At 39.5% G+C, this 255,469-nt stretch overlaps 4 protein-coding genes and 1 long non-coding RNA gene across 12 annotated transcripts in view; 2 read left to right on the top strand and 3 right to left on the bottom strand.

Moving 5' to 3' along the window:
* Positions 1-50,317: 50,317 nt before the first annotated feature.
* LOC146322238 (uncharacterized) lies at positions 50,318-51,364 on the top strand. The gene is made up of 3 exons (XR_014771432.1): positions 50,318-50,401; positions 50,880-51,018; positions 51,173-51,364. It is a non-coding gene; the product is annotated as an uncharacterized LOC146322238 (long non-coding RNA).
* A 4,463-nt stretch (positions 51,365-55,827) lies between these two features.
* Positions 55,828-110,546, top strand: ntrk1 (neurotrophic tyrosine kinase, receptor, type 1). Of its 2 annotated transcripts, XM_084727662.1 has the most exons (17): positions 55,828-56,309; positions 68,332-68,406; positions 69,573-69,644; positions 73,754-73,822; positions 77,910-78,064; positions 80,252-80,394; positions 81,403-81,541; positions 84,815-85,147; positions 86,734-86,751; positions 86,875-86,933; positions 87,026-87,128; positions 89,647-89,802; positions 90,023-90,153; positions 92,061-92,233; positions 98,108-98,348; positions 103,327-103,485; positions 107,956-110,546. In XM_084727662.1, the coding sequence occupies exons 1-17, from the start codon at positions 56,113-56,115 to the stop codon at positions 108,139-108,141; spliced, it is 2,409 nt and encodes an 802-aa protein (XP_084583788.1). In that variant the 5' UTR covers positions 55,828-56,112; the 3' UTR covers positions 108,142-110,546. The 2 variants fall into 2 exon arrangements, with proteins under 2 accessions (XP_084583788.1, XP_084583789.1); XM_084727663.1 differs by lacking the exon at positions 86,734-86,751.
* An 8,519-nt stretch (positions 110,547-119,065) lies between these two features.
* paqr6 (progestin and adipoQ receptor family member VI) lies at positions 119,066-155,871 on the bottom strand. Of its 3 annotated transcripts, none has more exons than XM_084727661.1 (8): positions 155,733-155,871; positions 133,645-133,916; positions 130,020-130,147; positions 129,208-129,413; positions 124,731-124,857; positions 122,712-122,808; positions 122,091-122,235; positions 119,066-119,388 (listed from the first exon to the last, which is right to left on the bottom strand). In XM_084727661.1, exons 1-8 carry the CDS (start codon positions 155,791-155,793, stop codon positions 119,123-119,125), a joined length of 1,302 nt encoding a protein of 433 aa, XP_084583787.1. In that variant the 5' UTR covers positions 155,794-155,871; the 3' UTR covers positions 119,066-119,122. The 3 variants fall into 3 exon arrangements, with proteins under 3 accessions (XP_084583787.1, XP_084583786.1, XP_084583785.1); XM_084727660.1 differs by lacking the exon at positions 155,733-155,871 and adding an exon at positions 153,842-153,964; XM_084727659.1 differs by lacking the exon at positions 155,733-155,871 and adding an exon at positions 149,533-149,605.
* A 2,068-nt stretch (positions 155,872-157,939) lies between these two features.
* smg5 (SMG5 nonsense mediated mRNA decay factor) lies at positions 157,940-185,009 on the bottom strand. The gene is made up of 22 exons (XM_084727658.1): positions 184,582-185,009; positions 183,270-183,368; positions 178,960-179,083; positions 177,321-177,477; positions 174,314-174,403; positions 173,761-173,850; positions 173,117-173,195; positions 172,904-173,029; positions 171,796-171,864; positions 171,056-171,282; positions 169,841-169,978; positions 168,557-169,477; positions 167,261-167,430; positions 167,104-167,179; positions 164,834-165,009; positions 163,820-163,978; positions 163,532-163,591; positions 162,387-162,546; positions 161,506-161,596; positions 161,291-161,365; positions 161,056-161,194; positions 157,940-159,347 (listed from the first exon to the last, which is right to left on the bottom strand). Exons 1-22 carry the CDS (start codon positions 184,644-184,646, stop codon positions 159,264-159,266), a joined length of 3,375 nt encoding a protein of 1,124 aa, XP_084583784.1. The 5' UTR covers positions 184,647-185,009; the 3' UTR covers positions 157,940-159,263.
* A 5,036-nt stretch (positions 185,010-190,045) lies between these two features.
* Positions 190,046-255,469, bottom strand: part of syngap1b (synaptic Ras GTPase activating protein 1b) — a 217,620-nt gene continuing 152,196 nt past the window's right edge. Inside the window, exons 5-22 of one of the 5 annotated variants that reach the window (XM_084727652.1) lie at positions 247,531-247,652; positions 236,794-236,947; positions 236,327-236,425; positions 232,334-232,573; positions 230,725-231,060; positions 230,473-230,617; positions 228,063-228,207; positions 227,657-227,893; positions 225,967-226,168; positions 225,050-225,252; positions 223,309-223,510; positions 222,339-222,932; positions 220,541-220,984; positions 219,495-219,668; positions 218,111-218,322; positions 212,758-212,830; positions 202,675-202,736; positions 190,046-192,674 (exon numbers count right to left, since the gene is read on the bottom strand). In XM_084727652.1, the coding sequence (XP_084583778.1) occupies positions 192,557-192,674; positions 202,675-202,736; positions 212,758-212,830; positions 218,111-218,322; positions 219,495-219,668; positions 220,541-220,984; positions 222,339-222,932; positions 223,309-223,510; positions 225,050-225,252; positions 225,967-226,168; positions 227,657-227,893; positions 228,063-228,207; positions 230,473-230,617; positions 230,725-231,060; positions 232,334-232,573; positions 236,327-236,425; positions 236,794-236,947; positions 247,531-247,652 (3,762 nt within the window). In that variant the 3' untranslated portion in view covers positions 190,046-192,556. Of the gene's footprint in view, positions 192,675-202,674; positions 202,737-212,757; positions 212,831-216,483; positions 217,042-218,110; positions 218,323-219,494; positions 219,669-220,540; positions 220,985-222,338; positions 222,933-223,308; positions 223,511-225,049; positions 225,253-225,966; positions 226,169-227,656; positions 227,894-228,062; positions 228,208-230,472; positions 230,618-230,724; positions 231,061-232,333; positions 232,574-236,326; positions 236,426-236,793; positions 236,948-247,530; positions 247,653-255,469 lie in introns of those variants that run through there. The other 4 variants (XM_084727653.1, XM_084727656.1, XM_084727654.1 and 1 more) reach the window with 4 other exon arrangements.

The following is a 255,469-nucleotide window of genomic DNA, read 5'->3' as shown; positions in this document are numbered from 1 at the left end:
TTACAGTGTGGATAACATCAGGCTGATGAGATCAACCCAAATTCATGGACATATTGATCTTTAGGCCAATAATTAACCTAATACCAATCAGAGTGATAACCACAACCTGAACAGGTCTATTCTTAGCAACCTTTAATCTTTGGGGATTTAAACAAATTAATCAGCTCCACAAGTGTGCAAAAAGCAGATTAGCAACATCTGCATCTGTATGTTTAATTTACCATCTTAAGACAAGTCAATCAATACCTCAGAAATACCTGAAATACAAGACAAACCAACCTCACCATGAGCAGTTTAAGCTGTTGGGAAAAATAAAAGGTTAAATCATTATTACTTCTATTTGAAACACAGTTTAAACAGTGTGTTCAAAATTATAATAAGATAAATGTGAGGTAAATCTGACAAATTTGCTTTGGCAAATTACCTCCTCGTTCTGTCTGCCAGAGGTTCTCAATTGTTTCTCAACAAAAGCCCCCTTACAAGACAGAAAATATACTGGGGTCCACTTCATGTTTGTCCCCTGGAATATTTTGACTCAGCATTTTTATTTTACTCTTATGTAAAAGAGCAACACAAGAGAGAGGTCTGTTTGCAGAGAACACCTACTGTAACACCCATACACACACATCAAGACAGGTTTCACTCTTGGTGCATCCTTAAAATAAAATGCAGGTAAACTATAAATAACAGGAGATATAAAATAAGTATAAAAAAATGCATAAAAATAACAGCAACTTGAATATGAGAAGCATGTCACTGTTATAAAGAAGTTGAGAAATCTCACAAAAATAAAGTTTTGATATAAACAACAAACATTGTTTTGGGGCCAAAAATCTTTTATGATAATTTACTTTTCTTCTTAGATAAACTTGAATCTTTGAGTTTAAGAAACAAACACATTGACTTGAAAGTGAATAATAATTAATAATTTAATATTTCCAATTGCAACGATTCAAACACCCAAATAAGTTAGTTTATTTCAGAACTTACCCCTATTTGAGAACCAGCTGTACGCTGCCTTCTCATCCAAACAGACAAAGACGTCACTTACCACAAACCGTCAGCCAGTTTAACTGAGACTGAAATGATTAACTGAAAGTTGAAAAAAAAAGAGTAAAAAGGTAAATCACTCCAAAATCAAATAAAGTGGCATCTGCACTGATTTTTAAACACACAGTTAAAAATAGTCATTTTTTAAAAAATGTATCTCTCAATAACTCAGCCAAAATTAAGCAACAGTATGGATTGGTAAAAGTATTTGCTTGCTGTTAAGAAATTACAGTTCTATCCGTCCTGTCTGATAGGGCTGCATGATTAATTGAAATTGCAATAAGTGCAATATCCAAATTATTGAAGCTGCTTTTTCTTTTGATGGAAAGTAAAAATGTGTGACAAAGCAGCATTATAATAAAGTCCTAGATGCCCTGAACTGAAAATCCTGTTCTGCAGATGTTTGTTTGTTCCAACAAATGTCACATCACCAGGATTTTAATTTTTTTTTTTTTTTCAGTGAAAATGAACATGGTGATGCAAAAATGATCACTAACCATTATTATGAATCATATTAAAATCACAACATGTGTTAAAATAATCACAGTATCATTTTTGTACCATATTGTGCAGCCCTACTGTCTGAACCGAGGTTTTCACTGTGCAGGATGGTTGAATGGTTTTAATTTTTTCATTTTATTTTACTTTTTTTTTTTAAAAAAAAAAAAAGATCACTATTCAAAAAACTATGCTTTTAAACATTTGCTGCAGGATTTTCAACCACAATCTCTCTATCTCCATGGAGATAGATATTGGTGTGACCCAGTTTAGTCTGTTGTGCACAATAGTAAGACATCAGGGTGTAATTACTGTTCCATCTTTCTTGGAAGGCAACTGGAGCACTTGATGTTTTTTAAAGGGCCCTTTTATTTTGCAAGTATCTGAAGGGAAACGAGAGCTCGGGTGTCAGATTTTGACGAACGTGGCTCAAGTCCAAGCTTGTGTCTCAAAGCAGTGAGGGAGACAATGACTTGTTGTCAGCTGAACCACAAAACAACAAAATCACTAGTCTTCCATGCTGCCATGGACTCCTCATCCAGACTGCAAACACCGTGGGATTTACCTTTTTGCTGTCTGATAACTGATCTATGCCTGCAATTGATGATTGTCGATTAATCTCCTGGCTGTTTTCTTGATTGATTGATTGGTTGTAAGGTCTAGAAAATGTCAGAGGAAGGTGACAGCCGCCCAAGATGACATCCTCTTCTTGTTTATACTATTACTATTTTATATTTATACTGTTGCCATTTTTTATATTTCCTCTTGTTTATATTGTTTACTTTTGTAAGTTATTTGTTATTTATTATTTATAGCTTAATTTTCCTGTTTGGTATCCCCTTTTTCTGCTGTAACTGCAAATTTTCCCCATTGTGGTACTAATAAAGAATTATCTTATCTTAAAACACATAATCATTAAAAACAGTATTATCCTCTCTGAAGTCACTTGGTCTCACTCCACATCTGTTGCCAAGCTACGAGCTGTACTCAAGGTGGCCTCCTTGAGCTAATGTGTGATCTGAATCCCCCTGCGGAGAGGAGGGAGGGCTGACTGAAGCAGCTTTTGACAAAAACCTCCCCGGCCTCCGCCACCCTCAAACCAAAACTTTCTCCAGCACTCAGAAACCTCTCAGTTGAAGGCCGCAGGCTGTTTGTCACAGCAGAACTGGCAGTCCTGAGCGGCCTTCTCCTTGTGCTCTTAGAGATTAAATGAATCATTTGGCAGCCTGTCAAGAAAGCATCTGTAAAAAAGTGTTCGAAAAGAAACACACTTAAAGAATACATGAACCAGTTCCCCTGCACAGGCTATTATTCCAATTGCTGCAATTATCTCTGTGCGACTACTTCATTATCTTTCATCTACCATTTTTTATATTTGACAACAGGAATCATAAAGTCATCATCTTGCATCTGTGTTGAATATTCTGGTCACGTTTGCAGCTAATAAACATAAATATTTACACTTCTATCTATGCACCACCACACAACACGCAGTTTCTCTACCTCGAAGCACGAACCGACAGTTTAGTTTGAACCTGTGGAGGGTTCAATGTTTGAGATCCTGATGTTCTGGAAGAAGGACGAGGCAGAGGGAGAGGCGGATGGATGGAAGGATGAGGATGGGGAGGCCGGAAGCAGGGCCATGCAGGGGGGTCGGCGTCAGGGTTATCTGCCAGGACAGACTGTGTGATCCAAGGCTTGGTCTAGACAACCTAACCCCCGCACGCTGGAACAGAGAGAAAACACCTGCTGACAAGCTGACGCTCACTGACCCTGCTGACGTCAGTGTTAATCAGTTCAGTGACGGTTTGATTCAGCTGTCAGTCAGGGACAAATATATTAACTCAGCTTTGAACAGTCAGTCATATGTTTCTATATATATACTGATTAAAAGCAGTCATCTTACAAGGCCTTTTATTATGTTCTCCAACAGAATAAGGTGAAACGTTAAAAGTAGAGCTGCAGTGATTAACTGAGCAAAGGAGAATTAATCTGCAACTCATTTCATAATTGCTTAATTGTTTCAATCATTTTTCAAGCTAAAATGCCAAACATTTGATGGCTCCGAGCCCTCAAATCTGAGAATGTGTGGCTTTTCTTGATCTTACATGATAGTACATTGAATATTTTCAGGTTTTTGGACTGCTGGATTGACAGAAAAAGGCATTTGAAGATATCACCTTGTGCTCAAGGATATTGTGACAGGCATTTCTCAATTTTTTTTTTTTTTTTTTTTTTTGGGGGGGGGGTGTAGACAAAACAATTAATCAAGAAAAAATAGACACATTAATTGATAAAGAAAATGTAGTTAGTGCTGTCTTTGTTAAAAGAAATGGCAGTATAAAAGAATAAAGAATATATGGAACTACATAAACATATTTAACTATGCGAACACTCACAAAAGAGAAATTTAGCCTTGAACTGATTAATAGATTTTTTCTTTTCCTTATTAATCTGCTCCTGTGGAGCTCGAATGACTGTCTGTGTTACAATCCACCCTGTGCACAAGTAAATGTTAACTTACACATTTCTGTGTCATGTGTTTTCAACCATTTCCTGTCTTTGTTGCATTAATTGCCATTTTAAAAACATAATACATTGAGCTGAATTTAAATTAGCCTGATTCACTTGATTACTTCTCTGAAGAAGCTATAGGATGCTGCAAAAATGTTTTATTTTACATGTGACAGTAAAACGTTTTTGTACTTTTTCCCACGTGTAACCCATAAACCAGCTCTTCCAGCCCCTCCTGCTCCTGTACTGTACTCAGCCCAGTCTACAGGTTCCAGGTTAAAGGTCTTTGTCCTGTCAATAATGATCAATAATTTAACATTAATAATAGCATTTTGGATGTCTGAAGTCAGCTTTCGAAGGAAGACGTACAGTCAGTTGTTTCCCACTGGCACTTTGCCATTTTGTTAATGCTTTAGCTGGACACACTACAGTGATGGACACATCTTACAGTGATGGACACATATAACAGTGATGGACACATCTTACAGTGATGGACACATATAACAGTGATGGACACATCTTACAGTGATGGACACATATAACAGTGATGGACACATCTTACAGTGATGGACAGTGCAGTGAATCAATCACACTGGCACATTAGATGTTTGATTTATATGAAAAAAACACTCTAATTTTGGGTGTTTTAGCAACACATCACCGTATATTTTTGAATTGCCGCATAATTATATCATAAAATCATGTAGAGTAGGAAAAGGCTGTTTGCAGAAGGATTTTCTGAGTGTTACTTGTATGAGTCTCCAGTTCTAGCAGATAAAAGTATGTTTTCATTCTTGTGACAGAACCAAAACCAATATTTTTTGCCACTGCCTGAAGAAAAAGACCTAATTATTGCTGCATTTACGGCTCTGCACTTATGATTTCTGTAAAAATTTAATTGTGTGAGTCTGACTCCTCCTGAATGTAAATCCTGACTGTGGATGCAGACGACGATGTGAGTATTTACTGAAATTCAATAGCCTGTCGGCCAACACCGACCCTCTGCACAGACAGCCCTGTGTGCATGTGTGCGTGTGTGTGTGGACTGCACAGACACAATGAAACCTGATCAGTGTGTGTGCATGCGTGTGTTTTTGCTTGTATTTGTGTGTGCATGCATCTACAGTATGTCAGTTTGGTGTGTGTGACAGTCTAAGATGTGCATGTTGCACTGCTTTTTTTTAATTAAAATGTGAGTATTTTAAATGCTTTTCATGAGAATGAAAACAGATTTCAGAGGATGTCACATCTACGTGCAGTTTAATGTTAAATGTAGGGATGCGGAGACAGAATGGACCAGTTTCACTGAACTGAAAATCAATAAGAAAGAGAGTGGGTGACACTAACAATGGCAAGACACAAAATACAGATAAAAAATGTTTCTGCGGATTTGAAGAGCAAAATTGATGCAATAAACGGGACAAAATCAGCAAATATTCAAAAGGCGATACAGATATTCTCAGAACGTGTCAGTCAAAACAATACAAAGGTATACAATATAATGAGCGACACACTGATTTTTCTGATGGTAAAATTGTTGGCACTTACCATTTCTGAATTAGGCACCTGGGGTCATCCACAAGGGCGTTGATTGCAGGCGCACAAAAAAGAGCAATTTTCACCGCACAAAGAGAAAAAAAAATTTAAACTCACTGGAATTCACAAAAAAGGGTGTGTTTTTTTTAAAAAGAAAATGTACGCTCACAAAAGATGCTAAAATGATTAGGGGTTGAGGGGTTCTAACAGCTAACGTTAAAGACAACACAGTTGGCCTCTGAGGAAAAAAAGGACACAGTCTGTCTGCACTGGCCACTGGAGAACACTGATAGATATGTTTTTGCTGGCATGGGTTATGTTTTTACTCAGAACTGACAGACAGACAGCCCCCATGCACACAGGTGCTATTCAAGGAAACTGTGTAAAAAGTGACGTCACTGAGAAAAATCTAGCCCACAAACCTTTTCAGCACTCAAGTCCCGCCCACTACATGTTGCTCTTTTCATATTTTTTCCCATTTTCTCCTTTTCTCTCTCTCTCTCTCTCTCTCTCTCTCTCTCTCTCTGTATTTCCACATCTCTCTCTTCAGTCTTTGTCCATCTGTCTTTGTCGATTTCTGTCTCTCTCGATCAGTTTCTCAGTCTATAAAGTCCATTTCAACAAACTATGAAGCCATAAACACACATCAGCTGTAAAGTCACATAAAACCTCAGAGGAATCTCTGCGGCTCTTTATCTCTGTTTCAGTCTTCATCACTCTCTCTGTGCCTCCGTCTCTCTCTCTCTCTCTCTCACACACACACACACACACACACACACAAACACACGCACGCACACACACACACTGTATAAGTCGAATACACTACAATATATAAATCGTTCAGTGTTTGTTTTCATTTTGCCATCGCCAGCTGAACACAAAAACACGCTCTGAACGTCTTTGCCTCACCGCTGTTTGTGTGGCTTTTGCAAAATGCGTGCGGCTCCTGATGTGAAACCACCAAATGAAGCTTCCCCCCAATTTTCATAGCCCTCCAATTTGGAGCGCGGCCGTCTCTCTCCCTCTAATGCTGAAACACCACTTTGTGAAATTACAGTACAATTTTGAAAAGTAGAAACAGGCAGCAGGCAATTCAGGTGCTCAGCCTCCGCAACAATGGAGTGCTGGCCTTGGTGATGGTTGCTAGGCGATGGAGGAAATACAATGGCCTCCTCTGAAACCAAAGGCCCTTAAGTGGACTGACAGGAGTGAAAGCACACGCACACACATATACACACACGCTCACAAAATAGAGCGATGCAAGGAAAAGGAGAGTGTAAGTGAAGCTGTGCACCTCTGTGTGTAGACGCTCGACCGAAATATTGCAGGTGCTGTTTGGAACATGAGGAGGGATTGGACTGAACAAGAGTGAATCAGGTTCTTTTTTTTTTTTTTTGAGGCAGCACACACAAGAAACTAGCACAAACTGGCAGCCTCGTCCTGGATATGTGAAAAGCTACATGCATGTATTGACTATATAAGCTGTTGCTACATGCCTGCATTGAATAAATAAGTTGTGGGGCCGTTTTTGTTTTTGTAGACGGCTTGGTACAACCTGATAGTGGGAGATAGTGTTTCAGACGGAGCAACGTATTGACCAATCACATGGTCAATAGAACAACAATCAGCAGCTGCTCACGTCTGGCAGCCTGTCTGCCTCTCCATCTGTCTGTTCATTTCTTCATCCATGCCTCCGTCCTTACATACAGCCACCTATCTGCTGCCACGTCTCCCGAAACATCCATCCAGCCTCCTGTCAATCCATAATATCAATAGGTTATTGGAGCAATATTGTAAACAGCATCACAGTTTACTGCCAGAAAAACATGCTGAGACTGTGAAAAGAGGACATGCCATACACATATAACTAGATATAACAAGATTTGGATTAGAATTGCATGCAGTTTTGTGACTCTGCAATCAATTGAGCCTTCCGAAGTCCTGCCCCTTTTTGCCCTGTGGTCCAATAACAGTTGAGCATAACTGGCACCTTGGTCAACTGCCCCTTTTTCCTGTAAAAATGTTACATCTTAAGTTAGCTAATGTTAGCAAAATGTTAACTAACAACAGCTTGAATAAATGTTGCCCAGGAATGTCTTTTTAACGTCTTTTAACCATCTTCAAAATTTTGTCTTTCTTTTAAACATAAATGAGCCTGGCACATAGCATATCTACGTACAGGAAGCAGGAAAGAAGAAAGTTGGTTGTGGTACAAAGCTTACTCATCTGCCAATGCTTTTTTTTATTAATAAATGGAAGAAAAACAGTGTTTGGGGACATATCGGAAATGTTCCTTTCCCTCTTCACTGCTTGAGAAGCGTACCTGTACCTGTGTTTCAATGACAGCAGCTTGTGGGCTGAACCCCAGCAGGGGAACCAGAAACATACTTGCCTGTAGCTTCCAAGGCATGTTTTAAACAAGCAGTAACCTCCGGGGCTGAAAAAGGAAGCCAGCGAAGAAGTGCAGTTCCTTGAATGGCCACTTAAGGCTGGCTCCAAAAGTGCTCAACTTTACAACAGAGCTTTAATCGAACCTGAAAAGTTGAGGCGACCAAGAACCAAGCCTGACAAAACCCGGCCCTCATTAGCATATTTCAGCCCAAACTCAATTACAGCCCAACATTTTTTAAAACAAGATTTCCTCTATGTGTCATTGGATGAATGACTAAAAAACACAAAACAAAAGCAAAAAAAACCAAAAAAAACTGCACTTTCTATTTTCACCTCTTTAAATTGTATAAAGGCAGGATAGGTCATTAATCATTCTGCCATCATTCTGCCCTTTTAAATGTTATTTATTTATAAAAAATGTCGCTTTAACTGTAACAAAAAAAATCAAGTTAAGACAATCTACATGCAACATGTCTGTGCTGCACTGTTGCACAAAACTGAGCAAAAGAACACTTTGGTTATGGTGAACATGCACAATACAAAGTAATAATAATTACACCAAACAGCAGCTGGCAGTGAGAGGGAAAATACATGAGGACAACTGGAATGGGAAACAACTAAATTAGGGAGAAAAACAAAAAACAGACAAACAGAAAAATGTAATAAAATAAAATAAAAAAGCCCAAACCCGATGTGAGCCTGTGAAATATGTGAGAAATGAGGCTTGACCCAAACCTGTTATGTCCTGTCAGGTCTTGTCGAGTTTGGGCACTGATTTTTTTTATTTGTTTAATTTCTTTAATATTTGTTTTATATTTATAAATGTGTCTGAGGAACCATTAAAGACTCAGCTGGAGATGGACTTTTCAGCTAGGCTAACTCAAGAAGTTAAAGCATTAGCATTAGCTTACATTAGCTTGCTACACTTATTACATCTGCTAGTGTGAGTCATCATTTTAGCTGACAAACTCCACAGTCGCCAGGTAGAAATTATTCCCACTTTTGATGTTTAATCTGACATTATTACCTCTGTAAACTGTATACATGCAGTGCAAGAATGGAAAGCTTGACAGGCGTAGCAACTGTAACTAAGGACTGGGCTTAAAGATCAATTTCCCAATGTTCCCTAAACGCCTCACAAGCAGGCTACCGGTAGAAACCTTCCGACACGTAGCGAGCTCAGCTCAGACAGGTGTGTGAGACAGAAGCTCCGTGGGTTTCAGAAGAGTAAAAAAAGACATTTCTACCTCCTGTAACGACTTTTCCAATACGCGGAGCAGAGTAGAGCTGGCAGAAATGCCCCAAAGCAAAACCTGATGAACTGTGAAGTAGCTAGCTAGCTAGCTAGCTGTTGAGAGAGAATTGTTATTTGTTAAACACCGTTTGACGTTCCGTGGTAAGTTAGCCGATTAGCTTTAAGAGTTCATTGAAATAGCCCCAAGTGTGTGTTATTTTACTTTGAGAAACCAGCTAAAGTCACGTAATGCTCGTGTAAGATTTAGTAAATATGGATGTGTTGTTAAACTGCCCACCTCTGTCGGCTTCATTGCGACCTAAAAACTTAGCAAATGCAACGTCCCTGGCCGTTGACCGAGATGAGCTAATTTGTAGGGCTGCAACTGATGCTTATGTTCACTATCAGTTTATTTATTGATCGTTTTCTCAACTAATCAAGTAGATGTTTGGTCAGTAAAATGCCAGAAAATTGTGAAAAATGTTGACCAGTTTTTCCTTGAGCGCAGGGCGACTTCCTCAAATGTCTTGTTTTGATAAGTTGATGATCAGAATAGTTGGTGGTAGAAGACAGAATAGTTGATCAATAATCAATTAAATGTTGCAGCTTTAGTAATTAGTGTGTATTTGAATTGTGTTTGAAGCTTATGTGTATGTGCTTAAAAGAAATATTTATGGGCAGATGTTTAATATTTTATAGTATTATATAATATTTTTAGTCAAAGTTTATTATTGTAAAGCGTTGTTAGCTGTTTTAATATAACGGACAGTGAAACAGGAAAAATAAGACAATATGATAACTGTTCTGTATATTGTTTTTGTTGTTTGTTTGTTTGTTTTTTTAACAAAGGAAGATTCTTTTATCAACAACACGGAGCTGCACCATCTGATGTCTGGATTGTGGAGGCCTTCGTCTTGTCTGGACACCGACGTCCAAGTGTGTGCCAACCAAAACAGAGGAAATTTAACTAATCTGGATTTATTGGTTTGTATTTTTTTCATCAGATCTCCGATTTTCTTTGGTGGGTCCAAAAACTGAATAAAACCTTTAAAGAGGCCATTGCTTGTCTGGCAACCTGAGAGGAACTTTTGAACGAAAGGAACTAAAGACTTAAAACTGATATCTTTAAAGGATATGAGGAGCTTTCAAAAAAACAAAAAGAAAAAAAAAAGAAACAGAGTCTGTTGAGAACCAATAACTGATCCAGTTTCGGTTTCAATATAAAATGTGGTGAAATTGTTTATATAGTGTTTTTAGGGCTACAACCAACGATTATTTTCATCATCCATTATTTTCTCATTTAATCGATTAGTTTTTTGGTCCATGAAGTGACAAAATGATAAAAAAATGTTGATCAAAGGTCAAGATGACGTACTCAAATGTCTTGTTTTGTCCACAACTCAAACTGTCAAAGAAGTAAAGAAACCAGAAAATATGAATATTTAAGAAGCTGAAATCTTTCTTTTTTTAAATGAGAAAATGACTCAAAGTGATTAATCAGTTGTCAAAATAAGTACTGATTAATTTAATAGTCAGTTAATAATAGTTTAATTGTTGCAGCTCTAAGTTTTTTGTTCATTGTTATGATTATTAATTTGTGTAGCTGTTTCTTCCTCGTTATGTGCAATTTATTGATTGACTTATTTTTAAGACAAACAATGGCGAAATTTCCACCCAGTGTAGCATTTTTTCCTTTGAGGCCATGATAATGAATTGGCAATTGTGTGTGTACTGTGCATGGTAGTATATTATTCTTAATTTTTAAATGGTAATCCTACTAATAATCCCTATTTATACAAAATGTATCTGTAATCTGATTACATCTTTTTTTTTATCTGCAATTGTAATGGAATTTAGTTACCTTTTTTTGTGTCCAGACTACATTACATGTAATCCATTCCTCCCCAAGCCTGTTTACAGATCACATATGTCGGATTTTCTCTAGCAACAGTCATGTGGAAAAACAGTCACAATTTCTGCAGCAAAATGAGGCCAAATTACAGAACCATCTTGAAAACAGCATTAGGGTTAACAATAGCCACTGTACTGTAGGCCTACTGTTCTTTTATAGCAGCCAAATCAGACGTGCACTTTGCCTGGAGGTGTTGACTGACTGAAAATATAATGTAACGTAAAGATTACATTATAGTGCTGTTTTTTTCCTCTCTTGTTCGATTGTTCTCTTGACAACCTGAGGCATTATTCTGTAGGGTAAACTTGAGTGCATCAGTGAAAATAACCTCATTAAATATCTATTGTCTGGGTGTATATCAACCATATTTCAGTGAAATTAGCTGTATTACTGCAACAATGGGCGTATTCAAGGACGCAGCAAAACCAATGGTGATGTCTTTTCTTGAACAATAGCCATCACAATTTAGAGGTGCAGCTTGGATAATTACAGCCTGGCAGTTTGGGCTTCCTGGCCACGCCGTAAACACTGCTCAATAAAATGAGTCGCCGGGCACATGCTGACCTTTTGTGACATTTCTAACAACCCTGAAAATACTAAGAAGGCCTGTATCTCTCTGAAGTACTCCCCCTTCCCCTTCAATCTCATTTCCCCCCTACATATCTCCCTCGTCTGCTGGAGAGAAACTGAAGCACCACTTCAAGCCAGCGCTATTATTTGCTCCTTTCGGGGCCCGGCCCCTGAAGTACTGCACTCAGTTAGGACCTGTAATGTAGATTCCATTTCAGCTGCTATTAGGCCTCATCCGTTACAGCAGACCAGCCTGTTCGTTATTCCTCCAGTGCTCTCTCCACCCTCCATACCTCACCTCCGCACGTGGACGCACAGCCCCCCACCCACCCACCCACCCTTTCTGTTTTCATTCTGCCGTCCCCTCACTCATCCTCTCAGTCCTCCTCGCTCCTCCACCCAACTGTCCCCCATCCCATCCTGCCATCTCTCCACTCCAGCACTCGTCTGACCACCCCGGTTTCTTCCTCTCTCCCCTCCCTCCCTCCATCCACTTCACTCTACTCCACTCCCATCCCCAGCTTTGCCCCCAGGGGAGCCCTGCAAACTGCTTATTCAACAATCGGCCGCCATAAAGATATGTAATGACATTTTCGAAGGCAAAGAGGCCTGTGTGGTTTTTAATTCATATTTAATGGCTGTCAGGCTAAATAGCCCACTATCCTAAATGGGAGACAGGCTGCTGCTCTTCCACTTAAGACTGAGAGCTGTCTGCGTGTGGATATCTGCTGGCCATCCAGAGCTGCTGCTGCTGCCTCTTTCTGTTTGTTCTCCTTTTGGAAAATTACTCACAACGCAAGCTGATGGTGCAGCAGACTGAAGCTTGACCATGAATTATCTAAACAAAAGGAAGGACTGCTATTTAATAATATCCCACATCATGAAAAGAAATTTGACACTTCAGTGGTAGGAAGTGTTCAAATCATGTACTTAAAGGTCCAGCATGTAAGATTTAGGGGGACAGAAATTGGTAGAAATTAAATAGAATATTCATAAGTATGTTTTCATTTGTGTATAATCACCTAAAAATAAGAATTGTGTTTTTCGGTTATATCTACAGAGGGTTCAGGCCCTCATTCACAGAGGTCACTATGTTGCTCCCCTATGTTTCTACGGTAGCCCAGGACAGACAAACCAGACACTGGCTTTGGAGAGGGCCTTTCGTAGTTTTTTTGAGTTTCACAGCCACTGTAGGTTCTCCTACATGCTTAGAGGGGAAGGGTGAGGCAACATGTTTGTAATCTGCTTCTACATTTTACTGCTGGTCCTTAAAGTAAAAGTGTCACTACCTAAATGTAAAAACATTTTATTTACTTTTTAAGTAAAAGTCCTGCGTTAAAGATCTGTCTCAAGCAAAAGTACAGAATATAGTACAAAATGTACCAAAGATATCTAAATTAGTATTTCTTATCACATATTATATAATTGGATTATTATTAGAGTTGCATGTTTGAGAAGCATTTCAATAATGTATCTGGTGCAGGTGAAGCTGATTTTAATTACTTAATACACTGTTGGGCAGGTTAATGTATAACAGTTGAACATTTATAAACTGATCAGAACTTTTCCGTAACTAGTTTTAAGAAGTAAAGTAAGCATGGTTATCAAATTGATTAGAGCTGCAACGACTGATCGATTAACTGACTATTAAATTAATCGCCAAACATTTTGATAATTGATTTATCATTTTGAGTCTTTTCTTTCAAAGAAAAAACTATGAAAAATTTTCAGTTTTTAGCTTCTCAAATATTAATATTTTCTGGTTTCTTTAGTCCTTTAGTGACAGTAAACTGCATATCTTTGAGTTGTGGACAAAAGGAGACATTTAATAACGTCCTTTTGGTAACTGATCAATTGATTTTCACAATTTTTTGACATTTTATAGACCAACTGACTAATTGATTAATTGAGAAAATAACTGTCAGATTAATTGATGATGAAAATAATGGTTTGTTGCAGCCTTAAAATAGATTTTGTGGAGTGAAAGTATACAGGAGCATTAAAGGGCAGTAGTTGAGTACTGCCTCTGATCATATGTAAAAAAGTTCCAAAGTCCTTCAGGGTAAGAACCTACTTTGACGTTTACTTTAAAACCACTCTGTGGTTATTTGTTTACACTCACCCAAAGTTGAATGCAGTTACTATGTGTCATAAAATGAACTCATGGTAATGAAAGTCATTATGCAGCCTTTAGTAGCTGCTCTTATTGATAAACAGTAAATAAGCATGTAGTTGTTTGGTATCAGAAGTCAGCAGGATGTCTGGCTGGTCAGTCTGGACTCTCCTCTTTCTTCCTGTTTTGCCTTCATATACTTTTCTCTGACAGTGAAATTAATCTCTCCAGAAGCTGATTACTATATATTTTTTTATTCCTCTATCTGTATGATTCACCTGAAATAAGAATAATGTTTTCATGCCTTTGTTTCCATGGAGGTTGTTGTGTTGCACTGCCATGTTTCTTCAGTAGCCTTGAACATACAAACACTGTCTCTAGATGCAACATTTCATGGTTTTGCAAGTTTCATGGCCACTGTAGGTTCTCTTACACACTGGGAGGAGAAGGATGGGGTTTGGTGTTTGCAATCTGCAAGCTCACCACTAGATGCCACACTGGTCCTTTAACTTGTGAAGTTCAGACAGCCCACATTTTTTTTGGCTTTGTTGATTCATAGGAAACTAGACCGTTTTTAATAGCTGTTCATTTTCAACCTGTCAAAAAAGTCTTAATGGCTACGGCTCATTTTTTTTGACACACCAGTGATTTTGCCTCAGGGGTAGCTGTGCTGGTCTGTCAGTTGATCTCCCTCTTTGGTCAAGACTGAAATAGCTCAGCAACTATGAGATGGATTGGTATGAACTGTTGGCGATCCTCTGATATTTCCTCTATCGCTACCATGAGGTTGATATTCATGTTTTTGAGTGAAATTTCTTCACAATAATTGGGTGGATTGTGATGTCCCACATAGGCAGAATTATAATAATGTATATAAAGACATCATGGTAGTGTTAATCTTTCCAAAACTCCTTTCAGAACATTTTTACTAATGACTCACAAAGCTAATTAGATTTCCATCAGCCTCAGCCGTGCTTTGTTTAATGTTAATTAGCAAATCTTAGCATGCTAACATACAGAACTACATGCTGAACCTGGTCGACACTATTGCACTGTGAGGTTGTTAGCAAGCTAGCACCAGGATTTAGCTCAAAACGCTTCAGCCAAACAGATCTGCTAGCGTGAATTTTTCCAGAAACAAGAGCCAAAAGCTCACATGTATTTTCCTGTCATTACTCTACAGGCTTCTCTCTCGCTGTGAGCTCAGTCGATGCCTGCTGCTAACCTCTGTCCAGGCAGGAGCCCAGAGGTTTGAGAGGTTGGACCTTGTGTGGAGTGTTTCCCCTGACCGGCTGGAAAATGTGAGTGAGTAAGAATTGATCTCTTCCCACTTAAGATTTACTGTAGGTGCTGTTAAGCAAGGCAGCAATGGAGACTGTAATGGTGAAAATGTGGGTCACACTTTATTTTACAGTACAACTTATGAGATGTAGCAAGCTGTTATTAAAACCATATGAGGCTTAATTAGAGGGTGAATAGGGACACATTGAAATAGAACTATACTATAATCTAAAGTGAAATCACAAAACTGAGTCTTCCCCATTTAAAAATAACATGTGACCAGATCTACCAAGTAAAGGCCAAAATTATGGAGGTAGAGAAATATTTTGTCAGTGGGTGAGTACACAGACTTATTATAATACTGTAGGCAGATATTAATTAGTACTTTAATGTAGTAGGCATTTGAAGGCATCTTGGTTACTATGCCAATTGACCCTTCCCTAAGCCCCGCCTTAATGACTGTTGCTACACCTGTCACTGCACATAGGTGGTGTGCACTGATAAAGGCATTGATAAAAATGTTTTGTGTTATTTTGTAAAAGAGGGAAACTTAAATTCAGAGGATGTACGGTGGTATTTCTCGGTTTAGAAAAGAAAACTAGGTGTGAGAACGTTTAATTTCTTGACAAATTCCTATTTTGTTTATTTGAGGTAGTGAACATACGCAGTGTATGTATCATGGTGAATTTGCAGCTTGTGCACATCTCCAATCTGAGGCTGTAGAGAAAAGCATAACTTGACAGGCCTGTGGCGCCCTAGTTACAGTTGCTAAGATGATGATCTATGATTGGACAGTTGCTTCATCACAGGAGGCCGAGGGTCAATCATATGGGACCAGCCAAGGACGGCGTGTGATTTTACTTTAGTTTACAGTACAGTTCTGTTGTATTGTGTCCCAAATTACCCTTTAATGAAGACTAAAAAGAGTCTAACGAGAGCCTAATACTATCTAATAAAGAGCATATTATTTTTAATTTGATAGAAAGTGCAGCTTGTTACGTCTTATTATTGTACTGTAAAATAAAGTGCGATCAAAACGTTTTTTGTTGGCTGATCTGCGGAAAAAAATAAAATAAAAAATTAGTAAGTTAACACTATGCAGAGATGCAGTCTGGAGGCTGGTGGCATTCACTGGCTGATTTGTAGTAATTACATAGTAGGCAGAAATTAAAACCTTGAGGGCCATTTATAATTTTAGATTGCACATTTGGTCTAATATTTGGCACAGCAGGGGCTCTGCACAAATGTCTTTAAGCCTTTCAAAATGAAGTGACAGCCGGACCATTTGAAATGAGTTGAAAGTAATCATAGTGCTGCTACAACAACTGAGAAGTGCTGTATTGTACTCAATCATGTATGATAATGCATCATAATCATGTTCATGAAATGTCATTGATTAAGTTAATTAAAGACAAAAAGTCTCTCAGACTCCTGCTCAACCATCATCTCCAGAGGCATTGTTCTATATTAGGTATCCAAATGTAGACTATGGATATAATGGCCTGTAAACCACTTTCAGCCTTTCGCAGCCAATAAGTGACCAGTGCAACATGCAGCATCACCAGCAGCATTAAGTCATCGTCATGAAACAAAAGAGCTGGTGGGTGGGGGTGGGGGGGTTGGGCAAAGCAGGATCATCACTACTACAAAATATTGATGCCCCAGCTGCCTCGTATCATTTTTTTCTGAGTGGGGTCCAGGCGCTGAAATGTAAATAAATCTATCAGGGCAAGGAGCTGGGGGCTCCAGTTACCACTCCTAACAATCAAGAGGCTTTTCATGCTGCCCTGGAGGGCCATTCCTGTAACGCTAGCACACTGGAGAGAGCCACAAATCATCATCTCTTCTCTGCTCTCTCTCTCTCTCTCTCTCTCTCTCTCTCTCTCTCTCTCCCCCTTCTCTTTGGACTCTGTTTTTTCTTTCTTCCTCTCCTCCCTCTTCTTCTTGTCTGTTTTCTTTTTCACTCACACATACACGCAAACCACTATCCTCCATTCCTCCTCAGCCTTCCCTCTTTCTAGCACCTTCCTTTTATTCCTAATGCTCTTCATCACAATCCCCTCATGTTTTCTACTCTCCCACAGCTCTGTCTTTATATTCTCACTCATACTCTTGGTTTCTCACAGCTCCCTAATGCTCTTTAGTGAAGCCCACACTACGGTAAAATGAGAGACTAGAGCGATACTTCCTGCCACATTTATCAACATCCCAAACATCTTTTCATTTTGAGAGCATTTCAGTGCCAGAAAAAGCACCTATCAACATGTCACATATGCAAGAATGTACTGTCGGTTTTAGTGGTGGAAATCTGTATGCTAAGATATTACTCAAGGTAAAAGTACTGGTGTTACAAAAATACTTTGGTAAAAGTATAAAGAAAAATGCTCAGAGTATTAGTTACTTTTTAACCATTGATGTTTAATGCACTGTCAATAGCAGCCATTCAATCAAATGGGTTTCTGTTCAACTCTGTTTCTGTTCTGCTCAGTGGTCACAGTCAAACTGGTCTCCAAACTATGATTGCAAATTTTGTACATTTTCCTTAACCCATAGTTGATAATTGATTGATCATTTCTTTCTCATTTTAAGTTTCCTTATTTCAACAAATGGCTCCATCAGACAAAACAACGTAAAATGAGGTGCAATTACTGCCATGACTATTGATTAAATATCCAGTAATAAATTTTTAATTGGTTAAAGTCTTAACTGTGTTTAATTGATTAATGATTAATCGTTAACATATCTACTCCAAACGTGTTGCTGTGTTTTGTTTTGTTGTTTGTTTGTATCTCATGGTTTTCATTGGTCCATTTGTTATCTGATCACCTTATTGGCTACTAAAATGCAAATGAAAGGCTTAGATATTAATTCAAACTGTACTCAGTATTCAGCTGTTTGTAAATGTAATTAAGTGGATTACATAGTGTAATAAATACTTAACTATGAGTAGAAGTACAGATTTGAAAATCTACTCTCAAAGTTCAAGTATACAAAAAACTATTTAACAGCAGTAATGTGAGTATTTGTAATTACTTACCTTCACCCCTGGTTTGTTCAGTTCTGGCTGACGAGGAGTTCAACATGCACTGACTACAGTAACTTACCCGTATTATTCATCATCTAATGTTCTTAGTTTGCTCTCTACATTTGGTGATTTCTGCACGTCAAGAATTGTAGGCCGATGCAGATTTAAATTTTTGCAAGCAAGATCCTTACAACTTTCCTTATAGTGCTAAAATATATCTAAAAAAGGTGACCGTGTTTGTAACCATCCTTCAGAAATGCACATAGAGGATGATGGTGGTAACACCTTGTACTGCAGTTCACAGAACTGTCAGCAGTTACTAAGGAACAAGTGAAGAATGACCTAATAACTAATGAATCGTTAATGAGTGTTTCCTGAATACCCCTGATTCAAGGACTATAAGGAGACCAAGAAGGTAAGTAATCCTGAGGTAATGAGGGAACACTTAGAAAGTATCACTTTACCTGAGGGGCACAAAAAGAGTAACTAATGATTAAGTGATTAGTAATGAATCAATCAGGAACAACTGAAGAAAGTTGTTTTTTCAATTCACAGATACTTATGAACTAATGATTCATTAAAGGGATAGTTTGAATCATTTGAAGAGGGATGTATGAGGTACTTATTGATGGTCAGTTTATTATCTACAATAGATGGCGATCGGCACACCCCCCAGTTTGGAAGCAGAGATGAGTGTCAGCACGGAAGCTAACCAAACTCCAGAAGCCATTTTAGCTGGCAGGAGATGGGAATTGCCTTGATCCGTAAGTTTTACTGTGTTATTGTGTGTTTGTCTTTGTTTTAAAAGGGTAATCCAGATTCACTAAAGTGACACAACAACACAAACAAACAGATCGATGCAGTGGCTGATCAGCAACTCCTGTGTTAGGTGGACCTTTTTTAAGTGGCCACAATACCTTTTGTTGCAGACTCTATCCACAGCAGAGCTGTTCTGGTACTCCTCTCTGCTTTTCCAAACCGGGGGGCGTGCCAACTGTCATCTGCTGTAGCTAATACACTGATGGTATGTTCAGGCATTTTCAGTAGAAGACGGTGACATGAAGCAAGTGTGACTACTGATAAGTACCTCATACAACTCTACATCAAATAAGCCAGTGGTTGCCAATTGATGATGATGCAAGTGATGAGTGGTACGCAAGACAGACAGAGCGACTGCAGGACGGACATGGATGACCAGGAGAGAAATACAGAGTGAAACAAAGTTAAATGAATATGATTTATGTAGGGGAAATAAACAATTTTATAGTTTTTTTTCCTGATGAGTCATTCACAAACCTTTTTCGGTCCTTTGTAGTACCTGTAGTCCCTGAATCAGATGTATTCAGGAGCCACTTATTAACAATTCATTAATTATTAGATCACTCATTCCTTACTAACTACTCATATTTTGTGTACTATATATGATGTACTACCATGATGTCATTTGTTACTGCTGTTCAACACAGTTACAAATCATTTCTGCAAAAGTAAAACTCCTCTGATCTTAAATCTCTAAGGTTTGGTTAGGATTAGGCACAAGAAATGGTGTGGTTTGGCTCAAAATTACACTTCATTAAAGTGAGGAGACCTTCGTCGTCATGGTTACAATGATAGCAATGTGATTAATGTCAGGAAGTGGTTGTCGTCATGGTTAAAAGAAACCAACGTAGAGGGAAACGGGGAGTGAACCGCTGACTCCCACGTCAAAGTCCAACATTTTGATGACCATCAAATTATTTGTGGCTGAGTTTTAATTACCACAGCTGCCAGACAGCTTTGTGACTTGAATGTAAACGTGTCATTCTTCATTTTTCTTTGAAGGACAGTAACAGAATATCAGCAGTTAATAGGATGATTAAGGTATTAAAATAGAGAAAATTAAAAACACAGCCTCAGACTAATGGAACTAAACCAGAAGGGGAGGAAATATGATGAATAGTTCAACGTGACTCACTGCAGCCTCTGTGTGTTTTGTAAAGAAGTGCTGACTAATGATGGCACACAATTTGCACCACTTACATATGCCACTCATGGATGTTGAGTTATCATATAAACCATCTGATAACGATGAGAAAGGAGCCTGCACGTCCATACAGACATTCTTAAAGAAAGATATAGAAAAGATGGTAATAGAATAATATTTTTGGAAGGGCGGTTACAATGTCAGTCTTTTGAAACAGCAGGTGTAGAGCATTCATTTGAAAATGGTCAACAAAAATGAAAAGCATATGCTGTGTTTTTGCTAAGTTTTTTTTAGGTAAATATGCAGATTTTTTGTTTAAAACATGAACATAATCCTTCTCAATCACCACTTATGACATGCTAGAAGTGTGTGGTGGTATCTGTATCTGCAGAAACCCTGCTCTCAGCCTGTATTTTCTTATTTTCTTATATTTTTTTCTGTGTTTGGGACATTTCTGGGTGTCAGTCTATGAGCATTGGTGTGTAGCCCCCAGCCAAAACAGCACGCAGGGTGTGAGGTCAGGAAAATGTGGCAATCATCGGTTACATTGCAGTTTCCGACTCTCTCCTCTGCTATCTGTCTGAGAGCTGCAGAGACACACACACACACACACACACACACACACACACACACACACACACACACACACACACACACACACACACAGAGGCAGAGCAGACTGAGGTTCGCTCTGGCTGTATTCACACAAAGCCTGGTGTTGTGCAGAGATGTGGGCGTGTTTATTCACACTTTAGAACATAATCGCTGTGAAACAATCAGATAATAATGTTTTCTCTGATTTACTGCTTTGTTCTCGTAACACTGCTCCCTCACACCATTCACTCTCAGCCTCTCTCAACCACAGCTGCTCTCTCTCTCTCTCTCTCTCTCTCTCTCTCTCTCTCTCTCTCTCTCTCTCTCTCTCTCGCTTGTTTGTTGGACCAGATGAGGGGTCAACTTCAAATGATGCATTTACAAACAGCAACAAACAAATCATGAATATTCAACCATTAGAAACCAAAATGTAAATTCACCAGTAAGATCATTTAAAGTCAGGTCATATTAGTTTTATTAAGGGGTAGAAGTAGCTAATTAGAACTACTCAATTACTGTAATTAGGTTTTGGGGGGGTGGGTACTTTTTTTTTTTCTGAGTATTTTTTTAAGTTGATAATTTTACTCTAAAGTATGTATGCATTACACTATGTTTATGTACTTACTTAATTGGAACTGAGTACAATTTGAATTAATATCCAAACCTTTAATCTACATTTCTGTAGCCATTAAGGCTGTCTGGTTGCAAACGGGCCATGACATATGGCCACTGAGCAGAACAGTTTGGTGTCATTCAGACCGGAGATTTTGAGAAACGGAAACCTTTTTCAAATAAGACACCTGCAACTGATAATGCATTAAACATCAACTGTTAAAAAGTAAGTAATACCTGACTGGTTGAGTTAGCAGAAAGTTGAGTAAACAGAAGAAGCCTGTTCCAGGTATGTGGTGCATAAGAACCGACCACTGCCTCTCCATGTTTAGTTTTTACTTTGGTGACAAAGAGATGACCAGTCCCAGAGGACCTGAGAGGCCTGGAGGGTTCATAACGTAGCAGGAGATCAGAAATGTATTTTGGGCCTAAACCGTTCAACGCTTTGTAAACCAACAGCAGTACTTTAAAATCAATTCTTTGTCAATTCTTGAGTGATTCTCTTTTTTTGGTCTTAGTGAGGACACGAGCAGCAGTGTTCTGAATCAGCTGCAGCTGTCTGATCGATTTTTCCTTTCTTCTTCTTCTTTTTTTTTTGACCTGTAAAAACATTGTCACAGTAGTTGAATCGGCTGAAGACTTGTTGATTAAAGTCGAGCTCTGACTTTTAATCGTTCTTCCTTGGCCCCAAAAACAATTTCTGTAGTTTTAATCTGCACAGTCACATCTGATTTATATTTAAAGATAAAAAAGATAAGAAAATACTCACCAAAAAAAGCTTTATCTGGAAATAATTAAAGAAAATATCAGGTTGTATGTACAGAATGGACTAAAAATAACAAAATTACAATGCAGAAAATAAGGAAACAAAATTTTAATTAAATAGATTGTAAAAAATATATGAAGAATATGATTAAGGAGACATATGACCAAATGTTTTGTAACCTAATGAAAAGAGATCAAATGCAAGCATTAGTTCTTCATCCCCAAATGATTATTAGTAATTTTGCAGGAATACAGCAGATTTTTGTTGCTGTAAAATAAGAAACTTAAAATAATGTGGCCATGTGGAAAACTTGTCCATCTACAGAATGAGCTGCAAATACGTGAAGGACAGATTCAGTTGATCATCCATCAGCTCAGTCCTCACACCACAATATTTTAGTGTCAGCTGGCTGTGTTGTGCTGTTTACCCCACACTCCTCTTTTGTGGTGGAGAAATGGATTTGCTTTTAAAGACAGCGTGCTCTTTTGAGAAAAATTCAGGAGACTGGGATGAAATAGTACATGTAGGTGAGGGTGAGGAGGTTTTGTTCGCAGTAGAGAAAGAAGGTTTTCGCAGCCACTGAGTCACCAGTATTGATCGACAACCTTACAAACCCCTGGCACACATCTTGGTATCAATTAGGGTATTAAAAGTCTTACTTACTGCACATTTAAGCATTATGAAGACATATAGGTGTTGGGCGCGGATGCCATCTTATTTCCAGCCTTAACACAAATCATCTGTAGCTGCTGCTTGAGTGATGATGTAATCTTCTTCCCCTGATCAATGATGGCCTGAGCCTGTCATTGATCCGTCTGGCTGAGGCTCAGGGACTCGGCCTGTTCTGTTCTGACCCGCAGAGGCCAACTGGGTCACGCAGGTCACTGCCACAGTTTGGGCTGATGCCGCCAGAGGTTAATATGCACCGGGTAAACATGAAAACGTGACACCAGGACAGATAAGACATGTTGCAGCTCCATAATTTTTCTGAAAATCAATAAATGGGGAAGCAGAGTTAGAAGCAAAGGTTTTCTTATGGTTGTTTAAGCAAATATTTCTTCTGTTACTTGAATAAATAAAAGTTAAAACATGAAAAAGTAGGCAACATAAGATTTATTATAATTTCAAAGCATTTTTTTTCTTGCAATGCATGCAACCTGCCGGATTTCAATTTTTTATTCAAAGATCAACCGAGTGATTTTGTCTTCTTGATTAATAAAGCCTAGGATATGTTTACAATAGTGAGCTCCTGCCCTGGGTAAATAATTTCATCACCATGTAGAGCATAATTTCTTCTTCATTCACTTCCTGGGTGAGTAAATCCTGGCACTTTATCATGTCAGTCTCATGTCTGATAAAGCACCCTGGTCACTTTTATGCAAAAGTCACAATGGAAATTTTAAAATGTTGATTGAACCAAGTAACATCTCTGTATCACTTTCATCTAGTTATAGACTATAGATTAGATTATAGATTAATCAGATGATTATCTGGCATTTTGATATAATCTGCATCAGCTGATGCCTGCACTAGTCAGGATATTGCATTAGTGTATGACTCTGTGTGTGTGTGTGTTGGTAAATGCTGACATGTAGGTTAAAGCAGTTTGAGTGGTAAGAATAATAATAGTAATGACTGAATAATAAAACAGTGTACAGTGTAACTCAATTGTTTAGTATTAGGATTAATAGAAAATTCTGAAAAAGACTTTTGCTAAAAATAAATATTCCAAAGTGATTAAGATCCAGATGTAGCAAGCCAGAGTTCTTCATGCAGGTTGTTCTCCGGCCGAGTAGCTTTAACAGCAAATGCTCAGTCTCCTTTAGTCTTAGAACGGCACTATACAACTGCAGTCCGTTCCATTAACTATGAAGATGCACACAGTACAGGCCAAACAATAAGATGCATTATTCTTGAAAAGCTGTCGACCAAAAAGGAAAGGAAAGTGGGAGGTCGACTATTGCACGTAGTCTTTCTTGAAGTCATTAATTCTTTCTCCGAGTGCTGCATTGTCACTTGACCTGCCCGCCATAACCCGTGGTATTTTTAATAAGTCATTCCAAACCTGCCCATTCTGTGGGTTAACTGGGGAGACTTTTGGACGAGTCGAAGCGGCGCTGTTGCTGCAGCTGCACATGTTGCTTTTGCTAAGTACTCTCCTCCTTCCTCTAGCGTTTAACAGCAGACTACAGCACTTGTAAGCATTTATGCTTTCCCTGTCATGACCAGAAAAATTGCATCTCTGGGATACTGAGGTATCTGTTCTTGTGACATCCCAAATCAAAAGTGGACCATTGGTTCAGAATGTTTTGGCTTTTATAATCTCTTACAATCAGCATTTTCTTCTACAAACAGGACTTTACATTAATTTGCTCGGATTGGTGGTTTAATCATCCATATATTTTCTATGATGTCTCAGGTATGTTGAAACACTGAATGTAGCCAGGTGAAGGGGTACAGAGTCTACTGTCTAGTACTGTATAGTGGTGCTTAGTTGTCTAGCAGAGTCAAGTTAAGTCTTAGTGTACACTGTAAAATTGAGGTTCATCAGAGTTGTTAACAGCAGGCATTGAGGTGGAGTCTGTCTACTGTAAATGTTCCTATACTGTGGTACTGACCTACACTACTGTTTACTAGTATTCCTGTACTTGGATTGAAGTTGATATTGAGTGAAGGAAAGTGCAGGGAAAGTTCAGGAAAAGGGAAAATGTTTTTTTTGTAAAACCCTCAGAATTACAGTATTAATGCTGCAGCCGGGGAAAATAAAGACCCGTTAAGTAGCTTTGTTCTTTGTCGGTCTCGTTGTTAGTGATCTGGTCTCATATACATGAGACAAAATACACAGGATGAACTAAAAAAATACTGAGAGTTGAGATATCACACATAACAGACAGAGGACAGTGACTTGACAGGTTGATCTTGTGCTTGGCGTCTGTCCAAACCATTTGACTGTACCTTGGACCACATGACTGGTCTGGAAGTGAGCTTATATTCTCAGAATCTTTTCTTACGACACGCACTGAGCCTCATATTTCACCTTACTTTTTGTTCCAAGTCTGTGAGCATGGCATTTAATATTTGTGTGTTTCCATGCGTGTTCCTGATCCCTTACCCATGATTCAAGGCTGATGTGAAACCTTGACATAGAAACCATCCAGCATCAATTTACTGTAATTACCGTCGGGCCTCTGGTGGGTCACCAGTCCGAGCCTGGTGACCGATCCCCATCCATCCTGCCAAAATGGCAGCTTTATAGCCTCCTTCCAGGACTGTCCTCGGTCGGCCAATGGGATGGGGCAAGTCTCTGCCTGAACAGGGGGCAAACAAAGGGATACATCTGGTTGATAAATTAAGATGTTGCCCAAGGGTTGTTGCTTGTGTTCTTGGTCGGTATACTCACTAATTAAATCATTATCCAGCAGTCATTCATGCTGCTCAGGGTCTGTCACTCTCCACTTACCCTCATCAGGATGTTGCTAATTATTGAGCTGATAAGGGTGTTTTAAAGCTGTCCTCTGCTGCCTTTAGATAAATTATTTGTTAGTGAATTTATTATTGCAAAAATAATTACAAAATTACAAAATATTACACCTAAATGATTTTGTTTTCTAGTGGATTTTAGTCATTTTCAGTCATGCTATCTCTCTAGGCTGTCTGGATAGTATATCATCAGTCTGATGATCGGCTGTTCCACCATTTTTTGTACAGACTTTAATGATCCCCAGAGGATGGATCCTAATGAATCTGCTCACTATGCACCAGCCCACATCTCCATCTCCTTCCTCTTCAAGATCTGCAGTACCGGTTAGTCAAGGTTTTGCAGCTGAAGCCATAAGACAAGGACAATAAGGGGAAGATAAGCAAGGTTTGGGTTTAGCTGGCTGACTATTATCTATATCAGGTGCCTTTTGTTGGAACTTGTCCAGCTTTTCATTAAGCTGATGTGCACGTCAGTGTAACTTTTAGTGAACCGATAAGTCACAGACCTGATGGGGCAGGACATTAATAAGTTTGATGTACTACAATAAACTTTTGGTCATTGTTATGCATGAATGTTTTTTATTATTGATATGTTAGTACTTTGCATCGACACTCCCGCATTTGTATTTTGTGCATCACATTCGCACATGTTTTATTATTATTTCCCTTTGCTGACACCTGAAATGTCTGTTGTCTGGACTCCTGTCATTAGATCAGTAACTTAAACTGGCAAACAAATGACCAGATGGCAACTGTCTCTGTCCCAAGACGGACCAATCACTTGTGATGCCCAAATCAAATTTAATCAGTCCAACAATCAACCTGTCGGTCCTCTGCCACTCAAATGTATCCAGACATTTAACATGAACACCCTGCATGTTTCATTATAAGTCCTGAAATTGGAAGTATTTGTCATACTGTAGTCATAGCGTGACGGTACCTGCCTCATCTTAAGGACCGTCTGCACCTAGAATGATAACTAGGCTTGGGCGGTGTCTATTTTTTCATATCTTCATACCCTCCTGACATTATACCGGAATATGGGACTATTAGGAATAGGAATATTATGGCGATATTTGTGTAAAACTGCTCAACTCCACTGTACTGTAGTAGTCCCTTAATGCTGGCAGAGCTGACTGTCATAGTTACACTATTCCAGTTTACAGTGCAGCGCTGTCGCTGCTCAATTACTGCCAGACTTCACTGCTCACCTTTTCCTCTGCTCAGCATGCATTCATGTCACTCTCTGCCGCCACAGACAGTAGTTACCCTGCCTCTTGTCCTTTCTCATGCTTGCTAAAGTTACACACTCAGAGCAAAACGCTACTCTGACCAGTCAGTAGTCTGCAGCGTTTGTTAATTTACCTTTATCGGACTGAATCCAAAATATAATCCAGTGTTGTTATTAATGTTGTAGTTGTGCTGTGGACTCCACCATCCACTTGAGCAAGAACAATTCATTGTGGCTCATGCATGAATTGTTCAAATGTATTTGAAATAAATTATGAATGCAAAGAGTTTAAAACTTTTTGTACTTCCTGTTTACACGACCTGGCTGCACCCCAGACACAGAAACCTTTCCAGTGTTGCCTTCAATGCGCAAATCCATGTTTGTTGAAAAGTTTTTTTTTCCCTTTTGCTTTCTTCTTTTTCTTACCTGTCAAATGTCAGTCGCTGGTTGGTTTGTGGTTTGCACACAGCACTAAAGTTTGCAGCTCTAATATAGATTAATTGTGCCTCCAAATATTTTGATGACGTTCTGATTGAGATTGCTGCTTCAGAAAAGCAGCTCTCTGGTCCTGCTGATGTTCAGATCTGTCCTCCTGACAATCATGTCTTTTTCGAAGTCTGTTAGATGACACTGTGAGCCCACACTCCATAATCCTGTCATATGCAAAGCAAAAGTGGAAATCGAGGTTCTGTTGCCTTGCAAATGTTAATGGCCCGCTCCTTTTGCAAGTGTCAAAATGACACACACAAACGCTATAAAATTGCAGGTCGAGTTTTATTCACTGAATAAAATGCAGTTGTGACACTAAACTGCCTTGAGCTCTTCGTCATTATCACCAGCAGCCTCCGCTGCTTCCTGTTCTTCTCCCTCACAAACACACGCTCACATATACGCACTTTGTAGGGATTGGGAGGGAGTGCAGGTGAAACTACACTCACAGGTTGCTGGTCCCCAGTGCTTTGCTCAGCAGGGTCCTGCGTGACTTGGAAAGAGCTGCACTGACTCCTTCTGGTGCCGCTAACAGCTGATCTGACATTCTGATCACAGAGCAGCAGCCGGTCCTGCCAAGTCGACACTCGGCCGTCTCCCAGCAGCTTCTCGTTCACATGACAGCTCAACCAAAAAGTGACAGAATGAAATACAGGGAATCTGCTCAGACACATTTGTTGTTTTAATTAGTACAAATGAACAAGCTGTTACTCTTGTTAAAATGATGAAGTACAAAAACAAATTTAATTGATTTTTTTTAAGTGTGGAATTTTAAAGCACCATGCAGAGTTGGAAATTAAATTGTCAAATGAAATTGTAAAATTTGACTAAAACTTACATACATTTTTGTCTGAATAGGGTACCAAAATTGCGCTGCTGGTAAAATAATCTTAAAATATAAGAATGCAGAAAACATGATAGAAATATGGCATTTATGTTTGTTTCACAGATCTGATGCAAGCTTTGTCGCATTTTGTTTTTATTGATCAACCAACCTTTCCACCTCTGTCCAGGGAAAAAACTTTTTACATTCATATCTATTGCGAAAATTGAAATTGTGCAATCTCCATGCTCCCTAAGGACTTTCAAGAACTTGGCAAGTAGGCTTCATGACAAAAAAACCATCATGACATTTATATTTGATAATACATATAAAAACTGCTGAAATTGGTGATGTAGTGATCATGGTTGTGTTTTAGTTGCATATGTTCATATGTGAATGTCTGCAATGATAAATATTGTCTGAACCACAGCTTTCATTTGATTCTTTTATATGGTATGAACAACATATTGAAGTTTAAATGTAATTTCTCAACTAACTTGGAGGCAAAATGTTGCTAAAACAGAGGCACGACAGGATACTGTTCAATGTGAACTGAAATTAAAGGGCTCAAACGTAATGTCACCAAACACTGTGTCTCAAACACTCAACAGGTGGCCAGCAGGACAATGTGGGAAAGTTGAAAAATGTTCAACTTTATGCAAATGCACTCCGCGACTCAAGAGAGCAAATTTGTCAGCTCAGCTGGGATACATACCATGTTACTCCCTCACACTTCCCCTTCTACTGAACTAAGGCAGACAGAATCAGCACTGAACGACATGATGATATGAGCGGCGTGAAGAACACTGTACCGCTGGGCGCCTGGGTAGCTCAGTTGGTAGAGCGTGTGCCCCATGTATGGAGGCTGCGAGTCCTCTGCAGTGGCCGTGGGTTCAACTGCCACCCATGGCCCTTTGCTGTGTGTCATTCCCCCGCTGTCTCTTCCCCTTTCCTGTCTTATCTTCAGCTGGCATCAAAAGTCCAAAAATATATATTAAAAAAAGAACACTGTACTGTACTTACTGGATTTGAGTGATGATGCATTTGATATCCTAAAAAAATGCTAATAAAAGGGCTTTTTGATTGGCTGAGATGGAAGAGTTGGTTTCTTGGTAAAAAACAAAATGCGACCAAGGAATGTGACAATGGAAAAACATTTGATGAATAAATCATGACATTCATTAACTTAAGCATTCAATCTTCTAAAGAGACGCAAAGTAACAGAAGACGAAAACATCAGAAGTGTAAGAGATTAAACTAATGACGCTTACAGACTGTGAGATTTCAGCAGTCTTACAAGTTTATTGCAGCAGCACTGTACAAGTATGATGTATGTGGACTGCGCAATTTTCACACCTACTGAATTGTAGGCTAATATTAATATGCAGTAATGTTAATGTGCTGCTGTAGTGGTAAACAATGACGCTAAGCAAGAATCGAGCCCTTACTATAGTGATATTTATGTGTATGGAAAAAAATCAAAGAGGAGGAGAATATGGACTCTGTCGTGGGAAAACAGGCCAATTTGGGATGCCAGAGGAGAGCTTGAAGTAAAGTGTGTGCTAAAGTAGCATACAACAACAGATGTTTATGCATTCATATTGATCAAAAATTGCACAGCGTAGCTATATTGTGGTTCCAAAATGGTTGTCCAAAGTGACACTGTGAGAGAAATCCAAAGATGGCTGTTGTCGCCATCTTGCAACCAAAGATAGTCTGGGACAAAAATTTGACAGCATCAAAAATTTAGACTAACCATCTGCCAGCATGACTGATGTCTGTGCAATGTTGTACAATACACAACCTTCATTGTGTCTATATTTATTTGTTCTTTATGTCATCATACTGAGTATTTTTTATTTTATTGTACATAAGTTTGTAAATATACATTTTATTATTTTACTTTGTACTTATTTTATTATTCTTGTTCTGTCTTTTATCACTTAACTTGCTTATTTTTGCTACTTACTATTTTTCAGCAAAATTGTTTCACATGATTGTATGTATAAACAATGAACATCTTGAATGCTATGACTTGCGTCTACTATCAAATTGATGGGAATGCACTAACATTTGTTGATATATGCGTTTGTTAGGATGCTACAAATACTTAACGTTACCTCAAGTTCTCTTTTTTTTTTTCTTAAAGATATCTTTTTGGGCTTTCTTGCCTTTATTGGATAGGACAGCTGAAGAGCAGACAGGAAACAGGGTGAAGAGAGGGGGGATGACACACAGCAAAGTGCCGCAGGCGCGAGTCGAACCTGCGGCCACTGTAGAGGACTAACAGCCTCAGTACATGGGGCGGACACTCTACCAACTGAGCTATAGGGCTGCTCCACCGCAAGTTCTCTTGACAAAATTGGCATCCCCAGTTTTCTCTCGTCATGACTAAGACCACCACCACTGCAGCGGTGCAGATGCATTGCACTTGCACATGATGCACACTGATGACGTTTTCTTGTATTTAGACTTGGGTCTTAGCCTACAGTTCAGGTGTGATCGTCATACAGTCTACATACATCAAACTTGATGTCATACCCAAGTTAAATTATTAAGTTTTTCATCCATTATTGCAAGTGTGGCTTGCAATAAACTTATTCCATTTCAGAAACTTAGAATTTATAATCTTGATTATATTAGCTATTCTGTATGTGTCTATAGAACTGACTGAAGAGGTCCACCACTAGTAAACCTTGAATTGAAAATACGTTTTATACAGCTTTACAAATGCGTTAGGTCTTACAAAAGTGCTTATAACTGATTATAGACATGACCTTCAGTTGAATCATTGCATAAACGGCAAAAACAGTGAGTCAAAGTAATGTAAAATCAGTGACTTACTTAGATGAAAATGTTGCAGTCAGTTTCTTAGAAAAACACATTAAAGTTACAGTACACATCAAACACTCGGTCACTGATTATTGGGTTTTTTTCTTGTTAGTCTTTATGAGTTATATGGTCAGTGAAGAACAATAACATTACATATATAATGTGGATGTTTCAAGCATAACTCAGAGATGCTGTCAGTCACGTCAGAGGACTGTTTTTGTCCATCAGTTGGATCCGCTGTGCTCGATGTTATGCTGCACTTGTACTTTATTTTCCAGTAATAACTTGTGGCATCACAGAATGAGAGCGGTACACGATTATAATGTTCCCACTGAGCATTTCACTGGATTATTGACTTTTCCCAGAGCTGCAGAAAGCATATTCCATAAACCTCTTTATCATGAGTAGACCGAGATGTAGAACATGAATGAGTCACAAAATGCCTCCAGTGTTAATAGTACAAACAGTCCTGGTAGTTCTGGGAAGTTTGTTTGTGTGTGTGGTGAGAGGAGGTCATAAAAATGATAAGAACAAGATGAATCATCTGGACCTTACTTTTCACATGTGTGTTGTGTGTGTGTGTGTGTTTGTTTGAGTGCGTTTTCGCTGGTCTGCATTTGTGTCTATATAAGAGTCATAGAAAGTACAGTAGTTCTCTATAGTTTACTTTATCATCTCTGAGCAGAAATACTGAAGCGTTGTCTTTGTTCTGTTGCACTGAACTGCAGTGCAAGAGATGAATAGGGGGGTGATGGCCATGTATTGTGAATAAAGTGGCACTTTACTCTCATTTTTCAATTAGGATAATGGAGAGCAGCTCTTTATAAACATGGATATGAGCTGGTGATGTGGCTGCTGCGAAGGGGGGCGGGGGGGGGGGGGGGGGGGGGGGGTGAGAGAGCAGCAGCCAAACAGAGAAGAAAAAGAAACTTCTACAACCTGTAATCTTGTATTCTTGCAGTTTTTATTATGTATTTAACTTCCACGAGTCAATGTTTTAGATTTTTAAATCAGTTTATTGATCAAATTACAAAGTGAAGACAGTTTTTTCCTATTTTTCATCTCTGCCAGGTGTAAGCCTGGAGGAGAGCATGTGCTTAGTTTTCTGTAGAGATGAAGTGGTATAAAAATTTCATCTCGTAATTAAAGTAACCGATATTGTCATGTTTGTCAATATGACTATAGTCAGTGTTTTCAAGAAGCACTGCTGGGAATACTTATTTTGAAGGCTGGCCCAGAAGTTAGCATCGCTCTGGTTCCCTCCACAAAAAAGCTAATGTGATTCTTTTCAATTGGATTTTGGAAAAATGCAGAAGATAAGCTTTTGTTCAGCTTAAAACATTTGAAGTGTAAATGCAAAAAGTTAACAGCTTACTTAATGAACTACACCGAGGTTGAGTAACTCAGTGTCACCACCAGTGACAGTGACAGCATCATTATGGTTAATGTCTGTTGCAACCACTGTAGTTTTGTTTAGCGAATTGTTAGCAACCGCCTTTTTTAAGACACAGGAAAGCGTCAAGATGCACAAGAAGGGTATTTATTGGCGTGTTTTATGTTGCAGAACAAAACATGAACATCTCTTAAGCTTGAGTTCATCACAAACCTAATTTTATGGACTCACTGCGTCTGGAACTTTGGTTGATGCTGGACAGCATTTGCTGTGAGTTTTTTCAAAGGCGGTAATTAAACACAGTTTTAACAATAATTAAAATGTGAAACAGTGATTTGAATTGTCTGGACTTTTATTGTAGTTTATTGTGAAACCAATACTTGTTTTATTCCTAGTCGTCTGTGTGGGTGTTATGTCTCTCTGTAACTAGTCTTACATATTACTGGACCCAGTTGTTTGAACTCTGAGTTGTATGTTTTCGTGGTTGCAGTGATTCACAATTTTTGAAAAACTTTGAAAAATCTATTTTATTGACAGCTGAGTCTCATTCTCATGTTGTCAAACGCTTTGGACTGGTGGCTCCAGACTAAGATGTTTGGACATATCGTCCCATTTATTGTTTCCCCATTAAATTTATATATATTGATAGGTGGACCCAGAATTCTCTGTTACAATACCATGTCATTGTTCTGTGGATCTTAAAGCTATACAGTACGGCTGCACGATATTGGAAAAAACTGACATTGCGATTTTTTTTAACCCTGCGATATATATTGCGATATGAAAAAATACAGGAATTTTCACCAGATGACTTGAATAGCACTTTATGTTATGCTGTACTGCTGCCATCTTGTGGACAATTAACCTGCACTGATCTTGCGACTCACTCCATATACAGGGGCGTGGTCTGCTTTGGCAAACTGTTTAAGAATGATTGTGATTGGTGGATCACTGTGTGCAGTGTGTGTCAGGTACCCTTGAAATTAGATGAGAACATGTTTAGTTCATTTGCCTCCTACATCGCAGGACCTGCAGTGTGACTATTGCGCACACGTACATTGCGATGATGATGCCCAAAGATATATTGTGCAGCTCTACTATACAGAAACAATTTAAAAAATCACATACAACTAAATCAGATAAGAAACTTAAACTGTACCAGTGGTGGAAAAAATAAAGGGCACCAGCCAAAGTCATGATGCATTTCTGGTAAAACAGATTCATAGTAAAATGGTTTTATCATATGACCTCAGCAACTACTCCACCTCTGTAAGAAGGGCGTGTAGAGGCCAAATAATTTTCTTGCACATGGTCATGTTTTCTGCACTGGAAGGGCAGCCTAGGGGCCAGTTCATGTTGTTTTATCCACCACATTCATCCGAGGCGTGTTTTTGAATGTGCAAATCTCCACTGGTTGTATCTGGCAGTTGTGGTGACATTGCAATAGGTGCTTCACCGTCTGTTGCCTGGCAGAGATCTGCACTCTGCTAAGTTTTGTCTTCTAGTTAAAAATTGTTTGTCTGTCCTGTCTGATCTTGTCACTAAAATGGTGAATCTTATTTTCATACCATAAATTATAAGATAAATTCAGGATGCTATTATGAAAACCTTTTCCAGAACTAACTTGAGCCTGTAGTTTTTGGTATTTTATATTTACTCTTGTTGTTTTTATTTTGAATACTTAGTGAGTGAGAACTGGACTTCAGAAATGCAACCTTTCAGCACATATCTGTAACTGAACAACTTGTTTTTTCTTACTTAAAATGGAAACTCAGCTGCTACTTTTGTGCACATCACAGAATTAGAGGTTACATTGCGTTCGCAGTTGTGAAAATGTTGTTTAACATTATGAAGAAATTTTTCATTAGAACATATTTAATTTGACTAGCCTGCTGTGCAATTTCAGGGACTGTGGAAAAAACTAAGGACCTAATCAGATTAAGAATGCAAATGAACAAATGTTAATGAATAGTGTGGGAGTGAGTTTTTATTTATTCCATTAATAATTTCTTTCACCTACATTCTTACTATGCCATGAATATAATGACTGTCTGTCACTGACCATATACCTACTTCTTTGTCAGTGCTGTATATAAGATTATCTTTTAGATAAATATTTAATTAATACAATATCCACAATGATAAATATTCCTGTTTCCATCAGAGAAAGGCAAGGGAGATCCAAAGCTAGTATTTATACCCTCCCCCTTATTTAAGAGACCCTCCACAGCTGCAAGTGTAGAGGGGCCACATTGGAATTGGGCCAATGACATGGGATCTGGAGCGGAGCAAGAGGGTAGAAGCTGAGTAGCCGGAGTCAGGAGTGACAGGACTGTGATGGAAACAGAGAACAGAATGAGCCACAGAGATCAAACAACCAGAACTGGAAGCAAGTGGATTGAAGTGTAGCAACACTAACTGGTAGCAGAGACTACGATTGGGCAGTGAAAGGGTGAAGAGCTGGGGATGAAGTACTGACAGGCTGATGAGCTGATGGACAGCTGGTGGCGGGTTCAGCAGGCTATTTGCAATCAGGAGGGAGCCACGCCCACACCACATAGACACACAGACAGACAGGGGGAGTCAGGAGAGACAGGGAAAGAGAGAAACAGTGGGGGACGCACTTCTGAAAATCTTATTAGATTTATACTTAAGATAATTTCAGATGGTGTGTTGAGTTTGATTTATAAGAGATCCTGAGCATAAAAAAAACAAAATTTAAAAAAAGTTTTAAGAAGCCCTTTTGTAACTTGGACACCTGTGATCTATAAATCTCAGATTAACTTAAAATTGATGACACCTGCCTCACAATCACAGTGATGGTAGAATAGATTGATGCTAGGCAACATGCATTATTTGGCGTATTGCACTAAACACGTAGCTTGGGAGTGTGATGCAATTGATTCCTCACACCTTTAATTGATAATCTTATCACACTGGGCCTTGTGCATGAATGTTTTCTTATTTTCCTCTTACTGCTTGATTCTACTAGGCTTCTGGGTTGTGCTGCAGCATGTCTGGTGTGATCACACGTATTGTGTAGAATAGTCACAATGAACAATGGTGGCTGTGGCGCAGCCGTGCTCAATGGAAGTGCCTTTTTCTTCATCATTAGCAACACTGAACATCCCGAAGCACAAGCTGGCTTTTGTACATTCTGGTTTACATACACACAGTAAATTTTGATCTTACCTAAGAACAAACGGGAAGTACTGAAGTATTGATGACTTGTTTGCACACACAATTTCAGATCAAACCTGTTCATATGATTCATGCATTGTTCATAAAGCTAATGAATGTTCACCACAGGCTTAGGCGCAGATGTGTCCCAAATTGTCATACCCCTACATACTACCAGCAGGAAAATCACTTATGTCAAGTCTATTCTTTGCTTAAGAAGTCATACATAAGATAGACATTGGTCTTGAAAGCCTAAAATGCAAAACTTTCCTTAAAAACATAGCATAATCCCTCTCAATCATCATTTACAGACATATACAAGTGTATGTTGGTGGCTGTATCTGCAGACACTCGCCTTCTGCCAGTATCTCTCATTATTTTGCTGTGCTCAGGACGCTTTACCTACCTGAACATCCTAAGACACAACAATAAAGTATCTTTCTGGTGCGTTTAATTCACTTCTGCCTTAAAGTCCATTTTATAAATGAAGCCGGGATACACAAGGAAAAACAACTGAGGCACGATTGTGGCTGTGACAATTTTTTGATGAATGGGGACAGAAAATCAGAGTAAAAATAATTTGAAACTAATCTTGTTTTAATCAGAGTAAAAGCAGAGATATACCGGTTGTGCTGAGTGTGATTCACTGGCATGACATTACAGGATGATTTCTGGCTTTTTGAAGTCAAAAAGCACATGTTGTGCTCATAGATCTCTCTTTTACTACTTATTTATGTAGTTGGTGTATCTCTTGTCACTGCAAGCCAAGTCTGCTGCTCTTGAGCTGTTATGGAGACTATTTTTGATGCTGTGGTGAGAAACAATAATTGACAGCGAACGTGTTGAATGTAGAACGAGGGAAGAACGCATGGTGCTGCTGAGGGAAGGTATAGAGACATACAGGGTGTCCTTTTCTTTGCCCAGTTCTTCTTATAGGAAAGCTATGCCTTATGAGCTGCTGTCACTCAACCTTGGCATGCACCTATTACTGAATATATTCAAGTGTTTTGGCAGCACTGGAGGAGATAGACAGGCTGGTAGAAAGACAGGTTGACTTAGAGATGAAAAGAGTAGAGTTATGTCCAAGGTAAGCTTTCAACAAGTCCTCTGAATTAAGCAACAAAGTGTACGTTCTCTAATCTGATCTTATGCCCCTATCAGCAAGACAATTTGCCTGTTTCCTCCAAAACTATCACAAATCACTGTTGGAAAATAAATCTCTTTTATTGAGAAACCAACTTTGGCTATTGATAAGAAAGTAGAAGCAAACAGGTCAAAGTCCGACATGTTTTTGACCTGTCCAAGTACCCTGACCTCTTCCTTCTGTGGTCTTATAACATTTCCTCCCAACGGACAACAGACATAATTCCTATGGCTGCTGTAGAGGTCTTTGTCACTTGAATAAATGTCGTTATTGAGTCTTTTTGTTCAAATTACTCATCTGGTTATTTTTCTTGGGAGGACTAAATAAATGTTTTATTGAGGAGTTTTGGCTGTTGGTAAGAAACCCATGTCAATGTCCGGTGTTTTGTTGACCTGTCCAACCACCCCAACCTCTTCTCTCTGCAGCTTTAGAATATTTTCTCCCATTTCGTCATTACTGGGCATTCGTTAAAATGACTGATACTGTTGCTTTTCTTGGGGGGACAATGTCTAAACTTTCCAGAAAACCAAAATCACAATCAACCCTGCTGCAGTATATGTGCAGTTTTTAAATGTTCAGTCACTGTCCCTTCACCCTAGGAAATTGAGGGTTAAGTTTCAGAAAGACATGACCAAGAATGGTGCTAATTTTTCTTTCTTTCATTTCCCCCCACTGTCCTGCCTTGTGTATGTATGAAGAAGATGGAAAGTCTGACTGAGCCAGATAATAGTATTTCCATGGCATAAACAGGTGAGAACATGTGTGAGTCTCTCAGGCAGGCAGCTAGGAAAACAAACTAACAAGACTGAAGTGCAGGACATGGACAAACCATGAGTAGAACTGCAGTCTGATGAGGATTAGCTGTTGGTGCAGGGATCTTGCAGGGAAGAGGTGATAAGTAGATGGCAGACAAGTGAGTTGATAGCAGATGATAAGCAGGTATACAGTTTGAGCAGAGCTGAGAGCCAGGAGAGTGAAGACCACACCCTCAAATAGAAGACCGTCAGCAACAATTAAAGGGGGTGAGGCTTAGCCAGTTAAAAAGGGTCTCAGTGTGGTATTTTGTTATGTGGACAAAGGCAAAGAGGAAGACTTGCATAAAAGGGACAACAGACACACATAAATATGGAGAGGACGGAGAGAAAAAGAAGAGAGACGCTGTTGTCGTTCATTAGCTGCTGAGCTAACTGCTGCTGTCTAGCCCCCTCCCCAGCTCCCACCACAACTCCTCAGGTTTCTGCTCATCTGCATGAGCCTCTCGCAGTCCTCTGGTGTCCACAGCCCGGCTACTAATGAGGGGCTGAGACGGGCTGATCCGGTTACACACATACACGCACACACACAGACACACACACACACACACACACACACACACACACACACACACACACACACACACACACACACACACATAAAAAAAAACTTCTACCCTTACCTACTCTAGGCCATTGATTCTGGGTTTACCCCTGTGATCTGCACACACACTCTCATATACACATTTATAAGCACACACACACACACACACACACACACACACACACACACACACCTGTCAGTAATGGAATGAAATAAGTTGCATGCAGTAGTTGAGAACATCAGCCTATGAGCATACACACACACACACACACATACTGGAGACAGGGCTGAATGCATGCATACTCATCCAAAAACACAAACACACACTCACGCACATAGCAACCACACACAGACTGGTCTGGACATTACGGGCTGGGTGTTGATGATACAGCCACAGATGCAAATGGAAAATAAGACAGGGAAGGGTTGGGTAATGTAAAAAAAGACGAGTGGAGAAGTGACGAAGAATTTGAGACGGCTACACCCAACACCGCTGTTTTGCTTGGTGGTGTATCGATCAGGGATGAGAGGATTTTGTCCGACGAGGAGTTGGGGAGGGGGGGGAGGGGCTATGATGTCCAGATCTGTAGATAAAGACACTGTAGCATTTGACGGCTTACACAGAGTCCCCTCTCTGTATCTTGTTCCATCAGCTTGTACTGCGTGGCACTTCATCTGATAAGAGACAGAGGACATGTGGTCCCGCAGAGCTCCTTGGACAGCGTATGGTGTTTACATGACCAGGGATAGGTTTCTGATTTCGTTTTTTCTCAGGCCACCCACTCATGCTAAAATCTCACCTTGAGTGTTTGGATTGATGGTTTGCTCTTTGACTAAGAATTTTCCTTTGGTGTGTTTTTTAAGTGGCTAAAATACCTTTTGTTGCTGACTCTGTCTACAGCAGTACATTGCTTGACTTCTGTGCTGGTGCCTGTCTCTGCCTCAACAAACTGGGGGCGTTCTAGCTGCCATCTACCTCGAACAACCTCATATTAAATTCTTGAACTCTCCTTTTAAGCGTGAGCATAAGCATTCAAGAGGTCTGAGAGAAAACTTCTGCTTCTTCTGTTGGCTCTGTTTTCAGACTTTAGAAAGACCGTGATGGGAGACTTTGGCCAATCACAGATCAGCAAGATAGTTGATTGTTGAGTCTCATTCTCAAAACATATTGTATGTATGTAAAAATCAGCAATATTTAGCACTGATGATTGATGAAAGGGTTCTTCGTGCACAGATTTGAAGATGCTTATCCCTGAGGTCTTTTAAACACATCTTGTGAAGCTCTGAATATCTGGAATCCACGTTGCTCCTAAGAAAAGTGTTTATGTTAAAAAATGGTTGATGACTTTGAAAAAGTTTTGCTGTTTTCAACTTTTCTTTTTGAGTGTTCACACATCATTGCCAGTTCTGCTGGTGGCCCTTAAGGAGATAAGTGGTTTGTTTATTGTATAAAGATGCTCATGAGCCATTACTCATCTCAATACTTTGCTATATTTGTGGAACATTTGTAATGAAAGGAAGTCTTCGTGGTTTTTAAGACTGTGGGTGCTAAAAAATCTCTGCAACAGGAAATGTGTGTTGTTTGGCAGTCACTGGTCAGGTTGTAGTGTGGCTTCCACTGACGGTAACACCAGCATCAACTTCTATAAATGACATTTTTATCTGACTAATTTGGGAGGGAGTAACGTTTTTGCCCAGATTATGTTTTTTTCAACGTAATTATCCTTCCAGTCCAGCCACCAATAATGCAGCATTAGCTTTTGTTGAAAGAAATGTTTGCGGTGATAAGAATCCAGGCAGCAATTATGTTTTGTTGCATCTTAATGTGCAGTACAAAAAAATACATGATCTCATAGGTCTGCTAAAGTCAGGGTCTCAATGATATTACAATCTGTACAACATACAACAGGAAATCAACAGGAAAAAGTGGAGGAGAAATTTCCTGAGAATAATTTAAGTATATTTCATAAGTTAGAGTTTCAGACACAAAGGACTTAATTACCTTACATTTGCTCATATTCAGAAAAGCATTCAGGTTCTGAAAGGACTAAAAAAAAGGGTCAGTTTTTTGATTCCATATGCAACAATCAACAAGTAAGAACTGTAACCTTAACCAAGTTTTCATAGAAATGTAAGCAATGCTTATTTCTTTGAAAAATAAGGGGGCTGAAAGGATAACCCTAATTTTTCAAACTGAGAACAAAAGATTGAAACTGAAAATATATAGACATATTTTTTATTCTCATTGTGAAGGGAAGATTTTACTGATCTTACTGAAGTAAATCACATTAATTTGGAAAGAGATGGAATGCGCAATTACTGAGTCGAGGAGGCCATAGTCCTGCAGTATGGCAGTGGAATTCCAAATAAAACTTAAGTATGCTTAGCGTTCTTGTGATAATAGAGTTTTGCAAGAGAACACTGAGGGCAAATGATCATATTCAACAAATAAGCATTTAGCAGGGCAGCTGGTTTTTTCAATGTACTACATTTACAAAAAATCTTCAAAACCAACTAAGACAGGGTCATCACTTTGGAATAAAGTGCTTATGGGTTTTTATATAATGAAATTCAGACTCCTCCAACCAAGGCCTCCACTTCCCTTAAGAAATCAGAGAGGACAGGCTTTAATATAACCTCCTTTTGCATGTTTTAAAGAGGTGCTCCAGTTATTTTGTTTTGCACTTTCAAAAAGTTGGGGCACTCACAAGAGACAGATTCACGAAAACAAAAGAATGATGAAAATCAAAGCAGCAGAGGTTGAAATATTCTGACTTTTTGTCCCAAATTTGGGTTCATCAGCAGTGATGACAGCCACCAGGGTCATTTTTTTTTACCTTTGGAAACATTTCCCAGAGTCACAGAAGATGTTATACAGCTGTTTCCACATGCTGAGTACCGCACTTCATAATGAGTAAAATGTGCAAAAACTGAGCTGCTCATAAAGAGGCATTTACTGATTATAACATCAATTTGTGGCCTCACCTGAATTCACACAGACTTCCAATCACCATTCTTTAGTGAATAACTTGTGTGAAAATAGTCTTGTAAAAAAAACTACAGCAGCCAGCTGTTTTAGTGAAGTTGGACAGTATAAAGAGACAAACACTGTACATGTTTTAAAGGAATTGTTCACCCAAAAAGAAAAATTCAGTCATTCTCTACTCACCCTCAAACTGATTGAAGGTCAGATTTAGTTTTTTAGTCCACAAAACACTGCTGGAGTTTCACAGAAAAACAGCACTGCAGAATCTCCCAAACAGTGGAAGTGAATGGTGACCAGTTTGCAAATGTAAACAAATAACAGAGTTTAAAACATAAAATGCCTCCATACTGCTGGTCTGGTGTAATCCATGTGTCCTAAAACCCCAGCATGCCATGTTGACTAAAAAAAGTTATTTGCATCATGTTTTTAGCCTGAATCTTTACTGTAGATCTTTAGCTTAGAGCCTGCGTGTGTTGTGACGGTGTGCGAATGGCATGTCGGGAATGTTACAGTAACATGTCCTGCTAACGCTAGCTTACTAGCTGAAGTAACTTTACCTCCATCCAAACTTGCTAAATGCCACTGCATTTGCATTTATTATATGGGAGGTTTGAGGAGGAGGATGTGGGCTGATGCAGAATCAAAGTGGGCCGACAACAATGCATCTCACTCTGGCTCGCTGTATCAGGTCTTAGCCGGGTTAGCTTAGCTCTTGTCCTGGCTCTCTCTCCCCACAATTGCATGATCATGGTCCAGCTGGTTTGGCCTGGTTGACCATCTGCAGCACTGGCATGGCACTGCAGCATGGAGAAGCAGTTAGCACTACCTTACATTAGCCAGCTACTCTTTTGAAATCTGCCATACAGATGAAAAACTATTAAAGATAATATATAATAGTAAAAGCACAAAGTTTATCATTTATTCTTGATCTTGCAGTTAAGAAAGCAGTCTCATAACAATACCCATTTACTAGCTCCTCTGAGCTTGTGATCATATCACATGATCTTCATTAGCAGATGACATTTGTCCAGTTGTCACAGAATTGTAGCTGTCCAGGTTTGCAGACCATGATCACAATTTTTCAAAAGGTGGTGGTGGCAACAAAATCCATTTATTTCTTCCATATACTTGGCCAACCAAACTATAATAAAGGTTTGGTTTAATTTCCCACAAAGATTTTGAACACAAAATATGAAATAAAAAACGACACATGTAACACAAGCCATCATATCAGTGTTCTGCACACATGAGTAAATGTACAGTAAGTGAGTGGCAGCCAGAGGCAACATAGTCTACATGCAAACATGGCAGCTACGTGCATTTACCACTTAAAGTGTAAGAGCCTTTCCTTGTACTTGGTCCAAAAGAGCTTTTACTCACCAGCTCATTCTCTTGTTACGCTCCCTCCTTCTCTCTTGTTCTCTCTGTCCCCGACGCTTTGTCTGTCTCTCCAGTGCTGAGCATAAATATGAAATTGATTGATTATTGTTTAAGGGTCTGACAAAAGTGCAGCCCCTCTTAGACTCTTCCTCTCTGCCTAACCCCCAACAAGTCAGATGTGCTGTATAAATACTATTTCATAGTATGATAATAATAATAATAATAATGATAATAATTTATATTTCATATAAACTGAACAGAAATGCAGTGTACAGTGTTTTCAAGGATATTTTTCTTTATTATGATAGGATAAAAGGGAATTTATTGCTAACTTTCTCCAAACTTTCTCAATAATGAAGATACAATCGATCTTTTCTTTTATAGGTTACTTGTGAAAAATCCTTCATACTTTTATTACACAGTTGTAAAAAATGGAATGTTTGAATACCTTCCACAAGAAATATTTTTTGGCAAACAAGTCAATACATTTGTTATATGTATTCCTTTAGACTAAGGAAAACAGAGAAAAATTTAAGTTTGCACAGTCAGAAAATTTGGTTTACTACAGACAATGGTGTAAATTCCTCTGAGTTCAGAGGAAAAAATCAAGCAATTTGTCACACGGTCATATGAGGTACAACACAGTCAAATCTAATCCTGTCAGTCAATATGTGCATAAAAAACGAGTTCAAAGTTTGAGTAAAGGGAATTCAGGGTTTTTCTTCTAAGCGTGATACAAATATTTGCTGAAAACACGTGAAAAGGCTCAGAGCTGAATTCTGAAGTTAGACCATTAAACTGTTCAAGTTTCTGTGTTCAGGATTTTTCGGGCGAACCTGAAACACGGCTCAGTGATCTGTTGGACCCATAGTCCCCCAAGACTATATAAGCCGCTTGAACCAACACTAAGAGCACAACACAAGTTAAAACTTTGACCTGATGATGACACCAGAGGGATCACCAAAATTACCACAATTTATCCCGAGGGGAACATGGTCGTCAATGTTCAACTGATCTAGTTGTTGAGACTCTCTCTGTTTTGTTGTGCTTTGAACACCAGTCAGCTGAGCTGACAGAGCGCATTGGATGCGCTGCTGTGTGCACAGCTGCGACCAGCGTGTGTGTGTTTGACTGAGAGGGAGACAGAGAGGGGGAGAGGAAGGTAGGAGGAGGATTGTTGCACACAATATTTCTGAGAGTCATTAATACTTACTGAGACTGTTGCTCTGTCGCTTGACCTGCCCATCGTAACCTGTGGTATTTTCTAGAAAGTTGATCCATGCATCACTACTTTTTCTTTTGGACTAGTCGAGATGGAGCTGTTGCTGCAGCTGCGCATGTTGCTTTCTAACACACAAAGTTGTTGCTCTGAGCTGGTAGGCGTTCTTCTCCTTCCTCTGGCATTTAACAGCAGACTACAACACTTGTAAGAATTCATGCCGTCCCTGTCATGTCCAGAAGAATTGCATCTCTGGTACCTTCAGTACCTACGGGACTGTCAGAAAAAACAAGTACCATCACATTGTTAAAAATTTTGACCTCGACTTGAAGTATTATTCTTGTGACATGCTTTTATGGATGAAAGCATTTTAAGTGAAGCTATTGAATATATTATTGAACAATTTCGTTATTGCTATCAATGAAATGTCTATTGCCATGAAGTATCACTGTTGTTTATGCCCAGGTCGAGGATTATTTATGTTTCAATAGTTTTTGGACAACAATAGCTATATGGTACAGGGGAATAAATTATATCAGACTTTGGCTACACAGCAACTCTTGTTAGTAGGATCACGGTTTTTCTGGTCTTTTCGTGGGATTTGATGCCTTATCCTTTCATCTTAGTGTATGGATTGATTGAGGATAAGCACCGTGCAGGGAGATATAAGGAGGAAGTTAGAGACGTATGGCAGAGATATGGCTGGTAACATGGTCAAGTCTATAACACAGGATGCTACAGTGACTGTGTCTGTTCCCAGTGAGGGGAGTCGAGTGTATTTATCTCTGATGTGACAGGGGGAGATTGATTCAAAAGCCAAGTGTCGCAATTAACCCCTTCTACTACCATCAATCACCATAATGCATAAAAACAGTAATCTAATTAAATTCCCAGAGAGAAATGAGGCCATTACTATATGTCAAATGTCCACTACCACCAAATGATGTGAGGTTTAGAATTATCATATGGCTCGTAGGAAATTAGGTTGTGTGTAAATTAATGGTGTGGATTAAATAAGAAGAAGGAGGAACAGAAATAAGCACAGTCTGGTAAATTGGCACATTTAAATAAGCCACATCTCTTGGAAATCAGGAGACAAAAGACATAATGCGTGCACACAGTACTCATAAGAAATAGTTCTTTCTGCCAAAAATGTTACCAAAAGATAAAAGGTTGGAAAAATGTCAGCCATAATATGCTATGAAAAGCAGTTTTAGTGTTATTTATCATCATGTAAAAAAAGGTGATATATTATTCAGCTTCTCTTCATATCATGTCTCATATTCTGCTATTGTTTAGAACAGGCACATTTCAATGGATGTTTAATTCTAGTTGTCAACTTTATAGAGTTAACATGGACCTCTGGAGGAAGCTGATGATGTGCGTGGGCGGTGCATGTAAATTACTTGATTGGTTATTGTTTTATCAGGACTGTTGATTTATGATGGAGACTCCTTGTAGCAAATGATTAACTGCAGTTTTCAAAGTTTTCCAAGATAGGATTATGAATTTAACGTAACGAAATGATTCCTCCCTGTACTTGATCTCTCATTTGGATTTAAGGCAGGTAACATCACTGTGGGAAACCGCAGAAAAAAAAGATACATACCAGAATAAAGCAAACGCAGAGTCGGTATACTACCATAACCACAAGCAAAAAGATGTTGAACTGAACAAGACTGAGGGCCCTTTCTTACGATGGTGTGTCCAAATCAGCCTTTGCTATCTTGTGCCACAGGCGCACCTGGATATCCCACCTTGTCTGCGCATGGTGCACAGCAGGATATACATTATAAGCTGTGCACAAGTGCCTTGATGAATTCATTGGTGTGTTTTGGGCGTAACATGCAATAAACCAATCAGAAAGTAAGCTCTCATCACCTTTAAAGGTCCAGTGTATACAGGGATTTATTGGCAGAAATTGAATATATTTACACAAGTATATTATTTATTATTGTTGATCAATTGAATTAAATAATCTTTATGTTTGCGTTACCTTTGAAATCGCCATTTATATTTACATGCGTACACTATATTAAAATATTTACATTGCTGTCAGGCCGTCTCTTTGATGGGAAACATTGAAAAAACGCATTTTTAAGCGCCTTGTTCAAACTGACCACCTTTTTCTCTGAATTTTTGTCCTTATGCCCAAAAAATCTGAAATTAAAATTGTCATTTTACACAAGGTAACATATAAATTTCATTCCTAAATTGAACCTGTAAGTTACACACGGGGAAGGGGAAAATTTCCCTTCCCTCTGCTCTGTATATCCCTGCCTCTGCTGAATTAGTTTTCATCAAAATTTATCCACCCCTCTGTACTCTGTACAGTCTGCAACAACCTCTGTATTGTAGACTCTTCATCAATATATAAATATATCCAACTCCTTGTCACAATTTAGTCCAATCTGCAGCAATGTTTAATTAAAACCAGGCAAGCTGGATGCTGGTTTCCAGATACGGACAGAGAAAAGACTGAGAAGAGGTTCTAGTGACTTTTGAGGAAATTACATTAATACACAACATTCCTAAGAAAATATTATATTACTGATTACACTTTTTAATAGGTAATAACTATCAGAACACATTTTTAAGTAACCCTCTCAAATCTGAAGTGGTGTTAGTGAAACAGTTTAAGCCGGAAGTGATTTAAAACCAGGCTTTTTCACTTAAGCACTGACTTATTTATCAGCCTTGATGGAATATCCCCTGGGTCGAGATTTCTGTGAAGAGACACTGATGTTGAGTTTTTCAAATGTTTGTTTTGGCTTTTTGAGCTCCACAAACTGAGTGACTTCTGGTTCTGTTATAGTGGAGAGAAGGCAGACATCTCTACGGCCGACGTTTCCAAAACTCCACAGATCACACCAAAACTCTCTAGATGAATAAACAGCATGACAGGTAAGAGGTAAAATATACACAATACCTCACCATATTCACCAGTTTTCTCATATTTTAAATTTTCCATCAGGTGCTGTATTTCCCGGACCGCTGGTGGCACGCCACCCTCAATCTGGACACCAGCGTTTTCATCTCCACCTTCCTCAGCCGAGCTTCATCTTCAGCTCTCAGTGTTTTTTTTGTTTGTTTGTTTGTATTTGTTTTTTTGTTTTTTTTGTGTTGTTGTTCAAGAATTCATCACAGGAGGAAAAACACTCACTGTGCTTCTTAGCTCCGTTTTCAGCCCATGGCAGTAGATTTAAACCAATCACAGGTCTTCTCAAACGGGTGTTCCTACTGGCTGTCCTACTAGTGTACTAGTGCAGCTGCACATGCTTGTCCTGTCGGTGAGACCCTGACTCAGTGTCGGAAACTCCTGTGGAAAAGAGTTGCCATAAAATGGAATTATCAGACAAAGAATCTTAAAAAGAGTTCAGCTAACGAGCAGCATGCTCAGCCCAGGGGTTTGTCAGCTCTAATGCACATGTGCCAACATTTCTTTTTAGAGTCAACTTGAGCTTAGTATTTATCTCTATTTATAACACAACATACAAGAAACATTTTTTTTTTTTTTTTTTAAATGTTGAATTTTATTGATTTATTTTATTTTATTTTATTTATTTTTTTGTTATGGGAGAAAACCGGAGCACCCGGAGAAAACCCACGCCAACACGGTGAAGTATAGAAACTCCATACAGCAAAGATTGAGGCTGGGAGTCCAACCCTGACCACTGCTGTGTGAGGCCGCAGTGATAAAACACTGAGCTTCCGTGTGGCTGGACGTCTCTCACAGTGGACAGTTTGACTTGTCAGATGTGGCTTACAGACACCTAAATGGAACACAAAATGCCCACTGTGAGAAAGGTCTATTGATGGCATTCATCCTGAGGAAAGAAAAGTTTTTTAGGTCTTTGCCACCACAACGCTCCACCTCATTTGACCTACGACAGGTCAAGTGAGATGGAAGGTGCGATGGTTTGTCAGCCGATTAAATTGTTTCCTTCAAGATGAATGTGGTGTGTATCAAGATGTTAAAAGACGTCGGGGGGGAGATGGGCATAGATGGTCATTTAATCATGGCAGTTGCTCATGATATGAAGAAGGGTGGCACGGTGAAAAAGTGGTAGATGGTCATTTAATTGTCGCAGCTGCATGCAATGCAACACCTGAAGGTGTTGGTAGGAATTAGTTTTTATTTTTTTATTTTTTTGTTGCAGTTATGGGAGGAAACCGGAGCACCCGGAGAAACCCACACCATAACAGGGGAGTATAGAAATGGTCATTTAATTGTCTCACCTGAAGGGGGTGGTTAGAGTTTTACCCACCGCTGAAAAGAACCTGGCAAATTTGGACTTCTTTGGGGAATTGAAGAGGGCATCCAGATGGATTTTCAAATACTTCACAACAGCATCATCAAAAGATGGATTGTTTGATGCCATTGCGGCCGTCAGCAGCTGTTCTAGAGGGCCAAACTCCTGGCCAAGGTCTTTAATGATGGCTTTGTTAATTTTTTTCATCTTGTCTTGGGTTTTTCTAACAGCAGATTGAGGGATTTTTATCTCATCCAGCACCCTGTTTGACAGACGCTCGATGAGTCCATTGATGTCTGCTGTATGAAGGCATTCCATGGACTCAGGGGCTTTTTTGATGAGCTTCCTGACCAAAGCCGTGACGAGGTTGTTGATTGTCGCCTCTTGTTCAGGAGATGAGGTATCAAGTGAGCATCCCATGCCTGAGTTTTCAAAACCTGGCATTTGATTTTGACCTTTCTCTGGTTCCTCTGGTTCTAGGATCTGTTCTTTAGAGATCTGGGATGTACTGTCCTGTGGCGATTCACCTGTCTCTGGTTTCTCTCTTTCTAGGATCTGTTCTTGAGAGGTCTGGGATGTACTGTCCTGCGGTGATTCACCTGTCTCTGGTTCCTCTCTTTCTATCATCTGTTCTTGAGAGGTCTGGGATGTACTGTCCTGCGGTGATTCACCTGTCTCTGGTTCCTCTCTTTCTAGGATCTGTTCTTGAGAGGTCTGGGATGTACTGTCCTGCGGTGATTCACCTTTCTCTGGTTCCTCAGAGATCTTGGATGGTACGCTCTGAGGTGACTGGCCTCTTTCTGTTTCTGTTTGTGGGATATGTCCTTCAGGGTTCTGGGATGCAGTGCCCTGAGGCGATTCACCTCTTGCTGGTTCTTCTGTTTCTGATTCCTTGGTATCACTTCTATGTGTCCGTACATAATATTTATGCAGACATTTACTGGCGATGCTCACCATGCGATTAAGAAGAGGTACATGGTGTGCTTCGCCAAAAAGAAAGATAGCAGGCTTTGTGGGTGACAAATAATTGTTGAGCCTTGATATAAAAAAACTTAATGTCTTTGACAGTAGGTACTCCGAGAGGTATGCAAGATCTTCTTCGTCGTCATAGTTGTCTACTTGCACCTTAAGAAAACGAGCAAAACAGCGAGGTATGGAGGTTCCCATTTGAATTACGATTGTCTCCAAAGCTATCTTTGCTTGTGGGTTATTCTCACCCCTCTTAAGGTGCTCAAGAACTCTCGGTTGGACAATTTCCACTACATCACAAATGACTTTTTTTATGATCTTACGAAACATATTCAGTAGTACTCTCTGTGTGTTTGCGTCAAAAGTGTTTGTAAATATGTTGGACCATTGTTCTTCAGTGAGTCTGCTTAAATATTTATCCACTATGGGGTAAAGAAGCTGTGATTTTATGCTGATACAGTTCTCTGTTTGGAAATTTGCTCTGTTTGTTTGAGACATCTTTTCTGTTTTTATTTAAATTTATGGTAAATTGTTCAGTAATGTGAAGATCCTCTATGTAGTCTAACTGTGGTTTTGTAGACACTTGTGTAGCGTGTGACTGAAAAAGAAATAAATGTATTAACCAGCTCACTTACTTATTAAATTTATGAACCGGAATGTGACGTCATCAAAGTAGTGAACCAGGTTCACTCTTATCCCGGAATGTGACGTCATCAAAGTGACAACGGAATGTGCGCGCGTACGCATGCGTGCGTGTACGCATGCGTGCATGTACGCGCGCGTACGCATGCGTGCGCACGCACACACTCCTTTGAAAGTTCAGTGTGTACCGGAATTTATTGACAGAAATTTAATATATTATACGTTATTATCATTGTTAATCAACTGAAACTAATAATCTTTATGTTTGCGATACCTTAGATATATAGGTATTTATATTTACGTGGGAAGCAGGTCCTCGAGGCCGCCATTTTTTCTACGGCTGCGCAGAGCAGACGGTCCACGAAACGCCGCAGCGTAAATACGGAAGACGAAGAGGAGGACAGATGAGGGTGTTTGCTGGCGAACTATCGTTTTCTGAAGGCTGACAGCTAAAATTTTAACCACTGGATGATCATAGTTATTATTTACCACAAGAAAACTTACACACGCACTTGTATTTCATTATGAGGTAGCTTACCGTAATTATACAACCTGGCTACGGCCTTAACGCTAATTACTCTGTCAAGTAACTTTTCGTCCCGTTTTTCTGTTGATAATATGTATTTGTTACCAAGATTGTATCAGGACTCGGTGCTGTTACCGACACCAGCTCACGACTGCTTGAAGTTATTGCTTATAAAAAGTGTGGGGTTAATGTGGCTGTAGGCGACTGCTGGTTTATAAGCTATAGCTATAATGTAGTGTGGTTATGAACGTTCCTCTCCGCACCGTCGGATGTAACAGGATGTATTACAGGTGTGTGTGACTGTGTGACGTAGCTCGTGTTTTCTTTGTGTTTCTGTTGCAGGACGTTATGAGAGACATCACCTCCTATGAAAGGAAAACCTTCTCATCTGAGCTCCAGCTTTATCCAACATCAGTGCTGCTTTTAATGAGACAGACAGGTAAGTCTTCACAATGAAGTAACTGTGCTGTCCTCACATGTTAGATTATCTACAAAACACATCTGTTTAATAGTTTCTTTTCATTAATAGTTTATATTTACTGTTATATCCCCATATGTGTCATGTATAGAACATGCTGTGATCATTTTTTATTATTCCCTATGCATTCACCATAATGATGAAAGTTATAAAGTGACTGTATCTTGCATCAGGGTAAGTTAGCCAGCACAGTTGTTGACAAAGAGCATGTTTGTTTTTTTCATTACCATAAAATAAAGCAAAAAATCACAAAATGATTTCACTAATTAACTTATCTGTGGATGAAGTTTACTAATTAATTTAATCACCAGGTGTAGTTTTTGTTTGTGATTCAAATCTGCATGCCCACACAGTTGAATACTCATGTGTTATATTACTATGTATATTTTGTTTCTCTGCTAAAGGCAGCAAACGTAAAATGAGAGTCTATTTTCCTCAGTTATCTGAAAGACACCATAAACCATTTGTGATGCTACGAAGGAGGAGCCTTGGACCAGATGACCCCAGAGGGCTCAGTGTGGTGCCCCACAAACCTGCCACATCAGAACCGGTGCAGACCCAAGTCAGGAGACGTCTCGGTGAGTGACACACATTCATTTGCCTGTACTGTGGCATATGAACTTGCCCTGTGAGTCATTCTCTTGGTAAAAAAAAAATATTATTTTGACCAAACTCTATAAAAAAAAAATAATAATAATATTCTAACTTCTATCTTGACACTGTCTTCACCAGGACCAACACTCAGTACAGCTGCTGATTAAGAATGATTTAGACAGGATTTCACCAAGTGTCACACCACAGGATGAGAGAGGTGGAGCACAATGATAACCTCCATAACATCACAGCTTTTATTGTTCAAACAGACAAACATCTCAACTGCCTCCTCTTCCACTGTGATGAAGACAGAATAAATTGTTGAAATGTTATTGTTTGTTCACTAAAAACTGCAAGTTGTGAGGTACACATTTCCCCTTCTATTCTGAACACAAAGCAGTGTTCTTTTGTTTTTTTTTTACAATCTTCTTTGCATTCAAAATTGTGATTTAAGGATAATACACATTAGTGTAACCTGAAGTGGTAATGAAAATTTACAGACGTTGCAGGGGAGTATTGTCATAGTTATTGTATAATTGTAAGCATGTTTATATGTAGATCACTGCTGAACATAAATCAATCTGATGATCACCTTATTTCAAAAATCGTTCCCCATATTTCTTTCATATGAATAGTCTATAAACATCAACATATAAACTTCAGATGTCATGTAATAAATAACTGAATTAGAGTGATTCTCAGGCAGGACCACAGAACTCACAGCTTTTAGCCTTCAGTTCAAACAGACAAACGTCTCTTCAGCTTCTGTCTTTATCAAAGTCAGCTCTGATGGAGACAGAATAAGGTGTCGAAATGTTCGTCTGTTTGTTCACTAAAAGCTGCAGGTTTATGGCTGTAAGACAGCATTTCTCCTTGCATTGTCAAGATTGACCAAACCGTCTGTATAAATTACAGTTTACATTACAGGCGTCATCATTGTCTTAAAATTTGTTATGCCTGTGACCTATAGAGACTAATAATGAAACACAATTTCTAAAATCATCTATAAACAAACCTCATCACTTGACAGACTAGTTGAGGTGAGCGTTATGCCATTTTGCCACATGACGGCTTCTGTACACTTGAAAAAGGAACAGCAGTGTGGAGGGAAATTCACTTGGTTGCAGTTTGCATTCTGAGTCCTAGATATCACTAAAGGTTACACGCTGCTCCTTAAAATATGATCTGACAGCTGTGATCCCGGCCCATGCGCACTTTGCAAGTCTGTTGAGATTTATTAAGATTTAGAATTCTAATAATTCCTTATTCGTTATTATACATAATCAGTTTAGAGACTTGGATGCTATTTACTTTAATATTTACACTTCATTTCTGATAGAAAATATAATGAAAAGGCACTTAACTAATCCACACTCCCGTTCGGGAGAAAAAATATGAACAAGAGCTGTTATCAAGGATTCAAGGTACTTTATTGTCATACCAGCTCGCCTTTACAGTTTATGGTACGAAATTGGTACTCGGGTCCGGGATTGAGCCATAATTAAATAATTAAAGGTTTCTGATTTTGGACACGTGTGTGCGCCTCAGCCAAACGCGCCATTTGCTATGTTGTGCAGACGGACCTTCTGCACCACAGACTTACTTCAGCCAGGTTTTAGCAGGTCTGTGGCACAAGTGGTTTGGATTACAATGAGCTGTGCACAAGACACGAAATGTGCCTGGCCACACTGTAATTGTTAGACCTCCCGCTCATGGGCACACAGACAGGAGCAAGTTCATTTGACATCTTGCAAACAAAGGGAAAATAGATAATAAATAATAAAAAAAATTATAAATAGGTACAGTCACTTTTTTAACATATCAGCCCTTGGCTACACTGTGTGGTACTATGGAGTGTCTATCAAAATGCTATCCAATAAACACAGTCCTATGAAAAAGGTGTTCAAGGGTCATAAGGCTGCAGAGAGAGGTCTGGTGGGTCACTTTGCTAAAAATAAGATCATTTTTTAATGAACAAAAATAAGTATATACAATAAACTGCCAAATAAAGCTGGAAAAGGGTGCGTTTGTAAGAACATAAATGCAGTATATTCTCGTAATGTACATTACAGCCTGCTTATATGATCTTATTTGAATGTGTTTGTTTTGCATGGCTATCCTGTGTGTTGTTAATTACACTTCCTGGCAAACACTTCCCACTCAGTGTTTTCATCTTTTAACAGTTTGAGCTCTCAGACATTTTTCCCGGGAATAAGCGCCCTGTCCCTCCACACTGTCTGCTGAGCTAAGACTAGGAAAAAGGGGCGTAAAAAAGAAGAGTAATTAAGCCTCCAAATAATCCTGATGACAGCAGCAAAAATGGCTATTCAGCTTATGGCCAGTAATTGTGGTCAGGACACTATGACCTTACTCATGTGTAGAGTGACTAAGAGGAATGGGGGTGGGGCACAATATTTGTCCCGGGGGTAGAAAGCAGCTCCGCTCATGTAAAGAACATGTATCTATGATGGACAGCCCCACGTCTCTGCAGCAAGTTAATGTTAGCAGTTACAGGATGTATTTAGAGTTCACCTGCTAGCTTTGCTCAGGAGCTCACATAGTTCTACAATATGAAAAAGGGTTAGAGAAAATTGTTTAAATTATTTAACATCAAACATTGAAGTAATTAAGCAAAAATCCAAAACATTGTTTGTTTTCAGCTCTTCAAATGCAGATTTGATGCTTTTCTCTGTTTTGTGTTGTAGTTTTTATCTGTTGGTAAAACTGATAAATTGATAAGGCTGTTATACATAATGGTTTTCATAAATTCTTAATTGAATGCATTGATTGATTACGTTTCAATCACATTGATAAGGTACTGTTTTGTCAAAAATAATATAAATAAAAGAATGAAGAAATATGAACAAACTGTACCAGATTTTTATCGCTGTAGAGAGATTTTTCTATTTTTTCAGGGACAGTTGACTATTGAAAACAAACCATCTTTGGCAGTCTTTGTCTGTCAGTTGATCCTCACCTTGCCAGTGGTCACCTGATGGTCTACGTCTGTGACCTCTCACACCTCTCGCAATGTGTGAATCATGCCTCTCACCTTTTTGTCATCTCAAATTGTATTTCACTCAGAAATATGTCTCATAACAGAAGCTGAAGTCATTCTAACTCTAGAGATATTGGACCTCATGCAAAAAGCACTCCTATGAGCAAATTCGTTCTTAAGCAGTTTGTGCAAGTGATTTTTAACTCACTACATTCACTATTTTACTCAAATTTTGAATTTTCTCACCAATTATAAGTGTTCCAGACCTGTCAAAGGAGTAATGCTATTATAAAAAAAAACAAAAGCTTTTCACCAATGACTGTATATTAGTTCGAAACAATTTGAGTGTAAAAATATAAATTACATAATTATGCTGACTGCACTTTGAATTATAATATTATTGTAAAATTATTCATATAGCTTAACAGTATAATCAATTAAAATTGCTATTACCATTACTTTAATAATCATTACTGCCATATCTTCACATATGGAAATCGCTGTCCAGTACATCACTTATTCTTGCACGTATTCTGTCATCCATGTCCATGATGGAGACGTCGAAAAGCAGTACTTCAACTTTCAAAGTCTTGTGCCTTTTTCGCTTCCTGACAAATGGGGCAGAACAGGTGACCTTACGTGGCGTTACCAGGGCGTTATTTATGCTAATTTACAGTTCCCATGAACATGCAGTCAAGTGCGCACAGGTGGCATTAATCACGTTTACCTGAGTTTATTTACACGGTTATCTGAAGATAGGAGCGTTCGCTGAATCTAATGTGGCACACTCACATGAGCTCACTGTACAAAAAAAGAGAGAAAGTTAGGATAATAACACAAAAATGTTCTTGCATGAGGCTCATTGTCTCTTTTATTCGTCACATTCTTCTTCTTTACCTTATGTTACTTCTCGACCTACAACACAACTTCGACCTGACGGTGTGTTGTGCTGTAAGCAGCTAGCTAGCCTCAAACAGAGATGAGGAGCAGGGTAACATATATGTCTGACAACATCACTTCAGCTCAAATTCACTCAGATGCAGGCATTTTGGTACCTGATCTCATGTCAATAGAGGATTTTCTCTTTCTCTGACTGCAGCACATTGTGTTAGTCTCTACAGCAAAGTATTGTAGAGTACCTATCAGTCAACTGTTGCAGGCTTCATACCACTTGATATCAGTTCAAGTGGATTGCCTATTGAGCTTTTCAAGATCACTCTGTAGATTGTTGTAAGCTTTGCGAGGCTTGCACACATTTGCATTTCGCTCAGTCTATATTCCACTGATGAGAAACAACAATCTCACGGACCTATAGTCCTCTGCTTTCATTTCCTATTATTAAATCCTGCTGGGAGTCCACACTGTTGGAAAACAGTTTGTTGCTGATAGCTTGTCTCACCACCCCTCCCTCCCGCTCTTCTACGGCCATTAAATTCATCTCTGACCTCCTAAGTCTCAACAATCGCGAACCTTCCAACGATCAATTTTCCCAGGACGGAGAGCTCCATCCGTCCAGCTACAGTAGTGTGAATGCGAGTGTACTGCGTGCATCCAGACACCCAAGAGCCCTGACTTCTTGGCTCTGTTTGTGCCTGGAGCTGCTGACGGGACAGCAGACCTCTCACCCGAGGGGGCCAGATGAGATCTCCATCACCATATCCCATCTCCTCCTCTCATCATCATCATCACACACCCTTCACCCCCAGCCCCTCCTTCTTCTTCCCCCTTCTCGCTTTCAGAGGTGTCTGGTGACTCTGGCCCCTGCTATCTTGCCCCTCCCTTCATCGTGGAGGAGAGGAAGGGAGAGGGAGAAAGAGAGAGGCTGCAGCCCACTACCACCATGTCCCCAGAGGCCCCTTGCCTGCCTGCCTGCCTGCCTGCCTGCCCCTCCTGCTGCTCAGTACAGCTGTGGCTCAGCACCAGACCCTGACCAGCTGGGATCTCAGCCCTGCCAGGAGAAGAGCTACTGTGTGTGAAAGCTCCTCGCCTCCCTCGCTGACTCTTCATTAGGTGATACTAACCCCAACTACAGCTGCCAAACCTCTCCGCTGGTGCTGAGAAGAAGATCCTCTTCGTGAGCATGGCTGTGGCATGCCGGGCCCTGGCGCACCCCCTGCCCCTGGTGCTCGCCCTGCTCAGCCTGGCACCGGCGCCCATCCTCGGAGGCTGCCCGTCAGCTTGCAGGTGTTTTTTAACCATGGTGCAGTGCCTGGAGCCCGATGGCATCAGCAGCATGCCAGTGCTGGCACCGAATGACAGCGAGAACGTGACAGATATGTGAGTATGATGTGTCGCCTGCTCTGCATGCGTCTCTCAGTGACTTGAGTGGATCAGTTCGCTGACATGACTTGACATTGGTGTTTTGCCGATCTTAATTTTCTGTCTGTGTTCAGATTATCTCTCTGGGTTGTTGCTGAACTCGTTTCATTGGCAGAGTTTTGGTGTTATTGGGGACATTTGCCTCATATCTGATCAGAGTTTCAGGTTTGGAGAACATTTGTGTGGGTGATTTGGTGTTTTGTCCAACTCTTCAGGCGTTAAAATGTTGTAATCAGAGGTGGAAAGATGTATTCTTTTCTTAAGTAGATACTTGCGTCAAAAAAAAGACTCTGGTGAAAGCAGAAGTACTGATTCAGCTTCTTCACTCAAGTAAAAGTGAAAAAGTTCATGCTCTGGGGCCACCCCATTGCTCAGGCGGTAGAGCATGCACCCCATGTACCGAGGCTATCTGTCCTCAGCAGCGGCCATGGGTTTAAGTCCAGCCTGTGGCCCTTTGCTGCATGTAGTCGCCTCTTTCTTTCTCCCTTTTCTGGTCTACCTTCAGCTCTCCTGTCATAATTAAGACACCCAAAGTCCAAAAATTCACTTATAAGAAACCGGGTTCTTCAATGTGCTGGAAATCCTTGAAAACACTTGAATTTTAATTTCGTGTTTTCAGGGTTTGAAAACGTGCTTGGATTTACATTACTTTTTTAATTTGCTATCTGACCGAAGAGTTTGCTTTTTAGATAGAAATAACGCATAGTCTGACACTTAAAAACATGAAACAGATGTTCTTCTGTTTATAGCAGAACATCTGATTTAGTGCGATTTTGAGTATATATGCAATAAGTATGTAAATATGAAATTTAACAGCTATACAGTGCTGGAAACGCTTGAAAATGCACATTGAAAATGCTTGAAAAGTGCTTGATTTTGAAGATTGCTTTTTTTAAAGGAACTGTGAAATAAGTATAGACACTGAAATGTAGTCAAAAGTATAAAAGTAAAAAGTAACCTTCTGAAAGACATTTCTACCAGCTGTTTTTGTGCAAAGCTAACTGACTTCATGATATTGGGAAGGTGGTGTGCAATAATGCAAAATATAAGGGATTAATAATTAGCCTCAAATGAATTAAAACTTAACGAGTATGTTTTCAAATTTGTGAGGACTAGAAAGTACAGATATTTGTGTTCAAATGTGGGGAGTAAAAGTAAATACAGATACCTGAAGAGTCTAATTAAGTACAATAAGAAAGTATTTGTACTTCTTTACTTATCACCTCTGGCTGTGATCATAGAAGTTTCTCGACAAGCATTGTTAAGGTTTTCTGATTGAGTGAGACAGAAGTATCTGATGGAGGAACATGGAGCTGTTCCATTGATTATTCAAGGTTGAGTAACAGAGTTGCTTTGACTAAGAACAACAAGTGCTTCTCTGTGTACTTTTTCTTGACTTGTAGTGCAGATACAGTATGTCTTAGTTTATTTCTCATTAGAGTAGAACTCTATACTGATCGCGTCTGTCCACATTAAATGGATCACAATAGGCAAAAATGTTTTTCTCTCACTGTGGGTTTGATCAAGGGGGGAGTTCTGTGACCGGGCTTCAAATGCTCTTTAGTAGACTATACAAGGCAGCCTGAGGAACACCAGGTTTTGCAACTTGCTGGCTTGTTTTTGGCAGTTTGTCATAAGCTTTCAGGAGACTAAGTTTTTATTTAGAGAAGATTACTTCTTTTTCTTGTCATGATTTCAATCCCCACCCACCAACAGCTGCAGGTAGCTGGTAGTTTACATTTTTCCCCCATATGTTGTCATGAAAATACCTTAAATGAACACTAGAAGTGGACTACTTGGATACCATATGCATTTAATTCAAACAGCATTTTTATAGGAATGATCCTGTCCAAACCTTTTTGATCCATACAAGCAGCCTGTCACTTTAACTCTGTAAATCATTATAAGAGATTTCACTGTATTTGTACATTAGTTTGTTCTTTCTTCTTTGTCCAGTCGTGTTTACTAAGAGATAATGATGATGTCTCACCAAGGTATAACAGCAAAGTATTGGAGAGTATTTGCAAAATGCAAATTGCCTCTCTGGCTTTGTTTGTTTCTCTTAGTCTGATTTAGTTAGATTCTGCTCTGTTTTAATATCATGTAGGGAGATTGTTCTCAGCGTCACCCAAATCCAGATTAAAGTAAATCTACTGCTATTTGAGATGGTAGCATGGCAGTAATTTAGTCACTTTGGTCAATGGAAACCAATTATGGATCGCTGCTGACAATAACTGACATAGAGTGTTGGAACCGTTGGCCTGTCTACCATAGTGTGACTCAGTGTGGTCCTCAAATATCTCAGCACTTGTTGTATTATGGAAAACTCACCTAACTTTAATCCTATGAAGGTAATTTTATCTGACCACATGTTGCTGAGTTTAAGATCTGACTCTTCTCCTATTAAAAGTAATTCAAAATACTTTCACTATTCAAATAAAAAAAAAAAACTACTTCATATACTTTCTTCATAAACTTCTTTTCTGTTTCCACTTTAACTATTAAAACCTTTGTGATTAAAAAAAAAACATCTGTAAGGCTACAACTTTTCAGGCCTGAAAAGGTTCAAGCCCAACAAATTTCTGTCCAAACCCGACCCAAACCCATCCTTCCATAGCATATTTGAGCCTGAACCCGATTATAGCCCATCATTTTTCTGAACAAGCTTCCCTCCATGTATTAAACAGTAGTTGGAGTTGGCAGTGACGGGGACAATACGTGGGGGGGATTTGAATAAAAATTGGGGAGAAATAGTAATAATAATACAGGCCAAACCTGATGTAACCCCATGAATTATGAGAGAAATGCAGCCTGACCTAACCCACATCCATCGGGTCCCGTCGGGTCCCGTCGGGCCCGTTTGGCCCAGGTCACTTCAGCTTCAAGAACAGTTAGTGGTTTGATCAGATCTGAGTCCTAAAAGTTACTATTAGCATAGTTTCACCAACTCTGGTAAACTCTACTAATGGCCGCTGTATCAAAGATTAATCACTTTTGACGCAGTGTGGCTGTTTATCTACTCCCGCTGTAATAAACCAGCAATTTTTTAGCCTGTTAAAGTTATCTGATACAGATAAAAGGTCAAGATACATGTGTACCATGTCCTGAAGGTTCATCATTGCTTTTATTCATGGTGGAGAGATACATACTTTAGTCTGAAATCCAAGTGGCTGGAGAAAGTATTTTTCAATTTTTGAGGCTCAAATGTAAAATTCCATTTCTGATGAACAATCTGGTGACCTGCGTGTGCCAATGAGGTTGTTCTGCCCTTATTAATGTTCCTTCGCTGTGGTTCAAGTGGTGCCCAATACAGGCAGTGGCCCCCATGTAAATTTTTCCCCAGATGGGGTGACACACCAAAACCAAAAGCCATAACTGAATTTGAAGAATGCGACAACGTGTGGTCAGAGAAGGAGAATAAATATTGCCATAATATTTCTATGATCATTTTGTAGCATCTGTGCTGCTGTTAATTTTTGTGTCTCATTCAGAAGCGTAAGATCTGCGTCAATTGCGTGAGTCTGATGGTCAGTGTTTGAGAGTTGACAGCCCTGTGAGAGGACCATGTCAGGTTTTATGTGATGCTGATTCCCAGGAACCTCAAAGAGCAAAAACTTTTGTGCACCTGTTTGATAGAAAGACGCGGAAAAGATGATCAGCACTCAGTAGACTGCAGATCCCCACCAGTCAGTACATGGTGAAGCACCTTCTGCAATGCCACCCCAACTGCCAGCTGCAACCAGGTGAGATTTGCAAAGTTACAGCAACGTTAACATGACCTCCTCCACTCAAGCTGAGACAAGATTTTGAACTGAAGCAGTTGCTGATCACTTGTGACCCCTAGTGGCCAGTTAAGGAGAGTGAGAATTCAGCTATCAGTGGTCTTAAAATAGAATTACCGCCTCGCAGTCCACCAAATGGTCAAGTTACAGTTTACATCCATGTCTGTCCAGACTCGTAAAACGTCTGTAGTGATGACTTAAAATGTATTTAATATGGAACTTATTACTTACTTACTCACTATACTGACCTGTAACATCAAAGGAATTCAAGAAGGGGTATTAAGAGTATTTTTTGGCAAAGTAGAAGTTCTCATTATACATGTTTGACTCCAGTGAATAATTTCCAGTGAGAAACATACTGTCTTCACTTAGAGAGGACTGATAGAGAGCTGAATATTATGATGTCACATTGAAGTGACTTTTTATCTTTTGGATGTGAAATATCATCACTTCATCTTTTTATCCTAGTAGATATTTATGTGTGATTTTGCCAGAGTTAGCACATGAATTCTTGAGTTATGGCCAAAACTGTCTAATGAGGTCACTGTGATCTTGACCTTTGACCACCAAAATTAAATCAGTTCATCTTTGAGTACAAGTTGACGCAAGAAATTCCATTGAGGCGTTCTTGAGATATCGTGTTCACAAGAATGAGAGAGCCTGAAAATGTAGTGGCTGTGGCCGTGGCTGTGCGGGTGTGGAGCCATAAAAAACTGGGCTGATCAGTCCAGTGGTCTGCAAGAGCAGCTGCAGGCAAGCTGCACATCCATACACACGTGTGCACACGCACACACAAGTGATTGCATGATAAAGTCTTTCAAGAGCAGAGTGTGCAGGAGTCTTTTTGTTCTGTATTGATTCCCAGGAGTCTAAAACTTCACCTGCTCCACCTCAGCTCCACTGAGGTAGACAGGGGTGTGTCTCTTTGCCTCCTCTTTCTGATAATCAACAATCAGGTCAAAATATTTAAACGGTTTAGCCACAATAATGAAGGCTTTTTAATTTCTCTCTTCCTTGTTGCTACCATTTTTTTTTGTTGTGCCTGGATTGCCTCTGTGATTTTCTGCTCCTTGGTTTTGCTGATGCTAAGCAGCCGGTTGTTCTCGGCACGCAAGTCTGAACGATTGTTGATTTCTTCCTGATACTAAGTTTCATCAGTGTTTGAAATCTGGTCGATGATGTTGGTGACATCTGTGAGCTTCACAACAGAGTCCTGTCTGTGTCGGGGGTTGCAGGAGCATGGTATGCGTATGTAACTTGCAATGGGGGGCCAGCGATTGTATCAGGGAGCCTTGGCCACCAAACGATGGCACCATTGAATAGATCAAATAGAAAAGATGGCTGATCATGTTTACTTGATGCTGCAGTTTGGAGGCTGGTTTGATGTAGGTAGTCCTTCACAGCCATACATGTCAAGCCCGGAGGAATGTGTTTGAATAAAACCCATCAAGTTATTGCTCAGATGAAGTGAGACTTCTCACTCAGCTACAGCACGTCTTGCAGCAGATGACTGTTATTTAACGCTGGCTTTTTGAAACTTTGGATGGAAAAAGAAGTAGAAACTGACCACCTGTGATTTAAAGAGGGCTGCTGTATTATTATGCAACCCACCATCAGCTCCAACATGGAAAAGTAAATGTCACTCTCTGCACCACCACGCTGTTCTCTCTTTGTTCCTGTCCCCGGATCTGAGCAATTAGCACTTGTTAAGAAGGAACTACATTTGTGAGACGCTATTTCAGTGGAGCAAGTCAATTTACTGCTGCTTTCTGCCTCTATTCACCCAAACCCCACTCACCTCTGCTTTCTCTCCCCCTCTTTCTTTTTCCTTTTTCCCCCCTCTCTCTCCCTCTTACCTCAGAGGTATTTCCTTGTTCCTGCAGCTAAACATGTTTCGTAGAGCTCAGGGTGAGGCTTGACATTCTCTCCGAACGATTCGATCAATAAGTAAGCGGGCCTTTCTCTGCTTCTGTTTACCGCGGTGCTCGACATGCCAGCAAACAACAACACTTCGCCGTATTGGCAGTGCAAGGGAATACGGCACATACGCGGAACAAACAAGGGGCCATTAACTGTGGAACAGGGGCCGAAATTCATCATACGCTGAGTTATAAATTCAATTTTGTGAATTGCCAGTCAATGCCCCCACCCGGGAACAATAGATGATATACAACCCACTTGGCTCAATCCAATAAGTAAGGGCGATGGGTGATCCTGGGCCCACCTGCCCTGTAATCACGTTATTGCTGTGTGGGTCAATCAGACATGAATAAAAAGGTTTGTGTGTTCCAGCCGACAAACAGAGAAGTGGAAGGTTGAAACAATGCCACGTGCTGAAAGTGGCTGTCATCAACTAGAAATTACTGCTGGTATTTTTGGCATAGGCTCTACAGACTGTAGTACCATGGGGAAAATTGTATGTACTATATGATACAGATTTCTATCTATCTTACTATCTGCATCAAACCTACATGCCTGAAGTTTTTAAGTTTTTACCCCTGTACACATTGCTTTATTTTTCAACAGTTATCAAATGACAACAAAGACTAAAGTTAATTTTCATGTTTAATCCAGGGCTGCAACGTCGATAAATTGTCAGAAAACAGTGAAAACTGTCTTTAAATGTCTCCTTTTGTCAGTTTAAAACCCAAAGATATTCAGTTTAATGTGACAATAAACAAAGAATCTCCATATTTGAAAGGCTGAAAACAGCATTTGTCTGGTGTTTTGCATGAATCATCAATCCTTATTGATTAGCCCTGGATTCTTTGGAGTCTGCCATGATACAGTTTCGATTTGATTCAGGATTGATATGAGGCAATGTTCCCATTTAACACAAACGGTTAAAGAAGAACTTTCTTTTCTGCTTTTGGCCATAAAAGAAAAAACAGCACATAAGAACTATATATAAAAAATGTAGCCTGTCAAGTGCAGTAATACACATAAAATAATGGCTTAATGCTTCTACATTAAAATTTCCAAAAAAGCTACACATATATTGTTGAGTTGCGTTCTTACATTAATGTTCAAACCATCAACATTCAAGTCCATAATTTATTTAAGGTATCACAGGATACGTTGATTCAACATTACCAGACTTTACATGAATAGAACTAATTCCTCATCCATGAACATGATTTCTGCCTGAGTTAGGTCAAATGGGCTTACATCAGCTAATTGTGGTTGTTTAAAAGTGACGAAAAAACAACTCCATGTTGTTACTTCACAGTGTCATCAGACCATGTCTTTTGTTATTGCTCTAATGTGAGAGAGACCCTGTAGCATCACAATGTACGTATTGTGTGTTTAACAACAAGAACATTTAACAAAAGTATTAAATTTGGCTCAAAATCTGTCAAGGATCATAGACAAAATAATGTTGTTGTTGTTTTTGCTAGTCGCCATTATTAGCTTAAGCCTATGGAATTTTACATTGCGTTAAATTAGCCTAGCTGCGAGGCAACTTCTCCTCCACTCACAGTTTAACCAGTTGCACGTATTATGTATAGTTTTTCTTACTTACCACAAGTTTAAGTGTGTGCAGAAAATTGGTTCACACAGAAGCCTAATATTGTAGCAAGAGCAACACGACTGGATTCCCGGCCAGGTTCGTTGTGTTTTCGGTGTTTGCGTGTATTTCCACGCTGCTGATTTATTCCTGAGAGGAGAGTAAATATCAGCGTCATCTTTTTCTTGGCTGGTTGCCATTATCTTCCACAGTGCTGTTAGGAAGCAGGTGCGCTTGGACAGAAACGGTGACACATCTTTCCATCTAGCGTTGTAAAATTCCCTGTAACAAGAAATAGTAGCATATGAGGAGCAACAGTTGATTCTTTTCCCAGAGAACAGGACCCACAGAAACCATTAAAACACTGCAGCCCCAACGTGTCACATGACCCACGAGACGCCAGAATCTGATTTGTTCTGTCTTCAGCACCTGATGTGGTGGTAGTTACATTTGGCAACATTGCAACACACCACACACACACACACACACACACACACACACACACACACACACACACACACACCACACACACACACACACACAGTTTTTCCATGATAATTTGAATTCACCTTTAAAGGGATATTTCACACAAAAATGACAATTCAGTCATTATCCACTCACACTCATGCCAAAAGAAGGTCAGGTTTAGTTTTTGTAGTCCACAAAATACTGCTGGATTTCCATTATTCTCATTAGATTTTGACTTAATTGTTGCAGCCTTCTGATTGGTCCACAGGTACAGAGGAATATGACATCACATTTTCCAAATGAGCTCAATTCAAGCCAGTGAGACGAACACAGGGAAGAACACGAATATAGAAATCTGTCATGTGAAACAACAAAAAATGTTCTGACTTTGTTTTAAAAGCCTTTAAAAAATGTGAATTAAGGCTTTTACTGTAATGCATACTGGTGGAAAGAAGTCGCATTCCTTGTGTTTCATAGTGGCTCATTGTTGTAAAGTGAACCTGGAGCTCAACCTGTTAACTACATTTTCTGTAAATACATTAGATTTTTATTTGAAAAACACTCCGATCAAGAAAGTGTCTGTCTTATTGTTAATTCACGTGGATGTTTGACCTTCACTGTGCAGAATGATGTGCATGTCTGACACTAGAAGACTGTTTAGTGAACGTGTTCACATTCATCTGCTGAAGGAGCGTTTCATGATGTTTAAATCCACATGATATTTATGTTCTTGTGTCCAGCAGTTAAACTTTTGCAATGAAAAGTATTTGCACATTCATAGATTATGGAGGGAGTGGATATGTTTTTTTTTGTTTTTTCTTTTTAGAAATTGTGATGAGTGAATTCAACTTTATTTTTTAGATGTAATAAAAAAAAGCCTTTTGTGGTTCCAGAGGAAGCTGTGTGAAATCATATAAGCTGCCTCATGTGATGTCACCTGAGTCAGTGTCGATCGGAGCTTTAAGTGTTCACACTGCGGGATTTTAGAGCAGATTTTCTACTCGTTTTTGAAGATCACTGACAAAAGCCCACAGATCAGAGGCAAATTGGCACACGCTGTGGTGAACAATGATCGCTGTGTGTGAATGGTTCAAGAACACGAGAGCTCGCCAATGACTTGCACACGCCCAAAAGCTAAACAAGATTAATATCTGGTCGTGTTCGGGTCGGCTCCGGGAGCCACGCAGCAGCAACAGCCAGAGAGCAGACATGGGAAAGAGGTTGAGAAAGAGAGACACAGGAGGAACAACCTCACCTGAACTGATAGTGATGGTGATAAACAATGTAAAAAGTGTTTCCCAGTGACTGATATATGAGCGCTTTCTTTCACGGTTTATATAATGATTAGAGAGGCCGCCGCAGACGTTTCCCTGCGTGCAGTAATGTCACTGCAGCTCCTGCGCCAAGCTTTTCATTCGAGGGAGAGATCCCTCTACCTGCGAACCATCCATTATTAATCATAAAGTTAATTTTTTAACTTCTTGACTGAATGTGTAAGCAGCTTTTTTCGGTTCATATTTCCATCTTTTTTTTAGGTGGTCACCTGCAGTGGGTGTGGAAATCTTGACAGGAAAAGTATAAAGAGTGAGAAAGTCTTCCACTCAGGATACCATAATTCAAGTTCTTTGTGAAACAAAAATGTGGGCTAAGTTTTGTGATGTCTTCCGTCTCATCCTGGCTGTTACGTTAATGACATCACTTACGTCATGTGAAAGATGTTACATGGTTATTTTAACCCCAAACACTGTCTTTTGCCTCCCAAAACCCGCCCTCTCTGCTGAACAACGTGTAATAAGGCTGGGCAATATGTTAAAATTTTCCAACCAACCATCGTCATCCCGTCCATCGGCGATTGGCGATATCGTCATCCCGTCACTGGCGAATTACCTCTGTTGACTGAGGCTGTGTTGGACAGTTACAGGAGGGAAATGCTGTGTCTTTGGCCAACATTACTATTCCAAAATAAAGACACCAAGACATGTTTAAGCTTGAAAAAAAAAAATCACTTTTGTTTTATTCACATATTCAAGTGGGTTTTTGAGTTTGCTTTTGTTTAAATAAAGTAAGGGTTTGTTTACTTAATTTTGTGCACGTATAAAATGTTGTGGAACAATAAAAGTTGGCCTTCAGGTTTAGATGAAATTTATGGACATGCACATTTCAGTCATTGTGTTTGCCCTCAAGGACGTCACCTGATAATAACGCAATTTTTATAAGTTCTTCCTATTATGAGTATCTGGTTTATTTTAGTATGAAAAGGTTTTCCCAAGGATATTCTGATGTGCTCAAGAGAGGGCTGAAGACATTCATATCAGTAAAACCTTCATTTGTTAAATCGAGTCCACGCAGTGTCCTCCCGAGCTAAATGGACAACATTCATGTATAGCACAGGAGGGGGTGTAGTGAGAGGTGGACGAGGGCAGAGAACCGCGTGGACAGTTTGCTCCGGTGAGATTCTTGGTCGGTCCGATCAAGCCATCTATTCAAACATCTCATGAAAAGAGCTGGCTGTCCTTGTGTTGAGTGCTGAATTGGTGGGCTGTGTCTGGAAAAGAATTTCCCATCAGCCTCGTCTACCCGGCATCTCTTAAGGCTTTATGTTTTTTTTGTTTTTTTTTTCCACATGAGCAGTAGATTGAGTTCTGATATGGGCTCTGCGGTTTGTGGGTCCCTGGACATTTTTGTTATCTTTTGTTAGTTTGTTCAGTGGATGTCAAGGAGGTCAGCAGATTTGAGTTTGGATGTGAGTTTTTTTTTTTTAATGCCTTTTTTTGATTTTCTAATTATCTCACTTGATTCACATACCCATGGTTTAAACTCCAGCTCACTCCCACATTTATGTTTTTCTTCACGTCCTCTTTCTTTGCTGTTGTGTCTCCAACTCTGAACAACGATGCCTTTAAAAAGAGGCTCATTGTTTGTGTAATTTGCTGCTAGGTTTCAACGGTTACATGTTGACTGTAATTCAGTTCAACCTCTTCTGCTGTTGGATTTTCATCATCCATATACTGGCATTTCTCTGCGTGGTTTGAGTTAAAAAATGAAGAACCATTTTGCAGGCTTGTCTTTCAGGGCTCTTGCAGGTGCTGGAAATCCTTGAAAGCACTTGAATTTTAATGTAGTGTTTTCAAGGTTTGAAAAGTGCTCAGATTTTGGATAGATTGCTTGATGATGCTTGGAATTGTAATTGCATTTCTTTCACACAACAGCTGAAATCAGAGGATCGGTTTTCTTTAAAAACAAAAAAACAAAAAACAGTTAATTGCTTAATTAATCATGTCACAATCTTGTCCAAACAGAAGTATGTCCATGTGTTCTACATGTTTGGACCTGTTTTTCAAATCTTTCCTGTAAGGATTATTTTCATTGTTGGTTGATCTCTCAGTCATTTTCTTTATTAATCGATTTGTTGCTCGGACCAAAAAATGTTGCAAAATGGTGAAAAATGTTGACCAGTGTTTCCCAAAGTCCAAGATGACATCCTCAGATGTCTTGTTTTGTCCACAACCCGAAGATATTCAGTTTACTCTCAGAGAGGAGTAAAGACACCAGAAAATATTCACATTGAAGAAGCTGAATTTAGAGTTCTTTTTATAAAAAAAATTAGTCAAACGGACTAATCAATTATAAAAATGGATGGCAATTAATTTAATTAGCAATTAATAACCAATAAATTGATTAATTGTTGCAGCTCTAATAGGATCCAAAGTCTTCTTACAGACAGGTATCACATTCTGAAACATGAAACTATCACCCTTCTATAGAATTCTGTCACGAAACATAATTTTGGTTGTTTATAGCGCAATAACATCTGATTTAGACATTTTGAGCACATATGTGTATTTAAATATGTCATTTATCACAGCTGTAAGGTGCAGCAAAAGCTTGAAAATGCACTTAAAAAGTGAAAAGTGCTTGGATTTGACAGGAAAAGGTGTAGGAACCCTGGTCTTTCCTGCAGAATTGCAAATCATTTTTTCTTCCCCATCATCTCTCCAGCTGATGAAAAAAAAAAACTCTTTCATTATTATGTATGTCACTGGCCAAGGAATTCAGTCTCTTGTTTTTTATAATTTTCAAGTGTTGTTTGTTTCTTTTTCATCTGTTTTCGTCTATTATTTTCATTCAGCATGGGCCTCATTGAATATAGCACAACAAAAGGCTGAAGGTCACAATAAAATGTGCATTGCGTCTCTCTTTCTCTCTCTTTCTCTTTAACCAGTCACATAGAAAACCAAGCCGGTCTGGAGAATATAACGAAAATGGATCTGGAAAACTACAGAGAGCTGAAGAACCTGTAAGTAAAGCTTTTCTACTGTCAGACAAATGAACAATACGTGCTTTCAGGTAACAGACTAACACGTTGTTTTCCTGTTGTATTGTACTGTACTACACTGTGTACTGTTTGTTCTGTAACTTCCAGTTCTCTATGCAGTGTTATTCCATACAACTGACTGTTATATAAGTCCCTCTTACTTACTGTTGCCTGGTACGTGGTAAATATTAGCCTTCAAGCTTTCTAACAGCTGATTAGTGTTGTGAAAGGATCTGTTTTGAGACTAATCTTAACCAGGTAGTGTTTGTGCCACAAAAACTGTCACTGACACTTAAAATAGCTAACGAAAAATAAATAAATAATAAGTCAATAATAAGTGTGGTGTCACACAGGAGATAAGTCCCTCTGTTGCATGAAAATCCTGTTTGACCCATTCGCCCTCCACAGCTTCCTCCTCACATCAACATTGTCCCTCTTTATGGTACATCACCTGACTTACTCAGGCCTTTTTGCCAGAAAGCCTTACCCTTTTTGACAGGAAGACTTTCTGGGAGAAAGCCCTGAAGGCTAACCTCTCCCAATAAAGTTTTCCACTCTCGCACGTCACATGTGCAGTTTAATGTCGACAATGATAACATAGTTTTCGATAGGCTAAAAGCTTAAAGTGGTCCTTAACTCTTATGCTAATGCTAATTGTCTAACTACAGCCCTGTATGTGCCGTTTCAACATGTAGAACAATCCAAAGCTCGACAGGTTTGCCACGCCTACTTACGGTTGTTAAGATATGACTGGATAATCACAGTTTTAGCAAATGGTCAGTGACTCTTTACAGCGGTTTATTGTCTCACACGTGAAGATCAGTTCAGTTTATGGTTATAAGCTACGTGTGAACTTGAACATAAGTTGTGTACATATTTTACAATTCTGAGAGTGAATTTACTTAAAATGCCGATCTTGTTGTTTAGTTTAGCTTGAGCATTGTGCGCAGCATTCTACTCTGTTTTCCAAAAAGAGAGCAGAGACTTTGTTGATTATTTCAAGAAATAAATGTCAATAATGGATCATCTGCTCTTATCTATTTCACACAATTTTCAGTAGGTCTATAGTCTGAGTTTTAATGCGATATTTCTGTCCAGATAAACCCTGTTTTGTTTTCATGTTCATCATGTTTTCTCTCCCTCTCCAGCACGGTCACGTCCTGTAAGCTGAGGCTCATCTCTCTCGATGCCTTCCAAAACAACCTCAAGCTCCAGTATGTGTAAGTGTCCTTGTCAATACAAAAGGATTGTCTTGCCCCTCGTCGTGTTTTGACCCGCATGTGGGTCAGTCCTATTTGTCCCTGTCAGTCAGCGCTCAGCCGGCCCGTTAATACTGTGTCACATGAAGTGGGAGCTACGTTTCTCTGAATCGCAGTGACTCAGTTGTTTGTTCAAGTGGTTGTATTACTCATCCAAGGATCTGGTAAACATGTGAGGTCATTTAAGATACTCACAGTAGTTGGTGAAAAGAGGCAAGTTTAGACAAATTAGCATACTTAAGTGCTGGTTCTAGTTTGTCTAATATGAGCATTTGCTGCTTTTCTCCATTTTATATTCTATTCAGTTCAGTTTTATTTGTATGGCGCCATAACAAAGTTATCTCAGGGTGGTTTTTTAAATAGAGCAGGTCTAGACCGTACTCTTCTGCATAAGCCTAATTGTTCCCACCAAGAGCAAGCACTGAAGCAACTGTGGTGAGAAAAAACTTCCTTTTAAGAGGCAGAAAACTCAAGTGGATCCAGGCTCTTTATTAAGGGCAGGCGCACATCTGCTGGAACCTTAAAGATGATATTCATAAATTGTTCTTTGGTGGTTTGAACCGTTAGTCAGGCAAAATAGGCTATTTTAAGACTCTAGGAAACTGTGATCTGCATTTGTCACAGTTCTCTGATATTTTATAGACTAAATGAAAAGTCAGCACTGAAAATAGTCTTTAGTTGCAGCCCGAAAGTCAATTAATTCTGCTGCAAAATACCAAAATATTGTTTATGTATATTAAACCTGAATTAAGAAAAGGGATCAAATGCTACATTACGTTTTGTTAAAAGTATACATGCATGCTAATACTGACATGGACCAGTATAGCTGTGATAGGCAGCTAATATCGGTCAAATGATACCTTTTTCAACAATCATGAAGACAACAAATTTTCAAGCAGCCTGGTAGTTAACTTGCTGACTTTTCTCATGTTTTCCAGTCTGTAAAAGTTCCGTAATTTCTGAACAGTCTGCCCTCACAATCCAGGCCCAGCAGTAGATAACACTGTGATGTTTTATCGACTGGAACCATCAAATCTGCCTATTCATCAGCAGTCGAACCCTTATCGCCACCATCTTGTCCTCATCGTTTTTCTGAGCGTGTGCAACATGCCCGATGTTGTTTATCTAAAGGACAGGAGCGGGTTTTGAGGACCAGAAATGGGAGCTGGTGAGGTAGGTGGGGAGAGCTTGAGAAATTGGAGAAGACGTCCACCAGTCACCTTTTACTCGCTCACTTTGGTGGATTATCGACAACTGATGCATAATAAATACACTCCACTAAGGGTCCATTATCACTTAATCAATATTTCACTGTGGAGGGAGAGGGTGGGCTGGGGTGGGGCGGGGTGGAGGGGCTTCTGTGTGACAGATGTGTTTCTGAGATTAAGATGGAGAGACTATAACCAAACTGGGCAGGGAACATGGAGGCTGCGTCAGCCACGACCACTTTCCTTTCTCTTCTTCCGCTCTCGTCTTCTGGAACTCGGTCGTCTTTTATAAAGCTGCATTCAGTTCTTAAGAATGGGCAAAAGAAAATGAGCCGCTGTTCCCGGCTCTGCTCTCCCCCCTGCGGGCCCGGGAAGGAATCGAGCTGGTAATGGATAAGCCCCAATGGCTAACCCATCTGACATGAACTTTTGGGAGCAGGGAAAACAAATAATTGAACCCTTGGCCCTGCCAGAGTGAATATGTATTGGCTTCCATGTGCACGCTCCCCAGTGTGGCTTTTTGTCATCTTCTGAGGGAGGTTTATTTACAGCCTGGTTTCTTGGCTGTCTGAGGATCATATGAGAACCTTTATGATGATATGTTAGTGGCCTGAGAGGACTGACAAAAAGATATGTACTGTTCATCTATCACAGGTTTAATATGATAACCTGACATACCCAATTTTAGATGTGAGATTATGTTATTCACAATGTTAATTTTGTTCTGAAACTTTTGACAAAGACTCACTAAGGGGCTTTTTAAGGCTGTACATAGACACAGCAGTGCTTTTAGTTAAATGCTTCACAGCGCTCAACTGCTAGTTTATGTTTATGTTCATGCCATTAGCATCCCAGGTGCTAATTTGCCATTTTCAGCATGTAGGTTGCAGCTCGGAGCTTGTTCTTGTTTCCTGGGGACTTTGACAATGTAGATAGCGGATGCCGTGATTCTATTTGGAACTTATACCTGCAGCGTGCGTCCGGGGACTCAGACTAGTTAAATGCTACTGTGAGCACCCAAACATACTTACACTGACAACGCTAACATCCCGACAAACAGTACCTCTGTATACATGCACACGAGTATGCTTATATTTTGCACATGTAAACGACATATCCTGCTTTCTGAAACCTGGAAAAGACCTTATCACAGTTTTGAGAAACCTGCATATGCTACCTGCTGTACTCTGATAGAAAGAAGGCATGTCAACACCTTAACCTGATAAACTGGTACATAACATTGTGGTTGAGATGGTGAGAGTTCAAGGTACAACTGCACACAAACGCTCTGAAACCTTGGACACTGAATCATGAATACAGAGATAAGACAAAACAGATTTTTCATGTTCCATATAAACAGAATAATCTCTAATAAAATCAAAACCAGGATACCACTGCAAATTCACTCAATGAGTTATTGTGCATTAATTTAAGCTGTCACATCCTGGCAATAATACTTCCAAAATGAAAGTTTATGTACAGCAACGTTAAACATCCTCAGAACTGAAGATAAGTCACGTAGGCTGTGTCTAAAAATGAGTATGACTTTGGCTCCACAAAGAACTCCCTAAGTCTCCCTAACTCTAGTCTTCTGGCCTGCATTTGATCTATTCATTCATCTATTCATCCACCACAACCGTTCGTCATAGCAACGGCATGTCATACAGAAGTAACAGACCGAATGCAGAACGCTGTAACTGACCAATCAGAATCAAGTAATGAACAAAGCCATGTAATAATAGTCATTGAGACATTTCACATTAATATCAACCTCATGAACGTGTAAGAGAACATACCAGGTGATGACCAGTGTGATTAAAATTCATCCTCTGAGAACCACGAACATCTGGATGAAATTGTGTGCCAGTCCATCCAGTCGATGCTGAGATGTTTCATGAAAACTTTGATCTGTTGGTGGCGCTACAGGAAATGTCTTGGGGTCGGCAACGTCATGAGAAATTTAAATTTAATCACAATTCTCCGAACAGGTGTCGAGATATTTCACCAAAAAATGACTTTCGGCTGGTGGTGCTAGTGGAAAAGCAGGGGATCATGAAATCAGGAGGATTCATCCTCTGGGGGCTGTGAATATCGGTCCAAAATTTTATGGCAGTTCATCCGTTATTTGTTGACGTGGTTTCTTTTTTTTTACTAGTACATTATATAAAAATCTCTTCAATAAAAACCTCATTTTCCCAAATAGATTTTTCTGTATTTGCATACAGAGTATTCCACTCTGTGTATCTGAGCAGTATCCTTCCTCCTGGAAGTGTTTGTGACTGGACTAATCACCTAATGTACTGAACACTAAGCAAACACTGAGAGATGTGCTGGAGGTGTTTGTGAATGTCGCTCCTGGCTGGTGTGAAATACTTGCCAAGGTAATTGATCAGAACCCATTTGGATGCATTAACGTTTTCCACTGAGAGTAATTCAAAGCAGGTAAGCATTCCTCTGAAAGTGAGCAATCAAATCACAGCGTGACTCAACTGCAGAACAGAAAGATTACAACAATGAAAAGAACATTTTTACTTTATTTTTTTTCTTTTATTTAGACTGAGAACGGTTAATCTTTTTCCTGAAAGATTTAAACTCTCTGAAACACAACGTTCGAGCAGATGGCATGATCGCAGACCTCATTTCAGTTTCCCTGCCAAGTTACCGTTACCTTAGTGACTATATGTACAGATTTATGTCTCACATTTCCTCTAGGAAAATAAAAATGCATGCAAACGAAATGTACCACACGAAGAAGCTTTCTTGAACTAGCTACAACATAAATATTGTGTTACATACTATATAGCAATAGAACAGCACAACAGATGTTGATTATATCATGTGTCCTCTCTCTCTGTTTCATAGGAACCTGGCATCAAACTCTCTGGAACACATCTCCTGGCGAGTGTTTCATTATCTTCCGCTGCTCAACCTGTGAGTCCCTTTAAATTTGTACTCTCATTCATTTAAATAAGCGTAACCTTAGTTACTGTGCACATTACTTTTTTAGGGTAATTTAATTACTTAAGGGTTAGGTTGAATTTTTTTGTAGTCGAGTCGTATGAGGCACCTATCAATAGTCAGTGTATTTCTGACAGTATGTAGCTGCACTTCACTTAATGGCAATTGGTGTCAATAGTTTTCTGAAAATTCCACATAGTACCTTGAAGTTGTATAGTAAGCTAGTTATACATATTCGAGCAAATGCTTGATTCCACCAAGCGCGGCATGTCTGCGCCACGGTTCTGATCCATACTCTGCAGGGCTGCAAGCCCCACCAGAAGCATTTCAGCAGCTGCCTGATTATGTTTTTCTTGCTCAGGTTTTGTTAAATAGGTGTGTATTTCAAGCGGCGCGGAGCAGAGAGCCACTGTGACGTGCAAAGGCACTGCAGTGTTGTTCTGGACTCATGGAATTTTATTACTTTATTTTTTTTTTACAGTACAGTAATGTTTTCATTATCATTAATAGCACTTTGGGTCCTGGGTACAAGTGGCCGAAGTGGGTTTTCTCAGGAGGGTGGCTGGCTTAGAGATAGGCTGAGAAGCTCAGTCATCCATAACTGATGACTGCTCCTCTGTGTAGAAAGGAGCCAGTTGAGGTTCAGGCATCTCATCTAAGGATGCCGTCTGGTCGCCTCCCTAGGGAGGTGTTCCAGGCACGTCCAGCTGGGAGGAGGCCATAGGGCAGACAGAAGACTAGCTGGAGGGATTATATCTCCACCCTGGCCTGGGAACACTTCAGGATCCCGCAGTCAGAGCTGGTTAATGTGGCTGGGGATCCCAAGGTGTCCCTGCTGGAACTGTTACCTCCACAACCTGACTTTGGATAAGCAGTTGAAGATGGATGGATGGATGGATGGATGGATGGATGGATGGATGGATGGATAGCTAATAGCACTTTAACTTTCATGCCCCCTTTGTCTAAGAGCAGTTTTAGCAATTTTCCTACCTGCCGTGATTTTACGTGGGACAGTTGTGAATGTGACAGACTTGAGGTTAGATTAGTTATGTTTTAAGAGCAGGATACCAGATGCAGTGATGGTGCCTATTCAGCTCGTTCTCATTCCCAACTCGTCACAAACTGATGATTCATCACCACACCTAGGGGACTCACACAGACATGGCCGGTGCCCATTAGCTGTGTGACATCACTGGGCTTTCAGTGTTGTACAAAGAGGGAGAAATTCCAGGTCTGGAGGAGGTGGGATGGATGAACAGCTCAACCAAGCAAGATTTTCACCCTAAGGAACAGGGTTCATGTGCAACGTGGAAACCAAAACAAGTTTTAAGCTACACAATGATGTGTGTGTCACGTGACTTGTGCTGCTGATTGTTTTGCGAGTTGCTGCAGTGATGTCACGTGATATACGCAACATACTTATTGTAACCCCAAACACGGTCTTAACCTGAACCTACCCAGGCTACAGCTGTTTTACAGTGTTAACCACGTCTTAAAAGAGGCTTTCTGGCAGCACCTCATAAAGACTCTTAAAAGGCAAAGAGATAAATATCTTTTTGATCCCGTTTTTCATTTTTCATTTACAATAAGTGGCCACTGGGCTAAATTGGAAGCAAAGCTGAGAGGCGATGCTGTATCCAGGTTCTCCTTTACACATCCATAACGTTAACGTGCAGCAGTAAAATGGGTGAAGTTCTTGACCCACAGAGTGAAGTAAATTACACAGTAGAAAACCATTCAATGAGAAATTGTAGCCCCTAAACCTACCAACCAAGAAGAGAGGGTTACATAAGTTTAGGAAGTCAAATTGACCCTTCGCTAAGCCCCACCTCCAAACAGCAACAGTCCAATCACAGTTTGTCAACTGTAGCTAGAGCTGTCAAGCTTTGCGTTTCTCTACCTGTTGATGCGGTGTGCAGGAGTCTCTGAGAAGAGCGATACTCAACGTGTCATGAGTCTGGACGATGGTGTCTTTTTTGTAGTCTCTCAAAAACATGAAGCACAAGCACACACGTGTGGTGAATGGATTAAACTTTACTTTCATCTGCTGTAACGTAAGCTGCGAATGTTAGCATAGCCAGCTAACTAACGCTAGCTTGCTACCTGCAGTAACTTTACCTCCAGCCAAACTTGTTAGATATCACTGCAGCTGTATTAGTTATGCAGGGGGTTGAGGAGGAGGAGGAGGAGGAGGAGGAGGAGGAGGAGGATGTGGGCTGGTGAAGAATCTAAGTGTTCCAATGATGATTCATCTCTCTCTTGTTTACTGTCTCAGGTCTAAACCGGGTTAGCTTAGCTCTTAGCACTGCTGTCTTCCATGTTCGCAGTCCAGCTCGGTCAAAATCGGTTGCTCTTCATTTTCTCATGTTAAAGAGTGTATTTCTGTAATCTACTAGGGGTGTGTATTGGCAAGAATCTGGCGATATGATACGCATCACGATACAGGGGCAACGATACGATATATTGCGATATACTGCGATACTATAGGCACAACGATATATTGAGTTTTTTAAAGAATTTAATTGTCAGAAAACTGTCATAACAGTAACATACAATGCTGTTGCAGCTTACTGAATTGGAACAGAGGAAGCTACATTTGTATTTCACTAGAGATGAAATAAGAGCATTTGCTTTTTTTGGGTTTGCAGTACGTGGGACTTAAGGTTCCACTGCTCATCTATGTGGTGTGCTGTAAGAGTTACGTACAATTCTTCAATAGTCCATTGAGCGGCATCCACTCGTTTCACGTTAGCCTGTAACGTTGCAGCAGCATGGTTTGTCGTCAGATGTGCTAGTATTTGACTTTACATAATGCATGGCTCTTATCGATGTCGCTACTGCCTTCCTTTGTTCTGAAACCAAAATATGCCCACACATTAGCTTTGAAAGCCGCTGGAGCCAGTCGGATCCTCTCATCCTCGGTCATTGCTGAATGAAGTTAGCAGCATTTATGTGCTCTGCTCTTGCGAGATGTTGTTGCTTCTTTGGTGCGGAGGACTGCCAACTGCTGTTGACTGCTGCCAACTAGAGGTCGGAGGTTTAATTGCAACACAAAAATGAACCAAGCCGAGAATATTTGCATGTTAATTGTTAATTAAAAAAATCGATACAGTGCTTTTGAATATCGATACAGTATCGGGAAAAAAAATATCGCGATATTTCACTGTATCGATATTTTCTTACACCCCTATAATCTATCATGTAAATATACCTGCCGTATTTCACCATCCGACCCGAGTTTGCTGAGACGTAAGCTAGCTTTAGCCTCAGTCTTTTAGCATTAATCTAATATCATGTACGCAGCTGCTAGCTAGCTTTACATATACACTTTCACAGGGTTTGTGTTTTAAAACGTGAGAGATGGAAACATTAAAACATCAGCTGGAGACTTCTCGGCCGACTCAAAGAGTTAGCATTAGCTTACATTAGCTCATATTATGAAAATGAATGTGCACTTGAGGTATAAAATATTTAAATCGAGGTCTCTGCATCGTTCAGTGATCAGTGTTTAAAGGAGTTAGCTCAAAAGCTAAAAACGCTGAAAGCCGAGGAAAGTTTTGCAGAGAGAATAAAGGCTTCATCCTCTCAGGTGACATTATTAAGAGCTCCTAAATGTACAAAGTTGGCTTATGATGCTGGGTAAAAGTATGCAGATTTTAAATGTTAATATACATAATAGGAGGACTACAAGTGCATTTGTAGTTTTATGATATTATTTTCATCATACTCTGAGGTTAATTTATAGGTGAACATACTTAGTGAGGTATTTAAAAGAAAAGACTTGACATCAGTCTTTTCAGTGCATGGCAGCAACACCTTTTCACTAGTTTTTACTCACAAGTTTTTTGAAAGCAGAAGAAAAATAGAATCTAAAGTTGGAGGGTATGGAAGATTATTTTCTATCTGAAGGTAAAATTCATCAAGATTTTACATTAAAACTAAGTTTTAATCATTTAAATTGGAGTGTTTTTAAAAAGAAGTATATCATTACTTTCTGAGTGGATTACAATGTCATGCTTATGAATGTAATCCTAATTTTTTTTCTCCTTTTTCTCTTCAGGGTTTTGAGGGACAACCCTCTGGTTTGCTCTTGTGACCTTCACTGGCTCCAGCAGTGGCAGCTTAATGACCGCGGTGACGTGGACAGCCAGATGTTGTCTTGTTTCTCCAGTGATAAGGAAGTGCCCCTCAACTCTTTGGTGATAGACAACTGCAGTGAGTTTGGGTTTTGTTTCGATGTCTGAACTTCGTTTTGCATTGTGTTGTGATGTTATACACTGCCTGACCAAAAAAAAAAAAAGTCACCACCTGGATTTAACTAAGTGAATAGATAAGAGCCTTCCATCAGTTTCAGCTGACAAGTTATTCAACCCTGACTGATGCAGTGAGCAGCTCCTCATTTCTTAAACAGCCATGTCAGAGGACGTATCCTGTGATCATGGGAAAGATGTTCCTCTGTTTCAGAAGGGTGAAGTTATTGACCTGCGTCAAGCAAAGAAAACGACTAAGCAGATTGATGAAAGTATTAAAATTGGTTTAAGAACTGTCCAACATATGATTAAAACCTGGAAGGATCGTGGTGAACCATCATCTTCAAGGAAGAAATGTGGTCGGAAAAAAATCTTGAATGATCGTGATCAGAGATCAATTAAAAAAAAAAATCAACAGTAGAACTCACGGCTGTGTTTAATAGTGAAAGTAAGAACATTTCCACACAGTGTGAAGAGAACTCAAAGGACTGGGACTAAACAGCTGCATGGCCTTAAGAAAACCACTTATCACTGAAGCTAATCAGAGAAAAGGGCTTCAGTTTGCTAGAGAGCATAAAGATTGGAATCTGGGGCCACGGAGAAACATCATGTGGTCTGATGAGTCCAGATTTACCCTGTTCCACAGTGATGGGGGCATCAGGGTAAGAAGAGGGGTGGATAACCTGATGCTCCCATCATGCCTAGTGCCTACTGTACAAGCCTGCAGGGGCAGAGTTATGATCTGGGGTTGATTTGAGGTTCAGCAACATTATGAGCCAAAAACATGAGGTCAGTTCACTACCTGAATATCCTGAATGAGCAGGTTTGTCCATCAATGGATTCTCTTCTTCCCTGAAGACACGGACATATTCCAAGATGACAATGTCAGGATTCATCAGGCTCAAATTGTGAAAGAGAGGTTCAGGGAGCGTGAGACGTCATTTTCACACATGGACTGTCCACCAGACCTGAACCCCACTGAGAATCTTTGGGATGTGCTGGAGAAGACTTTACACAGCCGTCCGACTCTCCCATCATCAACACAAGATCTTGATGAAAAATGAATTCACCTCTGGACAGAAAAAAATGCTCTGACATTAAATAAGCTTATCAAAATTATGCCAGGACGAATGCGTGTCATGATCAAAGCTAAAGGTGGTCCAACGAAATATTAGTGTGTGATTAAACTCTTTCTTTTTTGCAGATTTGATGATGGAGGTAGCTAACGAGTGAGCCATCTTGATGATCCTAAATCTAACCGAGTAGTTTTGTGCCTGAAGTAAACTGCGACCGTTACCTGAAATGTTACTCAGCAAGCTTTATTTTGAAAGTTTAACTGCATGTTCCGTTATTATTGCTGTCTTGACTGTGGAATGAGACCAGTGGTGGACTGCCGTGAGACTGCGTTGTCAAATCTCACAAAAATATGTATTTTTAAATGAACACAAGTGTGATTTTATAACATCATAACTACTTTGGCAGCCAGTCGTGGTCCAGGATGGAATTTGAATAGAAGTGTGATGTGAAAGCTGTACTCCTCCAGTACGCAAACACTGAAAGTGGACTTTTCAGTGAAGCGGAAGACATTTTGCGTCTTTTAGTTGAACTTCTGAATTAAAAAATATTTACAGATTCTTAGAATCTGTATTTGTCAATGAGGAAGAAGTAGGAGATGTAATTTTAAGAATTTTATTTTGGTAAAAATGACAAAAAAAATGGGGGGAAAAAACTATCAGACAAATGATTCAAAGCAAACTAGGTTTCTACATCTTAAAACATGTCTGGAGGGGATCTTTAAATATTTTATCACAAAGTTGGTGACATTTTTAATCTCTACAATGTCTCCTTAAAATGAAAAGGTTTCATCCAGTTGGCCTCAAAATGAAAAATAATAACCATTTGTTGTTGCTCTTCTGAAAGTTAATGCCTCCATCTAGTAGGTGCAGTGAAATGCAGGGAAGAAATGGGCTCAGCATTGTTACATTAATCACATACAGTAGGAACATCTCGTTGTCAGGAAACATATGAGAGAGTTTTTGGTCCTGTGCCGTTTCTCTAAACTGTTTTCCAAAAAAAAAAAGGTCAGCTCTACGCTCCGTTGTACCATCACATTAGCGACCTGTGCTCATGCCGTCCCCTCTGCTGCTCTCAGGTCTGCCAGAAGTGCACATCGTCTCCACCAAAGACAAGACCCAAGAAGGAGGAAACCTGACATTTGAGTGTCATGTGACAGGAAGTCCCACTCCCAGTGTGAGATGGCGTACCGAGAAACTCCACTCTAACGTCATTACCCAGGTAGTGAAGAGTTTTCAGTGTATATACATATGTCACACAGATATTAACAAAATAACACGTTCTATTTCTACTCTAAACATATATTTTTTCTATTTTCTTTTTTTTTCCTTTTAAGGGAAGCTTAAAAGAGAAGTAGCAGGAGTACCGGTGTAGGAAGCCGAGCAATAGCAATAGAATCATCCCACTGGTTCCCTCCACAAAAAGCCAATGGGATTTTTCCTTTTCCTTTTTATAAGAGTAAATGTTATCACCAGAAGTGAAAAGCTAACGTTACACTATAGTCAAACTACATGAAGTTCGTTCACAGGACTCACCCCCACTAACTAGTGTTCGGCGTGTTGATGTTTAATGTCCCCGACAACCACTGTAGTCTCATTTACTCTCATGTATTTTTAAATTTTATATTTTATACGTACAACAATCTCTTAAGCTTGTGTTAACCACAGACCTTATTTCAAGCAAATAGCAAAAAAATCTATTCAAAAAAAGCCACGACTTCAACAGAGAAGAACTGGAGGTGCTAATATGCTAACTCACCTCTGAGACATTTATGAGCTCGGCAAAATATCTCCTGCTTTTCTTTTGTTTTGCTGCTTTTTTCTCCAAAGTGGGGGTTAGGAGAAACAGATGACACTTCTGTAAGATCAAAATAAGAATCTCATTTATTTCTCATAAGATACAGAAAAGAGAGACAAGAGGATTTCCTCTTGGCACTACATATGTTTGTGAACTCCTGTCCCTAAACCGCACTGTCCGAGACCTGAGTTCTTTTGTGCGTCTCCAGATCCAGGCCTTCATGTTTTTGACAGTTTTGCTCAGTAGCCTTCACAGATGTGTTATGTTTAAAACCCTTCAGTCGGTTCAAGTTCAGTTGTAGTCTATTGATCTACAGTATACAGCAGTAAATTGGATCCCAACCTGTGTGTCTCCAAGTGATCCATATGTAGGTGTGACCTGCTGCATTAACCCCCTCCGCTCTTTGTGTGCGCTGTTTGTCGGCTGCTGCAGGAAATAATCTGGGGCTCCACATTACAGCTGGTCCTTTACCTCACCAACGTTTCCTCCAGTGACAACCTGCACAACCTAACTTGCGAGGCCGAGAACCAAGCTGGGCCCGGGGAGGAGATGGTGCAATTGGACATTGAGTGTAAGTGCCTGCAAAATAAAACCGCACTCTTGAAAGCTCGCAGGCTCAATACGAGTCGTCGGGCTTAATGGAGGTTAGGGCGAGAGCACACTGGGGCCATTTTTCTAGTGCAGGCAGGGTGGACAGCCAGAGAAAAGAGAAATGGACTGCACTGATTTCTTATAAATGCCCCCTCTACAAATACGAGCGTGTACCCACCATGCTTCTAATGGAGCTCTTTGTCATCTGCCACTCACTCTGGCGACTGGTGAGAAGTGTTAAAATAATACGAGTGAAGTGCTGCAGGTATGGCTTGCCATTTAATTTAGGGATACAATGAGAGGACAAAAGAGAGTGAACTTATCTCGCCTTGCTCTTAAAGAACTCCTTCACCTCAGATGTGCTCTACTTCTAAATTACAGCCGCAGCTTGACCCGGGATCTTTACTGTTGTTTTCTCCATTCAGATGCATTAGTGCAGCTGGAAGTTGAGGAACACTGAGGAATGACAGCACCCAGCGGTCCCACAGAAAACACAGTCAGATGCATTAGTGATACATTACTGAAAAAATACTGCCCAAACAATATCGTATATCAGCAACTCAGTGACACTCATTAGAAAATAAAGCCAAAAAGAGCGAGGGCGCCAATCAGCTGAAGCCAAATGCACAAGCATCAAGGGACGGATAATGAACGTCAGGAAAATGGGGCTGATAACCCGCGCTAAGATCTGATTTGAGCCTGTGCTAATGGACTTTTCCCTCCTACTCCGGAAAACCGCTTCGTCCGCAGTGATTGGCAGTCTGTAAATGCGTTAGTGCAGCTAATCTATCAACATCAGCCCCCCTGGTGGACGGACACTCGTTAACCGCTAGCCCTTTAATTACTCTTAATTACCTCCCAGAACAGTGGGTGTTTACTGCTGAGTGGCTCTCTGTGCCATTGATTCACGGTCCTCGTGTGGCTTCCCTTTTCATAAAAGAGCTTTTCTAAATCGTGTTTTTTGCAGTGTCATTTTTTTTTACTTTAAAGGTGAAAAAAATTAATTAAAAGCTTCATTAATCACAAAAGTTAATATTTTGCAGGCAAAGGTTCCAGTTAACCCTCAGAAATACAAGTGCTAACTAGAACCATAAAGGGTTCTTTGGCTTGTCTTCATAGGAGAGCTGTTTTTGGTTTCTGGTGGAACCTTTTATAAAAGTTCCTATGACAGGTTCTACAGAGAACCCCTCTCTGGTGTAACAGCTCCAGCCAGAACCCTCTCTCAAGGATCTGTCCAGAATTGTTGCACCTTCTAAAGGTGCTAAACATAACCCACCCAGAGGGTTCTCTAACTCTTGACAAAATATTTCTTCAAGAATTTCAACAGTCTTTGAAGAGCCCATTTTTCCTTTGTTGGATGAAAAGGGGTTATAAAAGGAACCCTTATTCTTACAAAGAACCCTTGACAAACCCTTTCTTTAAAACTGTTCTGCAGAAGCAAATGGTTCTTGGTAGAATCTCCCCCCGTCAGGTGCAACCATTTTGGAGCTCTTATTTCTAAGAGTGCATGAATCTGCCTGCACTGATTTTAATTTTGCGTGTTTGCCTCATTTTTTCCAAAATGTCCATTGTCTAACTCTACAATGAGGTCTGTCAGCCGGCAGGCTCATTAAACATAATTCTAGCCTTCCTTTTAACCCCTGCAGTGAAATAGCTTGTATAAGGTTAGTGGAGGTCTCTAATGGATGATTAGTTAAATGTGATAAACAGCGCTAATTTTCACTCGGTGTAACGGACTTCAGCGTGCCCCGGGTAAAGAGACAAATGCCTCTGTACCTCCTTAGCGCAGCACTTTCTAAGGCTGGGGGGGTCATGGGTTAAGAGCAGCAGAAAGGTCTGAGCAGTATGAGGGGTCTCTGCACTTGAGAGTTGTGTTCGATCTGAACGAGGCCATTTCCTGTAACTTCACATCCAGAGGAGCTTCCAGGTAGCTTTTGTGGTCAGGGTCGCAACGACGACCAGGATTCATTATTCATAGCAGGTCAGCACAGGTTTGCAGTGCAGATGGATGAACATTGATTCATGGAAACTCGGAGGGAACATATAGGCCACTTCACCCATCACTGACTTTATGATATAGCTGATCAAGGTCCACATTCAGCCTACGATCGTTGCATACAGGCTTGTGCATTTAAATCTCTTTTTAATTGTGCACATGTCATGTACAGTACTCCAACTTTTGAGTGAGTACTCACACAACAAATTTTTGAAAAGCTAAGATTCTTCTGATTCAATGATGATGCAAATGTCAAATCATTTTCAAGGTACACTCACAAAAGCAGGTATAGTCAAATCTACAAACAAACAATTCAGACAACTCGCCCATGAAGCTTCGTATCACTCCACTAATAAACAGTGGAAATAAACACGCAAAGGTCTAGTCGATCCAATCCAGTAAAATATTTCATTTAAAACCCACGTACAGCTCCATCGTAAGTGGAGTCACCATACAAATATTAGCGACAGCTTGGTATCAAAACGGCAGCTGCACTCTGACCGTTCGATTGACCCAACGGGAGCTTCCGTGTCTTGTGCACAGGCCACAGTAGCCAACAGTTAAAAGGAGATGCATGCTCCTCTTGTCTCTTTTAAAGACTTTGGGTAGAGCTAGGCTAGCTCTTACCCCTGTTTCCCATCGTTGTGCTAAGATAAGCTGGTATTTACCATTTACCACATAAGAGTAGTATCAATCTAATTCTTCTAACTCTGGGCAAGAAAATGAATGAGTGTATTTCCTAAAATGATTACTGTAAAGTCAAGATAAAATAAAAAAAATCTCCTATTAACCCTTTTAGATCACATCCCGGGTCATATTGTGCACCAATTTATGACCGAAAATACTATTTCTTTGTATTCTCATATCAAAATGTTTTCTTTATGTAAAACAAAATATGACATGTGCAAACGAAGTCTTGAACTGACCAATAATATCATAACATTCAGCCATCAATCAGAGTTAAAGTTAGTTAGCTAAGTTAGTTAACTTTCAAACATTCAAATCAAATTCCTTCCAATGTAAATGTTGCGATTGCCTAACCTGTTTCATTAGAAATCCGTCAGGCTATGACAGATACTCTCAAAATGCTGTTTTGTCTAGAGTTTAAATCTTTTATTTTAGTTTAGAAGTAGAGGGTAAGGAGAGGATTACTCGCTTGCAGCTTAGCCTTTTTCTTCTTCACTTTCCCTACTACCCTGTCTACTGCGTCTCTCCTCTAACCCCTGCTGAACTCCTTAATCTGTCATCCCCCAACAGTTCCGGTCAAGATCCTGTTCTTGAGGAACGCAGTGCCGCAGCACCACTGGTGTTTCCCCTTTGCCGTGGACGGTAATCCTGAACCGGTCATCACCTGGCTGTACAACGGTGTAGAACTCAAACAAACCAAGTACGCGTACACCCAGTACATCCCTGACTCAGATGACGGATCAGAGAAACACGGCTGTCTCTTCCTCAACAAGCCCACCCACATCAACAACGGTCGCTACACTATGATAGCGCAGAACAAACTGGGACGCGCTGAGGCCACGGCCACCGGGATGTTTATGGAGAACCCCTTCGACCCGCTCGATCCTGAGGGGATCATTCCAGGTGAGTTCCTGAAACCGTTTTGTAGCTGCAGGATGTTTGTTCCAAGCAGAAGCCCATAACGAGCCGAGGAGACCATTAAGGGCAGCTCAAAGAGAAATCTGTCTTGTGATGGCCCCTCTCGTTGTTCCTCTGCTGGGTTCTCTCAGCTGCGGCTGTGCTTTCTCTTCAGAGCTGCTGACCAATTAGAAGCCTAATCAGCAGCATGGGCCCCGCCTTGGCCCGGTGTTCCCCATGCATGTAACCCGGAGCAGCAACCAGTCTGGTGTCAGAGCTCCTCTACCCTTTGCTTTTGTTCTTTTTTCTCAGTTTTTAACACCCAAACAGCACATTTTCACTCACCCACTCTCTGCTAGAGATCCATGGACTGGTTTTGATGTCAACCAAAACTGCATGTACTAATAAATCATCCACCCGCCGCCCACCTGGACCAATTATTGTCTTTAATTTAGAGACCTGCCCCCACACTGTAGGGCTGCTCCTGAGATACTTTTATTTGAGCGTTTGTTTTTTACCTTTGTCAGTCTCTGTGTAGGGACGCACGATATTGGATTTTTGTCAGTATCCTTGTGCTGATATTTTTGAACTCATTTTGGCCAATTGCAGATGCCGATATATACACATATTTATTTTCACTTAATTGCAGAGATCATCAAGTTTCTCCCGTGGTGGAATCAACATATTATCGTGCCTACTTCAGATGAAGACATAAAATATGATGCACTTCAAAACATACTCACGCTGTGCAAAAGGAGGAAACTACAGCTTTTCTTTGTTCTTCACAAAATCATTGTAATGACAGAAATGATGGTTCTAAAGATGCGCAGTTAAATTTATAGTGTTGAAGGAATGTGATTTTGTTCCTCCTCTCGTGACCAAAAGGCGACTTTGCTCTCCAGACTCCACGCCACAGACTTCCTCACATTGTGTGTGAATAATTAGCGTGTTATCTTATCAGCCTGGCAGAAATGTTCATTTTGGATCAATAGAAATATTTTATTTTAAAGCCTGTATCGTCCAATAATGACACAGTGTTGATATTATTATGCATCCCTGCAAATCAGCTCCCTGTTCCAGCTCCAATGTACACATTGATCCTCTTATCTGACTCTTCAGAAGAAAGCACATACGTATATTTCCCAAAGTGTTAAACTGCTCCTTTCACATGTTATGTAATCTTATATCGACTCTTAAAATGGTTTATTAAGGAGTCAGTATTAATAAACAGGTTTGGAGTCAAAAAGACTTTTTGGCTGGGACGTTATCATTTGATTTTACAAATAAATTGGGCTCTGAAGTATAGATTTATTAAATACACAGCTACAAACAGAATTGAATAAAATGAAAAACTTAATAAAAACTAAAAATAGGATATTAGGTCTCTTTCAAAAGAAGTGAAAAGGTAGTACATAAGATAACGGACGTTGTAATAATAATCTAAGTGGCACTAAATGGTAATATAAGGGTGTGTGTGAATGTGTGATAAGCAGATAATAGTCAGAACACACTGTAAGAGCACAGGTTGCACCTTTGGTTCTCAGTCATTTGTGTTCATGAATGTGTTTGTGTTTTTGCCTCCCACATGCCAGTCATTGATGTGGATCCAAGTAAGTGTTTGACTGAACTTTACTCTCCCAAAGATCTCAGCATGTCTCCTTAACACTGCATGGACTTGATGAGGTCTGTTTTGAGTTGTTTTACTTCAACTAAATCTCAGTTATGTTCCTCAGTTCCTACAACCAAATCAGACACGGACGTGACAGAGAACCCGGAGAGTCGAGTGTTTGTGGTGAGTCGCGTCTTTACTCCTGATACAGATGTAATGCTATTAATAATAGTTGGTGAGTGTAACTGTAAATCGGTGTGTGTTTGTTTGAACAGGTGTCTGTGGCTGTGGGACTTGCTGTGTTTGCCTGCACATTCCTTCTCATCATGGTTTTGGTCATTAACAAGTGTGGCCAGCATTCCAAGTTTGGCATTCACCGTAAGTTATCGCACATTATTTCATTTACTGCATGCATAATGTAGCTGCTAGTTGATTAAAGGAATAGTTATTTTGTGAAATTCACTTGCTGAGAGTTAGATGAGACGATTGATACCGCTCTCATGTCTGTGTGCTGAATGGAAAGCTAAAGCCAGCAGGTGATTTGCTTAGCTTAGCATAAAGAGTGGAAGCAGCTAGCTTGGCTCTGTCCAAAAGTGTATCTTGTTTGTTTAATATGTACAAAAAAGTGTAAAAAGTGTTGATTTTATGCCTGTTTTTCATCCCAAATGATGTTTGCAGAAACACAATAATGTAACGTTTAGCTGTGATCAGAAAATGTTTGTGACCCTGCTACTATTTTGAAAACAGAGTCAAAACCAGTCACCACTGAGTTTGTAACGCATCAACCACCAGCGGGAGCTTGCAGCGGTCCAGTGTGTCTACCTGCATCCTCACTGCATTCTGTGTGTGTGCAACATGAGTGTAATCTAAACACAAAATACCTGTGACACTCTGTGTGATGGTTTTTCTCTTTGTATGTTTCCTGTGCAGTTTAAAATTTAATCTCTCTTCTTATTTGGGATTATTTTACTAGAGACTTGCTTAGCTTTGCACAAAAACTGGATGCAAGGGGGAGTGGCTAGCCTCATTCTGCCCAAAGTTAAAACATCCACCTTCCAGCACCTCTAAAGTTCACTAATTAACCCGTTACATCTCATTTGTTTAATCCATGAAAAAACTGAGACATAAAAGTGACAAGGTGTGTTTTTATGGGCAGTTAAATACTAAATACATTGAACTTTGGAGCAAGCCATACTAGCTGTTTCACCCTGCTTCCAGTCATTAAGGGCAGAATTTGGCACTTTTCATGTGGAAATCCAGTGTTGATGGTGACAGTAACAGTAAAGACTACAGCACAGGCTTTATTGTGGTGAGTATAGTGTGCACTGTGGAATTTATTGTGAAATTGAGAACTCCTGCTGCAAAATCTGTTGTGTTTTCTGCATCCAGCGATGTCAGAGTCATGCAGTTGGTGTGGAAGTGTGAAGAACTACAGACTGTTTCAGCTGGAGTATCTAGTCTCTGCCTCTGGTTAGCCAGGAGGTGTGCTAGATGACTGTTCTTGTTGTTTAACACTGTGTTTTAGCCAAAAACGTAATGGCTACAGGCTAGTGTGATGATATATGTCAGCACTGATGTAGGCTTCAGAAGCTCACGTCTATTGCATCCTTGTAAGTGTAGGCTGGCTGGCACAGCAACTCTTTTCTTGGTCAATATAGCAGCACTGAGGAATTTATTGCCTTAATTGACTACATTTACCATCAACACTCATTGGACATCCACATAAAAAGTGCAGAATATCCCCCTTGAGCTAAACTAATCAACTCCCAGTTCAAGCTCAGTTGTCAGTGCATAGACACGAGACATTATACATACAGAAGAATGAGTATAATGCTAAATTGAGTACTTTTCTGATCAGCTCTGTCTCTATAATTGAAAAAAATCTTCTGCAAGTCAAACTCTATTAGGAAACGGTGAAAACTTCTCCTGTGGCATCAAGATTTCTTTGCAACAACATGTCTGCAACAACCATTGTTGCAGAAAATGACTGATGCCATGTGGCTTTCTAATATAAATCAGCTTCCATATGTCTCTGTCGTATTGCCATGCTGTTCTCGAGTGATAAAAAGAGTCTCAGCCCAGAACCACAATCTGAAGACCTATGTTCAAACAGAAATGAGTTGGTTCTGTCAGGCTCTCAGAAGGTAATGCACAGGAGGGACAGACTAATATAGCATTTCCACTGAGCTATAACTTTGCACACAGGCAGCCGCTGTGTCGACCGGGCTAAAGTGCCTTAATTACTGCATGAGAATGGCGGCAGAAACCTCCCTTGGCCACCGCCACGTGGTGAGGACCATTAAAGAAGATGGATGGATGGATGGATGGAGGAACAGCTAGACGTGATATAGCTCTGCACGGACCCCACCCCCCAACACACACACATACACACACATCTGCCCTTCTCACTCTCAAAGTGCCTAAGTGGGCCTGATTGCCTAAGTGGACCCTGCTTTCTCTTTCCTTCCCTCCATCCCCTCTGTGCTCTCGCTTTGTTGTTCCATTTTCTGCCATGTTGGACTCTGGGGGTTCTGCGGTTTGCCTTGCTGAGTGGGGGTTTTAAAATTTGGGCCCCACTTGTTTGGCTTTTAATACGCACTGTAGTCAGGCGCTGCTAACTATTCAGGCTTCCTATATGGTCATTTTTTCAGTTCAGTCTAGTCTGATTGCTGCGTGGTTGATGATGGTGATTATTAGAGCTTGTCATCATCTGTCACCATGGTACCAACAAACGTGCAACTAAGTTGGAAGCGGAGAACGTCGATTCCTCGAAGAGAAAAAATGGTTTCTGAATTGCTTCTTTTGATGCCCACTACAATCAAAAGTATTTGGAGGCTGATTAGGTGTTACACGTCCGTCACTTTATGCTTGTTTGCATGCCTCCCTGTTTCATTAGGTTCATCAGTTTTGGGCACTGAGGACGACCTCGCCGTCTCACTTCGTTTCATGAACTTTGGAACCAGCCCGCCTTCGTCAGATGAAGACTCTGGTTTATCCAGCTTTGTAGAGAATCCACAGTACTTCTGCGGCATCATCAAGGAGAAAGACATGTGTGAGTGTTACTGCTGACATCTTTTCTTGAGCTGCCTTTTTCTTTTTTATGAAAGTCTAATATTTGAGTGTCTTGTTGTTTTTGCTGTCTGCCAATTACAATAAGTACAAAACAGATTTCATGAGGGACAATAAAGTAAAATTTACTTAACATTTGGTGCAATCGAGAGTCGCTTCAGACGTGTTCAGATATTCAAACTTTTTCTGTATTTCCTGATCAGGCGTCCAGCATATCAAACGTCAGGACATTGTGTTGAAGTGGGAGCTGGGTGAAGGAGCGTTTGGCAAAGTCTACCTGGCGGAGTGTGCCAACCTCAGCCCCGACTGTGACAAGATGCTGGTTGCCATCAAGGTGAGCAAATTCACCTTCTCTCAAAGGACTTTGGGGCAGGTTTGATACGAGGACCGACAGAGGAGCGTCACCGGTTCACATTTGAAAAGTGCAACACAGTGTGTTCACACAGATCAAACCGCCAACTAGACAGTGCTGATCAAATATGAATCAACGTTCTGTCACTTCCCACCTCAGATATTTTCAGAAACACATTTTAGTTTACTGTTTAGCTGTAATTTGAGAAACACTGCAAACAGGAGTCGTTGTACGTCCATTCAGAAGACCTGCTTCAATGCAGCCACATTAATATGAAATAGTACATTAAACACAGGTGTTACCAATGATACTAATTATGGCCCCATTCCATTTAGTGCAACAGGGCCTTCCCAGTGAGCCAATATACACAATAGCAATAGGTTCTGTTTCACGTCAGAATGGCTGCGGTGATAAAGGTCTGCTGGCAGAGGCAGTTTGGTCTGCGGCTGTTGATAATGGCCCTCGGAAATCGAAAATGAACCGAGAGATCATTTGAAATAGTCTGGTGATGTCAGGCTAATGCAGCGGACCGGAGAGTGCTGAAATTTTAAAGTAACAACAATGTTCCTGCAGACTTCTGCTGATACTAACAGTGTGAAACTGTACTGAAGCAAAATGAGGAAAGTTAGGATTAGCTTTAAACAAAATCATTATTACATTTGATTTACAATGCTATAAACAAAGAGAAAAGCAAGATTTTAAATGAAAATTTGTTATATTTGAGAAGCGATCAGTCATTATTTGTGTATCTATGAACCACAAGACTGTCGGTACTTTACTTTAAACAAGGAAAACTGTGGAGTCTTGGTGGCCAAGTGGTTTAAAAAGCAACATCCCCCGTTTCGGTCGAGCTTTGGATCTTGGTTACATGTCATCCCCCATCTCTCTCCCCTTTCCTTTCAGCTTTCAACTGTCCACTATCCAATGAGGGAAAAAATACCCAACAAAGAAATACTTGCATGTCTAAAACCATTACTTTGCAGGAAATTAAAGTTAAAGCTACTACAAGAAACTTTCATATTATGTTGATTTTGGAGGCTCCTGCGGACAAAAAAAGGTTGTATTTCCTCCTTTATAACCACAAAATATAACGTAAAAAATAAAATGATCAAAATAAAAACATCCTCCTGCTTCTAAATTTGCTGTGAAAGTGTAAACAGGTTCATTTCATCCGATTTAAGGATAATCTGACCTGGTTGCAGGCATTAAGAACAACAAAATAAGCATCTTGTTTGCTTACATTAGGCCTCAGTAATAAATTGAGACTGTTGTATAACCAGTTTGTGTTGTCAAGATCACAAGCTCTCCGTAGAACTTTTCATTGGTTAAATATTTAACATAAAGAGTGACCAATAGCACTGATTTATGAGAAAAAATGTCAAAATGTGATGATACAAGTCTCTGCCCAACAGCATTTAATACTAATAAATGCTAATAAATACTCAAAAGCTACTTGACAAAACACCAACAACAATAAAAGCAAGTACTCTGCACTTGCACTTAAATCTTCTGCGTGCTGAAATAGCGTCCTGCAGTGTCAGAGTGAGATGTTTTTATTTAATACTCAGCTCATGTTACAACAGGTTAATGCAAACCACAGCAAATAAAAACAGGACAGTGAATCTGACTCTGCTCAGATTTATCATCTCATTAATCAGACGTGTGCTTTTATTGCAGCACATCATCACTCATAAGCAGGACGTCTGGTCCCAATGAAAAGAGCTCCTCCTAAACACACACAAATCCTCTGTAACAGAATCTTAACGTTTATTTTCTATTTCCTTTCATCACACTTCTCACTGCTGGTCGCTTTTAATTATATTGATTTAAGATGCTCACTTTTACTTCAAGCATCTTCATATAAATGCACCCCTTTTGTGTGGTCACAGACTCTAAAGGACGCCAACGAGTCGACGCGGCAGGATTTCCAGAGGGAGGCGGAGCTGCTGACGGTGCTCCAACACCAGCACATTGTGAGGTTCTACGGCGTCTGTACCGACGGCGAGCCGCTGGCCATGGTGTTCGAGTACATGAGGCACGGAGACCTCAACCGATTCCTTCGGTACGTAGACCTGCTCATGATTCCTGACCATGAGCTGCCAACAGTGAGGCAGCAACTAGTGGGAACTGAAGCGATCAATCAATTAATCCACAGGAAATGTATCTGTAACACTTGTTATAATTGATTAGTTGTTTTTTTTTTTTTTTTTTTTTTTGAAGCAGACATGCAAAGATTTCACCAAATGTGAACAGTTTTCTATGATATTAAAGGGATAGTTCACCCAAAAATTTAAATTCAGTCATTACTTATTCACCCTCAAGCTTAGGTTTTTAGTCCATGAAACACTGCTGGAGTTTCACAGGAAAACAAAGCTGCAGAATCTCCCAAACAATTAAAGTGAATGGTGACCAGTTTTTTGGCAGAACTATCCCTTTAATCTGAATATATTTGGATTTTAGACTGCTGGTCAGACAAAAACTTTAAATAGCTTAACTTAGGCTACAGGATGTTGGACTTTTTTTCTTTTTTTTCTGTTTTTGCAAATCACCTTTACTGCACCTGTACTGCATTAAGTACAAAGTAAAAGGTAGATTTAATTGCCATCATACAACACAGGATTGTATCACAAGATTTTGTTTTTAATTCTCCTTTTTTCTTCTCACAGAAACAATACATACAAAAAATATATACAGTATGTTGGTTGAATAGATAAATAATTACTAAGTATCATTTGGTCTCTGCGCCGGCACCTCACCTCACCAATAGAACTGATGCTCAGTAGATTGGTACCAATAGTATTCTGGGTGTTTTTAATCACCCCCTTTGTGCACGTCCAAAGACAGTTTGAGATGTTCCTCTGCAGAAGTTAACCAGAACTTAGCATGAGCAGTTTGCCTTAAGTTTCCATAAGAAATTACAGTCATTTTCTGAGCTTTCTTTACCAGGGGTGACATGTGAGATGTCCATGACAGGTTCTCTGTGATGTTGATTCCCAGGAACCTAAAACTGTTCACCCGCTCCACCTCAGTCCCACTGATGTAGACATGATTGTGTGTCTCTGCCACCTTTCTTCAAAACTCAACAATCATCTCCCTGGTTTTGAGCTGTGGGTTGTTTTCTTGCACCACTCTGCAAGATTGTTGATTTCCTCCTGATGTGAACTGATCTTTGTTTAGTTTATCTCGGTGGTGTTATCCGGGATCTTATGACAAGATATGAAAGAAACACAAGATAATATAAAAAAGGGCAAAAAAAGTGTTGCCTCACTGTCTGCCCTTCCATTGATCTCTGCCATTTCAGCTTTAAGTGTTATTGAGCAAGGCACTGAGCCACCGACTGTGAATCTGTTCAGTGCCCGACACTGTGGTCGTCCGGTCACTTCCTGTGTGTGAGAGGTTTTAATTTCTGAGAAGCACATACAGTAAGTGACTCCAGTTCTTTAAAGCCTCTCTGCACCGCGGTGTTACTGCAGCATCATTCAAACCTGATGTGTGCTCAAAGGCCAAACCCACTCAGCTGACCTTGGTGGTGGACTGTGTGCTTCCAGTGTGGTTAAGTACAAAAGGCATGAAGGAGACACGCATGAAGACAGCTGTGATGGAAGTGTGCATACTTGTACAAGCTGTAGTTATCTGCACTATATCTCTGTAAATTTAAGGTTGTTTTCAAGTCAAAATTTGAGGATAAACCGCATCAATGAATCGATGATAATAGATTCACTGGTTTGTGTCATTTGTTTGAGAACAAAAAGTGAATATTTTCTGATTCCCTTACTTCATTATGACAGTAAACAGAATATCTTTGGGTTGTGGGTAAAACGAGACATGAGGGCGTAATCTTGGGCTTTGGCTGACACCGATCACCATTTTTCACCATTTTCGGACATTTTATAGACCAAACAACTAACTGTTAATCAAGAAAATTATCTACAGATTAATCAACAATGAAAATAATGCGGCCCTAAAATGATCTTTTGCTCAGGAGAATCACACTTAATATCAGCTACGGTTTGTTTTTACTCCATAATGTCTCCTTTTTCCCTCCACTCAGAGTTTATATCACCATAATGTCACAGAAAATGGATGCAGCAGTGAGTTGTGGGAGAATGTTTTGCTTTGCATCAGAGGCAGGTTCATATTCCACGTGAATGTGATTCACAACAAGAAAATATTATCTGCAAGATATCTCGTCAGTGTAATGGCAATTTGAGTGAATTTCAGATGTAGCAGGATCTTATTTGAATACTCAGAGACCCTGTAAATAAACAGATTCAGCTTTTATGCAGAAATAAACATGTTTCCTTGAACTGTGCACTGAACTAATGACTATGAAATGACTGAAATAATAACTAACTACGTATGTTCTTTCAATCACACAAATTATAATCTAAGTATAGAAACCTCTGGAGGGAGCTATAAAGGAGCCACTGAGGAGGACTGAGACTGTGTGGACCTGTTAGAGCTCACTTGGCACCTGTGAGACCATCTGACAGAACTATTAGAGCAGACACAGTTGATGCTGTCTGCCAGGTGTCCACCACAGGAGACAGATTGGGAATGAAAACACACAGACAAACACACACATGCATGCACACAGACAGACTTTGCCTGAGATATATGTTTCACCAGTGGTTGGAAATCGCATTTCCAGCAGACAGAATGGGTGAAACGTCTCAGGGCCCCCACAATGCAGCTGCTTTCCCACCCTGCCACCTGCCTTCTAAACTAATAGTGATTGTATAGACAACTTCCTTTGTAAGGAGGGGACAAAGTGGAGAGGAGAGATATTAGGATGGATGGAGACACATCATCTGTGATTTGCTCATTTAGGCTGGAGTTGGACGTGAGAGTGGGTGTTTATGATCCACAACAACAACTGAGAGTCAATGAGCTCTGCATCTCTGAATTGCATTATTGCAAATCAATTGTAGGCGTATTACAAGCCTTATGTTTCCTATTAAGCGTCACTGTTAAATGTCTTTATTATGGCATGGTCACGCCGACCATGTCTGTAATGCTCTCAAGAGCTCATATATGTCAGAAATGTTCAATCTGCAGATTGCATGCTGAGGTCATTGTCCTTCAGGTCACTCAAGGTTGATGCCATAGTTACCCAACATGCTGGGAGCCCAATCCCAGGGCTCGATTAATCTGAACAGCCAATAGAAGCGTAGAAGAATAGCAGAGGCCAGCATGTTCTGTTCTTTACAAATGGAAATATGTGCGTTCATGCAGCCCCCCTTCACTGTGGTCTGGAGTTTGGCTCCAGAGCAGAAAATAAAACAGATCCGGTGGATGAAATTATAAACACATCTCGCTGCAAAAATGCCCTTCTATCAAGGAGGAGAATATTCTGTCAGTGGCGACAAGAAAAAATAGCACGAAAATCCGACCGCTGCAAACACATCTGACCTTAAAAAATACATACAGTAGATTATATACAAGCTGAGTCATCACTGAAAGGGCCTCACTCACTTTATTTTGTTTTTTACATATAAATGTAAGACTAGAACACTTATATAGTTTTGCAGTGACGACTGTGTCTTTAACTAATTCAACTAAAGAAAAAAATAATCTAATGCAAATGTTGCGTGACAACATTATATAACTTTGATGATAAAAATGTACAGCTTCGACATGAAACCTGTGTCATCCTGTGTCACCCAGAGGAGCTAAACACCCTCAGTGGTTGAAATAAAACCACCAGGGTGAAACTTGCTCCAGTGGTGCAAAATAACTAAGTACATTTACTCAAGTACTGTACTTAACTGTAACTGCAGTATTGAGGTACTTGACTTGAACATTTCCATGTCATGCTACCTTATTTCCTGCAGAAGGAAATATTGTACTTTATACTCTGTTTTATTTATTTGACATCTTTAATAGATTAAAGATTTTACCTTAAAAACACGTAAATTCAGGGCGCCCCTATAGCTCAGTCAGTAGGGCGTGCACACCATGTATTGAGGCTGTTAGTCCTCTGCAGCGGCCGCTGGTTCGAATCCCGCCTGCGGCTCATTTGCTGCGTGTCATCCCCTCTATCTTCACCCCCCTTTCCTGTCATACCTTCAGCTTTCGCTATCAATAAAGGCAAAAAGCCCAAAAAAAAATATCTTTAAAAAAAAAACAAAAAACAACAAAAAAAAACACGTAAATGTAAGTCTGTAAATATATCTGCTTGTTATCATATTACACAAGTGCCTCTGCATTAAATTATTACTGACTTTAATAATAATTCAGTGATTAGTAGCTAGCTCTGAAAGCAGAAGACTCGGAAAAGTGATTGCAGGCAGACTTTCAAGTGTAAAACTGTTATACAATTTGGTGGAGCCTCTTGTCAGTCAGTTTTATCACAGAGACATTTTCTAAACCACAGGTGTCAAACTTGAAGTCACGGGGTCGAATCCAGTCCAGCGTGTTAGTTTATGTTACAGTGGGTGTTAATAACCTGAAGCTGTTTCCGTCAGTGGCTCTCCAGCCAAGTGGTTGTAGTGAGTACAATTATTAGTGGCACTCCAGCAAAATGCTGTCATTTCATTTTCATGCTTTGATTATAGAACTGAAACTGAAACTGAAACAACCTTTATTGTTATTATGACTTTATTACTGACACTTCTTTGTATGTTTCCCTTTTAAGAATAATAAATTGTATAATAGTTGTAAACGGCTTGGAAACACTTTTTCTAGGCTTCAGCTTTGTTATTAATAATTTAAGTTATCGTTAAAGCCAGTAATAATTGAATGTAGAGGCTATTATGTAATATGATAACAAGTGCATACATTTATAGTCTTATATTTACAAGCAGCTCTTTGAGAGCAACAAAAATGCTGATGTGGTCCAGGAGGAAATTGAGTTTCTCACCCCTGCTCTAAACCTCTCAGATGGTTTTATTTAAGTAACTGCTCATGGACAAGAGAATCAAAATTAAAGGGAAAGATAAGAAAAGAGTTCAAAAAATGTGAGTACAAAATTTGAGCAGCTGCAGTTGCTTTTTTTTCCTTCCATTAATCATCTCACGACCCCTCCGATTGATCTTGTGACCCTTTGGAGGCGGCCTGACCCCTAGGTTAGGAACCGCTGGACTAAACTACTGAACTGCAAAGAAGTTAAAGGGACAGTTCACCCCCAAAGTCAAAAAATATATTTTTCCTCTCACCTGTAGCGCTGTTTATCCATCTAGATTAATTTGTTGTGAGTAGCTGAGTTTTGGAGACGTGGCCTGTAGACATGTCTGCTTTCTCTCCAATATAATGGGATTAAATTGCACTCAGCTTGAAGTGCTCAAAGTTCAACAGCAGTGTCTCTTTCCAGAAATCTTGACCTGGTTGCTAAAGATAATCCACAGACCTTGTTGTGAGCAGTTTCATGTAACTACTTTCTTTCTGCAGGTAGAATCTACTTTAGAGTGTAAATTCCAGCTCACAACAACGTCTGTGGACTATCTTGATGATAATTTCTGTAAAGAGACAAACTGGTGCAGAAGTTTTCAAATGTATTTTTCGGGCTGTCACTCAGAGAACACAGACATCTCCACGTCAACTCTTTCCAAACAAACCTACATGCCAGAGGGAAAATATGTATTTTTGATTTGGGGGTGAACTGTCCCTTTAACTAGCTCCATCTGGAGCTACTGTTTATACATACATGTATCAGTCTAATAATGTCACATATCATCACACATCACTCAACGAGGCCATTTTTATGCAGAACGAGTACTTTTACTTTTGATTCTTGACGTACATTTTGCTGCCAGGTCTCCTAGCTGTAATGGCGTGTTTTGATTAGCACTTTCACTTAAGTAAATGATATTTCTTCCAGCGCTGCCAGCATGTCAACTGTCTGATGAAGCAGAAATGCCAAACAGATGAAACAGATGTAGAATCAAGTAGCATTAATTAGAAAAACTGTCACCTGTTCCTCGTGTGTCACCTGCAGAGCTCACGGCCCCGACGCTCGTATCCTGGAGGAGTCCAAGATGCCTCCGCTGGGTCAGCTCACTCTGCCTCAGATGCTGCACATCGCCGCCCAGATCGCCTCGGGCATGGTGTACCTGGCATCGCTGCACTTCGTCCACCGTGACCTGGCGACCCGCAACTGTCTGGTGGGGGAGGGCCTGGTGGTCAAAATTGGAGACTTTGGCATGTCCAGAGACATCTACAGCACAGATTACTATCGGGTGAGACGCTGGAAAAGATAAGACACGACTGTTATGTTTTGTTTTGTTGTTTTTTGGTTCTGAGATAAAAACTTGACTAAGATGTTTTTAAAGAATCCATTCGGTCAAATAACAAAAACAGGATTCTTTTCTTACTCAGATTGTAATCTGACCTTGTGAAAAGTTTTGTTTTATGTGCTCGCATTTTTAGATTTCTTTCTGTGAGAGTCCCAGATGAATGAAAGTTTGAAAGTGATTCAAAAAACTTTCCGGAAACAATGAGCCTCATGCAAGAAGCCATTTACAAACAGATGTTCCTTTCTTTTTGTTTGCATTCACGATTTGTTGTTATTTTGTGAGAATCCATTCAATTCACCAATGTTTTCTTATTTGACTCTAAGAGAAGGGAAGAGAAGGTTTTTCGACTGGTCGAGATCAGTCTTACCAAGACAAAAAAAAGACATCTTGTTCTCACAGTTCAATAATTTTTGTCCAATGCAAGGAAGTGCAAGTTTAAAGAACATTTAAAAATGTAAAAACAAGATTATTAATTATTATTTATATATAATTATTTGTTATAATTAGTGTGTCACCTAGGGGAATGTCATATTTTGTAAGTTTTCCATATCTATTCCCTGTTTCACAAATTTTCAGCTTTTATTTATTTCATATCATCTTAAATTTAATATTTATATTTGATATTTAATGTTTTAGTCTGTCTAAACAAGTAGTTTGAAGATGTCAGTGGAGCCAATGAACTGATGTAATGTAATAAAAAGTTATAAGACAAGTCAAAAAATATAACTTCATTTATAATTTAATAAAACTGTTTGTTATTTTTATTCTTTTTTTTTTTTTTTTAATAAAAGTGTATAAAGAAATCTAAAGCTTTCTAACAACTGGCCACACCCTTCCAGTTTATGATCAAGTGGGATCCATCATTCAGGACATTTTAAGTAAGATCAGATTTGGGTGGTTTAGAGCGATTCGAGCACCTGGAGTTGACATCTTTTATTTTTTCTCTTAATAGAAAATTGAGAGAAAATATGAGAGACATTTAAGAGAAAATTCCTGCATGAGGCCCGTTATTAAAAAAAACTCTTAGTGTTTGTCTTTAACTTAACTTTTATTCATAAACTGTTTCCCATCCCATCTCAGACCTTGAATCATAAATTACTTGAGAAATTCTAACTATTAATTCTAACTCAATTCTTAAATCGTCACTCGTCCTGTCACATCTGTATCTGTGTTTAGAAATGTACACGAGACTGCCTGTATCCATGACAACAGCTGTCTCACTTCATTCGTCATTGGCTAGCTAGGTTTCTATTTAAAATGGACAAAGACAGATTCAGATTTAGCCTTGATGAGTATTATTTTAATATTTTAATCAACGTAGCACATAGATCCAATTCAAAATGAACCATCTTGCCCATCAATATAAAAGCGTTAATTCTGTACGTGGTCTGGGAAGTTTGAAGCTTCATTATCTGGTCTGAGGACCTTTTCAGTCATCATTTTCTTTGTTCATGTTCTTTCCCATCGTCGCTGCCATTGCCATAGAGACTTGACAACATTTCTGCTGTCATTTTTGTCAGTTACTTTAAATTTAGGACGAGGTCTGTGCCGTCCTAACTGAGGAGATTCTCCAGTTAGAACGGTTATGTAATGGCTAAATTCCTATCTGAAGATAAGACAGTGCTCAGCAAATATCAAAAATCCTAAATGTCATCCTAAACTGAGTTAAGATTTCAGACTTCTCTAAGGAGGCCCCTGGTCCGCGTTTTTACTGCAACTACTTTCTACAGAAATTACAAATTAGTTGCTCTTGATAGAGGACATCATGGACCCTCTTCTTTGGTTTTGGCTCATAACAACCAGTTAAAAGCAGCTCACTGAAGGACAGAGTCATTTTGCTTTTGCAAGCTTTGCTGCAGCTGAAGAGCTGTTGACTTGTCAAAGCCAGTTTTTAACATTATATTCCCATCAAACCCTGTGTGCTGTATTTGCTGTAACCAAGTAGTTTTGGTACCTAAACCTGAACAAAATGCCTAATTTTAAACATGTAATCAGACGTTGCATCTTTATCATACCTAACTTGATCATGAAATGAGAACAACACATTAGTTTGAAAGTCCTGCTGAATGAAAAATGTGTGCATGTACACAAATTTAATAGATTACATTTTCATCACAAGTTCTCAAACTGCTGTTGGAGGGTTAGGATCGTACTTTGATTTTATTATTCAGTATTAAGAAAATGTCACCCAAAAGGAGATTATTTTTAACAAAACACCTAATTGTGTTTTATGTTTAAGCCACACACTGAAGACGCACTTCACATTTTTGTTTTAAAGTTTTTTCTTAACAGCGTGAGTGTTGAGAGCTACAGAAAACTGGAGTCAAATGATAAGAAACTGAAATTTCATTATGAATCTGAGGCTCTTAGATAGTTTGTAAATCATCACTTTTTTTAAATTAATATTTCATTTAGAACTAGAATTAGATGAAAGGTTTAGAAAGTTTGTAACTATCTATTCAAGTATTTGGTGAAAGTGATTAATAGTACTACATTTGCTTCCATGTTTTAGTTGAAGAGGCTTCTGTGGGTCTGAGAAGATGAAAACCATCTGTCATCTCTGTTACAGCACCATTATTTAGCATTCAAACAGACGAGTTTACACTGATTGAGGTTAATTCTTCTCTTCACATTACTGTTTTTCATGCACTCCAGTCAATAAGGTCATGTTCATGGACGACTCCTGAAAACTCAGAAAACATTAGCAAACATTACAGACCAAGCAGATTACCCAGTGTCACGGACTGAGCAGACCAGAAAGACACAGGTGGATTTTTTTCTTTTTTTATTCACAAAAAACAAACAAAAAAAAAGGAATCAAAAATACTTCTGGGCCCATGAAAGGGTCGACATAACCGACGTAAACCCAAACACTAACAGAAGAGAACTGAGCTGCACAAATTAGACCTGATAGACTGAGACATTCATACACGTGTGAAGAAACTCCAATGACTACAAAACATGTCAGTATAGCACTACCTGACATTAACTGAGGAAAAATAGTGAAGCAACAACATAAAAAACACAGTTGGCAAAGAAATAATAAAAGTAATTAAATAAAAAAATACTGTCCCTCCCCTTGAAATAGGAGGAACATGGTGCGGTCTAATTTACAATCAACACCATTTAAGCTGAGACTCTTTTTGTTGGAACGTCAAGCATCTCCAGCAGCAAATTAAATAACTTAAAGGGATAGTTTGGATTATTTTACGTTGCCTACATTAGATGGAGGTCGGCACACCCCCAGCTGTGGAGCAGCAAAGCATATTTTAGCCACTTATAAGGGTCCAACCCCCAAAAAATTATTATTAGTTTCAGTTTATGTTATATTTAGAATATTTTTACTGCTTTACCTCGCTGTTAGACAGCCTTTATGGACGGGACACTTATGTATGTAAGTTAAATATGTCCCTCTCCAAAGCCACCAGACTCCATTATTTTTACTTTGCAGAACAGAACAGAGTTGCTGCTCAGAGTCACACAGTAACATAAACTAACCAATCAAAGCAGCAGTGGTGCAGCAACTTCCTGGTTCTGCAAAGTAGAATGACTGTTTTTCCTTTAGGAGTCTGGTGGACAACAGCGGCAGTTTCTCAGTCAGTGAAACTAATGCTGCAAAACTGACAAAGAAAGTTAATTAAATGTGCGCAGTCCAATGAGATGACTGTTGTATATGTGAATTTTGAGGGCTAAAAAAGAAATCTAAACCTCAGTAAATAAAAAACTGAGATGAAAAGGGTTAACACCGAATCCTTTCAAGTCCATCTTCCTGCTGTCGCCTTCATACTTAAGCTGATTTAAGTAGTTATGAGCCCATTTTCTTTTTCACATAGAACTGAGAGCCCGAATTGGAACTATTTTCTCGCATGTCAAAGCTCTTATTATCCATATTTTGTCTCACATCGAGTTCAAGCTGCTCTTCCAGTTAGGAATAGGCAGTTCAAGGATGACCAGTAACAGGATTCTGTTTGAGATTTGCTTAAAAATGTCAGTTACTAAAAGATGGTGTTTCTGCTTTACTTCCACCAACAAAGCAAAATAGTTAAATTTTAACCCCGAGACTTTCATTATGCAACAAGAAGAGTTCATTGAGTGCAGATCTCTGCCAGGCAACAGGTGGTGAAGCACCCAGGATGCCACCTCAACTTTGAAGATTTGCATTTTTGAATGAAGCTTTTTTTATATATATATTGCAGTGTAGTCAAAGTTTCATTACCTAATTGTATACAGTGCTTTTAATAGTGTTTTTCAGTAGAGTAGTCTTAGTTTTCATGCACTCATGTACATCAGTCCCTTTGCAACATGTCCGCCCCTCTCTCTCTACCCCACTTTCTACTCTTCAGCTGTCCCTGTTAAATAAAGCCAAAAAGCCCAAAACAGCCCAGGAAACTATAAACAGAACAATAAGTCCCCATTAACTGAATTTAATTCCAACAGGCAGCCAGAATAATGGTTAATTTCCCATGTTTTTAACAAACCAGATTTCATGAAAATAGGTTCAGAATTAAGCGAGTTACAGCCAGTTTTGTTGTGAAGTCTGCACAGCAGCAGCCAATGAGCTACAAACAAGTTAAGACCAAACTTTTCTATGGACAGTCGTCAGTCATGTTTTTGAGCCACAGCGAAGGCCAAAATATAACCTGCAATAGATCGATTACTTGCAGCCCCTACCAGCCAGATAAAACGAGGGAGGAGTCAGCAGTCACTGTAAAGCAGAGTAGAGTAAAATCTGTTTTTTCAAAAACTATGAATCACCATCGCCATGACACGTCCTTGAGCATACAGTCATAAATGTCCACAGAAATATTGGCTGGCTCAGTAGTTTGTGAAATAAACTGCAGACAGAACACTGATTACACTCGTTACAAACCTGCAACACCCAGTGGAGATAATTCATTCATCGCCTTGTTTTCCTCCTCAGGTTGGGGGACGTACGATGCTGCCAATCCGCTGGATGCCCCCGGAGAGCATCATGTACAGGAAGTTCACCACGGAGAGCGACATCTGGAGCTTCGGCGTGGTCCTCTGGGAGATCTTCACCTACGGCAAACAGCCCTGGTACCAGCTGTCCAACAGCGAGGTGGGTTGATTGCAAATCCGATGGTCAATGATACCTTTTCTGTCATCAGGAAATAATTCATTCTTTTTGCCAGGAAGCATTGTAGGATTTTTTTTATCATGAAAGGAAACAGTCACCCCAGTTACAAGCCAGGTTCAGTTCACTGAATTTATTTTCTCATTTACATTTTCGTGGTATCTGGGTGTGCAGATAGTGTTTGTAGAAGCAGCAGCAGCATCGCCACTTTACTTTGCTGTCAGACAGCCTTTTCTGGCTGCCATCATCATATTCAGATATCGCTCCCTCCAAACCAACCAGACTCCTTTGGCAAAAACAGAAATGTTACCTTGCAGAACTCTAGACTCAGTGGTCTCCCACCGCCTCTATCAGTTAGTTAGTTTGTGTTATTGTGACTTGGCTGAGCTCAAACTAACCTCTTAAAACACTCAAGTTTTTCTAATGACACAGTTCAAAAACTCCAAATTGTCCCTTTAATCTGTGCTGAAAATAAAATCAAAGCTATCTGCTACAAACCACTAGTGTTAAGTGAGAAAATATGCATCTAAACTTTTCTTCAGAAGCACCTGAAGTTTGCAGCCCCAGCAGACAAACAGCAGTAAACTACATTTCTTATTTGTGTGGCCGGTGAGGAGGATTGTGGTTCCAACCAGAGAAGAAAGCTTTCTCTTGACTGAGTGCTTTCTCACTGTGGACAGAGTTTAGTATTTCACTCTTAGGTTTAAACTCGACACTGTGTGCTCAGATTTCTGTCAGACATCAGAATTTATTTTGGCATGGAGTGATTGAATTTGATTTCCAAACCTCAACAAATGGAACTGAATCTGAGCGGCCAGTGGATAAATAGTGGGTTTTTGTGATTTGGGTGAACAGTTACTGATTTATCTGCACTGTTTGTGTGAGTGGTGATCTTTAATGTTGAATTGTAGTTTCATTGGTTGAAGTCTAGTGTGTATCTCCCCTCAACATTTTTGTTTTTATGGAACTGCTTTCTTTCTACTAGAAAGAAAATAGTTCCGACGTGAAACTGCTCACGACAAGGTCTGTCGAATATGAAAAAGCAGGTCATGATTTCTGGAAAGAGAATTTATTTTCAGATGTATTTTACTGGCTGTTTGAGCACCAGAAGCAAAGTGCCATTTAGCCCCATTAAATCTGAGAGACTGCAGACATCTTGACGGCCAATTATCTCCAAAACTTGGCAACTAACGCCAAAATACTCTGGATGGATAAATAGCACTATTTGCAAGAGAAAACATGTATTTTGGGGTGAAGTATCCTTTTAATATAAAGGACCAGTGTGTAGGATTTAGTGGCAATTAGTGGTGAGGTTGTAGATTGCAGCCAGTGTTTTGTTTGTCCGTTCTGGGCCACTGTAGAAACATGGCGGGTCAACAGGTGACCTCAATGACAGAAGACTTGTTCCATCTGTAGATATTCTAAGACACTGTAAGGTAAAAACTCTCATTTTGAGGTGGTTATTCATGAATGAAAACATACTTATGAATATTATATTGAATTTCTGCCATATTCTGCCAGTAAATCCCTGTAAATCTTGAACACTGGACGTTGAGATTTTCAACCCATACTAGTGCAAACACATCTGCAAAAAGCAGTTTGAGTGTTTTGGTGCTTTCACATGATTTAAACTTGCAGAACAAAACATTCATTGTCGCTGTAGGTGCTTCAGAGCATATGTTGCTGAAGTTTTTCACCGCTCTACACTCTTAAACAAATCAATAAATTCATAGTAATTAAGGGCAGTCCAGTCTAGCCTTTTCAGCCCGAGCACCAAGAAGTGGGACTCCATTGCGACCACAGCGGTGCTATTACAGGCCGAAACCCTCTCTCCTTTCAAGAGAAGGGTAGATCACTTTTCCCAAGCACTCAATTCTAATCTCATTGGCTCTCATTTTTGCCCAGGGCCAATGAGCTTTAACCTTGTTAACCTAATCTGTCTCGGCCAATGAGGGACGGGTGAAATTATCATGTTGCCTAAACACGCAGTGGCGGAGATAAATCATCCCAAAATACTGACTTGGCATGCCGTGGCGACAGCAGCCATTTTGGGCGGTCTTTTTTTTTTTTGCGAGCTGCGATTCTGAGTGATGGGCCATTTTGGCGTGAAGTCGCTCGGCGCTGACAGACCTCTTCTGTTCATTGTAGCGGGCCAAGGTTAACAATGGGAAAGAGATTGAGTCAGTAACCCTTCAAATGGAGAGCGCAGTGAAATCCTCTCTCTCATCCTCGACAGTGATTTATTCACTGAGCAGCGAGAGCGTGTGAACTCAATCAGTCATCGAAGCCATTAGTGTCTGAGCTGGAGGTTATTCATATTTTGGCTGCTCTCATTTGTCCCCGAGGTCTCTGCTAATGGACACATATCCATAAATCTGTAGATGCTGAGGTTGTTGTGCCAAAAAGTTTCTGTTTATTCAAAAGTGCTGCCCAGATTTTGATCTGGCTTTTAAATTTCTGCCGCCACCTCGGTATAATGTAGGTGAATATAATATAATGTGTGGTGCTCACAGCATTGAAAAACTGCATTAAAAATTCAGCAGCATCTCTTTCCAACAACAGTTCCATCAGTGATTCCCAAACAGAGGTACTCAGACCCCAGGGGCAATTTGTGCAGTTTCCAGGGGAAAAACTGTGCATTAGCTGAGATTTGATTTGTTAGCGGGGGAAAATACAGAATATATCCACACATATTTGTGTTTGGGAGGAAAAATAATCAGACAAATAGGACTACAAATTGTTGCGATGCTGATTTTAGTACATTTGTCATCACAATAACCAAGAAACTGCCAGCTACAGCGGGCCGAGCGCAAAGGACGTAATTCCCACCAACCTGAGTCATCAGTTGTAACACTTGAACACAACAGGCGTAGATTGAAATGGATGAACTGAAAGTAATAAGTGAATGGTCAAAAAAAAAGTATTACAGTTGCACTCTTGAAAGGAAGAGACTGAATCAACAACATCCACTTTTATATAATGATCAGCATTAAATTACATATAAAGTTTGACATATATGCTGTTGAATGTCAGTTTTAAATAGTGTTTCAGTCCATTGCATTCTTACAGACAGAAATCTCAAGATATGGACAAATAAAACCAAAAGTATTTTCATGGTTTGATACCAGAGCTAGACAGAGACTCATCCAGCTGTGTTTGAGGTAGTTTAGAAACTGTCTCTAGTTTATCCATCAGAGAACGAAAAAACTCATTTAAGTGATTCTATTCTTATCAGAGATGTTTGTTTATGTAAAAAGAAAAAAAATCATCTAAATTTAGCCCGTGTCTAGTCTTAAGTGTCCCTAGACTAGCTGCTGTGTCAAATCCAAAAGCAGAAAAGTGTCCAAGGAAAATAGAGAATTTAATAGTTGGTACTCCTGATAGGTTTGTTTATTTTGGGGGGGGGGGGGATTCCACACCTGAACTAGCTGATCTTAAGGATAAGTTCAGTATTTTCTAAGCATTTGCCAGGTACAAAAAGTTTTGGAATTCGTCCAGTAGATCGCATCAGCTGGCTGCTGCGAAACAAGCTGCTATGGCTGCAACGTAACCCTTGGGGGCGAGTGCATCCATCAACGTTCGTCCACTGAAAGTGCCTGTTTTTGCCGCTGACAGGTTCAGATTGTTATTCTAGGTGTCTGACAACACTGTGGACAGGATCCCTACAGAGTAACATCCTCTTCGTTTAACCAGAAACAGCCATTATGACAGTCAAACATGACATGTCTGTCAGCAAATACCTGCAAAAGTAATTCCCATCAGGCTCAGCTTTATTTTAGTTTAGTGCTAATTTTCAAGTGCTACCATGCTGACAGAGTAAACTATGATGATAAATATTATACCTGCCAGACAACAGCTGATGAACAGCCTCACAGAGTTGCTGGTGTGGCCGGAGATTATCGGTCTTGTGTGCTGAAGAAACAGCATTTCAAGTTTTTTTAGTTTTGGTATAGTGGCGTATTTCTGCGTGAAACAGGACAGACAGACAGGACGTGATGCTGGGAGCAATTTGATTTGAACGTTGAGAAATGGGCACATTATAGAGAGCTGATTGGTGGCTGTCACATTACTGGTTGAAACTGGTTGGTGCGAGTCTCATATTTTATTTTATGGGAAGAGACCATCAGATTTTTTGATTGTATTTTGATAAAAGACTACAAAGAATTTTTTTTTTAATTTATGTTTTGGTTTTTTGGCATATATTGATACACAGGTGCGTAATATGACTGTGGATGTGATCTAAGAGGATTAAAAGAGCATTTTTCATTTAAACATGACTTTAAAATCTATATTATAAATCCAGTGTTGGTCAGACTCAGGTGAATTTGAATCACCAGAAAGCTGAGATCTTAAGTTTGACTAATGTCTCGTTTGTTCTTGAGTAATTTAGGATTGATTCACAATATATTCTGTTATTAAATATTGTTGTTGTTTTTTTTATTCCCACCCCAACAGGCCATTGAATGCATCACGCAGGGACGGGAACTGGAAAGGCCACGCACCTGCCCCAAGGAGGTGTACCTGCTGATGCAGGGCTGCTGGCAGAGGGAGCCCCAGCAGAGGATGGTCATCAAGGACATCCACAGCCGCCTGCTGACCCTGGTCAAGAACCCGCCTGTTTACCTGGATATCCTGGGCTGAAGAGGAACAATCAGGGAGTGGAGCTCAGAGGCTGGAGAGGTGGAGGTTTTGATTTGAGGCCTAAAACGTGTTCCTTTAATGCCATTAATCTAATCGGGGGTGGTTACTTAAAGCAGGCTCCTCTCGTTTTGAGTTTAAAAGTACGTAAAGCTCTCCCCGCTGCTGCTTTTCCAGCCTCGATGCTTGATGAACCAACAGTCTCCACTTCACCCCCCGACCCTTGTTTACTGCCCCGCCATTCTCTGGAAACCTGTCAAATGTTTACCAAAGTTTTTAATGATTATCTGAAGTGGGATCGGCCTGACGGAGGGACGTGCATGGATTAAGTGTTGAAGTAACGGTACATATATATCAGACGATGGCTTGCTGGGGGGGATTTTGGCTTTGTGAGCTGAGCCGTGGTACTTTTCCTTCGACTCTGCAGCCAACACTTGTGTCGAAAGGCAATTAGAAAATGAAGCCGATGATTACAAGAGAGGGCACTTCACACATCATGAGTCAAAAGTGGAAAAAAAAAAAAAAAATTTTTGCAGATTTGGGTAGAACAGGCAGTCATTTGTACAGTGTAGTCAGTGATTTTGGATAAGTTTTGATATGGGAGGTTATTTAAAGGTTTTCAGTAAATGTATATAAAATATCAGTGCTGTACAATCAAAACCTGCGAAAGCTTGTTTGTTTCTGATGTGTCAAATCCAGTGTATCATATGAGTATTTTTCAAAAACAAGAACAAAATGTCATATATTAGCAGCGAAAGTGTGTATTTACATTTAAAGGGACAGTTCACCCCAAAATCAAATACATACTTTCCTCTCACCTGTACTTCTATTTATCTATTTTGACTGTTTTGGTGTGAGTTGCAGAGTTTTGGAGATATCAGCTGTAAAGATGTCTGCCTTCTCATGAATATAATGGAACTAGATTGCACTATATAGGAACTATTTTCTACTGAACTACACCTGTCAACCGCATCACCGCGCAGAAGACAGCATGCATCTCTAGCCACATATAAAAAAAAATCAATATTAAGTAAGTGTATGCTATATTTAGAATACTTTCATGGCTTTACCTTGCCATCACAGCCTTTTCTATCTCCAAACCAAACTTCATGTGTGAAATCAGTCATTTTACTTTGCTCAGCCTCCATGCTGGTACTCCTCTCTGCTTCTCTGAGCTTGGAGGAAGCCGACCACCATCTACTGTAGGTAATACACTGACTATCGATAAGAGCCTCATACAGCCCCGCATCAAATAATCCAAACTATCCCTTTAATGCCATTCTCCTCAGCTGAGCTCTTACCTCTCTTCAATGACTAGATGCACACATCCTTCTGCACGGTGATGCAGTTTGGTTGGTGTACTGCAGCAGAAGGAACATAGTTCCTGCATTAAACTTCTCACAACAAGGAAGTGAGAACTATGAAGTGAGCTCAACATACCCAGGATTTCTTTGTGTTAGCAGGCTCAACAAAACCTAAAACCTCAGAGATAATAGGTATCATGAACCCGGTTATCAACTCTCTTAACCCAAGCTTTCGTTCACATAAAAGCGGATGTTTGGTGCATCATCTTCTGCACAAAATGGACCAATCACATTCTACCTACTTCAGTTAACAGGACAGCTTGTATAATAAAGAGCTATAAAGAATCTTAAAAAATGAAGGCAAGATAATAAAGCAAGAGAGGAATGCTGGCAGGAAAATACTACGAACTTATTGCACTTTCTGTGCCGTTTATTTCTAACATGACAACTCTTTAACTTTAAACTTCACACATTTTACTTGAGAACTGCAGAACTGCTTCATCATTCGTTTAGTGTGTGGATGATCTGCTGTATAAAATTTAGAGTGTTAATATGACCTGATGCAAACAGGGAGAAAATTGTTTTCTGCATCACCAACTAGATGCGTGTGGGTTCCCGTGGCAACGTGACACACACAGTGTTACCGGTAAGTGCACGGCTCCATTCAGTGACTTAACTATCGTACAGCTCAGCAACTTTGCATTTATATCATTCATAATGAACATCATCCGGAAAAGAATTAGTTAAAGAGCAGCACTTTTTACAGCCAATTTAATCCAAAACTCTGAACAGAATCTGCTCCGGACCAGATTACGTGTTCAACATGACTTCCTGTGGTGATCTAGTCAGATTATAAGAGAGATCTGCCACTAATGGTCTCTCACATTTAAAACAATAACATAAGACATAGTTTGATGACAACTGAGGGAGTGTGGGATCATGGGAATTGTTTTCTTCATTATTAAACAACCACCATCGCAGATAAAAATCTGACACAACTCAGGTAGAAATGAGGGAATGTTAAAGTCATATTCTCGTTATGTTTCATTTGTTGACTTCATTCCTCCCTCTCTGACGTATCTTGCATTTTCCCGTAGCTTGTAGCGACTAGTAGGAAACTGACCATTATCTTGAAGAAGTTATTTAGATTTCTCTGAGTTTGAACATTTTTGGAAAAATTTATTGAGTTCACAACTCAAAAAAAAAAGTGTAACATAGGTGTAGTGTTTAGGTCAGGGGTTAGTCTGTGGCTCCCTGTGACTTTGTCAAAGAATTATATGGAAATGAACAATGTTTGGGTTTTTCATGTAACATTGTTGAAGGCTTAAAGTGATTCTTTCATTCTCTTGTTGTAGCCAAAACAACAAGAGAAGTCTCTGAGGAAAACAGAGACTCTGGTCCAGGTTTATACTTTATAGTTTTTAAATGACTGCGTTGAGCTCCACGAGTCGAGTGCCATGTAGTTCCATTAAAAACAAGAGAAGGCAGCCGACATCTCACAGCATCATCTGGATAGATAAATAACACAACAGGTAAACATAAACATGTATTTGTGATCTTGAGGGTGAACTGTCCCTTTAATGCTATTTGTTTTTGCCGTGACATGAAAAAAACAAACCAAAAAAACTTGGACAGTTTGACCTTTGACCTGCCTGCGGGACTCAGGAGCAGCTCTTGAACGTTTACGGTGCGACCTGCAAAATCAAAGCGCTGCAGTGAAACTCGGTAAGGGGGCAAGATGGTGGGGAGGTGCCACACTGAGAGGGTTTCAGAGGTAACAGATGGATTAAAGCGAGTGAAACTCCAGGAGGAGAAGGACAGATGGCACTGAAACAGAGACCACTGGAAAAAAAAAGTTTAAATTCACCCAAATGGAGGAGAAAAGAAACAAGTGTGATGCCTATATGTGTAAATACTAAATGTACATACTCTGGATTAATGTCTAAAAAATATCTATATCTTCATGTATTGTTACTCCAGCACTTTGTATATTGTCTGCTCTTAAAAATAAACAAACTTGATTAAAAAAAAGTGTGCAGCCTGAGCAGGAACATCCCTCTGCATCAGTCAATCCGTCATTATCGTATGCTTCAGAGCGAACAATGATTTGGGCTGCCGTCTGTACTTAAAGTTAGACATCTTAACAAGGCTATTCAAGAGCCTTCTATTATTTTGACGAACTAATCAGCAACCTGCGACGTCTCCACGGGATGCTCAGGAGACGGTTATTGAAAAGGAATAATCAAGTTTCATATTGCCTTACCGCCGGCCCTCCAGCAAACAAACACCCTCCAAAACCAAACCCCTCTCTCCCTCTCTTTCTCTTTCTCTTCCTCCCCCCACCTCCACCCTTCCTCCATCACTCTGTATGCAGAGCATCTCCAGGGAGTGGTAATGGATTGTGAGTAATGCTATCATCCCTTTCTCGGTCTCTTTCTTTCTTTCTCCCTGCCTCCTCTGGTGTACCGGGGGATGAAAACACTTGGAGGACTCGTGTCTGGCTTATTGTTTCTTCTAGTGTCTACAAGCAGATCCTGGCCAGATAGGATTAGTACTCTCTGTAGTGTTTGTCCCCGCTATCCTTAAGGACTCCATTTGTGGTTTCAGAATGAACCTTTTTAATAAGCACTCGAGTCTCCAGCCTGGTTAGATATGGAATATGACTATAATAAGAGCTGGAAATGAGGCCATTTTTAAAATGGAACTCCTATTAGAGGTTTGCAGTGGGAAACTTTCCCTTTTTAATCTTCCACCTCATCGTATAATTCATTCATGCAGAATATTGATTTCTCATGGTAATTATTTCTTCTATGATAATGGCACTGTCGATTCATTTTGGTCCACTGCTAATAATAAACCGCTGTGTGTGCTTTACCGTCCATCCTGTAGGGTTTTAAAGGTGATGACAGAATATGCACAAAATGTTCCAGTGCCCACACCACCATACTGTTCAGTATACAAGAAGAAAGTCTGAGCGTTTCAAGTGCGGTTCTCCAGAAAGACCGGGATTTCCTGTGTTTCTAAACCTTTGAACGCCTCAAATAAGTACCGCCGTACACTTTTGTCCTGTTTGGTCCGAGCAGGTGCTGTGGACACAAAACTACAGGAAGGACAAAACTTCTTTCAAATTGTATTTTTGTGAGGACATATTTTATGTTTTCTCACTCAAACTGTTGTAATATCTTAATAGTATTATATGTTTTAAAAAAAAAAAAAATCAGACATCCCTCTGTGCACCACTAGAGAGAGCTTGTGTACCAGCAGTGATAATTGTACCACAGCTTGAGAATCATTGTTGACGCTGTTTGAGATGTCTTTGTTAAGACATTTAGTCATACTTGATTGATTGACACTTGATGACAATAGTTATAAACATTCATAAAGACTCCATGTTCATGACAGGTGTCATTACATGACTATGACAGTGTAATGACAGTGTTATGCACACCCCTTCAAATAAAAAAGCCAGCATGCTTTGGCTCCAGTCCACTTTTTCTTTTCCAGTTCTAATCTGATTCCACATATTACAAGTTCTTGTTTTTTGTGTGTTTGTTTGTTTTTATGTTTCAAGACTTAAATATGTTTAAATTAAGGACATGTTGAGTTAACCAGCTGTTGGTTGAAGACTGTCTCGTGTCTAACTCTGAGAATTCAGGGGGACAAAAAATACAGAATTACAGGATATCTTTGTCAAACTGTTTAAGTACTAATTAATTAATTAACAATTGCATTATTACATGTTTATAATTTATAAAAACAGACTATTGCACTGTATCAGAATTCACTTATAAGTGAATATCAAGTATACTATCAAGTGAAAAACGTCATTATCTGCACCTCATACCGATATTAGAGTCATCAAAAATATCTAAATTTTTTTTGAAACCTCATGTTGAAGGCAAAACAATATCTCTTAATTGGTATTAGTGCTGAAAATACCAAAGCTATTAAAAAAAATATCTAAGTGGTCATTAAAATCTTCACTTCAGTTCAGCCTTAATTGTCGAGCCTGAAATTTGTCTCGCAGCAAAACCAGACAGGATTCAGTGACTTTTTCTGTACCAGCAGTGTGCAGGTTGTTAATGTGAAAATATACTTGTGTGCCTTGGAATGGTATCGAAAGAGGTATTGAGTATCTTTTAAAAAAAAATACTAGTATTGTATCACAGTTTAAGATTCTGGTATTGTGACAACTGACTGATATTGGATCAGATCGGTCACAACTCTTTCTCTGACCCACAATCCTGAGCGACCAGGAGACCACAGACAGAGCTGCATTACAAATCTCATACTTTTTACTTCAAGTTTTTGTACTAGACTGCAACAGATGTATAAGCAAGAGGTTCAAAGTTCAAGGTGGGATGAGAGAATACATACTGCATGCAACAGTACATACTTTGTGAGGGCAGCTGCAGTACAGACCTGAAATACTTTTATTAGCAGCTCAGCTCAGCACACAAATCTGTACAACCTGACAGCGAAAAGAGGAATGACAATGAAAAGACTTGAGTTGGAGGTTGTGTGTTATTGAATCTGTACTGTGTGTACTAGTGTAGTATCACTGTGTGTGCAGCCTGTAGCTTTCAAATTCAAATGTCTCCGTAGTTCACATAAGAAAAAACTCATTGTGATGAACTGCATTGATAAAAATCCACATTTTACATCTCATTTCATCCACAAGGCTCCCTGCATCCTGAAATTTTAATTAGTTTGATTTTAACTATGAAATTAACTTTTTCTGCCGTCATGTTAGTTTTAACTCTGGTTATTGACCTTCACTTCAAGGCTGCCTGAGACAAACCTAAGAATCTCTCAGCTGTGGTTATCAGTTAAGATCAGCTTTGACTGCTTTCTGCATATCAGACCACATGTCTCGTCACACTGACAGTGTTTGAGGTGTGATTTTGCAGCTAACGTCGCCCTCGGTGTGGATTTGCAGCAGATAAATCTTTGCAGATTCAAACACTGTTGCAGCTGCACCTGATGAGCAGACAGGAGCGACCTGAAGGATACACTCTTACTGTGCTGTTCTGCCCTCTGCTGGTCACTCACACACTCTGCTCAGACTCACACTGCTGCTGACTGCCAACAAAAGTTACGATCAGATTTGATCAAAGTCAAAAGTCAAAGAAAATATATATTTTTTTGTATTTTCCTATTCCACATCCATACTGTCAAAAAGTACACACAGTTTGCATTAGTGGTTACTTATTGTTGGTTTCGTTCTACAGTTGTTACAGTGCGATCAGTTCAACTTTAACAATTTAAAAGCTACACTGAGTGTTAACTTCATAATTCAAACATTTTAAAGACCAGTTCAAATCGTATTTAAAACATAAAAAAAAAAAAATCAGATTATAGAGTTTTTGACAGTTCGTCAAGGACCTGCAGAAACCACAATAATAAGTTGCGTATGTTCACATTATATGCACATACATGTATATAACAGAGCTGCAATGATTAGTCTGATCTGCAAAATTAATTTACATTACAATAATTCATAATACTTTTCTTTGTTGTGCATGAAAGTAAACTGAATATCTTTAGGTTTTAGTCTTAGACAAAAACAAGAACATCACCTCGAGCTGTGAGGAATTAAACAGGAATTCTTTCCTCACCTTTTCTGTCTTTGTTTTAATGTATAGATTATTTTTATTGATGTATTTCAGTAACAATAAAAAAAACCCACAGAAAATCCATGATCCAAAACCAAACCAAAACAGACAGGCACACTGGCTTCTGGTTATTTATAGACAAAACGATTATTTGATTATTTGATTTGCGTGAACACGCACACTTTGTTCACACGCTTAATTTACTCTTGACTCAGGATACATCAGATAAAATAAGGACGACGATAATCTCAAGAAATCAGTGTTGATGATGTGGTCCGTCTGTAAAGTGACGTCCAGTCCGTTTTAAGACACCTGAAATGATTCCAGTGACAATTATTCCACTTACAAAAGGCTTAATTTATTACACAAGTCTAGTAGAACAAAGTAGCAAATTACAAATTATACACAGCAAATAACAAATAAGTACATTTACATTTTAAGAGTAGTTTGTTGTTGGAACAAATGGAGAAATATATAAAAAGAAGGCACCAAGAACTCTTTCAAACCCTGTTTTTTTTTTTTTTTACACAGAAATATTCTCGTTGTATCAAATGATTCATCCCATGCTCGTCTTTTCTTTCTTTGTCACGTTATCAAACATCCTTCGATACACTGTAGTTCTAAAAAAAGAAAGAAGAAAAGAAGAAAAGTGCCCAGTTTTACCTGATAATTACAGCCTGCATCAGCTTGTCCACTGAGGAGGAAACCAACAAGGGAGGAGGGAGTAACACAGATCTGGTCTGGACAGTTTCTTCACTTGGAATTGACTATTTGTTTTTTTAAAAATGTAATTCAGAAAGGTATTTTCAGCGCTGATCTGTTTGATGAGGAAGCATCTCTGAGCTTTATAACAACCCGAAAACAAAACAGGCATGAACGGCTGAGAGTGAGTGAGATGACAAACAAAAACAACAACAACAACAACAACAACAACAAATGAGTTCCAAACTCCGTCGACAGCAAAGAACCACATCACAATGATGCAATTCCAGGAATCAACAGGGTCAAACAGAGGAGCGATGTAAGATGATGATGATGATGATGATGATGATGATGACCGTAGAGAGAAAATTTACAAATCGATCAACGCTCGTCAGGGATGGACAGAAAAAAAAAAAAAAAAAAAAAAAAAAAAACAGACAGAGAGCTGGTGGAAAAAACACATGGAGGCTGATGTGACGTTTTAAACTCTGCACATTAAAACATCTTAGACGACGACTCGTCTGCTCTAATACAAAACTGTGTGTGTGTGTGTGTGTGTGTGCTCTGTGGTTCTACACGTTCACTCTGCGTCTGTCATTTCCGCTTCAGCATCCAACATGGACCTGCAACACACCGCATTCCCATAAAATCACATACATTTTCCCCTTAAAGTCTCTACCAACACATCTAAAACACAAGTGTGTGAGTGTGTAAGTGTGTGAGTGTGTGAGTGTGTGTGAGTGTGTGAGTGTGTGAGTGTGTGTGAGTGTGTGAGTGTTAGCTGCGTGTTTCCTGTGGGTTGTGTTTAAAACTTACTGGTGTTACTGGTGAAATTAAGTGTAAATTTGTGCCATAAGTGTTTAAAAACTGGTCTGATAGATGAACCTTCCACATGTTTGTCAAGTAAAATGAACATCTGTGAAATCTGTACCTACAGGATGTTCAATAATGTCTCCTGTCTCTGTACACAGATCTATAGATAAATACTTAGTTACTGCACTGCTCCGGCTGCTATGGGAGTTTTATTAAAGAATTATCTAATTTATGCATCTTATCAAGTCATTTTTGTCCATTAATAAGTCCTTTATAAACATTATTTCTTAAACCAAGTCAAGGAAATAGAGAAACAAAGAAAAATAAAGAATTTTAAACATTTTCTGGAATCAGGAATTTTATTAGCAACTAAACTGCAATTTTTTTTCTAATTAACCGATTCCTTTTTCTACCAATCTTTAAAAAAAGGGGAAAAAGTTATTTTTCAGTATTGTTCTATTTTTTCACTTTCTTTAAGAAAATAGAGATGATTTCAAATCGTTTTTCAGAATTTTATTATTGATTGATATGCCACCCCCCAATTAATCAGTTGTTTTATCTGCAAAGCCAGAAAAAAAGTAGGAAAAAACTTAATTTTCTTGAACACAGAGAAAAATAAAGAGTAAAGATTCATTTTAAACTGATTTTCAGAATTTTTCAGAATCTGGAAATGTATTATTGATTAATCTGCCAAATTTCCCAATTAATGAAATATTATCTGTAAGCTCTGAAAAAATAACACATTTTCTTAAACAAAGTGAAAAAAGTAGATAAATAGAGAAAAATACAGATATTTGTGAACGGTTTTTGAATCTTCTGGATTCCTTCTGGAACTTTATTATTGATTAAATTGCCTTTTTCCCTAAATTAACCAATTGTTTTATTTATAAAACATCAAAATCTAGGGAAGAATTATTTTTCTCTACTCCTCTATATTTCAAAAATAAAGACTTAGGCTGTTATTCAGAATTTTCTGGGACCTGGAATTTTATTATCAATTAACTTGCACATATTTTCTGTTGTTTGGTCTATGAAATCTAAAAAACTAGAAAAAAACAAACACCAAAATTTCCCATTTTTGACATGGCGAAACCATCAACATTTTGGCTTTTTTTTTTGCCTGAAAGACGACTCAAAATGGTTTGTCAATCAATTAATAAACTGATCAGGCAGATATTCTTCAACTGAAGTTGATTTCTGTTGTTTTAAGAAAACAAAGTTCAATAACAGCCACAGAATGACTTGATAAGAGGATCATTTTTCATAGTCAGTTCTCTAAATCTGCTCCAAAGAAGAAAAACACTCATCTTCATTCCTCTAAAACAAACCATAAATACAATAAAATTCTATAAATATATGAGACAGTTATTATTTTAGTGATAAATGTAAACAACAGTCTCATGGGACAAGAAGATCTGTTGTACTGCAACACCACAAGACATTAATATGAGCCCAAACCAAGACTAAATATACTTTTTCTTTTTTCCCCCACTTTTTTAAAATACCACTTGTTACAAACCACAAGTGTTGGAAATTTGACTCTATATATATATATGACTGGAAATATGCAAATTCTTATGAAGTTGAATTTGATTTTATTTATTTTTTTCCTGCTGTTGAACAGGAGAAACGCTCAGAGTAGATCTTATTATGATGTGATGGAAGAGAAAGAGAAAATGGTGCCATTTGCTCAGAACATTAAAAAATTGAAGACCTTCAGGGGGCATGAGGCCACTATATCGTTGCCATGGAAACGTACTGTTATAAAAATGGTACCTGTCTTTTAATCACCGCCGCTGTGCTGCCGGTAACATTTTTTTTTTTTCTGCTGAGGGCAGATTGTGGGGTTCATAATAAGGGAGGCAATCAGAAAAAGAACCACACTGGCCTTCAAATCAATTCCAGTCTGTGCAGAGTGGAATCAATAGGTGGATATATAAGAGCTGGCAATGCAATCTGCATTATATTATGTAGAGCTGAATGAGGGCTGACTGCCTTATACACAGGACGACCACACTAACGGACTAATCCAGTTATAAAGAATATTTTCCTTAATTAAGTCAAGTCTGACCTAGTACATGCAAATACAAGCATCATTAATTCAAAGTATAATCCCTGCAAACTGACACATTAAAGTTTCCAGTTTGAGATTTAAACTCGTCCTCGTAGTGATCTACTGTAAACATCGTAAAATGAAGTGAAGATCTACAATAAGGCACTTATGTGTTGTGTTCCAACAGCATGCTTCCTTCAACCCAGAGCCTTTTGAAATGCACATTGTGGAGACTTCAAAAATAAATTAAACAGAAACACAGAGAAAAAAAAGGCTTCAATAAATGCGACTGGGTCTTCAGCTTCTGAGTAAACACGTGAAAAATACTGTTAGAGAAACGTTTCTGCACTGAACGTGTGTTAAAGAAGCTCTACTGTGAACTGTTAGTCTGCTGAGACAGACACACAGCCCAAACCTTTCCTTTGGAAAGTGACTCAGTCATTTTGAGGCTGTTGATGGAGAACGCGCGCAGCCCCCCCCCCCCCCCGACCCCGCCGTCACTGCTCCTTGCGCTCGCACGTCTGCGCGTGCGGCTGGTTGGAGCCGTGGCAGGGTTTCCACAGGAGCGGGGCGCTGAAAATGCCGATGATGCCCAGGTTGAGGACGAGGCTGACGGCCAGCACGCCGATGGTCCCCAGGAAGGAGGGCATCGCTCCGTGGGCCACGAGCAACGCCCTCCGTGACATCATGTCTGCGATCACGCCCTCCATCTGGAAGTGGGTCCCCACCACGGCGCTGACGTGGAAGAGCTGGTGGCTGTGGCCTGCGTGACAAAACAAGACGTTTAAAGACGTCATCTCTTAAAAAGTTGTTTTCACTACTTTATGACATTTTGCAGCCTAAATCAGATTTACAAACTTTTTCATGTCAAAGACTCCAATGATAGAAGCTCATTAGACCACAGACCCACAATCTGAAGGATTTTGTCTTAAACTTTGAAGAAAAGAAAAAAGTCTTCATAGTCAATCAGTGATCAAACCTGGATACTAGGACGCTATAAACTACAATCCTTTTTGTTTCAACAGATGTGATTAAAGTTAAAATATTTGATTCCTCCTTTTATCGGGGACCACCTAAAAGCCACTCAAGGACCCCTGTTGGTCCCCAGACCCAAGTTTGAAAATCACTGGCCTCAATAACAAATCTTGATTTAAGTTTGCTGCAGAACCATTTTTTTCTTATCTATTTCCACATTGTCTTGCATAAAGCTGCAACTATTCATCAATTAGTTAATTAGTCGATCGACAAAAAAGTATTTTAATAACTGATTTTAACGTTTGTCACACAAACATGCCATCTGTTACTCGCTTCCACTTTCTCAGATGAAGTTAATAATAAATTAGTGCATCATTTTGGTGTTAACCCTGTTTACTGCATGTGAGTGAACCAGGTCCTCTGTCTCTTCTTCTGCACAATCAGCAACAAACAAAGCTGCTCTTCTTTTGCACTGAGAAGCGTGTGAACCACAGGTTCTCACACCAAAAACACAACCTGTTTGAAACCTTACCAGCACAAACAACCATCTATTCAGCAAAGTTTTTTAATTTACACGTTTTCATATCAAAAGCCTGTTTGATGCTGAGCTATTGTTTAAAGTCGATTGTCCAGTAGTCAGCAGAGACGCAAACAGAGACAAAAGACAGCAAACATAGCAAAAGTTTTAACCCCATTTGGAGCATAAAACCTTGCAGATTTTAACACATGGACACTCAGAGCTCTTCTTCAAAAATTCATAAAATTACACTCAATCACAACTTGAAGCTGTGCAGATAACAAGCATCTTATTACACACTTTCTTACATGTTCTTTCTTCAGGTGTGTTAACATGGACTCCAGTGTTACAGAATAAAATCCAGAATAAAAATGCCTCATGTCACCACCTCAATCAGAAAAGACTGGCTCAGGTGACGTGAACACAAGAACAGGAGTGTTGGAAAAAGCAATGAAAATCTGTACTCAAGTACAAGTACATTGCTAAAATATTACTTAATCACAAATTAAGTACTGGTGTCGTAAAAATATTTAAGTAAAAGTACAAAGTATTTATCTCAGAGTATTAGTTCCTTTTTAAGGGTTGATGTTTAATATCATTATTAATGTTTCTCTAAATCTTCAGTCTAAATGTCTCTAGACTTGGTCTCTGCTCTGCTCAGTGGTCACAGTCACCTCTACGAACAAGTGCATTAGTGCATCTTCCTGAACCGATATTTGAAAACATGAACAATCAATTAATCACTGATCATTTCTAAGATTTTTTTTTCTAATTTTCAGTGCTTTCTGGGATTTTTTTTTTTTTTTTTTTTTTTTTTTTCTTAAGGTTATTTTTTTTTGGCATTTTTGCCTTTATTGACAGTGACAGCTGAAGGTATGACAGGAAAGGGGGGTGAAGAGACAGGGGATGACATGCAGCAAATGAGCCGCAGGCGGGATTCGAACCAGCGGCTGCTGCACAGGACTAACAGCCTCAATGCGTGGTGCACACGCCCTACTGACTGAGTTATAGTGGCGCCCAGCTTTCTGGGATTTTTTGGTCATTTTTTCCTTCTCATTTTAAGTTTAATAAGTTTCTTCATTCAATAAACGGCTCCACCAGACAAAACGACGTCAATGAGGTGCAATTACAGCTGTGACCCACGAATACAATTTTTATTGGTTTAATGCTTAACTGCTAATAAATCAGTTAAAGATTAATCGTTAATCATTAGCATCCTCACTCTCTCATGATTCTCAGTGACACCTTTGTGGCTACAAATGTGTAAATGAAAGGTTTAGATATTAATTCAAATTGTACTTAGAACTCAACTATGATTTTAAAAGTAACTAAGTAGATTACATGGTGTAATAAATACTTAAGTATGAGTAACAGTGCAGACTAGTACTCCAAAATACTACTTAATTACAGTCATTTGAGTATTTGTAATTAGTTACTTCCATCCCAAGTTTACCATTCTTGATGACCTGTTGAGGCCGTCTTGCACTTTCCTTCAACAATCGCAGGAGAAATACTAATAATTGCTGCTTATTTAGAAAGAACAGCAAAAATATTAAAGTAAATGCAATCTTGGTCATTTTGAATTTTATTAACAGGCTGAACCCCTTGTTCTTGTTCTTCTTCTGCTGTTGTATTTCCAGCAGATTAAATGCTTCACAGCGGGAGGAAACACTTTGGGCATGTCAAAAAAGTTATCTTCTGATTAAATGATTTTGGGCGTGTAAAAGCACTTTAATTAGCGTCCATGTAAACAGTTAAGTTGGGACCTCTAATCAAAATCATTTCAGTCAGGCTGAAGAAATACCATCCATGTGACTGCAGCTTCTGCTGTTTCCTCAGGAAGGCGAGAGTGTGACAGTTTGCCTTTATTTTCCCTGCTGGTATCAAGATTTGAAGCACTAATCAGCGCATGTTGTGCAAAGACAGACAGGCCAGGTACAGCCTGCATCGTGCAACGTCCAACACCAACATACCAAAGTAGTCGAAGCGCCCTGGGGCCAGCCTCTCCGGGAGGTGGGCGGTAAACAGGAAACAGGTTAGGAAGGCGAAGAGGAGGTGGTAACAGTGAAAGGACAGGGCGTCGCTCGAGCTGCAGCTTCCCCCGCAGCACAGAAGGATCTACACACAGACATCAAATATATTCAGAAATCACAGAAAACAAACAGATTCATCTCAAAATCCTGCAGAAGTAACAAAAAAACATACTGATACGAGGACTTCTGCACCTAATGCACATTATTACTGTTATCAACACTGTTGGTTACAGCATGTTTGACCTAGTTAGGGACAAAAAAGCCTCCAACAAATGACTTGCATATTGCATAATCATCACAGTGATTAGGGGAATTGATTGATGGAATCGATACGATTGTATAAGATTAAGAAAGGAAATCAGTTTCTGGGTTAGTGAGCCGAAGTCCTGCTAAGAGTATTAAATCCCAGCACTAATCAGCTCAGAGCACTTACATAAAAACACAAACACACTAAACAACACATTCTGTGCACGAGTGTGCATTCAGAGCACCACACTGTCTTAATATGTGGAGAAAAGCAGACCTGAAGCACAAACAGATATACCTGATGCTGAGACTCACCCTGTAAAACAGAGGAACCGTGTCGAATATAAATGGAAGGACAAACGCTCCCGTCCTCAGAGCTTTACTCCTCTGTGGGAACTGCAGCTCCAGGAACCTGAGGAGACGCACAACATTTCTTTTGTGATCAATTTGTTTTATTAATTTCAATCCATTCACTGCAAAAAGGAAACAAAAAGATACAAAAAGTCATAATGACCCAGTAGTGATCACCCCACTAGCACGTCAAATGACAGTAGTTAAATATTAGAAGCTCAGTTAAACTCTAAGCTTGGGTGGTATCTATTCTTTCACCAGGATATACAGTACATGACGGTATTTGTGTAAAAAACAAAAATAAAATCTAAAAGCTGAGTTGCTGGTGATAGATGGAACTGAACTGGTCTGATATGCAATTAGCTCATCTAACATTATTAGAGCTGCAACGATTAATCGATTATTAATCACCAACTATTTTGATAATCGATTGATTGGCATCAGTCGTTCTTTACAAAAAGAAGAGTCTGTGATTTCAGCTTCTTAAATGTGAATATTTACTAGTTTCTTTATTCCTCTCTGACAGTAAACTGAATAACTTCAGGTTGTGGATAAAACAAGACATTTGAGGACGCCATCTTGTCCTTTATTGGGACTTTAAAATGTCCAGCTCAGTACATATATTGGCAGCCTGTTCTCATTCCAAGGTCTTCAAATACTGATGTTTTGTTTTCATGCAGAAGCAGAAGGTGACCTTCAGCATCTGTACGAGACGCACCGGGCTTCAAGTAACCTCAGTGTAAACCCATCTGAGTCAGGTGACACAGTATAAAGAGAGTCAGGGGGCTGAGTTCATGTGAAAACAAACTGAGATAATCTTTTTAACTCCCAAACATCAATAAAGTCCTGTATCAGTCAGCGTCTAACTCTCACACACAACCTGCAGTGGATATCATGTCATCACTGCAGCCGAAAAAGCTCAAGACTCTCGATTTATGTTATTATTCTTTGGTCTTGGTGTTGAACATGGACAGAGAAAGACAATAACTGCCTCGTTCCTCCTGAACTGTCTCTGACTCCTCACCATCACTCAACAACACAGGCGTCGACCACAACATTACATGAATTATGATTAGTTTGATACATTAACAGTGTTTTTATTTTTAAATATTTATTGAACGCCAAAACTTTCACAGACAAAACTACCATTAGATGTTATATGTAAACGTTTAAGTACACAAACTGATGCATCAGTTTACTGCAGATTTGTTGATACCAGCTTTGGTTAAAATAAGTATCACACTTGAGGAGTAGTTGCAGTGGGTCACTGTGTCTTTAAGAGCTGCTGAGCCTAAAAGAATTTCATTTGTCTGACTTTAATCATCACATGACGGTGTAAATACTGTTACAGAGGCGTTTCCATTCTGGCAAAAAAAAACACAAGTCTGAGAGAAACATTAAAAGCTCGCAAAGTTTAGAAGTCATAGTTACATAAATCTAATTCTGTTGCAGGGAGGTTATCTGCATTCAGGAAAAAAAGTTATTTACCCGACATCTGTTTTCAATTCTTTGAACCTGTGGGCCTCTTGTTAAAGTGAGAATTCATGTTCAACTTCCTCCAGAACATCTGCTTCATTTTATCTAAACTCCTGAAAAGCAGGATGCTTTCACACCTGAAAGTCCAAACCAAGGTCCAAGTTTTCTTTTTTCTTTTTCTATTAGTTTTTCCAAATAACTCGGTACAAAGCGTCTCACCTTGATGTCCATTAAACTTTAAGTTTCCCCGGCTCATTCTGTTGTGTTGCAATGTTTTTCCTTTTTTTCTTATTCTGAAGACAGCCAATCAGAACTTTGTGTTAATGGTCCGAAAAATGTTTTGACATGAGAGCTGAACTGAACCATGGTTCGTCTTCTTTCGATCAGACCAAAGTCCAGACCAAACCAGGTAAGCATGAAAGCACCCAAACACTCCAACAAATCCAAAACTTAAATATTAAAAAAACAGTTTTACATGTAGAGGGGACGTAGTCAGCAGCCTCTTACCTGGAGTAGCAGGACAGACTGGTGCAGAACAACGTGTTTCCAATGGCGATGGGGACAAAATGTTGATGGACCCAGCTGTTCACCCAGCTGTCTGGTATAACATAGTATCCGTAGCTAATCGCACAACCTGATCACAAAGAAGACATTTGAAAAAAAAAATGTTTTCACCTGACAAGTTAGTCCAGCAGAGGCTTTTTCCTTTTAGTGTCCGTGCTTTTCTTCACAAGGTTTTGTTCATTTTAAATTCATGTATGTCTCATTGATTGTAATTCCGTACATCATATCCTTTATAATCGTATCGTTCAATATGCAAAAAAAGGTGTTAGTTTGGTACAACTTAAAGGTCTTTTGATACGTTCATAAAACATGAACCCCGACTGGTCTCCTGAGATCTAAATCTCTTTTTTCAAGAACAGCAGCACAGTTATGTCACTCAAACCAACACAGAGCAAACAGTCACTGATGAGGGAACAGTGAGGAGAGATGACGGGAAAGACCTTGGAGGGTAAACGCACCTAAATTAAAGTTGTGTATTAACATATGAGTATCAATCTGGGTTCAGGTTAGCTCTGCAACCATTTTCTAATTTACATTAAAAATAAAGTGACAAGAGCAGTTTATGTTTATGGTGTTTATCGATAAAGAATTTCCAACATTTCATTGATGGCATGATGGAAAAGGTTCCAGATGTCATCAGAAGTCAGTTAATGTAAAAATAAATACTTTCAAAGAAAGACGAGTTGAGGGCCTTTTAATGTTTATTCATTTTGTCTGATAAATAATATTATTATTAACTGTCCCTTTAACAAAGCAAGTTGAATCGCTCAGATTTAAAGCCACAACTTATAGTTTTTTGTTGGGTGGCAGTGAGATAATCCACATTAAAAAAAAGTGCCATTCCTCTGCTGTCTTTTCTGATACAACCACTGGGGGTCGCCAAAGTAAAACCATTTTAAATTCATCAGGGTTCATTTCCTTCATGTTTAAAATAACTGAACATGACGAGTGTGATTGTTTTTAATTCCAAGGAGGCACCTGCCTGCCTGAAAGCTCTTCGGTGCACAGAAACAGTTTGTAATTAAAATAAAGGAAGTGTCATCTCTTTCCTCAGGGAGCATCTTCTGTACTGTGGAATCCCTCCAATCAAAGCTCAGCCTCTGACCAGAAAGTTTGTCCTTTCATTTTTTTGTCCTGCAGTGAGAAAAAAAAAAAACCTCCTGCAGCTCTCATGTCTGATACGGACTTTTGAACTTTTTAAACTTGGCAAATCTTGGCACTAAGAAGCTTTGTGGTAGATTAAGGATCAGTCTGCCGGGGACCACAGCATAGTGACGGGAACTGAAGGGGCCCTCAGTTAATGTCTGTTAATGTTTGACTGGCTGGTCTGCATGTAGGATCTTATTATATATGGTGCAGGGATCATAAACACACCCATGAAAACAAAAACACCACTGTATATACATAATCTGAACCAACATAACTGTGCAACTGTGAACATATACACTCACAAAACAAACAGTAGCTTCACCTTAAATCATAACTGCCAACCTTGAGACCTAAAAATAGGGAAACCTAAGCGGGGTGTCTGCGACTCCCTCAGAGAAAAATGAGTTTCAAAGACTTTTGGTTACTTTTAAAGAATGAACATAACAAAATAATAAGTAACATGCACATTTCTTTTGCAAACAGATGCCTGCAGATGACTTACAACTGACAATTATTAGCCTTACAATAACAGAAAAAGTATATTTTACACCTGTTTTTTTCTGAGAGTACATTAATTAGGCTTTTCTTAGAAAAAAATGTGCCTTTTTCCTTTAAAACTTAACAAAAGGTGTGGAAAAATCTGGAGAAATACAGGAGAATTGTGACCCTGGGAGAAAACTGGGAGAAAGCGATGAAAAACTCGAGGCTTCCAGCATTCTTGTCGGCAAGAATGCTTTAAATACACAAATCTGTGTGATTCTTAAGGTCAAGCACAGAGGAAATTCATCTGTCTTGCATGTATTTACTCGCTCGCACATAGACGGACAAATAGTTACAGCAGATGCAGGAAAACACTTTCTAATGGCCACTTGTGCAACAAGCTCAGAATTCTTATGAGACAGTTTGGTTATTTGTTTATTCTGTGTTGAAATTCCTCTGTAGACGCTGATAGTGAGTGACAGGGAAATGTTATTCACAGGAGACGTGGTCGTGAGGCCAAACACATATGGTTTGGAGTTTAGATAAGCCATGAAACAAATTATTTCTCAGGACGGAGGCAGAGAGGAGAGATATCATTACATGCGATTCGAAATGATATGGAAATCAGCCAAGCCCTGATCACATCCACATGATAAAAGGCAAATAGATGCAACAATGCTTTGACTGTTCTGTTTTATCACTTGTAAGGCTGGATATCTGTACTTTGTACTGAAACAACCCTGTGCCAAGAAGTATAGAAACTTTGCCAGTCCAACAACACCTGAATATGATCCTTTTACTACCTGGGTCTAGAAAAAAAAGGTATATGTATGGTTTTGCTCGCAGCCAATCACCGCAAATTCTCTTCGATTTAATTCAACGTGTGACTGGCACCACCTCAGCAGCTACAGACCCGTACAGTCTGTGGTGTGGTGAAGTCGGGCACGGTGTATTTGACTGAGCTGGCAGTTAAGTGGCCCAAAACGCTTGCAATTATGGCTATGCTACACAGCTGATGAAACCAAATGCATAAAATGAGGAAGGATTATTTCAAGAATGCATACTTTCACATGATGGGTCTCAAATGAAGTAGAAAAAAAAGGTGTCAAATGAAGTTCTCTGTGGTACTGGTATTACTTTAAGGGTGCTGGTATCTTAACAGTTCACTAAAAAATATCATGTTAGCATCCTTGAACATTTCTGAAATTCTCCAAGTGATGGGAAGTAAACAGAAGAATTGGGTGAAAATGCTAATTAGTTGCTAATTATACAACAAACTTTTTCAAAATAAATAAAAAAGGATTAAACTGCAACATTCTGTACCGCAAATAAGAGTTGAAGTTTGAAGTTTTTGTTAAGCTATCGCCATATTTTATCAATATTCTCAATTAAACAGAACAAATGACGATGATGTTTATAGGCAATGATGCAAGACGTATGCACAAGCAAACACTCTCACACAAGTTTAGTGTGTGTACCCATGGTGTGAAGATGCCTGTGTTCAGAGCAGATTGTGCACCACTCCACACTGCAAACATGTGGTCAAACAACTAAAAAGTGAGCTTATACAGACTTCAGTCAGTTTATAATGATGCAATGATAATATTATTGAAGAGACCGAGCTGATGCTGGTCAATCAGTACTTTCCAGACATTATCAAACATTAGCTTTAGTAATACAAAGTACCAATCCCAGCTGTAGAGACACTAGTACAGGTGTCTCTTTGTAAGGTACGTATGAGTTTCTTCTTGATAATCAGTTTATTTGCTAAAGCAGATGGTGGTCGGAGGAGTGATAGGAAGGAATCTGAGCAATATACTGCTGAGCAGGTTGAGCAACAAAATGTATTTTAGCCACTTTAAGAGGTTCCACCTAAAACAAAGCATAATGGAACAAAAAAGTTTAAGTGTATGATATGTTTAGAGCATTTTCACCGCTTTACTTTTCCCTCAAACAGCATTTTCCAACATCAAAGTGCCGTTTTATAAGCCAATTATCGATCTGTCCAAACCAACCAAACTCCATGGGTGAATTCAGTCATTTCAACTTGCAGAACACAGGAGCTGCTGGTCTATTGTTGCCTCAATCTGTTGGCTAGATTGTGTTACTGTGTGACTTCAGTGAATCCGATCTAACCTTTTAAAACACTGAAGTCACATGATAACAAAAACAAACTGAAAGGTCGAGGTTGTGGTAGACCAGCTCCTCACGTGTTCGGCAACATAAAATTACTCATTTAGCCCATGGAGTCTGGTTGGTTTGAAGAGAGTGACGTGGATTATATAATAGTGGTTTCCCAGTGAATAAAAGACTGTTTGATGGTAAAAGTAAAAATAATGAAAATATAGACTGAAACCTTTAACCTTAAACTTAAAGTGACTAAAATAGCTTTTATTGCTGATCTTTTCCACAGCAGTTCACCGGTTAGCTTCTGTGCTGGTACTCCTCTCTGCTTCTCCTAACTGAGGCCGAGCTGACTGGCACCTACTGTAAAAAGTCATGTAATCCAAACTATTCCCTTTAATTTCTATTTTTCTCTTTTAAATACTGATCTTTATTTAATATACTGCATACATTGTCTTATGTTTTATCTGGACCAGGAGGCTATATCGTATGAAGTTTGAAAGCATGAATAAATAAACACTAATAACTTCAAATATGCACCAAGCAGCATGAAGCTACGTTTGTTGAGAGAGTTCAGATGATCACTCACCTTTCTGGCTTCAAGACGTTCTGCAGAAAACCAAAATATCTTCAAACTTTTTTTGTTTTTAGGATTCTGAAGTCTTACCCAGACTGTAGAGGCTGAGCGCTCCGTAGTCAAAGAAGTAGCAGATGTGGCGCGACTCTGGCGACATGGTGCTGAAGGTGTGTGCACAGCTGGAGGTGAAGGGGTAGATGCAGATGAGCAGCATGTACACCAGCAGGGGCCAGGTGTAGCTGTCGGTCAGGAAGTTCAGGGTGGAGCACAGGACGCAGAAACGCCACAGGAAGTACCTGCAAATCACCATTATGTCTTAATCCAGCATGTTTATAATAATCAACTCAGCTCAGAGCAGCCGCTCTGTGACTTTTACTGTCCCACGCTTTTCAAGGCTGTTGTACTTGGACGTCTCTGACATCCTGGACTTGTCTCAGTCTCATGTTTATTTTAATTCAGGCTTCCCATATTTTGGGGAATCCTGCCTCAACTTTCCTCCACCTTTCTAAAAATCTTTATGGTACATTTTATCCACCCGTTTATTTTCTCTCCAGCACTACGAAGAGTTTAACGGATTACATCTCAGATACTAAACAAAGATCCTCATATTTATCGATCCTTATAAACGTTTATACAGCTGGAAAGTCAACGTGTTCATTTTACTGCTGGTTTAATCTTGGCCTTAAATACAAATAGATTTGTTCTGGTCTCAGTCACAAAATTGACTTTCATAAAAAATATTCCATGTCTTTTGTCAGGGAAAATGAGTGTGAGCATACAGCACTGAGTGTTAGAGTCTCATATTAGATGCTTTGGTCCAACAAGGTCACTGCAACACATTATATATTAAATGAACATGTGACAAATTAAAACATCAGTTATGTCCACGTTGTTGCACACACCATGTTGGCAGGAAGTGGGTCCAGATGTTGATCGTCTCGTTGTTCATCTGGAAGCTGCTGAGGACGCAGTCCAGCGCCGAGCTCCGCGGGTGACGGTATCCAGAGATGATGCTGTCCTCCCTGAACACCTGAGGACCAACCAGACATTCCAGGTGAGCAATTAAAAGTTTAAAGTAATTAAACTTCCTCCTATGACGCAAAACATTCAATGAAATAAGGAACATTTATTTTAATAAGTTCAATGTTTCTTATCTTTGATGGAAAAATACAAATTCTTCTGTTTGTGTGTTTCACACTTGCTTTGGCAAAGTAAATGTCTGTTTCTCACGCCAATGAAGCCCCTCTGAATTTAATCAGGGCTGCCCAGTAATAGTTGACTAAACCATTAGTCGATGACAAGAGTCCCAGTCGACCACGGGACCATCTGGTTGCACTGAAGTCACCAGTACACTGCTGCTAACTGTGCTGTAGCCTGTTAGCTCATTTTAGTATCCTATTAGACTGGGACACAGCCTCTGTGATCGATGGAACCAGTTTGGCAACAGAGAATAAAGTAAAGTTGATTTTACATTAAAGCAAAGTTGACTGGAGATGAAACACACATCATGCATTACATTCAGAGTCATTGCCCTTTTTGCCAGTAGTTTTTAACAGGCAACTTGCATCGGGCCCCAAAATGATCCATCTAAATAATTAAATTCCAACTTCTGGTTGACCAGGAAAATCTTCAGGCAGGTGCAGCCCTAAACGTCGGCTGATCCCTGGATGGTGTCTGAGTTTTTCATTGTTTATTGTTTCATTTGAATAAACTGTTAGAGGCCAACATTTTACAATAAAAAAAAAAATCATAGATTAGAGCAGGGGGTTTCAAAGCCTCCCCTCAGACGACGCTTGGAAAAAGGCGACGCCTTTTCTTTACTTGCTTAGTTTGGCTCAATTCCTGGATGTCTATGGGATCAGGATTATTTTATTCGATCCCACAGCCACTCAACAACTGAGCCAAGATAGCCCAGTACTGCTGTTTGATACAACTCCAGACTACATCAAATACATAATTAAGTTAATTTATTAGTGTGGAATTCTGGGAAAAACTGGAAAGTTTCCCTAAACTGTTGTGTGTCTGAACTATCTCTTTAACCAAATCACAAAATTTGGCATTACTTTCTGTCTTGTCCGATCATTAATCTCCTGCCCCTGAGATTTATCGCGACTCCTTGAAAGGATCCCGACATGCAGATTTGGTTCTGCGGTTTTCCGTGTGCCTTAATGGGAGTCGCACACTGAATTTTATTTTGAGAAAGCGGTGGAAATCTTGAGCCAAAAACTGCTCAAGCTGGTTGTAATTGGATGTGCTGAGAAGGAAGATGTGAAGATAAACAAAGACGACAACAATGTAAATATTTTCCCAAGCAGAGAGATCTGATATCCACTCGCCAAACTGCAGAGGCTGTTAGAGAACATTTCAGTAACTTAAGCTTTGACCTGGAACTTTTAAGTCAAATAATAGTCAAATTAAATCATGGGGTTTTTCAAAGCTTCATGTTTTAAACAAGATGAGATCCACTTCAACATACAACATACTTTAAAAAAGGCGTGATGTCAGATTTTCATGTCCAAAACTAATATCTAACTTTTTCACTAACTTATACACGATCTTAGAAACGCTTTTACATCTGCTGTTGGTGCTTGATGTTGCACTTTCTCCAGGGCAAAAATCCCTCTAGGACGTCTACTTCACACAGCAGCAAAGAGTTTGTTTGGAATAAACAGACATCATAAACAGGACCAAGGAGACAAAGACAAACAACTAACTTATCTATAGAAACTCAAATATTTAAACTCCGCTAGCACAAAACCAAGGACACATATTTTAGTATTTGACACTGAAACTGTTGACGTAAAACTAAATACAACAATGACTGCTTATCACACGAGATAAGGTCGCGACACTGAGGCGGACGCCTGCCAACACAGATGCTTGAACTGCAGGACTCCTGTTGAAGGACGGTCTCTCCGCCCCAGTCAGCTACCGCTTATGTTTCCTACTGAGGCGTACAAGTGAAATCTCTTGTAGTCGTCTATATGTGTACATTTGGGTTTGTTTGCAGTGTATAAATACTGGGAGGTGAGCACTTCAGGTGTGATCAGGGCGTAGTTACAGCCTGTCAGAAAAATAATAGGGACGTGACGGTGAAAAAAATTCATTCTGCAATTATTGCAGCAAAAATAACATTATAAATGGTACTTTTCTGACATATTATACCAGAGCTGAAACTGTAAAATTACTTAAACCAATGTTTGCCTTGGATTCCATCATTCTTTTGGCCATTATTCAAGTGTAAACCCCCCAGTGACGATGCACACAGGTTTGTGGATTTGTGGACTGGTTTTGAAGCTGTGAGGCATAATGAGGGTCACCATCTTGTTTTGTTGTGACCAGAGCAGAATCAATGAGAGTGTAGAGTTCAGCGGTGACACATCCATTCAGAAGGAAATCTGCAATGTGGTGACAGAATGTAGATTCAACACTGCCTAGTTTGCCAGTTCGAGCGGAGTTTCACGAGCCTGGTGCATTGTGCTGGAGGGACTCACTGAAAACGATGGAGGAGTACATACAATCAGACCTCTGCTGCTGGCCAGAACAAACAATACTTCTGCACTGGCTTCTCTTTTCAGACCTGTAAGTTCTGCCCATTATTCATACAGGCTATAATATTATTGTTAAAATCGTTTTTAAAAAGCACACAAGAAAGCAATGACCAACGGCACAGATATATTGGATTCTTTGGAGCTATTTGCACCACCTCCATCACCACCAACAAACACACTGTGAGAGCCGAGGCTGACGCATGAGGAAGAACGTGGCGCGTCCGATCTGGAGGAGCGAGTTTCGTCTCTCACAGTAGAGTTACATTCACGCTCTCTCTCCAAATTAATGTGCAACTTGAAACAACCAACTAGTTGCTCTTCACTTGGGTGACTAGCTAATGTTAGCATAGCAAGTCGTGAGTGGAGCAGCTAGTTCTTGTGTGCAGCCAAAATAAAACTGTTAATGACTGTTGTGTTCACAGTAACCTCCGAAAACCTCTGAAAAGAATTACAGTACTGATGGTAGCCTAATAGAAATTGTTGGTGGTATTGTTATTACATGACACGATATTTTAAGTACGGTGATGTATTATTGCTGGATTATGATTTAAAACTGGTCTTAGCAGACAGGAAGGCTGCCTTAAACTCATCTCAAGTACATGCAAAAAACCTATTAACTTTTATTTTGTTATGTTCCCTTTACATTGAGGCTAATAAAATAATAAATATATAAATATAAATGAAATATGTGTGAAATATGTGTGACTGACAGTAAACAGCAGATCATTTGTCTACTGTACATGTTCAGGTGCTGTCAGCAGTAAGTTCTTCCTCGTGGCTTCTCATGTGTTGACAGGCAAACCTGCGAGATTCCTGGCATTACATAAGAGTGTCTTGTAAGGAATGTAACAATTGTGAAATATATATTACATAAACCACAACAGGACATCTTGTATTCACAGCAGGATCAAGCAAACTGTGAGACAGACCGAACCAGTACTTTGTAGACCTTGTAGAGACAGTGTCCCTTCCTTACCTTGGGGACCTGGTGGATGTCAAAGAGCTGGGGAAGCTTGATGCTGAGCATGTCTGTGGGCAGTCTGATGACACCCCTCCCTCTCTGACAGACCTCGATGAGCCTGGCTCGTCCCCCACGACAGAGGACTAACCAGACCGGGTAGTCAAACACCGGGATCCGGGCCTTTTGTCCAGGACTGTCTGCCTCCCATCGCAAGCAGCGCCCCCAGCCCTGGCTCCACCCGCCTCCGACGCCACTACCGGCCCTGATCCCCCGCCACACTGGAAACACTGCAGAGACACACAACAAACGCACACAATGAGACACCAACAGAGCCGCAAATTCTTGATTTTTCAACACTGACATGACATCAAATTCAGAATTAAATTCAAGACTCTTGTCAACACTTTGCATGGTCAGACACCTGCCTACGCTGGAGATGTACAGCAGGGTTTGTGGGTTGTTCCCCACTCCAGGCTTCAAACTAAAGGAGAACACTGTGCATTTAAGGGTTCTGTGCTTGGTTGCATAAAACCTGGATGCCTTTGAAAATAAAAATTAACATGAGGATTTCCTTAGCATGTTGTAGGAGAAAATCCTTTGATGTCTAAGCTACTTAAGTATTCCCTTACATGTGACTAGAAGGTTTCCAGGCTTAAGAAAATTTGTAAAGGGACCACACCAGCCACTAAAAAGAGAAATAATTTATGGGACATAAGACAATGGCTGAATCTATGCTGATTGGAGAGGAGGAGGAGACACGAGGCAAACTTTCCAGGAAAGGGAAAATCCACTGGACACAATGAGCAAATCTAGCAACTTGTGGATTTGACCGTAACTTTGCACTAACAACTTTGTAACTCAGTTCAGTTCAAGTTTATTTGTCACATGCATTAAAAGTACAATCAATGCAATGAAATGCATTTTGCCTTGGTTCTCTCTTAGACCTTAAAAGACTCATAGTGTATCACCATCTTGCCCATCTTTCCATATTAACATAACACTTTCACATGTATTAACATTAGTTATATTGTTTTACTGAAACTCACCAGTTTTTGTCAACTGTTATCAATGATCGGTTGTCTCCTGTCTTGCTGTAATGGTAATATTTTCTAGAGCTGCAACAACTAAATTAAATTAACTGCAGACTATTTTGATAATGGATTTTTATTATTTTATTTTATTAAAGTAAAAATTCTCTGATTTCTGTGTTTTCAATGTGAATATTTTATGCTTTTTTTTTACTCCTTTATCTTTGGGTTGTGAAGAAAAATAAAGAAAATAACAACTGGCAATTGACAGATTGATCTGCAATGAAATTAATTATTAGTTGCAGCTTATTCTGGCATCGCAATGGAGAAAAATCAGGCTCCACACACGACACATTCTAGGATAAGGGAAAAAAAAAAACCTGACCTGTTTTCATTCCTTTAAACCAATCACAAACTCGGGCAGCGCTAAAACCAGGAAGCAGTCAGACCAGCTGCAGTCCTAATATTTTCTTGTTTCTTCAGTACTTCATCTACAGTTTGCCTTCATATTATTTAAAAGTGAACAACATTTCCATCTTCTGTCCATTTTGTCTTTTGTTGTCAAGTAAAGAATGTTGATGTGAGTGAGGCGTCACCATGGTAACTGAAGTGCACGTGTGCTGTATTTTGACAGGAACTACCGTGAAAGCGTAAAGTGTAAACATCTGGGCAAGGAGATAAACTAAGAGATTCATGCAAAGCCCCTAAACAAACTCCTCACCTTAGGAAAATGTTTTGCTTAAGGAACAAACTTAAGGTGGTTCATGCAATGGAACAGTGGCTATTAAAATTTGGAATTTGGACTGCAGCAGTGAAAATTACATTACAAGCAAAGACATGCATTTAAAATCCTACAAACCTCTTTAAAAGTACATGAGTATTCAAATGTACTTAGATGCATACATACACACGTGTGCTTTATCTTTCAATGGCTTAATAGATAGAAATTTTATATACGGACACAAACGCTGACACAGTTGCAACATGTTGGATTTCTGAACATCGTGTTTTAGCTTCATCTTTGCAAAGACGTTCGCAAATATCAGCATTAACGTTTATATGACAGAGTCCTCAAGTGTGATGTCTTTGTTGACTGGAGCTGACACTGAGAACAATCTCTTATTGTGGCTGCTCTTGAGACAGACCCAGACATCGATTTGAAGAATGCCTGGCATTGTCTCACTGCAGTGGCCTGTGACTGAAAGCATGCATGTAATAAGCACATGTTTGTGAGAGCCAACGCAGAACGTTACGTCTCCGTTTCCAACACCACAACACGTTTTTAACCTTACAGACAAGCTGCACCTCACAAACATTCTAAACAATGACTTTCTATTTGTTTGAAAAACCTTTAAATAAACTAAGAAAATAAGCAAAACTCAAACTTTTTTGTGTTCTCAACCTCACCCTTCCTTCCATATTAAAAATTCACTGCTGGATCATCCTCTGCACTACAGCCTGACAGTATCAGCGTACGGATCAACTGATATTTAAACTGAAGTTCAACAAGAAATTCTAATTATTTATCATGTGCTGATCTCTTTGTAAAGTCTGTTAAATAAACAATATTGGCCAATATATTGTTATCAATTTTTTTACTCTGTCTCAAATATAAATAGCATTTGCCTCAAATTTCACTAATCCAGTAGGCTCTAATGCACAATTAAACAACCATTAATGAATTAAATTATAATTATTATAGTAGGTTTGGGCATCGGAGTGAATATATCTACGAGTGTCGATGGCAGCTTGTTTTTGGGGGGCTGATTTTCAGGGCTGCCTCTGCTTTCCTGTGAAATTCTAGCAGTGTTTTGTGAACTAAAAAACTAAACCTGACCTTCAGTCAGGAGTAGATAAAGATTGAATTTTAATTTTTGGGTGAACTATTCCTTTAGTAAGGAAAGTAGGTGCCAGAAAATTCCTTTCTGGACATTTTGTGATCTCCCAACCCTAATACGTACTCTGGCAGTCCTATCGACCGGCCTGTGTCTCATCAGAGACCGAGACACATTTTTCTCCAGACTTTACAGTCTAAACAGGTTAAGACATTTCCTGGCGTCTCTCCTGCCATTACAGCTCACACCTTGGGGCTCCTCTCTCGCAGTGCAGGAACAACAAGAGGGGACCGCTGCTTACTGCAACCCAGCTGCAGGCCCCGGCCTGTTAACTGTGACAAAGTGAGCTTTGTTGAGGCTAAAGCCTTGAGAGTACAGGGGCCAAAGGATGACTGTTACACGCTGCACTGGATGGAAATGAGGCTTCTCTCACTCTCACACACACACACCAAGTATTCTACCCACGGAGAACATGCACAAATACTCTGAGCACTGACATGCATGCACACTGGTACAAATCCTGCATTCATCACCGCTGGAGAACATCAGAGCACACAAACAACAAAAAAACAAAAAGAACCCCACACAAAACCCCGGCTTGTGTTGATGACAATAGCTACGGAAAGCCACTGAGTTCACTGCAGTGTGGAAAAAAAATGCTCATTTGAATTCAGATCATTAGCATCATGTGGTGCCAACAATTTGAATACCCAATTTAAAGACTGGATGTGTTTTTGCTTTGTTTGTTTTTTTTCTGGTTTTTTGCAAGCTCTGTGGCTGATTTGAATGGTAACGTCTAGTCATGCAAAATCTACAGTACACAGATGATCTAACTGGCTGTGAGAGATGGAAGATAAAAGAGGGGGAAGCTGACCGCAGCCTTTGAGGAGCCAAACAACTCATGAATGTTAATGTTACTGGGGATTTTGGACAGTAGAGTTAATGTCCATGAGGGGTTCAGGAAAAAAAACCTAGAATTACTGCCTCGCAGCAGTAACAACCAGTTAAATTTCGGTTTACATCCATATTTGTCCAAACTCTTAAAGCCTGTGCAGTGAAGACTTCAAAGGAATTTCATAGAAGGTATTAAGAACAATTTTTGGGGGCAAAATGGAAGTAATCACTATACATGTGATTCCAGTGGATCGTTTCCAGTGAGAAACATGTTGTCTTGACTTAAAGTCTATTTTCACAGAGGAGGACAGAGGACTGATAGAGAGTTTAACATTATAATGTCACAGTGACGGTGACCTTTGACCTTTTGGATATAAAATGCTGTTAGACATTCATGTGAAATTTTGTCATAATTTGACCTTTGACCTCTAAAATCTAATCAGTTCATCCTGGAGTCCAAAATACCCTTGAGGCGTTCTTGAGACAGCGCATTCACAGGAATGTGACGTACAGACAGACAGATGGACGGACAGATAACCCAAAAACAAAACACCTCCGGCCAAGGCTGTTCCCAGCGCAGAGGTGTAAAAAGAAAAGTTAAAAAGTTAATTGATTCTTGGTAATGCGTGAGCAGCCACAGGTGGAAAAAGCTGATGGAAGTAAATCGGGATCATTGCTGTGTTTTATAAAATAGCAAGCAGTCACACAGTGATAAAAAATAAATCTATAGAAATCAAAACTTTTAATGCATCAATAATTGTTTTGTTATAATTGTAGCCCTCTGAATCAGATTCTAACTGCATCATGAGGTGACTATAGATCCCCACCTCTTATCTTCACAGACATGAACCATAAAATTCCTCTGGAGGACGTGGACAATAATATCAGGAGACACTTTTGCAGTTATGCATCTCCTCAGAACTTGATGACCTAAAAAGCAGGTCAGCGTGTCCTGACATGCCATCCAACAACAACACGTGTAAAAATCATGTGACAAAGTTATATATGCTCTACATCCAAACACAACCCCATGTGCCCTTCACACACAAAAACACACAGAGAAAAGTGTTTGTACAGCAAATCAGAAGTCTGAGAGGATGAAAATGGTATGCATGACTTCAAACACAAGATGTAAGACAGAAACTGCACTGCGGCTGCACGCTGAAGGTTGATGAGTCGAATCATCACAAACGTCTGACACTCTTCAAGTCGAGCAGTCGATTTTTGGTTTGTTTTTTTGTGAGTGAAAACGGTGTAGGCGGCACGGTGGTGCAGTGGTTAGCACTGCCGCCTCACAGCAAGAAGGTCCTGAGTTTGATCCCCCAGCTCCCCGGCTGGATCAGGGCCTTTCTGTGTGGAGTTTGCATGTTCTCCCCGTGTCTGCGTGGGTTCTCTCCGGGTTCTCCGGCTTCCTCCCACAGTCCAAAGACATGCATGCAGGTTAATTGGTGACTCTAAATTGCCCGTAGGTGTGAGTGTGAGTGTGAGTGGTTGTCTGTCTGTGTGTCAGCCCTGCGATGAACTGGCGACTTGTCTAGGGTGAACCCCGCCTCTCGCCCACTGTCAGCTGGGATAGACTCCAGCAGCCCGCGACCCTTACGGAACAAGCGGTTACAGAAAATGAATGAATAAATGAATGAAAACGGTGTAACAGGATAAAAACAGATAGAAGCTTGCAAAAATCCACAGGGATACATTTCAGTAAGGAACTTTATTTCTTTCCCTGACATTATTTCTAGATGATAGATTTTCAACTGTTATATCTGCAGAGCTGCTGAGCTGTAAGTTAATAACATCACCAGTTCAAGCTGTGTAATTTAATTACAGCAGCACAAAAACCGCTGCAGGAACCTTCATGCATTCAGTTGGAAATGCCGAAACTAATTTTTCCCCGTTTCCTTCAGATCATATCAACACTTTAAATTATACACAGCAGATGATTCACACACTATGGAATGATGATGCAACAATTAATCAATTAATCGCCAACTATTTTGATAATCAATTAATCGGTTTAAGTATTTTTTTTTTAAGAAAAAAAAGGGAATATTCCAGTTTCTCAAATGTACTTTCTCTATGAAAGTGAACTAAATATTTCAGGGTTGACATTTGAGGACGTCATCTTTAGCTTTGTGTCATTTTACAGACCAAACAATAAATTAATTAATTAACTGAGAAAATAATGTTTGAATGATGTTTTTATGTTTGATCCTGATTTTCAGCCAAGTCTGTTTTGCACTGCTGATACTGCAGCTCAAAAAAAAAAAGAAAGTTGATTAGTCTACTACATTTATCGCAGATAATCCATCCAGTTACTCTGATTTTACTTTTATTTGTCCAGAAACCCAACAATATCATGTTTAAATGTTCTGTATCAAGTTTAATTGTTTGATCTGCAGCTGTCGCCTTTGAAATAAACAGCAGCCATTTATTTTCTGCCAGTGATCCTCGCTTGCCTTATTTGCAGCAACACTGTTATTTCCTGCTGTAATGTTTTTCAGATTCTTCATAGCTCTTCATGACAACAACCCGATCATCTTGACTGAAGTAGGCGTCATGCAGTCGCTCCGTTTTGTGCAGCGGAAGAGTCAAATGATGCATCTAACACCCCTTTTGTACGTGAATGAGTGCAGAACGTGAAGAAGAAAGCCTGGATTAAAAGGAGAAGTTGATAGTTGAATTCTCATATTCCATATTTGTCTGAGTTTATCATTTCAACAAGTCTTTCACTGTGGTCACAAAACCGTTTCCTCTCCAGCTTGTCACACACAAGTCAGACAGCACCTGTATTATATTCATTAAAGAAAGTTTATAAATTTGACTTAAATAGCTATAGAAGGTCATAATCCCACTGTGGTTTGTCATTTATTTTCATGACTAGCTGAGGCCCAAAAAAAATGATCTGACTGAAAATCCTGAGTCGGGTACAGCAGTGAACAGCTCAGGACCAGAGCCACAACGCCAGCAAACATACTGATCCTTCACTCAACAAGAGGAGAACTGAAGTCATTTAACCAAAGAAAAGAGTGTGAAAACACACTGCTCTGACAACTCGCAACAAAACACACACTGTGTGAACCAACAACACTTCGACTTTTCAAACTCAGGTACCAATGATTTACAAAAACCCAAGATGTTACAGGAAGAGTTGACACGAAGTATAATACAAGCATAGTCCAAAAATACTCCTCTTCACTCCACCCTTCTTTCCTAGATCATCCTGCTCACTTGATGGAACAACTGAGTCAGTCATCAAGCCCTCCGCTTCATCTCCTGAGACCAGGATGAAGCATTCACACACGGCAGAGTTAGACAAAACGCACATTTATGCTGCTTGATACAGACCTGCAAGACGGGCTTCACAATCTAATGCTGAAATTTTACTTTCCCTTCGTAGAGCCTCTCTAAAAACTTGGCTTGGAAAAAGGCTTTTTTGTGCAAGCGGTTTATTAAATTTGCCACGCATCTTCCCACAAAAGATAACATCCACCATTAGAAGCCGACTGTGGTTTCGTGGAGACTTTGAGAAAAAAATATTTGGTTCTTCCTGACCAGCACTTCTGAGAAAGTCATGAAACAGACGGTGCCTTGTTTGAGATCGTATTGTTAAAGCAGAGGATTGAACAGCTGTTTTCTTTAGACGTTTAGGTCGTAGCATCTTTGCAAAGCACTCTTTAAACAAATAAACAGTCGGACCAAAGTGTGTTTTCATTAAGCATGATTTCAGTTTTGAAAACAGATTGTTTATCCTAGAAATGATTCTAACGTCTATGCGATCTGTCCACAACACCTTCCCCTTTATTCTTATTATTTAACTGCACTGAACTAAATGTTTTGACCCTGTAGAAGTGAATATGGTGCAGATTACTGAGGCACTTTTTCTCATGTTGGCTTCAGTTTAGTGGAAACAGCGGACTACACTGACTTCATCCAAAGCCTACATTACCCACAGTGCAACTTGACCACTGATATTTCAGTGTAAGATCCAGCTGTGCTGTGCTAGTTGCAGCAAATCTAGCCTCAAGCAGAGATGAGAAGCAGGCTGCAGTTCTGGTAAACTTCACTTCTTTCTAAGAAACTCTCAGGTTTTCTTTTTCAAACTTGAAGTCTTCAGACCAAACCAGGAACATCATGTGAGTCAATGAATCAGATTTCACACTGCTCCCTCTGGAGCCACAAAACATTAATGAAACTTTTTTCATATACAGAGTAATGCTCCCCAACACAGACAGTGAGACTTCCTCACTGAAATGTCGTAACAACAGACTTATTTCTTTTGACTGTGCAGAACGGTGCTGATCTGTTAAAGGCTGTTAACATAAATCTGACATGCCAGCAGGGTTTTCCCTGGATGGTTCTGAAACAAAGGTGACACAGTGTGTTCAAGTGACAAAATCACGATTTGACAGACAAAAGTGTCCATAGGGATTCAGGTCAAGATGCAGAGCTGCAAGCATTAATCAATTAATTTCATCCATTTTTCACCATTTTCTGACATTTTAGGGACCAAACAACCATCAATTAATTGAGAAAATCATCGTCAGATTATTCGATCATGAAAATAATCATTAGGTGCAGCCCTACCAAGACGCAACAAAAAGATTTAAAACACAGAGATTGTAACAAATGGCACCATGGTTTATTCTGGCACAGGAAGCAACATAAAAACACTCGTTTGCAGGTTGTGCAATGTGTCTGTGCACATTTAATTCTCCTGGCTCTATTTTATTTATTTATTTATTTATATTAAAAAGACAAAACAGGAAAGATGAAGGAAAAGAACTTTCCAATGCCACCAACAGGTGGGTCAAAAAATCCTGAACTATAATAAAAATATTAAAAGAAGAAACACTAAAATCTAGTAAAAAGAGACGTGCTTTATCTTCCCAGTGTAGCAGGCCTTATAATGTTTAGTACTGATTTGGAGTTGGTCATTAAGATTTTGATAAAAACTTTATTGATCTACTGTCGAATAAAGAACTGAAATATATCAGAGGTTATTTTATGAGCACAGTGACATATTAAGCATAGACTGTGTGATGCTGTAAGCAGAATCTGCAGCAACCATGAACACGTCTGTTTGTCTTTTCACCTCCAGACGGCCGTTGTTACCTTTATGTGTTGTTGCAATTCCAAATATACCCAGACACCACTTCCTTCCTTTTTTTTGTTCTTCTCCTGACATCTGAAATTCTCTCCCACATGCTCGTGATGTCGCCACATGACCTTTCTCAATGGACGTCTTTATTGGCCACAGGCTGACAATAAGAAGACTATGCAGAGAACATGTTGCCCACACAGATGGACACACGTGCCATCTGTACTGCATGTACAACAGCCTCGCCTCATTCTGCTGCTCATGCTATACAACATTCCAGCGTCCTGCTGAAACATGTTCAATCCAACCCACAAGAACTCTCACGTGTAAGTAATTGACGTTTGGGTTCAAGGACGGTTAATGCGCCATCTCTGAGAAGGAACTAGAATTGCTACCTTGTGGCTGTTTGCCTCTGCCAACCAGTCAAGTCACATCTTAGATAAACGTCTGTCAAGACTCATAAAATTGATGTTGTGAAGAAACATGTTGTCTTTACTTAGAGACAAGTTTCACAGCTGAGTGCTGAGAGCTTCGTCACATGGTGCAATGACAATCACCTGAGGCTCAATATCAGCAAAACCAATGAGCCTGTGATGGACTACGAGGCTTCAAATATGGATGTTGCTGCAAATTCTAAACTGTGGATGCTTCACACACATCTTTAATCCAGCAGCACAGAAGATCCAAACAATCAGGCAGCCAAAATTACTGTCACCAATTCAGTATCTGATTAAATGTGAAATTATGGTCGCAATATCCCCATCTGTTCATGAATTACGGCGCTGAATAATGGAAGAGTTTTCTTGCAGAACATTATGATGTCACAGTGAAGCTGACCTCTGACCCTTTTAAAAATAAAATGTAATCGAGCGTCGATGGAAGTGACTCATGTCGAACAAACAATGGCGGCTCCTGAAGAGGTGAGTGTTGATACTGTGACAGCATCAGTTACATCACAACTGGAGAGTATTTCTTCATCAAAGAGCGACACTGAAGGCTTTTCTCCATGTAAAAATGTTCTCGCTCTCCTCCCGACCAGCTTCAGCAAGAGTATGACCTGACTGGTTGAAGTTAGCCGTTATGATAGGATGGTTCAGCCTGCCAAGTGTTTCTTGAAAGTGTCTGCCCTTCTCCAGACAGTTTCTAAGGACGACTTCCCAGATGGTTCTGTGTAACAAACCATCTCTGACTTTCACTGTTGTACAGGCAAACAAATACACCTACATGCACCTTTAAAGCTAAAATATGTGACAATTCTGAATTAAAACATCTAAAAAATGTGAAACATGTTACCTGTTTCATTGAGTTGTGTACTTCAATCAATGTTCAAATGCAAAGAGCAAGTTACTATAAGTTCCAGGAGAAACTGGATACATCACAGAGTGAGGAAGGAAGACAAATATAAAACATAAGGCAAATTAAACTTTAATATTACCTTGTCCATGTGAGCATGATTACTGCCTGAGTCATGTCAGATAGTATCAAAAAAGAATTTGTGGTTTTATGGGGAGTTATGGACTGGAACTGTTCCTCTCCGGCTGCAGTTACTTCCTAGAGTCTGCTCTGATTGCCTGCAAACTGATGGTGATGATGACATGGTAGTAAGTCACTGGGACAGAGAATCTGAAAACATAAAACCTCCAGCCTCACTCGTCACCGACGCAGATGCATTAACGCCTTTTATTCCTCAATTGTAAAATTACACTTTTGTGAATTTAAGAGTACCGTGTGGCATGTTGTGATTATTCATTGAGGTTAATTATACACCAACTTTCATCTGCTTAATCTGTGATTCACTAGTTTTTTTTTCCACAGAATGCCTTTCAGCAAACATCCAGAGGAATATCCACACACACGCTGCATCTACCCGCTTGTCTTCCACATTAGTGAGGACTGAAACCAAGAGAGACAGTTTTTCAAGTCAGACTAGTAATAGTATTGCTCAATCCATGTCCCAGTGAACTGCATTAAAATCTGCTGCCAGGTCATTAAAATGTGACATCATGTGACTGTTATCCAAAACAAGATCTAACAACACCTGAAAACAACTGACAATCCCACGAATGGAATCCTTAATTTCTAGGTTGGACATCAATCACACTGAAGGCTGTTTTACACCACATGCAGCATGGCAGCGATGTGTGTGCAGCACGTCTGTAGCAGCACGTCTGTAGCAGCACGTCTGTAACAGCACGTCTGTAACAGCACGTCTGTAGCAGCACGTCTGTAACAGCACGTCTGTAGCAGCACGTCTGTAGCAGCACGTCTGTAACAGCACGTCTGTAGCAGCACGTCTGTAACAGCACGTCTGTAGCAGCACGTCTGTAACAGCACGTCTGTAGCAGCACGTCTGTAGCAGCACGTCTGTAACAGCACGTTCAGCTGCATGTCATTTTACACCGATTCTGTTCGCGTGCCCACCAACGGCCATACAACAAGTAGAAAGGAAGAATCCCTGAGCTACATGTTGATGATAGTTCGGAAAAGCACACCAAGGTGCAGCCTTTTTATGGCTGTCCTTATAAAGCCGATTCTGCAGGTCCTAAAGCTCTTTATTGGTTCTCCACCTCCAGTCTTTCCTCATTTCTTAACTGAATTAACTCAACTACAAAATGACAACAAATGGGATGTGCTGTGAACAGGGCGCACTTGGTTGGTAGGGCGTTTGTGCGGTGCAGCAAGCAGCAGAACCCTATTCTAATCTATATTTGCTGCATGCTGCAAGCCTGCTGCAGCCGCAATGTGCTGCATTCGCATCTGGTGTAAATACACGCAATCCACTACCACTCTGATCAAAGTGTGCAGCCACACAACAGCTGTGCTGCATAAAAAGGGCAGTTAGTGAACCAACAGTTATGATCATACAGAAATTGTTTTAAGCCAAAATTCCAAAGACTCTCTAGTTCCAGTTTCTCAAATGTGAGTATTTTAGGCTGCAGCAATGATGAATTTTGTGATCCGTTATCATTTAAACTGCCAGTTATCTTCTTAACTGATAGACTTGATCAAAAGAGCATGTGAAATAGTGAAAAATGCCAGTTTTGTCCATAACTTAGATTCAGTTTACTTTCATTGCATCTTAAAAAAAAAAAGAAGAAAAAAATGAGATGCTGAATCCAGTGAATGAATTGGTGAGCATGAAATGGTAAAAAGCTGCCATATGTTGTAATTATTTTGACAATTATTGCAATTTTTTCTATGATTGACATTTAGTACATCTTGCTGCTTTGTCACACATTTTTCCTTTATCAAAAAACTGCAATTTGGATATTGCACCATTATTTGGATATTTGATTAACTGTGCATCCCCTTCAATAATGATTAATCGATTATTTAAAATTGTTGCTAGTTAATTTCCTGTCACTTGGACAATCATTTCAGATCTACAGAACCTGCTGCTTGCCTCTGATTTATCCTCTTCTTTAAACATTTAAGGTCATCTTTTTTTTTTTTTTTATAGACTAAATGATTAACACTCATAAGAAAAACTAATCCTTGCATTTGTATCTGTCATATCACTTCCTACAGCACAAATGAACTACTTCCTTTTCACTAAGAGTTTGAGGTTTCTTGAGTATTTGAGGGGGAACCCTGCACACAGGAACATACGCTAACCCTTGTCATGTGACGTGTTTTATAACTTCCCTCTTTGTGCTTTGGGTCTGAAGTCAAGCTGGAATGTTTTTCAAAAGGTGTTCCTCCTTGGTTACCCCCCCCCCCCCGCCTTCCTGGTAAGCGACTACATTTCACGTTAAAAGGACTGGTCAAGGTTACGTAACACCGTCTGCTCCCATGTGTTCTTACAGATCACAATGGATAACCACAGGAACAAAGAGGTTACTGACTTTCCCTTTCAGATCAAACAGTTCATTTCTTCGAGAGTATCTTAATTTTTAATTGTATTACTCAACTAAGTACTTAATGTAAAATCTGGATCTGTTTTCAGGACAAAACCCAACGTCACAAAGCTGACAAGCAGCATATTCCTTTGGTTTGCATGTGACCGTTACTCTTTGACAAATACAAGGAACACAATGTCAAACAGAAACCAGTTTCAACTCCTAAGTGAGACTGAGGTGATCTATTAAAACGGTTTGGGTGTGTCGTGTTGTGGCGGCACGTGCACCACCCACATGGCGTGTTTGTCATCCTCAACCCCCGTCTCCCAACTTCATTCCTCGACTACACCACCTACATCTGACCTGAGTTCAACTGTTTTTTCATGTTCACTTGAAACTTTTTATCTGAAAACAACAATATTCAACAGGTTTGGCTTCAATCTGAGACACGGCTGCAACTGATGACTATTTTATATTCACTATCAATCAATTTTCTTATTATTTTCTTATTTGAATACTTAATCTATAAAATGCAAGGCTGCAACTGATTGAGGGTGTCAGAAAATATTGATGCATTTAGGTATCATGATATAATGGTTCATTCTGTGGTGTTTTTACATCCCTGACTGCTAAATAACAGCGTTGCTGTGTGTCTTAACTGTTATGGCTTTAAACTCAGAGGTTATAGATATGATGGTGTGTCCTTTATGATATGATAGTTTTCCAACAATTAGATTTTAAACCTCAGACAGATCTAAGGCCTGATATTATCAAACCACAGCTATGACAGTCTATATTGGTATTGGCGTATAAGTTGTCTGATACTGACCAATAGGAGAACTGCCCATATTGGCCCATGCAGTTATATCAGTCTATATCAGTGTCAGTGTATTAGCCAATCATTTATTGGCTAAATATCTGCTTTAACAGACTGGCAACATTTAGTCTTCATTCTTAGGGAACATGCCCCATAAAAGCCAAAGTATTTTTTTATTAACTTTACTAGATAAACTGAACATTAAAGAGTCAGAGCTGTTCTGTTTTTGTTGTAATAGTGATGTCAGATTTGGTTGGTGACACATATAGAATATTAATCATCCATGTTTGCTCAAAACATCCAACCTTCATCACCCTCATGTGTGCAAAAACTACAGGTTACATGAACTTTTTAAAATACAAAAATGTTAAATTATCAGTCATCTTATCGGTATCAGCCATGAGCAGAAACAGAGTAGCTGTACTGGCTGAAAAAAATCCATGTTGTGTTTTGTTTGACTTAAAGGAAGCATTTTATAAACATTTGATGTTTTTTCTTAATTTATTTTCTATTTGCTTTTAAAAACATGTATAGTTATTGATAATTATTAAATATATCAGTTGGTCGTGTCTAGAAAGGAAGCCTCGATTTGTGAAAGTGTGGTGAGATCAGAACGCGGTGTTCCTTCATCGTCTACGTTGTACAGACTGTTTTATAAAGTGACACCACTGCAGGTTTAGGGACAGAAAACATTTGTCGATGGTTCATGGAAGATTGTGATTTGGGTTAAAATGATCACTCGCGCTTTCACATGCCCTGATGACATTTTGGAAAATATATCCATACTGGAAATTTTTTACTCTACTGGCTCTACTGTAAAAAAAAAAGAGGTCATAAAACTATAGGAAAAAAAGTTATTTCTTTAAATTGCTTCTTTTGTTCAACCAACAGAGATGCAACCATTAGTTGATCAAAAGAAAATGAGCTGCCAACTATTTTATTAATTGATTAATCATTTCTGTCATTATTCAAACAAAATGTCAAACATTTACTGGTTCCAGTTTCTTAAATGTGAGGATTTGCTGTTGCAAATGAAGAGTCTTTGGACTGTTGGTTGGACAAAAGAGGCAAGCGCTGCTAACAATCAATTAATCATTAATAATATTTTTTCCTCATTTTAAAGTTTCCTCATTCAACACATGGCTCCACCAGACAAAATAATGAAAATTTAGTGCTTTTTCCTCTGATAGCTGCGTAATTTAATGACAGAGTCACAAACTGCCACGGGAACCTACATGCATTCACTTTGTGATGCAGAAAATCACGTTGCCCTTTTGCTTCATGTCATATTAACACTTGAAATTTCACACAGAAGATGGTTCACACACTACAAGACTGATGAAGCAACTAGAAACTGTAATGATTGATCAGTTATTAAATTAATCGCCAACTGTTTTGATACTCATTTAATCAGTTTGAGTCATTTTTTAAAGAAAAAAGTGAACGTTCTCTGATTCCAGCTTCTTAATTTTTTTTTTGTTTCTTTACTCTTCTAGGACAGAAAACTTAATATCTTTGGGTTGTGAGCAAAACAAGACATTTGAGAACATCTTAGGCTTTGGGGAACACTGATCAACATTTCTCGCAATTTTCAGACATTTCTGAATAACTGAACTCTTGAATCGACTATAAACAAACTCGTTAGTTGCAGCCCTACATCCAATTAATCAATAATGAAAATAATCAATAAATGCCAAAGACTCTTTATTTGCCATCATGATTAACAAAGAAAAGCAGCATTTAAGAAGCTGGAACAAAATGACTGACATGATGAACTGATTATCAAAATGATAGTTTTTTCTGATTAACTAATTGATTAATTGTTGCAGCTTCTGTAAAAAAGAAAATATGTCTGCAACTCCTGGAGGTGACAAACACAGAAACAACACATTCCTTATTCATGCACTGTGTTATGCGAGCTGAACCCTGGGAAAGCAGATTTTCAGAGATCCATGTGTCGACTGCTTACAATATGGAAAAATCCAAAACACCTCCAAGTTGGAAAAAAGCGGCCGAACCCTGACGGTGTATTGTGACTCAACACATCTCCAGAGGAGCCGTGCAGGGAAACAGGGCAGTCACATGCAGCTAACTCTCAGAAACACTGGGAATGTCTCAAACCTTCAACAACATGTGTGTTTTATATTTCCTCTCCTCCTCCTCCTCCTCCTCTTCCTCCCCCTCCACCCCACCGCTCACTAAAACGCGACTTCTCAGGAATTCCTTCAACAAAAGCGTGAAAAAGAAACAAGTTTACTGATGCAGCGGCAGAGACAGTGAGGAGAAAAACAACACACTGTGCTGAGGGAGTCAAAGCAGCCAAACTTCACCTCAACAGCGCAACGATGAGAAAAACATCACCGTTTGTTTGTCACCGAGTTTTTCGACTCACCGCGACCCTCGGGCATGCGGAGGGTCGTGATTCTCCCCGTCTGACTCCGTCAAACACAAAACACACACTGTGAGACAGCCCGGGCTGGGTGTCCTCCCAGTCCTCCCAGTCCTCCCAGTCCTCACTGTCCTCACTGTCCTCGTCTCTTGGTGTCGTCTTGATGTTGTAATTGTGTCGACAGCGGAGTCCACAGCCTCTTTTTCTCTTGTCCCGCGCGAGCCAGTAAGAAGCGTTGTTCGATGCTCACGTGGATCTCTGGAGCAACAACAACACGAGCCGTGTGTGTGTGTGTGTGTGTGTGTGTGTGTGTGTGTGTGTGTGTTACTGCTGACATGATGGAGATGTGCACTGATGAGGAATTCATGTGAAGAAACCGAGTAAAACTGAAGCTTTAAACACAGTAAAGCTTGATTTTTTTTTTCAGATTTCATTTTACTAACTGGCCTCACACCCCTATTATATTCAGGATTACTTTAAAAATGTAATCTGTCTCAGTAACGTAATCACAATGTTAAAGTAATGTAACGTTACTTTTGGATAATCTCAATATTGCAGGTGAAATTGATACAATACAGCGTTTTGAGGGTTGCAACTGAGGACTGTTTTCGTCATCAATCAATCGGCCGATTATTTTCTCAATTAATCGATTAGTTTTGTCCATGAAATGTCAGAAAATGAAAGTTCAAAATGGCCTCTTCAAATGTCTCGTTTTGTTTTGAATTGAAAAATAGATCTAAACGTGTTGAACAAACAGGCAAACAGTTTTTAAATACATAAATCAAGATGTTCCATAAATGGTATGAATTGAAATATAACAAAATGTGAATTTAGTGAAAAAGTTCATCAAGAAGTACATCAACTGAGAAGGAAAACATGACAAGGGACAATAACACACACACACACACACACACACACACACACACACACACACAAACAACAAAAAAGGGGGGGCAACATGAAAGGTGGGAAGGAAATGGGGGGTGTCCAGCTTCACATTACATCAGGTCTCTCCTGTTATGAGTATTTTCATTATTGATTAGTAAGGGTGGCGACTTAAACAACTAATTGTGCACATCACATTTACCATCAACACTGACTGGACATTCACATGAAAAGTGCCAAATTTTCCCTTTAATTCCTGATAATGGACACCTCATCCAGTATTATCCACAAATGATCACTCAAACACCTCTGTATAACCCAACTTTGTGTGAACGCAGTCAAAATGAACCGTCATCCTGTTGTTGTGTCCTCAGTCTGCTCTGCCAGTGTGTGTGTGTGTGTGTGTGTGTGTGTGTGTGTGTAAAGCTCTCTGCCGCTCTCACACAGGAGAGCAGAGTCAGTTTGTTTTTATAGACGTCCCGCTGCCACTGCCAAACAGTCTGGAGCCCAGAAACATCTCAAACACAGCAAAATAATGAAAAAATAAGAAAGTCTAGGCAGACGGTGGGGTTTCTACACATACAGCCTCCACCACATACTTCTACTGGGTCATACATGATTAAGAGGTTATTTTATGTTTATTTACAGTGTTGTTTTTAGCTCTGTTTTGTAGTTTTGTAATGTAAAGACGCTGTTTCTTGTAAAAAAGCAACAGAGTAAAAACATAAAAAGCCTCCATACTGCTCGTCTGGTGTAATCCAGGTCTCCTAAAGCCCCAACATATCAAGTTGACTAAAAACATGTTATTTACACCGTGGTTTTAGCCTGAATCTTCACTGTAGATCCTGAGCTTGGAGCCACGTTCACATGCACACTGTCTGAACTGTGTGTGTGGTGTGATGGTGTACAAACTGCATGTCAGGACCTCAGGAGACTTGGATTATGCCAGACAAGCAGTATGGAGGCATTTATGTTTTTTTTTCCTGTTGTTTTTTAATGTTTGAGAACTGCTCAACATTCACTTACACTGTTTTTTAAGATTATGCAACACTGTTTTCCTGTGAAACTCCAGCAGTGACTCGGAAAATGAACCCAACCCTCAATCGACATGAGGGTGAGTCAATAATGACTGAATTTTCATTTTGGGGTGAACTATTCTTTTAAAGGGTCTTCTAAAACTAAACCCGACGGGGACATGAATGGGTGCAGAAAAAAATCGATCAAATAGCTGTTTTCTCGACCAAAGTGGTGGATTGACCAAAGCCTCACTGCTAACACAAGCTAAAAACATGCTGACAAAATGACTCATGACAGTGATGACCTCCGTGATGTCAGCCACTCACAATGGTTAAAAATGGGAAGTTACATCACTCAGCAAAACTGATCAAACCTCTTGGAGGACTGAGTGTCCTCAAGGTTACAGAAGTCCAGCTGCCTTTGACTTACTTCTGCTATATCACATGACTCCATGTGAACCTGTGGGGATACTTCTTTGTCCAAACTCGGACCAGGGAGGACATCCTGTTTTATTCTGCGCAGAACAAACGCCCAGTTTGTGTCAACACAACTTCATCCCCTCATATTTCTGTAAAGGTCTGGTTTGAGCACTTTAAAACACTACTGAGGGACATAAAAGATATTTCAGTTTCATTTATTCAATAAAAGCCCTGACAACGGCACCACTGTGACTATTCAAAGTATTTGCTTGGTAGGTAGCCCCGCCCTCTCCCACCTTTTCATACATGTCCAGAGTTTTTGTTTGCTTGGTCTTCATGAGCTATAAATATTACATGGCAACATCAAAACTGGACTCAATATGGCAGAAGCAAGTGCTATAACTTGGCATACAGTCATTACCCATGAGCTATTGATTAAGTGTCACATTTAAAAATATATAAATCAGCAAAAAAGACTTCTGTTGTTTACAGGCTGTTCATCATTCAGCTTCTGCAGTAGAACTAAGAAACATATTTCACAGATCATAGCATCTTGGGACTGATTCCCTGCTGGTGGTGTCATTAAAAAGTTATGGTGACTTTGGACCTTTACTTAAAGTTCTCTGCATGTCTTCTGTACATGTTTGTCGTCTCATTATTCTGATTAACATTTAGATTTAGCAGGTCAGAGAATTTGTTGTAAGAGCAAAACACGTTTTTCTTTTAAATCACTTCTAGTAACTTCCTTGTAAAGTCGGATTTTCAGTAACTTGTTTATAATTTAATTGTTTGAGCTTACTTAGTTTTATCTGATTGTCTTGAATATATTCTTTTACTGTAAGAGAAAAATCCTTTATCGATCCCCCAGCAGGGGAATTTGGTTACTACAGCAGCAGCACAAAGACAGAAATGAGTAGATGAATTGAGAAATTCAAAAATAAAAGGTTAAAAAGTATATTTAAAAACTAATAAAAAGGGTCAGAAACAACACAGAGCAATTAAACTCAGAAGTAAATAGCTTTAAATAAAGTAATAATTAATTGAATAATACTGAATTTCAAAATCTCTTAAGAAAATCAGCAATCACCTGTGGTGAAAGAAGTACTAAGATACTTAATTTGATTAAAAGTGTAACCTTTACAAGTACATTAAGTATAAAGAATAAATATAAATATATTATATTACTGGTTTATCTTTATGGATGCATTAACATGTAGGCAGCACTTTAATGGAGTTGCTGGTTAATGTGGAGCTAATTAACAAGTTATCATCAATCATATGGTAAGTTTTGTATTTAAAATCAAATCAGCTAAAAAACAAAAGTAAACTGTACAGAAATTATACGGAGTCGAAGGATTACAGCAGCAGAAAACAGAGTACAAGTACCTCAAATTGCACTGTGCTTTAAATGGAGCTTTCTGTCTGTTAAAGGGAGTTTTTCCTCCTCTGTCGCCTCAGTGCTTGTAAATATCATAAAGAGAAATATCCAGAACTGCAGTAAATGAAAACTGCTCTAAGATCACTTCTGTAATAAACTTGTGACTTTGCACTGCTGGCAATTACAAACCTAAAATAAGAAGAGTACAGAAAATAAATAACTGGAAAAAATGAATAACAGTGTGTCTGACAGGATGTAACGAGTAAGAACAGTTTTATCACTATTATGCATGAAAAACTGAGATGCTTACACAATGCTTGACTCAGCTGGTTTTTAAAAACTGCGCCACAGCTCATGAACGCTTCATACCCTGTTCTTATGTGAGCTGTTTATTATTTTGCAGTATGAAAAAATCCCCAAAGAAGGTTTCGGAAGTACGTTTTGGCAAAGAGACGCTCAGTTCCTATAAATGGGAGTGACTTTCGAGTGAAAACCTCGAGGGTCTTCTGTTTTTTTACGAGAGAGTTAAACTGGAGCGGACAGTTCTGACAGAGACGCGCTCAGTCGGTGTGAAACTAACAGAGTCTAACGGGACACAGAAACCTGGTCTGACCTTCAGCTCGATGGATCCGATGGGATCATTGCAAGCTCGGATGAAGAGGCTCCGCAGGGAGAAACAACTGAACTGAACAACGTTTCTCTGGGAACAGAAAACTTATACATCCAGTATTATTATAATTCCCCAGTCGGGTCCGTTCCTGTCGCACCGAACAGTCCCCGTTCATCTCTTCCTCTGCACATTCCTGCAGAATACAAACACCACTGCATCCACTAATGTCGGAATCCCACCCTCAGGGCAGAAACTTCTTTCCATTGGATGTGGCAAAGAGACAAAAACTCTTTTTCTTTTTTTTGTCCACCATCAGGAGACGAGGCAGAGAGGACAAGAGCCCCAGCATCATTAAAATAACGGTCCAGCTTTACTTTAGCCTACAGCACAAACCATCATTTATATCAAAAGAAAACTACGAATAAATTGTTTTTTGATCAGAGAGTAAACAATAATTATACTTTACACACCTTAAACTGTACACCAGCAACACATAACAAGCTGTACTTTGTATGGAGGCCTGGGGATTACATGTAGCTGGATTACATAATTAGAATACAAAAAACTCACTGTGTTCTTACAGAAAAATAATGTGCAATAAGATTAGTGGAATTAAGTTTAAAAAAAAAAAAAAAAAAAAGATTATTTAGCAGGATGACAATTTTAAAATCAATTTTAACATTTTTACACATCATCAAACATCATGGGTCACACAGCATCACTGAGTCTGAGTGAAACCAGTCTGCCTGTAAATTCATCATCATGGCCTCCAGAGATGAAATTCTTCTCTGGATGGAAATTTAAACATTTTGTCTCAAAAACAGAAAAGTGGAAGATCACAGCACAGTGACATCATTATCAATACTGTCATCATCCAAGAATTCAACATCTAATTTAAACAAACCAACCACTAATGTCTGCTGTACAGACCAGCTGTTAACGTTAGCTACACAGACCAACCGCAACACAGACCAGCTGTTAACGTTAGCTACATTGGTCAACCGCTAATGTTAGCTACACAGAAATCCAGTTATAGCTTTCTAACCTGGCCAAATTACTACTACCAATACTTATGGCAGTTTATTTTAAGTTTGAGAGTATATTGTGAACAGAATACTTAAAAAAGTAAATGTAAATGTCCATAATTACCACTATAAGTTTAATCTTAAATGTGCATTTGTGCAGAACAAAAGAAGGAATATCTGGACAAACAATTAATAAACTTAACAAAGAACATAAAAAATTATATTACGCCAGACCTTTTCACCATATTTGGTATTTAGGTAATCCAAAAGTAACAGAAGGTAATCAGTAACATTTATTTTAATATTGTGAGACTTGGTTTAGGTTACTGATTACAAATTTTTGTTAATTGTGTTGGAATACATTTTTAAAGTTACCCTCCCAACCTTTTTTCAAATTAGATGAAAACTAGACGTAACGTGATTTTATGAGACAGTATTTTAGCTTTTATTAGATCCTTATTAAATTTTATTTGGGGTAATTAGAGGCACATTACAACATTACAGAACAGTTCTGTTGCAATGTGTCATTAATTACTCTCTAATTAAGTGTAATAAAATGTCTCATAATGAACATATTTCTCTTTTTTGTCTAATTTGATACAACATACAGCTTACTATGTCTTATTGGTGCACAATTATGTGTAAATTGTTTAATTAAGGTATAACTACTGTCTTATAAAGAACATTATTTTCAATTTTTGTCTAAGTTAATAAAAAGTACAGCTTGTTACGTCTTAGTGACCTGTAACATAAAGTTCAACTAACATAACACCAAATGCATCTCCATTTCTAAATGCAAGAAAATGATGAATAAGGTGCACAAGTGATGTCCAAACATGCCCAAAAAGACAAATACTGTTGTTACTTACGCATAAACTCCAGACAGGCGAGACATTTCCCCACAGCCAGCACAGACCCCTGCATGGACATCTCAAACAGATCACAGGCGCTTTTAGCTAAGTTATAAATCCACTTTCTGGGTTTATTCTATGTTAAATGCTCTCATTCTGTCCCAGCAGCCCAATCCGTCCACTCTGAGGTCCCTGCAGCCCCACAGCTTCATGGGCTCACAGAAAGAGGATTGCCTTGGGTCAGAGAGGTTTTTCCCCAACCCCCTTACACAGCAGAAAATGGGCCGACACCAGTGCCAGTCGTCTTCTGTTGGGGTGGCACTGACCCTGCTGCCAGGGGATTGGTTATTCTGCGTGCTCGGTCAGTGGTGGGCACGGGGCCCGGGACAGAGAGGAACACAAGGGGTGGAAGAGGGGAAAAAAAGAGAAAGAATGGCACAGGGAGACCCAGTTAGAAAGAGGAGGCAGAGGCCTCGCAAAGACTTCACATGAGGAGTGGAGAGGGTTCTGCTCACTTTGGTCTACTTTAAAGATGTTAAATTGAGTTGTAAGTATGAAGGTTACTCCTAACTGTTATTTTCCTTACTGATTCATCATTTTTTTTCCAGTTAGTTTTCAGTTTCCTGTCAGAAAAAAAGTGACAAATGCCCTCTGAGCCCAAGCTGACATCTCCAAATTGCCTGTTTGGTTCAACAGTCTGAAACTCAAATTTAGACATTTGAGACGCTGGAAACAGAAAATGTTTTGCTTGATAAATGATTTAAAGGCAGTACCAATAAACAGAGAGAAGTACTGGTGTAGAAAGCTAAGCAATGGACTGCTGTGGACAAGGTCAATGGCAAAACATATTTCAGCCATCAAAGAAAAAGGCCCATGTGAAAATATCAACATCAGTTTAAGTGTATAGTATATTTAGTATATTTTCAGCACTTTATCTTGCCATCAGACAGCCTTTTATGACGGGAAACTGCCGTTATTTACACTAATATTTACATTAATATTGCTGTCTTCAAAGCATTGGTAAAAATAATCATTTTACCTTCTAGAATAGTGAAGTTGCTCGTCTTCCACTGCCTCAATCAATTAGATTTTTTTTTTTCATTTGACTTACTGTATGACTTTGGGGAATCCAAAGTAACCCTGCAAAACACCTAAGTCACATTCAAGCCCTTGCCAGATGAGTTCACAGAGCGCTCATATAAACTGGTATCATTCCTGCACTGTAGAACTGGTAGTGATGAGTGAGTTTTAACAAATGGAGATGCTTCTTGTAAAACTTGTTATCGAGCGCCTCATCGGTAATTTATCAGTTGTTTGGAAATGACTGATTAATAATTAATGGTAGCCATGTGTCCTGCATTTTATGTTGGTTGACTTTTCAGACAAATGTTCACGCTTTGTTTTGAACTGCTGGTGATGTGATAAAAACTCAAATTTAAAGCGTCTACAAAAATCTACTAAATATCTCTTTCAGCCCCACTTATGGTAATTTTAGGTTGTTTTAAAGTACTGCTGTATGGACTTATACTTGCTCAAAACAATCAATTATCTTTAATGAAGATGGGGGCAAGTTCATCTATATGCATAAAGTAATGTCATAAGCATGCGTCACAGTGTTTATGTAATTACTCTCACTGCCAGAAGGGGGAGACAAAAGTTCTGCACTGTGGGTTTAAAAGGACAGTTCACCCCAAAAATAAAAAAATATTTTTTTTCCTCTGCCCTGTAGCTCTATTTATCCATCTATACTGTTTTGGTGTTTAGTTTCCTAGTTTTCCATGATTTTTGAGACACTGTTTCTGCATTTTTTCAAACAGATTTTTTTGGTGCTTTGAGCACAACAAGCCGAGTGCCATTTAGCTCCATCATACTAGACAGAAAGACACGCCTATGGCTGACACCTCCAAAACTCTGCAACCAGCACCAAAAAAACTCTAGACATATCGACAGCACTACAGGGCAGGGAAAAATATGCAGTTTTGATTTTGAGGTGAACTGACCCTTGAAGTCCATGTGGACAAGTTTGAAGAAATTCCCTGAGGACATTGTTGAAATACTGCGATCGTAAGAATGGGACAGACGTACGGACAACGTGAAAAAATTATGTCTCCAGCTACGGCCATCACTGGTGCAGAGGTATAAAAACTCTCGCTCTAAAAACTTCTCAACTGTTTCAGCCCTAATTATCATTCACACCGCGAGAAAGAACAGAAGGAAGGACGAAGTCATCTTATGAGTTTCTTTTTATTGTTCAATGCATGGCCACACACATATACTGGTTTTCTTTTGCACTGTGCATGATGGGACAGTCACTATGGAGATGGTGATGTAGTTGGGACACATTTTAGGAGTTTACAGGGGTCCAAACACAACCCACATTCCTCTGGGAAGTCAGCTGGCCCCCTTTCTTCTGAGCCTCATCCATGACTAGCTACAACATGAGGCTAATCAGCTTCTACCTCCCTCTAACATGACACCTTGTTAAATAAATTCTGGATTATAGTTTTTTTTTCCTTTTTTTAAATTTTCAGAACTGAAGGACTTGTTTAGTGGATCAACGTACGACAACAACCCTTTCCCTTTCCCTTAAACATTCTTGCATATGTCATTCAGATTTAGCTTACAAAAAGCAAAATAAACATCATTTGGGTACAAAAATAAAATCCAAATTAAAACTTTTAACAGGGCAACACCTGTCTTGTTTTTTTTTTTCCTTTTCTCGTCTCATACAGAGCACAATACATAAGTCACTGGTCACAAAAGTACACTGCAAATAAAGAAAAACAAAACCAAATAAAAACTTTTAAAAAGCCACAGAGGAAAGAAACCGATCCTGGAGAAGTGTACATTTGTCTTCCTCAACCCTTCCTAGAGGCCAATGAGCTAAGGTTTGTGTTGTAAGGCTGGAGGCCTCAGGTGTCAGGTGGACAGAGTGAGTTTTCTCTGTCACAAAGTTGTCGTCATACACCCTCGACTGTCCAAAACACAGCCCTATCAGACCCGCACATTCTTAACCCTGTTTGTCAAACACAGACTGACGGGAAAGGGGAGGAGGGAACGGAAATCCAAACCACTGCTCTAAATATCTATATGGATTCATCTGAGCATGAATGTGTTGATGTATGTGTGTGTGTGTGCGGTTTCTCTCTCGACACGTATGTACTCGTTTGCTAACATATACAGTGTATTCCTGGTTAGGGTGTGAACCAGGGGCACTTAAAAGTTGTGTAGCGTTCCCCCACCGTTTCCGCACCCCGACCACTAGGGGTCACTCTTTATGTTTAGGAATGGGAGTGGGAGATCTGCTGTTTCTTATAGGGCCGTTTTGCCCACATTTCTCTTTTATTTTTTTTTTTTTACTCCACTGTTTTCACTTTTCCACCCCTCTAAGCTTTAACTCTTTCCTTCGGTTCAGCTTTCTTTTGAGTTGGTTTTTGCCTTTGGAGACGCAGATACACACAGAGCAAAAGAGTGGGAGAGAGAGAGAGGGAGCGAGTGTTGTGATCGATCAGCTGTTCGCAGCGCCGACAGCTGCCCCCGTTTGACCTCTCAGCCGATCTCCTTCCACTGCCGGTAGAACTCCACGATGTTCTTCAGCTCCATGCCCGCCGAGCCCGCCGCCTGGATCGCCGACTGGGAGGAGAGAAAAAAACACAGTGCTTTTACTAGGGATGTTCCTGGCGACTAATTTCCCTGTCGATTAAACGCAAAATTTGATTTAGACCAGTCGACTAGTCTAAAAATAAGAACACACTCAGAAAGGAGTTAAAATTGAGCAGAATTTATTCATTTATAGCATTAACACAACTAGTATTTCTGGTGCTGACTAGCGAGGGTGGCGATGTTTAATCGTATAGTCGACTAATTGCACGCATTCCTAGCTTTTACACAGATTTTTTAGTATTTACAGTCAATACAAATGTTTTTCTAATCCCTGTGTACAGATAAGAAACAAACAGGATTAAAATGTCTGTCATATCTAATGGATACAATCAAAAAAACATAAAGAGGTCAATGTGCTTATTGGGTTGTTGAAAAAAGCATTTTTTTGCTGACACCTTCTGGCAGGTTGGTCGATACGCACTTGTCAAAATTCTCATGGTCAGTCACTGGTGTTACTTCCAAGGACAGCGCTTCAGGGCAGGAGGGACAGACCTGATGTATTTTATTTTGAGTGACAGGTTATTTACCATCGACCAATCAATTGGTTGAAGAGTAGGTGGAATTTCAGTTGATCAAGCTTTTCTTTGGTTAATAAGAGCCCTTTTAAAACCCCCAACCCCTCAACTTTCTGCTGTCATCCTGGGGAGGATGCATCTGACAAGTTATTTAACTTCATGAGATGTTACACCTATGTTGTGCAGTGACTGGCTCTATGTGTGGAAGTGAGAAAGTGTGCAGGATTCACTTTTTTCCTGTCAATATATGATATTTTCTTTAGCATAAATAAATAAACATTTTTTTAATTATTTCTGGGGGACTTTAATTTTAAAGTACAGCTGAATATACTACAGGTAATGGGGGAGAGACACGGGGGGTTGGGGGCAGCAAAGGGCAACAGATTGGAATTGAACCAGGGCTGCAGCAGAGGAGGTGAACGCTCTACCAACAGAGCCACCAAGGTGCCTCACAACAAAGTTATTTTATAATGATCCCAGAGGTTTTTCAAAACTGGGACCCTGATATGAACTGAGCACAAACTATGACCTTAAACATATCTTTCCATTTCTGTACCAACATTTCTTGCTACTTATCTGCTGACATACAGTAAATACAGATATATCTATGAGAAGCCAGTGTTGAGCTGATTTGTTCGTCAAGCTCCAATTTCTGCTATCAGTGGTTAGCAAACAAGTAAACATGTTTTCCTTTACAAACTGTACATGCAATCAGATCAAATCAGACAGCAAGGTTTTGTCATGTCAATTTTTTTTACCTTTAGTTATATATCCTCATTAGATCAATTACTGTCATTGTGTTAACATCAGGATAAAGTCAAAATAACATTTTGTCCAAAGTTTTGTCAAACTTGACTGTGAGATCTGTCTGAACATTGAGGATGAAGTGTTAAGACCTACTTCCTTAATTAAATTAGACTGAAGATTAATTAAAGATCTGTTTAAAAAAAGGGGAGGGTAATCTTCTTACATTATAAATCATAGCAAAATGTGTGTTTTCACAGGAACAGAGCAGTGACAAACAGTCCAGTGAAAACTGCACCGTAGCAAAGAGCAGAGCAGAAACAGAAATCCATTAAGCTTCACCCATCTTAGTGGAAAATGTCAACTTCCTGAGTGTTTGTTCGTGTCTGTAATGTAACTAAACACAGTGAGTGACTGACCTTCATTGCTGCTGACCGACTGCAAAGCTCTTCCACTTGATGGCCGGTAAGAATTGTCACCATGCCGGCTGTGTCTTCATCTCCGTTGCTCTGGGAGACCGTTAGCTGGCGACAACTGTCCACCATCTTGTATAAATGCCTGGTAATACAAAACAAGAGGACCAATCAAAATAGAGGTCGTACTAAACTAATGAATGTGCTAGAAAACAAAAAGAGGAAACTGTGGAAGGTTTACCAGGCTTCGATATCCTGACGTTTCAGTTTATCTCTTTCAAAACTTCGACCTGACTCCTTCTGGCAGCGTATGTACCTGCAGAAGGGGGTAATACAGAGTACAGGAGTGAAATATGGTTTGCGTTTAAAAAACAAAACTGAATTTCGCATTCCTCCCTGCAAAAAAGTGCAGCTGGAAGCTCCATCATTCATCATGCATTTAATACAAGCACCCACCTGTTGCCTTTGCGAAATTCAGACTCCAGGAAGCGGATGCCATCCCTCGCGCCGGCAATTTCCTTCTTCAACCTGTCAAGTCCATCAATCACTACAACACAGAAGCAGTCCAGATTAAGTACTTGAGCAAACGTTCACATCAGCAAAAAATTCAAGCCACAAAGATAGAAGGTAAAATTATACTTATTTTGGTTAAAATATCAATATCTGGTCACTATTCAGTTCCTTTGTCCAGAACTAAAGTTTGGTACGTTATGCGAATCAGGTGTCTTCAAACCATAGCTGTCATTCCACATGTTGAGACATGTTTAGGACTGCAACTTATCACTTCATGTCCTATTTTTTTTCTATTAATCAATCGTTTATGCTGAAGTCACATATGCAAATGCAGGGGAGTGGCCGCTGCTTGCCAAGGCGAACAACACACACATCTTTGCTACTGCAACTCCACGCATGGCAAAGACACAAATTCATGCATGTGTGACCATGGCCTTAGTCTATAAAACGTTAAAAAAAGAAATTGGCATCTCAAGTTCCAAGGTGACGTCTTCAAATAGCTTACGTCCAACCAAAGATCATATGAAAGTGACAAATCTGAAATGAACAAATATTTGGCATTTTGTTTTGCTGGTTATTTTTTTTTTACAATGTACTGACACCTTTGAAGAATTTTGACTGAGAACTTTGAACTTTCTTAAGGTTCAAAAACACAAAGTTCAAATAAACTTGCCTTGAGTGACATTATCAACTAATTTTTTCTGCACCGATTCATCTTCTACAATTCTTTAAGCTCCATGCATTGAGAGCAGAATGTGCTACACACAGGGGCCTGAACACAACATGCTGCTCAGGACAGACAGAGGGTGAGACAGTGCGCTGACCTGTCCGTGGGATGATGATGATGAAGCAGCCGCTGCCGGCCAGCTGCCGGATGAGGTTCAGATGCTGGCAGAGAGCAGCTGTGTCTGGCACCAGGTAGGGAGACATGGACGACTGGGCTTTAGGCTGCTGAAGGCTGCCCTCTAGCTGCGACACCTCCAACTGCAAGGAAGAGAAAAAAAGAGACCCAACAGCTGATAATGTGTGTTTAATGGTCACAAAAAATATAATATGACCATCTTAGGGTTCCTATTCCGTTCACACCAAGTCCATCAGGTGATCTGTTCTTGTTGTGTTTGTGGTTTTACTCTCGTTTGATATGATTGATTTGATTAAGCCTGTACAGTTAAAGGAGCAATATGTAGAAATTTCATGTGCAAAAATTAGTATGGCAGTCCAAATAGTGAGTTGAAGCCACAGACAGCTGGAATCCTGTTTAATATACAATCTATGATTGAAGCGATTTGTTTCTCCCCTGCCCCTTCTCCCCAGACTCAGGAATGCTCAGGCAAGTTGCAGGAACACTGTAGAAGTGCAAGACGTGCAACACTGAAAAACTGAAACCAGTCCTGCACTGCAAGATGATAAGCTGTTTATAACTGTTAACTGTCTTTCAATGTAAAGGTCACAGTCATTTGGCAAACAAGCATTAATTTGAACTCTAATTAACATGAAACAAGCAAACAAAGCTGGAATATTCATGACTGGTACAAAGTTTATGGATGAAATATGATTAAAAAGTAGTAAAACATGGTATGAATTTCTTCCTTCTCATTTTTGGACATGAATTATGTGAATTTGCTATTAATTCCATTAGCTATTCTTTTATCTATGTATATATCTTTTAATGTTTGAAATAAAATCTATTCTAATTTCATCGAGGATTGATTTAGTTAGTTCGTGTTAATGAACGCCTGCTAGCATGTATTACTCTTTAATACAGAAAATATCTAAATTAAAAATAATTAATTTAATAATTTCCAAACACAAACAAAAGAAAAAAAAAATCTTTTTCAGTATTTCTCTCAAAGACTATGACCTTCTGGAAGTGATGACTGTATCAGCAGACAGCTGTGTCTATGCTGCATCACTGCTGGGGAAACACAGACAGGGTAAACAGTCAGCAGAGACTGATAAGATTATAAACCTGTAGTCGAAGCTGGGCCATATCCCTCATTAAACGATTTCGACGGGCCTCCTCTTCAGCCTGGACAAATGAAGATAAAGACAGCGGAGTCAACATCAAAAGGGACAGCTGCTTTGCACACAAGCAAAAAACATTTTGGTTCCAGGTCATCAGACATTCTTCCCATTTATTCCAGTCAACACTTTCAAAATGAACCATTCTCACTGCTAAAGTGCACACAGAATAATGAGACTTGACTGCATGCAGGCCTCTTGTGGTTCCTCTTGTCATTGTTCAGATGCCACTCACCATTCGGAACTGGGCCTTGGCCTGCTGCACCAGATTGTCCTGCTCGGACTGGCTGATGCTGGTAAAGATTCCCGCCTCTGGGTTGAAGTGCAGCACGTTGCCCTGGAGATTTGTTAGGAAGTGGCCAAAACTGCGGATGCAACACACTCGCACCACACACTGGGGGGAAGAGAGAGAAGATAACTGCATAATCAACTGCTTATGTGTGTCTTCAGTGTCTAACCATGACCTGTTAAAGTTGGGATATTGTCAAATTAGCAATGGGTCAAATGACTGCATGTAATATAAGGTGCCGCTCATACTGACGACCCCACAGAGAATTATCACCTGACTCAGCGGCTCTCCTCAGCTCTACAGAATTTTTTTTTAGCATCCTTCAACTCCATGTTTTAGTTTTACATCTTGCAACTTGACAGTTTCAGTTCAGTCCCACTGCTTTCATCAGTGCTGTTTTCAGCCACAGTTGACAGCTGTTTTCAGCAAAAAAAAAAGCTCTAATAAACCCACTGAACACTACAGACAGACAAAGTTAGTAAACAGCAGAGTAGAGCATTTCTATATTCTATTTTTTTTTTAATTCAACCTTTATTCAACCAGGAAGATGGCCATCGCATTTTCTTAAACCCAGGAGTGATGTGACCAAATTGCAGCAGTCCAAAACCAAGAAATATTTGGACCAATATCACAAGAAACAAACAGAAGCAGCTTAAACAAACAGTGAATGAGAGACTTTTTTTTGGAAATAAAACAGGTTTGGATTCTGTGCACCGAATTTCCTGAAAAGAGATACTGTCCACTGAAAATAGTTTTGTCTAAGATTATGACACTGTGTTGATTTTAGTAAAAAAAATAAAAAAAAAGGCAACACAACTGGCAGAAATCATGTGTCATGATTCTACAATAATAAGCTGATAATTTGCATGGTGGAGCTGATGCCTGTAGTGTTTTCCAGCATTTTTAAATCAAGACTGAACATCTGTAAAAGCTGAATCGTGTACGTGTGTGTTTGTGTACCTCCTGTAGAGGGCTCAGGGAGGGGTTGCGGCGAGTAAAATCAAGGCGGCGGTGAGCTACGTTGAGTGCAGGCAGGTGCCGCAGAGCCAAATCCTCAGGCAGCAGCAGACTCTGGACCAAACCGGGCTGCTCACACTCATTTAACAGTTCTGTCACCTCTGCGTTCAGGCCGAGCTCTGCAGCAGAAACACACACGAGGATGAATAAATACACGAGCAATAAACACAGAGCGCCGTCATTAGTATGTAAAAATGACACGGGGAGACAAATATTCAGTGTGAGAGCTGAGGATCAGCACTGTTTGTTAAGTGAGCATACAAAGTACAGGGATGAGATCAGAGCTCAGACATCTGGACAAACATTACAGACAAAACATCTACAGACATGAAAAATCACGTGTTGAATAATCAAATTCACAGTATTAAATTAATCTGCCTGGACAAAAATTAATGTGAATGATGATTTCATAATATGATTCCACTGAAATAGACCAAATAATATTATTGATAATGATAGAAAACACACAAAATACTGTTTTTTGACCACTCATTGAAGAAATAATCTGGGAAATACAGTTCTTCACTTTGTTGGAGAGAGTTTAATGAGAAGATTGATACCACTCTTGTGTCTGTGCAAGTGATTAGCTTAGCTTAGCATTAAGACTAGAAACAGAGGAAAACAGATAGCCTGGCTCTGTCCACTGTGTAAAGAAAATGCCAATCAACAGCTTGGTTAAGAACTCAGACATCAATGCTAAAAAGAAGAATAGGGCCGTGACGAACAGTTATTTTCAGTCGATTAATCAGTCGATTATTTTCTCGATTAACCAATTAATAGTTGTTAGCCTATGACTTGTCAAAAACGATGAAATATGTTGATCAGTGTTTCCCAAAGTCCAAGATGTCCTGCAGTGTCTTGTTTTGCCCACAACCCAAAAAATATTCAGTTTACTGTCAGAGAGGAGTAAAGAAACCAGAAAATATTCACATTAAAGAAGCTGAAATAAGAGACATTTTTCTTCTTTTTTCTTAAAATATTAATCTATCAGATTAATCAGTTAGCAAAATAGTTGTCAATTAATTTAATAATCGATTGTTAAATCATTGCAGCATTAGTTAAGAACCAACCATAATATAAATTTAATATAAACTTTTTTGTCTTGTGTGTCTTTTAGACGTGTGCGTTCCTTTAATATGTCATATGTCGTCATATATTCACTGCCTTCATAGTATATAAGAGAGTCTTTCATTGTCTCAGTGCAGACTCTGGCCCCTTTACTTCTGTTCGACTTTCATTCTATTTTGGGTCTGACCACATTTAAATGAATCAGGCTTTACTGAGAATTGACTGGTGGCCTGATTGATTTCACCGTCATCAAATCCGGGATGAAAGAATCGTCCTGTTCAGGTACAAAAACTGAAATGTAAAAACAACAACTTGTGGCTTTGCAGGTTACCAGGCAAGTCTTCATGGAGTTCAATGGCTTGACCAAGAAGCAGTTCTGTCATTTAACACTCAGTAAAACCACAAATTGTCATTTTTTTATTTCAGTTTTTGTATGTCTTAAAGCTGCAGTGGGCAGTTTAAAAACACAAAGCCAAACCGCTGGTCTCCCTCTGCTGCCTCATAACACTCATCTAAGTCTCTAAAACCAATGTTGTCAACTGTCAGAACTAACAAGCAAAGTTCTCTGATCTAGTTATGTCTCACTCAGAGGTTAGAAAGACACCAAGATATGTAGAACCTGGATGACCTTTGTTTGTACAGAGTCCCTGTAATTGGCTAGTTATGTGTCAGCTAACTCTGATTGGTTGTTTGATTCAAACTGGACCCAGTTGTTTAAAAAAAATGAATAAAAATAAAAGGGTGGGTGCTCACAGATAAACATTTTTTAAAGCAACCGTCCAATCAATAAATATTGTTAGTGACAGCTTTAAACAAACAAGATAAAACATGTTAATTAGTAAAGCACAGAGGTTCTGGGTAGCAGATTTTTTTTAAACATCTTTGGACACGTCCCCTGTTAAGCAAAACTAATCACCCGCTAGCTCTAGCTTTATATGTAGCATACAGCCATGAGAGTGGTGTATTATCTAACACTCTGCAAGAAACCAAACACATGTAGTTCCCAAAATTACTCCTTTAAATGAGTGGGTCAAAGGATAAGTGGACCCAGTGGGAATAAAAACCTAGATACTGGTGTGCCCTCCTGTGCCCACTGAGCTACACAGTACATAAATATCTGTGCACTGCAAACTGTCAGAACTCACCAGCCTCGAGCATTTTGCTCCCATCTGGTAGCAAGTTGAGCAGCACAGACAGTCGGTTCCACAGGCTTTGAGAACTCTGCAGAGAGAAACAGTTTGTTAAATAAAGTCCTAAAATGTGCATGTTTCATAGACAAAGTAGGACATTCTGTCAACTCACCTGTGCACACATGAGGATAATGTCAGTGTTCGTCCTTAGCCAGTCAACAAAGACCTTCACCACCTGGATCAACCCCTGATTGGTCAGGATCTCCAGCTTCTCCAAGAGGGTTTTCTCACTATGTACTGACTGAGTACTGTGTTGGCTGCCTTCTGAGTCAGAGTCCAGGTCTGACGGAGGTGAGACATTAACAAAGCAAAAAGTTAGTTTGGTTGCAACAAAAGTCACATTTTAAGTTTTTTGTGAAGCAACTGACATTTCGCCACTCCTCCGAACAGCAACTGTGTAATCGTAGATTAGCAACCGTAACTATGCAGTGCAAGGCTGTCGAGCTTTGCATTACTCTACGTGTTGATGGCGTGAATGTGGCTCTAAGAAGAGTGATTCTCAGTGGCATATTTGTTTTTCAAGAACCTTAAAACATGAGAGCAACATGTGAGGAATGGCTTAAATTTCGTCTTTATCTGCTCTAACCTAAGTTGTGATCGTGAGCATGACCACCTAACTAGCTTGCTACCTGCAGTAATATTATTTCCAGCAAAACTTAGACACCACTGCTTAACTAAACTCATGGCTTTTTTCCTGTGGTTAAATTGAAATGTCTTATGCAAAGGTTTGAGGAGAAGGATGTGGGTTGACACACAATCAAAGTGGGCCAATGACACATCTTGTATACAAGTCAGGTATACACAGCATGATTTTTGGTTGTCTCAGACAAAAGATGACTGAATATGGCGATATCTTTGGTCGTGGCTTCAAAACAGTGATTTGCTGTATAAGTAAGCATCTATTTACGAGTCATGTAGAAGGTGTAGATGGTTATAGCGATAAATTAAACAATATATCAATGTAGTCAGTGAGACAACGGGCTTAACTTAACATTTTCAGACAACTGATGGTTATTAACAGCTGATCAACTTACAATGGAGGACTCATCGTCGCTTGTTATTGTCAATTTACAGGGTACACTTCATCCATAGATCACATATTAAAAAGGACTTCAACCTATTTAATATACGGCCTGTGGCTCCAAGTTGCTATTTGGACAGCGGTACTCATTTTGTCATGTGCAATTGCTACATACTGCTCCTTTAAAATCTGCCACTGTTATCACTGTAATCTGCATAAGTGCGGTGCAAGAATGGATAGCTTGACAGACATAGCAACAGTAACTAAGGAGAGTGGTGAATGGCGAAGGGTCAATTCAAAAAGGAATTAATGAACAAGAAAACCGTGGAAAAAAAGCATACAGATAAAGACAGCTCATATGTGACATTGAGGCAAAAAGCAGATTACCATTTTCATTGGTTCCATTGGCAGTACCAGGGTTCATATCGCAGGGAGAATCTCCAGGAGGTGGAGGTGTCTCCTGGGAGGGGGGAGCAGAGGCATCAGTAGGGGTGGGAATACCCGAGGAAGATGAGGCTTGAGGCCTCAACAACATGTTGCTGAAGGTTGGCGCCAGGCGGAAGCAGCGTTTTGCCTGGAAGAGTTGCGAGGACATGGCCTGGAGGTTACTGCTGATGCTGGAGTCGCTGGGCATGAGAGGCCCGTTAGTGGTCGGAGGTGTGTCGCCGTCCCTGTCGCCTCCTTCTTCCTTGGGTTGGTCTTCATCTTCCTCTTCCTCCTGGTGTTCCCGTGCCTGACCCTCCAAGTTGTCCGAGTTTTCCGTGTCCTCCATGTCTTCCAGGTCTGAGCGGGACTCCTGGCTGTTCATGTCCGAGTCAGTCTCTACATCAAAAGCTGTCCCTCCTTCCTCCTCCTCTTCCTCTGAGCCACTCCCCCAGCTGCCCTCCTCACCCAGGTGGTCTCTCTTGGTCTCCTTCCTGATAGTTGGAGGATTGGGCGGTGTTCCCGTCGTGGTGCCACCAGTTGAATCAGCATGACCCCTCCTCTCATCGTCGTCATCTTCATCCTCTTCGCTCTCAAAGCCTTCGCTCAGGTCGCTTTCATCCTCTCCTCGAGCGTCTTTGCGGGCGCAGCGGCGTCGGCGGAGTCTAGAGAGGCGGGTGTACTTCTTCTTCTGTCTCTGTTTCTCTTCTTCCAGCTTGCGCTGTTCTTCCACGCTGCTGTGCTTTTTGGCGCCGCCAACCCTTTCACAGCCATCTTCATCCTTCTCTTCCTCATCTTCTTCTTGCTCCAGGGAGCCATTCTGCAGAGGCTTCTCATCAGAGCGATCTGTTGGTGGAGATGACAAATCCCTCAAGTCCAGGTCATCTAGAAGAGAAGAAAAACTCATTCACTGTTTTGTTTTCATTCAGGTTGTTCTAACTACATATTTCACATTAAAACAAATGTTTTCCCACTGGGTTATAAATCAAAGAACACATCAGAAAGAGTGTAAATAGATGTGTTCAACTTTAAATTTGACTTGAAAAACTTCACATACTTCTGATGTTCTCCCAAAAGATTACACAAAGAGAATCACTTTAATCCTAAAAGACACTACTGATGACAATACACTGGGATTGATGTATTGATCTATGTAGCAGACACCTACTGGAAGATTATGATTAACGTGCAGTTGCATTTATGTTCCTTTCCCTCTCCATATATGGAGACAGGGATTTCCTCACTTACCTGTGGTGTCAGTGTGAAGAGGAGGCACCTGGCTCTCTGCTTCCTCCAGTTCAGCCTGCAGCCGGATGTTGACGTGATTTACCAGATGGGAGAACAGCGCCAGAGTAAAAGCTATGGATGCACTGTACTGCTTTGATCCTAAAGAGACGATAAAACATTTGTTATTACAAAAAAATATATAACAGTTGAAATTTGTACTCCTTCTGTTTTAATGTTTTAATCCACAGAATTTCCCAAGGTGATATTTATAGAGGCCAATAAATCAGCTAATATAAATCAATCCACATACATCAGTGGATTGATTGCTGGTATTGGCATAGAACCAATAAATGACAAGAAATGGCAAAGATATGTATTGATATAATGTCACCATTGTGTAGTTTGTCCACTAGAGAGTACAGACAAGTTTATTTTTTCAACTGTAAAATAAAAATGTCCCACCCAGTACATTTCTGGTTGAATTTAATTGTAAAAAATTAAGTGCTGACTAAAGGACTTTCAGATCTTAACCAACTTTAAAAACACTGGAGACCACAGACCTAATAACAGATTTAACCATTTTTTAATATTTTAAAACGTAAGATGGCACACACGAGACAAATCATTGAAGATGGATTTCAAGTCATAAATGGCAAACAGGATTTGGAAGCGGTGAGACTCTGATCCAACCAGTAACAATAAGATGAAGACTGTCAACCCCTCACACTAAACGATTGTTTGGGCAGATAATTTACTCAGACCAGACCTTGAACCAGGAACACATCCCCAATCATCAGACCCAAAATCTGCCCAATTATCTACTGATAAGGGGGCCAGAATTAAGGTAAACTGTTTTCTATGGGTTGTGTGAAAAAAAAAAATGTTTCTTTAAGTTATCAAAAATCTAAAGATGTATTTCTTCTGATATATAATTTTGAATTTCAAGTTAGTGTCCAAATTTCAGTTTGGGAGTCAGTCCATCACAGATCCTCTTCTAGTGGCAAATAACATGATTAACTTACTTCAGTGGGTGTTCTGGACAGAGCTGTGTGGCCGAGTTGGCTAGTTAACCGCACAGCTCCACAAAAATAAAATTAAGTCAGACTGTTGTCATCTTCTTTTTCTTCCAATTCTCATCTGACCTTGACAGACAAACCCACTGAAGATGATGCTGAAATGCAAGTACAGCCTGTAAAAAAGACGTTTAAAGACAGAAGTTAGTATTAGTTCACTAACCTCCCCTCTTCAGGCTGTGCACCACCATCAGACAAGTGACCACCATCTTGAAGACAAGGGTGTCAGGAAGCACGGGGCAAGAGCTGTCGGTGTGCTGCTGCTCCTCATCTTCCTCGCTGGGCGAGTGGTGAGCGCCTCCCTGTGTCGGCGGTGGCAGGTAAAACAGCACCAGGTTGAAGTCCTCCAGCACCGACTGGCAGAGTGACGTCAGCTCCGTCTCCATCAGGCTACACGCAGACAGAAGAGGAGAGGCAACATAATAAAAAAAAACAAGGACACACTAAAAATATAAAGCACAGCCTAACAATAATACAAGGGCAACACTGCAGTGGTGGATCAAACACGGTGACCAGGTTTAATGGTTTTCTTATTTTTGCTGTCCTTCATATTTGATCATGAACTTTTGAGTTCATTTATTAGTAGTTATACCAGTTTGCTGGAACATTTTTACAGGCAGTAAACTCTTCATCACCATGCTGTGTCCACTGGATACTGTTGACCTCTGTTCATGCTCACAAAACCAAATATTTGAGTATGATACCACTGGTGAAGGTAAGGGGTTAGATACGACCAATAGACCCATCTGACAACCATTTAATACAGGCAACAGACTGTGTTCATCTAGTCTTAACATAACAATAAAGTGGTTCAGTTTTAAATACAGTACATCTAAAGTGCTACTTCTACTGTTCTAAAATAGTGGAGTGATGCGAAAGATGAGTGACAGCACAAACACTCACCTGTTCTTAGGCTGCAGCAGGCTCTGAAGGTACATGAAGCTCACCAGGAGGCGCTTAATGTCTTTTGATCTGCAGAAAAAAAAGTCATAGCTAAATTATGGGAAATTATGTCTTATTATTGTCATTTTGCACCATTTCTTCTCAATTAGATTGATTCTCTGTCCTGAGAGTAATTTTATCTATAGCTGAACAGGACATTTTGAGAAATACATTTACTTGATGTTTTTGTTTTTCCGATGAGAATTAGATGGGAAAATTGATGCCATTCTCATGTCTGTATGTTAAATATGAAGTTTGAACCAACAGCTGGTTAGCTTAACTAAGAACAAAGACTGAAAGCCGGGGGAAACTACAACAAAACAAAATCACCCTCTTCAGTGTGGTATCAATCTCCTCATCCAACTCTTGGCAAAAAATCAAATAAGTACATTTTGCAAACATGAATAGCAGATATGATAAATTTATGATGTGCAAAATATTTTCCATGTCACTATTTCTTTGGGTAACTATAGTATACATGCATGATTTAGTGCAAATTTCACACTAAACACATCACAAACAAGTGAAGATTTATTAATGTAAATGAAACAATATAAGCATTGTTTTCTGTCTGAGGGGCAGAAGAATTTGTTAATTCTATTTGCTCCACAGAGATGCATTAAGCTATTTAAGGTGACAAGCGACATGACATGACCTGTACTCTTTCCCAGAGGTGTTTTTCTTCAACCCACCAGGCATTATCTCTTGAAACTCTTATTCAACATTCTTCATTTGTGTGCATATTTGTCCTTTATTCCCTCTGAGTCCTCTTACTTTTGTTGCTTTAACAATCTAATTTCCCCCACAGGGATCATCAATTATCTAATCCCATCTGCAGAGAGATGCTGCTTTATCCCACCACTGGTTAGAGGAGTGCCTTTGTGATTCAAATGGCGGGCAAGCAAGTTGTTAATTATGTGATTAAATATTAGATTACAGAGATTAAAATTACTCTGGGATATCAGCATGGAGTAAAAATATTGTGTTTATTTCAGGCTTTGGACTAAGAAAGCCCATGAAAAGCACCACAGTACTGCTTTACTGCTGTAATCCTGTGAAACCTCCTCACCTTTGTCGCGACGGAGACAGTTTCTTCATTTCCTGCTTCTTCACTTGGTGGTACATCTTGGCAGCTTTGTCAAACAGGCGCTTCAGGTTGCCGTAGGCGCCCTCAAAGGGGGCGTCTGATTGGATGCTAGCAGAGATGAGACATCTGTTAAGACTCTTAACTCACTGGGTTGTTGTTCAATAGTTAAGATAATTGTAGGTAAACATTCCTCACCAGCGTAGGTAGTAGTAGGTTGCCTCAACATTGTAGAATTTGCTCCCGGCCAGTGTGCCCAGTTGGTTAAAAGGCATTCCTGCAGATAGGAGGGTGACAAAATGATTAATTAGTTAAAGAAAAAAAGGTAATGTCTGCACACGTACTCCACGCCACAAATACTTAATACGGAGAATGTATGGATTCCACCTGGCTCTTCCCCAGGTGAGCATGGTTGGGTTTCTTTGAGCTCTTTGACGTTGTTTATGATAGTCTTGCACCTATGTGATGCATGTATAATTACCTTCCCTCTATTTGTGAACAAGTAGTTGTTAACAAGTTCATTTCTGTCTGATGTGGACTCAATCTGAATCTCAATCTGCATGTCAAAAAGTGCAACAAACCAAGACTTGTAGTCCCAGGAGTGTTTGATCATTATTGTTTCTGCAATCTAAACATCACTTTTGTCCACAATAATATTATAAACAGAATTAATATCTGTCAGTGTCCTTCAATCAATTTCTTCTCAACTGAACAGCAGGATTTTAATGCTACAAAGAGAAACACATCTGAAGAAAGTATTACTGCCACTTTAACAGGTTTTGTCTGGCTCAACTACAACAGACAGGTGCTGGGTTTAGTAATCTTAGGTTACAGTCACTCACCTACGTGCGGCATGACAGACAAGGCCTGATGGTAAAACCTTTCTGCCAGCTGCTCAGCCTCCACTCCAGCAAGTTCATTCTGATAACGGGCTGCAGAGGAAAGAAGAAAAAACAAGATTAACACTTCCATTTGCTTATGAAACAAATATAACCACAGTGACACTAACTGTCAGTCAGGATAATAGTCAACCAAGCCTGATTTATTTATGACATCTTTTGGGACACAAATATCCTAAACAAAAGTCACGAACTTCAGCTAAAATATGAAATCTGCACATGATTCATTTTCATCTTCTTGTATATATCAAAGGCAAACCTAAAATGGTGCAGATATAATTTCATTTGTGTTTGTAATTTTCAGTTTAATAATGTAAAATCAATCAAAATCTCTCTATCCCATAAGTCTAAAGCAACTTAACAGCCTCCAGCCAGTTATTCTCTATAGCTAAGCCAAAATTTCCCACGCTGAATGACACACACACATGCTGTCTGACACCTCTATAATCTGGGTAGAGAGATGAATTAATTGCATATTCTATTATCATGATATTACCTAGATCTCCAAGGTAGACCAGACAGCGATGACAGGCCATCTGTGCCCACTCCATCTCCTTCGGGGTGGCTGACACTGGTTTCTTTCGGCCTGCAGGGAACAATTACACTTTTTTTTCCCTTTCTTTTCAAGCATTTAGCTGATGCACTTACCAAAATGACTTGAAGTTACATAACAAATGAACAAGCTTGAAATCAAACAAAGCAACGAATGTGAGAGACAGCACCCAGATTTTATTCAAGCACTGTTTCTCTTTCTCTGATGTGTTAATGTTCGAAAGCTCTTTGGTTTTAGGTGGCCAAGAACAAAATTTGTGCTTTACTGTGTCTTGTACTCAGCAGACTACTCACATTCAATAGCAGTTTTTAGTTTGTCTATGTATATTGCACCTGTCCCAATAAAATAAATGATAAATTTAAAAAACAAACAAAGAATGTATTGGTTATATTTCTTGGTAGGATACAGTACCAGAAACAAGTGGTACTGAAACTTCTCCAGTAAAACGACACACACATTTGAGCCTTTCTGTACCCAGATCTAGAAAAAAAAAATATTTGTATGGTTTTGCACACAGCCAATCACAGCAAATATTGTTTATCTAAACGTGGCGCGTGATTGGCCCACTACTGAAGAAACCACAGTCCTTAGAGTGTGTGGCGTGCTGAAGTTCAGCAAGGTGTATTTGTCAGAGTTGGCCGTTAAGCATAAAGCGTAGCAATGGATGAGCCATATGTCAATGTCCAACAACCACGCCTCCCTATGGGTGAAAACAAACTGAAAAAGCAGCCAGGAGGGACGTGTGTCTGTGTCAGACACTTTATCAAAGGTTAGTTAATGATGTTACTGAGTAAATGACATGTGTGCAGATTGTGCCTGTCAATCAAAGTCAATAAGAAAACAGTCTTAGTGATGGTGTGACTAAGTTTTTACTGTGAAAAAACGTGGCCCAACCATAAAACACCTGGTTTTAGAATGGAGTAAGAAAAGAAGCAAAATAAAGTGTTTTAACAATATAAAAAGTGACACTTTAATGGAAGCAGACTGAAAGAACCCCTACTTCTATAACTTTCTTTTATTTCTTTGATCAGTGAAGACATCGCAAAATCATTCAACTGACTGGCCAGTGGGTTTGGGTGATATGGTTTTCAGATTTTTTGCATTTGTACTGGCAAAGATCTTGGAATTTGTATTTGCCAGCAGTCAAATCAGAGTGGCTATTTTCACCCAAAAGCGGAGCGGGGGCATGACAGAGGAGCAAAGTACCCAAATGGGTTGCTCTCAGCTATACTATACACCTGTGCCACCTGATAAAAATAAACGCATGAAAGGCAGAAGGATTATTTCAGGAATGCTTCACATGTTGGGCATCAAATGAAGAATAAAAAAAGAAAAAGGTAGCAAATGAAGTACTTTATAGGTATCTCTATTACTTTAAGCGTACTGGCATTGTACATTTTCGAACAATATCCAGCCCTAATGCTAAAAGACAGGATTACAGGCCCTATTTACCCCTGGTATTTAGCCCCTGTTGAGGGTTTGATAGGATCTCTATCTCGTACTTATATGAAAACTGTGCAGTGTATTGGCAAAAACATGAACAAATTAAACTACAGACTGGAAGACAAGCCTATTAGAAGCAAAAAACAACTACAGGCTGCACAGAACCACAACCTTGTGCAACTCTGCACCTGCTCATTTCTCTTTGCTGACAATAGACTGACTTGGCACTTTTCCACATATTTGTGTGCTTTGCATAGTGCAAGAGAACACTGACATCTGATACTGACTGAACACAGACAATGGACACATAAACACCTAATGTGAGGCTGCGATCATACCGTTCATCATCTGGACATTTTAATTTACATTTCAGCTGTAAATGAGGTCAAACTTACCCGTGGACACTTTCAGGGAGTTTCAGTGCAGTTTCAATATTAAATCCATGGGTTTGAAACCACTCATAATACCATTTGAATGGGATTTACAACCATTTCACAAGAAAAGCAAGAAAATGGTCTGTGGCTTAAGGTTTTAAGAACAACAGAGTGCATTAAAAACTAAAAACAAACTATGTTGTAATAGGCCTTGATTACAGCAAGTTGAGTTATAGTTGGAAAAAGACAAGTAAACAATAACTGTTCTATTCTAGTGTTGTAGTCCGCTTCACACATAATTCTGGGCCCTTTACATAAGCAAACTCACAGCCCCTTTCCTCTCTTGATCCATGTCTCACCCATATTTTGAAACACTTTTACAAATAATTGAGCCAACAAGTGCACACATGTACAAGTTAGTCACTGATGGAAATAGGGATATAATAGGAGATGAGCTTAAGTCTGCACAGCTTAAAATCTCACCATATTTTAGCAAAATAAATTGTTTCCTTTCTTTCTTTTTTTAGTACCCTGAATTTTAACACAGTTCACATTGGTGCTCCTGGATCAGCAGTCATTCCACTTTATTAGCCTTTTGTAAGGGGAGAGAGAGGCCTCAACTAATTTTTCTTTTTGTTTAGTTTAGTCTCCGGTTTATTCAGACAATTTTAATTTAGATATGGCACTAATTACTTATGAATCAAAACTTGCAAAATAAAACAAATTTCTCATTCAATGGCCTCCCCCAGAAATATCTAATTATGATTATTTTGATTGATATTGTTGATATTAGAGAGAAAAATCATTTTTATGTCATTATTCTCATTTTCACTGAAAAACATTAAATGATTTTGGTGTGACTTTTGCAGGGATCTCTGCCAAACAAAGATGTTTTCTTTAGCCTGTAGAATATGATGTGTAGGACAGGCCATCTCTATATAAAATTGCAGTAGGCTATATTGTGATTTTGATAAAAATTTTTGAGTAATTGTTCAGCCCTATTGGTTATTTAGTTCCAATTTTCCCATCACTATGATGCCTTGGTTCCAGCAAGCCATTACTTAAGATATTAGATGCTGCTTGCATGTTCTGTATCCGTGTCTGTGTGTGAGTTTTTGTTTTGAGCGTCTTACCGATCAGTGGGTCCGTGACGTGGGTCCAGTCGATGCAGTCCTGCAGCTCCAGCTGGTAATGCGACTGGATGTAGAGCAGCAGGTGCTGGTAAAAACCCACGCCGGCGATCAGGTGTGTACGGTAGGCACACTCCAGAGCGCTGCGACTGTGGATGTGCTACAGTGGAGGACAAACAGAGGAGAGGAGCAAAGGCATTAGAAATATGATCAGAGCAAAAACAATAAACAGGATCTACAGAGCATAAATTATTGTAGCTTACAAAGGAATGGAACACTACAATATACGAGATATATCACTGTAATATTTCATGTTTAAACATTCATGTCATGCAGTCTTCTTCCTTGTCAGAATATGACACCTACATTACCAACACTGCAGCTCTCACAATTACAGTTTGTCTGGAGGTACGAGTGCGTTATGCGAGGAGCAGCTATCGTACCCTCAAGCTGTTCGCCTCAAGCAGAGAGGAGGAGCAGACAACAGGGGTCTGGTAAGATCAGTTTTTTCTTATTCTGCACCTCCAGATTGTTTTCATTTTCAAACTCGTAGTCCCAAACCGATGCCAACATCACTTGAGGCAATTTATCAGATTTCAAGCAGCTCTCTTTTTATACTTCTTTTTTCACATATGTAGTACTGCTCCCCTACTACTTGATGTGTAAAACCAACTTCTCCCTTAAGAAGAAACTTCTTGACCATGTTGGAAACATTTGGGTATTCACTAAAACTCAACTGCCATTCAAAGTTTTAGCATCTGAATCACAGTCCATAATTAGTACATTATTTTATTAATCTGACTTAAACTGTAAACATTTATCTAACAGAGTGCAGTTCGGAAATGATCTGGTTTCATTTGATAATGGCTGAAGGCAGGAATTAACCTTTTCCCTCAGTCTCCTGATCTCCACTTAAAGCTGTCCCAGATTTAACAACCATTGTTCCACATTGAAGTTGAGAAGAACAATTTTGTTTCAGTTACTCACATCATTTCACTGACTCACTCTGGGCCACCATTGAAGTTCTGCTAGTTGTTCCCTGCACTTACATCTAAATATAAGAATTTAAATCATCCCAGATGATTTACCATAGGTATTTTTAATCACATTTCTAACTAATGAATAAATGCATCACTGCAAATTGCAGTGCAAATTCAAACCTATTTCTGATTAGTATACGCTCACACACATATAGCACAGTAAACACACAGTGTGTAAGCATGCATGGGACATGGCGTACAGCTTGTACTGTTAAACCTCATTTTTTAAATTTGAACACATAATTATTAAAACAATATATTGAGATAATTTCATTTACAATTATAAGTTTCTCCACTGTCTCAGTAACCAGATCTTTGTGTCCCAGCTGCTGTTTTTAAATCGTCCCCAGGACAACGGGACTTACTTACTTTTGAGCACTGGCTAAATGACAAAATTACTGTTGGTCCAATAGCAAAGTTCAGTGCCAAACTGACATTTTAGAGGTCATTTCCTCTTGGACCACCCCTGCACAACACACTCTTGGTACTCTATGTGATGCTTTATGTGCCAGTGACCACAAAAAGGCAGATATCATAGTAGAGGTGACCTTTAAGTAGCATCCAGGATGTCAAGCCAGCTAACAGAAAAACCGACCAGTTACCTTCTTGTTGGTCTTGATAACCTGGATGACCTCATAGTAAACCTTCCTCCAGAGCAGCTCCTCAGCCTTACGGCCATAGTCGACAGGGTGAAGAAACATCAGCTTCACACAAAGCTCCCTCAGCCTGAAAACACGGAAAGAAAAACAGATACACACATATACAAATTAAGGAAGCAGCTGGGTCACTGGTTTGACAAGTGGACTAATGAATCAACCTAGTTTCACAAGAACAGGTGGGGCCACACAGAACAGAAGCTTAGCAGGATATATAAATAGTGGGCATTTTTTACATTATCAGCAGATTAATGAATAATGACAATAATCAGTTGCAGCTCTACTTTACAGACACCACAGTCACAACTGATGATTCTGGTTCAAGAGGACAGAAATGTTTGTGGAATCACAGAGCTTTTCCCTCCTGTGACTCACATAGTCTGTGTAAAATGATTCAGAAGTCAGGCTTGTTCATCAGAAAGTTGTGAAATCTCTGTCCACACGTTCTGTGTGCAGCCATGGCAAGATTATGGTAATACAGTTAGGCAAGTACATGCAGTACATTATTTGTTCTTTGAAGAGGAGATGCTCCTCTGCTCAGTTCATCCGTTCTTCAATGCCAAAGAGGATAATATCACACTCAACAACAATAAGAGCCTCATCTTGCACTGAGGTGCCAAATTATAACATTTGCAAGTAGAGTGCATCACAGGACTACAGCTCTGACACTGAAAATCTGATCTTGGGGGCCTGATCACCAGTGGATACATCTAAATACAGGTGTATTATTATCATCCAAAAATGTGAACAATAGAGTTGTCACAATGTCAAAATATTTGAACTTTGAGACAAAATACTGAATACTAAAAAAATACTATACTAAAATACTAAAAAAAAAAAACTTGATACCTCTTTCCATACCATGGCAAAAAGAATCCTTGGCACACAAAATAGGATAGATTTTTTTTTTCTTTTTTGTAAAGGAACTGTTCATCCCAAAATCAAAATTAGGTATTTTTCCTCTGGCTTGTAGCACCTTTTATCCATGTAGATTTTTGGGTGTGAGTTGCTAAATTTTGGAGATATCGACTGTAGAGGTGTCTGCCTTCCCCTGAATATAATGGACTAAATGGCACTCAGTTCACGGGGCTCAAAGCGCCAAAATAATAAATTTGAAAAACTCAAAAACCAGTGTCTTTCCAAAGATCATGATCTCATTTCTTAAGATAATCCACAGCATTTGTTGTGAACACATTCATATTGCAACTACTTTGTTTCTGCAGTAGGATCTACTTCTGTTTCTTTATAGAGCTATTTTCACACATGCACTCTGAACTATACCCTGAGAATCAGGTCAGGTCCGAATGTGGCCTTTCACAAATGCAGCAAACATGAGAAGACTGTCTGCGTCAGATGTGTTCACACACTCACACGTACTGATGACTGTGCACGGATATCGATACAGAGTCTGGATATTAACAAACTGCGATGGAAGCGGTGGAGGATGACAGATATGGAGATCAGCTTCAGTGTGCTGACTCAGCAGTGATTATATTTTTCCCAGGATGGTGAAGGCATGGTGGGAATTCACCTTCCTGGGAAAAAAATATTCACTGCCCAGCAGGAGAGACACACACAAAGAAAGGTATTAAAACATGAGCTCAAAAATCATGCAGGCTGATACTGATCAGCAGATAGTCTGCATGAAAACAAAGCTATTAAGTGTCTTGACAGCTGAGCAGCTGCACACTAAGTCCGGGCAAAAAAATGCGGGCATTTGTGTTCATATATACAGCTCTCTGGGCAGTTTCTAGATGGCTGCAGAGCAGCATGTGTGAAAGGGGTTTAGGAGAAAGAAAGTAGTTCCAGTAGATTCTAAAGTGGTTCCGGTAGGTTCTACTGCAGACAGAAAGTAGTTTCAACATGTAATTGCTCACAACAAGGACTGTGGATTATCTTGAGTAATTGGATCATGACTTTTGGAAAGAGACACTGCTTTTGACTTTTTCCAAATATATTCTTTGGTGTTTTGAGCACCACAAGCCTAGTGCTATTTCTTCCCATTATATTGGAAAGAAGATAGACATCTCAGCAGATATCTCCCAAACTCAGCAATTCACACCAAAAATATGTTGAAAATATAGTGAACTGCCCCTTTAACAACCTGCACAGAGTGCTTCTACAGAAAAAATACTGAATACTGTCTGGTTTTTGCAATGATGCAAACCAAATTTCAGGCAGGACAACAAAGTCTGAACTGAACTGAGGTCTTGAATGTGAGTTCTTAGATTATTTATTTTTTATAGCTTCAGTATTTTTGATACTATTGAATGTTAGTATTGTATTAATTTTAAGCATGTGGCATTGAAAAGGATTTCAGTATCAAAATTTTTGAGAATGTTAGCATGCAATGGAAAGGGATTACTTACAGTCAGAAATGTGTACTCCCTTGTATGGTACGATTATTCCCATATTTAGTAATCTGACAATTAATCGCTTGGTCTACTTAATGCCAGAAAACACTGAAAAATTCAATTTAGAATTTCCTAGAGCCCAAGGTGACACTTTTAAATATCTTGTTTGTCCAACCAATAGTCCAAAACCCAAATATATTCAGTGTGCTATTGTGTACAACAAGGAAAAGTTGCAAATCTGCACCATTAGAAGTTGGAATTTTAATTTTTTTTTTTTTAATTTTCTGTCACTGAACTGGGTGAAATACTGTCTCTACATGTGTGACACACGGTCAAGTCTCTTTCTCACAATTACCTCCAACTTCCTCTTTCTCTTTTTGAACTTTTGGTTCATTACATCAAGTATGAAAAAAAAACTGTAATCCCGTTCACATGCTGTAAAGGCTGAGTACGAATCAGTATGGTTATTTTATTTGTTTAGTCTTGCAGAGAATAAGTGGTCAGTTTGGATTAGACATGTTTCTGATGCTAAATAGACTAACTGGATTTCGATAAAGCATAGGGATGAGATGACACCATACTTGGTATCTGACAGAATAACTAATAACTCCTGTCAAACTGCTGCTAAAATTTCGGTGTGTGAAAAAGTTTAGAAATTTAACAGATGGCTTTTGCATCTTTTGACAAAGATTACATTTGGCCTTCTACAGTCTCATTTATTTAGATATTATCAAATCTGAGACTTTGCCTGCTGCAACCTCCCTAACTTTCCCCATAAACCGCCTGATTCTCTTACTGATACAACTCTAGCCTTCCCTGTTGTCCATGGATTCATTTCAGCTGTGGTGAAGCTAATCATATCATTATTATCATCTCCCCTGACATCTAGGAATACTTGGAAAAAAGAACTTGGTACTTCCGTCTCAGCTGAGTGGCCAGTGGCACAGAGGGCCCCTGTACTAGTCTGACACTGATCCAGTTTAAGTTCTTACATAGAACACATCTATCCAAAGTCAAACCTGACAAACTGTTTAACACAGGAGATGTGTGTGACAGATGCTGTTTATCTCCTGCCAATCACACACATATGTTTTTTCTCCTTTCCAAGGCTGAGTTCATTTTGGTCCTCTTTTTATGATACACTTCCGAAAGCCCTCAATAGAACTGTGGTCCCAAGCCCCTTGACCTCTATTTTCAGTGTTCCTGAAGTCATCTGCAGGCATATTTTACTTGGCTGGAAGGATCAGAAGCCTCCATCACCTAATTCTTGGTTGAAAGACTTATTGTCCTTCCTATACTTAGAGAAATTAAGTATAGTGTAAGGGGTCACTCTGAAAAATGTAACAAAACTTGGGATCCTATTCTGTCCTATGTCATTCTATTCCTTCTTTGGAAGATCAGCACAATATATTAAGTTATTTTACTGAGTACAATTTTTATAGGTTTGGGTATGTGACTGACCATGTAGCCGTATGCAAAATACATTGAAAATTCCACAACTTATTTGAGTTCCTCTATATGTATGTTTGGTTTGATTGTTTGTTGTTTTGTTGTTGTGTTTTGTTAATGCAGGCTTGGCTCTCATCTCAGAGAGGTGGGAGGGTTGGCTTGTGTTCTGTGCCTATGTATTTGATTAAAATGTAAAAATGGGTGACAAGTCGTACTGTGGATACATGTTATGTACTGCCAACCCAATAAAGATAAATGTGAAAAAAAAAAAAACATAGTTAGATGTACTCTTGTCAGTTAAACAAACTGGTTGATGTGTTTAAATTCATACCCAGAAGAATTCCTTCTCATGCACAGAACAACTGGTCTGACTGCATGTAGTCTCTCTGGTTTAAATTACACTCCTGTCTCCTTTAAAAAACACAGACTGCTGTCTGAGACAGCTGGACATACTTGTTGCGAAGGCTGATGTTCTCCGGCTTGAAGACCTCTCTGTAGGATGCTTTGCTGCCGATGATGACATCCAGCTTGTGCACAGATTCCACCACTGCCCTGGGTAGTGTTGGACAATAGAAAGCATTAGCATTATGACAAGGATAACGCTCTGTGCTAGCCCTGGGCAATACAGCTGAAAAGCCTATATTGACATCAATAATTATGGATCATGTAGGTAGTGACTAATGACATGCTGTGTACTCCAAATGGTGGAAGCAGCTATGGTAATAAAATAAGTTTGCTGTAACACAGCTGGGCGATACAGTCAAAATCAAATTACAAAATATGTTTGACCAAATACCTCTGTGTCAGTATTGCAGAGATGACTAGTGATGCAATCACAAAATATACATTTTTGAGGGCAGTAGCAGCTCAGTCCATAAGGACTTGACTTGGGGACCAGAGGGTAGCCGGTTCAAGTCCACATTGGACCAAACAGTACAGAGTGGACTGGTAGGAGTTTTACCTCCTGGGCACTTTTGAGGTACCCTTGAGCAAACAAGGCAACACCAATTTTGGGGCAGCATCCATCACTCTACCACCTCTCCTACAAAAAAACTACATATGCATATGTGTATACAAGCCTATGTGTGAGTTAATAATTAACAATGGAGTGAAAAAATAATAATTTTCCAAAAGGGGGGAAATAGAGGGGTGTTCTTCTTCTTCTTAACACAATTATTTTATGCTTTTCAATAGTTACAACAGTCTGAAGAGTTCAGAAAATGACGACATTTAACTGTAATGCAGCCTTTAATACCAGAAAAAGGCACTATATATATCACGAAATAACTGTAACATAACAAATGCTATCACGACACTGAGTCTCACATCACGATGCAATGTAATATCAATATATTGTCCAGCCCTACTCTGAGCTTAACGTTGACTGATTGATAAAGGACGTCAGGAACACATGTCATCTCAAATACTGCGGGCCACCATGCTAACAGCCAAAATTCTTCCTGTTTCATTTCTCTGTAACAAGGACGCTAATGACAACTGCAGCTAAAATCAGGATTTGATAAGCTAACACACAAGCTACACTACCACACAGCATGATGACTGCCCAGTCAGATGTAGGTGATGTTACACTGACTCGTATGCAGAGATGTTGGGCTCCTCATTGTCGTGACAGGTTGCTGAGTAGTAGAATAGGTGTACCCTTTCTTCAGTTAGCAAACACTGATTGGCTAGTGCTAAGTTAGCCACCACAACAACGTTCAATTAGCACCTCCGTTAGCTACGCAAAACGGCCTCGCCAACTTACCTGTAAAGCCGCTTGATGAGAAGGACTTTCGCCTCTGGCTCGCTGTCCTGCCCCGGTCCGCTCATATTAGTGAGAGGCCAGCTGTTTGATCACACGCTCCAGCGTTTAGTCGCCGTTTCCTTCAACCCTCCCGACGCACAGTTGTCACGGCTACTCGGGTTTGTTCCCCCGGCAGTGACAACCGTGTTGATAACCAGCTAGCGCTAGCTATCAGGGTAGTGTTAGCTTTCCTCCCTTTCCCTCCGAGTCTCTTTCGTTTCTTCTGTCCTTTGGCAAGACCCCCTCTACCCATCCGTTCTGAAAACCGGGTAGGAGGGGGTGCCCAGTAATTTATGCTCTTCCTGGTCAGCTAAAACGCTCCGATATGCTTCTTGTGTTGTTCCCTGTTCCAGCCATTGCTACGAAGGCGGCCATTATTCCTATCAGGCAGTGACCGCCTGAATATCGCGAGACTTCAGAACACACTCGCCACAGTCACGGGTTGCCAGGTAGGTTATAGATCCCTCATTTGCAAAAATATTAATTTAAAAAATTTCCTTCCCCTACAAATGAGAAATTTGAAGAAAATAGAATTCAATTTTAAATCGTGCTTTTTGTTATTTCCTTAAGAAAAATGTTTACAGCAACCTAAACCATAGCAAACAAAGTAATATCTACATGTAATTGCAGATAACGAGGCAACTGAACTGATATATATTAGAGAGCAAAATATGGGGCAAATCAGTGGGCTACAGAACAACTGATAATTGAACTGCAGGAAGTTTGCGTTAAATGTGCAGTTAAATGTACAGTTTAAATGAGATGATTTTGAAAAGATTGTTTAAAAAAAAAAAAAGTTAAATTAAGTTTTACTGGTAGGAACTTTTATACAACTCTCTGTCTGTGTCATGTTTTTTGTTTGTTTTTAACAATAATATATACTTAATAGGCTTTTTTGTCACTAATTCAATGGAGTTTTTTTTCTCTCTGACACTTGGATATTGTTCTCAAGGCTGTTTAGACTGAAGGTCCTCAGAATCAGAAAATCAGCAATACTTTATTCAGGGGGAAATTGCTCACTTTACAGTTGCTCCTATTCAAGAATAGAAAATATATAGAGAAAAATAGAAAGTCAGTATATTAAAATATGTACATTCTACTACAACAAAATGGTATGACAATAACCTAATAGAAATATAAACACAACTGTGTTCTGCTCTAATCTGTCACAGCAAATATGTGTATATACATATAGAACACTATATATCTTGGAAAAATAGAAGAAATAGAAAATAAGATGTCAAGAATTGTGTACTAATTTGCATCAGACTACAATATATGACTGAATACTGCTCTATGTATGGTACACTGAATTACTGAATTACTGCACAGAGAATTGCAGTTCAGTTATTGCACATTATTGTCACGTCAATTGCACACAGTTAGATTATTGCAGAGAGTGAGTAATTGCGCAGGAAATTTGTTGTCACTGTGCCCTTATCCTGTGATTTTTTTTTTTTTTAATTAAATAATTTTATTTTGTTTTCTTCGTGATAATGAATTAAAAGCTGTTAAAGTTTTCTTACGCCCCTTAAAATCAAGAAGGCCTTACAACCCCACCATGAAGCTTTGGCGACCTCTAGTGGGGGTCGGGACCCCCGAGGTTGGGAACCAGTGACCTCTTGACCCCAACCTGCAATGAATCAAATCAGGGAGATTTTACAGATTGTACTATTACATTAAAAACTCGTAATAAAAATAAACATTTATTTAAGGTCCTACTCACCTGTGGACCCCCCACAGGTGTTTTCACCTATTTTTCATGATTAGACTTCTCAGGTTGACATCTCCGTCACTCCTCTGTAAACTTTTATATATTTATTATTTCATTATTAATCACTATATTTATTTGATTAAGTACATTTTACACCTGTTTTGATGGGACAACTTCCACCTTAATTATCCTTATTAGGATATTTTGGTGACCTCACATATTTCCCAGCATTGACATACTGTATTTTATTTGTATGCAAAAAGTCTTGCAGTTGTGTCACAAACAAATATCAGTTCTCTCCAGTCATTTGCATGCCTTCCTTGTCTTTTTTCCTTACAAAATACATGGAGTTAATGAAAAAAAAAATGCTGCTAACGATGGCAGAAATATGTTTATTAATAAGAATTTTGTTCCCCCATTGCAAAGTGACCATTGAGACCATAAACCCTAATTGTAATTCCCCCTGGTTGCCAATAGAGGTCTATACAGATCATAGATTATTTTTCATCCCTACAAATGCATTTTGAGAGATGTTTGCTTCCTATAAATGTTATGCATTTTTATGTATTTCCTGGTTGTGGAAACAGGATATTAGTATGACAGGTGATGATGAAGGGGGTCAGTGAAAGATGTAAGTCAGTGGGGTATCACTTAAGGAGGAAAGTGAGTATTATTAAGATTCTGGTTCACTGTGTAATGCTTTTGTTGGTTGGAATTTTGTAAGCATTTCATGATGTTTTCTAGGAAGTAAAAGATATAAAATGGTTCTTAATATCACACGAAAAATGAAAATCTTATTGTTCATTTCATCGAGGCATGAATATTCTTCACTGGCAGATTAATTATTTGAATTTATTTGATGGTTGGGTCTGGAGCAGGTTGAGGTGGAACTCTCAGCTCTCTTTGTTCTGTTTACACAGCATGAATTGTCTATTGCTCCTCCACTGTGCTACATTTTTTTTCTGTTCTGTCCAAACTCAGAAGTTGCCAGCCCACTAAGGAACTGCAGGCGATTAAGTGTAGGAGGATGAGGATAATTACAAGCTTGCTATATTCAGTTGAGTCCCCAGCTCCCAGATCCTGCCTGCCATCCATGCTCCGAGCACCTCAGCTGGGAAGAGTGTGAGGAAATGATCTGCTCTGCTCACCAAGAGAAGAATCACAGGCCTGAGACGCAGAAAAAAACGGAGATGACCCAGATGAGCAAGCACTGTGATGCTACAGCGAGCTTACCTGATGATCTAACCACAGAACCAGAAACAAAAATAAGAGTGAATGAGCTTTTAAGTTCAGAGAATTAATCTTTATATTGAAAATATTAGAACAAAGGTACAACCATCACAGCACATCAGTAACTTAATGATGTATTCAGATATAAAGTGTAATTTTTTTGTATTGCTAAAGGGTTTTATTTCTTTCATTTATAGGAGGGTGTGCATGCTGTAAGCCTAGTGTTGAAACAACTGAATTAACCATTTAGTCAAGCGACTAAAGGTTAATTGACAACAATTTTTGATAATCGATCTGTAATTTGAGTAAAACAAAAAAAAGCAAACATTATTCTAAGGTAATGAAAACACTCTTATTTTCAGGTGATTATAAAGTAATGAAAACATGCTTATGAATATTATATTCCATTTCTGCCATATTCTTCAAACAAATCCCTGTAAATCTTACATAGTGGACATTTAAACTAATCATTAGTTATGCAAGAAAGTGACCAAACACTTCCTCCAGACAGAAAAGCCATGTTTCTGACCATTTAAAGGATAAGGCTAGTGAGATTTCAGCTTTATTTTAGTTCTTGTCATCAAATCCCATGAATAGGCCAAAACCAATCTATCAATATCATATTTTCACAATCTGCCTCAAGTCAATTTATTTGTTCCAACTGAAATCCTTTTAAAAAACGGGTTACAAATTGATAGATTCGTTTAAAAAATGGCTAAATAATTTCCTTAAACAGGGGTGAATTGTTTTGGGGACGATTTTCAGTGGCGGACTAGGAGATTGGTCCAGGTGTGCCTTGTGACAACCAAACAGAATTATTGTAATATGCAATTCTACAAAATATTATGAATTAATTTTTAATGTACTGTCTCAAAACTTTGTCCGCACTCATGTCCCAATAAAGAGGCAAATTTTATACCCTAAAAGCAAACAAAGTTTTTGCCAGTTGCGCAGTTGACAGGGAATTATTGGAATGTGACACATCAAATTCCCTGATTGATTGATGCCTAATTGTTTTCCTACCTGCACTCTAGGAACTCTGCTTCTGATTGGCTAGAAGGCTTCTTGTTGCCACAGCTGGTTAGGTTGGTTATTTTGCATGTACATAAACACAGGTGTTCCTTGAGATTTTGGCCTGCACCTTGGTGTGCTTTGGGGACAAAAAGTTGATTATTTAAGGCAGCAGGATGATGGATGTAGCACTGAGTCAAAATGAGCATTGCACAGCCAGACCTCCACAGCACCGTGTCGGCGCTGGAGGAAGATCTGGCTCCACACATGATCATCCTGCTACAGGGGAAAAACACGTTTGTATCTTTACACCAATCACAATCGTCTTGGGTGGCACTAAGCCCAGGATGCCGTGATGGTTCCCCTGCAAAACAGTGTCAGGAGGAATTTGTTTTAGTGGGGGCATTTACATGTGAGGAGGTGAGCCCTGGCATTAAAATGACTACATCACTGCAATAAGAAAAGGTAACAGCTGCTAGCTTGTTCATGTTTGTACCGTTAGTGACCAGGTGTAGGTTGCTAGCTTAGAGGTTTCCCATTGCGATGAAGACTTTGAAAACTCAGATAGCAGATGTTGCTTGAAATAAAAGGGCAATGGCAGGCTGTAATGCTGCCGCCACTTTATTTTTCTCCAAGTGAGGAAACAGAATATTCACAGCCATACCATAATCTGTTTTTTAAATGCTTCAAGCTCAAATCACCATAAAGCGTGCAGCCCTTATCAGACAGAGTTCGGTTTTTGCAGTGAGAGGCATCTTTTCCAACTTGTTTTCTGCAGCCCTGTTGCAGCATAGAGACAAAGAGAGCGTCCATGAACTGACTGAAGAGCTATATTAGCGTCACGAAGAAACTATTCATAAAGTCAGTCTAACATTTGATCGTGTAGTCAATTATAGTTGACTAATGCATGTGAACCTATCACCTTAGGAACAGTGGTTAAATGGCCTGAAATGGGCCACTGAAAGGAAGAATCCTTATCAATAGGATTCTGAGTTAATTATAAATGCACCAGAAAGATACCACATCCCGAGCACATCAAAAGAGAGAGAGAGAAAAAAAGGGAAACGCAGGCAGAGGGCAGAGTCTCTGCAGACACAGACACCACCGTCACGTCTAGTTGGACATCAGTGATATTTGGAACGGATTCATGTTTGGATGAGTCTATACATTGTTTTAAAAGAAATTGTTGCATGTTGTACCTTTAAGTGTGTACATGCAGTCACAGGTGTGCTGCAGTACTTAAACAGCTAGCACTACACCTCTGCTTATACCCACAGCGTACATCCAGTGAGTCAGACTAAGTGAAAATGAACAGGTGCGTTCATGCTAATGTAGGAACATGTCGTGCTTTCTTGAGAAATGTTGACGATAACAAAAATATCAGCAGACTTACCCTTTAATCTGACGTAGATGGATACCGAGAAGAACCTGAGTTAATACATTAAGAAACAGAACACACACTTTTCCACACCTGGTTAAGAATTTAATTATTTGTTTATTTATTAATTTATTTACGTATTTCTATCTCCAGATTCACCCACCCGAAAAATATAAATTCCGGTGTATTCCAAAAGAAAAAAAAAAGGAACAATGGCATCTTCATCAACCGCATCAAAGGAATTAATCAACAAAAGTGGCAATAATTATTATCATTATTACAATAATAATTCAATGATCAGAATATCCACATTCATAACAAATCCATATACAACTGCAATACACTCTTCAACACCACTCTTCCATTAATATACACAAAATCCCCAAATGTCTGTCCTGTCAAAACAACAATAGAGGAGTTTTGGGGAAGGGGGCTATGGCTTGTCAAGGGGGATGAAGATGAGTGACCAGTTAATGGATCTAAGGTTAGTAAGAGTATAAGGGGGGAGGCACACTTATTTAGTAAGGACCTATACAAAAACAAGCAGTGTTATGCAAGTAATGACAGTATACTTTCATGGAAGGACTTGCCAGTCTAACCGATTCTTAACAAAAGGTTACACGGCTCCATGAGAGGCAGAATTTGGGGAACAAAATTTCAAGAAATATATAAGGGTTGTCGGAATAAATATATAACTCTGAATGACAACCGTTGCAAACATATACCATAGGAACCTAAAGTGAAAGTCAGATACGCAAGAACTCAAAACAGGTCGAGAATTTTTCAAAGAAATGCAGATGGAGGTTTCTGGAAAAAAAAAATTGTCTTAGTCTATATATGTACAAACATTGCTTGGTCACCCAAATCTACTTAGAAAAGCTTTTTAGTTGGTCAGAAAATGAGTGCAAGCTTAAGATTATGTGAGTTACTTCGTGTATGAGAGCTTCAAGAATGCAGCTGTAAGTGACAGACCTCGCTGATATTCTCTAAGTCTGCACAGAAAAGTGCCTCTGATAGCTCGGTACATTTAAAAACCTTTCCATGCCTCAGTATTGGTAACTTGAGAAGACCTATTCATAGAAAGAGAGAGAAACATTAGAGGAAAAAATAACTGTACACTCTGCATATACAAACAAACTGTATATACACATAGACATACCATATATACACATTTATCCAGTATATACACAAAGATTTAGCCAGTACACACACTTATATACAAACACATTCACTCGTTTTCAGCAGGACCTCTAACATATCTCTCTCTGGTTCAGTCACAAGAGGAAATGGCAGGGATTTCAACTCAGACTGGTGTCAGTGGAGTCCATCCATAGAAATAAATGGGGAGTTTTACCGCAAATTGACTGCAGAAATGTGGCCATCACTGAAACCAAGAGTTCATCCTCTGCTCGGTTAAAACTCTACAGACACATAGTCGAAGTGGAGTATAAAACAATAGCCGTAAGAATGTCCTCATCCAAAGACTTTCACATCGTCCATAAATGGAGAGCTCCATGGCGACTTTTTGGGCAAGAAACATCCGTCTGCTTTTTCTGTTTTTTGTTTTTTTTGTTTCGAATGATTATAACTGAGAGGGAGGGAGAGAGGGCACAGGTCACAGCAACGTGCAAACTGCTGTAAGGGGAGTAGGTAAAACACAAGTTTGTCCCTTTCGTCACAGTCCTTCAGGGCAATCGCGATTCTCTCCACAAGATTGTCTCAGTAAGAAAACTCTGTTCATATAAAATGGATTATTTATGAACGTCCGTTAGATAGAAGCATCTATCTATATCAAGAAATAAATATCTGCTCCGGAAGATATCTGATGAAGAGTTTCTCTTTTATACTATTGTAAGAATAAGCAGTATCATAGAAATATAAATAATAACATTCTGTCCGGTTTTTCAAAGTCTTCATTGAAGTAAGAGTTGTGTTCTGAAGCAGTTTCTTACTTGTTGTATTAGGCTGTGCATATTTAGTTTCCTTTAAAAATCAAAGTCTGAAAGAGAGTCGGAACGGAAGAGCTAAAACTATGAGTCGAGAAAGAGATCAAGAAGTGTGTGTAAACTGGAGTATAAATGAAGCGGTTAAATAATGCGTTCCTAGATAGATAAAGAGTGAATAGATGAATCAAAGGGTAATTTGAAAAGACTATAAGAGAGAGAGATAAATGCTTTGAAAGTAAATCAGCTTTGACTGAAATTTCAAGAGAAGTCAAGCACCTTTGAAATACACCTTACCCACAATACACCTCCCCTCTCTCTCGTTTTTGAGCATCACGCCATCCTTGGCCTTTGTGTTCCTCCGTTCTGCTGATTGATCAGACTGCATAGCTGTTCTTTGCATGCTCGGCAGGCTAACAAACGCCAATATGTGTCCAGCCTACCTTTTTAAAAGTAAAATGTAGATCCAAGCAAGAGGCGTCAAACACATTTTAAAAAATCCTGTCATCAAATCAGAGAGAGAGGGCCCAAGTTAAGCAAAAAAAAAAAAAAAAAAAAGTTTAAAAAAAAAATCCCAGCATTTCCTTACATGGTCCGCTGGGGCTCTGCACCATCCTTTGAGCAAAGAGAATGGGACCAATGCCCCAAGTTCTCCCTTTGTCAGCCAATCGCGTCACGAGAGAGGGCTCTGGACATTTGGCCATGCCACCCCACGGACTGCCGATGGTGCATCAGCCAATTAGGTTCCACATTGTCCTCCATGAAGCTGTGAGAGTGGCTAGGGGGAGAAAAAAAGGGAGACAGAGAGAGAGAAGAAACGGGGGAGGGTGCTTGATCAGGTGCTATTGAAGCATAGCTAGAGTACCGAGTATCTGCATGGTGGCAGTCTTTCCAAAGCTGGACTCATCTCATTTTCTATTGTTTTTTTTTTTATGTGTTCAGCTCTGAGGCAACTGCTTGTTTACCTGAGTCACTGAGGTATTTTCACAGCAATGTTAATTTCTCAATCACGGATCATCTCACATCTCTGAAAAAACACTGATGTTCAAACCTAGACCGCTTTAAATTCCAACATTCTTCACACACAAGTAATTTCACTAGTGAAAAAGTAGCCCTACAAGCTGTCTAAATAGAAGACAATCTTTCCCTGCGTAAGACTTGCGAGCATTATTAACATTTGGTGGTTCAACAGTTAGACATTCACTGAAAAATATGAGCTAATCCGCTATAGCACTGGCCTAGAAAGTGCTAGACCTTTGACACTGCAGAGTAAGTGATTTGTTCTCTCCGAGGAGAAAAATGGCTGACACAAAGCTGATGTGAGACTCTTCAACTCGTCTTCAAACAAGCTGAGTTGTTGCAGAGCGACACCAGTGTGTGTGTGAGGCTACAGAGACAAAAACAAGTTCACATCCAGACAAACCTTACAACAGACAGTTCATACACAAAATGAAGGAATATGGATACACATTACAAACATTTCAAAGAGCATTTGACACATGAGAAACTGAAGAGTTCATTTCAAAAATACATCATACAATATTTCTAAAATTTACCATAAATTAATTGTTTTACTCAAAGCATCTTTTAATTAGTTTTAATGCTGCATTTTTCATTTTGAAATGAAACTTCAAATCATGGAAACTACACAAAGAAGTATGTCATTATTAATCTTTCTTAAAGCATCGGGGTGATATATATTCTTATTGTCTTAAGAAAGGCTTTATAATGTGCACCTGGTCGATGACTAGCTAGTCTACTGGCCAAAGGATGCTCAATATATTTATCCCAGGCACTTAATGGCAGGATTAGCAAACCTAAATGGTTGAAATGGTCTTTTCACACATTTGGGAAGATGATCCTTGTTATCATGTCACACTGGCAATGTTTACTGTAATAAAATGTGGAAGAAAAGTGCCTCAAGCTAAAAACATCATCTGTTATTAGTATTTGTATGCACTTATTACATTAGTTTTGGGTGAAAATTGTAATAATGGCACCACTTATCTTGTGTATATGAGAACAATGGACCAACACTTTTTAAACAAAAGAAAAAAAAAAAACTTTAAAAATGGGAATAAACTCCATTCATCCATTTCATTCAAAGTAGTCAGTTAGTGCTCTGTGTAAACTGAAAATAGCACTTTGGGGGCTCGGTCTCCACAAATTTGAAATAACCCGTTCAATAGATGATCCGTCAATTTGGAGCCAGGGGAGCTGCTTTTTATTAACTGTAAATAAAACCAGAGATTGGAGGAGGGTGCTTCTAAAACACAGATATGGAAACCCCAACAACCCCATCAGACAGAAGAACAACAACAGGATGCACAAAGAACAAAAGACAAAGACACGTACAAAAACATATTGGGGGGTGGGGGTGGGGGGGGAGTCCTGTCAGAGACAAATCGCAGGAGAAAGAGAGAAGAAAGACAGTGAGTGAGTCATGAAAGAGGCAGTGCTATGGCAGACACAGACATTTGACTTGGAAAAATGGCACCATTTGTTTCTGTTTAGCACCAGTTTATCACATATCGGTTCTGAGATTGAGAAGAGAAAAATTGCACGAGCTCAGTCCAAAAAAACAAGAAGTCCCTTAGATTGGAAAAAAACAGAAAGGAAAGTTCCCAAAAAAATGTCTTCCGAACCTCTACGACGCTTGATCTTGTGTCTTTGAATCTCTGTTTTCAGCCCACAGATCATTTCTCCGACTATAGCAAAGCTAACTCCATCGGTTACTCCTGCATCTATTGGAAAACCCTGTTGAAAAACACTCAAAGGCACTAAGAAAGCCAGACTACATCACCACATCTCTACCTAAACGATTTGCAGCCTGGCGTGTTCAGGATAGGTATATTTAATGCACCTACATCCATGGGAGTCGAGGGTTACTATAAGCTGGCTTATAGCACTCACTAATGGCTACTATGAAGTCTTTGGGGTGCAAGACATTCTATAGTGCTTGTTCCTTACATGTGTGTGTTTCTCATGAAGCCACAATGGGTGCACAGAGCAGATGTTCACATATCGGCTTGGTGTGTACGTCAAATGCTCCGTTTGACTGACTCAAACAGCATGTTATAAGGTATCATTATCTTGTCCTGCAAGACTGATACTAACTGAAGCTCTGGGTGAGCATCAAGAGAACAAGTGTCCATTGAAGAGCCCTTTGTGTTGTGTGTTCGTGTGTTATGCACTGTACAGTAGCTGTATGATTACTACTCGTCTCCCGCACACTTTTCTTCTCTCTCTTGCCAGGGGAATTAAGAATATCTACTGCGAATTCTTTTCAAAGCATTGTCTCGCTAAATGGGAAAAGACGGGGACAGTGTTTTTGTTCCTTTTGTGTCGTCTCTCTCTGATTTGGCTCAGTGTTGTGTTTGACCTACTCCCCCTTCTTCTGCTATGCCTGTAGTTGCTGTTGCCGTGGTTCCGGTTGCCTGTGAGGTTGTCATGGGGGAGGATGTTTGGTTGCCACGGAGCTCTCCATTCTGACTAGGATGTTGATGAGGAGTGGGTAGAGAGGGAGGGTCTACAGTTTGGGGGAGGACTCCATTGTGGGGCGAGCTGTCAGAGGAAATGGCCGAGGAAGAGACTCTGAGGCCTTGATCGTTGGTTACCGCTCCTCCTCCTCCTCCTCCTCCTCCCCCTCCACCTTCAGTTTTCACACCGGGGTCTGCAGAACCCAGGGAGGAAAGCTGGTCCTCCTAGCGAGATAGAGAAAGAGGGGAGGGGAAAGAGGAGTGGGAGCAGGGGGGAGAGATGGTCGTAGGAGAGAGGCCATTCAATGAGCGATGGGAAGGATGTGAGGAGTTGTAAAGGAGATGTCCAATCAAGGCAGATAACGTGATATGTAGAAGGAAAAATCACATGTTGAAGAGGTGTGAGAGTGTGGGAGGAAGTAAGAATAGTGAGATACAGATGGGATAAAGAGGACCAGGAGGAAAAATCACCAGAGAGGGACGTGTGGAAGTGGAAAACATCAACATTGACAAATAGAAAGAACCGGTTGGGATGAGTTACATGTAAAAAGCGATGTCAGAAGCAAAGTAAGGAGGAATCAGAAAATAATAGACAAGTGAAAAGGGATTGAAAGAATCACACGGAAAGAAAGAAAGAGAGAGAGAGACAGAGAGAAGAGAAAGAGAGAGCCAAATGAGTCACGGAGTTGATGCATGACGAACACCAATAGAAATGGCAGCACAGGAAAAGGGACACAGGGAAAGAGGGGATGAAGGGGAATTAAAATTCTTGAGGTCAAAGGGTCCTGATCCTCTCGGGATGAGTAACAAGGGGTGTTTGTCGGGTGACAGGTGTCAGGAAAAGTCAGGAATTCAAATGAGTCATTCTTTGCCAATGAGTACAAATCATCTTCAATATCGACTACGTTTCTCTGTAAATGTGCGAACTTGAGTAGCTGAAAGTATTTTAAATTAAAGACTATAGAAGAACTCTACAATTGATCCCTCGTAAGTCCTGCCCCTTTTGCTCTGTATTCCAATAACAGTTGAGCATTGAGATTCCTGTGCTTATGGTGCTTTCCAATTACCTCAGAGGCTGAAAGTAGGAGCTGGGAACGACGTCACACCTGAGCTGACCACGTTCCAGTACAGCAAGTCAGAAAAGGCTTGATAACAACCCACTGCACGGCGCATACAAACGCGCTATAGCAACATGGCCGCAGTGTGTGCGATTGGTTTAAAAAGACAAAAAACAAAAGTGCTAAAAGAGTGCTGCAGAGATGGTGTGTTTTTGTAGGCTAGCGTGACTCTGTGTCACCACCAGTTTAATTTAGCCACTTTTTAGCAACCGCCATTTTTAAGACATGTAAAAGCTTAAAAAATATCACAAATTGGGTATTTACTGACATATTTTATATTGTAGAACAAAACATGAAAAGCTCTAAAGCTTGTATTAGACCTTATTTCAGGCAAATCACAAAACCCATTGACTAAGAGACAAGAACCGAAAGCGCTAATATGCTAACTCATTTCTGGGTTTCAGGACTCATTCCTGCAGCACTCTATGAACAACTTTCATGAGTGTTGATGTGCGAGCAGCCATCTTGGATTTTGAGGTTGGGGCTGGTGAGGTTGCTCTGACTTTCTGAGTCGGAAATCCCACTTCAGAAGACGCTCCAGTTGAAATTTCCAATTGGGAACTATGATGACAAGAAAACCAAATTTTGAAGATTTGGGGAGACAGCAAAACATGTTGCAGGGGACCCGGAAAAGTGATGCAAGCTGGCTAATGACAGATGTAGATCAGTTTGCTAGTTGGCTAGCATTTGCTAACTTTAGCTATCAGATGTAACTAGCTAGCTAACAAGTGATGTAGATTAGCTAACTAGTTAACAAGCATTTTGCTAACATTAGCCATCAGATGTAACCATAGATGTATTGCATTCCCACTTGGTGGCCCAGTGGCCAATCATGGTATTGCTGCAAAAAAATATCTCAATCTATCTTTCTTTAACAGCTGAGAAAAGCGATTTGAAAATCTATAACATCATCACAAAAAAGTGTATTGGCTGAGCAGGAACTTGTGCATCAGTGCACAGATCGTATATTGCAGAAGTAAACCTGCAAGCTAAAAAACTTTTTTTGAGGTATGCACCAGGCGAGCAATTGTCATTGGCCTAAATGGGCGCCATCTTTACGTCTGCTGTCTAGTTCTGTGATACCTCTATGGATACAATTAGCTGGCTACCGATTATTGTAGATTAGCTAGCTAGTTAGCTAGTGTTTTGTTAACTTTATTTAATTTAAGATGTGAATATATGTCGCTTTTTTTAGGTCCCCCAACAACACCTTTCAACCATGTTAAAAATTTGGTTTTCTTTTCAACACAGACGACCCTTGCACATAGCAAATCTAAGTACAGGAAACAGCACAGGAGAAAGTTGACTGAGGTACCAAGCTTGCTCAACTGTTATTGGAGCGCAGGGAGAAAAGGGGCAGGAATTAGGATGAGTGTTTAGAGATATCTTAACAGCACATACTGTAGCATCAGCCTGTTACTAAAAACATGCAAAAAAGCCACAAAGAGCTCAGAGCCAAATTATTTAAAAAAGCAAGATAAAGGTGCATCCTATAGCCTGGCAAGAAACCCAAACCTCTGTCAAATTCACCAACCAAAATGTCCAACCCAAACCCATTGATCACATAGCAATGAGTTGCTGCATGGGTGTCCATCCTGGCTCGGAGCTTTTGATCAGGGATTAAATCAAAGTTTGGTTTTGCCATCTTTTCTTACTTACATTGGCGCAGAATAACAGCAATGCAATACTACAGTAGTTTCATTATTAGTATATATCAAGGTCTGTTTGCAAGCCTTCACTCCCAGCCTTGTTCACTGACATCTGTGTAGGAGCAGTGAGGAGAGAAAACAATTGGGTTATTGTGCCAATAGACAACTATGAGGACTCTATTCATAATGGTGCTTAATGTATCCAAGAGCTACTGCAAGATGATTTGAATATAGAAGCATTTTGAAAGCTGAAAATCACAGTTTTACCATCAGACCAGGGTAGAACCTCTTGAAATAATTGCACTTGATTTATCTTGCCTGGCACATTTGCTGTGTGGTGTCTAGACATAATTACAGAGACTCTGTTTCTCTGGAAAATGTAAAAACGGGTGCAGAGCCATGGAAAAGAGCTTATTTAACTCAGGTTTGTTCTTTATCACACATTGGAAAATATGTACGACATTAAATACCACTGTAATGCTTAACACACAAGAAGTATGAAATACTGTCACATGGATGGAATGACGTGCTGTAGAGGGGAAAGACAGAAAGTATAGGAGGGATAGTTTGGTCTGCATCCAGTAGAGAAAATGAATCAAAAAGGAGCAAAAGCAAATTATCACTGGATAAGCTGTATCTGATGGGTGTGTCCATTGTGAGTGGAAGGTGTTTCCATTTCACTTAAAAAGAAAAAGTGACAAGAAGAACGAAAAAAAGAAAAATTACCCCAGAATTTGATGTGAATTAGCAGGCCTTTTCTCTTCTCAATCAGAACCAAAATGAATGACAACACTTTCAGCTGCTAACTGGTGCTATGAACAGCTACAGTATCTATATGGTTACAGACAGTTACAGGATGCCAGTAACATGACTCCACTAACACTTGTTTTGTTACTCTCAAACACAACCAACAGTCTCGTTTAATATCCATGTGTAGACCAATACACATGTCTATTAAACTCGGGAATCGAGCAGCTGAACAAAGACATGGCAAAATGTTTACTGACATCCTTTTTTTGTAACTTACCAAACTTGCTTCACTCTCTGTGGGCTGTAGTGTTTGATTACTTGGTGCATTCAATTACAGCTTGATGTGAGAGTGTTTTTTATGCTAATGAAAACTGTTGTACTGCAGACAGGAACACAAAACACTTAGCGGAGTACTGAAATGTTGGGTGTATTGTAATGATGCAGATACACACAGGTTCTTACCCATCTCCTCCAATCTCCAATTTGAATCGTGGATGTCTAGAGCGATCTGTAAAATCTTTTTCACCTCCACATTTTGAAATAAAAACCTGCTGTAAGTGTTGGTTTAATCAATTTAAATATGGCAATTGTTAAATAAAAAAAACCCTGTATGACTTAAGATGACTATTGCCAGGTGAAGAGCTCTAACTCTGATGCAAAACAAAAAAACAAAAATAGAAAAAAGAAACTTAGTACCACGTCACACGTCGTCACACACTCAAAAACAACTGGCCTTCGCCACCATTCAACCAAATAATGTGCCCAGGTGCCAAACACGTACACAAACACATAAATATCAGAAACACACTGAAAGACACAGAAAAAACACACAAAAAGAACATGTGCACATTAATCAGTGTTCTTCAGGGAAGGATTGGGTCAGATACGGAGATTTCCCATAATTCCCGTTGTTTGTCTGAGGGCGTGTTGGGAGGGATGGAAAAACTGAATGGAAATGTGAGCTCATGTGTGTAGGAAAACACAGCGGTTAAAATATGTTGTGTGAGAGGAAATAAAAAAAAAATCTATAATAAAAGAGAATTCGCACAATATAACGGAGACTTTCCGACAGATTTATCAACAAGACTATCTTTAAAATCCATGTTTGGGTCCGTTTTCAACCAGCAAACAAGCCCAACATGCAATTCTTGCTCACAAATCTGGACAGAAGTCTACGGAATAATAAAGGGTGATTGTGTGTTTTCTCTTTTATTGGATTTTTTTGTGTAGCTGCTTGGCAGGAAGTAACAATTTTGCTTTCAAAATTGTTTTAAAACAATGTATTTTAGTTCTGTCACTAATATCTTCCTACTGCCCTGTTTGTAATGAGCACACATGTAACAGTAAAACTAACCCTAACAGTAACTGTTCAATAGTTTTACAGTTGAATATTGTTTATTTAGACTGTATTGGTGAATATATTCAAAGATAATCAAGTGAGGAAATGAGGTGATTATTAAATGTGATGAAAACCTGAGTTGGATATTTGCAAATGCCAACATCTGAAAATAGCGGAGCTTAGGAATCAATGGTTTTCATTGATTATTTTGTATTTCTCTGCATTTCATCAATTTACCCAATGCAAAGACTTACAGGAAGCTCTCCGTACATGACATGAGAATCATTTGCAAAGAGTAATAATGTTGGCATACAGTATATGTCTGTGGATTGCTGGTTATGACTGAATTGTGTGTCTGAACAAGCAATGGCATTTTCATTTATAGAGGGCTGCAATATTCACACACAACACATTTAAAGTTTATTTGTAAAACACTAAGCTATGCTAGTACATTTATATAAGTAATATGGTCATTGGTCAACATAAAAAGCGGCCTAATTCATCTCAAATCTAAAATAAACTCCTTATTTGAGGTCTGTCACAGAATATTTTCAGTCTGTCAGCTACAAGAAAGCATGTTATTGTGTTGGGAGGGTGACAACGAAATCATTGCGGGTTACCATCTCGTTCTGTCTCACACAACAATGAAAATGTCAGTTATTGTGTGGTGAAGGATAACGGAGCTTTAGACAATTCTAATCATGGCACTGTAAATAAATTACACATTTTCATCATTTCTTATTGAAAAAAGAGACTTTAAAGGCAAGACGTGCAGATTAAAATGTCCTGTGTAAAATTACAAACATCTTTTTAACCTAAATTATTAAGAGGGGTTATAACAGAGACACATATCCTGTTTCTTCTATCTGAGATGACCTAGATTATAATTTCTGATTACTTTCCTAGATTATAGAATTTGGCACCAGGTAGGCCAGACATCTACTCATCACCCACATCTCCAGTTTTATCAGCTTTTCATGCAGGTTTTCTGCTCTATAATAAAGAAGTCAGGGCGAACTTTGCGTTGCATCATGGACCACGTAATCCTCAGTCGGTTTTTGCTGTGAGACAGAGGGACACATGTTCCATGCTGACAGGACGGCACTGTTGATAGAGTCCAAGAGGCCACTGCCAGAGTGCAGCACTCACTTAACCAACTTTTTCTTTTTTAATGTTCACATGCAGGTTACTTTGACTTTTTTGCACTGATGACGCAAAAAGGAGAGCTGTTGCCAGTCCAAGCGATTGAAAAGTTCCAACTGTGAGTCAAGTAAAATTGTCAAAGGGAAAAATGAATGTGACTTTTACTTCTGTCACCAGTCGCCCCAAAATAGCTTCTCTCACTTGCCTTCATGTCACCACCTTCAGCTACATTGATTGAAATCCAACTGAAATCATTCTGATTAGAAACAAAACGTGTTGACATGCTCCTACGTATTAATCAGGATGTAACTTTTTTAACATGTCTGTGAAGTGTCTCATCTGCTGGAAATAAAACAGAAGAAGAAGAAGAGGTGTTTCTGCCTGTTAATCTTCAAGATGGTATCCAGCATTTTAACATATTAGCATATTTAGATCTTTCAAGGTTTCTAAAAGAAAAGTTCTGTCCACTACAGACCAGCTGTTTTACATACACAGACAGAATATGTTTATTCCTACCAAAGAGAAATGAGTGGAGTAAGCATTTACATGGTTGTTATTTTCCTTTTGGAAGGACTGTCAAAGGTTTATAACATCCCTCTCGACTCAAATTAATTTATTTTGACCCAGTCGAATATTTGTGGAGAATTAGAGTCCATGTAAACGCAGCTATTGTAAGTATGCTAAGAAGTTAGCTAACTTAGCTAGCTAGGTTGCAAATGTTAGCAGTGACAGAGAGAATCTTAATATGCCTCAGTTTGTCTTAAGTTAAACAGCCTTATCTTTTTTTAAAGTGATAATGTCTTCTGCTTGGGACGGGGCACTCGAAATGGCTTTAAATTCAATCCAAACTTTTCACCTACATTAAATTTCCAGCCTCTCTGGTACATCTGATATCCTTGAGTAAAAAGTGATCACAGGGTCGGCCTGGTGTTGGGCGTAATTTACTGATATCGCATTACATGATTTGTGGGTACTACAGTTCAGACATAATTCAGATTCAGCGCCTCTCGCTGCCAAGTTGCTTAGTGCGGCTTTAAATCTTTGAAATGTTTTGTTGTCACTCTTCCAACATGGAGGTGTGCCCTTCACAGCCATCTGTAACCTCTGTCCAAAACATTCTGTGACAGGCCTCTTATTCTGCAAGATAAATGGAGAAGTAAGTGGGCCTGTCAGTGTGTTGGCTTGCAGTGAGTTCACAGGGTGCTGCATATGGACAGGGACGCACATAGAGAACAGCAGAAGTGGAAAAGAGGCAGCAGGTTATGGATGGAGAGTGAGAGTTTGCCGGTTTGTTTATTACCTGGTTACTCGGGGTGGGACAGGTGCGAGACGGGGCTGCACTAGGATGGACTGACGCCTCCCCTAAGAGAAATCACCGTATCTCATCAACATAAGGAGGAGAGGAGAGGAGAGGAGAGGAGAGGAGAGGAGAGGAGAGGAGAGGAGAGGAGAGGAGAGGAAAGGAGGGCTGAAGGCAGGAGGCAGGAGGAGGAAGCTGACAGCAATAGAGGGAGGGAAGGCTTGTGTGCAGTGGGCAGGATCAAGAAGGGCAGTGAGGGTTGAGGAGAACAACAGCCACCCAAACAACACAATGCAGAACAAAAAGTGAAAACAAAGACATAAATATACATAAAAATGCTTACTAACGCACATTTACATACACATACATAATGGCAACCATACACGCACAACATTATCAGACAACCCAACAGCCTGTAAGCATTAAAGCAGCGTGCCATGCGGTGTGTCATCAACAGAAATCAATCATGCTTAGGACAAGAAAGAAAAAGGCGTTAAACTGTGCACTCCAAAACGACATCTGCATCTGAAAGCAGCTTATTAATCCAAAAGCTTTTGGAAGGATGAGTCTTGCATGTTTCCTGGTTCAGAGAGGCAAGAAGAACATGCTTATGTCAAACATGCAGTCATCTACTCTACGAAGATAAATATACACACACTTGGAAAACCAGAATTATATTTACATTAATACACTGTATCCAAAAAAGCACAGAGAAACAACAGAGAAAAGGATTTTTGCATTTTACTGTAACTCACAACGCACCACACACACACACACACACACACACACACACACACACACACACACACACACTCAAAAATGACCAACATTCAAGAAAAGGCAACAATTAGTGTGGATAAAAGAGTGGAATTAAATCCTATATGAGTGAAACATTGATATGATTAATGTCAGAACAAGCTCAGGAAGCAGGTTTCTTATATCCTTAAATACACCTTCCTGATAACTGCTGAGTAAACAAAAAGATCAGAAGTTTGGCAAAATCTAAAGGAAGACTACATACAGTTAAACGTTAAAAAACTGATAACAAGCGTATCAGTTTTTACAACTGATAATGTGCAGTAACTGCCAAATACTGTAAAAAAGTATATGAACATGTCTTTATAAATGATTTGACTTGAACTGGCACTGATCGCCTAAAGAATGCTGTTCAATTCCAGTTAATAATTCATTAACTCCATTTGTTAAAACATTAACAAATGCCATTGCATCATCAATTTGAAATACATAATCTGTCACTGTAATAATGTGATGTAATTTAGTGGATTAACATGTTTTATTATATTTTGCTGAACATTTTTGTTACCAAATTTACACGGGGTTTCTGCAGCGTTCAACCAAATTACATCTGAGACCTTTTTAATAACAGAAAACAATTTAATATCTTTTTGTTCACAGCCATAGGCCAGGATGACAGATGGTGAAAACCAGCAGGGACAATAAGGCCTACATGTACTTCACTGCTGTATCTAACAATAATTCCCAGTAATATACGCTTTGTTTCCAGTTTATTCGTTACGCCCGGCTAAAACTAATGAAGTCTGATTAAACAGTCACACAATGAAACTCTATGGAGGCTGTGATGGTCAGTTTTTGTTCAAACTGATTTAGAGAGGTGTTGAATCGATTCCTATCATTCTGGAGAACGTAGTTTGTGGTTCTGTCAAACTGTTGCATTACACAGAGACGTGTTTTTGTTTTTAGCCTACCCTCACTGATATAAATGAGATGGACAAAATTATAGAAACACCTCTCTCGATATACTGCAAACTACATCATCCAGATTCAAACCTCTCTGAAATGAACATTATAACCATCATGAAGGGAGGATTTATTGCAGGACTGTTATATTAGGCTGCTTTAGTTTTAGCTAGAAGTACCAACCTGCTCTTGTCAAAGGTCGTCATATACCGACGTCTCTGTGCCCCTCGGCGTCTCATACTGATGCACGAGTTACTCTTTAGTGTCTGTATGAGACGCAGTCAGAAAAGCCTTTTTAACATGTGGTTAATGTTGTTAATCAGTTGTAGTTTGGTTAGATTTAGGCTACTTGGTAAGATCATTGTTTGGGTTAAAATACGTATGCAAGTTTAGTTTCACGTGGGACCTATCTGTCCATGCCACCTCCTCCATACACAACTTTCTTGCTCTTTAAGGCACATTTATGCTTAATGTTAGATTTGAAAACAGATACGAAAGGAGCCTTTTATTCATACTCTGTGTCCACTTTGTCCGTATTTGTGCACATTCTCTTAAACCTTATGGATACTAACAAAACAGAGCTGTTCCTCTGGTAGTCATGGTAGAAATGTAGCCAACAGTTGAAGCGAGACATGACCCTGACCTCTTTCTCAAGACGTACATTATTACAATCTCCTCTAGTGTCGTCACGTCTGTTGTCAGAAAGTTTGAACTTTTCTTTGGGGTAACTTTTGAGCTGAGGAGCCTGACAAAGTATCTGTGTATTTGGTGATCTGGGAATGAGAGAGGCCTGGACAACTGGAAAAAAACATCAAAAGAAATGTGAATGAAACTGAAGACTTTTTAATACTTGATGCAACTGAAACTGAAACATTTCAAGACCTGCAGATACCTTCTTACATTATTTGGCAGTTATCAACTTATCAGTTGCTGAGGTGAGATTTTATTAACTTATACAGCAGTTTCTAATGTATTCATGTCCTTCTGATAGCAGAGAAGTCTTAAAAAATGTCTGTATGGGAGTGTTAGGTATCAGGACACTGTTGTGGGTAGGATTACGGCATCCTGTGTTATTATGTGAGATCTAATTAAGTGTGGGATGTTTTGGAAGTTGGTAGCAGTGGCCTGAGGAAACAATGGCATCATACCTCTCGCCTCTCACTCCCTATCAGTTTACTATGTGGCCCTGGAGCTAAAATACAAAACTGGCCTGTAATTTTTGAACAGCTTCACAAAAAAAAATCCCGCTCAAAGCAGTGTCTACTTTAGCAACAAGCACCATGAGCTGCATGAAGATTAAAGGAGCATTTCAGCAGAATCTTATCAGCTAATACTGTTTATATCCATTTACATGGCAGCCACACAAACACCTGCACAATATAATGCAATACAACGGCCTTGTGACGTTTACAGTTTTTAGTTGTTGTTCAGTTAGACAGAAAAGGTAGGTTTTTAGCAACACTAACAGAATTTTTAAAGAATTTCATAGATCCAAGATTATGCTTCCTAAGTATTTTGTTTGAATTTTTTTGTGAATTATCAAGACTACTATTGGAACAACAGTCTTGAAAGTTTGTAAAGACATTCATGCCCTGCCCAGGATAAATTTAATCCCAGAGACACTTAAGTATTTTTCAACCTGGACCCTATTTTTCTATGTTTGTGTGTCAAAAGCTGTGTTTCCACTGCAGGAACTTTCCCCAGGGACCAGGAACCTTTGGAGGAACTCAGGGCGTTTCCACTGCTGGGACCAGGGTCCGAATTAAGTTCCAGGGCATTATTTTACCCTCCATAAAGTCCCTGCCTGGGGGGTAGTTCTTTCCAAAAGTGCATGAACTTTGGGGGTGGGGCTTGCAGTGCTGAATATTTCTGATTGGCCGAGTGCTCTCAGAATTTTATTTTATGTAAAAACCTGCAGCCAATACCCAGTTTTTTATGTTCATGCAGAGTTGGAGAAGGCGTCATCTTTGTTGTGTAGTTGCACACAAATATGACTTGCTTTCTTTGCTTCAGACAGCAGTGGAAACAGACAACAACAGGCAGAAGGGACCTTTTAGTTCCAGGTCCCAGGTGGAAACGTGGCTTGAGTGACTATTATTACAATTTTTGAAATTGGTCCAGTATTGAGCAACACCACTGCAGCCGCCACAGAAGCAGACTGCAATGTAATCCTTTTGCGAACTTGCAAACCATCGTACCATCCACTAAAAGTGCTTGTTTTTGCCACTGACAGGCTGGGATGGTTATTATCAACGTCTGGCAAGATTATGGAAAGGATCGCTACAAAGATAGAACTAAAATCCTTTTCGTTTAACCAGAAAAAGTTGAGTTATCGTTCTCGTCAAAGCCACCAGACTCCATTTACAGAAACAGTAATTTTATTATCATAAATCATCTTGATTTCTCTTTCCAAATTTCCAACGCTCACCAGCTCTGGTTCGGTCAAAATAAACCCTTAATTTAGAAGTGAAAACATTGAGAAGAGTGAGAAGCCAGAAATCAGGGAAGCAGCAGGGGAAAGCAGCGTGAACAGCCTGAATATTTTCACATCTAACGCGGTGAAGTAAAGGTTTATTTCAACCAATAAACAGGTTCATGTTGCACCATGGCCTAATTTGTAATTTATCCAATACTTTGATTTATGACTAAATACCTGCAAAAAAACAATATTCCCATCAGCTGAAGCTGTGCTACTGCACTAAATGCTAATAAGCAAATGTTACTGCAACATGCTAACACGCTATGTTAGCATGCTGACATTTGCATTTAGCTCAAAGCACTGCTGTGCCCTAAGCACAGCACCAAATTGTGTTGAATTGCATCATCTTGTACAGGTGTTTACTTTATCACATGCATCTGCTGTAGCTCCCACTGGTTTTAACACGGTTATCTGTTTACATTTGTTGTTTTCTGCTGTTATAAACTGCAGTGGCCATTCATCAGATTCACAGGGCGGCCATTTTCTTCTGACGTCACACTCGGGGTTTGAAGCTCATGTGTCGCACGGCTGTGTTCCAGATTGCCAGAAAAAACAGAGAATCTGACTAATTGTTATTATTCTACCACTTTATGATCAATCAGCAACTGCAAAAACAATAAATTGTTAAAATCTGGAGGGATATCGGGCCATATTTCAAGCTAAAACAACAAAGTTGATATCCAGTTTGCTACTGCGAGCTACAGCTAACATTAGCATTAACCACCTCCTAGCTAACATCACATTTCATAATATTGTACGACATAATAGGAAAAGCATAAATAAATTCTTCAGTTCATATTTCAGAATTAATTGATGCCTCTCCTATCATATCATGTAACACTACCAAACAATAAGGTTAGCTGGGAAGTGGTTAATGCTAACGTTAGCTGCTGTCTCATGGTAGAGTGTTATCAGTATGTTGTTTTAGCTTGAAATATTCCCCCATGTCCCTCTGGATTTTCACTGTGATAATGAAATAGCAAAATAATGATGATTTGTTGGATTTTGTATGTTTACTTACAACCTGAAACACAGCAGTACAAGATTATCCTTTTCATAATAGCATATACTGAGTGTGACATCACCACTGAGTGAATATGATAAATATTTTACCACAAAGAAAAGCCTGAAAGATCTGTCCTACTATGATTTAACATTTGAATGAGACTTCTCCTGGTTGATGTATATAATGTATTTAAGATTTTTAAATATGGTTGGGTAAAGGAGGCACATAATGCATATGAGTTGATAAAACCTTTGAGTGACTAAGGTTATGATTTCACTTTCTATAGTTTGATCTGTGGGAAAGCAGGACTCCAGAAACTCTTCAAACACCACACTGAAGGTAACCTCCAGCACAGTGTGAATGTTAAGCAGGTTGCTGCTCGCTGTGTGCTCCTCTGTAATCCAATAAACATTTTGTGTGTGTGTGTGTGTGTGTGTGTGTGTGTGTGTGTGTGTGTGTGTGTGTGTGTGTGTGTGTGTGTGTGTGTGTGTTAGGGCAGTATGGGAGCTTAAATTGTCTCAGGTAGATATAAAGGTATATGTTGCTGCTAAATTCTGGTTCACTCTTCGGGTTCTTTGACAGACTTACAAGCTTGTTAGACAATTTATTTGCTTCTCGAAACTCAATGTTTATTTTCTCATACTCACTAAGATTTATGAACCAGTATCCATCTCAAACTCTATATTTTAGGGTACCTTTTAATAGCAAAAGAATAAAGTTTGATATCAGTAATTCAAAGTAATAATTATCTTTAAGGTATTACCAAGTGCAAAGTCACGCAGCTCTTCTCTACCTCATTCTTCTGTTTAAATTATGTATTATTATTTGAGGATGCTGCTTAAATATAAAGCATTGTCTTTATAATTTCTGTATGCAATAAAGTAAAGCATGCACTTGAAGAAAAAAAAAGATGAATTAGAAATTGAAATAAAGAGAAGTTAAAGGGATAGTTCTGATTTTATTTTTTGAAGTGGGATTATAGGAAGTATGAGTACATTACCTACAGCAGATGGCGGCACTGGAATAGGAAGTGAGGCAGTGTACTGCTGTGAACATTTTAGTCACCTTGACTGAACCCGAACTAATCCTTTAAACCATCCAAATCACATGATAACTCAAAAGGGTTGAGGCAGCTTTTATTTTTGCCAATGGAGTCTGGTGGCTTTGGCTTATGTAACAGCAGTTTCCATCAAAAAGGCTGCATGACAGCATGGTAAAACAGTGAAAATGTTCTAAATATAGCAAACACTTGAGCTGATATTGATTTTTTAGGTGGCTATGATATGTTTCCTGCTGACCCTGTCCACAGCAGTGCATTACTTAGCTTCCTACATCTGTACTCCTCCTGCGTCCCCAAACTGGAGGCATGTAGACCGCCATCTTCTGTAGGTAATACACTGTCGATTACTGCTTCATACAACACCCCTTTCAAAATGCTGAACTATCCCTTTAAGTGTGTAGAGACATTTTAAATCTTGTATGGCACCTGTGAGCATGGATAAAAATGTGATTTTGGTAAAGACAAATCATAGCAATTTTGTTTACGAGCACAGATTTTTTGCAGCATGATTAGAATCTGGCAGATTTAATCTGATATAATGTGAGCAGACATTTTTTGTTATCGCAGATATGTAATTATCAGGCAACAAATACAATAAAATCCATACTGCAGGGTCTCTCAAAATAGCAACACATTACGTAACGCAATGTTGTCTTGAGGCTTTATCCCTAACATTGTTTTGTGTCACAGAATTACACCTTTTTAAAAACAGAATAATAAGAATACTGTTCGAATACTGTGGGTTCAGCCACAGAAAACAGGGTAACACCTTTTTTCGCTGACAATGACCAAACGCTCAAAATGATTCACTGAGCTTCTAAAAGCTCTGAATCTTTTTATTTACAGTAATTGTGAATCTTTTGGTTTCATCCATTTAGTTTTGCTATAATCTGCACTAAATCAAATCCCACATACTTTCCTAATTGCCTACATTTTATGGCACTCAATTCATCGTCCTACGCTGCAAACTATATCCATCTGGTACCTAAATAGGCTCACAGAGGACATAAAATTTGCAAAGAGCATCATGGTATGTAACATGGATCAAAGTGGAGCTAGGAGGATTAGTCCATTAGTCGATTAGCCAATCAAGTGAAAAATAATCTGCAAGCATTTTTATGATCATTAATTGCATTTTCTATGGATTTTCTGACATAAAATTTGATAAATAGCTGACTTATTTGTCTTACATTGTAATAAAACTGAACATCTTTGGGATAATGAAATTAACTGTTAGTTTAGCCCCCAGATCACAGGTTACATTGATAACACAGACAGAAGCCTGGTAACTACTCTCTGTAATTGTAAGGGCTTGAGCTCATATTAAGCTCTATTTATATATGTTTTTTCTAAACGTATAGCCTTGTGGGATTCTCAGAATATATAAATTGTCACAATCATTATAATAATGACCATCAGTGTGATGCTCTGAAGCCTCTGTCAGCTCTTCCCTCTGGTCATGTTTCATTATTTTTTTCCTTCCTTTTGATGGGTAACTGGAAATGTAGCATGAGATGTTTCTTTGATTTTTCATGCAATTAATTGACTCATTCACAAATACGCCCGAATGAAAGAAAGAACATATCAAGTGGGGCTACTGTTACTCTGCTACTCCCCGTAGCATCGGTAAAGGATAACTTGTGTATCTGAATTAGTTTCTGGAGCAGCTGAAAATGCAATGTATGAAGATGCAAGTCACATAGCATTAGCAGTGGCTGCACTTAAAAATGTAAATGTTGCTTTTGTCCTTAAACTAATGCAAATAAAATGTGAGGGAATCAGTGTTGCCAGATTGGGCAGTTTTCCCAGACAAAAGGTTATTTCAGTGAACTGCCCTGTCATCTTCCATAATCATATCATAATGAAAATGACCTGCAGCTCTTTACGGTGATGTTACTTTGAACATATTAGGTATTTAGATCGATAGATCGAGATATAGGTGTAACAGATATACATCTGATGGACAGAAATCTCACCCAACTTCCGGGGCAAAAGGATCGGGGTAGTCTTATGACGACTGGGTTCATTGCTGTCAAATCTGGCAACACTAGTGACCAGTGATGGAAAGTAACTAAGTATATTTACTCAAGTACTGTACTTAAAGGGAAAATTCAGCATTTGTCATGTGGCTGTCCAGTCAGCGTTGATGGTAAATGTAGTCAATTGAAGGAACTGCCTCAGTGCATGTGATATTGACTGTGAGTTCTTCTGCTGCAAAAGTTGTTGTTTTGCATCCAGTGATGTCACTGGACGCAGGAAGAACTACGGGCTACTTCAGCTTGGATTTCTAGTCTCCACCTCTGGTTAGCCGGGGGGCGTGCTAGATGAATGATTTTTGTCACCTGTTTTGGCCAACAAAGTAGTCGCTATGATGCAGAGTGGGTGTGGGCGTCACAAGGCTGCCTGCAATGCATACTGGTAGATGTAGGCATTGCTGCATAGCTCTGTGAGCAAAAAACAAATTTTACATGTTCAATATAGCACACGCTAAGGAATTTATTGCTGCAGTTGGCTATATTTACCATCAACATTGACTGGACGTCCACATGAAAAGTACAGAATTTTCTCTTAAAGCACAGTTCTGAGTAACTTGTACTTTACCTGAGTATTTCCATTTTCTGCTACCGTTTACTTCAGTACAATTCAGAGGAAAATATTGTTTTGGCTTTACTTTGCAAATTCAGATTAATTAAGCAAAATATTATCAACAAATAAACGGTTATATTTCATTGTCGGTTAAGATAAGACTGTTATTTGTAACAGTATTTCACCCAGTAATACTGTTTCTTTAATTTAAAGGCCCAGTCCGTAGGATTTCTAGAATTTAGTGGCATATTGAGGTGAGATTGCAGATTGTGAACAGTGTCTCGCTTTCTCGTTCCAAGTAGGAAAACCTATGGTGGCTGCAAAACTTGCACAAAAACGAAGAACACTTGTGCCCTCTGTAGATATAAAGGGCTCATTCTAAGGTAACGAAAACACAATGATTTTTATTTTCAAGTTACGAAAAGAGACTTGTGAATATTACATTCCTGTAAATTTTACACACTGGACCTTTAAGTAAAAGATCTGAGTACTTCTTCCACTGTTGCTGGTGAGAAACATCAAGAATTGTTAAGAAATAAAAGGTGATTAAGTCTGAATATGAGAATGTTTCGTTATAATAAATAGAAATTGATTTAGTAGCTGTATATAGTTATTTGTATAAAGATGTATATAGAGATTTAAATAGATATAAATGTGTGTGTCTGTGTGTGTGTTCACACGCACACACACTATATTTACAGCATGAGTCATGCTTGGAAGTGGGCTAGTTCAGTTTGACAGGATAAGAAAGGGGGCGGGTTGAGAGCATGAAATGCAAAGCTCCTGAAGACACAACAGCACCACCACTGCTGTTTGGGGCTCAGCTGTTCAATAACCTGCATGTTAGTCTGGTTCTACATCATGTGTGAAAATGAGTTTCAACCCCGACATGCTTGGCAGAAAACATCTGACAGAAACAGCTACAGAACTGGCAACATAGTCATCATCACAGACCAAGATATGCTCACAAACCCAACTGGAGTTAGCTTGAGCTGAGGAATGCAAACAGCAACACTCTGATCTTCAAAGCTCCCAGGTGTGTTGGCAGACAGATGGCAGTCAAACCCAGACACGGGGACAGGTCAGGGACAGGGCAAGACAATCAGAGGGACCACAGACACACAGCAGACAAAATAATAACAGTAGCAGGGAAAAAAGAGAGGTAGAAGGGGGGAGAGAAGACAGCACGGGCCATCGTACAGACTCGACGAGAGAAGAAGCAGTCTCACAGACCTGATCAGCGAAAATCCTGGTTTTTGGCTCAATCACGGGTCCTCCCCTTAACTCATCCTCCACAGCCATGAGTCTTGGAAGAAGAGAAAGAGAGAGAAAGGGGAGAGAAGGGGAGGGGTGACAGAAAGAGAGGGAGTATTATGAATCCGAGATGATACTTAACAAGAAGTTGAGCAGGTGAGTCTCCAACACCTGTCTCAACAACACAACAGTGATAAGTTGCTGGTTACCTGTGTCTCAAATCCCAAACCCGAGAAGCAGCTCAATCTTTTAAGCCCATACAAATGTTGAGCAGCAGTACCCCAAGCCATGCTTTCTGAGCACTGCCAGTTTTCACTGGTGGAGCTTTTTTTTTTCCTTCTCGCCCCCATGGGATTCATCAAAGCATTTTTTTACCCAATTTAAGGTGTTTTCCAAGTGCAATTACGGCCAACCGAGGACAATTACGCTCAGTTATATGAAGTGAACGGGTTCAGTTAACAGATCCCAATCATCCCCAGGGAATTGCCCGTCTTACGTAACATGGACTGACCACGGCACTGGTGGAAAATCCTTTGACTAATCATTTCAAAGACTCCGCTCACAAGATATGAGTGAGCTTACGGCTGCAGTTTTTCACGAGCCATCGCCGGACAGTGCAGGTTTCCCGGCGCTCGTGATTATCCGAGTGCCAGGGATTTACTCCAGATAAGGTCATTCAAGGATAGTTCTCACACAAGGTTACCTTGCAGCTACACAGCCAACTGGCTAAACTGTGAATATTGTCATGGTGGTGATGAATGCCAAATAGAAGTTTGTGTGGGTAAAAAAAAGTCCTCTTCACATGATGGACTTCATTGGACCGACTTTCCATCCGTTTTGCAAGAATTTGCAGCAGCAGAATAAACACTCTTGCAATTTGTTGACATGGAATAAGCTTGCTGGAGTAATTTCCCACCATAATAGTGAAGGAAGGAGTTACTTTGCAAATTTATCTAATTTTTTCTGGGCAAAATGACCAGAAAGGTTGTCACTCATGCCTTCATTTAAGCCAATCAAATAGTGGGCAGGAACATTTAATAATAGAATAAATATACCACCAATCAAGTCATGTTGTGTCACTCAAGCACATTCATATCAGTTTATTCAGAACACAGAGAGGCACATGCTTGACAATAAAGAACGAAAATCCACAGGTGAAGTTTCAAACAGAAGCGTTTGGATGTTTTATTCCATAAATAATGTACAGTGTTGAGAGTTTTTTTTTTTTTTTTTTTACAAAAGAAGAGAATAGGGAAAAAAAATAAAAGAATCAACCATACTGTAAAGCACAGACAGAAATATAAGCAGTGTCCCAAAAAACAATGGAATGTAACATGAGCATACAGCATTAAGATTCTGACATGACTTCAAGAGGCAGACAATGATTCATGTGGGTGATATGTTACAAAGAAAAAAAAGGAGAATTAAGCTTTTTATATCCAGTTGTACTTCAAGTAGTGTGCTTTTGAGGTCAAGTCGTACATGTAGTCAAAAAAACAATGTCTGTATCCACCAACATGAGGTCACAATGTCTGAATATTTTGCTACAGAGAAAAAAGGCAAGAGACAAAGGATGTGAAGTTAATGTAAAGTCAACGGTAAGAAACAACAGACCTGGATCAAACAGCAGCTGCAAATACTTTCTCTTTTTTTGCCAACAAGTGCAACATGTAGCGCGTCTTTCACTGAAAACTTACCTCTCAACATCTGATCTGTGTCGACGCCGCCGACCCCCCACCCCCCAAACCCCGCCCATTAAAACAGAATTATTTGCAACCATTTGACACAGGTCTGCGTAAAAGTGACTAGAAACCCTTGGCTGTTGCTACAAGCCATGTCAATCAGACCAATATTGATCACACACACATCAAGCCAAAACTCATCACCACTATGAATTCATTTGCAAGATTTAAACAGAAGTTTTGTCCATGTACAATCTATACAGCCTATCAATATTTTCTTGCTACAAAAGAGAGGCAGATAATACAGTACTGACACCAGAATATTATCTATATCTCTGGAGGGAGGGAAAAAATAAAAATAATACGGTTGCCCTTTTAATAATAATATTTAAATCAAACTGTAACTGCATAAGTTAAATGACAGTACTGTCTAGCTTTCTTAAAACAACTATTCTGATCACCATGTCACTGGACACCACCAATGACGGACTGCAGGTCAAAAGTCATACTAAGCATATACAGCAAAATCATACAGATAGAAGAAAATCTTTTTTTTTTAGCTCTAATTAATAAATAAATAATATCCATTGCAATCATTCATTTTAAAATGCAGATAAATTCACAAACACCGTACAGAGAAGCCAAAAAAAAGAACTGAAGAAAGAACACACTTTGCAGAACACTGTTGTCAAAAGAGTCACGTCACTGTTGTCATGTTGTTGCCTCTGTGGTATTTTGCACTTTACAGTATTCCAGGTCTTTATTTTGTCTGTTTAGATACTGTGGATGGCACCTGGTAGGAGATTTTGGCAGGAAGTTTCTTTATGTACACAAGATGCATACAGAACACATCAGCAGGATCCTGCATGTGCACGTGCACAGACATATTGTATCTATTATTGCGCTTCTCCTGGCTATTGCAAGGTTAAAATAATTATAATCTCACTCTCAATAGAATTCATATATATCTCATATATTATTATTGTTATGGCTCTTGCATCACAGACTTTAATATGCTATGGATTATAGTTAAAAATAGATTATTACTATGACAGGTACAATTAAGACCATAGATTTTTTTTCCCCTACTGCAGCATAAATCTGTTGTTCAGATCACAGCAAACAGCACAGGGAAGATAAATAGTTCATATTTATAATAATTACCAAAATGCATTAAAATATTTTTGACAAAAAAATAATTGGAGAGCCTGTAGCCAACTAATGGGATCACAACCCTACAGAAAAATATAGATACAAGTGCTACAGGTAAAGTGGATTCAGTGTTTTCAGTGGATTTAACCTAGCATGACCTAAAACTCAATATTTGGCTTTGGTTTAAATTAGATTGTTGAGAACAAAAAAAAAATGTATCTGGTCTAATGACAGATATTAAATTTGCTCTGAGCTTAAAGTAAAGTTTGTGCACAGAACATTAAGGCTTCTCTGAAAGGAAATCTCTGACACTTGAAACACAACGCTAAGTGTTTAAGTTCTGCAGATAAAAGAGATTTTTCAAGCCTACATAAGAGGAGCCCTGAATTCACTCCTTTTTGCAGAACCTGAGCTTGCATTTGCATCAAAATAATGTATCTGAATGTGAAAATTTAACATAAAAGTCAATTTAAGATGAAATGCAACATAAGGCTGTGGTTACACTTGTCATTTCACTAAGATTTTGGAGTCCATTTGATCCAAAACGATGGTCTGAGACCATGGCATTCACATTTTCTGCACTCTTTGCATTGCTCGTACTATATGTGTGTTAAAATTAAAATGTGTTCAGATGGTACACAAGCCTTGCAATGCGTTCAATGACATGGTCTGGCTCAGTGAATCGTGTGTAGAATTGACTCGGAAGCATCCAGATCTGCTACTTAATTCATTCTTGTGTGGTCAGATGACAAAAGTCACACAAGTTGCAAGTGTGAGCCTAAGAGATATGAGTTTCCTGCACGCTTTGCTTCATGTGTGCAGCAGATTTACCGTATTCACTTTAAGCTTATACTCCAAGGGAGTAATAATCAATGGTTTGGCTGTAAGTGCTCTGATAAATTTGCTATTATGCGGCATAATTCCTTTATGCCTTCATGCTTGAATCTTCATCATAGTCTGTGACTCCCTGCCCTCTTCATGTTACACCATAGCATCGTATGAATGTAAAAAAGAGAGAGAGGTATCGGTCCTCGTGTTCACTCTGTAGAAAGAGTCCTTCAGCAAACACGGTTCACCTTGATTTAAATCGGAAGAGCTAATATTAAACCATGGTCTTCCATAGTCCTGTGCCTGAAGGTCCAAAACAATGCTGTGTGTTGCTTTAAAAAGTGCAGACATGTTACTGAAGCTATCAAATTTTCAATCCTCTTGTGCTTTTACGATGCAACCTCAAGGGAGAGTCTATTGCAAATTAAGCTAAGTGGAATCATCTGAAATGATCCCGAGATCCAGTTAATAGCTGAGTTCATAAAAATGCACAAGGTTGAGAAAGGTTGTTTTTAAAAGTGTGGGTTTATATACAAGGTTAGGTTGTCCATAAAAGACGAGCAGGACTGTCTCTGTCTTCATTCATTCCACGTCTTCTTTCCTGGAGTGGATTAGAAGTGGCAATATTCTCTGTCACAGATATCCACCCTTCAGTTGCAGACCACAGACTATTATAAGATGTGAACAAGAAAATATTGTACTTTTTTTTTCCCTCACAGAGACTAAATTTGGGCAGCATTGCTAACGTGCAGTCACACTTAAAATGCTCAAGGAATCCGCAGCAAACATTTGGTTTTTGTGCCTGAATACAACTGAGACACGATCAATATTCCACTCTTTTCCCATCAACTACTTAATTTTGTGATCGGTCAATGAAAACTAAAGACTGCACTCAAAAAAACTGCACCATTACAATTTCACACAAGCACTCGATAAATTAAGACTCGGCGGGAGTTCTCAACAGTCATCCAAATATGATGCTCTTGAATAAGAAGTAAACCATGTTGTGAGGTTGTGATAGCACATTTGCTACAACAAGAGCTTAGAGGACAATCAAAGATTCCTTTGTCCGCCTTAACTCAGTTGAAAATAACCAGCCACCGAGGGAACATGCCCTGCACGCTTGTCAAAGAAGATATAGATCTCTGTTTTCCTTATAATAGTCTCTCATTTAATTTGTCACTCATTACATGTCTGCAGCTTTGGCTTTCAATATACTGTACAGCTCTCTGCCTTTCTCCCAAGGCTGGAGTGCTTAATGAAACTGAAACAACCTCCTACTCTCCAATATTCTTTGCAAAATAACAAACCCTGTAAATAGAATAATATTCCAATATGCAGTATATGTGTCTGAGGAAAAATATCACTGCTTCAAGTTCATGTTTCACTCTTGTTAAATAGAAAGCAATATACTAAAGTTGCACTGTGTCAACCAAAGACTTCTGCTTCCACTTACTCCTCAGAGGTATGATAATGCATTTTAATTAATGCTAGCAATCTTTATCTGGGAGAATATGTCACTTTTTCATATATTTTTTGAAGAAAACTTATATATTCTGTTCACGGAAGGCATCATAATAAACAAAAATAAAGTCAGTGGCCTCTCTATAAAAGACCACATGGCGTCTTAGCTGTGTTTCGCCCTCATCCCAACAACAGCCTCCATTTACCTGCTAATTATTCCTTTAATTTGGGAGTCTTTCTCCACTTGCTGTTGCCGTAGCCTCCTCTCACTGTCATCAAGTCGATTCTGGTACTGTAGGAGGATCTTATTGGTCTGCTGCTCCTGCGTGAGGAGCCTCCGCTCGTACTCCTCCAGCTTTTTGTGGGACATCATCAGGCGCTCCTTCAGGGAGTTAATCTCCTCCTCGTACTCCCGTACCTGAGGCAGAGAAACAGAGGGAAGGCTGAATTAGAAACGTTTAAACCGTGTTAGGGCTGCCCCCCTGAAAGCTGAAGATTTGAATCATCAGTCGGAGACGTTGCAGACATTCTGCAAGTCGAGCAGGATTTTTTTTTTCCTTTGTCAGTCAGTGTGCATTACAGCAACAGGATAAAACAGAGAAAAGCTTACAAAAAGACACAGGGAGAACATTTCAATGAGGAACTAGAACTAAGGGGACTCATAAATATATACTTAAATCTGGTGCCCTTATTAAAAAAATCCAAGTGACAACGTACTGGTGGTTAACTGATACGAGAGGGTGAAAAGAACAGTTGGTAAAACAAGATTGATCTCTTGTTTTTTAGCTGACAGCCTGTAAACTTCAATCCTAAAATGACCATAAACCTCAAAACTGTGATAGAAATGGAGTGCAGGTGACGCGCTAGAGGCACTCGGTGTGCTGGGGTTTTTATACATGCACTATGAGAAGGACACACACTTTTAACTTCTCTGACTGTATGAAAACCTGATGTTTTCGCATCACAGATGACAAAGACAAAAACAGGATGCAAGTCTTACTGGTAAAACATACTAATGTTGCTTGATATAGGAGTTTAGTGTGGCGCTCAACTGAAAAAAAAAAGGAACAAATCGTCTAATCCTCGTCAAATTCGATTCGACTGACATCGTTTTGAGTCTGGTACAGCCTTAACTGTTTGCATCAGGGTTCCTACAACTATTCCAAAGTCAAATTCAAGCACTTTTCAAGGGTTTTTCAGGTGCATTTTCAAGCGATTTCAAGCACGTTATCCAAAATCCAAGCACCCTTGAAAACATTACATTAAAATAAAAGTGTTTCCAGCACCTACACAAACCCTGTTAGATTCCTTGAAAATTCTTCATGCACAGTCATGAACTTAACAGACATACTGGGAAAAAAGTATATCTGTCTGTTGATGTACAGCGAGCACATCAAACACTGAAAAAGATTTGGCCAAAGTTCTTGTTTCCCACACTGTTTGAGACCCCTGCACCTCTGTGTTAAGACTAGATCTGAGTGCCATCTGCTCAGCGATGGTAGACATGACTCAGATGTTCCTCTGCGTGAACCAAAGTTTTTTTTTTGGTCAATTTAAAGGGCAGCTGTGAAACTTAAAAGTGATACCTACCCTGTCCATGCGTGACTCATCCATGCTCTTTGAGTACTCCTTCAGTTTGAACTCTTCACGGTCGATCCGCGAACTTTCAATGTCAGCCGACAGATGAGGCATGTTGGAGACCCAGGCAACTGTTCGCTCATTGGCTGGGGTTGGGGGATTGAGGGTGGATGGAGACTGGGCGACCTGGGAAGAAAGGCCAGCACACTGAATATGAGAACATGAGTTCTTAAGTGGAGGTGGGTCAGTTTCATAAAAAGCGATTTTGTGCAAAGTGCCTCAACGTTGCATAAGTTCGTACATTTTGAGCATGGTTGGAACCTAGTGGGAGTCAAGCCCTTAGTCCTGATGATGTCAGCGTCGTGCTCTACTCAATGACCTACAGAGGTCACATTAACCAGTAGGACCAGACTGACCGATCTGTAAACGCTCACTCAATTCTTTTTATATAGAGTTGGGCGACTGGACGAATATATCCAGTCCATCGCTGGTTGTTTTTTTGGGGGGAGCAAATTTAGTCATTTAATTTTGCCTGCAGAGTGACAAGCACAGCTGCTGTTCACCGGAGGACGGGGCGCAGAGCCGGGGCGACGAGCGAGAGCAAAACAGCCTGTAGAACCAGACTGTTCTCACGTCTTAAACAACATGAATTCAGGATTTATTTTTACCAGACCAGAGCTGGTGATTGTTGTATCAGTAGAGACACTGGACAAGATGGTTTCGGTGAGTTATATGTTGTTTCTGTCTGTCGAGTTTATATGAAGTGTGTTAATAAGGCAATTAAAGCTCGTCTTGTTTCGGTTAAAGAGAGAAACTTGAATTCAGAAGGTGATTGTTCGTATTTTTCTGTTTAATAAGGAAAATAAGTGTGAAGATATTTCCTTTCTTGACATTTTGTGCGTTAATTTTGTCACGGCTCACACACATCTCCCAGCTTTTGCCTTAGGCCATATACATTAACTGACATGTTATACACATTGTTGCCATGAACACCAGTGCTGCTAGAAGAAACCGGAGAATAAAGGGAATAAAATGAGCTCCCAGCGTGCAGATGTTACCTGTTTGGTCATGGTGGGTTTGAGCAGGTGCTGTTGCTGTGGCTGAGACTGTTGCTGTGGTGACTGTTGAGTGCTCTGACTCGTGGTTCCCTGTGGACTCTGGCTTTCCCTGACAGAGCTCTGCTGGTGTGGCAGGCCCGGGGCAGTGTTGTCTTTGACGGACAGCTGCCGCGACCCGTGCTGCCTGCCACCGTAGCCGGACTCCGGTGACTGGAGGAGGTTCCCGCTCTGCGGCCGTGATTTGGCCGGAGCGGCAGGTGCAGCGGCCACGCTGACGGACAGCTGATGGGAGGTCTGGGACTTGACGCGCTGGCTGGGAGGCGGGGCAACAGAAGTCTGGCGCATGGGTTGGACTGTGGAGGGGGGTGTGGTGGCCAGGGAGGAGTGGGAGGTTCCCGTCTGGGAGGTCAGGCCCATCATTTGTTGTTGCTGTTGGAGGTTATCCTTAGGGGAGAAACAAGTAAATAAGAAGTTAGCATTTTCTGTTCTTGTTTCAGTCCTTTTTGAGGCAGATGATGCTGAATTTAAGGCGATAAAAGGTCAAGTGTGCAAGATTTACTGGGATCTATTGGCAGAATATGGCAGAAATTCAATAAAATATTGAAAGGTACGTTTTCATTAGTGTGTATTTACCTGAAAATAAAAATTGTTGTGTTTTCGTTAACTTAGAACGAGTTGTTCATATCTACAGAGGGTGTGGGCCCTCTTTTATGGAGACTGCCATGTTGTACTGCCATGTTTCTACAGCACCCCAGAAAGGGGTTTCGTGTTTCTTGCAAGTTTTACAGCCAGCAAAGGGGAAGGGGAGGGTGTGTGAAGGTATTACAGTCTGCAATTTCACCATTAGATGCCACTAAATTCTGCACACCGGACTTTTAACAACTGAGCGTGTTGCTTCAGATACTGGTGAGGCCTGAAACACAATCCAGGAATTTCAGTTTGAGTGTTGGATCAATGAGTTTGAGCTTTTCAGTCGAACGTCATCGCCGTCATTGTCTTTCATGTTTCCTATCTGTCAGCTGTCAACTGACTCAAATCAGTCAAGAGTCAGTATATCCAGGTCAGGCTTTGTGCAGATAAACAGCTTATCCCAGTCTTGAGAAACCTACCTGGAGCTCTCCAGTAGAGACTTGGATAATGATACGAATACATATACAAGGATATGAATAATGTTCTGTTCTGTTCTTTTGTCTGATTGTTGTACATTGAACATCTTTGGTTTTCAAGCCAGTGGTCAAACAAAACAACCAATCAGCATTTTCAACCGTTCTACGCACTAAACAAAAAATTAATTAACTGATTAACGATCATTAGTTGAAGTGATAAATCCATGACAATAATTTTAAAGAGACATAAAAGCCTGCACATAGTGGCTTTAAAGGGAAAATTCGGTAAAAGCAGTCAATTGAGCCAATAAACTGAAAAGAGTTCTCTTGCTGCAAAATCTGTTGTTCTTCCTGCATCCAGTGATGTCACAATGATGTAGTTGGTGTTAAGGAAGAACTGCAGGCTATTTCTGCTTGTATTTCTAGTCTCCACCCATATTTTTGTCACCTAATGTTTTGGCCAACAAAGTAATAGCTATAGGCGAGGGTGACGCTGCAGTGTGGCCGTGGGCGCTTGCATGTAATGCATCATGGAACATGTAGAGAACTCATCTTTCTTGGTAAATCCAGCATGCACTGAGGAACTTATTGCTTCAATTGACATTTACCATCAACACTGATTGGACATCCACATGAGAAGTGTCTAATTTTCCCTTTAAGAAGTCATGAGAGTACAATGAACACATATGTACCTGCACTTGCATGGACATCTGTCTGCGTCCATAGTCAGCCCTGCTGTAGTCGTCACTGTAGCTGTGTGAGTGGATGATGCTGGGTTGGCCCAGGTGACCGTCCCTGGTCCTGAGGGTGGACAGGTCCTCACTGCGAGAGAACCCCCCGTGGGCGAACTGTGGGATGTAGGCCTGGTGAGACGGCTCGGGGTCTGGGGCCAGGAGCAGGGGTGCTGGAGGTTGAGCCCGGCTGTGCTGGTGATGGAGCTGTTGCTGTTGAGGCCCATCAGCAGTCGCCAGATGGAAGAGGGGATTCTGGAAGGAAAGCGGGTAGCGCATGGCGGCGGCCTGCTGTTGCTGCTGCTGGGATAGCGAGTCGGTGGTGGTGCCCATCTGGCTCAGCTGGCTCAGCCGAAGGCCGCCGGACATGCTGGAGCCGCCAGAGCCAGCTGACAACCTCCCACCGGCCCGCAGCTGGCTGCTCAGGCCCGACCCCAGGCCGCCACCGCCTCCGCTGCTCAGCCCTCCGAAGCTGCCCATACCGGCGATGGAGGCCTGGGAGGAGTTGAGCATGTCCACCGACTGCAGGTTAGACACGCTGTTCATTCGGGAATCCTGGAGGTCCATCATAGATACGCTTTTATTGACACTGAGCACCTAAATAATAAGGGACATGAGAGGCTAGAGTGCCCCCTGTTATTATGTATGTTAGGTGGCCACGGATGATATGGGTGAGGGTGGTGCGGGTGTTTTTACCGCGAGGCCTGGATATCGGAATGCCTCAAAGTATTTCCCAGGAAATACCGCTAGGATGAGTTGCGTGGTGAATCAGTGGAAAAAAAGCAGATGTCATGATATACTACAGCCTCCATCACACGATGGCAGATTCTATTAAGTATGACTAACATGCACGTCATACTAACCTCACTTTGAGAAAGAGAAACCTAGCGGATGGGATGATGATTCCCCAAATCAGCGTGATAAAACTCACCTTAGGGTCTGGCTCCGTGATGTCCGAGCTGCTCGTGCAGTAGGCTGGGCTGGATCGGGCCAGGGGAGGGCGGGATACGTAAAACATGTCTTTAGAGGACGCTCGATGGGGGTGGTCACGGTCCTGAAAACTCATCTGGGAGCGGGATGGCATGACCCCTCCGGTGGAGGTAGGGGAAGGCAAGCGAGTGACATCTATAGAGCTGGAGAACAGCAGTGAGTAAGGCCAACAACAGCTGAAGATAGACACTAAAGTCTCATTTATACCCCCTTTATGTAAGATAAATAAACATATCTGTTTCAAACAACTTAACTGTCACTGCCCACATACTTCCTGTCTGGCAAAACATCAACTCGAGGGCGCAGTTACCCAAAAGCGTAAAAGGAAAAAAAAAAGAAGTTTCTGTTGACAACAAAAATAATGATGTTTGGAAAGGTTGTAATAATGTGTCTCTTAAGAAAGAAGAAAATTATTTTACTAACTACTTTACATCGAATGTCATTTCCAATACTTTTTAAAAAAGTCTTCGTCGTGTCCTGTGATTGTGTCTCGCTTAAACTATTGGCTTAACTGACCCTCATGATTTCTGGTGGAACTACTGCGTTTCATCTGTGTCTGCAGGCTTTCAGAAAATGTGCACAAATATGAACAAAATGACGGAGTACAGAGAACAGACAGCAGGCTCCTTCCTTATCCATGTGTGTTTCTAACATTAAGCATAATTGTGTAATTAGAGCTGCAATGATTCCTTGATTAATCAGTTAGACAATAATCTAGAATAACTTTGATAACCAATCGGGCCATTTTTCACAATTTTCTTACATTTTTGAATAAAGAAAATAATTGATGTTACACAATGATAAAAAATGTTTTTTTCAGTAACAAGGAATGTAGGGATTACAATTTGAAATTAAGCAACTATATTACAGTCACTAATCCCAATACGGCTCACATTTGAGAGGACAGCGAACAGGCTTGATTGATTTTTTTATACCAGTTTGGTTTCTCTGTGATTAGTGGATAGACTCTTCAGGGACAGGCTTGCGTGGCTCAGAGGCTTTAGGTGTGGGGAAACGATTAGCCTCAACTCCATAGTTGTCGTGTGTGTGTGTGTTCTTCATTCCTGAATAATCGCCTAGTTTGGTTTAGAGTTGGACACAATAGAGGTTGGGACCTCTGGTGAGATATGTGCATGATTTACTGACCATCAAGCAGCTAAGCTAGCGATGCAAAAGATGTGACTTGTGGGTGTGGAGGATTTGGAGTTGTTTAAAGGCACCTCAACAGAGCTGTGCTGGGTAACAGAAGTAAAGTTATTACTTTTTCAATGCATAACTAGCAGTTGACTAAGGTTTTGAAGTAATTTGCTTAACATGGTTTGCAAGTAATGCACAGTTTTCCTGCACAGTTGCAAAGATTTTTGTACAAGAACTCATTTCAGCTGCTGTTTCAGGTTGGTGGTTTGACCCCTGGCTACTGCAGTCTGCATGTCAAAGTGTTCTTGGGCAAGATACTGAACCTCAAACTGCTCGTGAAAGGCTGTGCCAGTGGAGTGTGTGGGAACTGGTGAATGTGACATGTAGCTGTAAAGCACTTTGAGTGGTCAACAGACTAGAAAAATGCACCATAAAATACAGTCCATTTACCATAATATCTCAAAAGACAGAGGAAGGTATTTGAAGTAGAAAACAGCTGATGATAAAAATCAGCTGTTTAGTACAGATGTTATGATACCGCCTACCTATTAAGATCCCTCATCATGAGGTTTTGGAACTCAGATGAGATTCCCCTGTTGAAGCTCGGCCGTGACAGCAGCCTGTCTGTCTGCCTCTCCGGCACCCTGTCTGTCTGATGGCTGGGCTGCCTCTGGAGGTGTGGGTTACGCAAGGCCATACTGATGTCATTCAGGAGGCGAGGCAAAGGACCCAGTTTGATGATGGCATCCTGCGGTTAAAGGGAAAAGAAAAGGCCTTTTGGTGCAGACATGAAAAAGAATGTACTTTTGAGTTACCTACTGTACAAGTTCCATTAATGTCATACATCCACCCACACTCTCCAGGTGCTTGTAAGTTAATGACACCTCGAGTCTGGTTAATGACTGATAGCCTCATTTTGCAAAAAAGTTTGAGGTGAGAGAACAATAAGACATTTCGAGACCAAATAGTTGTTTGAGTTTGGTCAGTTTAGCTTCATTGTACTAAAACATGCAGTGATGTACAAAAGGCAGACACAAGAACATGACAACCTGTGTAATACAATACAAGTGGATGGAAATTTATTTTAATTTAAGCCGTAATTACTGGTGGTTTTGTACTGGACTGCATGATACAATAACTTGTGGCTATTATCATCATTATTTCCCCATTACAATGCAGGTGTCAATCCCTGTTTGGCAAAGTGATTAAAAATACAGAGATATTAGCAAATAACAAAAAATAATAACTGATAAAAATCCAGGTCATGATACGAACCAGACATATCCTGTATAAAAATCATGCAAATCTAAAAACGGAATAAAAAGTGACAAAAATGTTAATGTTTCATAAATAATGTCACTAAAATTGTACAAATGACATGTCTTTGGTTAAGAATTGCTGTGTAAAATGGCACTTTATAATGATATACAGTAGATGGATGATGTGACATGTTTGGGTTTACCTTGCTGAGCTGAGCCATGACCTCCCAGAGGAGACTGTGCAGAATGGACAGCTCCCTGCCAAGGTCGATGTATCCCTCAAAGCCTCCTGCATTGCTGACACTGTCCAGGTTGGAGATCTCGTACAGGAACTGCTGCATGGAGCCCCACTCCATCTCTAAAAACTCATTCATGAAACACATGTACTCCTCTTTATTGCCAAACCTGCAGATGGGAAAGGAAAGAAGGCCGGCGAGGAGATAAGAAGGTGGAGGTTATAAAAGAGAAGGAAAGGGAAAGTGGAAAAAAAAAAAACAAGTGAGCAAAACATGAAGGTGAAATTAAATGTCATCTGGAGTCGCCATCTGTGATAACTCTTCTTAAATTGACAGTCTGTTTCTTGTCAAGACAAAAACATTACAATACAATAGAGTTTCACAGGAAAACAGTACTGCAGAATCTTCCAAACAATGGTGACCTGTTTTCAAACATAAAAAACAACTGGAAAAAAACATCCAAGTCTCCTAAAGTCCCGACATGCTGTTTGCACACTGTCACACCACACACACCCAGTTCAGACAGTGTGCATGTGCACGTGGCTCCAAGTTAAGGATCTACAGTGAAGATTCAGGTTAATAACGTGTAAATAACATTTTTTTTAGTCAACTTGGCATGTTGAGGCTTTAGGAGACTTGGATTACACCCGATGAGCAGTATGGAGGCAGTTTATGTTTTCACTTTGCTTTTTTCAATTTGAAACTGGTCACTATTCACTTCCATTGTTTGGGAGATTCTGCAACACTGTTTTGCTGCGAAAATCCAGCAGTGTTTTGTGGACTAAAAAACTTAACTTGACCTTTAGTTGGCATTATGTGGTTATGAGTCAAAAAAATATAGCATGTATAAAAACCAGTTCGTGGTCTGATGACTTGTAACTTGTAATGGCAAAAGAGGGAGCATTTTGAAGTTTCCCGCACAATATGAAGGAAAAAAAAAATCACTGGTCAAAATCTTGTTGAAACAGTAATTTAAGTCCTGTATGTCATTTTTATTCAAATAGTGAACAAACATGCTACTTTTCATAGGTTCAGAATAAAAGGGTTAAACTGTCTGTTACAAAGTAATGAACATGCCTGGTGGTGTACCCCAGGGCTCAGTCCTCGGCCCACTAATATTCACACTTTCATCAGTATACTTGGGTACAAATGTTCCTTACAAATGTTTAAACCTGCAGATATGCAGATGACACGGCCATTTACAATTGTGCCCACTGAACTCAGTCAACCTTGTACCTGTTGAAACCTTTTTTTGTTACTGACACCAAGAAAGAACACCTTAAATTTTTGGAGATGATCCAAATTACAAGGCAGCTAGTGGAATTATTTTTCACTTTTGTTAACAATGACAACAAGATAGGTCAGTTGTAAGACCAGTGTCAGTGAAGTCGTTGCACATGAGTGAACCCATCGTAATTAAAGTGAATTGTGTGCTGCGACTAAACAACTAAACAAAACATAACAGTCACCTGAAACATCACTGTAGAAACAAACACTGCAGGTACGTAAGAAATAAACAGTGTCTAAATTATTATTTGTTTTTCACTTTGTAACGAAAAACTACATTATCTGAATGTTGTTTAAGCCTGTTAGATACTTTCTAGCATACAGCAGTGAACTAGTTTAAAGGCTGTAAATAAATAGAAATAAAACTGACTTGGAGAAGTTAGCCAGGTTTTGCACTACTTTTGCGATGAGGGTGAGCGTGCGTGACGTCTGCTCGTCGGGATACTCCTGGGTGAGATTGAACAGCGATGGGGACATGATGGCAGGACACAGGAAGCGCAGGAAGAGGGAACCACTGATGAGACGATGGGCGATGTCTTCCCGACCTCTCTCAGCACAGCGCACTCTCCAGGAGGCAAAAACTTCCTTTAGCTCTCGAGGGAAAACACTGTGAGGAGGACACACACTACTGGATCAGAAACAAACTGTGGAGATTCAGAGATCCTCCGGTTCCCCCGTGAAAGAATCTAGACTCTCATGTATCTTTAAAATAGCAGAGAGGAATAAACATTCAATACAAAGGATTTTTGTTTTTTTGTTATTTGTTAACTACTCACCAATGGGAGTTAACGATCTTGCAGAGTGCCAGTTCACAGCACATTCGGAGATTGGCTTGGTGGTCTGGGAGTACAGAGGGTGGTATTCTCATGGGGTCCACTTCGCAATTTTCCTCTGACTCATACAAGGCCCTTATGAACTCCCCTACAAATGACATTTCATTAGTAGCAGCAAAATGGTAGGAGTTATCACCAAGATCAGTTCAGTGTTGTTAATACAGAAAAGAATGACAACAAAAACCAACAGTACAAAAAGAAATCCTTTGTGGGAAAGAATTCTTCATCTGCAGAAAATTTAACAGACCAAATGCAGGCAAACTTTAAAGGAACCGTATTTATCTCACAAACCAAAACACTCACTTTTAACGAGAAAAATATTCAGATTGTCTGCAGAAAATCAACTCTCGGAAATAAAGGAACAGCTGACATATTACAGATTGAATGTGTAACAACTGTTTCAAATCAAATGAGGACAAACAGACATTTTTCCACCTGAGAAATGTTGTTAAAGTCAGACCATATCTTGCTCTTCCTGATGCAAAGATATTGATTAATGCGTTGGTGTTCTCTCGTCTGGATTATTGCAATGCTCTTCTAACTGGATTCCCAAAACAATCGGCGAACAGCTTTTCAAAATGCAGCTGTCACAAATTTAACCAAAACAGGTGAAAGAAAGCATATTACACCGACCTTAGCTTCTTTGCATTGGCTTCCTGTCTCTGTTAGAATTGATTTTAAAATCGTGTCATTGTTTACAATGTTCTGAATGGTTTAGCACCTTCATCCTCTATACTCCTGCCTGCTGCCTGCTGCCTCAAACAGTGCAGTACTGAATGTACCAACAGTTAAGACGAAGAAGAACAGAGAGGCTGTCTTCTCGTACTATGGACAGGGCAAAAAACTAGTGGCTGGTACATTTGCTTCACTCACCAGCCCTAAAATATGAATAATCTACTGATTAGTTGGTAAAAATTGAACATTCAGTGGCCATTTATGGAGGACCGAATCTACCAATAATTACAAATACATAAATTACTAAATCAATTGGAAAATTAAATGGTAGAAGTAAATAAATAGGGCATGTTAATTTATTTATTGAGACATTTATTTCTGTCTTTCTTTATTCTCAGTTTTAGCAGTTTTGGTCCTCCACACCAATTTGGCCAGTGGACAAAAAAGTTCATTTTATTCCCTGAACATTGACGAAAACGTGCGGAACAACTTGCAATTAAACATCTGCCATACAACTTCTGTAAATGAAGTAAGTTTACTTCTGTAAATGAAGTAAGTTTCACCATTTTAATCTTGCTTTTAAGTAGTTTGTATCCTTGCTTTCATTGAATCTTACTGATTATTTTGTATTTCTTTTAATCTTATTTCAAATAGCATTCTAAATCATTCTACTTTGCATTATGCATTACATTATATATTATATGATTTATTATATTTTAAAGTTATGTTTGCCACTTTTGAAGTTTTTTTTTCTAATTTGATGTTAAGTAAGTGGTTTGAGCTGCATTGGATATACAAAAGGTCCTATACAAATAAAGTATATTATCATTATTTATTTATTTTCTAATTATTTCATGTATTTCATGTTGACTGTGGTAGTTCATTAACGTAGCTACTCTAATGAGTACAATTTATGTGTGTCTTTCGTTTCCTTTAGCAAAGTTGTATTTTTCTGCTTTTTATTGGAGCTGCTTCTTATCTGAGGGACATCAGGCACTTGAACTGAACTTGGCTAAACACATAATTCAATATGGCTCCAAACTCCATGCACAGAAACAGTGTAAAAAAAACACACGTTTGACTCTGTGTGTGGTGGAGAAGTAGTGAAAATCCTAAAAAAAACCAAACTGTCTCTTCAAGCAAAAACAATAAAGCAGGCTGAGAGAATGTGGGAAACAGAATTTCATGGAGGATTTTTTCTTTAATTAAAAGTTTTGTCATTACAAAACTTCCAAAAGTTCATCTCCTAAATTTGAAATTAATTTCATATTGGTTTGTATACTGCTCAGTTAATTTATGCAGTGACAAAAGCCCTTTATTACCAGGGGTCCCCATATGATTTAGAAATAACATCTGTGCTTAGTGCAGTAGATTCATGCAGGATAAGTGAAGTATTCAAGTATTTTACTGAAATTTACTGACACTATCCCTCGGATATGATGCCAAGGCTAAATATACATTTGCTCCCAACTTTCTCTGTCATCACTCATTTTAAACATCAATGTGGTCGATCTCACTGCACAGCTGTTGACTGCTGTTCCACATAAGCTGTGATCATTTATTTGCACAAGATAAAGATCACAGTTGATCTCCACAGTTATTACTGGAGACTTTCAGGTATTACTAGTTCTGTACAAACAGAATTAAAACAAAACATTGTCTCACTGTTGTGGCTCACCTATAGCATCCTTGAGGTACTTATGTCCGATCAGTTTGAGGTACTCTTCTATGGCTTTGGTGGCCAGAGTGTTCTCTCTGAAGATAAGGTGTTCTCGGTCAATGAATCTGTCTACCTCGCACATCGCCATGTCCGACAGGAAGTCCTGGAGGGAGAGAGAACTAAATTACATCTCTTTATTACACAGTTTTTAGAGAATAAATAAAAAAGGCCTAAAAAATACTTTTTCAGATCATATACAGGCGTCCGTACCTTAGCTTTCCCTGTGCTCTGCAGTATATGCACCAAAGCACAGGCCACTTCCTCTTTACTCTTGACACTCAGCACAGGCTCCAGCACAGCGCACATGGTGCGATAGTTATTGGTGACGTACTCTGCAAACTCCTTGTACAGCTCCATGGGCAGAATGTTCATGGTCTGGAAGCGGGATTTGAGGCGTAAGGATGCGTTGATGATCTTTCCCCCTCCGACACCGGCTCCCTTGGTGAGGACGCTGGGCTGGATGACCGGGTACCATTGCTCCACAAACTGACGTCCAGTGATGCTTGAGATGGGGATGCTTACGAGTCCTAAGTATGTGCTCTTTTCCTGAGAGGAAAAAAAAAAAGCTGATATGAATTGAGATAAGCACATGTCAAGAAAAACTGTCTGTCATAACAGACAGATTTTATACAAAATAATATGAGAGCCTGAAATGTCAAAACAAGTTCATTTAAAGCTTTTGCACTGAATAAATAATGAGTAGCAAGACAAACACTGGATCCATGGAGTGTCCTTTGAAGCTAGAAATCACTTGTTTTGTATGGTGGTGGTGCTACCCATGCACTAAATTGGGAATAGAAATTGTTATTTGTGACTGACTATTCATTCGTTTGTTTAACAGATGTCATATTTTTAAAAGTGGAAAAACCTAAAGGAGCAAAATAACACAAAATGGCCATAATGTTGTGTATCTGCAGGGAGCTGATAGAGTTGTTTATCCATGGCAATGACTCAATGACTGCCTCATCAGTTACGATTGTTTCGGGCTTTTCTTTCCTTCGTGTCTGCCCTCTGTGATTGAACTTGACTCACTGCAGTTTTGAAGATACTTTGATTTTCCTCCAACCAAAACTATGGATGTTGTATAACTTCAACTGTTTTATAAAGTGCTGCAGGAATAATTCCTAAAACCCAAAAATGAGGTAGCATTTCATACCCCTGGTTCTTTCGCATTGAAGTTAATGGTTTTTTAAAGTTAAAAGATTTTCATGTTTTGTTCTATGACATAAAATATGTCAGTAAATGCCACACAAACACTAATTACTTAGTGATGGGGACATGAAGACATGCAACCATGGTGTAGATCGTTCATAGCTTTCTACTTCTGGCGATTGCATTTACGCTTCAAAAATACACAAAAAGGTGTTTTGTTTGCCACAGAGCTTAGTTCTGCATGAATCCAAACCAGAAAAATCCCACTGGCTTTTTGTCTTGAGAACCGGAGCGATGCTAACATCTGGGCTGCCCAACAAAAATCCCTGCAGCACTCTATTATAAATAAAGAAAATTACAAAAGTAATGCCACAACAGTCAAGACTCAGTTTTACTATTGGATATTTTATCATTAAACCACTGAATGAAAATGCAGGAATATTACTTCCTCACAGTTATTTTCTCATCTCTTTGGTTTTGTTGAACTGATGCTCTAATAAGATCAACTACTCATTCCTGTTGTTACAATGGAAGGTATGCTATATAAATTAAGTTATAACTTTAAGCAACAGAAAGTTAAAATAAACTTAATGTTGTTATCTGTCTTGACTTTGTTGTTACAAACTAGACATTCTCAGACCTCCGTGTCACAGATCTCCGTTGTTACCTTGCGTCTCTTCTTGTCTGTCTCCTTGTATAGATGAAGGCGTAGGTTGCGGACGGCTGGCAGGTTGTTGAATTCAAAGTGCTCGCCCCAGAAAACGGTGTCGGTGCGGGGTTTGCTGGTGGTGCGTGCGTACAGCATGTCGTCCAGGCAAAGTTCGCAGTAGTAGCGTTTCTTGGCTGGAAGCTCGCGGGCCTCGATGATCCACAGTTTGAGCACATTGTCCACCCTCCGGCTGTTGTCCTGCATGGAGATGAAGCCAGGTCAGATAAGGTAAAGTGCACCTAATATTAGAGGCATTGCAAAGTGTTACAAGAGGAGATAATACAATGCAGAAACATGACATGAAAGAAAGTTCAGAGATATGGAAACAGAGACGGTGCATGTGAATAAAGGGCGACAGCAGGTCAGCCTGCAGGAGAACAGAGTAAATGACAGGAAAGAAATGGCTGGTGACACAGTGGTGGAGCTACTGTGGATTTTAGGCCGTACTTGATAGATTGCTCTCAACTCTGGACTTGAATATGGAGACAGAAGACAGCATGACATCGACACAAGAAAGAAAGATAACAGAAGATGTGCGCGACAAGAGGAGGATAGTGGTCTCACTGTATGAAAAAAATTAACCCACTTAAACGCAGAAAGACACAGATGACACAATGCACACGTGCCGCAAAGACGGAGGACAAACAATGGGTTCTGTAGACAGCTACACTTCCTAATCATGATCACAAAGCCCGCGCTATATTTGACATCCCCCATGGGAGGAGAGAGCGCCGTGTTGATTGCAGACTGATGTTTCAGCGGACGGGGGCTGAGTCATTTCAAGTGGGCTCAAATGCCATTGTTGTTAGCCCCCTGTTTGCTTCAGACTATTTAAGTCCTAATTTAGACAGCTCAATACGTGAGCATCAGCCAGATCCACAGCTCTTAAGTTCTCCATTTGTATGCTCTTTGAAAACCAGCGCCAAACACAAGGCATAATTAATTCCAAACCTCTGAGTTTGAATGTGCTGGGCATCTGGTGGCTCAGTTTGCCATTGCACATACAGCGCAGCAGCAGCATGGGCTCGAGTTCTCCGTCTTGGTACCGTGTCACATCTTCCCTAGTTTCTGTCTTATTTTACCACCAAAAAGTAGTAAAGCAGGGTGGAGTGGCTGCTGTCCTTTTGAAAAAAACAACAACAAAACAATCAAAGCTCAAAGAGGGAATTAAAAAAGCTCCAGAAAAGTTAAGAAGCATAATGATAATCCTCGTCTCTGCAGTGAGTCTTATCTCTGTTGATGCATCTGGTCTGAGATGCACAGTGCGTGTTGTTGTGGGGTAGGAGGGGGACGATTTTGGAGAGAGCCCCCGTGCGGAGTCCTTGGAACTCCATGACTCAGCCAGGACCCCCGCGGCCTGAGCATCTGGACGAGGCATTCAACTCATCTCAGTCTGGCTTAATAACTCCAAGTCCCTGGTTGCCTTCAAAGCTCTATATCTTGCACGCCTGTTCACTTTTTTTAATAACACAGAGGGGAGATATGGGACAATTTTACAGAACTATGAAATCTGGGTGAAAATTAGGATATTGGTTTTACTCAGAGCTGATATGAAAGGCTGACATTCATTGTTTTTTTTTTAAAGCTGTGACTGAGGATGGAAATAAAATCACAGCACCTTAAAGCTGCACTTGTAAGGTTTTTTGTGCGAAAATACACCGTCATATCATCTTAAATCAAACAACAAAGCTGCAAAAAGACGAGGATCCGATCTGCACTCATTAAGTTTAATCCGGTGTCAGATATGGACATACTGACATTGGGCCTCATGCAAGAACAATCTCCTGTTCTTATCTGTGAAGGCTGTTCTTATAAGTGTTTTAAAATGGATTCTACAAACTCCCTTATCTCAGCAAAAAAAGAGAAAATATTCGTATTACAGCTGTGTATCAGAGTGTGTTGTCAGGGCAGCTCTAATACTGTGACAGAAATAAAGAGGGAATGATTCAACATAAGGCTAAACTATTAAAACGAGTTGGTCAAGGGGACGTGACAGTCACAGAGATATTAGACGGGATGATACTGTAGCCTGCAGTCGGTGATGTTTCACTGTCAGGAGCAACAGAGGATCACAGTGGACGTCGACCTGCACGACGACCCCGAGGCAGCTGAGAGAATTTTACAACTGGACTGAAAAAAAGTTCCTGTGCTGAAACAGACCAACACAATCATAAAATCTTAAAACCCTCTCAGTAAATTGGCAAACCATAATAATGAGGATGATGATGGTGATGATGATGATGATGATGACAATGAATTTTAATTATCTCCGGCAGGCGTGACCCTGGAGGGGATCATGTGTTTGGTGGTGCGTGTGTGAGTGTCACATCTGTCCATCTTTCTTAGGCTCAGTTTTAAAGACAGACTGAAGATACTGGTATCATTTTTAAAGACAGATTAAAGTTACTGGTATCATATGTAACTAGATGAACTAAGGCATCCAGCTTGTTGGGAAGGAGGGTAAATTACACTCAATTTAGGCTAAATTATAGTGAGGAAAAAACTGGCACAGCCATTTTCAAAGAGGTCCCTTGACCTCTCACGCCAAGGCATCTAAATTAAACTGGGTTCTAAGCGTACCCAGCAGTTTCCTCTTTACAGACAAACCTTCCTTATGTTAATCCCACGCAGCTTTTTTTATATGCAGTATAAATGTTATTTTGGCCCATTCAAAATATCTAAACATGACGCTTGGTTACAATATCATTACACTATTCTATGCATATTAAAGAAAAGGGAGAGCAACACTTTTTAATAAGCATCATTAATAAATAATAGATTGATAGTTAATAAAACTTATGTTATTTTACTGGTTAACAAACAATGAAATTATAATAAATGATGTTTACTAAATATTAGTAACGCATGAATTAAGGTTATTTTAACACTTAAGCACCTTTAACACATCTAGATTTTAAAAAATGTACATTATAATATACTATAGAAAAAAAAAACTTGCCAGTTGTGACAGCATTGCAGTAGGTGCTTCACCATCTGTTGCCTGGTGGAAATCTGCATGCTACTGAGTGCACACATCTACTTTTGCTTCAAGTTTGTTTTAGATACATTTTATTTAAGTTAAATGTTCTATAAGGCAGGTCAGATTCTCTTTAAAATTAGATGAAATGATTTACAGCAGATCTGAAGAGCCTGTGTTTACATTTTACCAGGAAATGTTACATTAAACACAGTTAAAAGAAAGCAGGAGATTTTTCTTTAGATCATTTCTATTTCTGATGTTATGTGATGTTTGATGTTCACTGTCTTGGGCTCACGGTGGTTAAAACTCCACAGCTTTTCTCCTCAGGAGCCTCCAAAATCAATAAAAATGAAAGCTCCTGGTAGTAGCTTTAATTTCTGCATCATATTTGAATATAACCTGAACCTTAACCTGAAGAAAGACACATCACTCTAACAAGACTGTTATGACCGGTCTGAATGGTTTGTAAATTTCGTTTTAAGATGAGAAAATTGATGAATACCACAAACCTCTTAAATTACTCTGACGTGGCACTTAAGAACAAATCTTTTTGTACAAGTAATTCTTGCATGAGGCTCATGGTGAGAAAGGACCCAGATCTTTTTGCGTCTTGTCCCTTTAGTGTGAAGCGTCACAGACACGCTGGGTTGGTAAACATCAGCCTGCTGTGTGTAATTTATTGACATCACATTACCTGATTTGTGGATATCAAAGTTTTTCGAAACAGCAGTTTGGATCCTCCGCCCTGTAACATTACCTCGTGCAGCTTTAATATTTGCTTGGAGAAGCGACTAAATTGTTCCACACAGACACACACAGACACGAGGATGGAGTTCACACAGAGAAATGAAGCGGTGCGCTCTTATTGAAAACAGACAACAACGGGAGACGGGGAGGAGAGAGAGAGACACACAGACAGAGGGATCATCCTTTTTTTTCTTCCTCTACCGCATCCCTTTCTCTCCCCTCACCTTGTTGGGCTTGACAGCTCTCTGCAGGTTCTCGATCCATTTGTCTCTCTCTGCAGCTGAGCGACACGCAAAGCACTTGGTTCCCGATGCCGTAGTCACCTGAGGTTATAGCCAATGGTAAATTCAACAACCACAGCCATTAGTAACTATGGAGACTGCAACTAAGGCGCCAAAACAATGTCTTGCATTCACTCTCAACCTCTGTCATGTTCCACTAATGGAAAGGTGATGGAAAAAGCTGACAGACTCCTGCAGAAAATTATGTTGGAACTAGGACTCATTTCAGTGTCCTTGTCTCTTTCATTTTTTCACATGTAAAAAAAGTTTCAAATCACATCAGTCTCTTTCACATCACTGTCACTTGTCAGGCTGGAACAACATTTCTGGTGCTATTTACTGCTCTGTACTCTGCACTTAGTGTGTGAGAGTGCTGTCGCTTTGTCCACACCGCGCCGCTCAGTCCTCACCTCAAAGCAGTACTCTTGTCCCAGGATGCTCGAGTGCACAGGTTTGATGATGGCGTCCTCGTCCAGGGTGAGGTCCAGCGCCTCGGCGGCGCTGCTGGGAGACAGCAAGGACTCATGGGAGTGGGACTCTTTGAAGCTCTGCATCAAACGGGTCCTGGGAGGAGTGATAGTTGTGGTTAGATGTGGAGAGGGGAGGCAGTTTTATTGAAGGTGGTGTTACGCTTCACATTTCTGTTTGTTCATGGATGAAAATTACATGCTAATTCTAAACCTCAGGGGCTGTACTGAACCTAACTATTTTCTTTTGATATTAATCCTTGTGTACTAACAAACAGGTGTATAAGTGCTGCACAATATGTTGAGCTATGATAATAAAAGGGCTATGAACACATCCCCAATATCTATTAAAAGAGAAAAAGTCCAAAGTGCTCAGAGGTTCAAACAAGTGTAGTGAAGGTGCCCTTTAGTATGAAAAAGTTAAAAAGCCCTTATTCAGATGGCTATTTTATAGTAAAATGCTGAAAACATATATGATTCTTATACATATTAAAATAGCTGGGTCACAGCCTACTCTTAGGCTGGGCTGCAACAAGGAATAATTTTTAAACCTGATTAAATGGTTTAACTATAAATTATGTTGCCCCAAACTTTTAAAATATCTTAAAAATTAGAAACCTAAACCTAAACCCTAAACCTAGACTAATTCTGTTGCACCAAAACTCTAAATTAAAAGTTTAACTTTTGAAACAGCTGCTTTTTTTTCCTCAAACAAAGTAAATGGACAGATTCAACCCAGCTGAGTATTATGACGAGTCTCTTCTTCTTTCACTTCAGTTCATAATTTGGCCAACAGGTTTTTCTCAAAGGAGGAGAACTTAGAGCTTCTCTGCTGAGCCGTCATGAGTAGGCTAACCAGGCTAATTAACTTTTTAACTAGCTTGCAAACAATGTAACATTTTGTTTTGGTGTATATTAGAGTACAGAGCAGGTGAAAGTTAGCGGTTTTCCTCCCTCTTCTATACTAATCTTGTTTTGCTAAACTCCGAGTAGACCAAGTCTTAGTCTAAATGAATCCTTATTGTTGTAACCAATTAATACTGAGATCTGGATCTGGAAATATATATCTTAATTTTATGCCTGTAATAAATTAATTTGGTGCTTTGAAGGCACAATAAAAACATTGCACATAATTATTAGGCTAGAATATATAACATTTGCTCGATTTAACGTCACCGCAGGTATAAATCACGCCCACTTCTGTCCTTCTATCCAAATACAGATACAGAGACAGATTATTTTGGTGACTGAACAGATACAGATACAGATAATTATGTCTCTGTGCACCTCTATTGGTAGTGACTTTACAATGTTACTGACTTTTCAGCATTTTAGCTGTTTTGTCTGTCAACAGAAAGTAATTATTAGTTAGTTAAAGCCACTGACTTTTCATCACTGAGAGGAAAAAGTGACTCAGAGTAGACACTACACTTCAGGCATAGAAAAATAATGAAAATTTTGAAATGATCTACTCTGAATTATTTAACAGGCAGCTGTTAAGTGGACAGACTGATGAAACTTTTAATACCACATGGTCCATTAGTTGAATTTTTAGGAAAATCCAGTTGATTGGACACCAAACTGGCTCATATTCATGAGCATGTTTGACTTTTTTGTATCATGTCAGCTATTACGCACAATCTAAAGGATATTCTTTCACAACGCATTAGAGTTTTGTTTAATTTTTTAGCTGTCTGTACAGATATATCTGGTATTTCACTCCAGGCAAAACATTTTAAACTCTACACAGAATATTTAAGATGATTCTTAATAATATCATTAATCCTGACACACATATGCAAAGGGCTCGCATTAACAAGTGAACAGGGTTTCCACTGAAGCCTGTCCATCATGCTCACCTACACACTTCCTCCCACACACAGATGTTTGCACGTAAAATCGCAGACTAGCTGAACAGACGGTCACTAAGACAGACGTATGATGACACAGGTAGTCTAACCAGCGAGCGAGGAGGGACGGTCAGACGTGACGAAGCCCCCCAGAGAAGAAAAGGAGAGGTGGAGATGAGGAAAAAGGAAAGACAGAGAAGATGCTGTATATCCTCCGTGCAGCATCCGACTCTCAGCTTCTCCTCTACGTTCAATCATAACGTTCATCAGCAGAGAACTGATTACATGTAGGGAACCGTGGGGGAGAAAAACACAGAGAGAGAGAGAGAGAGAGAGAGAGAGAGAGAGATAAAAATAGACCCAAAGGAGTGAGTCAGATTGAGGGGAATACAGAGAAGAGAGAAAGAAAGAGTGGGGGAGGTCAACGGAGGATGTGAGAGAAGAAGAGACTGCGCGAGGAAGGGGTGAGGGGCGGGGGGATCGAGAGAGAAGACCTCTCAGAGGAAATCACGTTGATTATGTAAACAGAGGATCCTTTGGAGAGGAAGAAAGTGAGAGCGCGGATTAGAGGGAAGGAGGATGTGTGAGGGTCGGGGCGGGGATAGAGGGATTGAGAAGCGAGCAAGAGTGCTGGAGGTAAAAGAAGGTCTAAGGAAGGTCTCAGTGGGGAGTTTAAGAGCAGGAAGAGTCAAACATGAAAAGACAACCAACACACAAACGCACACTTAAAGGCATCACCACTGAAGAACCACACAACTGAGAGAAAAAAAACTACAAGAAAGAAAAAACAATCAAAACTTTGTGATACTGAGAAGATGCTGTTTTGTGGCAGCCAACGCTACACAAAAACATTGAACTGAACTAATCAACTATGTAAGAAGAGTTGAAGCGATTAGTCATGAATGCAATTGACAGAAAATGAATCTGCAACAATTTTGAAGCCATTGTAATCAAGCAAAAAGGTCAAACATTTGCTGCGTCTGCTTTCCACTGTTTTAATTCATTGTAAAACTATTTCATAGTGTGTTGATTTTGAAGGCTCCTTTGGACAAAAGCCGTATTTGATGACGTGGCTGTCACATTAACACAGAACATATCTTATATCTTGTCACTGGTACATTTAGTCTCATTTCAAAAGTTGTGATTAAAGTGGATGAGCCTTTCCAGCCTTTTCAGATTCCAAAGTGGTTGGATTTGGGAATGGTTGGTCTAAACAATCAAACCATAACTTCAGTCATTAGCTACCAACATGTCAGGGCTAGTGAAGTGAATTTAGACACTACACTTCAGGCACTGAACATACAGTCCCAGCCAGGAGTTTGGACACGCTGCTCGGTGTTTTATTTTAATGAAATGGTTCTAATTATACCAACAGTGTGCAAGACCGTCATCAAAGCAAACGGTGGAAACTTTAAAGAATCTAAAACTTCAAAGAGCAAAACACTTTTGCACGCTTGCAGCTCAGCAGATACGTAGGAGAAGACTATGGGTCAACAATTAAAAACAATAAGACCCTCACACTTCTGCAATTTGTATATTATTAAGTGCAGAAGACAGGGTGGAAGAGTTTTGCTGCTTTTTAAGAATCTAAATATAAAACACATTTTGCTTTGTTGTCACATTTTTTGCTCTCTACATTCCATATGATTCCATATTTTCTAGCCCTGATGTCCTTAATTTACAATAATAAGAAGAAAAAACATTAAATGAGAGGATGTGTCCAAACTTTTGACTGACACTGTAGCTCTAAAACTTCAACTGCCATTGTTCATTATTGAAGAAATCCATGGAAGTAAAGTGAACATCAAGAGGCAAGTTAACAGACAGCACAGCTGACAGCCACAAGAGCTGTAACACGCAACTTCCTCTGTTCAATAAACTTGTTAAACTTTACTAAACTAGTCTTAGTTTACTAAACCTACTGAAGCTGCAAACAAATTCAACAGAGGAACAAGACGCACAAAAGGTGGACAATGAAAAACAGGAAACAACAATGAAAAGTTAAGAAAGAACGAAAGCAAGAGTTTTAACAGTAAGTGGCCAGAATATGACACAGTGATTTGGGCCACCAAAAATTTACTTTGGCCATCAAAAATATGGTCTTGGTGGCCCGTGGTGCCAGTGCTTAAAATGGTTAGCATCTATCCCTGACTTCTTTGTTTCTGCTTTATATGACTGCAAATTGAATATCTTTACGTATCGGATGGGAAAAGCGATTTGAAGACATCACCTCTGCTTGTCAGTTGAAAAAGCAGTTAATCAATAATTAAGATACACAGAACATTACACTTCGCGGGACAGAAAATGCTTGAAATCACATTTAGGGCACCACTGGACACTGAAAATATACTTTATGTACAGTTACAATCTGTATGATAGGGTGACCTATAGTATTGTAAAAGAAAGTAATTATTGCAATAAAATCGCAAAAATAATATTTATTGCAAGTTTTAGAGCCTGTTTGGGAGCTTAGAGGCACATTTATGGCTGCACGAATTTCAGTCCAAGCTCAAAAAGGGTATGTGTTCTCAGCAAACCTTCCCTGGATAAACAAAGATAAAAAAAAAAAAGAGAAAAATAATGAACAAAGCTGCAGATGTTCGCCAACATCCCTGACAGAAAATATCCCGAGTAAACCAGGAGCTGTGAAAACGACCTCGACTTCACAAGGCTCTTGACTTTTTTGTCCGTCCTGTGTCTCCTCAGACCAGCCGGGGATAACAGACATCCACAACCTGCCCAAATGAATAAATCATGTGGAAATGCACCTTGGCAGACACCTGGCTCTGAAAAGATTTGAGCGCTCTCCTGAGTGCACTTTTGCCCCGTGTTTAGATTATCAGGATGACCTTGTTCATACTGGAAGTTTAAGTTTGTCTTGACTATAGCTGTTGACTGAGTGTGAGCTTTACTCAACCGAACGGACAAAATTAAAGCTAAAACTATTCAACTGGTCGATTGAATTTATTTGTTGATCGACAGAAAATTAACTGGCAATTATTCTGGCAATCTGTTAATCGTTAAACTCATTTTTTTTCTCCACTTCCAGCTTCTCACTAGTGATGATTTGCTGCTTTTCTTCATCCCATGAGACGAATGGTTTCCACTGGTTTTCCATTGTTGTTGAAAAAAAGAGACGATTTTGAAGATATCACTTTGGGTTTTAGGGAATTCTGATTGTCAAACTTAAGATTTTTCAGTGTTTGTGCAAAAGAAATAAAAACCGGGTTGAGGGTTTGGGCAAGCAGTATGTGGACAGGCAGATACTCTGTGTAGAGTGTTTGCACCCACGTCACGATTTGGTCAGTGACCTGGATGAACGGCCATGATGGAGACACCGGGATGTAAATGCCAGAATAAACTGCACACTGAATATTAAATTTAAACTGATTTTAGGATGTTTGAAATGGAAAAGTTCAGGAAAACGTGGAAGCTGCTAAAACTTACAAAGAAGAACTTGTTGAGCAGAAAAGGAAATTGGCCGCGATATTTGGAGAAGCTAACGTTAACAGACGTATAGTGAGGACGTATATGACCTGGCTCCATCATCATAGGGAACTACCTCACTGTTTAACCGAGCCAGTGCACAGCTGATGATCTTAAAGGTTACAAAGGTTTAGAAGCCTGATGATTAACTGATCTCTGCATTTAACTACTGTATCAAATATTTTAATAAAATTTCAAATCTACTAGTCTACCAGTACAAGTTTTGGGATCAAAATAATGATCACAGACAAATAAAACAACCCTGTTAATGAAGCTTATTGACCAAAATCGATCATTTTGAGCAACTCTTTCTGGCTTCAAATGGAACCTCTGAACTTCTAATCACCACATGGAAAGTCGTGCACACGATGAGTGAACTCTGAGCTTTCATATAATTTCCACTAATGAAGTCATGAATACCACAAGAAGGGTTCAGAGTACAGGGAGAAGAATGAACACGGTAAGCACAAACCCCATTTGAAGGCAGCAAATAATCAGAAACAGTTGCGAGTTCAGATGCGTTCTTTATGTTCAGTGCCTCCAAAATGGCCGACCTCCAGACTGATGATGTTCCACGTAACACTCTATCAGAAATGTGCCTCCACTGAATGAAGGCTGTCAATAACGAAAGCTATTTAATGGAAGAAGTTCAGGAATTTGTTTAGCAGGGATTCTGTGGTTTCAGTGTTGCCATGAGTTCATCTTAACTAAACCAAAATGTGATTGATATCATTTGTCAAACTGTAAACAATAATGTAATAGTTAGCCACCAAAGCTGTGCAAAGTTACAGGCCCCCTGGTGACATAGAGGAGCTAAATCCTGTTGAGGTGCCCTCCAACCTGACCTGTGAGCCATGTAAACCATTTGCCAGTGCTTCACAGTCACACCTGACAGCCCAGCGCTCCCACTACAATCCTCCAACCATCTGTCGGTCTAAGAATAAGTTGATCTGTACAGAACAGAATGAGGTGAGCTTTCACCGAGCTTTCTTTCTGTCTGCCACCTGGTAATTAGTCCAATAAGTTAATTAATTTTAAATTATCAAACATTTAATCCAAAGTCAGTGTCAGTCTATTGCTTTTCATCTTGAGCTGTTACTAAACTCTGACTGATAGACTAAGTAATAAGATAACTGTCTTGTTGTTAAATGATGTGTGCCTATGAGGAGTAACATCATGCTCATTTATTGTCTGGACTGGTCTCCACAAGAGGTTGCTGCTGGAAAGTGCAAGTTTCATTTCATGCACAGGCATACAAATATATGTTTATGCTAGTGTTGTACGGTATACTGAAATTTCTGTATTTTTTCAATACATTTAAATTAAAAGCAGTCCGGTATTAGAATTTCCCAAAGTTCAGTACTTGATGTTGGTCAGTGTTGGTATGTTTGCACAGGAACTGAAACGAATTTCCACCTCGTGCAACACTGAGGCTCAGTGCAGTCTGTCAGCTGTGCAGCGCACTCGGCAGACTCTGGTCGTTTGTTATTTTTCTTCAGTCTCCTCTCTCTCTTCTTCCCCTGCCCTCTCCTTGCTATATGTCTGTGCGTTCACAAATTAAAATACATGGGATCAAAACAGAATCCGATGTGACTCCTGGTGTTTATGGGTCGAGAAGCTCCGCTCTCCCCTCCAAAGCTCCCTGGAGCTCTGCAGCTGTCTCTGTGGCTCTGTCCCTCTGCTCTACGCTCGCAAAGTTATACACAAACTTTTTGCTTAAGCTGAATCATTTTAACTCAAGCTTTCTTCTGGTGCTTAATTCAATGTATCATGCCACACTGTAATAAACAATTTATTCTGGAGTCTCGTTTTCATGCTTTTTAAAATGTTTCACAGCTAAAGCGCACAGGGCTAACAGCACCAGCTACAAATCATTTCTGAACTACGGTGACTCTGTGAGGTCAGACAGAATGGCCAGTAAAAAAGGCACACTGACTCCCAATGTATATTTAGAGAACATTACAGTGCCCATTGTGACCATAATGCCACTGCATTAAAAAAAGAAAATGTGACTGCATTTCTGCAGTAATGTTTTAGTGTAAAAGGCCTAGTTTTGGAACCATTCATAGAATAATATACAGGCATTGTGCAGGGTGGGTCTAAAATACATAATATATCAACATTTGACCCAATAAATATAACCATTGATTGACAATTTGCCCTCATATTTATGAAATAATAAAAAAAGGTTTCAGATGTCATTGTAAATGCATTTAGTACTCTGGCTGTCATGGTTTTGCAGCAGCATGTTGTATGTCCAGGGTTAATTTCCCTTGTGGACATGAGTGTTGTTTTGGTATCCAGTATCACGATACTAAACTGGGTACTGATACTGAAATCAAAAATTTGGTCTTGTGAAAACACAAGTTCATGCACGATGTGGTTATCTTCTCTAAGCTGCAGATTGAGAACACTGTTATCAAGCGTAATAAATAGTTTTGTCAAGCACAGAGTCACAGAACAGCCCTGGAAGTGGCTGACGAGCGAGCAAGACACAGGACAGACAGACCAAGAGATGCCCAGCAGCTCAGTTAGCAAGCCTGACAGACTGAGGAGAGACGTACTGCAAGCTAACACGTCAAATTAATGTCACTGTTATTTGCTGAGATCAAACTTGCAGAGGAGAGAACATAAATTTTCTTAAACAGCCCACTGGAAACTTATAGGTTATTATTTCATTTATTCTCTTTTTCTTATTAAAATTAAAACCTTCCTTCCTGTAAAGATTTTCACCAACACAACACTCTGAGGAAATTTTCTCATCTAAAATTAGAAATGAACCTCTTGAGCTGCTACAACCATGTACATGATACAGAGGAGGTATAATTAAGCAAATCTCCCACTGACTCATTATGGTCTGTACAGCCGCCATATGGCTGTCTGCTGGTTGCCATGGAGAGAGCAGGGGAATTTTTTCATTGCCCCAACAGAGAGACAGCGACAGTGCTGAGTGTTTTAATTGTAAGTGACACTGCGGTGGGACATGAGAGAGTAAAATAAACAGCAATTTATAACAGTGATGGATGGAGATGAGATACGCAGATAGAGATGGGAAGAAAGAGACAGACAGACAGACAGACAGACAGACAGACAGACAGACAGACAGACAGACAGACAGACAGACAGACAGACAGACAGACAGACAGATAGATAGATAGATAGATAGATAGATAGATAGATAGATAGATAGATAGATAGATAGATAGATAGATAGATAGATAGATAGATCTCATCACCCTTCAGATTCATCTTGTGACCTTTAAGTGGCCGAACCCCTAGGATCCACTGGTGAAATGCTGCAATCTTACACAACATAATATCATATACAATAATACAGCAATCACAGGACATTACTCTGCAGAAAGAGTACTTCTACTTTTGATACTTTAAAGATAGAATCAGCAGGATTTGTTCAAACTATTTGTAAATGCACCAGAAAGTTAGCTTATTGTTGTGTCTCGTTCCCAGGATGTCAAATACAGATATTTTGAGTTGGTAAAGCACCCTGAGCACAGTAACTTAATTTGAAACCCAGGCAGAGGGCAGGATCTCTGCAGATAGTACTTCAGTGTTCGAAAGGGTTAGTTTGTATTCACTAAAGTTGCACAATTGCACAAACAAACTAACCGATCCAGGCAACGTTAGCAACCAGCAACACCTGCGGTAAAATTACTATTTTTGCCAAAAGTGTCTGGTGGCTTTGGAGAGAGCGATATTTGGCTTGTTGAAAAGATTGTCTGACAGCAAGGTAAAGCTGCAGAATAATTCTTAATATAGCATACACTTAAACTGATATTGATTTTGTTATTTGGCCTCTGCTGACCCTGTCCACAGTAGCACATTGCTTAGCTTCCTACACCAGCTCTCCTGCTGCTACTCCAAACTGGGAGCTTGCCAACAACCATCTACTGTAGGTAGAAGATTCTAATGGTTAAGTGCCTTATACTACCCCACTTCAAAAAACGCACACTATCCCTTTAAGTGCATTTTGCTGATAAGGCTTCTGTACCTTTACTTACGTAGGATTTAGAATGCAGGATGTTGACTTGTAATGGATGATTTAGACATACTTATATTGGTAATTTTATTTAAATATCTGAGTACTTTTTGCACCACTGAACCAACATCAGAATTCACTGGAAAAGATGCTTTAAATGCTGTTTCTCAACCTGGGGGTTGGGAACTCTGAGAAGGTCATGAGAAAAGTTCTAGGTGTTGCCAGGTGGCTGTGGTGAATAAAATAAAATGCTGAAGCAAGCAGGACAGAACGAAAGCCAGGAAACAGCTCTCAGTGATCATTCTTATAATGACAATAAACAGAAGGGACAAGCACTTAAAAATATGTAAAATACAGCTGGAATCAACAAAAAACTCTCTTTTGTCGCTTTGTGCCATAGTTATGTGGCTGTCTAGCAGCGATAGCAAGGTTTGCTAGCCATCACGTGGAACGACTATTAAGGAGTGGTGGCTTTTGAGAAAACAGTATTCCAGATCAAGACTTGGGCAAACAGGTGACTGAACATGAAACTCAGACTGCATCTCAAGGTAATCTGACACAGAACCATCCGAGAAGCCATCCTTAGAAACTTTCAAAAAAACACTTCACAGGTGATTGGATGAAGCTTCTGTCTGTCACATCTAACACAGGCCAACTTCAACCAATCAGATGAAACTCATGTCCAAGCCAGTCCGAGCGGAAACATCTTTTCAGTCGATAAAAGCCTTCAGTGCTGTTCTTTGCTCTTCTTTCAATAAAGAAATACTCTCCAGTTTTGATATAACTGATGCTATCACGGTATCTACGCTAACCTCTTCAGGAGCCGCCGTTGTTTGCTCATTTCAAGTCACCTCCATGGACACATCTTGCTTTCGTCACACCTAAAACCACACCCGTAGCTGGTAGTAGTCTCTCCTAGAATGCTGATTGGCTGCACTACTTTTGGCGCAGACACAAACAGCCAACTTGAACCTGGGAAAACAGATTCTCGCGTGATCTCCTGAATCTAGCTGCCTCACAAGGTCTCAAGTCTCAAGGTAGGTCGCTTCAAAGTCCAACAGCAGCACCATCGACTGAGAGACACAAGGTGCCCGTGTCTCTAATAGAGCACTGACCTCCCACCAAACTTCAGAAATATCACCTCAAACTTCTACCTTTTGTCGGAGTCTCGAACATCAACCTGATCGAGAGCCACTGCTTCAGATTGTATACGTAGGTGAGAAAGTAAATTGTTTGTGATGCCATAACATTTAGACACATTTCATACATTAATAAATAAATTAATTATTTGATACAGACAACAACAGACATGCAGATTAATCCACATATGCATGCTCACTCACTGACCTGTCTTGGTCGGCACTGCGGAAGCGGGGGAGGATCATGTGGCGGAAACTGCTGGTTCGGTCCAGTTTGGGCTGACTCTTAGCCCTCTTGATCGAGCCCTTCAACCTTCTACTGAGGAAACTCTGGAGTGGATGGAGGGGGAGGAGAGCAGCAACAGGGGCAAACAGATGGAGGAGGAGAGGGAGGATGTGCGTGGCGTGAAGTTACAGAGGAGGAGAAGGGGTCGAGGTGATTTGGAAAACGATGGGTTGAGGAGGAAGATTGACGTGTAGAACGTGTGACAGTGAAATAAAGACAGATGATTCCCACGGAGTCAGTGTGGTTTGTGTCAGATGCGTTTAAGTAACACCAAAATCAGATGGAGACACACACAAATGAGACACATGATGCATGATGGGGGAGAGCACAAGGTAAATTTATTATCAACAAGAAATCATACACCCACACATGTCCACTTGCCACAGAGAACTGCAGTGCTGCAGCAGATCCTGTGGTGGGCAGTGGTGTGCTGTACAGTCCAACAAGCTCAGCAGTGCAAGTCTAACAGAGTGGTGCAGTTTGTCCTACGTGAGCTTCCTTACACGATCAAATCACACAATCTGAGACACTGAAACAGGAAATTATTCACTGACATGACTTGGGGGTCAGTCCCAATACCCACACTTGCAGTATTTGAGAGGAGTCAAGTGTCTACTTGCGTACTTAAGAGAGCTCACTGGGACACACTTCATTAATGAGGACATGCCGTCACTCACGCAAATTTGAATACTGCGCATGGAACAATCCATCTTGGATTATTTGTTTGAAGAAATAAATTGGATTAAGCACAGAAGAAGAAATTAAACTGCATTATGTCAGTGCTTCCCAAACTTCTGTTAGACTGACTTCTGTCACTCCATCTAGGGAAATATTTTGTCATGGCACCCCAAGACTCCCAGTCCCCGATATACAGTAATATGCATTTAAGTATATAATTAAATAAACTAATATATTAAATGTGTTTCTCTCATCTTCTTCTTAAAAATAGGCGTATATTTACTGTGTCTGACTGCACTGGCAGGCAGCTTCTTGTCTTGCTCTCATGCTGCAGGGATGATTTTTTTAGAAAGTTAGCATTGCTCTGGTTCCCTCCACAAAAAGCCAAAGTTATTTTTCCACTGGTTTTTGGATTAGTGCAGAAAATAAGTTCTATGGCAAAAAAAAAAGTTTTATGATAATCGTACATTCTGTTCAGCAACATAATCTTCATAAATGAACACCGCTTTTATGATTTTTTATATGAAAACACGATGCAATCGCCAGAGGTAAAAAGGCCAACCGACTTCTCTAGTCTCATTTAGCCACTTGCGAACAAATGCCTTGTTTAAGACAGACAGCTTCAAAATTCACAGGTGGTCTATATACTGACATATTTTATGTCGTAGAACAAAATGTGCTTGTGTTAACCACAGACAATTTTTCAGGCATCCAACCAAAAACTGATCAAAAAAGTTTGAGACAAGGGAACTGGAGACACAAATATGCTAATTAATTTTTAGGTTTGAGGACTCATTCCTGCAGCTCTCTATGTGAGGGATGAGAGAGCCAAATCACACATATATCATATATCTGTGGGGGCGTGCAATGACATGGCGAATGTGGACACGGATCCATCTTCCACCTGCAGCCAAATCCCGTCTGTGGAGCTGTGAGTCAAATAGTCTGATTTTAGTTCTGTTAGCTCAGATTTAGTCCTGTCAGACTGTGCTGAGGGCTGAGATGAGCTCTGTCAAATCTTTCAATCTCTTGTTCTGACTGCTGAGTTCCTGAAAAAAAAACCAAAAAAAAAAAACTCCAGAGCCAGAAAGTGTGTTGTGTTACTATGACAACCAGCAACTGTGAGTTGTGTAGCTCTGGTACAACTGCATATTAAACAGTTATCAGTGTGGTGGTTTTGATATTTACTGTGTTTAAAAATGTGACATATTTCTCAAAATCTTTGATAAAGATAAGTAAGGGATAATGAACAGTGAGCAGGTCATTATTGCGAAATAGATCCTGACAACATGATGCAAGGCCCACTATATATACTGACCTGCCCACTGCACATTATCTCACTTACTACATGGTTACCTAACAAAAAAAAAATTTGATACAAAATATTGTTTTAAAAATGATTTTATGGATCTTAAAATGATCATTCATTGCTCCAGCAGCGTCTATGAGCCAAACTCCATAGCAACAGTCTGTTCTTCATAGCAACAGTCTGCTAAACAGGAATAACAGACCTTATAATGCTGAAATTGACCAATCAGAATCAAGTATTTAACCACCAGCCATATAATAATATGCAATATTATTCTTATCAGTCCCATCAAGAAGAACAAATTGTTAATATTACATGTTAACTTTGCATGTTTGGACAAGAATGTTATCATGTCTTGTGATTATGAAACTGAAACTTGGTGCACTACCACTAACTGGCCTGGTGAGGCGCAGTAGACCATGGTGAATTGTGGGATACACTTCCAAGAAGTATTTTAAAGACTATCTGGCGGTGTGCAAACGTGCACCTTAGTGTCCAGGACTGCAAGTGTGGGTACTGGGACAGAGACAGGTTTACAAGAACATCCTACCAAAACACAAACCTCATTGGACAGACTTGAACCATGACTTTAACCGTGACAAGGTCTTATAGCAATGTTCTGCACACTGATGCAATCAAAGTGGGACCAAGTGAAACAAAACATCAAATGTACAAATTCTTAATTTTTGGGCAACAAGAGAGAAACTTGTAAAAAGTCAGGATGATTTCACTTCATTTCATGATTAGCAACTTTTCAATGTGTGTTCCTGTACAAAGGCAGCTACATTAAAAAATGTTACATTCCCCACTAAATGCATATTAAAACCTAAACAATGACACTGTTATGTTTTTAGACCATTGTCACATGTCAAAGCTATTTTGGCACTCTAAACCTTGAAATGTTAGCTGTGAAGGTAACTTTGGAGCTCAAACCTGCATGAAATATCAGTTTTTTCTTACTGATGTACCAGTCTGCCTGAAAGACGCTTTTCCCATTCAGCTCTCAGGTGCTTCCTAAAGACTCACAATAATGTCATTTATATACCTATAGCATAACAGCATTATTCAGTGGGAGAATGACTGGAGGGAAATGACACCTCATCATCTGGCATGAGTCAAATGGCTTTGAAGCCTGTCTTGAGGATATGACTAAAGACTTGGCTCCATCTGCTGGTTCCCAGCTAATAGCCTGCGTGACTAAATCTGATTTGATTAGCCGCTCCGTCTGACACTTTAAGTCTCTAAAAGTAAAAGTATTCAATACAGAGTGAGAGAGAGAGAAGCCTGAATCACAAAAAAACACAATAAAGGGAGGGAATAGAGAGAAGGGGGGAACTTTATCTGCAGTAGATACGTTTGCTCTGCTGCTGGTCGCCTTTGGGTTCATTTCAGGTTAAAGGAGAACCCTGATGTCGTTTAGTGTTTCAGCCCATTTGCTACTGTCCACATTAAGCGGCTGTGTATAATAAGATATTAATTTTTAAAACACTAATTGTCAAACATGGAATGAAACGAAATTCTGGGCTGATCAACACCAGTGGTGTTTCAGTATTTATACTTCTATCACACTTCTACCTTTTACATTTATTTGACAGCTTTAGGGTTGCAACTAACGATTATTTTTCATTGTGAATTAATCCAGCGATTATTCTCTTGATTAATTGATTATTGATTGGTGCATAAAATGTCAGAAAATGGGGAAAAATGCCCACAATGACGTCCTCAAATGTCTTGTTTTGCCCAAAAGCCAAACATATTCAGTTGACTGTCATAAAGGAGTAAAGAAACCAGAAAATATTTATATTAATTTAATAATCAATTATTTGTTCTAACTACCCAACAGTAAATACAATAGTTAAAATTAGCTCCATCAACAGTAAAATGCTACTTACACATTAAAGCATCAGTAATAATATAAAGCAGTAGAGCTGCAACAAGTAGTTGATTTATTGTTTAGTTCATATACAGTAAATTAATCTGCATTACTCAGATACCTTTTTCAGTCGTTTTATGAAGCAAAAATGCCAAAGTATTGTTGGTTCCGGCTTCTTAACATGAGGATATGATGCTTTAATATGTAATACAAGAAAGTAAAAATGAATATCTTTGGGTTTTGGACTGTTGTTTGGCTCTTTATGGACAAAACAATTCATCAAAATATTTAGCAGATTAATTGATAATGAACATACTTGTTAGTTGTAGCCCTATAATACAGTGCATAGCAGTGCAACACTCACAAGGACCATTTTCCTGCATTATAAGTAATGTTACTTTTGACAATGTAAGTGAATTTTTGCGGCCAATAATAGGCTACTTACAAACTTTCACTGTGACATTTTTAATGGAGGACTTTCCCATGTAAGAGTTTATTTTTATTTTGCAGTACTTAAGGAATGACAGCGAGTGAAGAGACGTTTGCTCCCCAGGTTTTGCTCTTACAGGGATATTTTGTGGGGTTGTATGAGGTACTTATCAGTAGTCAGTGTATTACCTACAGTAGATGGTGGTCAACACGGCCCCAGATTGGAGAAGCAGCAGGAGCGCTGGCGTGGGAAGTTAAGCCATGTACTGCTGTGGACAGAGTCAGCAGCAAGTTTTATTTTAGACACCTAAAATAAGGCGTAACTCAAAAAAACAATATAAGTGTAGGTGTATGCTATTTTTTTTTTTTTTTAAACTGATGAAACCTAACTAACCCTTTAAAACACCAAAGTCACACAATAACACGCACAAACTAACCAATCGAAGCAGCGGTAGATAAGAAACGCCCATGTTCTGCAAGAAAAAATGGCTGATTTTGCCAAACGAGTTACTTTGGAGAGAGCGAGATTTGGCTCATATAACAGTGGATTCCTGTTGGAAAATGTAAAAATATTCTAAATATAGTGTAAACTTAAACTAATATTGCCTTGTTGAGGCTGTCCCTGTCCACAGCAGTCCATTGCTTAGCTTCCTACTCCAGTACTCCTCTCTACTTCTCCAAACTGGGGGTGTACCAACCGCCATCTACTGTAGGCAATGCTCCAACACCACAACACCACAGTGCACTGATAAGTATTTGTTTATTGGTTAGTATTTGTGGCTATTTTTAGGGGTCCAACTGCCCAGAGGTGTACCACTACACAGCCAAGATGTCTATTTCTTTGTTTAAGTGTCAGGTGATCCGCAGTAATAATCACAGAGGCTGTCTGAGACTGTTGGAAAGTTTTATCTGTTCATAGTGTGACACTCCTCCCACCCCTCAGGCTTACTCGTCCAATCAGAGAACCTGAAATATTGCGATAAAAACACTGAGGCTTCACATTTACTGTAATGGATTATCTGGCTTCTGTCATTTTCAAGTCTGTGGAAGCTGTTTTTCATACTGCCAACCGTGGATGGGCAGCAAACAAGTTTCCTGTGAAGAGAGGAAAACAAGTCCTGCTATTTCCAGCTACAGTGACAGTGTGCAAACACCAGCAGAAATAATGGAAAGGAGATGGGAAACATAGACCACTGGGCACAAACTTAAGAAGACATCAATCTATCCTTTAAGCCCTTTTATGTGCACATTTGATACCTTGTGATTGAGTTTCTGTTGCCTTGAATAAAACAATAAAAAGATTATTTCTGTCCACAGATACAACGTGTTTCGCTGCCAGCTCCTCTTTCCCTCTTTCACTGAAGTGGTGTCTAGTATAAAGAAGAGACACGATGATCCTAAGAGTAACAGTATCAGCATATTTTTTTATAATGCTTCTCTTTTGTTGATATTAAAGAATCGTACCAGGTGTTTTAATCCATTTACTACAGTGACATTACATCACATTTAACCATTTGTAAACCATTTACTTTAACATATTTTCCCACCATTCCATTGGTTTTCATTCATTTCTGAATGAGATGAAACTGTTAGCAGACTGTGAAACTTTAGTATTTCATTGCAGTGAACATCAGGTCTACATTTACTTTTGTTTCTTTCCTCCATAATGCTAAATATAACAATAATAAACTTGATTTATATACTACAACACTTTCAGAACACAGTTACAAAGTCCTTTACAATAAAAAACAGAGCACAATATCAAACTCAATAAAACACCATAAAATAATAAATAATTCACTGAAATCTTTTTTTTTGAGAAGTTGGTTTTTAGCATAACAATAGGATATGAAAGGCAGCATTATTCATTTTGGCCTTTTACTTAATATATTCGGTGTAGCCAATCATGTTTGATTATATGTTTCTTTATTTCACTCCTGTTTGTTTCATCTTGTCTGCTTACACTTGATTGAATTTGAGAGCTTTTTTGTGTTCTACATATTCATTATTTTTTTTTTTATTAATGATGGGGCTCTAATTCTGCAACCAAACTAATTAGCAGAATGCAGCGCAGCATTTCTAAATCAATCTGCACTTAAACTGCATTACCAGACAAGGATGAAGTAACTCTGACAAACGTTAATACAGATTACACAACACAAGTAAGTAAGAGTCCGTTAATTGATTTTCATGCCACTGGGAAATGAATGGAGACCAATGGCTGCCTGAGATGGTAAAAAATAACTTATAGCTTAATTTGAAAATTGCCTGTTTGCATTAAAGGAGCTAAAACTTGCAAACACACTGGTATGGTCCTTTAAGATGTATTGTTCCAATAATTGACCCTTTGCTAACCCCATCCTTCCTTAGTTACTGTTGCTATGCTTGTCAAGCTTTCCATCCTCACACTGCACATATGAAGTTTGCAGTTGAAACAGTGGCATTTGGAGGGATTTAATATTGAAATTGGCAGCAATTTTTCAAACACAAGGTCTTCAATTCCACAGAGAAGTAAACAAAAGCAGCTTCTTGTTTCTAGCTGACATCTGTGGATTTTGTCGACTAAAATAATGACTCTCACTAACAGAATTCATCAGTTTACCTGGCCAATGTTTAAACTCCTTGAGTCATCTGTGAAGTCCGTCTTCAGCTTAATTTTTTAATGTTTCCATCTGACACATTTTAAAACGAGAACCTTGTAAAAGGGTTTTAAATATGTAAAGTTACTTAACGGTTGCATACATGATTTAACGTTAACGGTAAAAACACTGGTTTGACGGTAAAATACGACATGTGTATGAATACGACACACGTCACACGCAATAGAAACCCACCCACTAATGTAAGAAAAGGAAGTGCAGGGAATAGATTAAAGGACCAGTGCGTCAGATTTAGTGGCATCTAGCGGTGAACTTGCAGACTACAAACATTTTGTGTCTCCCTCCTGTTCCAAACGTACAAAAAACGACTGCGGCTATGAGATGAAAAAAACAAAGTAAGAGGAGGTATTTTTTTTGTCCGTTCTGGGATACAATTCTTATTTTCATGTGATGATACATTAATAATAGGTAACGCAACTGCAGCTAGTAAGCAAGTTAGCTGTATAGCTAACATTTGCAGCTTGTGTTTTAAGTTTTAGAAAGGCTACAAAAAAAGTCACCATCCTCCAAACTAGGGATGTATTAATCAATAGTCTAGAAGTGGCAGTAACTGCACCTCATTTGACATTGTTTTGTCTGGTGGAGCCATTTGGTTAATAAGGAAAGTTTGACAGTCCTGCAGTGTTTTGTTATAGTTGCAAATTTGTGACTGGGCTGTTTTTTGGAGGAGGGGATTAGTGAAGGGTCAATTCTGTAAGTACAGAGGTTTACAGAGTTAATAAATCACAAAAAGATTAAAGATCAAAAGAAAGAGAGAGAGAGAGAGAGAGCTGTGCCTGAACCCTTTTTTCACCAAGACTGTGTTATCTGAACATTTGAACATATGTGTGAATGTATCCAGTGTCTCTGCTGCAGCCATGTTTGTGTCACATACCTCAAAGGGGGGCAGTGGTGCAATGTACGTTCCTCCTG

This window comes from Lutjanus erythropterus, chromosome 9 (genome assembly GCF_056507025.1).
Source record: "Lutjanus erythropterus isolate fLutEry1 chromosome 9, fLutEry1.hap2, whole genome shotgun sequence".
Classification (NCBI taxonomy): Eukaryota; Metazoa; Chordata; class Actinopteri; order Lutjaniformes; family Lutjanidae; genus Lutjanus; species Lutjanus erythropterus.
This window is presented reverse-complemented; position numbering and strand designations above follow the sequence as displayed.

Coding starts and splice junctions, on each gene's coding strand:
- ntrk1 (XM_084727662.1), top strand. CDS start 56,113: ATGGCTGTGGCATGCCGGGCCCTGGCGCACCCCCTGCCCCTGGTGCTC. Junction 73,823..77,909: donor TATCTTCCGCTGCTCAACCT/GTGAGTCCCTTT, acceptor TTTTCTCTTCAG/GGTTTTGAGGGACAACCCTC. Junction 92,234..98,107: donor GACCTCAACCGATTCCTTCG/GTACGTAGACCT, acceptor TGTCACCTGCAG/AGCTCACGGCCCCGACGCTC.
- paqr6 (XM_084727661.1), bottom strand. CDS start 155,793: ATGTCCATGCAGGGGTCTGTGCTGGCTGTGGGGAAATGTCTCGCCTGT. Junction 133,917..155,732: donor CGCCTGTCTGGAGTTTATGC/GTAAGTAACAAC, acceptor GTGTCTCTGCAG/TGTTTCCAGTGTGGCGGGGG. Junction 130,148..133,644: donor ACATCCACCAGGTCCCCAAG/GTAAGGAAGGGA, acceptor GTTGGTCCTCAG/GTGTTCAGGGAGGACAGCAT.
- smg5 (XM_084727658.1), bottom strand. CDS start 184,646: ATGAGCGGACCGGGGCAGGACAGCGAGCCAGAGGCGAAAGTCCTTCTC. Junction 171,865..172,903: donor CTGTCTCCGTCGCGACAAAG/GTGAGGAGGTTT, acceptor TTTTTTCTGCAG/ATCAAAAGACATTAAGCGCC. Junction 171,283..171,795: donor CTGCTGCAGCCTAAGAACAG/GTGAGTGTTTGT, acceptor GTCTGCGTGTAG/CCTGATGGAGACGGAGCTGA.